General features: G+C 36.1%; 36 protein-coding genes and 2 pseudogenes across 50 annotated transcripts; 14 read left to right on the top strand and 24 right to left on the bottom strand.

The window, feature by feature from the left end:
- Positions 1 to 483: 483 nt before the first annotated feature.
- LOC132166709 (Transducin/WD40 repeat-like superfamily protein) lies at positions 484 to 10,085 on the bottom strand. 4 transcript variants are annotated; one of them, XM_059577581.2, is made up of 16 exons: positions 9,827 to 10,085; positions 8,551 to 8,635; positions 8,191 to 8,293; positions 7,974 to 8,058; positions 7,129 to 7,215; positions 6,914 to 6,987; positions 6,578 to 6,677; positions 5,959 to 6,404; positions 4,544 to 4,625; positions 4,279 to 4,455; positions 4,153 to 4,206; positions 3,146 to 3,238; positions 2,996 to 3,073; positions 2,370 to 2,416; positions 1,299 to 2,009; positions 484 to 1,087 (listed from the first exon to the last, which is right to left on the bottom strand). In XM_059577581.2, exons 1-16 carry the CDS (start codon positions 9,941 to 9,943, stop codon positions 721 to 723), a joined length of 2,706 nt encoding a protein of 901 aa, XP_059433564.2. In that variant the 5' UTR covers positions 9,944 to 10,085; the 3' UTR covers positions 484 to 720. The 4 variants fall into 4 exon arrangements, with proteins under 4 accessions (XP_059433564.2, XP_059433570.2, XP_059433584.2 ...); XM_059577587.2 differs by having other exon boundaries at positions 2,996 to 3,061; XM_059577595.2 differs by having other exon boundaries at positions 967 to 1,087; positions 1,274 to 2,009.
- Positions 10,086 to 11,302: 1,217 nt separating this feature from the next.
- On the top strand, positions 11,303 to 18,480 carry SR34A (SER/ARG-rich protein 34A). Of its 3 annotated transcripts, none has more exons than XM_059593210.2 (14): positions 11,303 to 11,501; positions 13,924 to 13,995; positions 14,142 to 14,265; positions 14,785 to 14,850; positions 14,936 to 15,010; positions 15,094 to 15,241; positions 15,379 to 15,425; positions 15,515 to 15,572; positions 16,237 to 16,286; positions 16,370 to 16,426; positions 17,130 to 17,245; positions 17,324 to 17,395; positions 17,490 to 17,526; positions 18,094 to 18,480. In XM_059593210.2, the coding sequence occupies exons 3-14, from the start codon at positions 14,179 to 14,181 to the stop codon at positions 18,112 to 18,114; spliced, it is 834 nt and encodes a 277-aa protein (XP_059449193.2). In that variant the 5' UTR covers positions 11,303 to 11,501; positions 13,924 to 13,995; positions 14,142 to 14,178; the 3' UTR covers positions 18,115 to 18,480. The 3 variants fall into 3 exon arrangements, with proteins under 3 accessions (XP_059449193.2, XP_059449177.2, XP_059449185.2); XM_059593194.2 differs by having other exon boundaries at positions 13,730 to 13,995; XM_059593202.2 differs by lacking the exon at positions 13,924 to 13,995.
- A 1,852-nt stretch (positions 18,481 to 20,332) lies between these two features.
- Positions 20,333 to 22,346, top strand: NFD3 (Ribosomal L18p/L5e family protein). Its single transcript, XM_059598248.2, has 2 exons — positions 20,333 to 20,606; positions 21,432 to 22,346. Exons 1-2 carry the CDS (start codon positions 20,423 to 20,425, stop codon positions 22,082 to 22,084), a joined length of 837 nt encoding a protein of 278 aa, XP_059454231.1. The 5' UTR covers positions 20,333 to 20,422; the 3' UTR covers positions 22,085 to 22,346.
- A 1,011-nt stretch (positions 22,347 to 23,357) lies between these two features.
- LOC132167329 (MLO-like protein 12) lies at positions 23,358 to 28,000 on the top strand (annotated as a pseudogene).
- A 1,063-nt stretch (positions 28,001 to 29,063) lies between these two features.
- LOC132178226 (uncharacterized) lies at positions 29,064 to 32,707 on the top strand. The gene is made up of 6 exons (XM_059590676.2): positions 29,064 to 29,400; positions 30,002 to 30,029; positions 30,563 to 30,793; positions 31,836 to 31,899; positions 31,980 to 32,039; positions 32,424 to 32,707. Exons 1-6 carry the CDS (start codon positions 29,261 to 29,263, stop codon positions 32,477 to 32,479), a joined length of 579 nt encoding a protein of 192 aa, XP_059446659.1. The 5' UTR covers positions 29,064 to 29,260; the 3' UTR covers positions 32,480 to 32,707.
- Positions 32,708 to 33,000: 293 nt separating this feature from the next.
- Positions 33,001 to 36,259, bottom strand: LOC132167347 (E3 ubiquitin-protein ligase MBR2-like; annotated as a pseudogene). Its single transcript, XR_015911415.1, has 4 exons — positions 35,866 to 36,259; positions 34,847 to 34,942; positions 34,631 to 34,768; positions 33,001 to 33,320 (listed from the first exon to the last, which is right to left on the bottom strand). The product of XR_015911415.1 is annotated as an E3 ubiquitin-protein ligase MBR2-like (transcript).
- Positions 36,260 to 38,610: 2,351 nt separating this feature from the next.
- On the bottom strand, positions 38,611 to 40,620 carry LOC132178218 (uncharacterized). Its single transcript, XM_059590668.2, has 2 exons — positions 39,583 to 40,620; positions 38,611 to 39,494 (listed from the first exon to the last, which is right to left on the bottom strand). The coding sequence occupies exons 1-2, from the start codon at positions 40,190 to 40,192 to the stop codon at positions 38,617 to 38,619; spliced, it is 1,488 nt and encodes a 495-aa protein (XP_059446651.2). The 5' UTR covers positions 40,193 to 40,620; the 3' UTR covers positions 38,611 to 38,616.
- Positions 40,621 to 44,643: 4,023 nt separating this feature from the next.
- Positions 44,644 to 46,194, top strand: LOC132184588 (60S acidic ribosomal protein family). Its single transcript, XM_059598280.2, has 4 exons — positions 44,644 to 44,753; positions 44,859 to 44,955; positions 45,536 to 45,754; positions 45,987 to 46,194. Exons 2-4 carry the CDS (start codon positions 44,887 to 44,889, stop codon positions 46,038 to 46,040), a joined length of 342 nt encoding a protein of 113 aa, XP_059454263.1. The 5' UTR covers positions 44,644 to 44,753; positions 44,859 to 44,886; the 3' UTR covers positions 46,041 to 46,194.
- Positions 46,195 to 50,626: 4,432 nt separating this feature from the next.
- On the bottom strand, positions 50,627 to 53,777 carry LOC132180673 (uncharacterized). Its single transcript, XM_059593578.2, has 6 exons — positions 53,445 to 53,777; positions 52,773 to 52,935; positions 52,408 to 52,584; positions 52,214 to 52,297; positions 51,645 to 51,726; positions 50,627 to 51,412 (listed from the first exon to the last, which is right to left on the bottom strand). The coding sequence occupies exons 1-6, from the start codon at positions 53,684 to 53,686 to the stop codon at positions 50,973 to 50,975; spliced, it is 1,188 nt and encodes a 395-aa protein (XP_059449561.2). The 5' UTR covers positions 53,687 to 53,777; the 3' UTR covers positions 50,627 to 50,972.
- A 153-nt stretch (positions 53,778 to 53,930) lies between these two features.
- LOC132180679 (fantom protein) lies at positions 53,931 to 58,671 on the top strand. Its single transcript, XM_059593585.2, has 3 exons — positions 53,931 to 55,562; positions 57,956 to 58,035; positions 58,142 to 58,671. The coding sequence occupies exons 1-3, from the start codon at positions 54,759 to 54,761 to the stop codon at positions 58,272 to 58,274; spliced, it is 1,017 nt and encodes a 338-aa protein (XP_059449568.1). The 5' UTR covers positions 53,931 to 54,758; the 3' UTR covers positions 58,275 to 58,671.
- Positions 58,672 to 59,732: 1,061 nt separating this feature from the next.
- PTAC15 (plastid transcriptionally active 15) lies at positions 59,733 to 61,926 on the top strand. 2 transcript variants are annotated; one of them, XM_059579327.2, is made up of 3 exons: positions 59,733 to 60,142; positions 60,228 to 61,517; positions 61,659 to 61,926. In XM_059579327.2, the coding sequence occupies exons 1-3, from the start codon at positions 59,851 to 59,853 to the stop codon at positions 61,736 to 61,738; spliced, it is 1,662 nt and encodes a 553-aa protein (XP_059435310.2). In that variant the 5' UTR covers positions 59,733 to 59,850; the 3' UTR covers positions 61,739 to 61,926. The 2 variants fall into 2 exon arrangements, with proteins under 2 accessions (XP_059435310.2, XP_088369789.1); XM_088513663.1 differs by lacking the exon at positions 61,659 to 61,926 and having other exon boundaries at positions 60,228 to 61,610.
- Positions 61,927 to 63,775: 1,849 nt separating this feature from the next.
- On the top strand, positions 63,776 to 68,363 carry LOC132168202 (subtilisin-like protease SBT3.6). 4 transcript variants are annotated; one of them, XM_059579323.2, is made up of 10 exons: positions 63,776 to 64,004; positions 64,095 to 64,186; positions 64,296 to 64,393; positions 65,032 to 65,187; positions 65,301 to 65,974; positions 66,318 to 66,397; positions 66,664 to 66,909; positions 66,984 to 67,098; positions 67,207 to 67,393; positions 67,535 to 68,363. In XM_059579323.2, exons 1-10 carry the CDS (start codon positions 63,885 to 63,887, stop codon positions 68,056 to 68,058), a joined length of 2,292 nt encoding a protein of 763 aa, XP_059435306.2. In that variant the 5' UTR covers positions 63,776 to 63,884; the 3' UTR covers positions 68,059 to 68,363. The 4 variants fall into 4 exon arrangements, with proteins under 4 accessions (XP_059435306.2, XP_059435305.2, XP_059435309.2 ...); XM_059579322.2 differs by having other exon boundaries at positions 67,496 to 68,363; XM_059579326.2 differs by having other exon boundaries at positions 67,289 to 67,393; positions 67,496 to 67,792.
- Positions 68,364 to 68,423: 60 nt separating this feature from the next.
- On the bottom strand, positions 68,424 to 71,047 carry LOC132168204 (30S ribosomal protein). The gene is made up of 5 exons (XM_059579328.2): positions 70,591 to 71,047; positions 69,708 to 69,851; positions 69,371 to 69,634; positions 68,934 to 69,042; positions 68,424 to 68,831 (listed from the first exon to the last, which is right to left on the bottom strand). Exons 1-5 carry the CDS (start codon positions 70,903 to 70,905, stop codon positions 68,701 to 68,703), a joined length of 963 nt encoding a protein of 320 aa, XP_059435311.1. The 5' UTR covers positions 70,906 to 71,047; the 3' UTR covers positions 68,424 to 68,700.
- A 4,959-nt stretch (positions 71,048 to 76,006) lies between these two features.
- On the top strand, positions 76,007 to 80,691 carry PRR5 (two-component response regulator-like protein). 3 transcript variants are annotated; one of them, XM_059603374.2, is made up of 8 exons: positions 76,007 to 76,422; positions 77,449 to 77,610; positions 77,741 to 77,871; positions 77,978 to 78,118; positions 78,395 to 78,566; positions 78,650 to 78,926; positions 79,367 to 80,186; positions 80,285 to 80,691. In XM_059603374.2, exons 1-8 carry the CDS (start codon positions 76,149 to 76,151, stop codon positions 80,405 to 80,407), a joined length of 2,100 nt encoding a protein of 699 aa, XP_059459357.2. In that variant the 5' UTR covers positions 76,007 to 76,148; the 3' UTR covers positions 80,408 to 80,691. The 3 variants fall into 3 exon arrangements, with proteins under 3 accessions (XP_059459357.2, XP_059459348.2, XP_059459341.2); XM_059603365.2 differs by having other exon boundaries at positions 77,978 to 78,133; positions 78,656 to 78,926; XM_059603358.2 differs by having other exon boundaries at positions 76,008 to 76,422; positions 77,978 to 78,133.
- A 5,676-nt stretch (positions 80,692 to 86,367) lies between these two features.
- Positions 86,368 to 87,325, top strand: LOC132166283 (Late embryogenesis abundant (LEA) hydroxyproline-rich glycoprotein family). The gene has a single exon (XM_059577079.2). The coding sequence runs from the start codon at positions 86,474 to 86,476 to the stop codon at positions 87,104 to 87,106; it is 633 nt and encodes a 210-aa protein (XP_059433062.1). The 5' UTR covers positions 86,368 to 86,473; the 3' UTR covers positions 87,107 to 87,325.
- A 4,897-nt stretch (positions 87,326 to 92,222) lies between these two features.
- LOC132162140 (RING-H2 zinc finger protein) lies at positions 92,223 to 93,478 on the bottom strand. Its single transcript, XM_059572401.2, has one exon. It carries the CDS (start codon positions 93,310 to 93,312, stop codon positions 92,467 to 92,469), a length of 846 nt encoding a protein of 281 aa, XP_059428384.1. The 5' UTR covers positions 93,313 to 93,478; the 3' UTR covers positions 92,223 to 92,466.
- A 2,837-nt stretch (positions 93,479 to 96,315) lies between these two features.
- On the bottom strand, positions 96,316 to 96,905 carry LOC148587787 (putative E3 ubiquitin-protein ligase RHA4A). Its single transcript, XM_088512822.1, has one exon. It carries the CDS (start codon positions 96,859 to 96,861, stop codon positions 96,316 to 96,318), a length of 546 nt encoding a protein of 181 aa, XP_088368948.1. The 5' UTR covers positions 96,862 to 96,905.
- Positions 96,906 to 103,453: 6,548 nt separating this feature from the next.
- On the bottom strand, positions 103,454 to 104,030 carry LOC148587786 (RING-H2 finger protein ATL7-like). Its single transcript, XM_088513923.1, has one exon. The coding sequence runs from the start codon at positions 103,958 to 103,960 to the stop codon at positions 103,532 to 103,534; it is 429 nt and encodes a 142-aa protein (XP_088370049.1). The 5' UTR covers positions 103,961 to 104,030; the 3' UTR covers positions 103,454 to 103,531.
- A 1,850-nt stretch (positions 104,031 to 105,880) lies between these two features.
- Positions 105,881 to 109,341, bottom strand: TTG1 (Transducin/WD40 repeat-like superfamily protein). Its single transcript, XM_059603048.2, has 3 exons — positions 108,580 to 109,341; positions 108,001 to 108,329; positions 105,881 to 106,258 (listed from the first exon to the last, which is right to left on the bottom strand). Exons 1-2 carry the CDS (start codon positions 109,248 to 109,250, stop codon positions 108,002 to 108,004), a joined length of 999 nt encoding a protein of 332 aa, XP_059459031.1. The 5' UTR covers positions 109,251 to 109,341; the 3' UTR covers positions 105,881 to 106,258; position 108,001.
- Positions 109,342 to 126,223: 16,882 nt separating this feature from the next.
- DMR6 (2-oxoglutarate (2OG) and Fe(II)-dependent oxygenase superfamily protein) lies at positions 126,224 to 133,352 on the top strand. Its single transcript, XM_059579200.2, has 4 exons — positions 126,224 to 126,516; positions 126,624 to 126,871; positions 132,089 to 132,413; positions 132,550 to 133,352. Exons 1-4 carry the CDS (start codon positions 126,319 to 126,321, stop codon positions 132,805 to 132,807), a joined length of 1,029 nt encoding a protein of 342 aa, XP_059435183.2. The 5' UTR covers positions 126,224 to 126,318; the 3' UTR covers positions 132,808 to 133,352.
- Positions 133,353 to 133,821: 469 nt separating this feature from the next.
- Positions 133,822 to 141,863, bottom strand: LOC132190131 (caffeic acid 3-O-methyltransferase 1-like). The gene is made up of 4 exons (XM_059605028.2): positions 141,361 to 141,863; positions 140,515 to 140,825; positions 134,855 to 134,919; positions 133,822 to 134,223 (listed from the first exon to the last, which is right to left on the bottom strand). Exons 1-4 carry the CDS (start codon positions 141,780 to 141,782, stop codon positions 133,921 to 133,923), a joined length of 1,101 nt encoding a protein of 366 aa, XP_059461011.2. The 5' UTR covers positions 141,783 to 141,863; the 3' UTR covers positions 133,822 to 133,920.
- Positions 141,864 to 146,306: 4,443 nt separating this feature from the next.
- OMT1 (O-methyltransferase 1) lies at positions 146,307 to 149,970 on the bottom strand. The gene is made up of 4 exons (XM_059605275.2): positions 149,472 to 149,970; positions 147,282 to 147,592; positions 147,019 to 147,083; positions 146,307 to 146,837 (listed from the first exon to the last, which is right to left on the bottom strand). The coding sequence occupies exons 1-4, from the start codon at positions 149,888 to 149,890 to the stop codon at positions 146,535 to 146,537; spliced, it is 1,098 nt and encodes a 365-aa protein (XP_059461258.2). The 5' UTR covers positions 149,891 to 149,970; the 3' UTR covers positions 146,307 to 146,534.
- A 5,644-nt stretch (positions 149,971 to 155,614) lies between these two features.
- LOC132167335 (RPM1 interacting protein 13) lies at positions 155,615 to 158,557 on the top strand. Of its 2 annotated transcripts, XM_059578279.2 has the most exons (4): positions 155,615 to 156,100; positions 157,501 to 157,587; positions 157,680 to 157,861; positions 158,462 to 158,557. In XM_059578279.2, the coding sequence occupies exons 1-3, from the start codon at positions 155,774 to 155,776 to the stop codon at positions 157,815 to 157,817; spliced, it is 552 nt and encodes a 183-aa protein (XP_059434262.1). In that variant the 5' UTR covers positions 155,615 to 155,773; the 3' UTR covers positions 157,818 to 157,861; positions 158,462 to 158,557. The 2 variants fall into 2 exon arrangements, with proteins under 2 accessions (XP_059434262.1, XP_059434261.1); XM_059578278.2 differs by lacking the exon at positions 158,462 to 158,557 and having other exon boundaries at positions 157,680 to 158,202.
- Positions 158,558 to 158,982: 425 nt separating this feature from the next.
- LOC132167374 (RPM1 interacting protein 13-like) lies at positions 158,983 to 160,193 on the top strand. The gene is made up of 3 exons (XM_059578326.2): positions 158,983 to 159,249; positions 159,768 to 159,854; positions 159,973 to 160,193. Exons 1-3 carry the CDS (start codon positions 158,983 to 158,985, stop codon positions 160,141 to 160,143), a joined length of 525 nt encoding a protein of 174 aa, XP_059434309.2. The 3' UTR covers positions 160,144 to 160,193.
- Positions 160,194 to 163,028: 2,835 nt separating this feature from the next.
- NACA2 (nascent polypeptide-associated complex subunit alpha-like protein 2) lies at positions 163,029 to 165,167 on the top strand. The gene is made up of 4 exons (XM_059596403.2): positions 163,029 to 163,238; positions 163,368 to 163,464; positions 164,389 to 164,507; positions 164,591 to 165,167. The coding sequence occupies exons 1-4, from the start codon at positions 163,146 to 163,148 to the stop codon at positions 164,936 to 164,938; spliced, it is 657 nt and encodes a 218-aa protein (XP_059452386.2). The 5' UTR covers positions 163,029 to 163,145; the 3' UTR covers positions 164,939 to 165,167.
- A 1,239-nt stretch (positions 165,168 to 166,406) lies between these two features.
- On the bottom strand, positions 166,407 to 168,224 carry LOC132178264 (peroxidase 5-like). Its single transcript, XM_059590713.2, has 4 exons — positions 168,012 to 168,224; positions 167,353 to 167,544; positions 167,077 to 167,242; positions 166,407 to 166,935 (listed from the first exon to the last, which is right to left on the bottom strand). The coding sequence occupies exons 1-4, from the start codon at positions 168,222 to 168,224 to the stop codon at positions 166,523 to 166,525; spliced, it is 984 nt and encodes a 327-aa protein (XP_059446696.2). The 3' UTR covers positions 166,407 to 166,522.
- Positions 168,225 to 169,119: 895 nt separating this feature from the next.
- LOC132178256 (uncharacterized) lies at positions 169,120 to 174,865 on the bottom strand. Its single transcript, XM_059590707.2, has 6 exons — positions 174,791 to 174,865; positions 173,844 to 174,549; positions 171,726 to 173,347; positions 170,744 to 170,926; positions 170,438 to 170,615; positions 169,120 to 170,364 (listed from the first exon to the last, which is right to left on the bottom strand). Exons 2-6 carry the CDS (start codon positions 174,499 to 174,501, stop codon positions 169,433 to 169,435), a joined length of 3,573 nt encoding a protein of 1,190 aa, XP_059446690.2. The 5' UTR covers positions 174,502 to 174,549; positions 174,791 to 174,865; the 3' UTR covers positions 169,120 to 169,432.
- Positions 174,866 to 182,978: 8,113 nt separating this feature from the next.
- LOC132167832 (Heavy metal transport/detoxification superfamily protein) lies at positions 182,979 to 185,188 on the bottom strand. The gene is made up of 2 exons (XM_059578865.2): positions 184,980 to 185,188; positions 182,979 to 183,372 (listed from the first exon to the last, which is right to left on the bottom strand). Exons 1-2 carry the CDS (start codon positions 185,101 to 185,103, stop codon positions 183,098 to 183,100), a joined length of 399 nt encoding a protein of 132 aa, XP_059434848.2. The 5' UTR covers positions 185,104 to 185,188; the 3' UTR covers positions 182,979 to 183,097.
- Positions 185,189 to 188,966: 3,778 nt separating this feature from the next.
- LOC132163260 (Heavy metal transport/detoxification superfamily protein) lies at positions 188,967 to 191,445 on the bottom strand. The gene is made up of 5 exons (XM_059573476.2): positions 191,034 to 191,445; positions 190,739 to 190,931; positions 190,449 to 190,621; positions 190,229 to 190,319; positions 188,967 to 189,658 (listed from the first exon to the last, which is right to left on the bottom strand). Exons 1-5 carry the CDS (start codon positions 191,052 to 191,054, stop codon positions 189,192 to 189,194), a joined length of 945 nt encoding a protein of 314 aa, XP_059429459.2. The 5' UTR covers positions 191,055 to 191,445; the 3' UTR covers positions 188,967 to 189,191.
- Positions 191,446 to 194,996: 3,551 nt separating this feature from the next.
- On the bottom strand, positions 194,997 to 198,773 carry ILL3 (IAA-leucine-resistant (ILR1)-like 3). Of its 2 annotated transcripts, XM_059603306.2 has the most exons (6): positions 198,358 to 198,773; positions 198,090 to 198,215; positions 196,883 to 196,952; positions 196,638 to 196,801; positions 196,096 to 196,224; positions 194,997 to 195,650 (listed from the first exon to the last, which is right to left on the bottom strand). In XM_059603306.2, exons 1-6 carry the CDS (start codon positions 198,700 to 198,702, stop codon positions 195,270 to 195,272), a joined length of 1,215 nt encoding a protein of 404 aa, XP_059459289.2. In that variant the 5' UTR covers positions 198,703 to 198,773; the 3' UTR covers positions 194,997 to 195,269. The 2 variants fall into 2 exon arrangements, with proteins under 2 accessions (XP_059459289.2, XP_059459283.2); XM_059603300.2 differs by having other exon boundaries at positions 196,638 to 196,952.
- Positions 198,774 to 200,794: 2,021 nt separating this feature from the next.
- Positions 200,795 to 215,738, bottom strand: LOC132181034 (uncharacterized). The gene is made up of 16 exons (XM_088512821.1): positions 215,563 to 215,738; positions 215,093 to 215,376; positions 214,661 to 214,948; positions 214,319 to 214,543; positions 213,970 to 214,236; positions 213,520 to 213,882; positions 207,544 to 207,772; positions 207,092 to 207,363; positions 206,851 to 207,004; positions 203,958 to 204,140; positions 203,588 to 203,865; positions 203,078 to 203,458; positions 202,710 to 202,970; positions 202,309 to 202,614; positions 201,672 to 202,220; positions 200,795 to 201,484 (listed from the first exon to the last, which is right to left on the bottom strand). The coding sequence occupies exons 1-16, from the start codon at positions 215,720 to 215,722 to the stop codon at positions 201,377 to 201,379; spliced, it is 4,308 nt and encodes a 1,435-aa protein (XP_088368947.1). The 5' UTR covers positions 215,723 to 215,738; the 3' UTR covers positions 200,795 to 201,376.
- A 9,911-nt stretch (positions 215,739 to 225,649) lies between these two features.
- On the bottom strand, positions 225,650 to 226,641 carry LOC132168034 (protein NTM1-like 9). The gene is made up of 3 exons (XM_059579100.2): positions 226,453 to 226,641; positions 226,001 to 226,272; positions 225,650 to 225,913 (listed from the first exon to the last, which is right to left on the bottom strand). The coding sequence occupies exons 1-3, from the start codon at positions 226,631 to 226,633 to the stop codon at positions 225,743 to 225,745; spliced, it is 624 nt and encodes a 207-aa protein (XP_059435083.2). The 5' UTR covers positions 226,634 to 226,641; the 3' UTR covers positions 225,650 to 225,742.
- Positions 226,642 to 229,415: 2,774 nt separating this feature from the next.
- LOC148587785 (uncharacterized) lies at positions 229,416 to 232,179 on the bottom strand. Its single transcript, XM_088512820.1, has 7 exons — positions 232,014 to 232,179; positions 231,603 to 231,877; positions 231,106 to 231,513; positions 230,738 to 230,998; positions 230,337 to 230,642; positions 229,889 to 230,248; positions 229,416 to 229,702 (listed from the first exon to the last, which is right to left on the bottom strand). The coding sequence occupies exons 1-7, from the start codon at positions 232,177 to 232,179 to the stop codon at positions 229,595 to 229,597; spliced, it is 1,884 nt and encodes a 627-aa protein (XP_088368946.1). The 3' UTR covers positions 229,416 to 229,594.
- Positions 232,180 to 234,546: 2,367 nt separating this feature from the next.
- LOC148587784 (uncharacterized) lies at positions 234,547 to 234,987 on the bottom strand. The gene has a single exon (XM_088512819.1). The coding sequence runs from the start codon at positions 234,985 to 234,987 to the stop codon at positions 234,547 to 234,549; it is 441 nt and encodes a 146-aa protein (XP_088368945.1).
- A 4,597-nt stretch (positions 234,988 to 239,584) lies between these two features.
- Positions 239,585 to 243,052, bottom strand: LOC132167411 (uncharacterized). Its single transcript, XM_088512818.1, has 7 exons — positions 242,829 to 243,052; positions 242,423 to 242,703; positions 242,029 to 242,301; positions 241,846 to 241,933; positions 241,272 to 241,516; positions 240,962 to 241,183; positions 239,585 to 240,786 (listed from the first exon to the last, which is right to left on the bottom strand). The coding sequence occupies exons 1-7, from the start codon at positions 242,986 to 242,988 to the stop codon at positions 240,682 to 240,684; spliced, it is 1,374 nt and encodes a 457-aa protein (XP_088368944.1). The 5' UTR covers positions 242,989 to 243,052; the 3' UTR covers positions 239,585 to 240,681.
- Positions 243,053 to 249,463: 6,411 nt separating this feature from the next.
- LOC132181046 (uncharacterized) lies at positions 249,464 to 252,476 on the bottom strand. Its single transcript, XM_059594093.2, has 6 exons — positions 252,278 to 252,476; positions 251,897 to 252,177; positions 251,182 to 251,760; positions 250,797 to 251,096; positions 250,343 to 250,705; positions 249,464 to 250,159 (listed from the first exon to the last, which is right to left on the bottom strand). The coding sequence occupies exons 1-6, from the start codon at positions 252,417 to 252,419 to the stop codon at positions 250,037 to 250,039; spliced, it is 1,788 nt and encodes a 595-aa protein (XP_059450076.2). The 5' UTR covers positions 252,420 to 252,476; the 3' UTR covers positions 249,464 to 250,036.
- A 3,046-nt stretch (positions 252,477 to 255,522) lies between these two features.
- Positions 255,523 to 256,680, bottom strand: LOC132181056 (protein NTM1-like 9). Its single transcript, XM_059594104.2, has 3 exons — positions 256,353 to 256,680; positions 255,920 to 256,191; positions 255,523 to 255,831 (listed from the first exon to the last, which is right to left on the bottom strand). Exons 1-3 carry the CDS (start codon positions 256,537 to 256,539, stop codon positions 255,577 to 255,579), a joined length of 714 nt encoding a protein of 237 aa, XP_059450087.2. The 5' UTR covers positions 256,540 to 256,680; the 3' UTR covers positions 255,523 to 255,576.
- Positions 256,681 to 258,769: 2,089 nt separating this feature from the next.
- LOC132181064 (uncharacterized) lies at positions 258,770 to 262,455 on the bottom strand. The gene is made up of 7 exons (XM_059594117.2): positions 262,277 to 262,455; positions 261,801 to 262,090; positions 261,321 to 261,608; positions 260,937 to 261,197; positions 260,586 to 260,852; positions 260,137 to 260,499; positions 258,770 to 259,998 (listed from the first exon to the last, which is right to left on the bottom strand). Exons 1-7 carry the CDS (start codon positions 262,437 to 262,439, stop codon positions 259,927 to 259,929), a joined length of 1,704 nt encoding a protein of 567 aa, XP_059450100.2. The 5' UTR covers positions 262,440 to 262,455; the 3' UTR covers positions 258,770 to 259,926.
- Positions 262,456 to 263,217: the final 762 nt, after the last annotated feature.

Here is a 263,217-nt window from a genome sequence, read left to right as displayed (position 1 = left end):
CCGGGTATGCCGATGAACCAAGCGGAACTAGCCCGATTGCCTGGGTCAGAGTTCATCTACTTGGACCGAGTTTGGTCAGAATATGAGCTCGGGTTATATATATATATATATATATATATATATACTTTTAATATAGTTTTTTTTTTTGGATGAATATGAATAAGTCGTTACTACCTTCTATTAACACTATCGTGAACATATATTAAAATTTAAAGATATGAAATTAAACAAACGGCCAAGTAAATATGATGTTCCTCTTTAACTTTTTTCTCGGATGATTTTCCTTTAAATCAAATACCCAGGTTAGGTTCATTGCATAAGATATCTAACTTGTGTGTTCAAAAAATAGATATCTAACTTGTATTTGCTTCTGTTAATAAAATAATTTGTTGTCTTTCTCAGAGGAACTTAAAGAACCATGCATGAATTTCGTTCTTATATTATATTGTGATTTATCTCCTTCAAGTGATGATGTTCTTGGCTTTTCAAGCAGAATGCTGCATCAATTTATTTTGTACATGTACATCTTTAGGCTAAAGTGTTTGCGATATACAACTTTGGAGCCTATTGTTACCCAGATGCTACTTAATAATCTATTCTCCCAAGCCCTAGGCTACTGCACGCACGCAGTTGGCCAACGCCATTCCTTCAGATAGAATCACAGCAAAACGGTTTTTACAATCATTAATACAACAAGATAAACACATGGAAACATTCTTTTTACACGGGTGATGCAGAAAGTAGAAAGTCTGGCTGCAGTCTCTGTAGCAGTATCCCACAGAAGGGGCACAAAGGTTTTGAGGATACTTTGAAAACAGATGATTTGGCTGAAGATTTGAAATCTAAATGACATTCGGACCTCGAAAAAAGCGGCTCCGGTGCCAGTCTCCAAGCCCATCTATTACAACATATACAAAACCATAAGGTAGTAGTAGGGCAAACCTGCATAGAAACCGCACACCTTGGGAGTCTGTGGCTCTGACCAATGTCACTATTGCACTCTACACCTTGGCAAAAGCCAACTTCTGGTGATTCATATGGCACTGGTGCGGAACAATAGCTACATTGCTCTGCTGCTATACATTCCCTGCATTGGAGTTTGTTCAGAGGAAAAGTAAATGACATGATGACCAGCATAATTCATATACAGTGAACAAGGACTTGAGTCATTTGATTATGTTTTATACAGCATTTGAAAAAGTATTTTGTTTATCAGAGCAATTGAACTATCATAAATAACCACATCAAATAAATCAGGGGAAGAAATTTGCACCATATAGGATAGAGGTGAGGTGTACCTCCTCTCACGCAGTCCAACTTCTGACACAAGGACTTTTAGTTCATTGCATACATGTTCACGATTAAGAGCAACCCACTGCTCCATTTGTGCCAATCCATCAGGATACCAATATCCAGATCGGGAAGCAGTTGTGGCTGAATGGGAGATAACATTTTTAAAAGCAGAAAAACTAAAACCCACAAGCCTCTCACGGAGTTCTCTTTCACTGCTGAAAAGTAGCTCCATCCACGTAGTCAGTTGCCCCCCTTCAGCACCACATAATCCTCCCAAGTTCTGTAATTTGCTGTTTATTTGATCGGCCTTCAGCTCCGATAGCATTACGCGCCTACATAAAATATTTAGGAGGTGCAGCTGACGAGAATTGATCTTTGATAAACTTCTAGAGGCATGTAGCAAAATCTTTTCAGCAGAGAGGTCAGCATTGGACCCCATAAATGCAAATGAGAGCCATTTAAGCATTATATGTTCGACAAACTTAGATGCAGTTTGCTTGAAAGCCAATAATGCTGCTATGATATCCCAAACAACCAGAGGCTTATCCAAATGCTCATATTGTTTCAACGACCAAAGAATATTGGACTCCCAACTAGTCAATTCCTTCTCAGGAAATCCAGGGAATTCTTCAACATAAAATGGAGGGGAAGCGTTTGACAAGAGATCCAGTTGTTGCCCACAAATCCAGTAAAACTCAACAACTGCCTTTTGAGCCCTGAGAAAGTTTGTAGAACATGTCAATTTCCAAATGTGTATTTTTTTTTATTATTTTCATTTACTAAAGAAACTTCATTGAGCTTATCCCTTTTCACATTATATTGCTTCTTAAAGTTGGGAAAATAAGGCTCTTTTGCATTGAGTTGATTTTTTGCTCCTTTTTTCCCCTTATATTTTTTGTCCTTATTGCTTTTTTGTTTTTTGTTTTATGAATATCTTTTGTCCTTATTCTTAAACCTTCCACAATCTTACTTTTAAATTTTAACTAATCAAATTTAAACACACGTGTGTGACTGTGCCTGCAAACACACAACAAGAAAGGTAGCTCAGACATAGCACTTAACATGAGAAGTCTTACCTTGCCTGGTACATTGGATTCAATAGTTCAAGATCCAAATTGCGTACCTGAGAAGATTAAGCACAAATGTTTGCTCTTTGATATGTGGTATGTAAAAACTTATATCTTCATCATCACAATTATTATTACTGACTATTATTAGATAATCAAAACACACACACACACACACAAAAAAAAAAAAAAAAAAACTACAAGAAGTAAATCTAATACCCAATCTATTTATCTCCTGCCTCCCCTTCATCCTCCCATAGTTACAATGGGATACTAAAGATGGCTAATTTTGGCTCTTTAAAGCAAATGCAACTAAATTTGATTAATAAATAGATCTCTCCTAGATGAGTAAACAACAAGAAAGGAGTCACACTAATATGTTCTTGTAAAAGTAAAACCTTTTATGCCTCTGCATAAGCTTAAACAGTTCAACAGAACAAGGAATGTCAATGCAAAAGAACAATAAAGAAAAACATGGGCACTGAGAGATGCTTAAAAGTATTTATCTAGATTTGTTGAAAACATCGAGATAACTTTGATTAAAAAGGACTATTTAGCTAGAACATGCAAAGATTAGAAATTAACAGCATAAACAGCAAATAATGAGAAACATAGAGGGGGGGAAAACATCATACCACAGCAACCACGAGATTTCCAGGGGACACCGCCAAACCAATGCATGAAATAAATGCATCTGGAAGCTGCAAAGAGTTCTTCACATTTTGTAAAAACTGAATGAAAACAAATAGAAAAAATAAAGGAGACCTAAAAAAGGTAACGCATACATCAGTTGAGCTCCTCAAATGGGGAGTATTTGCAGGGATGGGTACTTCACAGAGGGAACTCCCATGTAAAATCCAGCTGCGCATAAAATTGTCCTACCATTATTTAAAACACATTGTTGTCAAATTACGTATGAACGATTAGGACACGATCAGCGGCAGTAAAAAGTGCGCATAAATATGCTATTGCCAGGAAGAACGGAAAGAGAAATAATAGCAACACCATATTTACTTACGGTCCACATGTACTTTGAAATAATATTGAGCTAACATATCCCTAGAGTTATATGCTCAATTTAGTTGGGTCATGTAAAACCTCATAATATCTATATAGGTATAGGATATGTCACCTCACTGTTTCCAAGTTATTTATGAAGTGGAGCAATAATCTTTGTAAAATTGATTTTAATTTTTGCTAAAACAAAAGGTCAACCCCCTAAACATCCTGAAGATGATATAAGGTATTTAGGACCAGTTCAAGTAGCAAAGAGTAAGCATATTCCTCTTCATTCACAAGTTTATGTAAATTCTCTGTTCCATGCTTTCTGTTTAGCTTATTAAGAAATCTTTCTCATGATGAGAACCCTGTATATTTAGCCTTTTAATGGGATCTAATTCATTATCCCATTTGGGAATATGTGAAGACAATAGAATAAACAACTTTTCAGTTCTGCTTGGTGTTAGTATCAAATACTGCTTCTTCAATCTGATTTTGCCAAACAACTAACGTCTTGTTGCAAACCATTACAAGCAAAGATTAAAAATATAGACAAATAGTCAGTTGTAGATAAATTATTACTCTATTAACTTATTGATAGAACATAACACAACAAAATATTATAGGCAGAAGATTGCAGATAACACTTGTAAGTAGAATTTGACAAGTAACTTCCACCAAAATCTGATTCAGTGCTACAACATTGGAAAAATGACGCACAAATGGAATATCAAATAAACTAGTTAGTTCACTTATAATATATCATGCAATTGAAGTTCATGAAGTGCAATACCTGGCTGCAGCTGTACAAACAAGATCCATCAAATGCCCAAGCTAAGCCTGTAACCTGAGAGAATTCATTGTTTAATAAATTAACATTGGGATGTAGCTAAAGATTAATCAAGAAGAAGATACTTACAACATGGTCATGAGCATCGTATGAGCCAACTATATCAAATCTATTGCTAGATATGTCACAATTCCAAACTTCAAAAGATCCGGATCCTTTGCCAACTGCCAAGAGCATTTTATGCAGGGACTTTGCAGGCATCCAAAGTGAAAGTACAGAGATGGGGACACTATCAGCAACTATAACCTATACAGAAGTTCAAAAATCAGGATAGATTTAATTCACTAATGTAAAACCTATGTAGAAAAAAGGTACTTCCAAAAGTGAGAGCTACCTTCTTCAATAGTAAAAGGGGAGTCAAATTAACTTCTGATGAGTTCAGCAATTCCTCACTATTCCCAAGCCATATCCTTACACTGAAAGAGTAGTGAAGGAACAAAATGACAAAAATTAGAAACCATTTTCCATTTATTACTTATTATTTCTTTCAGAAATAATTTAAAGTGCTTTCATACTGGAAAATTCAAATACTGTAAGGAAGGCAAGAACCATTTGAACAATCAAAGATAAGAATGCATTTTTCAACATCCAGGCATCAGGTTAGAGCTGAACATTTATGAATAGCTTTATTTTATCCCAGAAAGTAATTATATCATTCTTTGGTGAACAAGAACTTGCAATAAAGAATCCAAAATGCTTGACTCTAACCAAGTTTTGACAAAGGTATGCATAGGAAAATGTATGACAGAAGTTGACATATTTAGAAATATACTAGTACTTTCTTTAATATTCTATACACACACACAGAGAGAGAAGCTTTAAACAAGCTTAATGAGCTGAGTTGGGTTTATACGAGCATTGTTCATGAACTTAAACCGAGCCAAACTGAGTTTATCTGAGTTCAGATCATTTAATATTCGAGCAATAATTATTGTTCGAGCTCAACTCATTTATTGACCAAACTGAACTCGAGTCAAGCTTATACAAGCTGAGCTCAAGATATTCATGAACATCTTGATCCATCTACGGCCCTAACCAAAAAAATTACACTCTAAGATTAATGTAATCTACAAATGCAAAATAAGGAAAATAAACTCGTCCAATGGTGACAGACCATTCATACAAAGAATGAAAGAAAGAATACTTAAGGTCAATAACAACTTTTTTAATGCTCCAAAAAATGATTATTCCTTTTTCTCCAAATTGTCCACATAAGGAAAAGTGGAGAAGCCTTCCAAACAAAGCTCTTTTTATACTGACCAAACAGTTGTTGCCAACTAAAGAACACATATCACCCTCTTTGGCATTACCAATTGATCCCCAAGAGCAATAAAAACTAAGACCATAATTCTTTTGCTAAAGAGCAATGGAGCAACAAGTGATCCACAGATTCGCCGCTACTTTTACACATGCAACACCAATTTATAATAATATTATAGATGTACCAAGACAAAAGACATAGATAATCATATTAAGCAACGAGATAGAGAGACAACTTTTTCTCACATGTCTGGCATTTTAAACAAACAGATAACACCATCAAACCAAAAGCATCGCATGCAATTCATTTTGGGGGGGAGGGGGAGAGAGATTTTGCAAAACATTTCAACTGTACATCAAGAGATGAAGCACAAAAAGGAGCATCTTCGATGTCCATTCACAAAAAAAATTATTTAAAAACAAATAATACATCTATAGCACAAGTAAACTAGTGAAAATGATAATAATATATTCACATACCTCACTCACCTCCCATCAGAACTCCCGGAAACCAATAAAACCTGAGGACTCGAAGAATCAGAAGCACACAAAGCCCAACTGATTGACGTGATCCACGAATTGTGTGCCTGAAGGAGCCCAACAATGGTTGCAGTAGTGGGGACCCCACTATGCTCAACAGAGTAACATTCTGGTACATAAATTTTCCATAATGAAATAATACCAGATCTGCTACCTAGTGCAAGTAGAGAAAAAGATGAACCAGTCTGAGGGACTGAACAGAGTTTAGATGATAACTGCAGCAACGGCGACCAGGCAACAGCAAGTGACCACAGCATTGCACTGCGCGAAGCGTATTGATTTGCAGTTATCTGTGGGAGTGTGCACTTTTCTGATATCTTAATTAGAGCTTTTGCATTAGATTTTGAAACAAGATCAAAATGATGTAAATTCTGGTTGGAATTCATCTCAGACACCTGAAAATTGAGTAACAATAAACAAAATTAATGCTTAAAATAGAACTTAATACTTATGTAGGTTAAGAAAGACCAATGTTCCAAGCACACAAATTGTTAGAATGACATTAAATTCAAGCTGAAAAAAAAAGAAAAAGAAAAAAAAGCAGGCGGGTAAGTAAGAAAAGCCATACCGTTTCCAACCCTTGTCCCTCAGGGCCAGAGCTAGCATTGGAATCCTTAATTTTCCTTGAACATGGTAATTGGTTGCAAATAGTTTCAGCGCCCTCATTGCTGCAGCCCATTTATCAAAATAAAGATAAGTTGAAATAAAATGATTACAAGGACTTGCAAAACAAACATATTTAAACATGTAGGCCTTGAATATGACGATATATATAAATGCAGTTTTGCAACCTACTCAAAAGAGACCATGTAAAGAAAACAAAAGTTCTCCCTATACTAGAAAATTGTCTAATTGATCATTTAAAGATAAAGAATGAGTTATTCATATTATACCATATACATACCTTTTTCTTCTCTTACGCTTTTCTTTTCTTGAATTAATGTTTGATAAATCCTGTGCACATCTATGTTCTGTTGCCTGCTTGTACTCACAGATAACACAAATAATGAAGCAGAATATATGACTGATTAAGCTATATGTCAGAAAGACACAGCATCGTGTGGCATGTGTTAGCAAAGAAAATTCCATCCACCTGAATCAGTAGGTGAAAGAACTTACATCAGAATATTCTCGACAAGACACATTTAAGTCTCGAAAGTCGATACTTGCAAGATAATCATAAAGCCTATCTGATATATCCATAACCTGAAGAAGGTCAGCAGAAGAGAAATTGTGCATGCAATTAATTATTGCATATAGAAATGAATAATGAATTTAACGAAAAAACAAGTTAATTTCTATTAATTGCCTTAAAAATATGAAAAACATACATAAATACATATGCATACATATTTATGGACTGTTCTGCACAAGAGTTAATGAATATGAGCAACAGCTAAATATACAGATCAAGTGGGAGAGAGAAAGGAAAACACAGCAAGAAGTTTCACAAAATACAGAATGAAAGTTTGTACTTTCCAATTCCAATGAAGAATAATAAAGTGTATATATATATATAGAGAGAGAGAGCATTAAAGCGGTCAATGAGTGCACCACATTCTTTAAACTTATTTATGATTTTTTTCCTTTCAAACATCATTTGAAATGGGGCAAATTGTGACTCAAGTAACCAGGAAAGATCAATCTAAGAAGAAGCATTTACAAACATTGTAAAACCAAATTGTTTCTCTTTTAAACTTTTATGGTTGTTTTCCTACATGCATCATATGAAATGGGAGAATTTACCTAGAATTGGTTAAGTCGAGTAAACATTTATTGTTCCAAGTTGGAGGGTTTGGGTAATGATGCCATTTATATTTCATAATGAAGAATTTCTACATTTGAAACTGAAATATTTCAATCTCCTATGGCTCCAGAAGCCAAGAATCCTTTAACCACAAGTGATAAAAATGTTTACTATCAATCTCAATATTAGCATCAAGCAGTGCTTCGCTAATGCATACCTCTATCCATTCAGCACCAAAGTCACAAAATGGTGGACGATAAAGTTTCACACGTCCTTCTGTTGTACAAACAGCCAGCAAGCATCTGTACCAAGTCAACTTGCAAAACACAATTAAGTTTTATAAGATGTTCTAGTCATCCAATAAGTTAACAGCATATGGGAGAAATAAAAAAGGGAAATTTCATTATACACTTGGATGAAACTTAATTTCATACCCTGAGTTAGGAGCCATTCCAAGTGGGGACCATGATATTGATCTAACACAGGGTCGACGATCTCGGGATAAACAGGTGGGCAACAAGCAGTCAGAGAGTAAATCTGTGAATATTTCAAACCATAAAACGTAAACCATAAGTTAACAATGAAAAACTGAAACTGCTTGACATAATATGCCAGCACACATTGAAAAAGTTTGTGTGTGGTAGGCCTTTCAAAACTTTCCTGAGGTGTTATCCTCATTTTAAACCTTGACAAGCACAAATTTGAAAAGGTGAATCAATGGCGCCCATTAAATTTTAACATTCCCAAGAAGTGATCATGAAGTACGGATTACTGCTCAAACAATACACACTTACCTTTTCTATCTACAACACCAATTGGAAAAGGTTCACCAGTGGGGATCGTGATAAGGCCTCGTGGTCCAAAAGGCAATGCTGGATTCTGAGAATGAACAAATACATATAATCAAATGTGGAGGAGTCTATGTTTATTTTCAATAAAAAGCTAGTTCCTCCAACAATTTAACAGGGTAATCTTGATTCTTTACAGACCCATTAGTCTGAATAAGTATTCTGCCGTGAGGTTTGAGGAAATTTCAAACCTTTAATCAGAAAAGTGCATGTGTACAAATACGAAGTACATAATTTGTGGTCTGGTTCTCTCTATCCATCTTAAACACTCTTTCAGTTTGCGGCTAGCTCTCAAAAATGCTCTGACAGCAAGGGATAAACTCCTCATATGGGGGGTATCAGGGTGTGGTTAATTGTTGGTTTTGTAGGTTTGGTGTGGAGGATCATGAGCATCTGTTTTTCAGATACAGTTATAGCCGTAGAATCTGGAGGGATGTTATGAGGCTATGTGAAGTTGAAAATCCTCTCCTTCTCTGGGATGAGGTGATTCTTGAGGGTTTGAGGCAGTGGAACAATAAGAAAATGAGAGCTAATTTGTGCAAACTTGCTATTGGATCCACGGTATACAATATTTCGCGGTATAGAAATGAGATAAAGCACGGTTCTCATCCCAAAACATAGGAACAGGTTGTACAGCAAATTAAATGGGAGATTCGATCCCGTATGATGAGTAAACACAATTTCAATAGGACGGTGGGAAATGAGCGTTTGTGCAGAAGACAGGGTACACAAAAGATTTCTGATTTAGCTTTCTATAGTCTGTAGTCTAGTTTAAAGGAGTCTGTTTAGTGAGATGATAGTTTGAATTGGTTTGGCTTTGAAGCTTGTTTCTTAGTCTTGTTGATCCAGTTTACTGGTTTTCGAGTCTGTACAGAGTTTTGATTTGGTTTATAATAGATTCTCATTCATCCCCCCCCAAAAAAAGTACATAATTTGCACGAATCTCTGAGGATGATAATCTTCCCCGAAAGCATATCATTATAAATTCACCGAGTTTATAAATAAATCCTCCTCGGCTCCTCTTTTATCAACTAATCATAACGAGTAAAAGAAAGAAAGAAAGAAAAAATCACCAAATGATGAAGCAGAAACAGCAAAAGTTCGACTTTTTTTTTAAAACTCACTATAAAACAATCTAAATTACTATAAAGAAGTGTTCAATGCAATAGTCACACAAATTTGTAAGACTTTCTCAGCACAACAACGTGGTGGGTTGAATTACCAGGATGGTGACGAGGTGACCGGAGGCGACTGCGATGAGGTTCTCGTCGGACCAGGCGATGGCGTTTGAGTAGGAGGGCGAGGCCACCAGCGCCACGGCTTGGAAGCGCGAGGCCATTGTCGTTGTTGTTGCTTGCTGCTGTAGAGGTCGGACAGTGAGTTTGGAGTTTGGAGGGAAAGTTGGGACTTGGGCAATTGAGGACAAAGAAAAGGAGGTCACTACCGTGGGAGATCCGAAACCCTAGTTCGAACCCTGTGGGGTTGGGAAATTGGTTAGATTTTCAATTCTTCACCACCTTTCGCCTTTTTTTTTTTTTTTTTTTTTAATACTATAGTGGAAAGAAATGATTTACAAACGGACTAGTGTGCATATTATTAAAAAAGTATATACAAAATTTGTGATTTTCAAGACTAGTTTATAGAAATTTTTGTCCCTCGTACTTTTAATTGGCTGAAAACCACGTTTCATGATGTAAATGTCACTAGTTTAAATTATCCTCTTCCTTTTTCTTCCCCTTATGCAGACATATAAAAAAAAATACCCATTAAAACAAAGAACTCGATAAGAGAAACACCAATTTCATTCAAAATAAATATTTTTTTATAAATTAAGTTGTAAGAAATTCTTACGGATCAATCTTTAAAAGTAATATATATTTCTAAGAATAATATTATATATAATCATTTTATCTCATTTTTAACTTTAAAATTACCATTAAAAATGTTTTAAATTAATTTGTAAGATTATTTTTTGGAAAAAAATATAAAATAGCCTTCCAAACTACTAGCCAATTGCAGGTTAGCCCTTCAATGTTTAAAATGTAATAAAGTAGCCCTACGAAATTCCAAAAAATGTCAAATTTGCCATTTCATTTTTGACGTTAAGTTACTAAAATGCCATTTTACCAAATAACAAAAATCAATTTAAAAAATGCCCCTCAAAATGAAGTCATTTGGCTTCAGAAAAAAAAATAATAATAATTTTAAAAAAAATTTAGAAGGGGTGGTTTAGGGGGTGGCTTGCCGGCCACCCCCATGGCTTATGGGGGGGAGGCGAGGGGCTTTTTTAATTAATTTTTTCTCAAGCCAAACAACGCCGTTTTGGGAGGTATTTTTTAAATTGATTTCTTTTCTTTCCCAAAAGGGCATTTAGTAACTTAACCTTAAAAAAATGATGTCATATTGCATTTTTTATCCAATTTGACGGTACTGACTAACAGAGTGGCCAATTTGACATTTTTTGAAACTTCGTAGAACTACCTTATTATATTTTGAACATTGGAGGGCCAACTTGCAATTGGCTAGTAGATTAGGGGCATTTTAAATAATTCAATTTCTAAGAAAATTTTCTCCTTTCTGTTCCAAAAGGCAAAAGGCCTGCATAAACCCTCGTTGCGAAGCCCAAACCCACAGAAGCAGTGGATCATTTAGGAGATCCGATCCAGTAGTACCCAGACGTAGACCCCGACTCATGGTACAACTGTATCACAACCCAATCGCACACATAAATCCTTTCCGTTTTCCCCTCGACCGTCTGGTCCCAATCTGACGTCGCAGCAAACGAAGACCAGAGCCACAAAACCCTAGCTCCCTTGCTCCAGTCCTTGCTCGCTACGCGAAGGGATACGTGTCGTTGGTCGTCGTCGCAGCCCTTTTCCCGAGCTCTCAGATCTTCGGTATTGTTCTCAGCGAATCTTTTCATGCACTGCGTTCATTTAGGGTTTTGATGTGGTTGTTTATGAGCTAAATTTGATGTTATTATTTTTTAACCCATTTTCTAAATGGGTTTGGTTGAGTTGCTCGGATCTTCGATGTCGTGCTGACGGAGGTTTCCCTCTGTGCGAGCATATATATATAGATAACAATTTAAGAGAATTTAGGCTTTGATTTGTCGGTTTTGTGTTGATTTTGATAGTATGTGAAAATATAAGCTTCGAAGCTCGTATAATTAACCGTTCTTAATATGGGTACTGCTTGAGCTACGCGATAAACATATTGAATGCAATAAAATGACCACTTGTCCCAAAAGCTTAAACTTAAAATATTTCATTTAAATAGGGAGTAAATTGACAGAGTTAGGGTTCGAATTCAAGACCTCTAGCTCTGATACCATGTTAAATCATTACTTGTCCCAAAAGCTTAAGTTGATAGGAAAATGTAAATTTAATTATTTAATCAAACATTTTAACAATGTATGTGGTGTGTGTGCAAGCATGTTTCTTTTAAGTTGATAGGCAAATGTAAATTTAATTATTTAATCAAACACTTTAACAATGTATGTGGTGTGTGTGCAAGCATGTTTCTTTTATGTATGTGTTTATTTAGGGTTTTGAGTTGCGGGGTGTGTTAAAATTGATATTAGTTGATATATTAACTGGAAATTTGGTATCTGTAATCGAGTTGTGGTGGAGGTTTGCTACACCGAAATGGGATTTGACAGCACACTGTGGTGATTTACTCAACTACAATTCTTTCTTACTCTGTCCAATGGTAGAAATACTTGGACTCTTGTGAGTGGATGAGATTTTGTGAATGACTCGTTGATAAATGCTGAAGCTATGTTTGCTTTGATGGAGAAATTTCCTAAACAGAAAATAGTTCTGTAATGGAATGAAGATGCTTGATATATATATCTTTAGCTGCATGATTAAATATTTGTAAAATTAATTGGAGCTCTTAGCCCTATGAACTTAGGTGCATGTAATGAACATCTTGGGGGTGATCCTCAACTGCCCTCGGGTCTTCCTCTATAACATCAACATGCATAGGGTTCACCTTCTTCTCTCGTCTCCCATCTTTCTCTGCATCATTCTCACCCCAAAGGGTAATGTTGATGAGGGGTTGGATTGCTAGAGAAGTTGGTGGATCTATGTTTTTGATGAGGTTAATGTGCCCTGGGTGGGATGGGGTGATGGATGATTGGTAGGACGGAGGACATGGGTCATGGGGTCAGGGATGTTGAGGAGGATGCATGGGTTTCTCCCATTGGCACTTGGATTTGCAATGAAGTCTGTCATCAAGACCCTGTCCTAAAATAAGGTTCTTCACAAGGTTCGCATGCACAATGCAAATAAAGTTCCTCATGAATTGCATTTTACGTATGATATCACTTTTTCAGTGTCGATTATTCTTTCTTCTTTATTTATTATTATTATTATTATTTTTGGCATTTATTAGGGCGGACTCTAATTTTGATGATGAATTCATTTTGCATTAAGATAAATCCAGTTTAGAAGACAAATTTGTGATACCAGAAAGTGTGTGAAGCAAAATGGAACTAGTTCCATTCTAAACTCCAACTCATATATGGACTCTTATGAAATTTTAAATTCTTACTGCAACATTGATTGTCTGACTTAGATAAGTATACTATTTGAATGGAACTTCAAAGATTTTTCTTAATGTAGGTTGTTTGCTTGTCTCAAGGGGTATTTGTTTATATTCCTTTCTGTGTATGTTAAAAGGAATGACTTTAGATCACCTTTAGCCATATTGTTTGTTATGAATTGGAAATTGGAGTTTCAATAAGGATTCACATCATGAATAGCATTTTTTTTTTCTTCTATTTGTGGCTTAAGACATTTGCCTTCCCCGTTTCCTGGCTGCAACTTTATGAAAAGTTATGTTAAACTGAAACATGGGTATCAGTCAGGTCTCTTGCCATGAATATTTGAGTGTTCATATATCTGTTATTAATTTTCCATGAGAGGGGCTGAAGACATCTATTCCCATTTCTTTTCCCTGGAAATGAAGTTGCACTGAACCAAAATAAGTGAACTAGGGGCTATATTACGTATTTTCCAGGGTTGTTTTTTCAATGCTGTTAAGAGAGCTGAGTAAGGTAAATCCTGAATATATATCAATCTTACTTGATCTCATGACACCAATGCTTTCTTTATGATAGATGACAAGCGCTTGGACAAATATGAGCATTGCAATCATACATAGGGATATAGAGAGGGAGTGGGAGAATCAGGGTGGAGTTATGTGTATTATTTATTATTATTGGAGATTCTTGCTCAATCTCAGAAGATCTATACATCTGCTAAAATTCTGGAGAGGATGAGGAGATCAAATTTTATTTCAATATTATTATAGCATTGGAGCATCTTGGAGCAAATGAGCAATGGAGCTTGTGGAGCACGGCTCACCTCGAGGATTGCTCTCTTGGTTTGCTTCATTGTTTTGGTTTTGCTTTATTTTTTATATCATCAACAGAGTACATGCTGATGATATTTGGACATCACAATATAGAAAGACTTTATAGAAGTTTAGAGATTGGTTCTTTATTTGTTACATTTCATTTATCTATGCAGCAAGTAATCTGGACTATACAATCTTCGGGTGTCAGATATGAGTGGTCGTTTTTCTCGCACAATTTATGTTGGCAACCTGCCCTCAGATATAAGAGAATGGGAAATTGAAGATCTATTCTACAAGGTTTGATTGGATTTTTTTTTTTTTTTGATATTAGTTTTTGGGGGTAATTGAGTGTATGCTTCATTAGTTTTGGGGTGAATTGTCTGTGTCCTCTGATGTTTCTCATATAAAGCTTCAGAAGTAACCATTTAGATGGCGTTCCTGTTAAATTAATTCCCATACATAAAATCATTGTGATTTGAAACCTTTTTAGTTTCTGAATTTCTGCGTGGGAGCATTAGCATAACGTTCATATGTTTTTATATGTTAGAATTAGTACCATCTTAGGATTTTGATTACTGAGAGAGAACTGAATGCTTATGCTTTTGAGCTTTCGTGGTAAATCTCTCCATTTTGGTTGTGTCGGCCATTTTTAGCCTTTGATCCAAAATATGTTTTTTATTTTTTTATTTTTTTTATTTTTTAAGGAACAATTTAAATATATGTTATTGGTTATGGTTCTTCATGGCTGTGTGCTAAAGTATGGCTGCTTACTGATTGTACTGGCTTACCTCTATGATGTTGATTTTCCCTTTGCAGTATGGCCGTATATTAGATGTTGAATTGAAGATTCCACCTCGCCCTCCATGTTATTGTTTTGTGGAGGTACTCTTTGTACATTGATTTTTGCTTGGATTTATTTAAAATATAATATCAATCTTCAACTATTTTTTGTTTATTTTGTTATTAGTTTGATAATGCTAGAGATGCGGAAGATGCAATTAGGGGTCGTGACGGCTATAACTTTGATGGTTGTCGTTTAAGGGTAATATGCGTCACCAATTAGTTTTTCGGGGTACTTTGCTTGCTTTCTCATTTGCTTAATTTCTCATTCGTTCTTTCTTGCAGGTTGAACTTGCCCATGGTGGTAGTGGTAGAGGGCCATCCTCAAGTGATCGTCGTGGTGGCTATGGTGGTGGTGGTGGGGGTGGGGGTGGTGGTGGTGGTGGGGGTGGTGGGAGCCGATTTGGTATCTCACGCCATTCTGAATATCGAGGTGCATCAATTAGGAGACTTTTTTTTTTTTTTTTTACCAGAAGGGTTTAGGAGACTGGTTAGAATATTGATATCTTTTCATTTAGTTTGTTTCAGTTGTACTTTAATAGCTCATGCATATTTGTGTTTGGCTTACAGTTATTGTTCGTGGGCTCCCTTCTTCTGCTTCCTGGCAAGATTTGAAGGTGTGGAAATTTTTATACTTACAAGCATCTTGCAGAATTTTTTCTTCCATGCTGCTATATGGCCAACCTTTTTTGTAAACTGGTTTCAGGATCATATGCGAAAAGCTGGTGATGTATGTTTTGCTGAGGTATCTCGTGATGCTGAAGGTATGCATTTATGTAAAATATGTCCATTAACTGTTTGGTATTATACTTAGCAATCAATGTTCATTTGATACTTGGTTTACACGAGTTGGCTTGACATTTTCTTTTCCTCTTTCTGTGAGGAGGCAAGGGAATGCATATTTGCTTTAGATTGGAAAAAAACCGTTGGGGACTTTCCTCGTTATGTTTGTTGAGAAATGCAATGGAAAGATCAGCACAGCTCATAATTTATTGAGAAAAATCAATACTCGTGTCCTATGAAATATGGTTTGTGTTTGGCGGGTTGATGCCATTTTCAGCTGTCAGTGCAACTAAAGCACAAAAACTGGATATTGGAGGTTTCTGGTGCATATTTATTTATGAGTATAGCTCCTCAAGTTGCCTATATTTATCTATACCTTCTAATTATTATATATTTTCCTGTATCAAATCTGTCTAATTTTTTTGGGCGGAAATGAAAAGGTAGCAATAGTTGTGACTGATTTTCCATTGCTGAAGCATAATTTATCTGATACAAACTCTTCGTGATACTGATTAAATGATTACATTTGACTTCTTAAAAGTTTCTCATGCAAGCCTGGTAGCAATGTCATTCATTCTCCCACTGAATTGACATGGTTAATGATATATTTCTGAATTGCTAACCGTATTGAAATGCTCTCTCCAGGGACATTTGGCGTTGTTGATTACAATAATTATGATGACATGAAATATGCTGTAAGTTGCTGAGCGAAAGTACTTGATTTGGTGTAATTGTGCTTCAATATAATATGACAGCTGATATGTTGTCGGCTTTTCAGATTCGGAAACTTGATGACACTGAATTCAGAAACCCTTGGGCAAGAGCTTATATCCGGGTAACCTTTTCTTTCTATCATTTTGATAATTTAGTAGGATAATTATTAGGCTAAACTATATTTTGGATCCCTGATAGGTATGTCCCAATTTGATTCCTAAAAGTTAAAACATTCAAATTTCTTTCTGGAAAATTTTGATTTTGTTCAACGAAGTACTTCCATCTATTAGACTAAAACGCTGTCGCAAGAGTCAATGATTTGTCAATTTGGGCAGGTCTACATTGCTCAAAATTGATACATTTTTAGGGGTGAAATTAGAACTCTTAAATCTAGAGGCTTAATTGGAACCTACCTAGTAGGTCAGGACCAAAATGTTAGCTTGCCATTAATTTATCCTTCATATTTTTATGAGTTTTTCGATTGTCTTTAATACTTTGCTACTGTTTTTTTTTTAAAAATTTAAAATTTTATTTTTTTAAAGAAATTACTAGGACAAGGGGAAGTTTTTCTGAGCAATCTTGAGAAATGCTCCCTTCTTACTTCAAGTTGAATAATAGATCCTACACCTTTAAAAAAAATGGAAAAGAATGCTAGATACCAAGTTCTGTTGGGAGGTGTACGGACTGTTGGATACTTTTTTTTTGATAAGTAATAATGCATTAGAGAGCGCAGAGGGATATTTAAACATGGAAGTGCTGATACTTATGGGTTGACCAAAATTTAAATGTTTTACTGGTGTTTGTTTCTACTTCAACTGGAGCAGGTGAAGAAGTACGAGGGCAGTCCTATAAGGAGCCGAAGTAGAAGCCGCAGCCGCAGCCGCAGCCGCAGCCGCAGCCGAAGCCGAAGCAGAAGCAGAAGTGTCGGAAGGGACCGCAGGTACTAACTTTGTCCTTCATTTTTCATTTTCGTGCCTATATCAGTATATCTGATAATCTATGCTGTTTCTCTCTGTAGTAAATCATTGGAGCGGTCTATTTCTAGATCAGTGTCAAGATCAAGATCTGCATCTCCCGTCAAATCCTCCAGGTATCTGGGTTTTGTTACCCAGGTTCTTTTATGCTTTGGTTTTCTGGTGCTGTTTTCTTACCTATATCAATGATATTAATTTTGAAATACGCAGGCTAAGATCAAGATCAAGGTCAGGATCACCCCGCCAGGTAATTGAACTTTGGGATTGAATGATGAAATTGTAGTGTGCATGCATATTGGGACCGATATATATGTCCCATTAATGTTTAGGCCTGAAGATGTTTGTAACATCAGAAATTGGTTACCCTGGGAGTCTAGGAGCCCCAGTTTATGAAAAATGTATTCTCATTTATCATCAGTTCTTTTTTCTTTTTTCAATTTTTCCTTCTTTCATTCAAATAAGTAGTTCCTTTCTTATCTTTCTTATATTTTTCCCGTTCTCTTGTGACAGAAGTGCTTTTGTCATTCTTGGTTCATTTTTTTCTTTTCTTTTTTTTAAATAGTGACATGATCTGTTTACCATGTTTTGGATAGAACAAGATAAATAGACAATTTCTTAAGATGTTTCTGTGTGCTGTGCTTCATTCTAAGTTCCAAGACCCATCTTCATGCTTGCTCATCAAAATACTTAACCTTCCCTAGTAATTGGAAAGTGGAAAAAAAGAGATTGCCACATTTTGTGAACCATCCTTATCATAGAAAAATAATTTAATGAAATATTCTGGATGTCTTATGTAAGCTTAATTTATTTTCAGGCACGTTCCGGTAGTGGCTGATTTCCATGCAAGCGATGTCAAAACTCATCCAGACCCATTTGGTAGAGTTTGAGGGGAAAGCTATTATTAGATTTTTTAGTGGTCTTAATAGGTGGAATGTGAACAACTTGATTTGTCTTGAAATATGTAGCACTTCAAATTGGTTATATCCCCCTTTTCTTTTAACTTAAGCTACAGTCTGCGAGGTGTGTTGAGTAGCAACTGAGGCTACTATCTTGGAGATTTGTGACTTTTTACGTATTATGCATTGCACTTTTGTTTGGTTTTGAAGTAAAAAATGTGTCTTTTTAAATAATGCAGGATGTGGCATATTCGGTGAATTTTAACATATGATTTGTATGAAGTGCATCCTTTTTTCATTTGATATTTTTCTTCCCTTGAAAAGATCTTTAGATATGTATCGTTTACCTTGCCTGCCACAATAAGCACTGTTGGCAGCTTTTTTGCATGCTTCTTCCATTTTTGGGACTGTGGAATGGATTGCAGCTTTTTTGTTCATTCACGCCGGTGTGCCCTAGCACTACTCTTTTCTTAGGGTGCAACGGTTTGCTGTTGTAGTTCTTGTTTCACTCATCTATTAAAAATAAAGGTCATGGGAGGGTGTGTTTCTTACTCTTTATCTATTGGAGAAAGGAACCTCACGTCAAAGTGCCTTTGATTTGGCAAGGCCCAAGCTAGCCTCATGTTTCCAAGTCTTGTATTATTTTATTTTTGACAAATGCTACACTTTTCAAATTCTTTTTACCAAATGATGTGTTGTAATTTTATGTAATATATTGTTTCGGGAAATGTGTCACTATCTCATGAGATTGTAACAAATTATTGGAGAGTAAATTTTGAAGAAATTTGTAGTATTTTTTTTTTCTTCTGGCTATGTTTACTCTGGAACTTAAAAGTCTTCCACAATTCCTTGTATTTATTTATTTTTTCTCCAGTTTCTCTTCATGGGGTTGGGGGCTCTAAATATTTAGATGGCTGTAGGGCCCAAGTTTTGCTAGCGATAGCAAATTTATGACTCAGCCAATCTGTTATCCACGAGCCTGGGAGACACTAATGGGCATAAAAATCTAGGGGGTTCTAATCTTGTGCAATTTTAGCGAATAATGCAGGCCTAAGGCAAGGGTTGTACGAAAAAATACATCAAAAACTATTTTGCAGATATCTCATTATCGGATGCATTATCGGTCGTTATCGGATGCATTGTAGCTGATTTATTGTAGAACTTTGCGTTCATAGCTAAAGAGAATCCTATAAAATCTTGGGATTTGTACTTCTCATTAAAGGAGATTTTGATGGATATAGTTATTCATTTAGTAGCTTATTTGAATGAGATTTATTCTCGACATTTGTATATGTAAATGTATATATTGAATTTTGGTGTGAGTATATGTAGCTTAACGTTTCACATTAAACTCTGCTAAATTGGCACTATATATAACCCACTTCAGGCCAGTTTAAAACACATTGAAATTCTGTCTTCTTATATCTCTCTCAAAATCCTTTTGCAGTTATAAAATCTGTGTTCTTTCCTTGTTAGGATAAAAAATTTGAGGGTGTTATGGTTTGGTTTTATTTTGTACAAAACGCAATCAAACTTTATAAGTTTTTTGAGCTCCATGTATCACGTTATGCACTAATTGATCATAATTGGTCGGGGCAAATAACTTCTTATAGAAAACGACTTTGTAATTTATTTTTTATTTTAGATTTATGTAATAACAATTTGAGAATGTTGGTGAATGATATATATATATATATATATATATATATATTTTGGAGGAGTTTCTTTCTTGTTTGAAAAAGTATTTTGATGTGATGTAAATGTGAAAACTATTTTTTTTAAAGTACTTTATATTTTGAATTGCTTGTTAATATTTTTGTTTTAAGAATATAAAATAAAAGACATACAATTTTTTTTTTTTTTTTTTTTAACAAACATACTGCTTTTTCAGTCTATTTATTGTAAATTTAATAGTGAATCAATTAAATATTTAATGTCCACCAAAATACTATTTTCTTTTTTTTTATGCTTGGTAATCCTTCTTCAGCCCCTAGATAAAAAGTTGATTTTTTTTTTTTTTAATATTTCTAAAAACCCTTGTTTTTAATATTTATGTGCACATTTTTTTTTTTCCCTATGGTTTCACTTATACTTTTCATTTTCATATTCCTATACTCCAAAATAAAATATTAATCATAGAAATTATTGAACACCAAAACAAGTCCTCTTTAAGAGAGTACGAAGAAAAAGATAAGTTCTCTGAACAGAGGGTCCTAAAACCCTAGAAAGAAGGAAAGTGGTGGAGAAATGTACGGATATTCGCTCTCTTCTTCCATTCGTAGCCGAGCTACGGTTCGTTCTCTGATTTCTCTCTTTGGGGCCAAGCCCGTATCGCTTCTACGATGCTATGGCGGCTTTGGCCAGCTCAGTGCTGCCCCGAGATTGGAAGAAGCCAAGCCATTCTCTACAGATACGCCACGAGTAGCACACGGTGAGATTACGCTCTACTTTTCGTCCTTTGGGTTTGACGGGGAATTCGTTTTTTTACGACTGAATATGTTGATCTCTCCTAGTCCTGTTGGTTTCGTTTGGGTTTATGCGCTGTTTGGTTACTGAGAAATTGTAGAAATGGATTTAATCTAAAGTTTGAATCAACCTCAGATCCTTTTGTTATTTTTTTGGGATACAATTTTACTCTCTCTATGCGCTAAAATATATTTGGATTTGATTTAAACTTTCTCTCGGGCTTGGTTATATGCTTGGTTTTATAGCTTCATAGCATCGGTATTGTTTTGGAGAATTTGACTTTGATCATTCAGTTTAATGTCAGAAGTAGAGGAATTAGTTGTGGAGGTAATGTCATGTTGTACTTGGCCTAATTAGTTATAGAATGTAGGGATCTGCATTTGGTCCGATGTTGTACTTGAGGCTTTTTGTCTTCTTTTTGGATGTTATTTGGACTAGTTTTTGTACTCAGGCCTATGTAATAGCGTAGTTCAGGTCTATGTATATGGCTGCAACTTTTCGTTTGACTGTAAAAGTCCCTGATCTGGGTTCGTTTGAACCTGCCCTTTTAGTCTGTTAGACAAAGTACTAATCATATGATGCAGTTGCTGTGGTTGATATAAGCAAGAAAGGGCAGATTTGTTTGAATTTTTTAAACTAATTTGACCAGAAATGTTCGTCTGACTAGCTAATGAAAAGAGAACCAAGTTTGATTTGCAAAGCAACCTGTAATTGGTAAACTTTTCATCTGTGAGTTGAATAACCATATTAAATACTTTTGTTAGTGATGTAAACATTTTCGGTTTCGTAGGTTCCGTCAAGAGTATTTGTGGTGGTTCTCATTCTTGTGAGAATTGTGCAAGAGGAGGATTTGCCAGAATTTCTGGGCCGAGTTTTGGTTTGATGAATGCAAGAAAGAGTTTCTCTGCTCCCTATGCTTTGAGTTTTCGGAGCTGCATATTTTCTTCAAGTGGAAACAATACTGATACTGGGGGGAATTCTAGGTCCATGAACTTTGTTAGGGGAATTATAGAGGGAGATGGGAAGGACTTCATGGGGGGTCCTCTACATTCTCGATACAATGTAGAGCAAAATGCTGATATTGTCCACATAAAGCTGCTCCGTAACAATACTTTTGTTACAGTGACGGATTCTAAAGGGAACACGAAATGCAAGGCCTCGGCAGGATGTGTGCCTGAAATGAAAGGGGGAGCTAAACTGTCTCGATATGCTGCTGAAGCAACTTCGGAACATGTGGGACGAATGTCACGAAGTATGGGGTTGAAATCAGTTGTAATGAAGGTGAAAGGGTTTACTTATTTTAAAAAGAAAAGGCAAGCAATCATGAGCTGGAGAGAGGGATTCACTAATTCTCGAGCGGATCAGAATCCAATTGTATTCGTTGAAGATACAACTCGTCGTCCTCATAATGGCTGTCGGCTCCCAAAAAAGCGCCGTATTTAGACAGTGGTAGTCTGGATGGTGAATGTTGACAGAGCATTAGGATAAGGAATTTGTCCAGTACTAGCTGAACTTAGTGGTGCAAATAAACTTATGCAATATCTCGTGGATGTACTTCTTTTGTTCCAAGATTGATTTCATTTTGATTTAGATGAAAAATTGACATCACCTGTTTAGTTTACCTGAAGTCATTTGTCTTGCTCATATGATAATGTGGTTGATGAGAATTTTCTGTGACAATATTAGTGCTGGAGGATTGTTCTTCTTCTTTGATAGTGGTTGGAGCTTCTATTGGGATGCTATCACGTTACTCCTCTTTCCTGCTGATAAAATCTTTAATGATTCTGAAGTCTCGATAGAACATAGATACGGTAAATTCTGTTGCTGAAGTGTTTATGCTTCACGGTAGATTTGATACGAGTCATGATTTATGCTGCTGAGTTATGCCACTCGTGTGGAAGAGGTGAAATGAACAATCTTTGTTTCTGCCAAGATTATCATTTGAATTCTTTTCCTTCCAATTTTTGTGCGTCTCATTGGAAGAGGTGGACGCATTGAGCGTCTCAAGAAACTAAACCAGAGAAATCTCTCTCTCAGGAGTATGAGACTCATGTCCATTATCCTTGCCCACAACATTTTCTTTACTATGTCGACTGTAGTTAAAACAGTGACTGCGGTTTTCTATACTTTGCGTCAAGCTATCTTTATCTTTCTTATTTAATATTTCATGGAAATCCAAATCTCCCAATTTGTTGTTTGAATTATTAATAATTCGGGTAACAAATATAAAAGAATCGTTATAAAACTCAGTTACCCGAATAAGTAGGTGTGCAACCCAAAACTTGCTTGAACAAGGAAATGTGGGTGAATAACAAGGAAATTTGGGTCATTCCTGCTGACAATTAGGCTCGAGGGAAGATGTGAACTCCATATTAAATCTTTAATGTTTGTTACAATTCAGACAACAACATTACTAATAATTTATACTCTCATGTTGACAGAGTGCTATTACGCCTAGGGGGTAGTAGTTGAGCTTCTAGTTGCCCACAAGTAAAAGCGTTGAAAAAAGGCCACCGAAAAATATAGATGATCCAATACAACAAAAAACAGACCAAAAGCCTATTTATTCGATCTGATGAATACTACAGAAAGCCCAAAACAAATCCAAGCCAAGTAGGTAATCTATGATCATAATATGAAATATATGACCGTGTGATTGTCAAATACATGCAAAAATGCATTGTTTACATCTAATTGATGGAGATGCCAACCATTAATGGATGCAATGGAAAGGAGTACTCTTACAGTGGTAAGCTTAGCCACAGGAGAAAAGGTATCATAATATTCTAATCATTCTCTTTGAGTGTGTCCTTTTACCACTAACCTAGCCTTATATCTCTCCACTTCACCATTTGCGTGTTTGATCTTATACACTCACTTGCAGCCAATTAGATGCTTGTCCAAGTATGGTTTGCTTCAAGTGCACTCTTTTTCTTAGCAAATCCAGCAATACGAGGGGATCGGGATTGGGATTGGTTCAACTTGTCCGAGTTCCCAATGAGAGAGGGTTTCAATGGGGTTCATAAGCAGCCCGACACCTATTTAGATAGGTATACTCCAACTTCTTTTAATTAAGTACCCGAATTGACTGCAATTCAAACCTAATCCAATATAAGGTTAACAATTAGAAATTTGTGGAGTATTTACAGACCGTAAAAAGCATTATACCCCATAAGTTCCACAAAATTTGAATGTTCCTTAAAATTTGCCATGGAGGAACCCATCCGTTGGGTAACTAGTATAGTGCAATGGATTTAGGAAGTACAGTTGAGTCACAAAGCCAGAGGAAATAGCTGAAAAATTTTAAAGTTTCTAAAAGTGACTGGTTTTAAGTACAGTAGGGACTTCCAACTACCTTTTCTTTTAGTAATGAGAAACTTATGCTTATTTTTCAATTTTGAACTCTAAGGGCATAAAGAGTTGGTTGTGGTCTAGTTGTTTGAAAGACCCTTTTCTTCTCCTCTTATCATGTGTGTTTCTTTAGATAATTCGTCAAAACAGTTACTAAGATTGATTACATTACACTAAGACATGAATTTATTATGGTACGTTTAATTTAGAAATAATGTTAGAAACTACACTTTTATCCCACAACTATTTTATTTTGCTGATTGACAAACCAGTGCCAATTAGCCTCGCTTAAAAATAAAAAATTTAAAGGTTGATTGTGCATTTGGAGATTCCAAATTCACATTGATAATTGAAGCTCCAATGTTATGTGACTTCAGGCACATTTGGCACCAGAAAGTAAAACAAAGTTTGATTTTCAAAAGTACATCAAGAGATCACTTGAAGTGGATTTTAAAGTCGTGGTGGAGATCAGGTTGGTGCTTAAGCACTTAAAGGCGTTTGCTTCTTTGATTGATTTTCAATTATCTTAAAATTCTAACCTTACCTTTCAAGTGCAGTCCAATCATACGGGGCTTTGCAGTGTTATATGGGAAGCTAAACGCTACTTTTTGGTTTATGACCCCACACGCAAAAATCGTGTATCAGTTGAGTGAAGACTCGATCAGTCGATTTCGTGGTATTAACCAAACGAGTCGATCATTTGAGCTAACTCTCGGGAGCCCCATTCTCATTATTTATGAGTCCAAATTTATCATAGACTGCCTTGGTGACTACAACTGACTAAGAAATGTTTCCTTCTATGTGCCGACAAGATGGCATTTTTATCTATGGCTTCCATTTGTACCATTGTTTGTAAGCTCCAAAAACAGAGACAAACTTGTTTCCTGTTAGAGCATATCATGGAGTTCAAAAATAATAGTCACAGTATAAGACTATTACTGACTTACAGTTGAAGAATATCACTGAGTCACACTTGAAGACTATCACTGAGTTACAGGTGAATAGTTAAAGACTATCACCTAGCTAACCTAGCTAGAGTAGAAGTCTATTTGTATTCAACATGATTCTCCTATAAATAGGAGCATGTTATATTATAAATATTACTCAGAGAAATAAGAGCTTAATGCAGCCTTAGGGCTTGATCTTGTGGATGTAGGTCATAGACCGAACCACGTATATCTCTGTGTCACTTTCTTATTATTTATGCTTTATTATTTTCGCATTATAAAATCTTTCATGGTATCAGAGCCAATAGGCTAACGCCAATTGTTAGATCTTGGATTGCAATTTTTTTTTATGTTTCTTATCATTTGTTTCGATTGATTTCACAATCACGAAACCCATTTATCTATATTGTTTTATTTTTGTTGAAAAAAAAAAAAAAAAATTGTCGTCAGTCAGATACATGCAGAGCCAACCCCAACCCACTTCCTTTGGCCGACCCTTACACAGCCATCACCAGCCGCAGCACCGGTCTTTGCCTCACCGTTCACAGCCCCGCTCCATCCGGTTCAAACGCATCCATTCACGCCAGACTTTCAAGGGTTATTTTGTGGAGAAGAAGTGTTGTGTTTGGTTCCAGGTTTTGATTTAACTTTATCTGGGTGTGCAAATATTCCTATTCTAGTTTAGGAATATGCTATTTTGGTTTAAGCTTCAGATTTAGTTCTGTTTGGTTATGGGAATAAGGTAATCCTTATTCCAGCTTATGTAATCTGAAAATAAGATATTACTCCGAAAAAAAAAAAAAAAAAAAAAAGGGCCCAAGATGCCCATTTTCTTTCTCTCTTAGCCCATGGTTGGCTTTTCCTTTCTTTCTCTTTTAGCCTATAGTTGGCTTTCCCTTCTTAAAAGAGGCCATAGTTGCCCATTCTTCTTTCATATTAGGCTTTGTGGTATTGTTTAAAACCCAGGCCTATTTTAGCCCACAGTTGGCACATACCGGCCATAGTAGCCGATGCCGGCCACAGTTGCCGAAGTTCAAGTTCAAGAGTAGCCGATGTTTCAAATCCGGCGCCACCAACTCCACTCAACTACCTCGGCCGACACCAACTCCAACGAGTTTCCAGTCACCATCTCAGCCTCATTGCCGACCAAAGAACAAACTCAAGTTTTCACAAGTTTACACCTTGAGTTTGAGGGGGAATGTTAGAGCATATCATGGAGTTCAAAAATAATAGTCACAGTATAAGACTATTACTGACTTACAGTTGAAGAATATCACTGAGTCACACTTGAAGACTATCACTGAGTTACAGGTGAATAGTTAAAGACTATCACCTAGCTAACCTAGCTAGAGTAGAAGTCTATTTGTATTCAACATGATTCTCCTATAAATAGGAGCATGTTATATTATAAATATTACTCAGAGAAATAAGAGCTTAATGCAGCCTTAGGGCTTGATCTTGTGGATGTAGGTCATAGACCGAACCACGTATATCTCTGTGTCACTTTCTTATTATTTATGCTTTATTATTTTCGCATTATAATACATTCTTTTTATCTGGTTAATCGATGGGTTGGACGAAAACTTTCTTCTTTTATCTGCTTTTTATACAATCTAAGCATTTGGGGTTGTTGGTTTAATGGAAGATCATGTGGTTTGCTGTGACTTTTACCGATAATCCTTGTTGAGGAGAAAATATGCCCATCTATTTATGTTTATTTTTCATTTTGCCATTGCCCACTCATATAGTGACACGTGTCACCATGAGCTTATAAAAGGAGAAAGGTCCGCTCCTATCTCCTTAACTTGGTCTCTCTCGGTCTCCCTCTCTAGAGGAAACTCTTATTTTTCCATAGCCTTTCTCACTCCCTTACATATATATATCTTACTTCACACACAAATTATTGAGTATTTGTGGCACATTATAGCTATATATTTTTATCCATATATGAGACGTTAACTTAAACGTCAGAGGGTCTTCGGAGCCCTAACCGGAGACCCCTGACCGTGCTTTTATTTTGCAGAAACACTATAAATGTATAGAAATCTCTTTCTCAGCCTAACAATGAAGAAAAACTGCTGACAAGCCGTATTGTGGACCAAAAATTGCATCAACAATCCTGTTGGTGGGGACAAAGCTACAAGTGATAATTACAAAAGTGGGGCTAAGAATTCATGAGAGAGGAGATGTGATTAAGGGTACACCTGTGGTACAGCCAGGTGATGACCTCTTCTGGTTTGGACGCCCTCGGTTCGTTCTCTTTCTCATTCACTTGGTTCTCTTTCAGGTATAATTTCTCACATTCATCAACAAATTACATAATAGTCTATCTGGGATACCAATTCTAACATCTTCCTTTTGCTTAATTTGTCATGACTTTAATTGCAGAATGCATTTCAACTGGCCTTCTTTGCTTGGAGTGTGGTAAGCCTTTCACTTCTACAATGTTATCTGGATGATTAACATTGGCACTTAATTTCTTCAGGGTCATCATAGAAGTTCTATGCAGTTATGTGACTTTGGCAATTGCCACTTTGTGCTCTAGCGACTCAGGTGAGACATGATTACACATTAACAAAACATGTTATGATAATTAACAACTTCTTAAGACTAATGATTCTCTGCACTGATTTGACAGATGGGGTCTTCCATGAAACCCACCATCCTCAACGATCGAGTGGCGGATGCGTTAAGAAGTTAGCATCGAACAGCCAGAAAGAACACAAGGCAAATCTATCATCATTATGAGACAAATTCACCATTTTTAAGTAGGCCGGCCACTCCCACACACGGGATGTCCCCTGTTCATCTCCTGCATAACTATCAGCACAGCAACCTCAACAGCTTGCACGCGTCTCTGAGAAAGTCAAATGTTGAGAACAATCATTTGGATGTGGTAGAGTTGGGATTCCGTTGGAAACAAATTAGTGGGGAAGAAGATTATTTGCATTATTCTTCTAAAAAAGAAGATTCTGTGCATTCTGAGCTGCAAGCATCGGGAGCCATCCGTACCCAACACGAAGTCAACATTAGTCTCTCGGAATTCACTTTTCGCACGTAGGAGAATGTTGTTAACTTATACCAGTGCACATTTTTTTTTTGGTTCATGACATACCTTCTCCTCCCACTTGTAATCTTCTTTTGTTTTTTATTTTGTTTTTTTATTATTATTTTTTTTTTTGAGATAGTAAATCTTCTTTTGTTAATGAAGCTTTACATTTCTTTAATAATAATAATAATAATAATAAAAGTTGACTGATGGCCCACCTTAAAAAAAAACCAGTAACATGATTTTAAGCAGAAACTCTTGCTAACACTAACAATGATTCTAAACCAAGAACATATGAATAATTTTAGCACACAATTTTGCTCTCATTATCCATCTTATACATTTTCCTATTTTTATAGTTTTATAGTTTTTTTTTTTTTTTTGTTAACATTTTGTGTGTTACTATACAAGAGCACTAAATGCTTTGCAACCACATATTGTCCTCGAAAAAGTTAAATTTTCAGGCATATGGGTCGAATTAAAAGCCCAAAATTAAATCGTTACTAAATGCCGAGTATTACTTGGGTATTTTTTTAACAGTTCAAAAGTACTAAATGCATATGTCACAGTAATCGAATCGAGTTCTAGAATTTCAAGACTGATTTATTTATAAGGACCCTTATTCGAGTCGAGTTTGGGTTCGAGCCGAACTAAAAATTGTATGTCTCAACTCGGCTTGCGAGAGACTTAACATAGCTCAAGCTCAAGTCGAGCTATTGGCTCGAATGGTGTTTTCAATGAATTCGAACTAGACTTTTGAATTATTTGATCCAAATCGAGTTTGAGCCTGAGGTTAGTTAAAAAGCCTATTCAAAGCCTTATTTGGGCAACTCGGCTCGTTTAGGATTTGTTTATGTTTGATTTTTGTTTTTTTGTTTTTTTTGTAATTGTGATAATTTTTATTTTTTTTTCATAAACTTAATTCTAAATCTGTAAGAAATTTTGGCCAATTAGAAGAAAATGCAATTTTTTTTTTTAAAAAAAAAATCATTAATGTATGATTAAATAAAGTCATATCAATCATTATAAAAAATTAATACCTTTTAACAACTATAGTCTATACATCGTGGCTGCGTTATTGACACCCAGAAAAAAATAATTGAGAACCGATCAAAACACAATCACCAGTTCACCACCACCCAATTGTCCGCAATTATATTTGCTTTCTATTCGGTTTACGATGGACCGTGGAGCTCGTAGATTGTTTGATTGATTGAATCAGGACCGTGCATCTGTACCAATCTGATAGGGCTATTGATATTGACCGTACGCATGGAGGTCCGACCCAATCCGACGGTCGACAACTCGTCCATCCCACAGCAGCATCGCCAGCGTCATGCACCCGCAGCAGCTCCGCTGGAACAAGCCGCCACTTTGCCAGTCCCCGTCGACACCACCTCCGTCTCTAAGAGGTCAATTCATTTTCCGTCACCGATCACTCTTTTCCTGAATTTTCTGTTTGGTTCTCGAGCAAAGGAAAAAAAGAAAGAAAGAAGAAGCTTATATTCCGTATTTGAATTTCTTGTATCCTTTCTCACGTTTTCTCAGCACACAATCAAAGGATTACGCTTGCTTTGTTCCTTGTTCCTTGTTTTTCTTGATTCTTTATCTTGGAACTCTTGGGTTTGATTGCTGAGTGTTAAAATCATCACTTTACTTTAAAACTCCCCTTACGGGTCGAAATCTTTGCCGCGTGAAATATTTAACTTAAAAATTTAAATGGGGTGAATTGATGGAGTCAAGATTTGATTACAACATCGTTTGGCTTTGATACTATCTTTTCACATAAGCTTAAGCGGATAGAAAAAGGTAATTTTAATCGCACTTATTGAAATCGCACTCCCAAACGGGCCCTTAACCATTACTCGAAAACTTGGAGGAGAAAGAAAATAAATTTCAAAATCTTGTAGGTTTTTGACTCTGTGTTGCTTGGTTGAGTTATATGCTGGTATTTGAAGCTTCATCAATGCGGCTTTCATGGTTTAATTTAATGTTTATGTATCTCTTTTGCAGGCTTCAAAAGGAATTGATGTCTCTCATGGTATGTTTCCCTTCCCTTATCAACTCCTGTTGGATTCTTGAATTGCATCAATCTTTATTTCATGGTCTGAAGTAGTAAAGAGAAACAAGAACTTGATTAGGGAATTGTTTATCTTTTCTAGAATTTTTGGTCACTTTTGTAGAGCCTATTAATTTGTATGCTGAAAAATATTTTCTGAAGTTGAGAGGAATTTGTACTCCATGTTACTTGAGATCAGAAGTTGTGTTATTTTTTAGGCATCAAAATTTTCTGTAACTCCTTGAAAACCAGTGTAACAAAACTTTATGAATCATTTAGAGGTGTCTTGAGGGACTAGATGTTAAGCTTTTAAACTATAAGAATAATTGCACACGCCCATGTGGGTTTGAGAGTTTCTTAGTTCCTTGTTAGTTCGGGTCATTAGATAAGAATGCTGTCATCAATTCAACGAAAAAGCGAGTAATTCTGTCTGCCTTCTCTTCCATTTTATACTTTTTTTCTTATCATTTTCTTGGTCAGTATTCTTTGTTCTCTAATAGCTTTTGTTTCTGCAGATGAGTGGAGGAGATCTTGGAGTATCAGCATTTCCTGCGGCCGAGAGCATTTTTACATGGATTGGCACAATTGAGGGTGGCAAAGGGACTATGTATGAGGGCTTATCTTACAAGCTCTCCTTGCGTTTTCCCCTCAACTACCCTTTCAAACCACCCCAAGTCAAGTTTGAGACAATGTGCTTCCATCCAAACATTGATAAGTTTGGCAACATTTGTCTTGACATACTTCAGGTATCAGTTAAGAGAGTAGTTTACTATGAGCAAATTCTTGTGCGACTAAACTCAAAGAGAATGAAAGTGAAGGCACAAACTTTTCACTCTTCGTCCCTTTTGCATATAATATATAGGGTTTGGACCAATTGTTTGATGGTTTAATGGATAGTGATATCCTGAGTGAAATTTAAATAAGTTATATTTAGAATATTCTACCATATATGACTTCTTGTAGGTTAACCCCAAGGGTTGGCCCATGTGGTGGAGGCCTTGGTCTTGGGGTTTGCTCTCTTCAAGGTCCAAGGTTTAATACCTCATGGGTGCAAACAATTCTTTGGGGCTACACCCCTTGGTGAAAAGCTAGCGATTTAACTAGTTCCATGTAGGAAAACTTTCTAGGGTGCAGTGCACGGGACCGGAGTTTATTCTGTAGGGGTCGGTCCGAAAGGCTCTGCCTTGGAGAGGTTCCCCGAGATAAAAAAAAATATATATATATATACTTCTTGTAGGTTAGGTGAACACTTGTGCATGGATCACTTGTACTTATTCAAAGAAAAACATCTAGGCATAGATTACCCGTATGGTATCACAGTGGGAGGGATTCTAGGTTTCAGCTTGATGCAGGTTAGAAGATGATACGGCATGTCTTATGTGGTGTCTTTGGAGGGAAAGAAACGATTGGAGCTTTGAGGACAGTGAGAGGACCTTACTTATTTTTTAAGACTTTTTCATTGGGTTGCTGCCTCAGATTTTAGTATTTTGAACTACCATTTTTTTGCTTCTAGCTAGGTGTCTCTCTCGTACATTCCTTGTGTACTTGGGTTGCACCTTTGCGCTTTTTAATGAATTTGTAATTACTTATAATAAAAAAAACGAAAGTTTAAACCTTAACAAGATTTTATGATTATGTTGACATGACACAGCATATAATAGCCCTTATCTTTTTCTCCGTATGGGACTCTTTTTTTCTGCAGGGCCACTTATTTCATTCAGTTTCTGTACTTTCAATCTTTATATTTTCATATACAATTGATGTGATATTCTCCATGTGTTGTTTTAGGACAAATGGTCTTCAGCTTATGAATGCAGAACCATTCTTTTGTCCATTCAGAGTCTATTGGGAGGTCTGGCTGCCCTAACCTACATGTTGAAGCTTTCTCTATTTCTGCATTTTAGTGCCTAACTTTTAAATTCTCACATTCAGAGCCTAACCCAGACAGTCCTCTCAACAGCTATGCTGCAGCATTGTGGAACAATAAGGAAGGTCAGATACATATACTTCATTTCCTTGCCATTTGATTATTTATACAGTTGTGAGCTTAGATTTCAGATGTTCTTGATGCTTATGAATGTCCCAAATCCCCCAGCCTCCTGTGTAAAGTTATTTTATACCAAATCAGTATTGAACGCCATGAGATTGTTGTTACTGTACTCAAGCAACCCGACCTGGCTTTGATATCTAAACATAGTATTTCCCATATGTTTTTGTACAATGTCACTGACATTCTGTGGTTTATTGAATGCTTCCTCACTTCATGTGCATAGACATCTGATTACCACTTTCACTGTATTAGTAATATAGGAATTTAAATTGAGTGTCTATCTGGGGCAATTTTCAACCTCTGAAACTGTGGAATGTTCTTGGCAGATTATCAAAAAATGGTGCACAAACAATATTTTGCTGGAGAAGCATTTGAAAGCTGATTGGTAGAATTGTTGCATCACTGACGACAAATTTGGGTGTTATTGCCATGCGTTATCTGTCAAGCAGAGGATAAGAACAGATTATGGTTAAAGTTCAAAGTATAGTTTTTTTTTTTGCCTCATGGAGATTGGCATGTTTATATTGTAATTTGCATCATTTTGTCAATCCCATGCTTGAGAAATTCAAGTCGATTGAGACGCTCTCTCTAATTGAAGGAGTCGATTTTTTTTTTTTTTTTTTGCATTATGTAGCTGCAACATAAGTCCATTTGTTGTACATTCGTTTAGATCAATTGAAAGTTACCTCTTTTCTTGTCATTGAAAACAATATGATGTATTTTGATTGATGCTTTTTGATGCGCCTATCTTTATCAGATATGGTTGATTCTCATAGGCCAGCGATTGTCCATTTCATTTAGTGGGATTGCTTTTTTACGCCAACTTTACTCATTGCTATGAAAGAATTAAGTATCCACCACATAGTTTGGTTGAAGTTGATGGGAGAAAACGATAAAAGTAGACTAAGATTAAAACAAGCTTTTCAAACATTCTATGTATACGCATACCATGAGAGATCTCTCTCCAACTCCCCCGATCACTTCCATGGTTCCCTTTATATATATTTACAATAATAAGATTTATAAAAAATAATAAAAATTAAAAAAAAAAAAAAAAATCATGAGAACTACTAATATTGCTTCTCCAAAGTATCTGATAGAGCAGGAACTTTACATATGGGCCATGAATATTTCTTCAATAACCATTTCTTGATGCAGCCCACATGGTAGTCATGGCCACAATTCTTTACTGTCCCAACTTCCTCCTCGTTCTTGTACTCTTCCTGTAAATTGCAAGTGCCAACAATACGTCTAAAAAAATAGAGATATCTCAAAAGGGGACAACTGGAAATCCATGAGAGAGAGAGATTAAACAAATTTTTACTCCAAACCAGAGCATTTACATTGGGCTAGTTAAATGTTATTTTGATTAGCACTGCAACAGGTTTGGGTGAAGAAACCACTCACATCCGGCTATTTTACTTTCTTATGAAAAAGACAAATTTTGGAAAATATGACCATAGGGAAAAGATGAATTTTTAAAAAATATGACCGTTAAGAAAAACAAATTTTTTAAAAATATGATTGTTGGAGAAAGAATAAAGAACTCTTTGAGAAATAATATTAAAATAAAATAATGAAAGTGGATGGTTTTAGAAAAGTGAATAGCTAAAATAGAAAAATGTGATTTTTTTAAATTAAAATGAAGAAGAAATTTGCTCAGGCGGATGTAAATGCTATAAGTATGTAATTCTCACATTCATTTTAAAATATGTATATGAAAATCACACACTCTATTAAAAATGTAAGTAGGAATCACATGCCATATGAATAGATGTCAGTTTGGGTTGGAGCAAAAGCAAAATTTGTCATATATATATATATATATAGTTTTAGGAAAATGGACTGCCCAAACATAACAACCCAAGTGAGAATGCCCCTAGACCTCTTACAGGATAGAGGAATGCTACAATGCATTCTACCCACCATCTCTTCACTTGCATTTTGATTTTTTCACAAAAAAAAAAGAAAAAAAGTAAAGAGAGAAGAGATGGTGGGGAGATGGTGGGAAGAATGCAAAAAAGCATTTCCCTACAGGATAAGTGGCCATTTAGATAATGCCAGTGAAGCATAAAATAATTTGCAAACAAATCCCACACACTTAACCCTGTCTGGTACCTCGAAAGAATGAGAAAAATTGCTTTTCAAGAAGCAAAGAGATTTATTAAAACTCAATAAGAGCCCTGTATTAGCACTTCAATCACTATAAAATTCTTACAATGAGAACTATATGAGACTGTGATTGAACTATACAAGACTATGTATTCATGTACTTGCATATGCATATCACTGGATGCATGTCTATATTAAATTATCATCAAATTTTACACCCCAGAGAATTTAAATTGGAATCTTAAGTCAAGCAAAAAAAACATATGCTTGAACTGTATGAGAAATTTTTCATGGGTCAACCTAATTATGAGAGATTTGTCCATAAAGATATTTGATATTATAATGAGCAGCCATACTTTTAGAGTCGACATGTCAGATGCATGCTACTCCTATTCAAAGAGACAGCTAGTAAAATGCTTACAAGGCAGATAGCACAGCGTTCCTCCTCCAGGATAATTTTTGAAGAAGAATATGTTGTCCCCATTAAACACCTCGAAATCACATTCTCGGACAAGCCAGTACTCACATTCCCTATCCTTTCTCCTAGAGCAAGTAGTTCCTGCCCAAAGCCAATAATTTATATCAACAGAAACTGGGGCAACCCAAAAGACAGCAAGGGGATCGATGTAGTAATAACCTCATAACTCATGTTGTCAATGTCAAGCCTCATCTCCCTATAGTGATCAAACAAATTCCTGGAGCCATGAGAAGAGCGATCCACCATCATTATAACCTGCATATATGTCAAACATATATCATCATATGGATGGAACAGAGTCAGATGCTTGGCAAAGACATGTTCAGAGGTGAAAGCCATTGAATGTGCAATTGGCTCTGTCTCAGAGCACCCTTCAAGAACTTGGTTCCACCAACAAGAAGATCTAAAAACTCAAATAAAGCAATAAAATGGCTAAACTCACTGAACCATGATGACTTGCTTCAATGTTATGTGGTATATGACAAAAGGGTAATGACAATAACTCCAACTCACCATTCTAATTTCCTTTTTAGATAATAAATTACTAAAGTTTTTATGTTAAGATTCATCAGCCTCCTTTAACTATAGAATCAGAAAAGCACATGCTTTATAAATGAAAAGAAAAAGTAAATCCATGGAACTATTAGACCAACCAAAAGGACAACCAAGATGTCTTCCAAAATACATGTCCCAACATAGATGCTATCAAAAGATTACAAATCTGAAAAAGCAAGCCAAAGAAATCACTCCCCCATAATGCTTTCCCTCTGCATCATTCTCATCAAATTAAAAAAAAAATAATAATAAAAAAAATAAAATAAAAAATTCCTTTTATCCCTTCTGCTGTCACATTGACAGGTATCAACATGCATAACTGCATAGAATTCTTAGCACGGTCATAATTACAATACTTTCCTCAAAATATACCAATGAAGATGTCCTAGTTAGATGGCTTTTGATCTGATCAGTATTGACATTATGGATATGAAAAAAGCCTTTGGCTATATTTATAAAGATACAAGATGATTTTATCATGTCAATTCTAGGACTCAGAAACCTCCAAAGTGAAAACCATGAAAACTCAAAGCCTGATTAGTTGTGCTGCCAATACCTAGTGGTAGTACCAGATATTGCTCCCTCCATAGCACAAGTAAAACTTGAAAATGGCAATTACTGACCTCAGGTCCCATTCTATCATGTCCATCCCCAGCATTAGAAAGTGATTTGAATCTGTCAATTGTTATCCTCGGCGTTCGATCCCAATCATGTTAAGCCAGCCTCTGGCAGATGAAGGCCTTAAATATCTGGAAGAATAAGTTTTTGAGAGAAACTGCAGACCATTTCTAAGCAAGCTGCTTCATGTCCCAATTAGGAGAAACTTGGACATGGTCTGTATGAAGATATAGCTCTTCGAGAACAATTACCATGACCTTCACTCGTGGTCCAAGCATGGATACCGTAAGGATATTGTGGAGGTGAAACATGATTTCTGATTGGAACAGAATGATGATGGAAATTACCAACATCTACAGTACTTCCTCCCACAAGAAACTGATTCATCTCATGGCTCATGTTTTGTGGAACTATAATTGAAAAAAAAAAAAAAAAAAAAAAAAAAAAAACAGCAGCAGAAGAATGAATAAGTAAAAAGAGTGATGAGTCCATCGACCAATTCATTCTCTATTTTGAGGTGAGTAATGCTAGAGACCATCTTTTTATCCTCTTTTTATTCTCTTAAAGCTGATGTGACTTTCAAAATCACTATTGGATCAAAATTCAAGTATGATTCATCTAAAATTTAATGGTAATTTTAAAAGCCACATCAGCTTTAGGAGAATAAAAATAGGATAAAAAGATGGTCCCTAGCATTATTCTTTTGAAGTTGTCAGTGCCTTATAGGATATTTTCTTCAATTAATTTGGGTTGTCTTGGGTTATGCCTAGGGCTGTTAAGTGAGCGAAGCGTCTCGTGAGCAAGCTCGGGCTCGGCTCGTATAAGTCCGGCTTGTGCTCGACTCGAATATTAAATGAAGCACTTCATGAACACAAATCCTAGCTCAAATATTAAACGAAACAAGCTCGGCTCGACTCGGCTAGGCTCGTGAGCAAGCTTGTATAAGCTCGTGTGTATATATATATATATATATATATATATATATATATATATATATATAAACTAAGTAATACATAATTAATTATAAATCTCATAATTATTAAAATCTTAAAATTGCATTTATATTTAAGCGTTAGAGTATGAAAAATTCTAAACCCTTCGTGATCAAAGAGAGAGAGAGAGAGCAATCATTAAAAAGACCTCGATTCAATTAGAGCAGACCCAAACGAAAGGAAAAATAATCAAGCAGAAACTATTGAGGGAGATTGCAAAAGGCATAAACTATTGAAGAATCATTCAGACCCAAACGCTATCACTACCTGTTTGATGAGTGAGAGTGAGAGAGTGGGAAATGAGAGTTCAGGTGGAAGATGCGCTGTCACTGGTGAGGGGGATTGAGAGAGAGACATTGAAAAAATAATTTTTTTTAGGGGGCGTTGTCCCAATGCAGTCTAAATGCAACCTGTTAACTTGTCCCACATTGTTAAGAAAACATTAATCTCCAAGTTTGTTTATCTATAAAAGGATACATATCCTCTCTCTTTGAAACCAAATGCCTTGCTGTATTGACTCAGGCTCCATACTCGACTAGCCAGGTTAAGCAAATACTCATATACAAACTAACTTCTTAAGCCGTTTAAGAGTACTTGAAGCTAATTTTTTTTTTTTAAAAAAAAAAACATTAAATATAAGAGCCAGCTCGCGAGCTGGCTCGGCTCGACTTATTATTAGCTCGAGCTCGATTTTTTTGGCTTGCCCTTGAACTCGACTCGAGCTCAAGCTCGAGTAAAATTTAAACGAGCCAAGCTTGAACAAGGGAAGCTCGCTTAAGCTCGGCTCGTTTACACTCCTAGTTATGCTTATGCCTAGACGACTAGTCAACTTATATGATGTTGGTGGACTGCCGGTAGCGTTCGGACAGTAGCTTTGGACAGTAGCTTTTGTTTCTCCTTTGGTGGTTAGTTATTATGATTTTCTTGTTTTATTTTCTCCTTCTAGTTAGGTGTTTTCTCATATATACTTCCTATGTACTTGAGGACGCCTTACACCTTTAATGATATTCCGATTACTTATCAACAAAAAAAAATTGCCATATTTACTTGATCTTTACTGTTAGTATCTTTATTCAATGAGATCCTTCCATAAAACATCACCAACATGGTCCTATTAGAGGGGAGTTTTCTTTATTTTCTTTTCTTTTCTTTCTAGGTACCTGTGATTTTGTTATTTGATGTGTTTCGCACATTCCAATGTACATCATATTATTTTGATTATTCTCTTCTATTGGCTTTATTTAAATTGTACACTTTCCTTGTGCCTCCATGCAAGTTGTGATTTTTAATTCAAATGGCTTTAGTCTAACAAGGAAAAAAATTATAAAGAAAACCCACATTTTTATTAGAAGCAAAAGGTACAAATACACAAACTGAGGTGTATAACTCCTCTAGAACAAAAAAATATTGCTCCTACCTACAACCTGAGAGGAAGAGATAAGGAGGCAAGTACAAGGATGATCATCAAGTTACAGAAACTTGTCATTTTTAATATAGAATTCCTGCAATATAGTTCCCTGTTTGTGAAAAAATAAAAGAAAAATAAAAAAGTAAACCACCTATTCATGTATGATTCTATAGCTCTTAGAATACAAATTATACAATGAAAGTAGTACCCCAAAACTCTAAAAAAAATTAACCTTTTGGGTCAACATTTGATAAACAATAAATTCTATATACCCATAGGCTCGAATTTTATCCTATTGCCAACCTTTTCACTAAAAGAAAAAGGCATACCAGCTCTTTTTGCAGCGTGAAACTTCATCATGAGACATTTACAAGCTTTGCACGATGAGTATTTGGATCCACCTCCACTCGGAGACCAAGTCCAGCTAATTCAGGCACATCAACAGATCCTTGAAGCTCCAATTCTGCTACTGCTTGTTGATTTTCTGCGTTCCATTCCAATAAATTCCTCACACACCATATGCCCCATTCCCTCAAGAAAGGATTGTCTTCATTGGTAACACACTGTTGTAAGAGCAGAAGAATCCCATTCTTTTGTCTGATTTGATCTTGAACATTTTTCCTTCCATATGCACAATTGCCAATGACCGCAACAATGTCTCTCCTAAATCCTCTGTAATGACAAGGCTTTGATGAATAAGAACTTGTTCTCTCTCTGTTCTCACCCTGTTTGAGAGCTTTCCTGATTATAGCTGGGGGCTCAAGCTCGCCAAGCAAGCATAAAAGCAATTCTATGAGTCCAGAGGATAGTAGCACATCAACAGCATCCACTGAATCCTCCTTCTTCAGGCCTCTCTCGCTATTGCATGCACAAATATCTCTCAAAATGGTTAGCGAGTATCCAAGGACATCTATTGCAGAAGAGCCTGTTGGAAGACCAGACTTGCATCTCGAAACAGAATTACTAACCCCAACAGATCTCTTGAATATCCCAAAAACAAATAAAGCAAAATCATTGGGAAAAGTAATCTCGTTAAGCCGTTCATTCAAGATCTCTGATACAACACTCAGAAGAAATGCTTGTTCTGACAAAACAAGATCATCTCCAGATCCAATATCTTCACCAATTTTAGAATCATTGACAAGGCTTAATTTAGAGAACAATCGAGGGAAGTAAGGTTCTTCTAAGCAGATTCTAGAAAGGATCAACTTCAACCAGTCCTCTCCAAATCCAACTGTAAGATAGAAACCAGAGAACACACAAAATTAGTTCAAACAAAAAGAAATGTAACAAATAAACAAGCACAAACAGCTCCAAATTACCAGCAGATGCAGTCCGTACAATTTCCTCCACAACAGACAACCCGACACCATTGCAAAGCTCTGTAAACAGTCCCGTGCTTCCATCGCAACAGGTATAAATAACCATACACAAAGGATCACAAGTCTCCCTGCTTCGGACTCTCGCAAGAGCAGCAAACTCCTCCGGAAAGAAACAATGCCAAATAGCACGCTGATGTTCCTCTCCAGCCAAAGAAGCATTCGCCAAAACCTGCAACCCCATACGCACAATCCCATAATCCTGATGGGACAAAGCTGCAGCAGACCTCAAAACATTCGAAACAACACCAACTCCATTTCGTTCGATAAAAGCATCCTGGTTTGCAACTTCTCCCGCACAGAGATTTCTGAGGAGCTTCAAAGATGATATGAGAAGGTGATGACCAGAAGGGTAAGGGAGAGAATGAGTGAGCTGAAGAACTGTTGGCAGGATTTTCTTGGAAGCAAGGTCCTTGCGGCCAACATCAGTTCTAGAAGCGTCTATAAGATTTTCTAAAGCTTCTTCCAAGGAAGATAAGTTGGAAGCACTAAACAATGGCGAGAGAATATCTCGTGGAAGAGATAACTCCAACAATGATGCATCCTCGTCCATCAATTCCTTTCCTTGCTAGACGCCGTATGGCTACTTACCGAACAGAAATTTCAGTCAATTGCTATTAGCAATTTGTGGAGGCCGACCCCCTCGAATTGCTCAATCCCCTTTTCTTTTTCTGTCTTTCTTTCGTTTTCTCTCAATTTCGTTGATAAGAACTACGGTTCTTACTTCTAGGGGTGTTCCTGTACGGAACAGTGAGCATTCTTGAGTGATTTACCTGTGCAGAGGTTGTGCGAAAGCCGGGTTGTTGCTCTCCGCCGCCGCCGTGCGTGGGTGTTTGTGGTTGCTGTCAGGGTCGGAGGGAAGGGGTCCCCTCTCGTCCCAAAAATTTCCCTTACACCAGCTAAAAATCCCTTGTATCTGTATGTCTCCTTTTTTCCCCACCCTCAGCCACTGATCAAGGGCAATCGACGTTCTACCGCCCACTAATCAGACCAAACGACTAACGCGGCGCTGGCAAAGTCTTGATTTTTTATTTTTGTTAAAGGCTTTCAGGTAGGGCTAGTAATTTTTGACCCGACTTGTAAATATAACACCAAGTTAACAGGTTTTGGGTTTAGGTTATAATTGGGTCACCCGTTTATTACCCGATTAGTTTTTGGAACAGGATCATCTCCAGTCCATAATGGACTGGAGAATATCCAGTTCACGGCTAAAATTTCATCTCGGAAATCTATTTTTTAACTTGACCCTTGGGGTGGCCGAACCCATTTTTTAACTGGGTCAACCCTTCTTTTTTTTTAACTTGGCCCTTGGGGGGTGGCCGAACGGCCCGAACCACCCCCATAGGCCATGGGGGTGGTTCGGCCACCCCCTGGCCGGCCATTGGGGGTGGCTTGAGTCACCCCCTACCCAAAATGGGGGTGGCCGACCACCCCCTATGGTGGCTAGCCACCCTTTTTTTTTTTTCTTAATTTTTTTTTTAATATAAAATAATATTTTATTATTTTTTTTATTAATATGATATATGTCTCATTTGTGGTCATAGAATTTATAAGATGAAATTTTAGCCATGAACTAAATATTCTTGAGAGGATTCTATTCCTTAGTTTTCGGGGCTAACGGGTCAACCCGACGGGTTAAGTGTGTGACCCACCAAACCCGTTTAAAAAATAAAATAAAATAAAAAACCCTAAACTAACGCCTACTTTACTTTTTTTTCTCCCTTTCACTTTCAGCTGCCTCTCTCTCTTTCTCTCCACCGTTGATCGCCTCCCTCTCTCACTACTACTGTCGCATCCCTCTCTCTCAACTCGCGTTTCTTTCTCCCTCTCCCTCTTTCTCCTATTTCGTTGGCTTACTTCAAGGTCGACCTCTATGGAGTATGGAATGGGTATCCGATACATCTTCTCAAATCTTCACATTTCAACGAGATAGGGACCAAGGTATGAATTTGTTTGATATCTCACTCTTTCTTCGATCTCTCTCTCTTTGATTTTGTCTTCAGGTTGACGGGTTGACACGTTAACCCGCTAATCTTGTCGTGTCGTGTTCGGGTTGGGGATTTTGACCCGTTTATTGGTATATGTTAATTGGGTGACGGGTTATTACGAGTCATAAACAAGTTGACCCGTTAGCCCGTTTTGCTAGCCCTACTTTTAGGCTTTTAGATTAGAGAAGAATGGAGACGATGAAGATGATAGGACGTCCCTTTGTTATTTTTCTCCAAAACGGGTCGTTTAAATAAGTTGTGTTGTACAATCGTTTATTTTGGACGGAAGAGTATCATGTTCATGGTTAGGATTTCTCAGATAAATTCTAGAGCCACAAATGGGACATGTGTCTTACTAATAAAATAATAATAATAAAATATTATTTAATATTAAAAAAATCATAATAAATTAATAAAGAAAAAATAAGGGGTGGCCTCCATTTTAGTTAGTGGGTGGCTTGAAGTACCCCCAATGGTCGGCCAGGGGTGGCTAAACCACCCCCATGGCCTATGGGGGTGGTTTGAACCACTCTTGTCTTGCAAAAGGGGGTGGCCGAACCACCCTCATTAAGCCACGAGAAATGCTAGGCTTCATTAAAAAATCTATCTTTTAGCTATTTTAATTATAGGTAGCATGACCAATTTTTCATAAATCTATTAATTTAAAATGGGACATGCCATGTATGATTAAAATGACCAAAAGATGAATTTTTTAATGAAGCCAAGCATTTCTCTTAAGCCACCCCTAAGAGCCAAACGAAAAATAAAAATAAATAAATAATGGGTTGTCACTCCCAATGGCCAAATGAAAAAAATAATAATAATTGTCACTTCCAATGGCCAAAATAATAATAATTGTCACTTCTAATGGCCAAACGAAAATAATAATAATAATAATAATAATGGGTTGGCCCTTGGGGGTAGCTGGACCACCCCCAAGGGCCATGGGGGTGGTTCGGCCACCCTTGGCCGGCCATTCAAGCCACCCTCTAGTTAAAATGGGGGTGGTTGGCCACCTCCTATGACCAAGATGAGGTGGCCAACTACTTCTTATTTTTTTATTAATTAATTTTTTATTTTTATTTTTTATGTTAAAAATAATTTTTTTTTAAATTTTTTTTTATTAATGGGACATGTGTCCTATTTGTAGATGTAAAATTTATTTTCAAAAATTTTAGCCATAAATTGGATACTCTCCGGTCCAATATCATTTTCCTTTATAGTGTGAGACTTCAAACGCTGCGTTTCAAGCTTGCCCAGCCCAGTTGCTTTGTTTTGTTTTTAACTCTTATTCCATCCGAAGAAAGTATATATAGTTTCCATTTTTTATTTTCAATTGCTTAGCCTTTTTTTTTGTTTTAGAACGTGAAAAGTGTGCAATAAAAAGAATGTCCTGAACAAAGCAAAACATTAACTTTATTTTTTTTAAACAATTTTTCTTTTTTAATATACATATTGTTGGGAATAAAATCACTTTACAAGCCCATCAAATTTTGGGGATACAATTCAGGTGGGGCTCTATTGAAATAATATGGGTCATAAAATCCTACTCAAAGTCTACATTAGAGTAGGAGCCTAAGTCCAATTACAGCTCCCCTAGATCAACTCAAGCTAGAAGAACTAATTCGAGTCTAAAAAGAGAGATAGTTCAAGTCTATCTCAACTCTTCAGAGTTAGTTCAAGTCTACTTCAACTCTTTAGCCTATAAATAGGTCCTTACACAAGGTACAAAAACAAATTCTCAAAGACAAACGTAGGCTTTTTGAGTGTTAAACTTTTACGCTTCTCAGGGCCGGCTCAGGCCCTAGGCGAGTTAGGCCCTCGCCTAGGGCCCCCAATTTAATAAGGCCTAAAAAAATTATTTTTGAGTTAAAAAAATTAAAAAAAAAAAAAAATTATTTTTGACCAAAAAAAAAAATTGAAGGCCCAAATGTTATTTAATAGGGCCTAATTTTTTTTTTTTTTATCCAAATTTAATGCCTCAATTTAATAAGACCCCAATTAATAAGCTCACTATAAATTTTAAAAATAATTCAAAAAATAAATTAAAAAAGGACAAAGCATTAAAGCCTTATACATCATTACGCCAATTCCCTAAAGCTCCTGATGCTACAGTACACGCCTGACGCTACAGTACACGCCTACATCATTCATTCATCCTCTTGTCCTCTTTATTGAAATTTTTTGTTTTTGATGAGAAAATATAAACTTTAGAAATAAAATATTACCATTTATTTTCTATTTATTATTTAGCCATCTAGGGAAAGTCAAGAGCCAAAAATATAAACTGCTATCAATCATGGGCATTTAAATATCAGTCTCTATATTTTCCACTTTACTTCTCCGAGCGACTAAGTCTCTTGTCCTATCTCCAAGAACTGCTTCATAATTCATTTGCCAAATCAGGTTTTATTGTCCTATTTTTGTCATTTATTTTATTATAGTCATAATTTTTTTTTTGATAAATTGTGTTTGTTTAATTTGTTAGTATTTTTAATTAAACATGTCTACCAGAAAATATGCATCTGGATATGAAAAACTTAAAAAAAAAAAAAAAAAAAAGAAGACAAATTGATTGAATCTAAAAAAGGAGCTCTAAATAAATTTGTTATTAGCAATAAACAAAATATTGAGGATAATTTAGGTGAAAAACTCATAAATGAACAAGAAACTCATCAAAAAGAATTAGAAGATAATGAAAATGTTATTGATGTATATATATATATATATATATATATGTTACTTTAAAAAAGAAAAAATTGAATTAAAAAAAAAAAAATTGGTACCTAAAAAAAATAAAAATTTACGCCCAATTTCAAAGTTTTGCCTAAGGCCCCAAAATATGTTGAGCCGGCCCTGACGCTTCTCAAACACAACCTCAAATACGCCCTTAAAATTTATATTTCTCAATCATACTATACATATTAAAGCCAATTACAGAAGAAAAAGCCTATTTATTCTATTAAGGCCCACTACAGAAAAAGCCCCAAACAAAACCGAGCCAAAGCCCAGTAGGTCATCTACTATCAAAAACCCTAGCTCTCGCAACCTCTCTATATACAGTTCACCAAAACCCTCTCACAAAGCTTTGTCGCAGCGTCAGACTCACAAGTGCCTCTCCCCTAGGTCCCTTGCCTCTCTCCCTCTCTCAGATTCCTCTCGCACTCTCTTTTCTTTTCTTCAACGGCTTGACCTAATTTTGTTTAAATTTTTCATCTTTTTGATTTGAAGGTTGCGATTGAATCTCATTGCTGCGACAATGTCTTCCAGTGAGCTTGCTTGCACGTACGCTTCTTTGATCCTCCATGACGATGGAATCGCAATCACTGTAAGACTCACTTCTTTGATTCGTCGCAGATTTGTAGAATATTATTTTGATTAGTAATATATTTCTGAATGTTGTTTGTATAGGCTAAGAAGAGAGTTTAGATTAGATCCATTACAGTTCACTGTATCTTTTTTTTTTTTTGTTTCCCCTCTTAAAAGATAGATGTAAACAGTTTGACCCTTCAGAGTTTAATATTGCCTCGAATTTGATTTTGATTTTTGTGTAACTTTAGGTTAATTGTTTTTTTTTTCCTGACTATTGTAATTATCGGTGGAGAAAACAGCACTGTCATTTTAATTAAGTGTAGTACATGGATCCTCATGCAAAATTTTTCTGTGGTTTCATGCTAATTAGTTTTATTTTTATAAATAATTATTGAATAGGTGGGGGAACGTTTGCATTCTTTAAGTTCATGTGGGTTTGTGTTTTGTTTATGAGAATCAATTTTTAATGAGATTTTTGAAATTTTTTGAGTGGAAGATGAAACCCCTTTTTTGAATTCACGGTTTATCTCTGCTTTGATGCGAATCCAATGTGATTTTGTCAATTTTTATTTAATTATGAAATGATACTTGAACAGGCGGATAAGATTGCGACATTGGTGAAATCAGCAGGGGTCACTGTTGAGTCATACTGGCCCAGTCTTTTTGCAAAGCTTTCAGAGAAGAGGAGCATTGAGGATCTTGTTCTGAATGCTGCTAGTGGTGGTGGTGGTGGTTGTGCTGCTCCTGTAGCTGTGGCTGCTGCAGCTGGTGGGGCTGCTGCTGCTGCTGCTGCCGCTCCTAAAGTTGAGGAAAAGGTAGAAATTTCTCCATCCCTATGATAATACGGTGTTTGGCTTTCATTATGCAAGACCTTTTGCAATTGCCTTGTCCCAAATTGAAAAAAAAAAAAAAAAACAAACAAACAAAAATCATGCGTAGCAGAAATATTGGTACTTTGTGAGTCTGTTCGATTTTCTTAAGTTTTTGTTGGGTAGAAATTTTATGTTGCCTTATTGATTAAATTTCCTTTTTCAATGGTGTAAACAGGAAGAGGCAAAGGAAGAGAGTGACGATGACATGGGATTTAGTTTGTTTGATTAGGTTCTTTTCTTTTCATTGTTAGGCAGTTTAGGACACAAGGTCTTGAATTTTGGTCGTCTTTGATAAATTTTCTTCAATTGACGCATGTTGACATGACTATTAAATCCATTTTATGGAGTTTTTTGATTCATATTTAACTGGAATTTTATGAATTTATTCTTGTGTTGGATTTGTTTCTTTAGTATTATCAGCATGAAATCAAAATTTTTTCACCCAGAATTTTGTGCAAGGGATACACAGCTCAATGTTGAATAAGAGGGGGTGGATTTGATGAGTGAACCCTCACTAGAATGTTGAACCAATAGTTCCCCTGAAAAACTATCATGATTTTTGAAGTATGGGAGTTGCTTTAATGTTTTTGAGGATTTATTATATTCTTCCCTTTATCGTCTGCCCTACTGGCATTTGGTGTTTCTTATGGCCTCGAGAGTAAAAACTCCAATTTGGTGGTTTGTGAAGGGAATTTAGCTTAGGTGCTGTAAAAAACTACCGGACAATATGCTTAACTTGTTCAAGCGTGGGGTGGGGTGGGGTGGGTTGCCTGAGGTACCTTTGCAAGTGGACTTTATAAGAGTTCTCACATTTGCTGTTTGCTATCTTATAATTGTAATAAGACAGCAAAAATATTGGGAATTCTTATTTGCGACTGAGTGTGTTCAAATTTTAAGGAATAATTTCATTCGGCCATCAGCTTTACCTTATGCCTGCTGATAGCCCACATAGAATTCCTCGACCTTGGCTTCAGAGCTTGGACTTTGGGCTTTGAAGTCCTCCTTAGGCCGAATAGCCTGAATCCTCAGAAATTGTCGAGACTAGTGTGTGGGAAGTGGGGAACTTCTAGCCCAGTCCAGACTTCAGAGCACCCCTGGCCCCACCTTGGCTCACACTTACGTGTCATTATTGTTGACCCAAAAATGCATAACCTCCAACATTCGATCACGTCTCCCTACGAGATGTTTCTTGAAACGTGTTAATCGTTTATTGCATATATATATATATATATATATATATAGGAAGGGGGATGCTTCTAGCCCGGTCCAGACTCCACACCACACCTGTTCCGTACTGTGGAGTCGCTTACGTGTCATTAGTACCGGCGGCCAAGAAAGATTCTCGAGTCTTTGCAGTTTGCACACTACACCTACCATCCTTCCTTCGGGATATTTCTAGTAATTTAAGAAATTTGGTCCGGTTCCCTCCAATTCTCTCCCCCTTGGCTTTAAATACCTCCTCTCGCAACCTCTTTTCTCATCGTGTGTGTAAGCCACAAGCCACAAAAGTCCCCAAACAGAACTCTCTCTCTCTCTCTCTGCAGTCAAAGCCCGACGATTCCTACAATCCTCAATCGCAGTCTCTCATCACAGCTCTCGCAGCAATGATGATGATGATGTCTATGTTCAGCTCCTTTCATGCGCTCTGCGCCGAATCCCACGATCAGAAGGTGAGCCTGTCGTCGACGTGTCCCACCAAAGAACCGAAGCCGAAGACGAACGACGGAGAGGGGAATTCGACTCCACCCGAGCGCGTCAGCAGACCGCCGCAACAACAACAACAGCAACAGAGGAGGCCGAGGTTCGCTCTAGAGTTCGATGGGATCCACTGTTTTGAAACCATAGTGCCTTTTTAAGTTTGTTTCTTTGTTTTCTTTTTTAACCCAGATTCTTTTGGAGGTGAATTTTTACTATTATAATGTCTTGTAAAGCTTCAATTTTTAGGAATTAAATTTAAATATGATGTTATGATATATTCTTTCTTTCATCTTCGTGCGTTTCAAACTTGATTTCCGCTTCATGGGGCGTGATTTCTAGCTAATTGAGTTACCTCTTAGGGACCCGTCCCCTTTCCGACCTAATGAATCAAATACAAATGTTCCATAGTAATAGAATTTCATGTCCATTAATGATGTTGGGTTATATGGGAATGTGAACGGATGAGAGAGATTCCCAAATTCAAGCTTATCCATTGTTGGCCTCTATTACAAGAAGTTGGGCATGTGTGGCATTAATGTAAGTGGTGCATCAAAGATTTGATTGGTGAAATAGGCATGTGGTCGGACCCGGAGCACTTTAATTTAATTCTATTAACTAGTCTTGATAGGGTTTATCCCTTTTGATGGTGTGATGTAATCCTCAAGTCACGTGTGCCTCAAGTTTTGTTCAATAAGGAGAATATCTCCATATTATGTTTTATTATTCAATAAGGAGATTATCTCCATGCTCCGGGTCCGACCACATGCCTATTTCACGTGATAAACCCTATCACCATCAAAAGGGATAAACCCTATCACCATGTTTGATGGTGATAGGGTTTATCACGTCAAACGTTTTTCTCTATCTCTTGGAAAGTTGAAGAGATTAGATGGATTTGTTAATTGCCAAATTTAAGTCGTGAACGTCACTTTTATGTCTCTTGAAGGACAATTGTTATTCCACGGCCATTGTAACTTGTAAGCTGTAATTCCTTTTTGACGTGATTGATCTCCTTTGGTAATCGGTTTAAAATCCTTATTCTGTGTTTAAAATTAAGGGTCAATAACTTTTTTAACACCTAATAAGGCTTATTATCAAATGGGTATTTTGGTTTTAAAAGTACCAATAAGTGGTATTTATATACATCCAATAAAGGCATTAAAAACATTAAACTATTATTGTTATTATTATTATTTATTTTTTTTTTAAAAAAAAAGGTATGGTAGTGGCCGCAAATTGGCTTAACAAGCAAAATTAAGATTCCAAAGGGTATGTTGCTGCATTTTTTGCTATTTACCTATGTTGCCTAAAAAACTAAAGTAATTAATGAGGATCTATCATAATTAGATTGATTGACCTAAAATAGAAAGTGGTGCTTAGCTGACCGCCGAACAATTTAAGGTATTGGGCCTACTTGTTCCGAACAATTTCTACAACCCTTTTTGCAGAGACGGAGGGAGGGAGGGCCGGGGTGGGCCATGGTCCCCCCCAAAATAAGGAAAAAAAAATTATAAGTAAAAAAAAAAAAAAGTAAAGTTAAAGTTTTAATTTTAGTCATTTTGCCCCCTCCCAAAAAAAAAAAAAAAAAATTGGCCCTATTTTAAAATTTTTTTGGCCATATCCAATAAAAACTTTTGGCCATATTTTTAATTTTGTTGGCCCATACCCACTAAGTTTTTTTATTTTTGGCCTTTACTTTCAAATGTCAACTTTTTTCTTTGCCCTTACGGTAGTCTTTAGTTCATAAAAAACAACCAAAATAATTTTTTTTAATAAAAAAATTTTGAAGAACCGAAAAAAAAAAATTTGGCTAGCCCTCTCCTATAAAATTTTCTGACTCCGTCCCTGCTTCTTTGTCTGAATTTCGAACAACTTAATCTCAATCCAAAATAAATTAGGTGCTCTTGCCTCTCGGCATCACTTTCCTGGTCAATAAACCTGTATAAACACACAGTCAAATCAGGTGCTCTTTTTAAATCTCTTCTTCTGCCTTTTTATTTTATTTTATTTTTTTCCCCAATTCCTCCTTTTCACACCATTCTTTGCTTGTCTTCACCACCAAGTCATCCCAGATTCCCACATTTCCTTTGCTTTACTTTATCCATCCTGTAATGACATATCATTCAAAGGCTATAAATTGTCTCTTCTAAGAATCAAAGAAGCTCTCCAGGGTGCAATGGCTTCGGGTACTATTTATGCGACAATTCCTGCTATTGTTGCTGCTGCTGGGATTTATTTCTTCGACAGAAACCATTCTAAATCCAAGGTAACAAAGCTTCTATATTTATCTGGTGACATCTCTCCAACACGTTTTATTGCTACTTTAAATTACCATGTTAGTTTTTACATTCAGGAACGTGGAGGCGGGATTCGGGCAGCCATTGATAAACTGGTGGTAAAAGCAAAGGAAGAGGAGAAGACCACAAGGGCGCCAAAGTTTGCTCCACAGTTTGATGGGTTACACTGCTTTGAAACTTTGGTGGGTCGTTAGTTCTGCTTGCTCTACCTTCAAGATAATTATTCGAAGATATGTTTCATTTTAGGGCAACAGATATATGAAACCTAGTGCTTCTGAAAGCAATGCTGTATTATCTGTCACAATCGTTCATCAAAGATCATTTGTTTAGTCATTCAAATTCCAGTGCCATAGAAGAGTAATTAGCTAAGAAAGAAAGTGCAGAATATTTTTCAACCAAAAGAAAACAGTACTGGATCTTCAGTGTGTTATTTTTCAAGCAATAAAACCTTCAGACAAAGGTGTGGAGAGGACGCATAAGCATATCTATTTACAGCATCCTGAGAAATAGAAAATTCATATTTCAGGTTCATATTAACATTGCGTCTTAACTTGTTTAATAAGACATCAAGCGAGTGGAAAAAGAAAAGGTTTGAGGAAAACTTTGAGAGAGAGAGAGAGAGAGAGAGAGAGCTGCTTAGAGATGAAAAGGAAAAGGTTTCATAATTATAACATGCCACTTACAAAGCCAAAACTGAGATGTGAAGGCACTCCTTTGTGAGGCAACAACATTAAAGCTGTGAACCATTTGTGCAGACAAACACAAGCATGGCCCTCAGGTTGCTTCAGCTATCACGATATAATTTCAAAAGAACCAAGTCTAAATCTAAAAGAGTGCAAAGCACTTCAATCTTTATTTAATTAGCGTATGATGTTAATGGAAACGGACCGTGTCAAGATGCAGCTAGATGAATATAAGCAATGAAAGAGTGAAAGGAACAAACACATAAACCCTGAACTACCTGCAATTTGGCAGCCTGGTATTCTACAAGAAAATTTCTGCTTCTAAGTATATACAATGAATCCATATATATAATCTGATCGAGACAGTAGAGGCCACAGAGAACTTTTGATAGAGCATCTCTCTTGAACGGGATGAAGGCAATTCATATAAGATATGAGCTTGCACTCGACATTCTTAGAAAGATTCTAGCAGCAGCACTTCACCTACAGTCTATTCCCTATATTTCCAAACCTTCTGGCCACACCAAATATAACTGCCTTAGTCAAGAGCCCCCGATCAAGACTACAAGCAAGTACAACAGCCCCACCAAAGATGAGGAGCTTTGATATATTCCTCCCCGAGGGTTTGTCAGATGTAGATGCTGTTTGCGTCTCTGACAAATCGTCACTGCTTCCCAATGATTGCAGGTACTCTGAACTTATTTTGGAGTTGATCCGGGCCATAAAGGCTGGTTGAGAGAGTGGTGCGCCTGATGCTCTTGCTTTTTGGTAGGTGCGTAAGCCAGGTTCGATCTTCTTGACAGCTCCCCACATTCCTTTCCGTACTCCAAGCTTTACAATTTCCGATGGAATGCCCATATCTTCATGATGGAAGAGTAGCACCTCACAGGCAGTCAGCTGGCCATTACCTCTTTTCGATTCCACTGTTTTAAGTACAGTAGAATGACAGTTAACACAAATCCGCTCTAGTGAGTCTAGGAGTACATAGAATCAAACATGCTTGGGGCAAACAAATTAACAATGAAATGTTGTTCTATGGTAACTCAAACTTTGAGATTGAGATTGGTTTTTAAGCCAGCTGAGAGAGTGAGTTAAATTATCAAGGAAAAAAAAACTAATTAATTGATTAAAAGAGAGTAAAGCGACATGATTTACCGGCTCGAATGCACCAACTTGAGTAATAAAGGTCGACGCGTCTTGGTTTGTCACGCCTTGGGACAGAAGGGCAAGGTACTCCCTAAGATAAAAAAAGAAAAACATGGGGCCTTTCGGGTTAGAAATCCAAAAAACTGAGCAACAAAGAAAATGAAAAGAAAAACGTTCAACACAAGAAGAAAATGAAAGAAGTGATTGCATAACATTTCTGTTTGATATCAATACATGTCCTTTCCACTCCCTGTTTCTGTACATGTGAAAACCAATTGTGATACTACCCAAAACTACTAAATTGAGATTACTTCTAAGTTGTTCTGAAGTACCCTTCATGTGAATTAATTGTTTGCCTAACTATGAAGGTGCCACTCATATAACACCCCCAAAAGCATATTCGAGCATCCTAGCAATGACTTCCTTGGTATAAAAAAACATGGTTGAATTCAGAATACCAAAATTAACACCCTAACAAAGGCCCCTTGATCCAGACATGCAGTCCCTAAGAAAAGTGAGACAAGTCCCAAGTAAACATATGTTGCTGCCGTTTGAAAAAAAGATTTCCCTTCTCATACCTTTGTCACACAGTAATATGATCTTCCCGATGCCCATATTCGACGACCAATTATGTATTCTCTGTCTTTACAAAAGAAGGGAAACTGCACCATGATTCATTGAAAAAGATAAGCACGTCACCAAGACAATCTATGAAGGAAAAAAAAAAAACAGAAAGAAAATTGATTGGTCTAAATGATTAGGGAAGTCTCACCTTCCGTATCCACTGCACTATCATGGTTCCTGTGGCGGGACACTCTTCTATAGTTGTAGCAAATGCAAGCATATCATCCCAATTTAATCGGAACTCATCATCCCAAAATAAGTCCCTAACAATCTCTGGTGTGGCATCCTCAAAGACAGTGCTGCTACGATATTGTGGAGGACCACACTAGCAACCCCAACAACACAGAAACCAGTCAAACATATGGTCTATTGTCAAAATTAAAAAAAATAAAATAAAATTCCACAGGAAAAAAAGTAACTTCTGATACAATCTGATGTAGCTAGAGTAAAAGCAATCGTTCAAATACCACTTAATTGGTTTAAAGAAATCCTTTAAACAAAAGGTAAACCTACATCGAGATCTCTTCGCCATGCTTGGTAGCTCAAATTTGGGGCGGAGCGATCCATCATATGTATCCAAGGAGGACCCCCATCTTTCATCTCTACAAGCTGGCATAGATGTTCTAAATCCTCCTCAGTCACTAAATTAGGCTTTTCTTCGTGGTGCTGTGACATACTAAACAAGTAGAATCAACAGGTGAGATATCTGTTTCAAATCAAGTTCTCTCTCAAACAGACAAACAAACAATACAACTGTGCATATAGAATCATAAATAACATTACGTAATTGAGATAACTTTATTAAGGTTCAATTGGCATCCCTCGGAGAGAATTCCTCCATTATCATATGTACAGCAGATGTAGGTACAAAAGTGCTATCCTCAAATAGGCCATTCCAAGTATAGGAGTCGTTACCATAATTCTTGGCTGTAAAACAGTTTTAGGATTTCATGATAAAATGAATTACTCACTACCAGTAATCATGATGACATTAGAAAATTCTATGAGCATGAAAAATTCCATATTATGATGAAAAATTTAATGCACAAATAATAACCTGAAGAACTTGAACAACAATTAACAAACTCTCAAGTCAAAATAGTAATTAAATAATAACCAAAACCCAAGAGAGAGAGAGAGAGAGAGAGAGAGAGAGAGAGAGAGAAGCCAATAAATCCTAAATACCTGCACTCTTCATATTCAGTAGGTGAAACATTGGACAGTCTCTTATCCTTCCCATTATCCGTGGTCCAAGAGGGCGATGAAGAAGCTGATAAATTAAAGGGTTTTGACACTAAACAGCTCAATTTGTCTCTTCCCATGGTTGCCCATTTGGGTTTCCATGTCCATCCAACCACAAGTCCAATAACAAAGGCTACACACATAGGAACCAGCAACACCATCGTTCCTGTAAACACTTCCACCATTTTTTGTCTTTCCAATAGTTCATACAAAACCTCAATCAAAGGCGCAAAAGCAGTTCAAAGTAATTCATCAAAAAATTCAAAAAAAGAAAGAAAAAAAAAAAAAAAAACCCAGATAATAATGGGAAAGAAATATGATTGTCAAAATATCATAATTTTGATGGTAATAAGTATGAAAAAGTTAGAAGGAGAGCAAAGCTCGAGGCTTTAACGAAAGGAAGCCAAAAAAAAGTTATCAGGCCCAGAAAAAAATTATCAAATATATTTGGTGAAAAATCAGAGGAAGATGAAGTTAGAAGGTAGAGAGCTTGCGTATTAAGGATTGGGATATGGATTAGGACATGAGCGGTAGGCGGAGGGTTTTAAGAAAAAGGGTGGACTAGTCTGAGGTTCAATAAACTACGCCGTTTAATGGATTAGAAAGCTACACCTCTAGACAGTGATGTTGGGATTGGTGGAGGAGAAGTTCCTTGAGATTACCAAAGAACGTGCGGCGGAATCAAACGCGAAAACATCATTGGTGGAGAGCAAACATCAACGAGAGGAGATGCTTAACAATCAAAAACCGGCCAAAAGCCTCGAACTTGGACCGGAGTCCGGACCTCTCACCTTGCGCCACCACCATACCTACGGCCGTGAGACTTATTAATAGGAAACCCCTTAACATCCTCGTAACATCCAGTGTGTACGGATAAGGATCCTCAAATTTCACCATTTGTAAACATTGAAAAAAGGAAAAATACAAATAGACATTATAAACACTTGAATGGGAAGGGAATAGTGTCGTGTGGGACTTTAACGCCAACGTGTTCTGTCACGCCGACAGGGCAACGGCACTTTTGCTCAGTGGCTTTCAAACGCTGCCACGTGGCGAAAACCAACTGAGCAAGCACTCTGGAGCTAGAGAACGACCCCAGACCCGCAGGCTGCACGCCATCGAAGAACTGCACAAAACCCTATTCGAGAGCCCACTTCGATCTCCAATTCTCCGATTCAATACGGTCTCTGCGGTTAAAAAGCCCTCCAATTTTGACTGACAGCCCAACCGCGTCGCTCCACGTGCCGGTTCGCCAGAATGCTCTGCTCGGTCCCGCCAGCCGGAAAGTCCGGTTCAAACTGGCTCGACCGGCTCCGGTCCAATCGGGGCTTCCCGACCACCTCCTCCGACAACAACAACGACGACAATAACGACAACCTCGGACTCGATCACTTTCTACGCAACCAAAACCCTAGTGAGTCGACCCGCTCGAACTCCGGGTCGACTCAGTCCGACCAGGAACGGGTCGCTAATCGGACCCATGAAAAGGAACATCAGCCACAACAACAATTGTACAATCTCATGAGCAATGTTCTCTCCGAGCTGTTCTTCATGGACGGTGATAATGGTAACACCCAAAGCTCCAAACTTTCCGGGAAAAAGTTTCCCCGGAAACAAACAGCCCCAAAGTCGCTAACTACCTCAACAACAAACAATAACACTCATCTCCAACGAGAAGAAGAAGAGAAAAGTCCTGCGTGTACGCCGAAAGACGAGAATGCCCCGACAACGGCGTCGTTTGGTTCCGATAATCGTTTGACGAAAGTGAAAGAAGGGAATGTGGAAGCGGAGGAGGAGGAGAGAGAGCTGGTGGGGTATTCTGCGAGTGAGGTGACGGTGATCGATACGAGTTTTGGGGTTTGGAAGAGCGAGAAGGTGGTCTTTAGGAGGAAGAACGTGTGGAAGGTAAGGGAGAAGAGAAGGAAAGTGAGAAGCTTTGGGAGGAAGAAGAGGAAAGGGAGTGGTGGGTGTGATGTTGATGATGGTGATGATGAAATCGTTGGTGAGTTGATGAAGAAACCGAAGGTTTCGGGGTCGGAGTCCGTGGCGGGTTCGAATCGAGTAAGATATTATCTGTTTTGTTATGTTTGATTGTATGCATGTAATTCAGTTGCTTGCAGGTTGGGAAGTTATGCTTAATTGAAACCAGTACGGAGTTTGCATGATTTAGGATGTGGGTGTCTGATTATTCATGTTTGCAATCATTTTGAACGCCATTCTGTTTTGGTCATCGGGTTGATGTGGTTTCTGTCAGAATCTAATCTTTGGGACTTTTGTTATTGCATGTTTAAACCTTTGTATTTGCAGTCCGTTTTGATGGCATCTTGGCCGGTGATTGCATTTAGGTGAGGATGGGTCTCATAGTTGGGTGATATATTTTGGCATTTGAAACTCCTTGATCCAGAGTTGGGGATGGCTTTGATAATGGTTAAAAAGCATACGATTCCGTTGTCTTGTTGTTTGCATTTGTGAGATGAATGCACTATGGAATTGAAGAATTCGTATGTGGTTGTAATGCTTGTTGTGATCTCAGTTTCAATGTGATTGGTCTCATTTTATGCTGCTAAAGGTCGAACTCTTAGATACCTTCTTTTTAGCTTGTATGTATTGGCATGTGTCTTGAGTTTGGTGTCTGTTTTGAAACAAGGATTTCAGCTTCCGTCTGGTGTTTTACATTCCATAAGATTATCTAAATTTCATGTCAATATTTAATGACCTTAGTGTGTTTGGACTTGGAAATTATTTTGAATTATAAGTTTTCTCCCTAGTCTTAGATTAGTTGCTAGTGGTGGATTTTGCTTTGGTCATTTCTCTATCGAATTAAAAAACTGTCGGTTGATATTTGTCTTCTTTAATTGTTGGTATTTTATGAATAATTTTCCATTCAACATTGACAAAGACAAGGTCTGAGAGTGCTTGACTAACGTGGTTTGGATTTTTGACAAGTTCATCTTGCATATGCTTGTTGGATTGTCAAGAACAAGTAAAGATAACTCTTTGGATTGTAGTAAAGATAATTCTTTGCATTGTAATAAACAATTCCTTTGCAGGTGACTTGTATAATGAAATGTTTGTTAATTTTTTTTTAAAAAAAAACAGCAATAGCAGTTTGGTAAATAACTTACTTTCATGTTTTTCAAGATAAAGCTTATCCAATTTTTTTTTTCCTTAAAAAAGAAAAAAAAAATTATTCTATTGCTCTTAATGTAAGATAAGTCTCTATATATTTTTTTCTCTCTTTTTTTTTTTTTTTTTTTCTTTTTTCTGATACATGCTCTTTTCTATTGTTGTGGTGCCTTATCATTTTATACTTTTTTTTTGCTTTTCATGCTTTGGGTTTCATCAAGTGTTTATAGTTTTATATTAATTTGCTAAGCCAAGTTGAGTTTAGAGTAGGCGTCTGGTTATGGCTAGATGTATAGGCACTGAGCTATTCTGGTGGTGGACTGTTATGGTTTTTCGTGTGCCTGTTGTTAGTGTTCATGTTGAATTTTATTGAGGTATGAGGTCAATAGACTAAAAATTAGACATTCCTCTGTATGGTGATTGAAAATTTTCTGTTATTTCAAGTAATCAGGTGTGTTTGATGAATTTACAATAGAAATGGAACAGTTGCTGCAATTTCAATTGTTTAATGTAAATTCTGCCTTATGTGCTGATGACATCCATTCTTGTACCTTAAAACATCGTTGCTCTATCATATGTAGCAACAAAGGCCTCTACAGGTTCCTGGCTCCTCATTTTGATTGTAGCATCATTTTTTTTCTGGTTTTTGACATAATATTGAGCTTTCTGAGTTTCAAAATGCTTTACTTGAAATAACACTATCGATTCCCAATATTATTATAATCGTGAAATAAAACTGGAGGAGTAACTTTTCTAGTTGGTTATGTCATATAAGTTGTAGTAACTGCATTCATTTGTCATGCTATCTACGCAATGTTAGAAAGCTATAATTTTCATGAATGATTTTGTTTTATTGGCTGTTGAAGATGTAACTCAGCTTTTGCTAGCTATTCAAACCTTCCCCAGGAAAAAAAAACAAAAACAAAAAAAACTGTGGACTAGCTGTCTAGCTCTCTGTCAGACCTCTTTATTTTGCCTTAACCTGAAGTCGCATCAGTTTTTATGTCAACTTACTTGTATATAATTGGTTCTCCCTGTTTGAGGCACTTGTTCTTGAAATGAGATGTGGCAGATTTAACCATCCTTCTGTAGGATTCACTTCTGGATTTGTTTGACTTAATTAACTATTAATAAGAAATCAAGTAAGCGTGTTAACTTTTGTCTCCCTCAGTTGCATACAAGTATGCTTCATCCCTCTTTAATCAGTGCCTCTCTGGTAGTAGAGTTACCAATTACAACATCATGCATTACTGTAACTGGTTCTGACTACGTGAGATTTGATTTTATGGGCCTAAGAACTCTATTTTTGCCTCTGCTGCCCTTTGTAGGGACAGAATCCTCAGAATGACTTAAGGGAAGAAGTGTGTAAAGACACACCAGATGATCTTACCCAAGTTCCTAAAAAGAGGCAAGTGGACTTGCTCTGCATAAGGTTTCTGACATTATTTTGATTCCAATTCTCATTGCTGTCTGCATGTCAACTAAAAATATAGAGTATAATGATTATCTTGCAGGTTTCCTTTTTCCAGATCACCTAAAAAATCAGGAAAGGGAAGCTCATCTGTTATCCTTATTAAAGGCATGCTTTCAAGCAAGAAACATGGAGAAAAGCTTCTTAAAAAATGCCACGAGGACACTCGGAGATAATTCAAGTCATGAACACAGCTAACCGTCTTGAATACAACTTCCTATTAAATGATTCTCTCTGCAGTGGCCTCAGCAGTCTTCTATCAGCATTTGGTTCTCCTTACGACTACTTTTCTCTCTGGAAGAAGTATGGAGTTTTGGGGTTAATTCACACCTGAACGTCGAACATCTACCTTTCATACAATTGGTTTAACCAATCAACATGGTGTGAATATTTTTTATTCCCGTTCAAAATGAAAATATCATTTTTATTTTCATGTTTCTTGTGTACCTCCAAATTCTGTGTGTTTATGGGTGAGCATCATTGTCACCAGGCTTTCTAAACTGCTACTCACTTCGATCCCATACGAGGAACTAGAAAATTGGATGAAATCGAAGGTTATTATTTAAATATTCTTGTGTGTTGTAGAGGTTTGTTGATTTGCTTTTATCCATGGAGAGCATAAAATCAGATGGCACGCCCATTATTGCCTTTGTATGCTTTGTCAATCAGCAACAATTCTGGATATTGCTCTTGATCATCTCCATCAGTGTTGTTCAGTGCAGTCTCAGCAGAAAGATGAGCAGATTCAAACTGGCAGTCAGGTTTATTAATATTCACTTGCAACTGGATTTTGCCGCTTCAATTGCCATTATCAGCTCACCAAGCATACAACATTGGGACCATTATGTAACAAACACTTTAAACTTGGGAAAAAGGCATCAGAGTTTCTTTGGATTGTATTAGATATTTGGGATCAAATCCAACTTTAATCAAGTCGCACAAATTAAGAGATAGGATCATAGGAGAGTGACTGTCAATTATAAATGAAAATTAAGAAATGAGAGAGTATATGTACTACCTTCAGTTGTGAAGTCCGTAGGTCCAATCGATTTAGTCTCTATGAGAAAACAAGGTGTAGAAGAACTTGTTACAATATTGATTTGAAAAAGAAAAAAACTTGGGGGGGAAAATCATTCTTGAAGTTTATTAGGAAACTACACTTAGCCCATCAATCTACCACCTCATTTGCAATGGCTCCAATCTTTCAATTAGGTTAATGTACTTTACCAATCTACCAATGGGGTTTTAATGTTTCCCTTTTGCCATGAAAAAGATTAAAATGCCCATAAAAATTAAAAAAAAAAAAAAAAAATCAAAGAACTGGTGACCCACGGGCGTAGCCATAGCCCATAGGTCACCAAATAGTGCCATGAATTATTATTATTATTATTATTTTTTCTGTCTTTTTTTTTTAAGTGGGGGGGGTGGGGGAAAGGGGGACATTGCAATCTCTTTGATGGATTGATAGGATACATTAAGCCAAATTAAAAAATTTGAGAGGTAGTAAATATAGTTTCCCAAATTTATTAATTATTCAGCTAAAAACTTGGTTTGGAAGGCCTTGAAGGTATATGTATGTTAAAAAGGAATATCTCGATGGACCATAAAATGTGAAAGACCTGAGACCTCATATTGGGTTGGGTAGGCCCAAACATTGGTCACCATTTTTTCAAGTCCACAATTTCACTTCTCCATTCAAAGCACACCCGCGGCAAAACTGCGAACGCGCTGTTTACTAGTTAAAGAGAGCAAATGGTTGCTCTACTCACTTTGTTTGCAAACCCTTTTCCTTATTCTTCTTCTTCTTCTTCTTCTTCTTCTAGTCTTCTACCGCACCCACCAATCCCTCCCAGAACTGTTCGATTCTCACTCGCTTTAGTTTCAGCTTTCCATCCCCATAAATGGTTCTCTGTCTTAAATGTCAGTAAAGCCTCAAGAATCGAACTGAAACCGCTATTCGCCGAAGTGGGTCTTCGACCCACTGACCAGATTTCAGTCCAATGCAGTTGTAACAAGACGCCCACCGATCTTCGCATTGATACAGGTGAGTAACTCTCAGAGGCATATTCTCAAACACGATTTAGTCCTTGAAAATATTCTCGGTAATATATGCTTATGTTTGGTTTCAGGGTTTCTCTTTGCATTCTTTAGAGAAATTGGACTTGACGAAAAAGAAACCGAATTGCTATTGGAAAAGAACCCAGCTTTGGCATTGACATCTTTGGATTCAGTACGTGCTAGGGTTCATTCCTTACAATCGGTTGGAATTAATAGCCTAGATTTTTCTTACTTAATTGCAAAATGTCCCAGTGTGTTAACATCTGAGGAAATTGGTCCATTTATATGTTTTGTGCGAGATGAATTGGAAGCTAAGATTGAGCCTGCGCAGCTCAAGCGCCTTTTGACCTCCACTGACCCAAGATTCTTGGTGGGTTTTGATCAAAAGGTTAAATTGCTTCTTCATCATGGAGTCCCGCGTGAAAAGATTTTTTTTGTGCTAAACAACGTCAATTTAACCAAAGCATTGTGTCTTAGGCCAGTGGAAGAAATTGAAAAGACCATTACTTATTTGAGCCGCTTTGGTGGCATTGATTTGATTGTAAGGCGTCCAGCGATTCTCAATTATGATTTGGACAGTCAGTTGACACCGAGAATCGGGTTTCTCTTGGAGCTCAGTGGGGAAGATAAGGATGCCACGGGGCTTGTGCTGCGTAAGTTCCCTTTGATTTTGAGTTACAGTGTGAGGCATGTGGCGGGCCATGTAGAGTTCCTGAGGTCGTTTGCTGGCCTGAATGATCAGGAAATCTTCAGGATTTTGCTTGTGTTCCCAAGTTTAGTTAGTGCCAGCAAGGAGAGGAAATTGCGTCCTAGGATAGAGTTTCTCAAGCAATGTGGGTTGGATTCTGGTGATATTTTCAAGTTCTTGATCAAGGCTCCCTTGTTTCTAGGCCTGTCATTGAATAACCTTGAGTATAAACTTGTGTTTTTGGTGAAGATTGGGTATAGATATAGAACAAAGGACATGTCAGTGGCAATGGGATCTGTAACCAGAACAAGCTGTGAGAATTTACAAAAGGTAATTGGGCTATTCTTGAGCTACGGTTTTTCTTGTGCTGACATTGTTTACATGAGCAAGAAGCACCCCCAAATACTGCAATACAATCCTAGTTCTTTGGAGGAGAAGATGGAGTACTTGATAGAGGACATGGGTCGTGAAGTTGGAGAGTTGTTGACTTTTCCTGCATTCCTTGGTTACAAGCTTGACGAGAGAATTAAGGCTAGGTATGAGGCAAAGAAGAGGATTACTGGAGAGGGAATGTCGCTCAATAAGCTGTTAACCGTTTCGACTAAGACATTCTCTACAAAGAAGAAAGAGAAAAAGCTATTACACACGGTTGAGAAACTGAATAGCAATGAAGGTTAGATAGTAATGCATGCTCCTTTCTATAAGCAAGGTTTTAATCACTCATGGCGTGTTTATTTCAACAACCGCTTGAAACTTTCTCCTCTGCTAATTTTGATGTACAAGAACTCTATTTTTACTATTTTAGCTGGTTCAGACAATTGCAGATTGGGGAGTGAGAAGATTGAAATGATTCTTCCAACTATTGAAGACCTGAAAGGCCTGAAGCTTGAGTAGTAGGAAATCTGCTCTGGGATAAGCTTTGTTATGTTCAAATCTATACAATGATCAAGAGTAGCTTAATTTCATAAACTTTCTTTTTGTGAAAATCAACTCTATTAAATCTGTTTCAGCATGTTACAAAATTTCTATTGGTTGCTGAAATAAGAATGAGGAAAGTAATGGAAAATGAGGCCCTGTATGCACTTTTTGTTGTTGTTATATTTGGTGTTTTGAAAGTAGAGAACATATTCATTCAAGACAGAAAGAGGTAGTTGTAGACCCAATCAAGTGAAGGTTTTGTTTAAATGGGTCCCAGGTTTTAAAATTTTCAGTTAATTAGAATTATTCACCTTAAATTATGGTATCATTTGCATGTCACTCTAAACTGCACATTTTTGTGATTAACACCCTAATTTGAGATTAATTTGCAACACTCACAATCCAAAATACTGTCAAAATAAAAAATTAGTAGGTAGGATGAGGTGGGAGGTGGGCGTAAACAAAATTTTCCTCCAAATTGAGTTCGAGTAATTTCATCCAACTCAATCTTTTAAATTAACATGTATCCAAAATGGATACATGTTAGTTTAATAAATTGAATGCGAGGAAATTCTTCAAACTCGGTTTGGAAGAAAACTTTGTTCAGGTGGACGTTGCAAATTAATATGTACTAATATGTTAATTCAACGTACCATTGCATCCCATCATTCTAACATGTACATTAGTTTGTTAATTTGAACACTGATTTAGATGATGTGGTGGACAATGCACATTACTCTCGAAATAGGGGATTGATAGTCCAAGGTGCACAGTACAGTTAACCATAAATTCTTGATTTAATAATTTGAAGGATCATTCTGGGCAGGTGAATTCCAGTTTTCTTTGATATAATTAAAGAATCATTTGAAGATTAAAAAAGTACAGTTCCTCTGTTGGAGTTGGTTCCAGGTATGCCTACACTTCAAATCTTTTATTACATTATTACGACTTTTCCAATATAAGGGACATCTTTCCATGTCGCTACCAAAGGCACAACCAACTAATATTCAACTATTTCTTAGAAAAGAAAAAGAAAAAACCTAATATTCAACTATTATAAAGTAGCCTATGATATCATCTGTTTAATGTATATGTAACATGGCATGTGGGACAGTAGGAGCAGATAGGGTCTAGATTCCATGCAACGGAATTGTTTAGTTGTTCATTGCATATGTTCAAATTATCTGAACACCTACTCGAATAAGGTGGGGCTTGAGTACTCTCTCACAAGAGGTTGTCCATTGCATATAGCATTCTGGTATAAAAACAGGAAAAATTATCGACACAACCATCAACCACCCCACATAACACCCATACGTATGAAATTGAAAGAAATAATATAGACTTGACAAGTGATGATTTAATATAGCATCAGAGGAAGGATTGTGAGTTCGAACCCTAACTCTCATAGTTTATTCTCCATTTCAATTAAAATTTTTCACAATGTTACAATATTAATTACATAATTAATTCACCTCTTCTTATCAACTTTACTTTTGAGATAAGTATTGATTACTCTCTCCGTCCGAGCATAACAATTATTCTTTTGAAAAAGAAGGGAGGTAGCAAACCGTTTGAGCAATTGTACTGTTATGCAGCACTTTCCTAAGATTCTATCCCACAAAACAAAGAAGTAGAGCAGTAGATAAATAAGGACATGCTATGATAAATAGCAGCCATACAATCATGGCATAACGACAGAGAAGTAGATAAAGTCTTAGGATCAATAATAATTGTGCTGTGAAAGAAGTCTTCTGAGAAGACAGTGATATGACCTTGGCCTTTGGGAGAGTGATTCAAGGACATGACACTCACTTTCTTAACATTGTAGATACTTATAATTAATCACATGACATTAAAAACACAGGAGTAGGTGTTCTCGGGTGAAAATGTATTTGTTTAGTCTTCTGGTTTATTCTGAATAAAGCAGCTTTTGCTTAATTAGCAAATGTATTTGTTTAGTCTTCTGGTTTATTCTGAATAAAGCAGCTTTTGCTTAATTAGCGGAACACAAGAATGGTGAACATTCTTTTCTCCATTTAAGAGAGGTGATTACAAGGAAGGGATCCACGTCTTTCCTCTATATTTCTCTCTCTCTCTCTCTCTCACTCTCTCTTACGCAATGAGCTCAGTTCGATGTGGTAAGAAGAGGAACATAACTGTCTCATTTGTTTTCCTTTCTCTTCTCTCATTTCTGAATGAGCAACTTACCTTGACCGCTCTTGCAGAAGCCAAAAGAAATGTTAGTTTTCCCTTTGTCTCCTTCACCATTCATTTCCCTTCTTATACCTTGACCATTCCTAGAAACTAACTATGTAGTGAGAATTTACAGGTTTACATCGTTTATATGGGAAAAGGGCAATATCATGATCCAAAGCTGCTTGCGGAAACCCATCTTGAAATTCTCACTAGAGTTCTTGGAAGGTATACCATGAGAAAGATAATAACTGAATTTTTTTTTTTTTTATCAATAGAGGCTTTAGTTCAAAAACAGCTTGAGCCAGAACTAACAGTTCACAATGTACTTGTGTAGCAAAGAAGCATCTGCAGAAGCCATGGTCTACTGTTACAAACATGGCTTCTCTGGTTTTGCAGCCAAGCTAACAGAGACTCAAGCACAAATGATTTCAGGTACTTTGACAATTACATTCATTTCTTGGTTAGGCCCCCCGTCTTTATGAGGCATACGCATGATTTAAACTACAAAACATTTTATATTTGTACAAGTTCATAATTGCAACAGTCATTACATTGTAGAGAATGAATTTGAAAGCGGAAGGCACCATGAAACATAAAGAGAAAATGGCGAGGCCATCAACATAAGTTGCATACTAAGCACACTGGTGGCAGAGCAGATGCCATTGGAGATTGAGCAAAAAGATGGTCATTATGATCAAACATTTAAGTCATACATCAAAATAATTTTTATTTTATTTATTTTTTATTTTTTATAATCCTGCAATCTATAATAAAGTGCCTAATGTTACATGAAGAACAACTCCTCACCAAGCAAAGTTCATGTAAGGAAAAGTTCTACATTCAAAATAAAGACCCGTTTCCCTCCCGTTCCGTGGCAATTTATTATTGTATATAAGTGTGAGCTGCAGCTCTGAATTCATGCGTAAGCTAGGACGCTAAGAAGTCAGAGATAAAAGCCATGATATCATAGACAACTTAAATGCACAAGTTTTTCTCAAATGTCAACCACGTAAATATGCTTCATACCTCAGATTAGAAACATGGTCATAGATTTCTTGTTTCGCTTGTAGAGTCACCAACTGTGGTTCAAGTCATTCCCAATCGCTTCTATAAGTTGCAAACTACAAGAAGCTGGGACTACCTTCAACTGTCTTCACATTCTCCAAAAAATCTCCTGCACAAATCCAAAATGGGTGACAGCGTCATCATTGGTCTCCTTGATACAGGTACTATTCCTCTCACCCCCTCCCACCTCACCCTGTTAATGCGTATGTATTTCTACCCATGAAAGTGTGTGCATGCATGTCTCACTAAATTAAGCCGAATAAATGATGAGCAGGGATATGGCCAGAGGCTGAAGTTTTCAGAGATGAAGGTCTAGGGCCAGTCCCTACGCGATGGAGGGGTGTTTGTGAGTCAGGAGAGCTGTTCAATGCAAGGAAGGCCTGCAATAGAAAGCTAATTGGAGCTCGTTATTTCATCAAGGGACTGCTAGCTGAGTCTGGACAGCCATACAACACTACTGAGTACAAGGACTACTTGTCTCCCAGAGATTCATCTGGACATGGCACAGCCACATCTACAATTGCATGTGGCTTCTTTGTGGCGAATGTGAGCTACAAGGGGCTTGGTATTGGAACAGTGAGGGGTGGTGCACCCCTGGCTAGGCTGGCTATGTATAAAGTCTGCTGGAAGCTGTATGGAGGAGTATGTGCAACTGCTGACATTCTGAAAGCATTTGACAAAGCCATACACGATGGGGTAGATGTGCTATCACTGTCCATTGCCCCTGATATTCCCTTGTTTTCTGATGTTGACGCACGTAGTGGGATCTCCATTGGTGCCTTCCATGCTATGGCAAAGGGGATCAGTGTTGTGTGTTCGGCTGGAAATGCAGGCCCAAGTGCTCAAACGATACAGAACACAGCACCATGGGTCTTAACTGTTGCCGCAAGCACTGCTGACCGGTCATTCCCTACACCCATCACGCTTGGAAATAACTGGACTACAATGGTATTTCTTCACAAACTGATACATGCACTGCAGCACGACATAAAAGAGGAAGACAAATCAAAGTCAATGCATGATCAGTGCAGTTACTTCACTTAAATGTTGTAATTGTTAAATCACACATTATTTCAAAACCTTAAGCCGATAGAAAATTGTGAATTTAATCATTTAATTAATATTGCGTGGGCTCAAACTTTCTTTCAAGAAGTGAAGTCTAACAAGTTAAATATTTAACTGAAATTAGTAAATTGAAGATTCGGGTTCAAACTTATTACTTCTACTTTGACACTTGATAAATCACCAATTAGCTAAAAGCTTAAGCTGATAACAAATTTATTAATTGTAGGGTCAAGCCATGTTTACAGGAGAGAAAATGGGGTTCATCAATCTAGTCTACCATGACGTCTCGGAAGTTCTATCTCCTCGGTAAATATATCTTACAGAGAATGCAGTGCTGCTTTAAAGCCTTGATATTTCTTAAATATCTAATCAGGAATATGCCGGACTGGTCAATTCTACATCATATTGATGCCTCTAGTCCCAGCAAGGACTTGTGTCTTTTTTCCCTTGGATGAGCGTATGTGTGGCATACAATCGATGAAGCACAGCTTAATTCAGCAATGACTTTGTCTTTCACAATTTCCAGCTTTTTACTTGTTGCCTGGAGTTTAACAAGGTGTTTGTTTATACAGTTACTGCGAATCTCTCTCACCGAGTGATACTTGGTCAGCCAGAACTGTTGTCCTCTGCTTCACTTCAGATTCTGATGAGAGTGCAGTAGAGGCTGCTGCATTGTCTGTCAAAGAGATTGGTTGTTTGGGACTAATTATCGCCAAAAATCCCAGTAGGTCCCTGTATTCATGCGATGATGACTTCCCGTGTGTTCAAGTAAGCTACGAAATTGGCACGCAGATACTCTACTACATTCGCTCTACCAGGTAACGCCATAATCCTTGCTATAAAAGATGTAATCATCATCACTACAGATTCATACATGAGAGAGTTATTGCAGGAATCCACAGGTCAGGATTAGGCCTACCAAAACACATGTTGGCAGACCTGTGTCGACCAACGTGGCATACTTCTCATCTCGAGGGCCTAGTTCCATTGCTCCAGCAATACTGAAGGTAATTACCTTAGTACTCAATGCTAATAAAGAAAACACTCAATTGGGATTTCTGTAAGCACTAAAATCTTGCTCATTGGTGTCCCGTGTGGTCTCTGCATGGGCACAGCCAGACGTAGCGGCCCCGGGTGTCCACATACTATCAGCAGTTCCGCCTCTTAACCCTGCAATTGCATTCGACTTCGAATCAGGAACATCCATGGCAGCTCCCCATGTCTCTGGCATTGTTGCATTGCTCAAATCATTGCACTCAGATTGGTCCCCTGCGGCTATTCAATCTGCAATTGTCACCACAGGTACTTTATGTTACACGTACATTTCCTTCGCAGTAGCACAAAGTTCTTTGCCTATTCATTCTTTCATATTGTGTCTAATTTATATGGTATCACGATCTGCAGCATGGACTACTGATCCATCTGGTGAACCAATATATGCAGAAGGGGAGCCAATCAAACTTGCGGATCCATTTGATTATGGAGGTGGAATTGTTGATGCGAATGGTGCAGCAGATCCTGGTCTTGTCTATGACATGGGGACAGCAGATTATATTCAATACCTCTGCGCCATGGGTTATAAAAACTCTGCCATTTCCCAGCTTATAGAACATCCCACATTCTGCCCCATAAAACAGCCCTCTATTCTGGACATAAACCTCCCTTCTATAACCATCCCAGCCCTTAGAAACTCGACAACTCTCACCAGAACTATCACAAATGTGGGCGCTGTCAACTCAAGATATGTGGGTGTTGTTGAGCCCCCTCTTGGCATAACCATAACAGTAAAACCTCATATACTGACCTTCAACTCTGTTATCAAGACCATCTCCTTCACTGTTACAGTTTCCTCTTCTCACAAAGTGACCACAGGATACTCATTCGGAAGCTTGACTTGGACTGACGGGGTTCATAGCGTAAGAAGTCCAATATCCGTGAGAACTGAGATCACAGAATCTTATGATTGATAAGATATTGTCATGCTAAAATGTATAAAATAATAGAGGTGGCAAGCTCTTAACATTTTAAGTCATGCTATGAATACAAGACTGATTAAGAAAATACAATTTTCAAGAAAAGGCAAGATATGCCTCATTACCACGACTTTGGCTTCTAGTGAAAAAAAAAAATCATTAGAGATCCAACTATGCAATGTAAAAATAAAAAGACAAGATCAATTCCGGAGAAAAAATAGCTAAAATTCTCTTCCAATTTTGCAATTTTCCCCGTCTCGAGAGTGTACGCCAATCTCCATTGCTAATACAACCCCCCCCCCCCCCCACCAAAAAATAAAAAAAGATAAGATAGAAATGATCTAAGATACAGGAGAACAGAAGGAAAGGGAGATATCTGAGCTAGCTCATTCATATACAGATTCATTGTAATTACAAGTTGTTAAATCCAGTCCCTATGTGATGTATCTCATTTTACAATAACTAATCACCCTCAGAAAACGTGTTCATTCGTCTCAAAAAAGTTTCATCTTTTGACCTCAAAACTCAAAATCAGGAATTTCTCAGCATGCCCTGGCCTCAAAGTACATCATGGCCATTAGTTTGAGACATATCTACTCAAATTATCTCAGGAAAGGATCTTCCACTGCTTCACATTTAGTCTACCAAGGAGGGTTCTTTAGCTGCTTCTACCACCATAGGCTCTAATTTCTCATCTTTTCCATTTCCTTTAGGTATAATAAGGCCATATCCTCCAGATTTTCTTTTGTATATGATATTAATCTCACCTGGTGCAAAGGCAAAGAACAATTATATCCGTGGATGACTATGATAATTGATGCAAAAAAAGGGGAAAAAAAAAGGGGACATAAACCCATTGAGTTTAATACCAGTCTCTTCGTTTCGGAAACCATAGAAGTCATGATCAACGTTTTCCAGCTGCTCAATTGCTTCAGAGACAGTTAAAGGTGGCATGTCGAAGTATTTCGTACGGACAATCTGAAAGAAATGTACACAAGAGTGAGTGCATGTGTGCGGGAAAAGAATAGCATGTCTATGTCAGCATTTTTTTCTGAGGGTGTCTAAGTTAGCAGATAAGTGAACTGACAATCAGCCGATAACATCAATTTTTTTTTGTAATTAATGACATAAATCCACTGACACTCAGATAAAAGGGAACAAATTATTATCTGAAAAAAGGAATGATAAAGTTTCCTAACAAATATAGTGGTTAATTAAGCCAAGCATCCAGACCGCTATAGTAAGAAATATATGGCATAGCAAATCAAAAAAAGATAGCAGATAAACTCAATAGTCAAGTAGTAACCTCATTAATAATTTCGTTATCCTCTTCTTGAGGCATTGGATCTTCCTCATTTTCGTCTTCCTTTTCCTCCACTGCTTGTACCGTGGCCTCCCTAACTTTCAATCTGTCAAACCCCTTCATGTGCCGCCCATGGTCTGACTCCTTCTCTTTAATCTTCCTTAGCTTCCTTTGTATAATTGAAGACACCAAATCTATACTGCCATAGACTGTCTCAGAATCTTCCTCAGCCCGAACCACTCCATGCTTCTTTGTATACAAAGTAACCTACAAAAATACAAGCCCTCAATACAATAACCAATTTAAGATAAGCCCTAAAATGCATAGCAAGCAGCAATACCTCACACCGCCGAATTCTCTGGCCTTTCCCAAACTCTCCACCTCGAACTGATAGCCTGACATCCACTTCCCTAACCAGATGACTGTGCTTAGTAACTGCCTTCCCCATTTTCTCTTCCACATGCCTCTTGACATTCTCACTTAACTATATTCACCCATAAATATTTTATCATATCAAATTCCCATTTATATTCTGATAAGTAAATCAAAATGAGCAAAAAAACAAACCAGAGAAAATTAAACCCCATTTGGTAGGTTCAAAATGCATTGATTTTCATACAAAAATCAATAAGGTTGCATTTGGATTTAAGGATTTAAAGTCTAGGGATTTGAAGAGCAATTGCTAGTATAAATACAAATTTTAACAGCAAATGATGGATTTGAGTTTTGAGGATTTTGCTCCAGCAAAAACACTAGTGTTTTTTTTTTTTTGATAAGTAATAATCAAGTTTTATTAATTAAAAAAAAAAAAAAACACTAGTGTTATGGATTTAAAATACCCTCTCATACCTAATCATTTCAATCCCACATATTAACATGGCTTAAATCCATCCATGAATTTCACCTATATATATATATAAACTTTCATACTTTTTCAAGCTATTTAAATTAAAAACTGCAATCCAAATCCTCCTCTTCAATACTTCCATCCAAATAAAACATAAATTCAGAATAGCTTAAAACAAGTACCTGAAAGCAAGATAATCCTAATAGATCTATCGATTAATAAATGGAAACAGAACAGATAATAAATAAATAAAAGACCAACAAGAACCGTGAAACTGGAAATTGCATGTCCTATTATAATTTCTTTTAGAAACCAAGAAAAGGGTCAATCAACTCTAAGTCTTCTGAGCTGCCAAGAAAAGGGCTAGTGTAAATACCTCCAAATTTTTGCCCTGTGTGATCAGTTTCACGGAAGAAAGCGGACCGTCCCACGACATTCTGGTAGAGATTGAATTGCCATTGCCGTGGCTTCTTCTGGGTGTTTGCGAAATGGGTTTGAGGTTCTTCAAGAAGCTGGATTTATAGAAGGAAAATGTGAAAGTCGGCGACTTTCTGGGTTTGGTGGAGAAGGTTGTGGAACTGAGGAGAGACACTGTAGCCAATGAAGAAGAAGAAGAAGAAGATGATGATGATAAAGAAGATACGTGGGGTTGGTGAAGAGTAGGTTGCAAGGAGTATACTAGACTGGCCATTGAAGTTGGAAGAGTGCTTGTATGGAGGGACACGGAGAGAGAAAGCACGAGCAAGTGTGGGGTTTTGTGAGGTTTTTGGTCAAGAAAAGAGAGACAGAAGGAACTGGATATGGATCGTGTCGCGGTCACCTTATCCGGTTCAACGATTTGGGATCTTGAGCTCTTAGTTATGGCCATTTTGAGAAACGATAAATACCATTATATTTGTAGGACCCAAATAGTTACCTTATAGTAAATGTCTAAATCTTTCACTAGATTTGTAGGACTTAATAATAAATTGTAAAAAAATAATTAAAAGAATGATGTGTAACAGAATTATTTTTAGCGCTTAGTAAATGATGGTTAATTACCAAATGCTTAGGTTAGGTACTAATGTGACAATTGTCCATCCAATATGTCACAATAGATTTTTAAAAGTTATAAATGTTCTGCAATTTTATTTTTAAATTGAAAAGTGTTAAACATCAATCTCTTGTTCATCTCTTATGCAAATTCACTATTAAATTTGTAGATCCACGTAACATATTTAATGATGAATTTGTCCATCTCTTATAAAGAGATGCACAAAAGATAGACAAAATATGTAAATCAAACATTTCTCTTTTAAATTTCATGTAACTTGTTCAATTATATGATTAGACAATATAAACACAAGGTCTTAGATAAAATATAACACTTACATGGTGCTTGTAAGTAGGATTAATAATTTTTTTATACGACCCATCAACTCGACATGAAAGTATAAAGTTAGAGTTTGACATAAACGGGTTCGGGTCATAGACGAGTTGACCTGATTGAACTGCTTGACCAGTTTATGAAATTATATATATTTTGTATATGGTAAATATATGTTGAAACAGGTCAAACGAGTCAGGCATGTCGTGTTAGGGTTGAAACTGGTTGTGTTGGGTTAGGTCAAACGGGAACGTGTTTGGGTCTAAATTGGTCAAACAGGTTGACCAATTTATTAAACGAGTTAAGTGGGTCAAGTTGGGTCACTCATGTGTCGTGTTTGGATTTAAGAGTCTGACTTGTTTAATTAAACGGATTGTATTCGAGTTTACTTTTGTTGGGATGGCGGGTCAAGCGAGTTAACCCGAACCCAACTTGCCACCCTGCTTTGCCAACTCTATTTGTGAGGTGACAAAATGATTTTATTAATAATAATAATAAATGGCTCAACCACCACTCAAAGTGGGGTGGTTCATGGTTGGGCCACCCTTAATGGTGGAGGGTGGTCAAACCCAAGGGTGGACCTAGCAAAGGCTTGAGGGAATCTCCAAAAATGTTAAACATCCCTAAAAGATATATTTTTCATAAGATAAATCTTCAAAAATTATTTTTCTCCACCCACGAAATCTTTTTGTTTTAGTTTTGTTCCCCGCCTCGGCTCAGACCACTCTTGAAATCCCATCATGGATGGTCAAACCACCTTAAAAGTCTGACTCCTTGAAATACCAAGAGGATGGTCGACCATCGATGAAGATTTTTTTTTTTTTTTTTAATTTTTTTTTATTCTTATTTATGAATATACTAAAAATTTAATTTTTTTAAGATATGCCACTTACATGATGCCTGTGACATAGCAAATTGATTACGTGGCATCCATTGATACTAGATGATTAGCTTCCAATGAGATAATCAATTAAAAAAATGCAAATTACCACTCTATTAAAAATCATGTCACTCTAATATAAAATTAATGGTCCCAAGAGGTAGCTCAATTGGCTGGGACCACGCCTAATGAAGCGGAGGTCACTAGTTCGAATCTCCCTCCCCTCTCTTGCGCGAACATGTAAAAAAAAAAAAATACACTTTGTTCTCTAGAACTACCATCACTTTTACACTTACACCATCAAACTTCAAAAAAATGACATCTAACTACCACTATATTATAAAAATACCATTACACCACCAAATTTATAAAAAATGACATTTAACTACCACTCTTATTATAAAAATACCACTTTGTTAACAATTTGCATCAAAATTGATAGACAAGTGGTCAAGTGTGCCACATGTGATTCATTTGATTTAAAGGGTATTTTGAAAAGAAAAATACTAAAATAGATCACATGAGACATCGACACGCACATAACTAATTTTCCATCCATTTTGACGCTATAACCTAACGGGGTGGCTTTTTTGTAACGAATTGGGAGGAGCCAAGTGTCATATTTTGAGATTTAGTGGTGTAAGTGTAGAAGTGATAATGGGTTGGGAACTAAAGTGTATTTTTTTTTTCCTAAGATTAATGACATTTTAAGAAAAAACATGATAGGCCGGTCGTACAGCACTAGAACCCCCATTGGGCCAACCGCCCGTACAAGCCCTTTTGGACTGATCCACAAAACGTCTTTATTCTTCTTTTTCTTTTCCATTCTATTTTCCTTTGGTGGAATCACTGGAATCATTATTTTGACGACAAATGCATGTAAGATTACTTGAAGCCACCTCATATTGGTAAACCTTATTGCTGGGTGTAATACTATGATGTATCATATCGGACGATACAAATGTGTCCAGATTCTCATCTTGCTAAACATGTGGTGATGTTGACTTCTTTGAAGCAATTGGATAAGACTACGAATCATGGGGTCCTCACACCACCTCATTCAGGTCCTTTTGGTCCCCAAATAAATTATAAGCAAATTCATGTGTATGAGATCTTGCCTAGGAATGAGACCATTTAGAAGGTTACACCATAAAGTTTACATGCAAACAACTGATATTTATAAATAAAAGGGTCCTAAAGTTTATGCTTTTGTAATTGAACATTGTTAAATTACCAGTTATTCCAAAAATTTAAATTCTGATAAGAATAAATGATTTTAATCACGTAATCATTACTTTAACGCTCTCCCTCACTTGTGTGCTCAAACTCTAAACTCTATTTTAATAGGTAAGGGCAAATACGTGAAATATTTAATTTAAATGGGGTGATTTGACAGAGTCAATGTTAGATCTCATGACCTTTACCTTTGATATTATGTTAAATCATTACTTGTCTTAAAAATTTAAATTAATAGAAAGAGATGAATTTAATCACTTAATAATTACTTTAACAGACATGTCTAGTGAGAGTCAACTGTTTTTATGCATATTAACACAACTCAATAAGCAGATGTGAAGCTAGCAAAGAGCGAGGGGAGCAAACACCCACTTTGACCTACCAAGAACTTACTTTAGCCCATGTAAATTTGTCGGAGTTGTCTTATTAGTTGTTCATTCTCATCCATTCATTTAGGATCTATCACCTATTCATTCATAGAGTAATGATAGAAATCACGTTTTTGTCTTATAATTATCTCACAATGTAAAGATGACAGTCGTCACAACTAACCTTTGAACTTGTCATAGTTAAAAACAAAAAGAGAGTAATGTTTAAAATTATATTTTTATTTCATAATTATCCTATAATCCTAATGACAATCTCAACTAACAATTTGATTAGTTTTTATTAAAAAAAAAAAATTAATGCTATAAATTATATTTTTATTTTATCTTAAAATTAAAAATAATTATAAAATAAAAATATGATGTATAATATTTATCTTACTCATTTATGCTTCATCCTTACAAATATTAAATAAGCTTCATTGAATAGACCCGCGAGTTGAGGATGTTTTCACAACCTCAGCGAGTAGTCAACCTTGTCCCATCCGCTCTCATGTTACATCTCCACGTGTCAACATATTGTTCATAAAATCTACTTTCTGGCTTCTGCTTCCAACTTGATGAACACGGGTCTATTTTGGGGTGGACGAAGTCTGGATAATCAAATACATGTGAACCATATTGGCTTGCTTCCTCCTGTCATCAAATCCTGCACAAAAATAACTTGCAAAAGCTATACAAGATATTATGGAAGATTTTTTTTTTATCTACAGACAACAGAAAGATCTTTAGTGATGTTTTCATTGGTCCATCGGACTAAGTTAAACTCGAAAATTATTTTATAGGAAAAATGTTATTCATTGTATTTTGAAAAATGTTAGATGTTTTTTTAATGTTTTTTTAGTATTTTCTCAATTGTGATGTACCTTTTAAAATCACTAATAAATTAGAAGTTAATAATGATAATTTTAAATTTAACGGTAATTTTAAAAGTCACATCATAGTTGAGAGAGTGCCAAAAAAATACTTAGCATTTCTCTTATATTTTTATCATAACATTTTTTTATTAGGTTGATGAGATAGAGTATTAGTAACACTATATACTACAAACGTTTTACAAATAATTCAACTTCTAAAAATAACATATATTTTAACGTGTGGAAAACACATATTTTATTATTAATCATTTTAAAAAAAGCATGTGAAAAAACATGTTTTTATTTTATTTTTATATATGTTAAGGGACAACATGTTACTTATAGAGATTAAATTGGAAGAAACGTGATTTGTAAGAAATTATATGTTTCCACTGCTATCTCATTATGCTAGTGTAACATTGTCAACTAATCATTAATTTATATTTTTTATTTTTAATAATGACTGATCTATCAGAGTTGAAGAAAACTTTTTTCATTTAAGTTTGAGTTCATATATATATATATATTACATGGAATTTCTTATTGTTTGAATGTAGCTTGGTATGAATGGTTCCTAGATATCCACGAAGAAGGTTTGCTATGCTATAATCTTGTGACCAGAGTTGTTTACACGTGTTTGGTTGGCTGTATGTGGACGGCTTAGAATTGTTTACAGGTGAGAATGGGTCAAGGAGTTTTTTTTTATACTTTTTTTGTTTGTGCTCTTCGTTGAATGGCTTAGAATCGTTTGGTGTTTATAGTGCTTTGCAGCACTCCCAAAAATATCTTTCCAAGTGGACCCCACTGCAGACCTTTCACGTGGGGCCCAGACCATGCCCAATTGCCATGTGTCCCCACACGAAAATATCCCAATTTCTTCTTTTGACCTTTTTAATTTGCACCACCCACCCACAGCCACAGGCCACAAAACCAATGGCTCTACGCCTTTTGATCTGGCTGCAGCTCAGATAACACCCAGCCGCTGACGTGGCAAACGGGGCCACACAGAAAAGATATTTTGTTCTGGGATATTGCTCGGTGAGGGATGGGGTCTGTATCTACACCGTCCGATCCCCTTAAAATATTTAGAGCCCCAATTCAGATATTTTTATTAGCTTGTCGAAATTTAGCAGGGGATGAGATTTTTTCTTTCGAGCTTTCACTGAAGTCAGAAGCAAAGCGTGGACGCCTGTCTCCAGAGAGCCAGACATGGGTGAGGTGGTGTTGAGCAGCGAGGAGGAACTGGAAATGAGAGCAGAGAGTGAGACAGAGAAGGAGGAGGAGATGGGTGAGACTGAGAGTGAGACAGAGAAGAAGAAAGAGAATAGGAAGAGGAAGAAGGATAAAAAGGGTGGGAGATCAAGTGGGCGGGTGAGGTGGGATAGGTTCTTGAAGAGGATGAATCTGAGGGTGTTGCTGGTTGAGGCTGACGATTGCACCAGGCAGATTATAGCTGCGCTTCTCAGGAAGTGTAGCTACAGAGGTCAGTATATGTCTTTCTTACCGTTCGCGCGCGCGTGTGTGGGTTTGTTTGCTTGCTTGCTTAACTGGTTTTGTTGGATTTTGTAGTTTTTTTTTTTTTTTTGGTAGAATTGTGAACTGGGTTCTGGTGGGTTTTGGCTTTTGTGGTTAAATTTTGATTTTGAAGTCCACGTCGAAGGGATCGGATAGAGGCAGGAAGTGATATAATTGTTGTTAAACGTGTGAGGTTGGTTGTTTATTGTGAGGCACTGTTATCTGGTTTTGTTTTCAAATTTAAGGAAAGGTCTTGGTTGAGTTACAATGAGAATATGTTTTTCTGCTATGTTCAGCTGCTTCAATTCTGTTGGGCAGATGGAAATAATACGTTGGTTATTCGGTAGAATATGGACGCCGTAGATTCAATGGTTGAATTTCTTGATTTTCCAGCTAGAATTTTGGACTGAAGTATCAGTTTCTTGAGTTTATTATTTTTGGGGGTTTGTCTGGATGAACTTGTTACAATCTGTGAGGAGAAAAAACAAAAACCGTATGGTCGGTGCAAGTTTTCGAGCAACAAAATCGAAAGAGGACTGAAAAAATGGTTTTAAGGAAAAGAAAAGAGGATGGACCTCATATCACATTATTACAAAAGGAACAAGATTTCAGAAACTGGAAAATATCAAACGCGACAAATGGGTCCTAACCATATCCATGTCCACCTCTCTGGCCTTCCTACATGTTATGGGCCCTATGGCTTTGTCATAGATATTTTTATCCAATTGGTTAGTGTTTCACTTGAATTTAGTCCAACACTACCTCAAACCTCGCTCGCCAGGGGATTGTGAAAGGTTCTAGTGTGTATGATCAAAGAGCCCTCGGACAAATACTGTAATTACAAGGGATGCACGTCCCCCGTTAATGGTCATTAATACCACTATTGTTTCTTGCTTCAAGTCAGGAATTTGGTTTGCTGAGTTTTGCTTGAAACCTGACATTTTTAGACATGTTCCTCTCGGAACTGAAAATGCTTTTGTTACTGTTTCCATAGTTGCTGCTGTTCCTGATGGCCTAAAAGCATGGGAGTTACTGAAGGGAAGACCACATAACATAGACCTCATATTGACAGAAGTGGATTTGCCTTCAATATCTGGATTTGCCCTTCTTACTCTAATCATGGAGCATGAGATTTGCAAAAACATCCCAGTTATAAGTAAGACTTGTAGAATAAAGGCTTTGAATATTAGACATCGCAGATTTGACATAATACCATGTTAAAATTAAGAAACCCAAGATATATCTTCTGTTATACTAACCAAAATGAATCTTCTGTTATTTTGCAGTGATGTCCAAAGAGGATTCAGTAACCACAGTTTATAAATGCATGTTGAGAGGTGCTGCTGACTATCTTGTTAAGCCTATTAGGAGAAATGAACTAAGAAATCTGTGGCAGCATGTTTGGAGAAGACAATCTGTATGCCTATTTCTTACACTGTCTTAATTTTTTCTAAGTTTTCTTTTGTTCTTGAAAGTTATGAGCTACTATTCTCTGTCCTGATCTATTTCTATTGATCTATCAGTTGAATGTTGGCGCAAATAATCCCCAGGATGAGAGTGTTGGACAACAAAAGGAAGAAACCACTTCAGAAAACAATGCTGCAAGTAACCATTCTAATGGTCAAATGGCTTGCAGACAGAGAAATGATGAACAAATTGAAAAAGTGAGTGATACTCAGGTTAGTGTTTCTAATCTGTTGTGAAAGCTGAGCAATGCATTTCTTGGTGCTTAGAGAGTATAAATCTACATAAAAGATTTGAGTTGTTCTTTAGTTTCCTTTTTTATTTTATATTTAAATATTTGGATATATAGTAGTGTTGTATGTTTCATTTGCACCTATATTAAACGATTTCATTTATGGTTAAAAGAAATTTCCTTTGAGTTTAGGCTGGGTACATGAAGTTTCATACAGACTCTGCATGTTTGCTGTCTCTTGCAGAGCTCTTGTACAAAGCCAGAGTTGGAAGTGGAAAGTGCCCCAATGGAAAATATGCAGGAATTCTCACAGCCGAAATGGGGCAAATTGTTTCCCAGTGACATAGTACTGCAAAAGGATGAAGCATGCATCAATATGGGCAAGAAATTTCTTGTGCATGAGAGTGAAGCTGGGGGTAAACATCTCTAATCTTTCACTTTGGCATCAACTTATATGTTCTGTCCAGTGAGATGCATCTAACATTTTGACCTTGTTTAGGATCAGTGGTGGACACCTCCAAGGATGATATCACAACTACTCTTGGCAATGAGGCTTGTGACAATAATTATGTCATTGTCAACTCTTCTAGAGAAGCCATTGACTTGATCGGAGCATTTCGTAACTATCCAAACGGCAGTAGCAAAGGCATAGGCGAGTTTGATTCTTTGCCGCAATTGGATCTTTCCTTGAAAAGATATCATCCCAGTGGCTCTTGGAATGAATATACTGTAGAAAGGCGTACCCTTGGACATTCTAATGCCTCAGCCTTTACAAGGTGAGTTTTACTTTCCTTTTTCATACTAGTGACTTATTCTCAGTTCCTTTCAGAAATTATTAATTTTGGTATAGAATTTAGTTAAATTATTAGATAAGTTGCTGTTTGGCTTCATACCTCGCCTAATTTCATCGATATATCTTTAAAGCAGATGGTTGGATTCAATAAAACCAAAGTTTTGACATTATTATTACCCCAAATCTATTCTAAACAAAAGAAGCGTTCTGTTTAAAACTTGATACTCATCTAGATAAATGTTTAATTGTAATGCTGGGGGGGTGGTTTGTGTAAATTTTGAGGACCTTGTATGAAAATAAAACCATCAAAGCAGTGTGGTGAATGTATGATCTGTTTTGTCTTATCCTCTTTTCTTTTGCAGCTATACTTTTTGATTTTTTTTTTTCTCTGGGTTTTATGGACTAAAGTTTCAATCCTTGCAGGTACACTAACAGGCCATTACAATCCCCCAGCACAACAGTCGCCTATGCTTCTAATCATCTGAAAGAGAGTGGAACGAATTCCGAGAAAATGCTATCCAATATTGTTGCTGGTTGTAGCTCTGATACTCCTGGTATCACACAAAGTGAACAAAGAAGTATCATCTCTCTGGCTACTGGTCAATCTAAAGAATCTGAAGGTGCAAATTCATGCTCTCAGCAGAGAGTATTTCCTGTGCCAGTACCAGTGAAAGGTATAAGAATTAATAACCTATTCACGGGCTTTGGTTCTGTACTTCCTCCAATATTTTGTACACAATCTGGTCCATCACCAATGCCAAATCCAAGTTCATTCACACAGCAGGACCCCTCCTTTCGAGTGAATATGTTTTATCAGTCAAACCTTGAAAATAGCAATTTTGAGCAGCAACATGATCCACATAGTCAAAATACGAACAATTGTGCAAACCAGACTATACACAAGCAGGAACACAAATTGGATTCGCTGGAGGACCGAGGGCATATATCTCCAGCTACTGATCAGAGTGCGAGTAGTAGTTTCTGTAATGGTGGTGTAAGTCGTCATAATGCAAGTAGCAGTTTCTGTAATGGCGGTGTGAGTTGTCATAATAGCATTGGGTACGGAAGTACTTGTGGAAGTAACAGCAATGTTGATAACATTGCTTTTGTTGGCGCTGCTTCAGAGAGCAAGAATGAAGAAGGTTTGTTTACTCCTAGTGGAAGTTCCCATCGATCCATCCAAAGAGAAGTGGCTCTAACCAAGTTTCGCTTGAAGAGGAAAGAAAGATGCTATGAGAAGAAGGTAACTTATTATCATCATCATTATGACTATTACTATGTCCAACCAACAAAATTTTTCCCATATGTTACCATATGTTAATGCCAAATATAATTCAACAGGTTCGGTACGAGAGCAGGAAAAAACTTGCTGAGCAGCGTCCCCGAGTAAAAGGACAGTTTGTTCGACAAGCGCATATTGATCCCTCACCCGCAGAAACTGATGGCAATTCCTTTTATGGTTAGCTGTACGTTTAGCTTGTTACAGTTAAAGTGATTGTAATATTTTCTGCCTTAGCCTTTGTTGAATCCGGTGAAGATGCTTTCTAACACCACTTCCAGTCTTCCATATTAGTCTTCTTTTAGGATGTTAATTCAAAATATCCTGTATCCTCGGTAATGTAGTGTTGTAATTTCTATTTACCTTGGTAGGAGGCCGCGTAGCCATTCTTTTTTTTTTTTTTTGACATGTACATTTCCTCACTTAGAAACTCGAGAGTAAATAGTATAGCAGTTATAGTTACTGATCATCTTCTTCTTCTCACCTACTTTATTTACGATTTTGTGTTTCTTTTCAATGGTATGTTTGAGTTGTGATGAAGCAAATCTTGTAAGGGAAACCAGAAAATGGATCTTACTGGCCAAGCCTTTCATCAGTTTCATGCATCAATGTCAGCTCATTTTGTTACTTCCTCCTGTCAACACATTCACAGATGAAGTGAACAAGAAACGGCGTATAAATTCTTGACCACCAAGCAAATTCCAACTCTTATAATCTCCTTTTGTTAAACATGGTCCACCTTGCCCTTAAATTCCGTATTTCATAACGTTTGTGTCATGTTAATGATGGAATGTGGTGATCACACCGTAACTTTTTAGAAAATTTGCCTAATGCAACTTGGGACTTCAGTGAGGCTGAAGTTAACTTATGGCAGAACCCTTTTGAAGCAATGCCCGCAACCCTCCTTACCGTCTAGGCCCTTTAGAACATTTGTTCTCCTGTGTATAGGCTATTATGATCACGCCCAATAGGGTCTTCACAACTTGTCTTCTTCCCTTACCCTTTTTTTTTTCTAGAAAAAGTAAAAAATGAAGTGTAGCTATCAAAATGATCTCCGCCCTTTTACAAGACAGATTTCCTCTATAGGACAGAAACAACCCATCCAATGCATCCATCTCCATTGGAGGGACCAAAATGACAACACCTTCTTCCCACTAAATAACGTTGGTGCGCACCACTTTCCATAAACAAGAAGTCCTACATTTCTACGTTTTGTGTGTATATATATATATGGTGATATTGACTGGTAGGTCAATGCAAAAAAAAGGTTTCCAATGACTGTCGTTTTATATGCCATTGCCATTCCTTGGCACTTTCCACTTTCTTTCTTTTTTGTACTCGATGGTTCTGCCAATTTTTTAAAGCAAATAATGTCGTAGAAAATGACAAAATATATAATATCACCTCACATTATTACTCTTAATGTAATGTTTTCACTAAACTTTATATTTGAGCGACTGATCCCTTGATTTGGAACAACTGCTACAGTGCAAAACCATGAGAGAGAGAGAGAGAGAGAGAGAGAGATGTTTTTATTAAATTTAATTAGAAAACTAAAAAAGTAGAAACCACAGGTCTAAAGGTATCTACAAACCATTTCAACTCACGGCTTTCACCACCCACCCACCCACCCACCCATTTGTTTGTAGTGAAATCAGAGTTTGATTGATATTTTCATCTAAAACTTCCAACAGTTTTACTTCCTTCGATGATAGCTTTGTTTGTTATTACTTTTTTCTTCTCTCTTTTGTCTTCTCTTTTCAAAATAAAAATATTAACGAAAAACAAAAATACAAATCGCTCAAAACTACTCTCACATTTATGTCACTTTCAAACAACAAACACTATCTAAAAAGCATTAACAAATGGAGCTAGTTCGGTGTTGAAAATCAATCTCCGCAAAATAAGTTTAGGTCATAGCATTCAAAATTGACTTTGGCTTGCCATCAATAAAAAAAATAAAAAAATAAAAAATAAAAAAGGATTAAATACTTTATTCTCCTGTGGTTTCACTTCTTTATTTTTTTATCCTATAGGGTTTACTTTTTATCACAGGAGGTACCTTTGGTTTTCCTAAAGACGAAGATGGTACCTCCATCTAAATTCCGTCCAAATTTTTACGGAATGCTACGTCAGCACCAATAACAAATTGACATGTGTCCATATAATTAATTACAAATAAAATAAAATAAAATAAAAACATTAAAAAATTATATTAAAAAAAAAAAAAAAAGTTTTGGGTTGGCCATAGCCATCCCCTTGGCCATTTGGGATGAAATTCTCTCTCAATCATCTTGTTGTGCATATACTTGTGAGGGTTGTGTCCCACATTGAAGAAATATAAAGAACATGAGTACTTAATGTACATAAGTGAACCCAAACCCATTAGCTTAAGCTTTTGGGCTAGAAGTGGTGTCCTAATTTGTATATTGATTTAAAGTATGTTTGAAATTGCGTTTGAGAAATAGAGCTTTCGAACAAAAACTTCATTTTGAAGCTTTTGCCAAAATGGCCAAAAGTGTTTTTTGGCTATTTTTAGGCTTTTTAGACCATTAAAAGCACTTTTAAATTTTTTTACCAAACGAATATTTTTTTTTTTCTTTAAATAGGCTTTTTGTGTGTTAAAAGTACTTTTAGGCTTTTCAAACGCAATCCCAAACAGACCCTTACTCTTGTTTGACTCCATTTTGGTGTTTATCTCCCCAACACATCTCATCTCGATCTATTGTTTATTTTTTCACAATAATTTTTTTAATGGAATTGGAGGCAAGCCAAACTATTCAAAGTTCATGTCGTTACAACTTCTTACTTTGACTGATATATGCTTATGACTTTTGGCTAACCCACATATAGATTAAAATCTTCTTGTGACAAACCAGCAGGAAATTTCTTTAATGAAGAACCAAACCCAAAAAGAAATGTAAGCAAAATGATATATATATATATATCATACTTTTAGGAACCAAAAAGAATATATATATATATATATATATAGGAACCAAAAAGAAAGGTGATATAAATTTGCTACACGTACGTACATCTTGGCTCTTGCAGTTGTCCTATGCCCTTGTTGGCTGCTAAGGTTTGATTGATCCCATTTGACAGTGAAACATCAAACAAGTTAAAAACCCCACATTGGGTGAATGTGAATCAATTGATGCTTTAGTGGGGAGGGGCTCCTTTAATCAACCCCCATTACAACATGCTTATCTCTGAAAAATCAATGAAATCAAACGCCCAAGACACTTTTCTCCCTGTAACAATCAAAGACATAATGATAATGGGCCTTTTTTTTTTGGTCCCAAAGCACTGAAATAAGCAAATCAATTGAAGCAAGTAAAGATGAAAGATGAGAGATCAGTAACGTGTTGGGGTCATCTAACTTTCTCTTGATTGAAGGACTCAATAATAACTGATCAAAAGGTTTCAAAAGCAAGAAACACCTCTCCTAATTTCAGACTTCTCTGCCTCCCACACCTGACATATTCTCTTTGAGATCCTAATTAGGGTGTGGCCAACAAGGGATTGCTACTACGCATGGCACAAACCAAATGGTACTGACCTGCTGAATTGTCAAACACTTTGATGGGTTTGTAATAAATCTTAGGTAGGATTCCATCATGCTATCTAAATCGATGTCTACGATGATCCACTTTATTGATATTGACTCGGTAGTAGTCATTTCTCTTTTGACAGCTTTACTCATCAATGGACTAACAATTATGCTCATACATAATGTTATAAAGACATTTTAGTCCAGCTTATAGATCGCTCTCTCCGTAACTTGAATCCGTAACGTGGTGCCTGCTTTGATACTAATTGCAACAATTTTTAGGTATAACTTATCATTGAAAATCAACTTGCAAAGAGAGGGTGTCTATCAGTTTATATACACATGATTAATATTGACGTGTCTATCAGTTTATATACATATGATTAAGATTGACGTAAAACACTTGAAATCTTGAGATCAAGACAAGTTTGAATCAAACGGCCGTATGGAGGGAGATCCTCTCAACTAACAATCTTCTATCATATTTGCCCTTTTCTTAACCTAAAAGAAACTTCTGCATAAGACACTTTAAAGCTGAAGAAACTATTAAAATAATCCCAGGGGCTTCCAAAAAGCTGATTTAGAGATTCTCCATGTCTTTCTCCTTTTTGAACTCTTGTGCACGGCTCATATTAATTGTAGACACCCACAAGTTGAAAATTAACAGCCATTCTGTGTTAATCAGACACTGGTTTCTCACTTATCTCCAATCAAGAAGAAAGGTTATTGGCTACCCTATCTCCTCCTTCCATGGCTCTTTTCAAAGCCTTTACTTTATCTTTCAATAATTCAAAAAGTATTCCTATCTCTGATACTGGCTAAGAAAGATATCCCAGTATCCTCTGCTTCTGCTTTCAATGATGATAGATATAAATTATAATATATATACTCCATCTGATATAGTCCACATTTTCATTTTTAAACTATTTAAATATCAGCCCATGGCTGAAAAGTTAGGGCATCACTTTTCCATATTTCCACGACAAATCCTTGTCAACTGCATGAATATTGTATTGTGTATCTTATGATTTACTCCTACTTTCCAAGGGAGTAACAATGGAAAGCAATACAAGAGAAATCATGGTGAGAAGCATTTGAAATTTGGTTTGTGCTTTTCAAGGAGAAACTTTTTGGGATCCGGCATCAATATATTTTGATGGAATTCCGTGTAATAAAGTTGTCAAAAAGTCCGAGCTCAAACTATTTGAACACGAACCCCAACAAATTAATTTGGTCCGAACCCGAACAACCTTTCACACGAGACTGCTAATTGCAATGGATCTCCATCCATACATTTTCTGGTATATCATTATGAAATTATGCATGTAAATGAGACTGCAGTGGCTTTCTGGGATAGCATGGTGCATGCATATTCAGATTCTTGATGTGAGCAAGGTTATAATCTAACATAATAGGATGTCTTGGGACCCACTGAATGATGTTGTCCCCACCTGTTTGCCATGTGTACTATTTCTGTGGTTATAATAGCTGGTAAGCAGTAAGCACCAGCAGTACCATGCATATGATGCATGCCATGCTTTTGACACGCACTTCTCCTTGGATCCCATGAGCACTCTGTACTATCGATAGATCGTCTGAGGTCGAACCTAAGCTTAATGTGAGAAAAGAAGCCGTGTAGAACAACCTCGGTTGCTACAAACACAAAAATTATTAATAATTGCACATTAATTAAGCAGAAATTTAATCTATTTTTTTACATGGAAACAGCTTAGAAGAACAAATCTCTGTTTGAAAACGAAGAAAATGGAGGGACAGAAGTGAAAATAGGAAATCTGTGAGACCAAATTCCTGGTTTGATTTGTTTGTCCTTCGTGAGTCCTTGACAGTCTATGAGATTATTGTCTGAACATATACAAATTTCTTAAATCCAGTCTATAAATCTGTTATATGTGTATTTAATACACACGTGAGAAGTACATGAAATTTTAATTAGCAGATGATTAGAAACATACTACAATTTTATAGACCGAATTAAAAGAAATTTTGCCAAGAAAGTTTTCTGTCCTGAACCGAAGCATCTTAAAAGATAAATTCAAAATAAAAAAAGAGCTTCGAAAAGCCACCAAGGAATTTCAGAATATGCATTGTAAAAACCGTGAGAGCAACAAAGAATCTCCAATAATAGCTTTGAAATTGTTGTCATGGCTTTTGATCTCTGTAGGATTCATGTATGCGCGCCATTGGGAAGCCACTTGCTTTGGGAAAAGCCTAGGCTTGTCCCACCCAATAGCTTGTTCTTTATTGTGCAATTACCATTTGGCACAGCAATTAACTGTCTAAATTACTAATAATTTAAACGGTAATTATGAAATTTTATATAGAATTTACTTGTTCAAATAAATAGCCGAATAACACAATTTATTTAGTCAAGTAGATTCTATATAAACTCTCTAAAAAAAACATTATAATAGGAATGATATAATGGTCCAGATGCATGATTAATCAATAAATTCCAGAAGTTTAGAAGCAAATGTCTATTTCCCACCTCCCACCACAAGGAGTATCTGCCAGTCAAAAGCATGATAGAGCAAAATAATTGCTGCTTTCTGCTATAAAACACCACCACCTCCTCTTCCTTAGCCTTGTCAACTTCTCCTCATCACTCTCTTTTCTTCTTCTTCACCTCTCTCTTTCTCTCTCTCTCTCTCTCTCTCTCTCTACAGCTTCCTTCCTGCAAATGTCTCAAGTCGTCATAAAGTCTCCCAAACACTGTGCCAAGAAAGGACTGAACATTGACAAGCTCTACAAGAAGCTTTTCTTTCTCTTCTCCACCTTATTCACCACCATCCTCTCACTCATATTACTCATCTGGCTCATCTTGCGCCCCACAAAGCCTGAGTTCACCCTGAAAGAAGCTGAAATCTACCAACTCAACCTCTCAGGCCCTCACCTTCTCAACTCCTCCATCCAACTCACCATCCTTTCCAAGAACCCAAATCAGAAACTTGGGATTTACTACGATGAGATGCAAGTTTACGCCGCTTATAAGGGACAGCAGATTACAACATACACCTCTCTTCCTCACTTCTACCAAGGACATGAAGACAGCAATCTCTTGACAGCCTCTTTGGTCGGAGCAGGATTGCCTGTGGCTCCATCTTTTGGTTATGAAGTTGGGCGTGACCAAACGGCAGGTAAACTAGTTGTGAACCTGAAGGTGAACGGGCAGCTCCGATGGAAGGTCGGAACTTGGGTTTCCGGCCGGTACCGGTTAAATGTTAATTGTGTTGCAGTCACTGCTTTCGGACCAGTCATCCCAACAGGTCCTCTGACTACAAAGCAGGGGACTCAGTGTTCTACTTCTATTTGAATTTAATTAATTACTAACATGATTAGCCTCAGCTCTCTAGTACTGAGTCCTTAATTTATCTCTATCTTTGGTTTTCAATGGCCTTAATTGCTTGCTGTTTACGGATTGCTGCTTGTAAGTGTTGTATATTGGTTATGATTGATAGGATTGAAAGCTGCGATTATAAGGAAGATTGAAAGAATATGAAAAGCTTGTTATCTTATCTTCTTTTTTCTATCATTCTGGCTTTGGTTTTGCTTTGCATGTGATGGGTAAAGAGTAGGAGAAAAGAAGGCTTTTGTGGGTTAATTTTAAGTGGGATTTTGAGAGTGGAAGGATGAGGGGTGTGTTGTTCCACCTTTGCTTCTTCAGCTGTTATTAAAGGTGGCAATGGGTATTATGTCGAGTTCAAGTCGTGTAGTGTCAAAACATAGGTATAAGATTATTTGTAAGTCGTGTAAAAAGTTTTCAACCAAAATGATCATGGGTAGAAAAAAAAGATGTTGACGGATAGAATTAGTGTCGGAGGAGATTCCAAAGGAGAAAGGAAGGAGGAAACAAGGGGGTGGGGGGGTGGTAATGGTTGCTTCATTGGCTAAGGAATATCCATTTACATGTCAATCCCTCACCTTTAAACATTAAACTTTAATGGAAATATTCTCCCCCATGCATGTATAGCTCACTGCTACTGCATCCCTATGTACACCCATTAGGCCTTGAATCTTTTTCTCTTTTCCATTGCCTGCTTTTGAACCATACCCAAGGAGATAGAATAGGATTGAAATGAATATACTGAAAAACGAAAAAAAGTTTTGTTTCCAAAAACATCTTATTCCATTCTATTTTTTTCTATTAATTAAATATGCAACATTGGCAGAAAGCATGAGAGCACTGGTTCATCCATGATACTACCACATACATGGTATACTGTTCGAATTACCAAAGGACCACTTTCCAATAAAAGGTAAACGTAAAGATTTTGAGTGTTGGCAATTCATATGCCACTTTTCTGGCAGAAAATTCCCTTTCAAAGATTAATTGAGACACCCACCAAAAAAAGAGAGCAAGAAAGGTCTTGGCAACCGCTTGTATGATACGATACAGAGTCACGTTAGAAAACACAATTTACATTAGCACCAATTAATTTTTGGATTAACTTTTTATAAGAAAAATAATAAAATCAATAACTGATTAATAGTTTGAGTAAAATGAGATATCAAGTAAAAGTGAAATGGTAGAAAGATAAAAATATAATTTCTAGAATTACTATGGATGTTAGATGCTTGAGCTTGAAAAGTTAACATTTATCTCTTTTGGTGTCCCTGATTGGCAAATCGTACCAAATTAGTCAGTGGATTGCGCCAACAAGCGTCCAGGTTACGCAACTATTTGGCGACCAATCAATTATCCAAGACGTGAAAAAAAAAAAAGAAAAAGATATGAAAAGCAACACTTTGATCACCATCGCTTTTCAGAAAATCAGAAAAGAAAAGTATATATAAGATGGGAAAAAAATCTAGTGCCACAAATCTCAAAAGTAAAAGAACTTTTTAAGGAAATGAAAAACAAGTGAAATTTTACCTGGTATATATATCCCTACAATAGGAATAAAATAGCTGAATATTCAACAAGAAATTCATAACAATAGAAAACTGCTTATGAAAAGGTAGTATAATTTTCTATCCACAATTACAACCCCTGCATCACCCAAACTGCACTAACCAACTAGGAAAACCCTACTCTTTACAGTGAGTACAACAATGAAATTTCCAGCACAACCCACAAGCCAAGGACAAAGCCCTAATTGGACAAGTAACACCAATTCCAATTCCTGTACCTCAAAAGAAATTTGTCTAATTTTCAATATGTTTGGCCCACAAAAGCATAATTAGATACAAGTTCATACAAGGTTGTAAAGCATTTTAGTTAACAGTGAAGACTTCAAGCCATGTCTATAATACAACCTCCAACGTCTCAGCAAGTATATTGATCTAAAAGCAGGCAACAAAGGAACTACAGTAAAAAAGACTTCCCATCCATATCGTGCTTTAGATATCACCCAACATTTGCCTGTCAATGTGGCTTAGGGACAAAAATAAGTGCAAGGCTGTGGTTTATGACAGTGACAGTTCCCATGTTGAAAAATTGACTTTGTCAAACGCATAACGACAAGAAGTCGCGTGTCTAACGCTAGACAACTTGCTTTTTTTACCCATCTACAATGAAACAAACACTAGGAAAAAAAAAATGACACCAATATGCAACTATTTTAATCCAAGAGTATGTCCTGTTTCAAATATGAAAGCAAGGTTTGCTGATGTTAAGCAACTTGAAACATGAACAAATGGTAAGACATGGGGTGAGAGGCCACGAGTTTGTCTGATAATATCCTACCCCCATTTCTTATTGAGAGGTTTTCAAGGAAGAATGAATGTTTAACTTTGTAAGAGACTACAATTATAGCTAGTGGGATTAGCACTGGATAATATTGGTCCATTGGAAGGTTTTTCACGGGAAAATGAGTGCTTTTAACTTGTAAGAGATGGTATGGCTATGGCTGACAGTAAGAGTTCCGATATTAGACACTTTCGTACGTGGGTATTTAGAGAAACATCAAGTCAAGGTTGTGCTACCCAAGATAATATTGTAGTCAGCCAATGGGCGGAAGATGATCATAAATCAATTTTACCAAACCAGAAGCATCATAGAATGCCAACGAAAATGCTCTGCAAGGGTACCAGAGCGCTTCATAGGAGAGGGTCATCTGGTCTTCTAAGCACTTGCAGTTTGCACCATAATCTAGATGCCATTAGCCAGTAAATATACTCTTGGATTTATAATTAAGATTGACACACAGAAAACAGGAAACTATTATAATCAACTTCAGATTTTGAAGCATGGGTTTGAAGACCTCATGAACAAACTATGCCTTAAAGATTGGGATATTCATCAAATTCATAACTTCAGTTGACAAGGCGACAGGCTTGGAAGGTTGTTCTGATCACCATAAAATTAATTTATTACATCCAGTTCTGTTATTGCAGCTTTGGATCTTCTATTTGATATTATCATAAAGTTTTAAAATGAAGGACATCTATCTCCATCAAAATCAAATTTACATGCATAGAAGCTGAAAAAATTTGATTTAGACCCAAGTTGTTGAAAACACAGTTTACCAAACAAAACAACCATCAATCTAATCACCATAGTTATTGTCACTACAATCAAAATAAGCTGAAAATAAATAAGACAGAGATCTGGTGACGAAGAGAAACCCTTTTGAAGAACTTTTCAAAAGTAAAACTACTATGGGAGCTAGCCAACCCCAAAGGTATCCACTATAGAAGACTTGTGTTACATATTGATCTTACTTACAAAACCTTTGTAACTCCCAAGACTCAATTTGCAACTCCGGCAAACGACCCGTTTACCTCCCACTGCAGTAGCTCTAGAACATCTGACCTTCTTCTATATGCGTCACCAGTGGCGGACCTACGTGTGTAGGTGGGGGGACGAATGTCCCCCCAAAACTTTTGAAAATTTTGCTACAGTATGTATTTTATATATATATGTATATATATATTTCAAAATCTAAACATTTGTCCCCTCGAATCACTGAAAAATGTCCCCCCAAATTGTTTTTTTATTATTTTATCTTCAGCCCACTCTCTCTCACCAAATATTCTCCAGCCAGTTGTCCCCACTAAAATTTTTTTTTATTCATTAAATCTTCAACTCTTTGTCTCTCTCACCAAAAAATCCTTCAGCATTGTAACACCAAAAATATTTTTTATTCCTTTTACCATTTATCTTTGAGGAGAAGATACCCTCCCCTGTGTCTTTCCCTCTCATTTCAGTTTCTCTCCATTCAAACACCTCCTCCACAACTCTCAACTCTTCCCTCGTTTCACAGGCCAGGCGAAACCCAAGGCTCAGGATCCCACCGTACAACTACAAAACGACATTCACGTATTTGGTGGCTTTGATCGTTCGGCTCCCCATAGGGACACCACTGCAGATTTAAGAGAATCCCTTAGCTCCCTAAGTCTAACCGGAAATTTGTCCCCCCACACTCAAAATCCTGGTTCCGCCCCTGTGCGTCACCTTTACAAACAAACCCCATCCGCTTCAACCTAGAACTCCAGTGGCTGGTGGTTTTTATGTGGTTTGAATGATAACAACGAAGGAGAAGGATTAAACTCTTTAAGGCTCAAAGGTGTTTAGAAACCTCTCCAAGACGAATGAAAAATAGTCTCTCCGCCTTATGAAATTCGTGACTTATGAGACTTTTATAGATTGGGAAAAAACCCAAGGTTTTAGGTTAAGTCAGATAAGGTTTAAAACGGGATCTAGGATTTTACAATTTTCTCAAGAGATGGTCAAACGGGATTCCAACAACACTTCAATCGAGGCATTATGACATCCTCTCATCCAAACAGGCTTTGAATGAGACTACAATCAAGGCTTATTGGAAGTGTCTTTTAGACTGCATTCGAATTGGATGCGATCATGATTGCAACTGAGGCATTTTAGAACTTTGTAAAAAACTTGATGCACATTCTCATTTGAACCAGATTCATCTTGTTTGAACGATATATTCCACAACCGAATTTCCATCGAATCAACCCTAGACTTAAATCTTACAACTTGTCTTGTTTTGACACTGAATTTACCAACTCTAAAACCTAACATAAGCTAACTATACAAAAGTTATTGTACCACTTCACACTACTTTCTCCTTTCCACTACTCTACCCCTCTAGCTACTGAGCTGCTATATTATATTAACAGTTCACAACTATCATCCTACCCTAGCACTTGTACCCTATCCCAGCATTGGCCACTGCCAACATTCCCTGCAACCATCACTCTATCACCACTTGAAACTTCTCCCCAAAATTTACCTACATCAACACTTAAGCCATAACTCCCTCGTAATCACTCATAAACAAGAAATCCACCTCAATCAAGCATTCACTTCTAGATTTTCAAATATTTAATTGTCAAAGAACACATAACAAAGAATCTGCCTCTCTCAGTTTGGGATCCAAATTGAAAGAGAACATGGAGTTAAATCGAAGCAACTAAGTTGTAACTTAAGCAACTACCACAATCACATAATCCAAAAGATAGAGACATTAATAAAAATTTGCGCAGAGGCTATATTCACATTAATCTCAAAATCCATTCGAGCACTTCCCCTTGCTATAAAATGTATTAATAATCCTTCATATATACATTATCATCGTCATCATCATCAACAACAAGAAGAAACGTAATCTTATAATGCCAAACATAAACAAAAGATGAAAAAGTAAACAAGACGCAAAATTTGTCATGCCTTAAACTCCAACAAATTCAACTCAACTCAACAAACCAACATCAAGATTTTATCGAATCCGCACTAACCCATTCCCAATAATGCTTCTTCACTGACACTGCCTCGCCAGCCATTGCTCTCCAATTCTCCTCGCAATCCCGATACTCCTCCTCCTCCGTGCAAAACTCCCCCTCCGGCAATCCCTCAACCACCGCGTCTACCGAATGCAACACGTAACAAGCCGGCAAACCGGGATACGAGGCCGAATTCCTCTCCTCCACTTTCTTCTGGTACGACCCCGGAACGATCCTCACAGCGCCTTCATTCTCTGAATCGCCCACCGATCCTTTGATTATCTGACCGAGCTCTTCCCTCACCGCGCGATAAACGGCTGATTCGGGCGTCTCGTCCGGCTTCATCTTCTCCGATAACGGCCGGTTTCGGTCCCTCGAACTACCATCTGACAGCTCCTGTCGGGTCTCGATGAGGACCCGGTTATGTTTGTCGATGACTCGGACTGTAACGACTTGAACCGTGCGAACCGGAGGGATGGAATCGTCGATCGAGGTCTCGCCCTCTGCCAGCTCGAGCCAGAGATTATGGACGTTCTTGGTGCCCGGTTTGACGCCCCAGGAGGCAAATGAGTCGGAGGACAAGCGGGGCTTGAGCCATTCGGAGAGGGACTGTGGGGTGGTGAAGCTATGGCTATGGTGGGTTTTGAGAATATGCGGTGGGAGGGACATGGTGGAGATTTTCAGGAATCGGCGGGGGCGGGAAGGGAAAGGGAAAGGGCAAGACTTTGAGGGGAAGAGGAAGCAGCAGATGGAGAGGGCCGTGAGGAAGAGTTCGGGGAGGGTGGTGATGTGGCGGCTTGTGATTGGTTGAAGTGGTGGTAACGGTGGTGACATGTCAAGTACGGCTGTGATTGGTGGGGACTGGGTTGTGATGGGTTATTAGGTGCAGAAACGGGTTTTGGTGTGGTATGAGGTTCAGGTCCATTACTGAGAAGACGAAGAATTGGGAGGATGGGGGAAAGGGGTTTTCCGGGAAAAAAGAAGTTGGGATCAGGTTATATTCTGTTCTTATATTCCTTTTGTTCTGGTTCTTTGGTCATTTGGGTCATAGTTGGCAATTCAAATCTACGACGTCGTTTCAACAAGGTAAAGAAGTGCTCTGTTTGGAGGAAAAGAAAATGGAGGAAGAAAAAGCCACGGTGTACTACGAGGAGGGGGTGCAAAGGCGGGCGGTTAAAAACCGCCCGCTAACCGCTAACCGTTATAACCACCTAACCGCTTAACCGCATTAACCGCTAACCGCATAACCGCTATATATAACCGCCTAGCGGTTAGCGGTTATTGGGTCTACTAACCGTAACCGCTAACCGCCTTTTTATATAATATATTTTTATAATTATAATTATAAAAATATTTATACATATAATGTAATCACTTGATCATTAAATCACAATTTAAAAAAAAAAAAAAATTACATCACAATTTGAGTATTAATATATTATTACTATAATTTATATGATTATATCATATAATCACTTGATCATTAAATCACAATTTTTTTTAAAAAATAATTAAATTACAATTTGAGTATTAATATATTATCACTATAATTTATATGATTATATCACATAATCAATTGATTATTAAATCATTTGATTATATAATAATAAATTATACATATATAATATGACATAACTCATAAGTATACCAATTCATACTAATACAACAATTAAATATCTAGAGACTTATTTTCAATATATGTTATAAACTTATAAGTCTATATATGTTATAAGTCTATATAAGTCTATATATGCATATGAATAATATAAATGTATAATATCAATACTTAATCATATGATTCAATGATAATTCAAATACTTTATTCAAGACTTCAAGTGAATCATATTATTAATGTACAATGATGATATGATTCGTATAATATCAAATTAAGTAATTGACATTGGATTAAACAATGACCAATGTGTTACTTATAAACACAATTTAAGTATTAATGTATTATCATTATAATTTTAGTAATTTATATATTATCACTATAATTGATATAATTATATCACATGATAACTTGATCATTAAATCGTATGATTATATAATAATAAATAATACATATATAATATGACATAAGTCATAAGTCTACAAGTTAATCATATGATTCATGTACAATGATAATCACAATTGATTCAATTGAATTAAACAATATATTACTTATAACTACACATCTACAATTTAATTAAAGCATTATTAGATACTTTAGGAATTTAGGATTTAGGAACATTACCATTTACCATTAGATATTAAGTTCAATTCAAAGAAAAAAGATTACAAGTAAATATGATAAGAATTTAAATAATTAATCATATGAATCATATCATATAATTTAATGAGACTCTATGATTATATAATATCAAATTAAGTAATTGACATTAGATTTAACAATGTGTTACTTATAATCACAATTGAAGTATTAATGTATTTTTTGAATATTTTTTAGAAAAAAGAAATTTAACCATTTTTTGAAAAAAAATAAAAATAATAACCATTTTTTGAACAATTTTGAATTTTTTGAACCATTTGTAACAATTTTTTTAAAATTGTTACAAATTAACCATTGATGAAGTTTTAATGTTTTATTTGCATCATTTAATGTTTTATTTGAACTTATTTTATATGTTTTGTGTTGAACTTTTTTTATATATTTTTTTATATGTTGTGACAGTTGTCTGAATTCTGAATTTTTTTTTGTATGTTGTGTTGAATTTTTTTTTTTTTTTTTTTTTAAAAAAAAAGTTAACCGGTTATGATTTAATATTTAAGGAAATTTTTTTAAAGTACAAGTAAATGTAAATTTTGGGTCAAATATTTTTTATTTTTCAATATGGGCTCTTTTTATAGCAATTGGGCCCAAGAAGATATTAAAAATACAAGAAAAAAATGAGGGTAAAAAAAAGCCAAAAAAAAAGCCCAAAAAGCCCTAAAGAAAGCAAAAAAAAAAGCCCAATTTTAAAAAAGCGGTTAGCGGGCGGTTATCTATTTCACTAACCGCTAACCGCCTAGCGGTTAGCGGTTGCGGTTAATAAAATCTATTAATCGCTAAGGCGGTTACGGTTAGCAATTATGACCACTAATCATTAACCGTAACCGCCTTTGCACCCTTACGAGGAGCTGAGTCGCAATTGTCAACCGATGGATTAGGATCCCCTTACGTAATTTAATAGCAAAATTTAACGGAAGGATAATATTATAACAAATAAAAATAAAAATTTGATGCATTGTTTTGTGAATTTTTGAACAATAAAAAAATAATAGTTTTGATGAGTCAATACCTTGTGGATCGCTACCAGCCATTGGATCCCTGAACTTTGTGGATCGTCGGTCAACATTATCAACATTATCCACAAAATTAATATAATATAATTAAGTTTTTCCTCCTGCTCTTGATAACTAATTAAGGGGTACCTTAATCGGTTGGAGATTACATCTTATGAAGCGGAAGTAACTAGTTCAAATTCTCTCTCTTCCTTTTGTGTTGCTATATCAAAAAAAAAAAAAAAAAAAAATCACGGTATCACCTCAAGAAGAAAGGAGCTAGTTCCTTTTAAATGGAGGGTAGAATTATCAAAGAAAAAAATTTTAAAATAACAATTTTATCCTTCTAAACGAAGGATCAGTTTCTCTTCCGTTGAATTCAACCGGAGAGAATCCCTTTCCATCCCCACTGGCCACTCCTACCATATGTAAAGTTCTTGGGAGGGGGTGACATTTTTTGGTAAGCTTCGTCAAAAAAACAAAACTTTGGTTATTTATTTGTTGTTTAGGATAACTGCAAATTCAATTATTATAGATTTGATGAAGTTTACAGTACCCAAATGGCCTTATATATCAATGAGTATCCATAAATACATAATCCTCACCAAACAAGTAAACCATCCTCTCCATTCTCCATGGATCATCCACTCCCAGCTCCTCTCGCCGGACCGGCGACAGATTGGATCTACACAAAGGACATGTTCCCTGGCCCTGACCAATCCAAACATCTAGGCACTCCTTGTGAAACACGTGACAACAGTTGCAAAGCTCTCTAACCTCGTCGCCCGAATCCACGTTGCTCATGCACACAACACAGACGGAGTCCTTGCCTATAACACAACCTCCTCTTCTTACAGGAAGTTGCTTCTTGATTGCTTCGCCTGTGAGGTGGGAAGGGACGGGCACCAACGAAGGAGATGGCCGATCCTCCGGCTGAAAATCATCCTCGTCACGTCTAAAGCAAAAGACTTTCCTGATCAGACGCTGCAGATACGAGAGTAGCAGTAGTATGAAAATGTCTTTTACAGGTACAGCCCAGAAAAGGTTTTCACTTTGAGAGATTAAGGTATTAAGCTTTGGAAATTTAGTGCCAATACAGGGCCAACCCATGTTACCCATGAATCAGAGAAGACAAAAATGAAGGAGAAGCTGTGTGGATGAGTGATTTGAAATGGGTGGGGATCTGTTAGGTGTGACTTGCCACCCATCACACGGGGGCCCACTAATTCTACTTGGAGAAGTTTCTCCTAGCTGATGTTGGAATTCTATTTCTTTGCTCGCGTGAACTCCTAGTAGAAGTGTGAATGCGGACGGTTTTTTAATCGCCCGCTAACCGCTTAACCGTATTAACTACTAACCGCCTAATTGCTATAACCGCCTAGCGGTTAGCGATTATTGGGTTTATTAACCGTAACCGCTAACCGTCTTTTTATATAATATATTTTTATAATTATAATTATAAAAATATTTATACATAAAACATAATCACTTGATCATTAAGTCACAATTTGAGTATTATATATGATTATATCATATACTCACTTGATCATTAAATCACAATTTTTTTTAAAAATAATTAAATCACAATTTGAGTATTAATATATTATCACTATAATTTATATGATTATATCACATGATCAATTGATCATTAAATCATTTGATTATATAATAACAAATTATACGTATATAATATGACATAACTCATAAGTATACCAATTCATACTAATACAACAATTAAATATCTAGAGACTTATTTCCAATGTATGTTATAAACTTTTAAGTCTATATATGTTATAAGTCTATATAAGTCTACATATGCATATGAATAATATAAATGTATAATATCAATACTTAATCATATGATTCAATGACAATCCAAATACTTTATTCAAGACTTCAAGTGAATCATATTATTAATGTACAATGATGATATGATTCGTATAATATCAAATTAAGTAATTGACATTAGATTAAACAATGATTAATGTGTTACTTATAAACACAATTTAAGTATTAATGTATTATCATTATATGTTGTGATAGTTGTTTGAATTATGAACTTTTTGTTTTATATGTTGTGTTGATTTTTTTTTTTATATGTTGTTTTTTTTTTAAAAAAAAAAAAAAAAAAAAAGTTAACCGGTTATAATTTAATATTTAAGAAATTTTTTTTAAAGTACAAGTAAATGTAAATTTTGGGTCAAATATTTTTTATTTTTCAATATGGGCTCTTTTTATAGCAATTGAGCCCAAGAAGACACTAAGAATACAAAATAAATAAATAAATAAATAAAATGAGTGTAAAAAAAGCCCAAAAAAAAACCCAATTTTGAAAAAGCAGTTATCGGTTGAGGTTAGTAAAATCTACTAACCGCTAAGGCGATTACGGTTAGCGGTTATTGCCAATAACTGTTAACCGTAACAGCCTTGACACCCCTAATTCCTAGTCTAAGTTGAAATTGAATTTGATAATTGACTTGTACTAGGAGACTACAACCTACTATGGTGCAATATATAAAGGCATGAAGCCTTGTGTTTAGTGTGTGCCAAAAACAATTGAGATAAAGAAAATGTGAGAGCACCAAGAAAAAGGGAGTTTTTTTTTTTTTTTTCCTTTTGTTATTATTCTCCTTTGGGTAAAGTGAGAATTGGGTGTAAAAGGGGCTTTGGGTTTGAGTGGTTTTCTCGCCCTGTTACTCTCTTGTACTCATATTTTGATAGTGAATTTTTTTCGGGTCGTCTCCGCTAGTGGATATAGGCTTGTTAAGCCAAACCACTTAAATCTTTGTGTCGTGTATGATTGTCTATCTTTGTTATTCCGCTTTCTTCTTATTTTTCGCATCTCACGAGTTTTAGAAATAGGATTAATTTCCTAACAACTGGTATCCGAGCTGTTGGTTCGAATGGGAGCGATGACAAGTGAAGAAGGAAAGATGGGAATCGAGAAATTCGACGGCAAAGATTTTGGGTATTAGAAGGTACAGATTGAAGATATTTTTTATGGGAAGGATCTTCATCAACCTCTTTTGGAAGAACAACCCGACGACATGTATGATAGCGAGTGGGCTCTGCTTGATCGTAAAACCCTAGCAGTTATCAGGTTATCACTGTCAAAATCAGTTGCACACAACTTTGTAAAGGAGAAAACCACAACAGGTCTAATGAAGGCTTTGTCAAGCATGTATGAGAAGCCATCGGCTAACAATAAGGTGCATCTGATGAAAAAATTGTTCAACCTAAAGATGGCGGAAGGGGCTTCGGTGGCACATCATCTCAATGAGTTCAACACCATCACAAATCAATTGTCCTCGGTGGAAATTAATTTTTCTGATGAGGTTCTCGCGTTGATCGTCTTATCATCTTTGTCAAATAGCTGGGAAGCAGTGAAGATGGCTATAAGTAACTCTGTATGAAAGAGTAAATTGAGCTATGAAGACGTCAGGGATTTGATTATCAGTGAAGAAATTCGCAGAAAAGATGCGGATGAAGCCTTTTGTTCTGGTGCTACTTTAAACCTCGAGACTCGGGGCAGAGGACAAGATAGAAACTCCAGTCAAGGCAGATCAAATTCCAGAAAAGGGAGGACCAAATTCAGATTCGGCCAACAACCTGAGTGTTGGAACTGTAGCAAGACTGGCCACTACAAGAAGAATTGCAGGAAACTGCAGAAGGAGACTAAGAATGATTATGCAAACGTAGTGACAAGAAGTATATGATGCCCTACTTCTCTCTATTGACAGTTCCCTTGATTCTTGGGTCTTAGACTCAGGAGTATCTTTTCATACGACAGCGATCCGTGAAATTCTTGAAAACTATGTTGGTGGAGATTGCGAGAAGGTATATTTGGCTGACAGAACGGCGCTGGATGTTGTGGGCCTATGCGATGTTTGCATTAGAGTTCACAATGACTCGGTATGGAAGCTGCAGAAGGTCAGGCATGTTCCGGAGTTGAAAAAAAATCTGATTTCAGTGGGACAGCTTGATGAGGAACGACATTCAATTCATTTTCACGGTGGAAAGTGGGAGGTCAACAAGGGAGCTAGGATTTTAGCTCGTGGTCATAAGACGGGTACTCTCTATATGACGACGAACAACAAGGATACAGTTGCTGTTGCAGATACGGGTGTTGACTCAAAATTATGGCACCTAAGGCTTGGGCACATGAGCGAGAAAGAGATGAAGGTACTTATGTCAAATGGAAACTACTGGAGTTGAAGTCAGTTGAGTCTGATTTGTGTAAAGGCTGCATCCTAGGGAAGCAAAAGAAGGTGAGTTTCGCGAAAGTTGGCAAAGCACCTAAGCTTGGAAAGCTGGAGCTGGTACACACGGATTTGTGAGGTCCCGTACCAGTGGCATCTCTTGGAGGCTCGCGGTATTACATCACATTTATTGATGACTCAAGCAGGAAGGTATGAGTTTATTTCTTGAAAAGTAAATATGATGTATTTGAGACTTTTAAGAAATGGAAGGCCATGATTGAGACTGAAACGGGCTTGAAGCTCAAGCGTTTGAGATCAGACAATGGAGGAGAATACGAAGACAGGGGGTTTAAACAATTTTGTGCAGTGAATGGGATTAGAATGGAGAAAACTATCCCGGGAACGCCGCAGCAAAATGGGGTGGCTGAGTGCATGAACAAGACTCTCAATGAGCGTGTCAGGAGTATGAGATTGCAGCTGGGTTACTAAAGACTTTCTGGGCTGATGCAGTGAGTACTGCTGAACACCTAATAAATAGGGGGCCTTCCGTTCCTCTGAGCCATAGACTACCGGAAGAAGTCTTGAGTGGAAAAGAGATAAATCTTTTACATCTGAAAGTTTTTGGTTGTGCTTCGTATGTCCATGTTGAGTCTGATGCTATGAGTAAGCTAGATGGTAAATCTAGTAAGTGTTTCTTCATTGGATATGGAGATGAGGCCTTCGGTTATCGATTTTGGGATGATCAAAATCGAAAGATCATTAGAAGTCGGAATGTGACTTTTAATGAGTGTGTTATGTACAAGGATGGGTCAAGTGCAGAACCTGAAGTTACAGAGCATGAACCAAAGAAGTTTGAGTTTGTTAACTTAGATAAGCTTTCTGAAAGTACAGTGCAGAAAGAGAAACAATTCATGGAGGTGGAGCTTGATGAACAGTGTTCACTCACATATGAATGTGATGACGGAGAATCTTCAAGAGACTCACAACACCAGAAAGAGTTTTATTCTTTAGCAAGAGGCAAAGATAAACGTGATCAAAAGGCACCAGAGAGGTATGGCTTTGAGGATACGGTTTCTTTTGCTCTAACAGCTTGTAGTGGAGATTCATCGTTTGTTCAAAATGGTACACTGAAAGAGGTAGAGTCACTACGGAGAGGTAAAGCTTGGGAATCGGTAGAATTACCGAAGGGAAATAAGGCTAAAGAATGCAGATGGGTCTACAGGAAGAAAGAGTCATCGGAGAAAGCTGTACGGTCGACGGGACTAATAGGGAGGCATGGTGTAATGTCTAAATCAGGTCCTATACTCAAGTTCAAGAGGCGCTTGGACTTGAGTGGCACTTGTGGAATGTGATTGCCCTTAGCGGCTGAGACGAAGACATTCGGAGGAGACACGTTTTGTTAGACTTGAAGAGATTCAAGTCAAGTTGGAGATTGTTAGGTGTGACTTGCCACCCATCACATATGAGCCCCCACTAGTTCTACTTGGAGAAGTTTCTCCTAGTTGATGTTGGAATTCCTTTTCTTTGCTCACGTGAACTCCTAGTCTAAGTTGGAATTGGATTTGATATTTGACTTGTACTAGGAGACTACAACCGACTATGGTGCAATATATAAAGGCATGAAGCCTTGTGTTTTAGTGTGTGCCAAAAACAATTGAGAGAAAGAAAAGGTGAGAGCACCAAGAAAAAGAAAGAGTTTTTTTTTTTTTTCCTCCTTTTGTTATTATTCTCCTTTAGGTAAAGTGAGAATTGGGTGTAAAATGGGCTTTGGGTTTGAGTGGTTTTCTCGCCCTGTTATTCTCTTGTACTCATCTTTTGAAAGTGAATTTTCTCCGGATCATCTCCACCAGTGGATGTAGGCTTATTAAGCCGAACCACTTAAATCTTTATGTCGTGTGTGATTGCCTATCTTTGTTATTCCGCATTCTTTTTATTTTTCGCATCTCACGGGTCTTGAAAATAGGATTAATTTCTTAACAGGATCTGCAGAAGCAACATCAATAGGATTAATTACTTGCAAAAATTTAAAAAGTCGATCAATGCGCTTGAGTGGCCCATAGCGTGCAAGTAGCTAGTCCTTGATGCACCTGATAGTTGAAAACTCGTGTAGCCCGTGCGGTAGGGAACTAGTGCCCCTCGTGGTTCACTTAACAACAAATCTAGAAAGAGTTGCACCTTCTTGTGCACCTTTTACCGTCTTTAACTCCGCTACCAATTTTCTTGACCTCTGTCTCAAAAATTTATAGGGTCGTGTCATTTTCTTAATACGTTCTTTTTTAGTTTATGTTTACTTGCACTTAGCAAGCAGTTTTGAAATTTATTATATATTGAGTTGTTCAACCTTTTTTATTATTGAGCTTAATAGCTTATTATTGAGTTTGAATAAAAGTCGATATATAGCATTTCTCTTCAATAAAATGTTAAATAAAGTTACAATTCTGAACCTTTACTTCGATACAATGTAAAATTCAAAGATTGAACTAATAAAAATTCTAATTTTCCTTTGGCAATGCTGTTGCAATGTTGACTTTGGGCAACAGAGATATGGAACAAGTCTGTTTTTCAATTCAATATTTGAAGGTCACTTTTTTTTCCAATATATTTTGCAAGTTACCTGCTACGTACTCTACACGGCCTCCATTTTCTTACATTTCGACCCATCCTTGGGAAAAATTTCAAAGCAGATAAATTAAATTAGAAGAAATTGTCAAATTCTATCGACGTAGGAATTAAGGCACGTAAGGGGTAGCTGCCTTAATTCAAGGATTCTAAGAACATGATAACGTATATAAATAAACAAACAATTTCTCTAGTTTTGATCAAATGGTATCGACATATTCGTAGAGTCTGTGAGCGAGGATCTTCTCAGGAGTCAACAACTTTTTGTACTTTCAATATCCACAGTACCAATTAACTACCAACTCCTGTTCCTCTCATGACTTTAATCAATTTCCTAACCGGCTGAATTCTTCAACCCGATATGTGAAGGATGCAATGGTTAAATTAAGTCAATGGACGCCTAGAAATATAGATAGTTAGCAAAGAGAATTGTATAATGCTAGTTTAAAATGAGATCTAAGGTATTTTTCATTTTGAGTTTACGAGAATAAGTGTAGTTATCCTCAGTGTTATAATCCTACCATTTTTTTAGTGTCTTTATTTAAGCAGTCGTTATACTGACTTGAAGCTATCTGGATTTTCTTTCTAGTCAAGTCTTATCATCTAACTTATTATGTTTCTTTGCGCGTTGGCCTTTGTGGTTTGATCAGTTTTATCATCTTGACCCGAACCCTAAGCAATCCCAATTTTGTATTTTCAACCCGAATTGGTGGAGCATATATACAATTGATCACGATACGACTAAACGAACAAAGGTTACTTTAGTTTTTAGCTAGATGAAAAAATGGTGATCGAGCAAAGCAGTGTATTAATTTGTCCTATATCATGAGAATCCTATAATTAACTAATATAGCTATATTTATAGCAGTAGTAATAATAATAAGAAGTTGACAACACGTGAAAACTCTTCAAAGATGCCATTGATACTCTTTCAAAAACAGTAGTGTAAAATAACTCAACATGACATATATTTACTGCTGTGTAGGTAAGACGTCAAAATCAAAATCTTCACCAAACAAGTAAATCATCCTCTCCATTCTCCATGGATCCTCCCCCAGTTGTAGCTGCTCTTTCTGGAAAGGTGATAGCTTGGATCTACACAGTGGACATGTTGCCTGGCCCTGGCCAATCCAAAGATCTAGACACTCCACGTGGAACACGTGAGAACAATTGCAAAGCTCTCTAACCTCATGGCTTGCCTCCATGTGGTTCATCCACACAACGCAGACGGGGTCGCCGGCGACGGCAATACAAGCCGATCCTCTTCTTTTGAGAAAGTCAACATATTGAAGTATAGGAAGGTTCTTCTTGATTGACTCGCTTATGAGGTGGAAAGGGACGGCCACCAAAGAAGGAGATGGCCGACGATCCCCCGGCTGATAATCATCGCTGCGTCTCATGTAATTGTAATTAAACAAGGCAACAAGGCAAAAAAATGATTTGAAATGAAAGGAGAAGCGTCGATCTTAAATGGGACTTAATTATTAAACAATTAATTAAAAAAAAAAATCTCACCTTGAAAAATCCTCCACGTCTACGTCCATGTTTAAGACACATCACACGTACAGAGATAAGACTCCATCATCCACTGATAGAAAATCACAATGGGATTTACTGTGGTGTATCTCTGTATGTAACAACGCAGCAATTTTTAAATTGAGGATTGACATGATCAGGTGCATTGGGTGGTGATGATAATGATGATGATGGGGGTAGTGGTACCTGGTCTTCAGTGCTACACCTACACTTGGAAGGAGAAATTATATTAAGTGGGATCTGTGTCACATTACACTATAATTTTAATTTGACCATAATTATTAGGTAAACACCTATTCACCCATCTTTTTATTAGGTGTTATTTCAATTTGTATCAAAGCCTTGTTTACTTTGTTTGGATTAATTTCTTGACTGCTTAGTTGAGTTCTAGATTATTTAAAAAAAAAAAAAAAAAAAGGGTTATGAAAGACTTAGGGGTAAGAAAAATAAGAATGCTCGAAATATCAAATGTCGTGAGTGTTTTGGTTTTAGACACTATTCAGGCTAAGAGATCAAATTATAAGAAGTCAAAAAGAAAAGTCATGGAAGGTACCATGAGGGATGAGTTAAACAATGACTACGTCTAATGAGTGTAGAAATTACATGGCTTCCACATCTTCTATGAGGAGGGGTAGTGGGTCTAGTGATCATAACACACTTGTTGTGACTTGACCATGATGAATTATCCCAATATGATTTAGATGAGGAGAACGATTTGCGGGTTGCATACAATAAGCTTTTTCAAAGAGTGCACAATCTATTTTTTTTAAAAAAATCTCTTCTAATGAGAAGCCTGATGAGATGTTGAACGTTCAAAAACGTTTATTGTGATAAATCTAATTTGGATTTTGTTGATACTTGCTTATCTTTGATTTCTACTTCTCATGAAAATTTTGTTGCTGAAGGCAAAGTTAATTCTGTTCCTATTGTTGCTGATAAAGGAAAAAAAATAGATTGTGATGGTGAGCAATAAGCAATGCAATTGCCACTAAGTTTTCAAGAACAAAACTAATGAGAAATGTACCATGGTGAGCAACAAGGCTAGATTGATAACCCAATTAGGGTATAATCAAGTTGAGGGTGTAAATTTTGATGAGACATTTGTTTCAATTGCTTGGCTTGAGCCTATCAGGATTTTGCTATCCATTACTTGTTACATGAAATTCAAACTCTACCAAATGGATGTCAAATATGCATTTGTTTCCAAAACATCATGCAAAGTGATGCCATCCGTTATTTTTTGCGGCGGGCAGCTCTCTAAGATTCATGGTGGTCAAAGCGAAGTGGAAAGTGACAGTTTGGGCAAGGTCGAAGGCAGAGCGAAACAAAGCGTGGCAAGGGAGGAGACGAGCAGGAAGATGATCGCAAATGTGAACTTGATCAAGCCGTCTGATGAAGAATCCAATAGCCCGAAGATGCTCCAGAGCTACTACTCTGCTTGTTCGCGTAGTTCTGCTGCCAAACCGAGAGCTTCATTTCCTCACGCCAAGTGCTGTAGTTGTTTGGGGCAAATACGACTTGATTCCACCTCCTATGAACTGATGGCTGGATAGTGAAAACCGTCTCTCGCTGGAGGCAAATACGGTGGTGGGATATGGCTATTCTCCACTCGTAGGGGGCAGGGCACAACCCTAGTCAAAACATTCTAGGCCTCATTCATTTCATCCTCCACGACTTTCAAAATAGAGTTGCCTTGCATTTTTCAATGGATTATATTTCAATTACAATGAAAGCCAATGTCATTTCATCAGTTCAGTCCAGCATCCCCCTGATTCCCGATAAACTAAGCACAATATTATAAGATTGCATTCTCCATAGTTAATAGTCCAAGAAATAACACTACCACATGAGAAGTGCCAAGGGCAATGAAATGAAAACTTCAATCAGAATAGACGAGGAGGATTTAGAGTAGAAACGGTCATACTCTAGTTAGCTTTCACAGGTCCAAAATATGTGCAAAAAAGTGCATCTACACCCTACTGATATCCAATAGACAAGGATCTAGAGTAGAGACTTGCATCTGTTCCTTGCATACTAGAACATCCCTCACCAGTAATACATGAGCTCTTTCCATTCAATAGCTGTAGCATTTGTCAAATACAAAATCAATACAGGAGCAACACCATTGGGTTTATGAACCTTCCTTGCCACCATTAAGGAATCTGCATAAAGGAAGATGCCAAGATCTATCCAATTTAGCAAAGAAAGCATATAGGATAAGTCACTACTAAAGTAAGAGTATATGTAAAATCATTCTCAGTAATGTCTATGAAGGGAAGCATGTTCAAAGTTACAGCTTCTGGGGGCTACTCATCCAATAGGCAAGCTAATCAGACAAATTTATTAGTAAACCAAAGCTGGACCTATGAAACCAGTCATATGAACATTAAGATGTTCAAAAACCTGAAAGTAGCTCATGTCATTATGGAAAATATAAAAAAAACATTCCACATTTGGCATTGCAAATCAAGCCACTGATTTAAGCTTTCTTTACAATATCAAAACTTATAAGTCAGATGTATTAGTTTGAAACTTATTATTCTTTACAATTACAGTCAGCTATAAGCTCCATAAAACCACAACCTCGTGCAAATAAGCTCCATAAAACCACAACATAGCACGCCTAAAATAATGGAGGACTATACCGTGCATTTAACAAGAAAGGAAGTCTCAATGCAGAAAAATCATCTCCAACGTTATATCACATAAACAGTATGAACTTTTGAATGAATGTAAACATCTTTTTAAAGATAATTCACTCTTTTACACGAGTAATGGTTAACAGCATGCAAAGACACTTTTGGCATGACACATTAAGACCAAGAAATATTCGACTGGATGAGAGAGTAGAAGCACTTAAATAAAGAGTAGGAAACCTTATCAGCCTTTACAACAGGATACAATGCAGATAGCATTACGAAGCTTTGATGTTGGCAGGTTGATGGTAATACACATCCATTTAGGCCGAACAGATTGCATGGGGAATATTCACTATTTACATAAAAGAAGTTAAGAGTCTGACTCCAACTCCAACACCACCCCCCCCCCCCCCCCCCCCTGTGAAAAAAGAGAGAGAGAGAGAGAGAATAGAAGAGGTGTGTTTGTCATGCCAAATTAAAACATGAATGTATCAGCATCAATTTTGATGCAGATGGATCCCAAGACCATAAGGTATTAACTGAATTGCAGCAATATGCCCAAAAGTCCCCATGAATCCTGAAAAATCTAGAAAAATGTCAAGAACTCATCAAACCACTACATATATAGAGAGAAAATATGTTCTTACAAGATACAGAGTTAAAGAACTCTAACACGCCTAGCATGTTGACACATCGTAGCACCATTCGCTAGCCTTTTAGCATTGTGATAAATATCAGAAGATTTAAAAAGAAAAAGAAATGACACAGAAGTAAGCACAAATATAGTAACTTGATGGAAGTGAGCTCTGAAGGCTGAGTGATTCTCACAGATACATCATGAAAAAGTCACTTTGTAAACGTGAAAAACAGGTTCAAGCACATGTTTGTCTTCCCAACTTTTTGACAGAAATTGAGGGGCCTCCAAAACGTAGTATTACAGTTACACCACCACAATATATCACATTTTATTCTTAAGTCTTCCAAACTACAATCACCTAGAAGTGTCATAAACCAACACACATTCAGGCCAAAATGCATCCTTCCAAGTTGTAAGGGACCGAATTCATTGTTTCCTATAAACCATTCCCAAACAGGTGTTTACTCTTTAGCATCACAAAATGGTTTCGACCCACGTGAGGTTGTGCAGGTACGCATTCAAACATACTAATTCAAGCAACCCCTCAGCATACTAGCACCGAATTCTAAAACTCCAAGCACCACCAGTTCAATATCAACACCATAAATAACAAGAAATGTCACCGCACCTCAAACCTTCAAGAGTTGCATTTTGTTGGAAAACGCAACGGCAATCCAATCGGGTACTGCTGCCGACCACTGCAGCTGGTTAATCTCTGACCCCGCCGAGTACACCGACATCGGATCAATCCCGTTTGGCCCAGCCACCGTTGGCAACTCCCAAATCAACGCCTGGGTATCATCCCCAGCGGAGCAAATATGCCTGCTACTCTGGGGTGCCCAAGAAATTGCATTCACGCTCGCTGCATGCCTCTCCAGCTCCGCCACTGGCATCGTTGGTGCCCGGATATCCAAAATCACAACCTTGTTGCTATCCATCAAAATGGTCGCCATGTACCTGTCAGAATATCAATTAAATGATCAAATTCATCATTTCCCATAAAATAAAGTTTTTAAGACAACTGCTAATTTAAGTTTTTAAGACAAGCTTTGAATTACATGCTTCACTGTCAACTTCAACTTTTGGTTATAACTGGTGATTTACCAATATCTATGGTCGGTCCTGCTTGTTAATTTAACCTGACATTATAGCAGTAATCCTTATTATGATCTTTTGACTACATATTTCTACTATCAATTTAACTTACCTAAGGTCCTGCTTGTTCCAGGCCAGCCTAAGAAGAGGCGTATCAGGCTGGGGGCTCTCGTAGATGATCGTGGAGTGCTCCTTGTCCCGGAGATCGAAGATCCGGACGGACCCGTCGGCGGAGACGGAGGAGAAAACCCTAGCCTCCCCCCAGGCGATGTCGTACACCTCCTTGTCGTGGGCGATGAGCTGGGTCTCGACAACGCCCCGTTCAACATCCCAGATGGTGCAGGTGGTGTCGATGCTAGAGGTCCCCAGGCGCCTGGGCTCGACGTCGTTCCAATCGAAGGAGGTGAGCGGAGCGCAGAATTCTGAGGACTTGCTGTTGTTGAGGACGGAGAGGGGTTCGGCGGAGTGGTCGCGGAGATCCCAGAGGCGGAGGAAGTCGCCAGAGGAGGCGAGGAGGTTGGGGGAGGAGGTGGAGGGGTGGAACATGAGCTTGGTGGGAGGGTAGGGGTGGTCGAAGGAGAGCGCGGGGAGCTGGGGCTTGAGGGTCAGGGTTTCGGGGTCGAAGGAGAGCACGTCCACGCGGTTGTTGAAGGTCTCGAGGAAACTACCCACGGCGACACGGTGGGGGGAATGGGAGATTGCCAGGGCGTAGAGAGGGTAGGGGGACTCGTAGGTTATGGAGTTCGGGTGTTTGAGAAGGGAGTCCTGGCTCGGATGCTCCATTTTTTCTGTTACTATTCTGTTTTCTCGGGAAAGTGAGGGAAAACTCTGGCTATGGAGTTTTCTCTCGGATAGTTCTTTTTTTCTTTTTTTTTTTTACAGATAGTTAGTTGGGGAAGATGTTGCGGAAAAGGAGAAACGGGGTCGTTTTGCTGCGACGACCGTGGACAGAACGAGACGCCTAATTTGACTTGGACTTTGACTGTGGGCTGTGACCAGGCCCAGCTCAAATCGGTGGCTACGACGTCAACATGGGCCATTTGAGACGCCTAATTTGACTTGGAACTTCAACTTTGGGCCGTTGGGGAGATGTTGAGGATAAGGAAAACGGGGTCGTTTTGCTGCGACAACTGTGGACGGGACGAGACGCCTAATTTGACTTGGACTTTGACTATGGGCCGTGGCTAGGCCCAGCGCACATTGGTGGTGGCCTATTGTTTAGTTTGGTTTTTTTTTTAGTGAAGTTTGGTTTTTTTAAGAGAGCAACTGTTGCTTCTCATCAGTGGTCTTTGCTTCTTTTTCTTCTTCTTCTCCCCCCCTTTTGATTGAATATGATGGAAGAATATTTGGGCAATTTTTTCCTGGGTAGCAAAAAAAAATTTCTATAAAGTGGAAGCACTCTTCAATACTTAAAGATAGTATGTCATTTTTGTCAAACGATGAGAAAAGTATTTACTAGTAAAACAAAACAACGCAAATTCAACAACCAAAATGGAGAATCTTTCAACCAAACAGAAAAATGGTCGGAGGTCAAACTCTGTGCAACTAACTGGTGTGCTCTTAGGTTACACATCTTCAACATAAAATGATGATGGTAGCAACTGGTAGAATATTTCAATAATAAATTTGTTTTTTTCTCCGTGGCATGCCTTTAATATTCTCATGATAAACTTTCAATATCTGTCTTACGAATCTCATATAGATGTCCAAACATATAAAAGAAAACTGTGTTTTGTGTGTGTAGAGAGACTATTAATTTGAACCCTAATTTTCACATAATCACTTAATGAAGTCTAATGAGCCAATTTCACTTATACATAGGTTCTGTTTGGGATTACGTTTGAGAGGCTTAAAAGTGCTTTTAACACTTAAAAAGTCCGTTTGAAGAAAAAAATACTTGTTTGATAAAAAAATTAAAAGCGTTTTTAATGGTCCAAAAAATCTTAAAATTATCAAAAAACACTTTTGAAAAAACCTTAAAAATGAAGCTTTTGTCCAAAAACTCTTTTTTACTTAAAATCTTAATTTCTCAAACGCAATCCCAAACAGGCTAATAGAGTAAGAGTAAAGGGTTTTTTCGTATGTCCACAAAATTTAGCACATCTCATTATTGGCCTAAAACTAAACAAATGACTATACTAATCGACACAATAGAAATAAATATAATAGCAACTAGCAAGTGGCATTCCCTTTCGACAGAACCTTGGTAGCTTTAGCATTTTACCATATTCTAAAAAGTTTGCCTTATAAAGTAAAGTCATTTCACAATTTAATTTCAAAACGACATCGTTTCATTTCCCCACTCTCTCTAGCCCCATCTTCCCAACTCTCATGTTCTTAGTCTCACCCTCTCTCTCTCTATAGAGTGCTCTCTCTCTCTCTCTCATTACAAAATATTCTAATTTCATCAAACGGGCATCCCTATGCCATTTTTGTTCTTTTTGCATGAAGTATTGCCTAATTTGGCTGGTAGTTTGAAATGTTATTAAAACATTAAATTTACATAATGTGTCCCACATCCAACTATGGACATTATTTCAAGACAATTGAATCAATTCTCTTTTAAAAAAAAATAAAATAAAAAAATTTATAGATAATATAATTCAATTCAATTGTATTTTGTAGTTTTTTTTTTTTTTTTTCAATTTACTTATTATATTGCCCAAAGTTTATAAATAGATGTATGTTTTTTATTTTCAAATCAGAATTCAGTTTATAAATATTTCTACTGTCCAATGTTTACGGTTCAATTTGTATCTTCATAATACAATTTGCAAATATATTTAATTCAAAATTTGAATTAAGCTCATCTAATGCCCATTTAAATTAACTCCATAGTTTTTTTTTTAATAAAAAAGAAAAAGAAAAAGAAAAAGCCCCAAAAAGAGCCCAAAATGCTAATCAAATAATAAAATCCCGCGGGCCAGTGTATGGAGTGGGCCTGGAATTGCTATTGAATCGGCCGATACTTTTTGGGCTCAAGCCTATGATCTCTCTGTTATGGACCGGGCTAAGATATGATTCTTATAAAATGAATTTATTTGATGTCGTATTCTCTGAAATTTATTAACTTATATTACTTCATATAAAATATAGCCAGGGACGTGAACTTCATTCCATAGCTTATGATGTGTGTTCTTATATTTGATTAAGTCAATATTTTTTTTAACAAAAAAAATTATAAAGTATTTGAATCGTTCATTAGATGTTATATAAAACAACTAAAGTATATTAGAAGTTTATGATTTTTATATATCTATTAAATTAGTCCAAAAAATGAAAGCTCGACTCGATCCAAAGGCTTAGCTCAACAAATCTTAAAAGTCTTTCTTTAGTTTGGGCACTATATTTTATTTTTATTTAACCTTGCATCTGTTAGACTATTTTTGTTTTTATTTTTTTATATAACAGACTTGACAGGTACTAATATATAGGATAATAAAATATATCTCTTTCTCTTTGAATGTTAAGTTTATATTGAATATAATTAGTGACAACTATTGTTAAAAAAGAAAAGAAAAAGAAAAAGAAAGAATTCTATGCAAGCAAGGAAATGTATATATACGTATACTTATAAAATTGTATTTCCTTTATAATATTTCTACTTAAGAGTTAAGAATAATGTTATTTTACACACCCAATTATAAAAATTATTGGACATAAATTTTCTTCAAACAGTCTGCAAAAAATATCCTCTAACCCATTTAAAATAGTGTTAAGTGTTTATAAACATTTAAAACGTACATTAAATTCTTAAGGTCATTAATGACAGTTTACTAACTTAGGCTAACGTTTTAAATGTTATACACACAATACAAGCTCAGCAACTCCCTCCCCTCTCTGCTAGGGATTCATCTCTAGTAGCCGTCGGAGGGGGAGAACCTTTGTTCTCTCCCTCCGGCGCTCCTCCCCTCTCCCTCTTCTGCCTCCCCCCTCCCTTCCCATTGCCCTTTTTTGCTTAACGAGCTAGCCTATTTACCACATGCCCCTAACTCTTTGTGCGATTTTTTTTCTTTCCCTTCCTCTTCGCCTCTTCCCCCTCCTTTGGTCCCTAGTTGTGTTTTATTTCTTTATGTATTTTCTTTTGTTGTTTTTTTAACTTGTTTAGGTACACTTTGTTGGTGATGCTCTTGGGGTTTCACTCAAACTTCTCCCTCTAGTTGAGTGAGCCGCCGATGTAGCACCCCAGATTTTTAAAGTCTTATTTTAGAGATATTAAATTTATGCTATGATTATATTAATATTCATATTAGGCAATGATATTAATTCTTGGGAAATTTATGAGAGTGGTAATTAGAGAATGGTAATTGGTGAAATAATAGGATAGTAAATGGTAGGTATAAGGATGGTAGAATAAGAAGGTAGAATAGTATAGGTAGAATAGTATAGGGTTGGTAGAATAGTATAGGGTTGGTGAAATAGTATAGGGTTGGTGAAATAGTATAGGGTTGGTGAAATAGTAAAATGAGGGTATAATTGTAAATTGAAGGTAGAATAGTGTTTGATTTTCTCCTATAAATAGAGCTCTTCTCCTTCACAATTTTCACCACTCATCTCCTCTCCCATCTCTTGCATATATTCTTCCTTCTTCCGCTTTTTACTCGGTCTTTCTTCTTTCTAAGAGTGTTTACTCAGAACAGAGAGAGAAAGGGCGAGACCAAGCGCTACAAGAAAGAAAGAACACAAGAGAAACCGAGAGTGAGATGGGAAATTTAAGACAGAGAGCTGAAGAGGAAGAAAGAGAGTTTAGGCGAGAGAGAGAGAGAGAGAGAGGGTTTCAAGTAATTACCTTTGATGATCCATTCATGTAATCCACTGTAAGTATTCTTACTTACTGAGTATGATATTGATATCCAATAATACGGATTTTTGTGGTTTTATAACTTGTCTAGCATTTTGCTATATATGATTCAACAATGATTTATATTGTCGGAAATCAATTGACTCACTACTTCACAGTTTTTTGTAGTGCTTGCAGGAATGGAAAATCAAGGTAATTATGCAGTTGTGATTAGAGATTCATATTGAGATGTACAGAGATTCCAAGTTGGTTAAGTTTTGTCTAGAGTTTAGACTGTCGGATAGATTTGTATAAATGCCTTGTACGACATAGCTTTGGGTATTTTTGTATAAAGAAAAGTATTTTAACAGTATTTTTTTTGTATTGATAATTACAGTTTTTCCGCTATATGAGATTATTACAAAATGGTATCAAAGCCACCTAGTAACGCCAGGTCATGTGGTATTGAAGCACTGCATGACGTGGACCTGACGAGGACGTCAGGAGTTTAAGAGGGGGAGTTTGTAACACCCCGGTCCCATATTGGGAAGATGAGAAGAAGCCCACATTGAGTGGGTAGTTTATAGAGATAGTCATGGGTGCTAAGTCCCACATTGCCTAGTTATTAGGTGAAACTGGGCTTTATAATGAATTCTAGGGAAGCTCCAAATTGACTAGTCCTTTTGGGGTAATAGTGCAGATGTGGCTAGCGCTTTTCCCTGGGATGTTACAAATGGTATCAAAGCATTACCCAGCCTGAGATGGTGGGAGTGTGCACAAGCCTATGAGGGTCGCTAGTGGACACACGTTGGTGATGCCAAAAGTGGGTTATATTATAATGGTGTCAGTTAAGACACAATGAAATGTATAAGGGCCAAAAGTTAAGGGCCGAGAATGAAGAAATTCCCTGAGGATTGCCAACGGTGACACTGGTGCCTAAGAAGAGTGCTTGTAGAGTCTCACATCGCCTGGGTATGGAATATGTTATGATATTTATTTATGAACGGATTGAATTTAAAATTTTTTATAGTAACTTGAGTAAGTTATGGTTCAAGTATGATTTGTTTTTAATTTGGGTTGCTCAATTTGAAGATAGGTGGTAATTTATGGGCTTTAATTTCGAGGACGAAATTCTAATAAGGAGGGAAGATTGTAGCACCCCAGATTTTTAAAGTCTTATTTTAGAGATATTAAATTTATGCTATGATTATATTAATATTCATATTAGGCAATGATATTAATTCTTGGGAAATTTATGAGAGTGGTAATTAGAGAATGGTAATTGGTGAAATAATAGGATAGTAAATGGTAGGTATAAGGATGGTAGAATAAGAAGGTAGAATAGTATAGGTAGAATAGTATAGGGTTGGTAGAATAGTATAGGTAGAATAGTATAGGGTTGGTAGAATAGTATAGGGTTGGTAGAATAGTATAGGGTTGGTGAAATAGTAACCAACCCTATACTATTTCACCAACCCTATACTATTCTACCAACCCTATACTATTCTACCTATACTATTCTACCTTCTTATTCTACCATCCTTATACCTACCATTTACTATCCTATTATTTCACCAATTACCATTCTCTAATTACCACTCTCATAAATTTCCCAAGAATTAATATCATTGCCTAATATGAATATTAATATAATCATAGCATAAATTTAATATCTCTAAAATAAGACTTTAAAAATCTGGGGTGCTACAATCTTCCCTCCTTATTAGAATTTCGTCCTCGAAATTAAAGCCCATAAATTACCACCTATCTTCAAATTGAGCAACCCAAATTAAAAACAAATCATACTTGAACCATAACTTACTCAAGTTACTATAAAAAATTTTAAATTCAATCCGTTCATAAATAAATATCATAACATATTCCATACCCAGGCGATGTGAGACTCTACAAGCACTCTTCTTGGGCACCAGTGTCACCGTTGGCAATCCTCAGGGAATTTCTTCATTCTCGGCCCTTAACTTTTGGCCCTTATACATTTCATTGTGTCTTAACTGACACCATTATAATATAACCCACTTTTGGCATCACCAACGTGTGTCCACTAGCGACCCTCATAGGCTTGTGCACACTCCCACCATCTCAGGCTGGGTAATGCTTTGATACCATTTGTAACATCCCAGGGAAAAGCGCTAGCCACATCTGTACTATTACCCCAAAAGGACTAGTCAATTTGGAGCTTCCCTAGAATTCATTATAAAGCCCAGTTTCACCTAGTAACTAGGCAATGTGGGACTTAGCACCCATGACTATCTCTATAAACTACCCACTCAATGTGGGCTTCTTCTCATCTTCCCAATATGGGACCGGGGTGTTACAGCCGATCTCCTCCGCGTGTTCTGCCGCCCACCGTCCTTTGCTGGGCCTTTTCTCGCGTTTTTAGTTTTCGGCGAGCACGCGATCGACTCTTCTTTTCGGCTGCTGTCATCATCTTGGTGTGTTTTTTATGTTGTTTATTTTCCTATAATTTTGTCTGGCTTTCATTTTTTTTTGTTCTTTCTGTCTTGTTTTGTTTTTCTATAATCGTTTTTGTTTTTGCTTGTAACAATGCTCGGTCCTCTCTCTCAATCTGCTCGCCTGATGCCCTTCGAGTTTGTTGCTTTGGTCCAGATCTTTCAGTTGTGGATGTGAACGATATTCTGGCTTTCGGGTTGAAGAGGATGAGCTTTGGCTTGGAGTTCTTTGCCTTCAGTGCCGATGAATAAAAGTTACCTATGCATTGGTTTGAGTCTATCTAGTGCATATTTGCTGTTTAATTTGAAAATATGTCATATGTTAGCGAATTTTGTTTGAGTATGAAATATAATACGTCATCTTTGACGCTTGTAACTTCGTAACTTCGACTATGGTTGCTTTAGAGCTTTTGCTATATATTATTTGAGCTTTATGCTCGTTATCTTTCTTTTTTTTTTTAAAAAAAAAGGTTTATAGACACTTGATTAGGTTTATCAAAACGTTTTAAATGTTTTAAATAGTGAGTCGAGACAACTTGATTAGGTTTATCAAAACTCTAAACCCAACCTTCAACCTAACTATAACAAAATTTATATATTAAATTCCAATCGCTTGATAGGTGGGCAAGATAAATTGGGCGGTTTGGAATTCTCGAGTTGGGCAATTTGGACTGACCCGATTGAGAGATCAATCAAATTAAAATTAGTAAAATGGAGTTGGTTATATTAATTAGTTTACCTAGTGGAAATATAGTCACGATATATATATATATATATATATATATATATATATATAATAAAAAAGTATTTGATATCCCAACACATCAACCATGGATATGTAGAGAAATATTTTACATAACAAAAAAAAAAAAAAAAATAGAAGAAGATATATACAATGATATAAAAAACAATAATTTCGAATCGGAAGTCATCAAGTCAAGCCATCTTGTACGTATCCTCTGTCTGTCAGTCTGTCTGTGTGTGCAGATTATGAATTATTGGTTGGGGGATAGAAAATTTGCAACATTCATACCGAGGAAGAAAAAGGACCATTCCAAACAAAACTGGCACATTATTCGTACAGCTCACCCAAATAAAGGTTGTGGACTTTTTGTGAGATATTTTTTATGCAAGTGGGCATTTGGCTATAGAAGGGCAAATATGACGTCATTGGGTGACGCACATAGTGATGGTGTCATAACCCTTAACTCATGCATTGAATTAATTGCAAGTAGATCAGTGGATGACATGTAGATGATCCCCACGCTCCACAGCCACAGGGTTGGGTTTGGGTTGGTTCGGACGATGGAGGTCATAACCTTACTGAATTAAATGTTGTGGTCCTGCACTTGTCCATATTTCAACACTTTTTCAAAAAGTTCATACTAGGGAGTTGGGACCCATAAACGTATGGAGAGAGATGATAGGTACACAACTTGGAGGCCGACTTAAGTCTAATTTTTGCTTTATTTTTTTATTTTAAAAAAAAACTAAATATCAAATGAAAAAAATGTGTGAATGAATAATATCTATTTTTTATCCTTCTTTTATTTGGTATTTTTTTTTAAAATACAAAATGATATTTTTCTTCATAAAAATGTCATTTTTATTATTTTCATTTGATATTTAGTTTTTTTTTTTAAATAAAAAAATAAGGCAAAAGTTAGACTTAAGTTGGGCCTCTACGTTGGGATTTCTCATATCCGGATCCGTGCTTTTCATAACACACCTTTTTCACTTTTCGTTTTTACCAAAACAATAAAAATCTTAATAAACAATTTTTTTTTTATTATTATAAATCTGTCATTGAATTTGTGAGACCTATATGTGCATATATGAATTTTCTCATTTCTTATATATAGATGGACCAAAAAGATGGGTAAAAGATTATAAAAAAAAAAAAAAACATTTATCAAAGTTATAAATAATTTTGAGTGTTTTATATTTAAATTTATTTGTTAATATTAAAAAAAAAAAAAAAAAAATCTCTAACGAAACCATCATGTCTGAATTTACCTTTGATTTTTTTTTTTTTTTTTGGATAATACCCTGAAATTTGAAATATAACATACACTTGTTAAGAAGATATAAAGGAGGAATAAATTGATTGATATGGTATAAAACAGAAATGCATTTTGAATTTTTTGTGAGTAAAATGTGAAAAATATTGTTTGTTAATATGAAGAAATTATGTTAACCTTTTTTTAAAAAAAAAGAAAGAGAAAAAAGAAAAATAGTTACCAAACATAATATTGTGTTGCATATTGTTCGAGCACTATTTGCCGACCAATTACACATACAAGAGAGAATAAAAAAGGTCCTATACCTTCCGAAAGTCGCGGAATGAGATATTTCTGATGTTTAAGTTAACGATCGAAGCATGTCGGCGAATTATAGTTTGTAATTTACATGATAAATAAAAATGCACAATGTTGGAGCCGCAATACCAGCAGCAAAAGTTTGAAAGTGGGCAATGTTTTGGAATTGAAGTGTGAACAAAATGTTCAATTGGTCCAAAACTTTGGCTATTGTCTTTCTACCAACCCTCACTAGAGGGATATAATAAATTGGTAAAATTAAATGAACGGCAAAAGGACAAGGAGAAAAGGATGAGATAGCCGGAATTGTGGATATGGGTAGGATTGCCAAGTCGGTAGTGGAAAAAGTGTTGAGTTTATCACCAATGCCACGCACATACCCTTACCATACTCGTTGATAAATAGCTTGAAATTGACATATTTTTGTAAATTAATATTTCGTGTTTATCCACCATTTAAATTTAATTTGTCGTGTAGTTTTTTCGAGTATTTATTTTCTTCATAATGAAGTAGGAAAAAAGGTGAGGCCCAACAATTAAAGAATTTATTTAAAAGAAAACGCCAGCGATAAAAACAAGGTTCAAATTAAGAATAGTTGTTTTAATATTATGTAAAATTATCACTTATTAAAAAAAAAAAAAAATTGTTTAATTACTACTTTAACAATTGGTTTGGTTTACTTTTTAACATTTAGGCTCGGTTTGTTTTGATGTAAAATGTTTTCAACGAATTTATAAAATATTTTTCGGTATTTGACTTGTACCAAATTAATGAGTGATGATGAAAAACGGCCGACCACTTCCGGAAACCTCTGAGAGAGGTCCAGCAAACCTTACAGTAGTTTGATGGTGTGCTGGAGGTTTGAGAATGAGAAACTCAAATTCAAAAAATGGTTTACGAAAGTTAAAATATAAACCATTTTTCAAAATTAAAGAAGCTTTATATATATATATATATATAAACAAATAATATTTTCAGTTTGACTATTATTTTCGGTTGCACTAAATATCAGAAAATACATAAAACATTATCTTTAAAAAAAAAAAAAATTACCCAAAATAAACGGAGCCATAGACTTTCGTTATATTCATCCGTTTCCATTTTTATGCAGTTTGGTCTATTATAGATGAGAAATGTTGTCATCATGTTTTCCAAGTGATTTTAGGTAGATAGTATTTTCTAAAAATCAGGTGAAAGAAATAAGAGCTAAATTCTTTTTTTTAAAAAAAAAAAAAAAAAAATCTACCTAAGATCTTGAGAACAATAAGAGAACGCCTAACATTCTCCATTATAAATTAGTGTTAAAAATAGTTTTTACCTTTTTAAGTCCATAGGATTGCATGGAAAATGGTTTTTTTATTTTTATTTTTATTTTTTAAGATCAATAATAATTCAATTTTCATCAACGTAAGAATTGGTTTGTAAATGAAAAACGCAACTTTTCAATCATTGGTGTGGAAAACTTTGGAACAAAAAAATTGGATGAGGAGACATTAAGACGAGTGAGCTCCAATTGGAAAGGCTAATGATTGGAGTAGCCAGCGCCGAGGAGGACCCACACGAAGGGATTGGCACATGGATAATAAATACTAAATTGGTAACGCAAATATAATGCATTACCCTACTTGCCGTCTGCTCAATGAGAACCACCCATTGCAAGCCCACATGCCACCGCCCTGTTTATGTTTCTACATCCGAGTCCGACGAACACGTCTTGACTCAAAGTCTTGCCCCATACAACCCTTAAAAGACGCATCAACTCTGAAATTTGGAACACATAAGATATTGAGATATATAGATAAGATTTTTTTTTTTTTTTTTTAAATGAATGGTAAATAATTCAAGTAAGTTGAGCCCAATCTGAATCTCAAAGCTAACAATTTTTTTTTTTTTTTTCTTAATGGTATTCAACTTTATTACATTTGAAATTATCCAAATAATTTGTAAGAGCATTCTACACAGTTAGATTAATTAATAAGAGCATAATATAACTTTGTCGAACTCTTCTATAGTGTTTGATATATGTGTCTAACATTAAACCACGCGTAAATTAGTAGCCCCATTTTTTATATTTCTTCTTTTTCCTCTTTCTTTTTCTATTTAATTACAAACTACTTCATGATATCAAAGCGGTTGATTAACGCCAGCCTTTCATCTCAAATTGTCCTGTAAACTCCAGTTTTCTTATTCTTTATCGAGTCACCTTAAGATAAACAAATCCTTATCTATCAAAAAGGACTTTTAACCTTTTCATATAATTTAATAAGGTTATGGATCTTATGGTTGATTTACGTAGTCACATACTCATACCTCAAATCCCACATAGGACAGACAATTTATGACACGACATACAAACTCAATTCAAAATTAATGCGTTAGAGCTGAAATTTATAATCCGTTTAATTAAATATGTTGTCAAATCATTTAAATGACGTTGTACCATATAAATAGTTAAATATAAGAAAACCGTAAAATCGATTCGTTTCACAAAATGAATGACAAATAATTAAAACTTCTTCCTATCAATTTTCCCACCATAAATTTCAAGTAATCAATTGCTTTTGACACCAATAAAATCACGTTGTTTACTGTTTAGTGGTATTGCTTAAAAAACACGGTGCAAATGGTAAACGTCGCCTTTGCGTTATGAAAGCAACGCGATCTCCGAATATTTAAACATTTTCTGCGTGTCGACCGGCTTCTAGAAATGCTACCTTCACTCACAAATAAAAAAGAAAATAAATAAATATAAATAAATAATAAAAAAAAAGGGCTGCGTTTTCTTCACGTTTGCTATGATATGGACAACGTTTTTCTTTAAACTGGGTTGAGGAAATTTTTTTCAACTTAGTTTATAAAAGTGACAAATGTATCTTGAACATGTGTGATGCATATATTTTTTTAATAGTAAGGACAAAGTTGGAATACATTTTATTAAAAACTCATGTGCATCTTACATGTTATTAAAAAAATTGACACATATCACTTTTATAAACTAGGTTCAAGGAAATTCCTTTAACCCAGTTTGAAGGAAAACTTTGTTACTATGATATTATGTAAAATAATTACGTTTAATTAAATTAACCATGCTCGGAATTCAGACATTGTTAACCTTTTTGGGATCATGATCTCCTATAAATTGTAAATTCTCAAATTGCAGAATTCAGACTATTTCTAAGTATCGAAATGCTTCGAAAATTCCACATATAAAAGAGGTGGCAAGTTTCCGAGGTAGCCAAAAAAAAAAAAAAAAAAAAATTCCTTCCAATTTTTTTTTTTTCCTGAGACGCTTATTCTTTAGACTATTTTTAAGTGTTGAAATGCTTTGAAAATGCCACATTAAAAAAAAAAAGTGGCAAGTTACAGAGGTAACCAAATTTTTTTTTCCTCACAACTATTTTATTTTTTTCATTTTTGTTGAGACGCTTTTTCTTGAAAAAAAAAAAAAAAAACAGTTTTTGGTTTAAAGTTTTTTTACAGTGAAAATATCTTTAGTTCTCAATTGTAACATATCACATTTTTAATATATGATATTTTGAAGGCGTATATACTTAAAAATGATTTAAATTCCATAATTTAAGAATCATGGATCAAATCTTCTTTTTGACCTTTTTCAAAGACAAGCTTGATCTTTAGTCACGGTTCATCTGTCACATTAAACAGAAACGTCCGCAAAAGCATCTACATTCCATGAATCCTACAAAAACGTCATTTCTAAGATGCCTAGATTTGGATGTGGAGCTGAATTTTTTATTTTTCTCGAATTCATGTGAGGTTGATTTAAGACGAGGTAAGATATATAGTTTGTGGACCGAATAAGAAGGCTTGGGCAAATACATGCCATAAAATTGAAGTGTCTTTTTTCCAACATTTGAATTTCTCTTATCACTTGTTTCTTTGCAAATTGCAATTCCTAATCAGCTGAAACTGACACCATTTGCATAAAGTATGCGAGGGGATGGAAGATGATTCAATTGATAGAACCTATCCTCCAGAGAAGACAAGGCTGGACAGTTGCAGGTAATAAAAGTTTTTCACATGCACACAACTTTCTCACACATGGAGATCATAACAATTCTGTGAGCCACATAATAGCAAAAGATTATTCTCAACGTTACCTTGTCCACAAAAGGTTTAGCCAGATTGGGAAGTGGGGATTGGCGATTGGCCATGCAATAACATGAGCTATTATGACACTTTTTCCATGGCATTATGGAAGGGGTTAGAAGCATGGACAAAACAAGTGATGGCCGCCTTGCCAATTAGGAATAGAGAGCTATGTTTGACCCCAGCCAGGGCCGGCACTGTTCCAGTTACAGTGCCATCTGACATGTACAGTGCCAAAAATTCACTTTGTAATTTTTTTTTTTTTTTTAAAGCAAAATATATATATATATATAAAAAAAAAAGAACAAAAAAAAAAGGAGGAGAACGATGGGGTGGTTCCAGCCACCCCTTGGCCAAAATGGGGTGGCCGGACCACCCCATTTTTGGCCAAGGGGGTGGCTCCAGCCACCCCCTGGCCGATTTGGGGGTGGTCGAACCACCCCCTTGGCCAAAAAAAAAAAGAAAAAAAAAGAGGACCGGGTGCATTTGGGGGTGGCCGGACCACCCCCAAGGGGCTGGGGTGGTTTCGGCCACCCCACACCGACCGTATGGGGTGGCCGAAACTACCCCAGCCCCTTGGGGGTGGTCCGGCCACCCCCAAATGCACCCGATCCCTTTCTTTTTTTTTTTTTTTTAGCCAAGGGAGTGGCCGGACCACCCCATTTTGGTCAAGGGGTGGCTTGAACCACCCCATCTTTCTCCTCTTTTTTTTTTTTTTTTTTTAATATTTTACTTTTTTTTAAAAAAAAAAAAATTTAATATTACAAAGTCAATTTTTGGCATTGTACATGTCAGATGGCACTGTAGCTGGAACAGTGCTGTTCCAGCTACAATGCCGGCCCTGGCTGGGGGCAAACATAGCTGAGGTTTTTAGTAATTTCGCTATTATATGATCCACTTGTTCAAGCATATTTCTGTAAACTTGTCCGTCTGTCATAAGAACTTTTTTATATTTGCAATTTAGATAATAGATTGCTAAAGATCCAATTGAAAATGAATGTTCTTTTATTTTTAGAAGGGGCCATGTGGAGGCTCACATGCTCAATTCTCATTGGGCCATTACTATGACTCAAGAGAATGAGAGACTACTGGAATGGGCATGGTGGGGGTCCACACATTCATTTCCCATTAGGTCATAACCATGACCCAAGAAAATGTGAAACTACTAGAATGAGCCATGTAAAGGCCCACACGGTCTGGGCCCCATAGAAGCCCACCCAAATCCGCCGCCGAACCCACGGAGTAAAGTGCAAACTTCCTTCGATCACCTATGGAAAGACGCCCACTAAATAGAAGGCTAGCGCCCCCCACCACCCACCCCCCCACCCCCCCCCAAATCACATCTGTCAAACCAAAATCCATTCTTTCCAACCCACAGGCCAGGTATATAAAACCCGAGAGGGAATGGTTGTTTGGAGGCAGGTTCTATATATGTCACTCTCGCTACTCTTAATATTTTTTTTTGTCTATTCTTGCTCTAATATTGCCACTTGTTCTTATCTATCTGACTTGGGTATTGGAGGTGGTGTTGTCGCCTTCTCCCTTCTTGCACGGTGCCCACCATTAATACCCTTGTTTTTATCACAGGACTAAGGGTTGAGAGTTACTGGATGTGACAACTGCATCAACAATTTTCATTTATATATATATATATATATATATATATATAATTACCAGGACGGAGCCATAATTTGGTACGGGTAGAGGCCAATAGGCTACAAAAAAAAAAAAAAAAAAATTCCAAAACTTTTTTTTCCCCTTAAATTTTTTGTTTTCCCTTGTGTTAGGGGGGGGGGGGGGGGGCATGGCCTACTCCGGCCACCCCACATATCAAAATTAAATTTGACCATCTTTCATACTTTTAACTCTCCAATAATAAATTCTAGTTGGGTCCCCAATGGGTAACTTAATCGTCTGAGAACCACTCTTTTCTGAAGCGGTGGTCACTAGTTCGAATCTCCCTTCTCCCTCTTGTGTGAACATGTCAAAAAATAAAATAAAAAATAAATTCTGGTTGGATTAGTGTTAACAAGGTTCCATTTCATACTTAAAAAAAAAAAAAAAAAGGAAAAAAAAAAGAAGAGGAGGTTGGCGTTTACTAATGAGATGGGTTCCTTCTTAAGAAAAAAAAAAATAAAATTAATGAGATGTATTCCATCATTTATTTTTTGAAATGGTAATCGGCACTCCATCATTTCAAATTAGTACGCGTTGGCATTCATTATTCACACATGCATCCCACATGCCTTATATGAACTATATAACCCGGACAATCCCGCACAATTGTATAGCTCTGAATTAAAATAGTACAAAGGTACATCTTAAATCCAACAAAATTAATTCTTTGCTGTCCGAATCTGTCGGCTAGTCACACGGTGGTTGCCATCGGAGTCATCTCGCAGCTACTATGGCCAGAACTAAAATATTTAGTTTAGAAAGCAAAATTTGAAAAAAAAATTGGGGGACCTCCCCTTGGCTTGGGGTTCCCACCCTTGGCTCGGGGGCTGGGAACCCCAAGCCCAGGGAGTGTCTCAACCATATCACTTCTCCGCTTACCATGTGATTGGTCGGCAAAGGAGTGGGTTTAACGCCCTACAAGTACAAACAACATATTTATTTATTTATGTTCTCCTCCTTTCCTCTGATAATCATCTAGAGAATCTTGATTAAGACAAGAGTAGAGATGCTCTGTGCCTCTGTGGAGTCGTTTGCAAGAACTCAATTTCGACTTAAATTTAAATTTGAGCACCAAAACAAATAATTGATCTCCAACCTCCAATGATTTCGGAATATTTTAGATTTTAGTTCTTTTGGCAATCGGATGCTTATTGGGTGGGTCCCATTCATCCCTTGACTTGGTCATTTGGGGGATTGGGATCCGGGCAATACCCAATCAATTTTTTTTTTTTTTTAAATCTTGATTATCTATTTTTATTCAATAGTCACGGACTTGTCATGTATTTCACTCAATATAAAATAATAAAATATTATTTATATTTAAAAAATAATTAAAAGTAAAATAAAAATTATGAAGTGGTTCGGCTACTCATATTTGTTTTATTATTTTATTTTATATTTATTGTTTAAATGTAAATAATATTTTATTATTTTATATTAAGTTGAACACCTGACTGACGTGTTGATGGCTTTTAGATAAAAATGGATAATCAAGATTTCAAAAAAGATTGATTGGCAATTTTCACACTATTATCGAAAATCCCAATCCGTCATTTGGGTTCTTCCCATCTAGGCCACAGCCACAAAATCCCAGTTGCCATCGTGCCTCAAAGAAATTAAAGGTTGTGCCTCCAAGGAATTAAAGGTCACCTTTCAATTTCATTCTAACCACATTTTCACCAACGTTCCATCCACTGCTTTCACTCCTTTTTATTTTATTTTATGTTTAGTTTTCAATTGCACCCAAACAAAATTACTGTCATATTACAAAAACAAGAAGAAAAATAAAAGGAGTTATGTTTGTTAACGCGTATTGATTCTTTTGATGGTGAAGACCCTATGGTCCTTTGTATCTGTGTGTCTAGTAGTCCATAACGGCCATGGGCCACGGCGGCGGCTATAAGTTATAAGAATTGAGCCAGTGTTGTCGGTCTGATGAAGACCCTCGGCCGTTGTCGTAGGTTTGGTAACACATAGGCCCCAACATTTTTTTTGTTTTTTTTTTTTTAATTTTTAATTTTTTTATTAAGGGTAATTTTATATTTTTAGAAGAAATTGGGTACATTATAATTGTTTTTTTTTTTTTTTTTTGGTTAGATTAGGAGAGGAGTAATGCTATATATATATATATATATATATATATATATATGAGTACTGTTATTCATCACTCTTTCAAAACTTATGTGGCATGATTTTTTAATTAAACAATTAATAATATTACATAAATATTAGAAATTGAGAAAGGTAATGCATAAAAATACTCCATTTATAAAATCGTGAATTTTTTAAACCACACGTTTTTGAATTAAACCGAACCAAAGCTTACGGCAAAACCAGAGTACGGAACAGGGATCTGCCCTTAGGCCTTAAGTGTGAAATATATATAAATAGGCATGTATGTAAGTGATTCTCATTTTACTGAGGTCCAACAAGAGTATAGTGGTGAGAGCATATTTGTGTGATCCTAATTTTTCTTTTGCTTTCGTGTATTTCTATACATGGACACAAAGGTGCTATCCACCGGAGTTCGCTACTCAAACCTGCCGGAAAGCTATGTCCGGCCAGAATCAGAGCGACCCCGGCTATCGGAAGTATCTAGCTGCGAGGATGTTCCAATCGTCGACTTGGGTTGTGAGGATAGAGCCCAAATTGTCAAACAAATTGGCGATGCCTGCAACTCGTATGGATTTTTCCAGGTACAGAACCGTACAAATAGTTCATTACTCTGTTTATACAATTCGTTTTATAAATTTATGTACATGGTGTTATGTGTTTGTTTGTTTGATTGTGTGAATATATGTAGGTGATCAATCATGGCGTGTCTGCGGAGTTGGTGGAGAAAATGTTAGAGGTGGCAAATGATTTCTTTAGTCTGCCGGTGGAGGAGAAGCTCAAGTTGTACTCCGATGACCCCTCAAAGACAATCAGACTTTCCACCAGTTTTAATGTGAAGAAGGAGAAGGTTCACAATTGGAGAGACTACCTTCGACTCCATTGTCATCCTTTGGACAAGTATGTGCCTGAGTGGCCTACCACTCCTCCTTCCTTCAAGTAAGCTCTCTCTCTCTCTCTCTCTCTCTCTCTCTCTGAAAAAGTCTTTGGAGGCTGGTGATGACACATCTTCCACGTTTACTGCTATTTTTTTTTTTAATTAAAAAAAAATGACAACATTATGCAACTAGCAGCACTAGCTCTTCAAACAAATTTTGAGATTTTTTTTTTTTTTTGCATGGTGGCCACAAATATACTTTGAATGGAATAATACTGACTAGGGAGTCAGCGACCGAAATCCTAGTAAATGACGGGTTTAAGGTAGCAATTTTTTGGTTCAATAAATTTAAACCTCATGCATGAAAAGCATAACGAATCTCGAAAAGAAGGCTCGATGAAATAGACATGTATGTAAAACTCTTGATCCAACCCTAACGATTAAATATATCATCTCAAGAGATCTATATGATATCTATTTAAAATGATTCATCGTACAAGAATCAATGTAATATAAAAACTGCATGTGCTTGACTAACCGTTACATATATTATATGACTTGTTAGAACATCAAGTAAGTTTTGATATATATACTCGTAGAATATATCATGCAAGTTTTAATTTTACTTAGATGGCTCTAAAAGGACATTGTCTATAGTAATATTACAAACATAGAGGGGGAACAAGTGTCATAGTTAAGGTTAATTGGGTGCATGCTTTAGTTACTGATGCATGATGCGTTCTCTCTTTTTTGTTTTTGTTTTTGTTTTTTTTTCTTGTTTTTTTTAAATTTTAATGAATGAGGGACCCAATAAATTCCCAAGCGGATGAGACTCTTTCCTATTAATCTCAACCAACCGATTTTTAACTACTATATTTTTTGTAAACTTGGAATTAGGTTATGACTCGACTGATCTTGCATTGCAAACCCATATAGTTTTTTTTTTTTTGGTTAACTGATATTTTTTAGCAAATAAGATGCTAGTATTACAAAATTTAGGTTCCATCTCAGGTTGTCCCCTTACCATATTTGCTTAAAAAAAGAAAAGAAAAAGGTATTGTTTTTGTCAAGTCTAGGGCACACTCTTTTGTCAGTTCCCCCCATGTGCCTGACTGCCTGTATGCGAGTCCCAAAATTCAGTTTCTGAAGGATCTGAGACATTTATTGGCATGGTTGGCATATAGCCCTGCAAGGTACACACATGCTCACATGTTCACATGCTCACATGCACATGAGGACATTAAAAACAAAAATAAAAAGTACTAAAATCCCTGCCTTTGTTTATCGTCATGTCCGGATTTTCGCCATTTACAATTTTTTTTTTTTTTTTTTAGAAATGCATGGTTGTTTATTGAAGTGATCATACAACGATATAAAAGATAAATGCTTATAATTTAATTACATTAAAAAAAAAAAAAAAAGATTGTGGAGTGCTTTGCACAATAACCCATTTAAAATTATATTTGTTTTTGTAAAAGTCCAAGAAGCTTTCTTTTAAATACACTAAAATCAATCACGTATCATAGTCTTGTAATATTAAATGCATCGTCATAATTTATCGATTCTTAATTCAAAAGGCTGATCTAATTTGCTTAGCTCAGCGGCTGCCCTGTCAAACTAGTGGATTCCACATAATTAGACAAAAAGATTGCTCCCAAACTAATCAAATTCCTGTTCGATTAAGAGCATGATGTGAAGGATTCCATTTGTTTTGGGATTTCCAATGGAATTTCATGTGGATTCATAATCGTTGGACCAAATTTTAGATAGATGTCATCCTACTATCGATCTTGCATAACAAATATATTATCTAACATAGATTTAAATCCACTGAGGGAGTAAAAGCTCGGTGACAAAATGGAGCTTGAATAGACATTATGGATTAAGAGTTTAAATTTCCCACTTCAAACATAATTTCTTTGGATTGACTCTTAAGATTTGGACTCCACATGAACCAGTAGGTGGATTCAGATTGATTGCAATTATGAGAGACCTTCTATAGAATTCATCCATCTAAACCATATGTTTTAGTAATTTACAATTTGTTCCGATACACAAGCTATTTCGAATGAATTTTTTATTACTTTTGAGAAATGTATCACTAAGTTATCAATTCATGAAATTTTGACATATCATTTAGGAATAATTTTTTATTTTTTTTTTAAAAAATTGAGAAGTGTAGTATTTCTCGTAACTATTTGCCTGATCGATCTTATAATTGTCTACCCCATTATAGTTAATTAGGATTAAGATTTCAATCCATCAATACCATTTTATGGGCACTCCCAAATTTCGACTAATTTTGGTCTTTGGTTTACTTTATCAATCAAGGCATAAACTGGGAAAAGTGGGAAACTGGATCCTATTCAATTCAATGAATTGAAGAGTATCAAATTTCTTATATTTGAAGGACAGCTGAAAAGACAAAAACTAATAAACTTTCATTAATGATGGCATGAGACATGTGCAAGTTAATTAGGATTTGGATCCCTTGTAAACATCTTAGTTATTGCATAGATCTTCTTATTATTCAGTTAGTTATATTAAATTAATATTTTTATTTTTTTGACCTTTTGAATAGATAAAAATACTTTTTTAATATTATCTAATTTAAATAAAATAGAGAAAATCTCAATTCCTTCTCTATCTATGGACCATCCATTTAAAATAAATGGTCCAGATCGTGAGAAAAAAGTCAAATGAAAAAAGTCGCTGAAATGATGGTCCACATATTATGTACACACCAGATCTCGGTCCAGGCAATTTAATATGCGCCGGAGACTTTGTCGACTGGTAGAACAGTTATGACGCCGACAAAAGCTGACATCAGGACAACTTGAGAATCCGGTACAGGACTGAAATTTTTGGCTGTCATTGCTGACGTCATGGTAAGTAACCGCGTTGTTGTAAGCAAAATCGAGTCACGCGGTGCATGATTGATTTGTGAGGTGCACAAGAGCGATTGATTGAATATTATTGTTCTTACGTGGTGCTGATTCAGCATCTTCTTCCAGATGGGTCTTGTCTAGGGTAGTTGTCTAGGGTTACAGGCTACAGCCTAGTATGGGTAGATTTGTCTCGTTCTAACTGTTTTTTCTTTTTTTTTTTTTTTTTTTTTTTTTTTAATATTGTTTTGTTTCTTTAGTAGTACTCTTCTTCATTAAATAACGTAATTTAGGTAGCGTATTTCAACATATCAATCAATATAATAATTTGATGTGCTTTAATTTTTGTCACGTCTCCTAGAGTTACGGTCCATTTTGGTCCTCTTTGCTATTGGAAGCAAAAAGTTTTTATTTTTTCCTCTAAATGCATTTTTTAAAGGAAAATTGAGCATATTTGATAGTTTAAAAAGTAGTCGTTATAAAACATGTGTTTCCGCCGAAAACGCGAGAATTGAGCATTTTATAAGGCGTTTTTTGTGCGTCAAAAAAGCGTTTTGAAAAAGCAAGGGGGGTTGCTTTTTTCTTTTTGTCCAAATTTTTTAATATGTTAAAATCGCTTTTTGACAAGGTTGTACCAAGAGGATCCTTTAAAAGTTGACAATATATAGTTTATTTTCTCATAAATTTTTTTTTTTTTACGAAGAATAATCAAGAAAAATGACAAACATAAACTGGGATGACCCCTCTTTTGAAATCATCATCATCATTATTATTATTATTATTATTATTATTATTATTCAGATTACTCTTTCCCATCATAAGTGAGTTGCATAATATTTATATCTTTATTTTTTGAAAATTCATGTTGAAAAATATTAGTCTAACCGTCCATTCATGTAATTCAATATTTTTATCCGTAGTGGCTGGCCGAGCTACATTGTAGCTTAGGCGGGCCATAGCTATTAAAATAATTTAAATTAGCTTTATATCAAGGACAAATTTTATATATAAATATATATATATATATAGGTGGACCCCTGAACATTTATCTATTGCTCAATGGTCCTATCATCTTAAATCTCACGCAAATCCCATCTTTTATTTGGGCTTCCCATATGTTTAATGTGTTTTGTGAGAAATTTTTGGTTTATGATTCTAGAAAGTCTTCTCATGTGATATACTTTATATTCTTTTTAGCTGGTTGGTAGGTTTATATCTTCTCAAGTTTTCTTGTAGTTTTGATATACTTGTAGCCTTTGAATTGCTCATTAATTAGTTATTATGTGCTTAGAGATTAGGATATAACTATGCAAAAAAACAAAAACAAAAAACAAACAAAATAGACAGTATAGAAGAAAAGCTAAAAGTTCATACAAAATGTACATAGATCTCCATCAATTTGTTCTCCATATAGTAATTGTGAGACAACTTATATGAAATTTTCCCGTCGAAATAAGTTTTGGACTGTAACACTTAATCAATCACCTATTCGAGTAAGTGGGTCTCATATAAAAAATAAATTGTTAAAAATCCCCATCCATTGTTTCAATTCATAGAAAACGATGTGGAACATATCTACCAAGGAAAAATTAATTTAAAAAGATAATTTAAAAAATGGTCTTTCTCAATCTCTCTCTTTATTTTTATTTGACAGCAGCATAAAGTTGCGTGCCTTTCTCTATCTCTTGAATAGACAAATTGGTAAGGCATCATGTCTTACGAGTTATGAAAGATCACTCTTCGGAAATTTCTGAGAAATTTCCGAAATATGAGAATGTCATAAGTTTCACACTTTTGTCATTTATTGCTTCTTCTACTCCCCCAATCTCATATGTGTGGATCCCACACATGTCGGAGATGGTGAAATGACAATTATCTGTACGTAAATAATTCTATTTGTGATACTCATGAATGAGGTAGCTTTTAAAATCATTATTTGGTCAAAATTTAATAACGATCAATCACAAGCTCAATAATAATTTTCGAAGCCACATAATTTTTTAAAGTGAGATAAGAATGATTTATAGCATTACTTGAAGTGTATATATTGACCCTGCTTTAAATTTGTGGGATTAAGATTATTTTCATCTCAAGTGAAATAAAGAGAATTTGTGGCCTGTTGAAACTTTGGGCTTAGTTAGTCCAGCTTGCAGGTCCAGTACTTATGATTAGAAGAACCCACAATGCTTATTCAATGATAACATACTTGATTCGATCAAAATCATTCTTGTTGTCCATCGGGTATTATAGCTTTTACAACAAATCTTTTACAAATTGGCGCGACAATTTATGTGACACTTGCTATGTCAGTTATTAAACAATTAAATTTTTAGTACCGAAACATTTTCCTTTCGAAAATAAAAAAGCTAATGTGTGGTTCCCTTGTATTGACAGGGAAGTTGTGAGTAATTACTGCATGGAAGTTCGACAACTTGGGTTCAGATTACTAGAGCTCATTGCAGAGAGCTTAGGGGTGGAAAGGGATTGCATAAAGAATATATTGGGAGACCAAGGACAGCATATGGCTGTGAACTATTATCCACCTTGTCCAGAACCAGAACTCACCTATGGATTGCCTGGACATACTGACCCAAATGCCCTCACAATTCTTCTTCAAGACCTTCAAGTTGCAGGCCTTCAGGTCCTCAAAGAGGGCAAGTGGCTTGCTGTTAATCCTCACCCAAATGCTTTTGTCATTAACCTGGGCGATCAGCTGCAGGTAAACTTAGTTTGATTGTACAAAATTTGGTTATCACAGTTTGTTTACATCTATAAACTGCTTATGTGACTTTACTTGAAACACGAGCTAATGAAAAATTTATGAGGGAATTTTACATGACAATGAGTGATTGCAGGCAGTGAGTAATGGGATGTATAAGAGTGTTTGGCACCGAGCTGTAGTCAATTCTGACAAGCCAAGGATGTCAATAGCTTCATTCCTCTGCCCGTCCGATGACACATTAATCTGCGCCCCGAATTCACTGACAGATGATGGATCTGCAGCTGCATACAGGGGATTCACATATGCAGAGTATTACAAGAAGTTTTGGAGTAGGGACTTGGAAAAAGAACATTGTTTGGAACTTTTCAAGAAAAACTCCCTTAGTGCGTAGTTCTCAACCATTTTTTTTTTCCCTATTATTATGGCATTGTTCTTGTCGCAAATGAAGTGCAAGCAGAGGGCCACTGCAATCTTTTTCTTAAGAAAAGCTCAATGGTAGATGGCTGAAATGCTCCCACACTGCCATCAATTCATTTCTTAAATAAATTGATGGCAGTGTGGGGCATTTCAGTTTATTTAAGAAGTAAGTTGATGGCAGTGTTTGCGCATTTAAGCCATGCTGCCATTGAGCTTTTCTTAATAAAATGATGGCAGTGGCCCTCTGCAATTGATCATTTGCTACAAGAAAAGCTTTATAGTAGAATGGCTAAAATCCAGTTAAACAATGTCTGTTCTCCTTGATTTAGTAGGTAGAAGTTTCTAATTTGTTACCCATAAGTTGAACCTTTAATTATCTTTTGCTGGTTGTTTGATTCTCCCTTAGTCCATGCAGTAGAATGTGGTTGTACTATGTGAAGTTGGACTTTTCTTCGTCATTGTAATATATATGTCAGGTTCTTGGTGTATTTCAATATAAATAAACAATTACTTTCATAAGTTTATTTTTATGAAGTTGAATTGTTGTTACAAAATACTTGTATCCCACTAACTCCATTGTCTTGTGATTTATTTCTCCATTATTTTGAGAATTTTTTTTCCATTTTGTTGTGGTTTAATTCTTCATTTGAAACATCTAAAGATACTGCAATTGTAAGACAACTCTAATCCCAACCCAACTAATACCTCCATGCAATTGCTCAGACTCTTCTGCATGGATATAAATGCACACTAATCATCACTCTTTACCCTTTTCTCACCATCTATACTCGTGTTTCTGGGGGGAAATCCACCTTTCATGTTTTGAATCTAATATAAAACCATCTTCCATGTTTTGAATCTATATTTTCATTCTACCATGACTCTCTAGAGTTTCCATACCCTTTTAAAGTTTTGACAAGTTCACTCTCCACTTGGCTGCATAATACTCGGTGAAAAAGGAAGAACATTTATTCTGTTTTCTCTCTACTTGAATCAATTATTCTGTTTTCTTTTTCTCTCTTTCCGTCTCTGAATAGAAACAGACACAGTCACAACCCCAATACCCAATTGCCAAGGACTCAATTACTCAAGGCTTTTTAATGAATTCCATGATGTAGGTATTGAAAGCACAACACATTACTTGGAACCCTTGAAATCCAGCCTCTTTAGCCAAGGCCTCAAACTCCTTCTGGGTCCTCTCTTTCCCACCAGGATTATGAGCCAACATGAGAATGTCAGCATGGATAACTATTTTAGAGGCGAGGCTAGTGTCTGGGGCTACAGGAAGAATGCATTCGGCAACAATCACCTTCCCATTTTCTGGAAGAGCATCGTAGCAGTTCTTCAACAATCTCAAGCAGTGCTCATCACTCCAATCATGACATATCCACTGTACATAGGAGCGCACACATGTCAAAAGCACAAATTAAGGTAAAATAGCTTTGACTAATATTTTCACTTAATGATTCATGTCCCATTTAAAGTGTTTTTCCACAATAAGATGTCTCCACTCACTCTAGGCAGAAGTTTACAGGGCTATCTTCTAGCTTTGAAGAAGCATAATCTTGTAGTTACAAATTAAGCACAAACACTTGGGCTTGTTTGGTAATGTTTTTTAGGGATAACTTTTTAGCAAAATAGCAAAATTATTAATAAACAACTCAAAATACAAAACACTTGACAGTACCAAAAAAAGCAAAAATCACCCTTTAAAAAGTTTTTTCAAACGAACTCTCCCCTTAGCTTCCCTTTCTCTTCAAAGGGGAAATTTAACAATCCACCGAAATCATTCTACTGCTGCATTAAACCTAGTGTTCCTTGAAATCCTTATAAATAGAACACACCCTACAGTTAAAACAGAGGCGGTGTTGAGGGAAGATATTCTTGAATATTAGTGGTGCCTTCCATTTCACAACTACTCAACTATCAATAACATAATTGTAGTTTTATATAACTGGATCAACTAAAGAGCCAAGGGTTAGGTAAGAAAGTGAGAGGATTCAAGATAAGTTCGAACCCACCTTCATGAAAATGGCATCACCTTTTGGAACACAAACAAACATGTCTCCCCCAACATTGTCCACACCTGCAGCCAACAAACAGATGCATCCCATGAGATCACATTAACCCAAGAGAATAAGAAAGGACAACATTATTACATGGCCGACTGCGATATTATAAATTTATAATTGCTTTGTTTGTTAAAATTTCATTTTTCTGTCATTTGTTTTATGTTCTCAGAACAAAAGTATTAACTAACAACTCAAAACTATATAGCCAGTAAACTATAGATAATGGCATACCAGGATAAGATAGTGCATCCTCGATGACATAAGGCAAATCACATTAACCCAAGAGAATAAGAAAGGACAACAATATTACTGTTAGAGTATATTTGAATAAACCTAAAGTTAGAGATTTGATTATGATTGATGAAGATTAGATTAGCCTAATTTAGGGATTTGATTATGATTTGATCAAGATTGATTAAGATTATATTTATGTGTAAGCTCTATAAATAGAGCATTCTGTATTGTAAACAAATCATTCAATAAGAACCTAATGTAGCTCTTAAACCTTTATCTGTGGATGTAGGTCATTGATCGAACCACGTTAAAATCTTTATCTCTATTTTATTTTCACAATTTATTTCTATTTCTATTTTATTATGAATTCTATCATGGTATCAGAGCGAATGGCTAACGCCAATATTTGATCTTGACATCTTATGATTCCATTCCTCACACACACAAAAAAAAAAAAAGGAAAAGAAAAAATTGTTGTTGTTCCAATTCTTCTCAGAACAGATCTAGTTTTCCTTTTGTGTCTTTTCTTTGGTTTTCCAAACAATGGTGTGCGTGTTGGAGATCAAGTTTTCATCCAACCCACACCACACGATTTTAGCCCACGTTGATAATCTGGGGAGAGCATGATGAGGATTCCCATTGCCATTGGAAGTCTTCAATGTCAAGACACCCGACGATTTCTAAAAGCACTTGACATCCATTTTGGTAGATTTGATGGCTGCAGCAACCTCCATTGACCCCACATGTGGCCTATGCTCTATGATTTTTTTTGCTTTTTCGTTGATGTAAAAAAAAAAAAAAAATCAAAAGAGGCTTTGTTCTCTCAGAACGGCTCTCTCCGCGAGTGATCGTTGGTGGGCTCCACTATAGCACCTCCTCTCCTTTCATTCCGCAAGTTTCTTACTAGCCAGATCTCCACTGGCCCACTGCCAGCTAGCCTTGCACCGTGACGACCACGCTTCCACAACCTCCGCCAGCGCTAGCCCACCGTCGTGAACGCACCAACAGTCGTCGAACCACCCCATCTTGCTGGCGCCCCCACCGAAGTTGCCAGAGCCGCGATCCGTTTCATCTCACGCCAGATCGTGTTTCAAGAGGTTTGTTTTGTGAAGAAGAAGTGTGTTTGGTTACGAGTTTTGGTTTACCCTTATTTAAGTGTGCATATTTTCCTGTTCTAGGCTTAGGAATATGATATCCTGATTTAGTTGTTATACCTGGTTCTGCTTGGTTATGGGATTAAGTTTAATGTAATTTATAACAGGATTTTCATGAAAAAAGGGTGAAATCGAGAAAAAAAAAATCGAAAGAGGCCTAGCTGCCCATCAAAATAAAATAAAATAAAATAAAAATTCAAAAGAGGCCGAATTGCCCATCCATTGGCCCATAGTTGGCCTATTTTTGCTCGGCTCTGTGGTGTTGTTTAAAACTCATGCCATTTCAGTCCATAGTTAGCTCTCACTTCAGCTTAAAATTGGTTTTCCTTTTATTTGGCTATGTGGTATTGTTTAAAACTCAAGCTCATTTTAGCCCAAAGTTGGCTCTATTTTTTTTAGCCCATAAATGGCCTTCTTTTGTATTGTTTTGCTATCTCACAAAAAAAAAAAAAGAAAAAAAAAAAAAAAGAAGTCAAACTCAAGGTTTCAGGATTTTTCACTTTGAGTTTGAGGGAGAATGTTAGAGTATATTTGAATGACCCTAAAGTTAGGGATTTGATTATGATTGATGAAGATTAGATTAACCTAATTTTGGGATTTGGTCAAGATTGATTAAGATTATATTTAGGTGTAAGCTCTATAAATAGAGCATTCTGTATTGTAAACAAATCATTCAATAAGAGCCTAATGTAGCCCATAGGGCTTTATCTGTGGATGTAGGTCGTTGACCGAGCCACGTTAAAATCTTTATCTCTCATTTATTTTATTTTCACAATTTATTTCAATTTCTATTTTATTATGAATTCTATTAAGGTATCAGAGCGAATGGCTAACGCCAATATTTGATCCTGACATCCTATGATTCCATTCCTCACACAAAAAAAAAAAAGAAAAAATTCTTGTTGTTCCAATTCTTCTCAGAACAGATCTAGTTTTCCTTTTCTGTGTCTTTTCTTTGGTTTTCCAAACAATGGTATGCGTGTTGGAGATCAAGTTTTCATCCAACTCATACCACACGATTTTAGCCCACGTTGATAATCTGGGGAGAGCATGATGAGGATGCCCATTGCCATTGGAACTCTTCAATGTCAAGACACCCGACGATTTCTACAAGCACTTGACATCCATTTTGGTAGATTTGATGGCTGCAGCAACGTCCATTGACCCCACATGTGGCCTATGCTCTATGATTTTTTCTGCTTTTTGGCTGATGTAAAAAAAAAAAAAAAATCAAAAGAGGCTTTGTTCTCTCAGAACGGCTCTCTCCGCGCGTGATTGTTGGTGGGCTCCACTATAGCACCTCCTTTCCTTTCATTCTGCAAGTTTCTTACCAGCCAGATCTCCACCGGCCCACTGCCAGCTAGCCTTGCACCGTGACGACCACGCTTCCACAACCTTCGCCAGCGCCAGCCCACCGTCTTGAACGCACCAACAGTCGTCGAACCACCCCATCTTGCTAGCGCCGCCACCTAAGTTGCCGGAGCCGCGATCCGTTTCATCTCACGCCAGATCGTGTTTTAGGAGGTTTGTTTTGTGAAGAAGAAGTGTGTTTGGTTACGAGTTTGGGTTTACCCTTATTTGAGTGTGCATATGAATTCCTGTTCTAGGCTTAAGAATATGATATCCTGGTTTAGTTGTTATACCTGGTTCTGCTTGGTTATGGGATTAAGTTTAATGTAATTTATAACAGGATTTTCATGAAAAAAAAAAAAAGGGTGAAACCGAGAAAAAAAAAAATCGAAAGAGGCCAAGTTGCCCATCAAAATTCAAAAGAGGCCAAGCTGCCCATCAAAAAAAAAAAAAAAAAAAAAAATCAAAAGAGGCCAAATTGCCCATCCATTAGCCTATAGTTGGCCTATTTTTGCTCGGCTCTATGGTGTTGTTTAAAACTCAGGCCATTTCAGTCCATAGTTAGCTCTCACTTCAGCTCAAAGTTGGTTTTCCTTTTATTTGGCTATGTGGTATTGTTTAAAACCCAAGCCCACTTTAGCCCACAATTGGCTCTCATTTTCGCCCAAAGTTGGCTCTCTCTTTTTTTGGCCCATAAATGGCCCTCTTTTGTATTGTTTTGCTATCTCAAAAAAAAAAAAAAAAGTCAAACTCAAGGTTTCAGGATTTTCCACCTTGAGTTTGAGGGAGGATGTTAGAGTATATTTGAATGACTCTAAAGTTAGGGATTTGATTATGATTGATGAAGATTAGATTAGCTTAATTTAGGGATTTGATCAAGATTGATTAAGATTATATTTATGTGTAAGCTCTATAAATAGAGCATTCTGTATTGTAAACAAATCATTCAATAAGAGCCTAATGTAGCCCTTAGGGCTTTATCTGTGGATGTAGGTCGTTGACCGAACCACGTTAAATTTTTTATCTCTCATTTATTTTATTTTCACAATTTATTTCTATTTCTATTTTATTATGAATTCTATCATGGTATCAGAGCGAATGGCTAACGCCAATATTTGATCCTAACATCCTATGATTCCATTCCTCACACACAAAAAAAAAAAAAAAAAAAAAAAATTGTTGTTGTTCCAATTCTTCTCAGAACATATCTAGTTTTCCTTTTCTGTGTCTTTTCTTTGGTTTTCCAAACAATGGTGTGCGTGTTGGAGATCAAGTTTTCATCCAACCCACACCACATGATTTCAGCCCACATTGATAATCTGGGGAGAGCATGATGAGGATTCTCATTGCCATTGGAAGTCTTCAATGTCAAGACACCCGACGATTTCTACAAGCACTTGACATCCATTTTGGTAGATTTGATGGCTGCAGCAACCTCCATTGACCCCACATGTGGCCTATGCTCTACGATTTTTTCTATTTTTTGGCTGATGTAAAAAAAAAAATATATATATATATCAAAAGAGGCTTTGTTCTCTCAGAACGGCTCTCACTGTGCGTGATCGTTGGTGGGCTCCACTATAGCACCTCCTCTCCTTTCATTCCGCAAGTTTCTTAACAGCCAGATCTCTACCGGCCCACTGCCAGCTAGCCTTGCACCGTGATGACCACGCTTCCACAACCTCTGCCAACGCCAGCCCACCGTCTTGAACGCACCAACAGTCGTCGAGCCACCCCATCTTGCTGGCGCCGCCACCGAAGTTGCCGGAGCCGCGATCCGTTTCATCTCACGCCAGATCGTGTTTTAGGAGGTTTGTTTTGTGAAGAAGAAGTGTGTTTGGTTACGGGTTTTGGTTTACCCTTATTTGAGTGTGCATATATTCCTGTTCTAGGCTTTGGAATATGATATCCTGGTTTAGTTGTTATACCTGGTTCTGCTTGGTTATGGGATTGAGTTTAATGTAATTTATAACAGGATTTTCATGAAAAAAAGGGTGAAACCGAGGGAAAAAAAAAAAATCAAAAGAGGCCAAGTTGCCCATCAAAATTCAAAAGAGGCCAAGCTGCCCACCTCCCCCCCCCCCAAAAAAAAAAAAAATCAAAAGAGGCCAAATTACCCATCCATTGGCCCATAGTTGGCCTATTTTTGGTCGACTCTGTGATGTTGTTTAAAACCCAGGCCATTTCAGTCCATAGTTAGCTCTCACTTCAGCTCAAAGTTGGTTTTCCTTTTATTTGGTTATGTTGTATTATTTAAAACCCAAGCCCACTTTAGACCAGAGTTGGCTCTCATTTTAGCCCAAAGTTGGCTCTTTCTTTTTTTGGCCCATAAATGGCCCTCTTTGTATTGTTTTGCTATCTCAAAAAAAAAAAAAAAAAGAAGTCAAACTCAAGGTTTCAGGATTTTTCACCTTGAGTTTGAGGGGGGATATTAGAGTATATTTGAATGACCCTAAAGTTAGGGATTTGATTATAATTGATGAAGATTAGATTAGCCTAATTTAGGGATTTAATCAAGATTGATTAAGATTATATTTATGTGTAAGCTCTATAAATAGAGCATTCTGTATTGTAAACAAATCATTCAATAAGAGCCTAATGTAGCCCTTAGGGCTTTACCTGTGGAGGTAGGTCGTTGACCGAGCCACGTTAAAATCTTTATCTCTCATTTATTTTATTTTCACAATTTATTTCTATTTCTATTTTATTATGAATTCTATCAATTACATGGCCGACTGCGATATTATAAATTTATAGTGGCTTTGTTTGTTAAAATTTCATTTTCCTGTCATTTGTTTTATATTCTCAAAACGAAAGTATTAACAAATAACTCAAAACTATATAGCCAATAAACTATAGATAATGGCATACCAGGATAAGATAGTGCATCCTCGATGACATGAGGCAAATCAAAATTGATGCCCCTTAGAGAGGGGTATTTGGAGACAATCGTACTAAGAACAGCTCCAGTCCCACCACCAACATCGACCACGGATGTGAGGCCCTCGAAGCCTTTGTAGGTCTCTAGGATTTTCTTCATGGTAATGGTAGAGTGATCAGACATTCCCTTGTTGAAGACCTTGTTGAATCTAAGATCTTTCCCATGATATTCAAATGCGGCCTTCCCATGTGCCTTGTTAAATGGAATGCCACCTTCTAGAACTGCATCTTTCAAGCAGTACCTACAGAAAACAAAGCTAGCGTGAAATTGTTGACTTTTTGCAAACCTTTTCATGAATTTTGATTAGTTCTTTTACCATGTATAAGTATAATGACTTGCCTCGATCGGGCACTGTAGACCAGGATCAACCAAGGCAACACAATACTGCTTGATCAATAATTATTTTTGCTTGCAAAATGTAAATATTAGCATTAAACCAAAAAAATGTCTCATCCATTCTTCATTTTTTCTACTTCCAACTGGATCATGCATATATGGCATGCCAAAGTGTTGGTCTATAATAATGAGAGGCATAAAGAAGGTCTTGATCTTTGTTGGATGCTCTTGCCCATATGACAAAAATCTATTGTTAATAATGGACTTAAGCCAAATTATGCTTTAAGAATTTAGTTAAATGATGATGATGATGATTATCCATTAGCAGAACTAATACCAACTACTTTTTTTTTTTTTTTTTTTTTTTTTTCTTTCGAAATTGAATTAAACCAAAAAGGAAAAAATGGAAAAGGAAAGAAGAAGAAGAAATGGTAAATTACCAGCACTCCATGAAGACCTTATCCTGATTCATGAGATTGAGAGCAGCAATAGACGCACCATCTTCATTCTTGGTCAAGAATTTACACACAGGGCCTAGACCATACAGCCTCTCAACCCTGCCATCAGGGAGTGTGCGCAGAGAAGAAGTGAGAACAGAGTAGCTGGCCAGGAGCCGCAATATACGGTCCAGCATTACTGGTGCATCTGGGTTCGTGGTTGGGAGCTGGGAAGCCACCTCTGACGGCGACAGATATGCGCCAGGTCCAGCCTTAGCTATGATTTCCAAGAGACCAAGCTCTATGGCCGACTTGAGGATCATGGGAAGGACTGAGGCGCTGGCCAGTTGCATGGCGAAGAGGTTTGCTTCTTCGTCCGAATCAACTTGTGTTGGAGTCATCTGGGTTTCACCAGCTGAGCCCATTTTCTGGTTAATTTGCTTGTGTTGGTTTTGTGATTTTTGAGGTTTGAAAGGTTGAAGAAGGTAGTGCACTTGGACAGGGGCTGCAAAGTGGCAATATATATTTGGTTCAGCTCACCTACCAGGCCATGGCCAATGGCCACCACCTTGTATGATGACGGTACACAAGTGTCAACTACTCCTCTGTTTCTTTGTGGGTTGCTAGAAATTAAAAACTAGAAAAATTTGTGAAAATGCTACACAAATGGACCGTGGTAGCCTCCAGGGGGTCTCTATGCCTAATTCTACAACAACCTCCTCAATGATCTCCTCTATCAAGTATACCTATTAAGTATACCTATTGCACAGTTGGTAGTTTATGGGTAAAGTAAAAATGAGTTGTGGTTTAAGAGGGAGAAATGTAATTTCTCCTTATACTTATAAAACCTTTGCAATTGACATACCAATACTGCACCTCTCTCCCAATGTTGTTGTGTTTTGGATTTGTGTTTTTGTTGATTGTTGTTTGTTTTGCTTTTATGTTGTTGATGTGTTTTGTGGGTTATGGTCTCTCTATTTCTTTGTGGCTTTATCTTAATGTGAAGACTTTTGTAAATGGATCGCACAATATCATCAATATGCAATTAATGAAGCAAGCCAAAAATTTGGCCCACTTGAAAACTGCAACAACAACTAATAAGAATCATGGAACTATTGTTTTCCGGTCAAGAGTAGTGGAAGAGGAGAAATGAACTCCAATTACAAAAGTCTTCACATTAAGATAAAGCCACAAAGAAATAGAGGGGCCATAACCCACAAAACACATCAACAACATAAAAGCAAAACAAACAACAATCAACAAAAACACAAATCCAAAACACAACTACATTGGGAGAGAGGTGCAATGTTGGGGTGTCAATTGCAAAGGTTTTATAAGTATAAGGGGAAACTACCTTTTCCCCTCTTAAACTACAACATATTTTCACTTTATCCTCATGAACTACTAACTGTGTAATAAGTATGTTTGATAGAGGAGATCATTGAGGACGTTGTTGAAGAATCAAGCATAGAGGTCCCCCTGGAGGCATGCTTTGCTCAATTCAAAGAGGATTTGGACTTGGACAAGTTGCTTGAGCAAGTAGATGCGATTTGGGGAGACTGCTCCTCTGGTGAGCAATGAGAAGGAGGAGACAACAGTACCTGATCCCCCCAAGAATGAACTTAAGCCTCTACCGGACACTTTCAAGTATAAGTTCCTAGGTCCAGCAAATTTTTTGCCTTTTGATTATAGCTTCGAATTTGGTTGATGCTCAAGAAGAGAAATTGTTAGAGGTTTTAAGAGAGCACAAGGAAGCTATAGGCTAGGCTATTGAGGATATCAAGGGGATTAGCCCCTCGGTGGTGATGCACAAGATATATTTGGAGGAGGATGCCAAGCCATCAAGGGAGCAACAGAGAAGGCTAAACTCAGCTATGCAAGAGGTTGTGAGGACTGAAGTGTTAAAGTTGTTGGATGCAGACTGTCTGAATTAACGCCTTTAACTGACGGAATTGGGGTTTTGGGCACAAAATAGTAGTTCATGGGGGTCGAGTGTCATAGTTGGTAGTTTATGAGCGGAAAGATCCAAGCCGTTGTAGTTCATAAGGATAAAAAGTAATTTCTCCTACGTCTAGTCATGGACCAAGGTGCGCTTTTCTTTTCCAACCCATAGCTGTCGCCACTGTCTCCATCTAGCTAGCTTAGGTGAGATGTTATTTCATTTGAAATTTCATTCACACTCGATCAAAAACCCCTTACCTGTCCACATATGTTTTTCATTTTAATGCTCAACTGTTCGTAGCCATAATTGCCCAATAAATTTGCATTCACAATGGCAACTAACTGTGCTAGACCCTAATTTTTTAAGACTCTGCCTTGCCTAACATGGCATCTTCTATTATTGAGTACATCTTCGAGCATTAAGTTGATTTGTACTGAAATAATGAGTTTTAATCTTCACTGTCAATATTCAATAACAAAAGATGTCTTGTTGTTACTACCAGTGCTGATAGTTCAGTGGTTTCAATAAAATTTTCATGAGGTTAAGTACTTATTAGGACGTAAGTTTGATCTATTGGTTTTGAGGAAGCGTCTGTGGCTCCGTTGTCTAGGCTCCTCTTGAGTAGTTCCCAGCGGACAGGTGTTACATTGTTACCATGGTTACACTCAAGTAAAATAACTACAGTTAATCACCCCCTCCTACCCTTTCTGCTTAATATATATATATATATATATATATATATATAAGATAATATAAAAAAATTATTATTATCGTAATTCTAAATTGAACATACACAAATCCATACTGAAAAAAAAAAAGATTTAGAAATTTATTTTAAAAATAAATCAATCGTTCAATTTTATTGTTTATTTAAAAAACATAAACAAACTAAATGTTTTGTCTTCCATTGATATATCTTAAGTTTTATTGTTAACATACAATATATCAACCTTTTTTAACAGCCAATAAACAGTTGTTGTTTTTAAAGACAACAATTAAAAAAATTAAAACTCTTAATTTTATTTATATAGTTTCTTTACTTTATTTTGTATTATTAATTTATTTACTTTATTTTGTATATTTTTCTTTTTCAGTATATATTTGTGTATGTTCAATTTTAGAATTACGATAATTAATTTTTTTATTTTATGATTCGGTATTAACACTATTTTGTTTTTATTATGTTTTTTTTTTTTCTTCAATTAGTACTCTTTTTGTATGATTTAGATAAAAATTGCAACTTCATAAGTAATACTATGTTTCTATTCATTATTCTTCTTACATTTTTTTTTTTAATACATCATCGTTGAACTTTATTGTTTTTTTTTTTAAATAAAGAAATTATATGTTTTGTCTCGCATGGATATATCTTAAGCTTTATTTTAAAAAGACAATATATCAACCTTTTTTAACGGCTGATAAACTGTTGTTGTTTTTATATACAACAATAAAAAAAAAAAAAAAAAATGTTAAAATTCTAAAATTTTATTTATATAGTTTCTTTACTTTGTATTGTAAAGTTAATTTATTAAAGGAATTGCATGTTCAATTTCTTCTTTTTTCTTTTAGTCTGTATGTGCTTCTTCTTTTTTTCTTTTTTTTTTTCCCCAATTAGTATTCTGTTTGTATGGTTTTTCTTTGATAAAATTTGCAACTTCATAAATAATAATTTGTTTCTATATATTTTTCATTCTTCTTCTGAAATTTTTTATTCTTTGTTTTTGTAACATTAATTTCTTAATTTTCCTAATTTCGTTTTCCAAGTATCATTTATAAATTTTAAAACATAAGTTTGGTAGGAATTATATAACATTACTCAAAACATGAATATACACCAATGCACACGACTATCATTTATAACATAAATTACAATAACTATTTACAATATGCATTATAATATTATGTAAATTGTCTCTTGAATTAATTTCTGTAACTATTGAATACAGGTGATTGCTTTTGAGTTCTTTGGAAATAATTTGCAATAGGTGTTGAGGTATTTTCATTATTTTTCTTAATTTTTTCATTAGTTTGTTTACTTTGTTTTATAGCATTAATTTCTTTATGTTGTGAGTATACGATTTTCTCGATACATTTTGTATGCATTATATTGCATTATGTTGATTATACTCTTTAGTTAAAATAATATTATATATTTTAGTTAAATTTGATGTACTAAATGATAGGATTTATAGATTTGTCATTAATTTTTTTTTTTCCTCGCAATTAAGCAATAGGAAAATAGAAACAAAATGGAAAATACTATACTTTCACGACATTGAAGGCGGATGATTATGAATGCAAAAAAAATCTAGGCAAGTTAGAGATTGCAACAACGTTCAACCAACGGATTCAATTGGTCAAAGTTAACATTCCGAAATGAGCTTGAGTGAGTCACTTTTGTTTTAGTCCACCCTTTGTACTTAGTGGGCAAAAACTACAAAGACAAAGGGCTACCACATTCTAGAAGAAAGAAAAAAAGAAAAAAAGAAAAGGTAATTTGGAGGGGATATTTGGGCTTTCCCAAAAAAGAAAAGAAAAAAGGGTACCACATCTCATGGACGTGCCTAATCAGCCTTGGGGTAGTTTGGCCGAAGGGTTTTTTCAGTATTTATTCGTTTTGAAATATCCCATAAACTTCAAAATCTCTCAATTTAGTCCCCTGAACTTTCAATTGCTCTCAATTTGGACCCATCCGTCAATTTTCGCCGTTAAAAATACAAAAAAGACAAAAATATCCATGATTTTTGTTTTTTTGTTTTTTAAATAAAAAAACATTTTGAAAGTTGAAATTTTATACAAAATTCAGGAGTATAAATGCCATGTAACATTTAAAATTTGACGGAATGGTCCAAATTGAGAGCAATTGAAAGTTCAGGAAACTAAATTGAAAAATTTTGAAGTTTAGGGAGTATTTCAAAACAGGTGAAAGCTCGGAGGTCTTAAGTAAAGTTTTCCCAAAATTTAATCAATTATGGTCTGTTCATGTTTCAAGGACTCGAGATCCATCTACATGAATCTAAGTTGAAAATTTTTATTTCATACAAGAAGTATACAATCATCTCATCTGCACATTATTCTGTTTTCTTCTTCCCTCTCTTGCTGTCTCAGAACAGAAACTACATATTTCAGAAAGCCACTAATTGTGAAACAGACAGACAGACAGACACAGTCACAACCTCAAAATCCAAATGCAATCAGTATATATTTGTACCCAACCCCACAAGGACTCGATTACTCAAAGCTTTTTGATGAATTCCATGATGTAGGTATTGAAAGCACAACACTGTACTTGGAACCCTTGAAATCCAGCCCCTTTAGCCAAGCCCTCAAACTCCTTCTCTGTCCTCTCTTTCCCACCAGGATTGTGAGCCAACATGATAACGTCAATATGGATAACTCCCTTGGTGGCCAGGCTAGTGTCTGGGGCTACAGGAAGAATGCATTCAGCAACAATCACCTTCCCATTGTTTGGAAGAGCATCATAGCAGTTCTTCAAGAATTTCAGGCAGTGCTCATCACTCCAATCATGACAGATCCACTGTGCAGAGCAGCACACACATGTCAGAGACCACAAATCAAGGTAGAATATATAGCTTTCACTAACATTTTTTAAGCACAAACACTATCTCTCCACTTAGTTTTATATAATTGGATCAACTAAAGAGCCAATTAAAGGGTAGGTAAGAAAGTGAAAGGATGTCAGATAAGTTCGAACCCACCTTCATGAAAATGGCATCTCCTTTTGGAACACTAACAAACATGTCTCCCCCAACATGGTCTACACCTGCAGCCAACAACCAGATGTATCCCATGAGATCACATTAACCCAAGAGAAATAAGAAAGGACAACAATATTACATGGCCAACTGCGATATTATAATCGCTTTGTTTGTTAAAATTTCATTTTTCTGTCATTTGTTTTATGTTTTCAAAACAAAAGTATTAACAAACAACTCAAAACTATATAGCGATAATGCCATACCAGGATAAGATGGTGCATCCTCGATGACATGAGGCAAATCAAAATTGATGCCCCTTATAGAGGGGTATTTGGAGACAATCATACTAAGAACAGCTCCAGTCCCACCACCAACATCAACGACTGATGTGAGGCCCTCGAAGCCTTTGTAGGTCTCTAGGATTTTCTTCATGGTAATGGTAGAGTGATCAGACATTCCCTTGTTGAAGACCTTGTTGAATCTGAGATCTTTCCCATGATATTCAAAAGAGGTCATCCCATGAGCCTTGTTAAATGGAATGCCACCTTCTAGAACTGCATCTTTCAAGTAATACCTACAGAAAACAAAATTAGGTGAACATATGTTCATGCACATCTATATCATGCACTTAGACAACAAAGTTCCCTCTCTCTCTTAAATGATTGAATCCAATCAAGTTTTTCAAACTTACACAGGGAATATTGAAGTCTTAGTTAGGCATTGTCGTTGAATTGTTCACTATAATGAACTAAAGTATAGCAATGTTCCAAAAGTATTAAGAAATATGGAAATGTCAGAAACATCAAATGATAAGTCAGTGTGAAGAACCGGGTTCAAATTCTATTCGGTGTGGAAAAAAAAAATAATAATAATAATTGTAGTGTGAAATTGTGGACTTTTGCGAACCTTTTATGAATTTTGATTAATATTTTAACTAACACTCTCTTCATGGGGTGTGGGTTCAAACTCCTTCCCTCAATAAATGAGACCATTCATATGGAATATTTAATTAAAGAGTAAAGCTATAGACCAGATTTTTTATTTCACAATACTAATTTGGTAGTCTCAACCAACCATTCGATTTTTGTTTTTTTTGTTAACAAGAACCGATCCAAGGGTTGGTTAGGATTATCGCGTTAGCATTGTGAGATAGTTGTTTGATAAAAAAAATAGTTTCTAGCATTACTCTTAATTAAAATACGAGGTGAATTACATTGACAATATTCGAACTTAAAACTTTTGCTCCAATACTATGTTAACTCGGTACTTATTACAAAAATTCAACTAAATTTAGCTATTTAAAGGGTAAACTTCACTTAATGTTTCAGCACTTCTGTAATTATACTCTTAAAGTTAAAAAAGTTGCAATGTCAAGTTCTCTTGTTTTAAAAGTTTGTAATGTAACCCCTACCTTTTGTATTTAGGATTAATTCAAATGATTAATAAGTGAAATGTCCCTTCTATTCTTATGAAACTTATAAAAATACAAAATTATCTTAATTAAAAAAAAGAACATCCTCAAATAAAGGTTTATTGTTGGTATAGACAGTACAATTAATAAGTTGAAAGGGACCTATGCCTATAATATTGAAGGTCTTGATCATTGTTGGATGCTCTTGCTCTGTTGCTCATATGATGGAAAGCTATTGTTAATGGATCCTTGTTAATATATTTTAGGGATAACTTAACTTGTTTTCTTGATGTTTTATCACTTTTAGAATTACATCTCTAAATTTTAAAAATTCTCAATGTCAAGTATTCAAGTTTAAAACTTTACAATATCACCTTTATGGCTGGGGTTAGAGGTTAAATCATACGGTAAAAAGGTAATATGACCCTTATACTCCTGTAATTGTTTTAAAATTAAAAAAATTATATATATATATATTCAAATTATGTCGAATAATGCTATTTAGTACACTCTAATAGTGCTACAAATTAAAATCTATCTTTGAACTGAGAAAGACTTATAAAAATAAAAATTAATAATTGACATTCATTAGCACATCATTATACTTGTATGGGATAAGTACTAGAGTCTACTAATTATAATTTCGCCATTTAGTACACTCTAGTAGTACTGCAAATTAAAATCTATCTTTGAACTAAGAAAGACTTATAAAAATAAAAATTAATAAATGATATTCATTATCACATCATTATAATTGTACCGGCATAAGTACTAGAGTCTACTAATTACAATTTCTCTATGTTTTTATGAGTTAAATTAATATCTATTAATCAGGAATTAGGATGATCTGAATAATATCCAGTTAGTTATACTATTGGGGCATTTTTGTCAACTCAAAAAGTAAAAAGATAAAAATACCCTTTCTCGTTCAAATGAGAGGATCTGATTAACCAATATTTACAATTTTTTTTTATTTTTTTCCGAAATTGAATTAAACCAAAAGGAAGAGATGGAAAAGGAAAAAGAAGAAATGGTAAATTACCAGCTCTCCATGAGGACCTTATCCTGATTCATGAGATTGAGAGCAGCAATAGACACACCATCCTCATTCTTGGTCAAGAACTTACACACAGGGCCTAGACCATACAGCCTCTCAACCCTGCCATCAGGGAGTGTGCGCAGAGAGTAAGTGAGAACAGAGTAGCTGGCCAGGAGCCGCAATATACGGTCCAGCATAACTGGTGCATCTGGGTTCGTGGTTGGGAGCTGGGAAGCCACCTCTGATGGCGACAGGTATGCGCCAGGTCCAGCCTTAGCCATGATTTCCAAGAGATCAAGCTCTATGGCCGATTTGAGGATCATGGGAAGGACTGAGGCGCTGGCCAGTTGCATCGCGAAGAGGTTTGCTTCTTCGTCCGAAACTTGAGTCGGAGTCATCTGGGTTTCACCGGCTGAGCCCATTTTCTGGTTAATTTGCTTGTGCTGCTTTTTCTGATTTTTGAGGTGTGAAAAGGTTGAAGAAGGTAGTGCGCTGGGACAGGGGCTGCGAAGTGGAAATATATATTGTTTCAGCTCACCCACCTGGTATGATTATGGTGGACAAGTGTCAACCACTTTTTGGAGTGGTTAGATAATTAATTCAACATTTACTTATTTTTGTTATAAATTTTAAGTTGAGTGAATGAGTGGTGATGTAAAGTTGTAGTAGGATAAAATTCTTTAGCTTACACTTTTAAAATAAATGATTTTAAAAAGAAAAGAAAATGTGGATACCAAATTCAGTCTTGACTGTTATGTAACTTATGTGTGACAGAAGAGTCAAAGATCTCATGTTCTGAACTTGAACATCAAGCTTAGCTCCTAGATGACAATCACCAAAAAAAAACGAGTTTTGTACTCAATATTAAAAATGCAAATTGAAATCTTTAGGAAAATTCATTATAGCTGAACTTGTGTTTGGTAGACAATCCTATTTTGTTACTTGGACAAAGTTTTGTTTAAATGGTGTTGAAGCAGCATCCTTAATTACAAAAAGAAGTTAAAAAACAAAATTGGGTCTTTGGAAGTTAAGGTAGAAAATGGATCGTTTAATATTTTTCCTCACATATCGACAGATACTCTCCTTTTGTAAGTGAAACCCAAGTTTCAACACGTAGGATATTTGGATAAAATTGAAGAATCTTCGAACAAAAAAAGTGAAAATTCTCGTTAGGGTGTTTATTACATGGAAGATCGAATTCTATTGAGGGCTACAAAGTATGATGAAACTAAGGACCATTGCTTCCTTTTTATAGATGCAGTAGTGTCCTTTTCTAATATATGCAACTCTCTCGAGAGTTATATTTTTTAAAAAGATGTGACCCTTAAAATGATTGTGCATATCTAATATGAACAAACACCTCCCATTGGAGATTATAGTATGTGTGAGGGGACACACTATTATATGGAGCTTGTTCTCTGAATTGAGTCAGTCTATATGGAGTCAATTAGTGATCTACACTTAACATTTGCTTGGTAGTCGCTCAAGTGAGTAACAGACATAAACTTCAATCGAGTCTAACTTGATAGTTGCTTGATGAGCTTGTGGTAAAGCAGAATATAAAACTTTGCGTGACAATGATTTGAGACAAATTTAAAAAGAAAATGCTAGATGTTTTTCTAGTGTTCTCTCAACTGTAATATGACTTTTAAAATTACCATTGAATCATTATTGATTTTTAATCTATTGGTGGTTTTAAAAGCTACATCACAATTAAAAAAACACTATGAGAACACTAGAAGAACACCAAACATTTCTCAATTTAAAAATATGATCTTCAGGTTTGTATTCTTATTATTATTTTTTCATTAAAAAGAAAAAGAGAGAAAAATAATTTCATGAGTAAACTAGCATGTCAATTTCACATTCCACCTTATGATGATCAGGAACCGAATAATTGGGCACGTGGACCGGACCTGTATAATGATGTCATTTTCATGTTATGGCGTTACTTAAACCTTAAACAACAATTATGCCTGATTGCCTTCTTACATCATATATATCTACTTGTATATTGAATTCTTGTAATGCACTTAACCCACCTTCTGATGTAGAAATCAATAATTACATTAATGACTTGAGCACTATTGCTTGTTGCTTCCTAATTTATGTAAAGTTGGATTTGATCCATATATGGGATTACCTCATATATATATATATATAGTTCAATCTAATCTCCATAAAAGGTAGATACCGAATAACATGACATCTTCCAATAGGGAATTTGGCTTGTTTCATGTATTTAACAACAAGACATCTTTTATTTTTATTTTTTTAAGCAAAAAGGGTAGGAGGAGGTGATTAGCTGTGGTTATTTTATTTGATTGTAACCATGGTAATAGTGTAGCACCTGTCCGCTGGGAACTACTCAAGAGGAGCCTAGACAGCGGAGCCGCAAATGCTTCCTCAAAACCAATAGATCAAACTTACGTCCTAGTAAGAACTTAACCACATGCAAATTTTCTTGAGATTACTAAACTACCATCACTAGTAGTAACAACAAGACATCTTTTGCTATTGAATATGGACAGTTAAGATTTAAAACTCATCATTTCACTACAAATCAACTTAATGCTCGGAGATGTACTCAACAATAGAATATATAATGTTGGACAAGGCAGAGTCTTAAAATGAATGCAAATTTATTGGGCAATTATAGCTACGAAAGCAACTTACACAGTTGAGCATTAAAATGAAAAACATATGTGGACAGGTAAGGGGTTTTTGATCGAGTGTGAATGAAATTTCAAATGAAATAACATCTCACCTAAGCTAGATGGAGACAGCGGCGACAGCTATGGGTTGGAAAAGAAAAGCGCACCATGGTCCATGACTAGACTTAACCCTACCTTGTTCTGGAAGCAAGATATTCTCCAAAAACCCATCTAAACCCACGAAAATTCACACCCAAACGTTAACTTCTTCACCTACTTTCCCACCAACCACCGATTCCTTCTCACAATTAGCGATTTATTAATCATCACACAAATAATTACCAACATTATAAAAGCAATTAGTCAATTAACACAAGGATTTAGTGAAAAAAGTTGAAATCTTTTGAAAACTCTTCAAAAGTTAAACTGTTGTTTCGAGTTAGTCGAATTCAGAAAATTAATCTATTATAGAAGAATGAGAAATGACGTGATGTTTATACTTATAAATTTTTTTCAATTGGCACACCAGTACCGCACCTTTCTGTCAAAGTTGTTGTGTTTTGGATTTTTGTTGATTGTTGTTTGTTTTGCTTTTATGTTATTGATGCATGTGTTTTGTGGGTTATAGTTTCTCTATTTCTTTGTGGATTTATCTTAATGTGAAGACTTTTGCAATCAGAGCTCATTTCTCCTCTTCGATTGCTCCTGATCGAAAAACAATAGTTCTATGATCCTTCAACGGATTTTTACTGGTTGTTGTTGCAGCTTTTAAGTGGGCCACATTTTTGGCTTGCTTCATTAATTGCATATTTGTGCGATCCATTTCTTGGCTTTTAGCTCAAAATATAGAGACTCGGTTAACTTTTTATTTATTGTTTTTATTTTCTGTACTGTATGTTGATTTGGGTTTGTTGTCGGAAAGCCCATTTCCTCTTATTTTTTTTCCTTTTTAACCATTTCTTTATTTACTTAGCCAAAGAAAAAACACACACAGCATTTATGTTGATTTAGATTATGAGTTTGAGTTTGAATGGCTGCCCGAGTTGCGAGTCATTATCCGATAAAAGATTTGATCATCACTAATTAGTGGGGTGGTGTCCATGTCTATTTTATTTTTACATCAAAACACTTTGGATAAATGCGCCAAAATTTTTTTGTCCCTAGGTTTTTTATTTTTTATTTTTATGTGACAATTTACTCCATAAGTCAATTGAAATGCCAAGAAAATTCCTATCGTCAAATTTTTTTACTACTTTTAGATTGGTTGAAACGCACCGTTTTGCCACGTCAGCATAATAATTTTTTATTAATTTAATTTAAAATTTTAAAAATAAAAAGTAAAATAGAAGGGGTGGCCGGAAGCCACCCTTGGCCACCCCAAACCACCCCTAGGGTGGCTTTCGGCCACCCTGTTGGCCACCCCTAACCACCCAAGGGTGGCCGCGAGCCACCCCTTGGGTTTAGGGGTGGCTTGTGGGCAACCCTTAACAACCCATGGGGTGGCTTGCGAGCCACCCCTAGATAGTTTGGGGTGGCCAACAGTGGCTTCCGGCTACCCCTTCTATTTTTTTTTTTAAAAAAAATTAAATTAATAAAAAATTATTATGCTGACATTGTAAGACGGTGCGTTTTAACCAATCTAATGGCAGTTAAAAAAATTTGACGGTTAAGAATTTTTTTGGCATTTCAATTGACACAGGAAGTAAATTGTCAAAAAAAAAAAAAAAAATTAAGGACAAAAAATTTTGGCACGTTTATCCAAGGTGTTTTGATATAATCTCCCTTTATTTTATTTTAATTTTGAGATTCTTTTTGAAGTTATGCAATATCAAATTAATTACTGTAATAGAATACTGAAACAAGATATAAACTATGATGATTAATGCTACTTATTACCTTGGTTTCTCTCGTGTTTGTGGGAACTCTATGGTTAACATGTTTACAAAATGCAAGAAAATAAGATAGGCTCAAATTTATTATTATTATTATTATTATTATTTTTCTGTAAAATTCTTGAGAAAAATGGGATTTCATTTAGTGGGATAATAATCATAATATAAAACCAATGGGTATGTTTGGTTGAATGAGTATAAGAGGAGTTTGAGACTATTTTAAACAGTATTTGTTTGAAAATTTAGACACCACTCATTTCTCTTTTCATTATGAACTAAATAACAGAAAATGTTTTTAGGATGGAAGTTAAGCACTGAAAAATCACTCATCTTTTTAAGAATGTTTTTTGTCAAAACCTTAGGTTTATCTAAATCACTTAGGGAACAAATATGAAAAACAAGGGATCCGACTTGTAAACTACAGTATATATGCTGTTAAAAAATTCAAAGGTAATAATTTAAGGGACAGGCTTACCTGCGGTAGACAAAACTACCGCATATCTGCGGTAGTTTTGTTGGAAGGCTGAGATTTTAAGTTGGGCTTTTTTAAACCCAAAAGGCTAACGTGGAATTAAAAAAAAAATGCCGTCAAAAATTCCGTTAACTTCATTATTTTTTTAACCTAGACCGTCTCCTCTCTCTTTTTTCACCCCATACCCAAAACCAGCGCTCCATTGGCTGTAGTAGCCACCAGGGCTGAGGATCTTGGTCAAGGAGCCTGGATTGAACCTCTACCAGCCGCATATCTCCTCCAAAGGTTGATTATTTTCTGCATTATTTTCTCTCTTTTTCTTTTTCTACCCAAAACCGACCAGATTTGTTTTCTTTTTCTACCCAAAACAGAGGATTTGGGTAGAAAAAGTATTGGATGGATCAAAGGGTCCGAACGACCTTCCGCCCACCGGCGTCGTGTTCCAGCCCTTCGAGGAGGCCAAGAAGGAGCTCGATTTCATCCCACCGTCCCTCACCTCTCGCTTTCTCGTAAGAACTACTCCGACAAGTGTGAGGCCGCGATTAACGAGCACGTCGAGCAGATCAAGTGGGTTTTTTTGTTTGGATTTCATCGCTTTGAATCTTTTACATGTTCGGGTTTTTTGTTTGGATGGGTGTTCACGGCCAAAATGTTTGTTTTTGACGGCATTTTTTTTTTTTTAAGTTCACGTTAGCCTTTGGAGTTAAAAAAGCCCAACTTAAAATCCCAGCCTTCCAACAAAACTACCGCAGATATGCGGTAGTTTTGTCTACCGCAGGTAAGCCTGTCCCATAATTTAATTAAAGTAATTGAAGGATTCAGATCTATCATAATAAATACCAATAAATAGATGAAGTAATAGATGAAAAAGAAAATTAATATTTATTATGACAGAGACTTGTGCCTTTTAAATACTTTAATTAAATCCCACCATTGAATTTTTTAACAGCATACAAGCTGGATCAAAAAAAATAGATAATTTTATTTCCTCCCCAACTATTTACGGGGAGCAATCATGTCACCAAAAAAAAAAAAAAAAACTATTTTTACAGGGAGAATGGGAAGACGCTTGGTGAGAAGGTGATAAAACGGCGTCGTCTTGCTTCTTATTATGTTCTCCTTTTTTTTTGGGTTTTTGGGAACTCCAACGGTCGACTTCCAAATTCCAATGCCCAGATTCAAAAAATTTAAACTGCTCTGCTCATACAATGCCATCATCACTCTCTGGGCTTGAATCAGAACCTTCTTCTCGGCAACCAAACAGAAAGTCAGAAAGAAAGCGAGAAAATGGAGGAACATGACACCAAGGTGATAGAGATATCACCCGCCTCCTCTGAGAAAGAGCGAAAACCAACAACGGATATTCAGATAAAATCAAAATTTTGTTCTTCAGAAGAAGAAGATGGGAGTCCGCTGAGACCCATTTTTTGCCTCAACAGAAAGAACAACGCGGACATCAAACGCATCGAAGAAACCCAGGACTGCTTCATCTTGGATTTCGACCCTTTTGAGTCCATCGACCTCTCCAAGCTCTCTGTTTCCAACAATCCTTCGGAGGTTGATGCTGATCCTGACGGTGCTAGTGATCTCTCTGTGATTGCTGAAAAAGGCCAGGTTTGTGCATAAATATCTTTTTGTTACTAAGGAGATTCAAAACATGAAATATTTGCTTATTTGTTATGTATATATAAGAGGTTTTGGGCTTCATTTTGTTTAAGTCAGATGTGTGAGAAAAGCTGTGTTAGTATGGACGGTTAGGCTTGAGGTGTGAGATATGTGTGAGTAGTGAAGTGGGCGGAGCGATCTTGGGTGAGATTGTATTGATTCATGATATATTTTGATTAGAAAAAATCGAGTCTATTGTTTATGAGTCCAAATCTTGGTGCTTATATGTAACACGTCTATAGTTGTTGAGCTTCTCAGTCGTGCCAACCATGTGGAATTTCATTGGTTTGAAACTGAGTTTAGTTCGTGGGGCTGGAGTTAAATAAAGTTATAATGCTGGTGATAGGTTAAGAGGTTAGCAACCAACAAAAAAAACAAAGATAATTCCTTTCTGGGTACCTCAAACTGTTTGATGAAATTCCTCTATGAGGATTTCTTATTAATCATCTCTCTTAAATAGGCAAGGCACTACAATCCAATTCTAATACTACTATCCAACCAAATCTAAATCATAGTCCCAAGCCAATTATCTCGGAAATCTAAATGATAGTCTTCATCCTCATCTTGCTGTTGCACTCTCAGTGGACTCCTCCTTTGGCATAACTTCTTCATCAGATAAGGCCTTGAGCTTAGGGGTGGGATTAGGATGGCCAGCTGCTTGACCTTCTAGAACCTGGTACTTTGGATTAGGTAGATTTGGTTGCCAACGGCTTCTAAAAAGTTGGTATTGTTAGCATGAGTAATGCTAAACGTAAGACCCATATTCCACTTGTGTTCCCCCAAAATTAATTTCGCTTTTAAAATCACCATTGAATTTGTAATAAATCACTAGTAGATATTGATTCAATAGTAATTTTAAAAGGCACATAGGTTTTGAGGGGACACAAGGGAGATATCGGTCTTACATTTAGCATTACTCTTGTTAGCATGACTGATGCAATGAAGAAGCTCAACAACTACCCGTTATAGAGATTGATCCGTCCACATAAATTCCTAGTTGAAAAGGGCTGTGGGTGATTTTTCATGGCAGTCAGACTACAACACTCCAAAGATGTGTAATTGTGTGAAGAAGTAGCATCTGTGTGACACCCCAAGGGGATGACACCCTAAGGGGATGTATCTTTTGTGTGTGTCATGTGAATAAAAGTTGTGTGGAAATGAGTTCAACTTCATTTATGCAAGTGGGAAAGAGTTCCTGTGATTGGCATGCTTTTGTTTTGTACCTGTAAAATAATATTGCTTGAGTGAGGATGTTTGTTGTTTTCGGCCCTCCAGGTGGGTGTTTACTCAAAATATTTTGTATTTGTGTGTGTTTCTAAAAGGTTTTTATTTTGATTGATGATGAACAGGTGGCTTGTAGAGATTATCCTCATTCAAGGCATCTCTGTCTGAAATTTCCCTTTGAGACAACACCTCATGAGAACTACTGCAAGCTGGTAATGGGATTTAGGGTCTAATCAGTTTGATGTGTAAAGTTTATCTGTGTTCTACATGATGTAATGAGTTTTAGCTTATGGATTGATTGCAGTGTTACTGTTATGTTTGCGATTCGGCTGCCCCATGCAAGTATTGGACAGAGTCTAAACCAGAACATTGCCATGCTTCGGAGCATGTTGGAGATTGGAAATACCAAAGGAGTTTGAGGAAGCAGCAGCCAGCAGTTTGAAAATGAGGAAGTTCTTGATTCTTCGTGCTGTGCTGCAGTAGATGGTATACGACAAAGAAAAATTAGATTATTAAAGCAATCAGGCTGTCAAATTCATGCTTAGAATTAATTTTTGGGTAGATAGGTTCTGTTTTATGCAGAAGTCCCGTCATTCGAAGCGGAATATGTACTATCTTTTCTTCATCTTTGGTTGTGCACATGACATATGTAGATATCCTAATATATGTAAAGGATGGAGAGAGTTAAGCTCAAATGAATGAAATCCAATTATTTTGTTTGAGTTATATGTTCTAAAAATCATGTCAATATAGTGACATTGCACTTTTTCATTAAAAGAGACATATTCGGAAGTTGTTTCCCTATCTTGTCTAGTATTAGTCCTGAATGAAACACCTGCATTGATGTAGTTTCTTTGTTTGAGGCCATTGATGCAGCAGCCAATACATGGCTTGACGAAGCATGCCATGTTCAAGAGTACCCAGACATACAAGGAAAGAAAGAAACAACCCACAGCTAATTTAGATGTTTTCAGAACCTTACTTTGAACTTTTCGAAAAAAATCGAACTTACAAAGAGGGTGCTTGAGGATTTTGTTAGTACTGCATAGTTATTTAGTCAAGTATTTGATTTTTTTTTTGTGACAGTTTCCTAGATGTACATTCAACAGAAGCTTCTCACAGATGCAAGTCACTTTGAAGAAAGTTAAAGGTGAGGAAAGCCAGTTCCCGCAGCAGCTATACTTTAAAGTGTCCTGGAGTTAGTGATTGTACTGGTTGCTTTTCACAGAACTGTGTGAATACTTCGCTGGGAAGGAAAAGGTGGCTGCATTTAATACTCTTCCTCTTGCTGAACTCTCCCAGCGTTCTCTTCTCATAGTTCTCTTCAGCATCCATTTATTACAAATTCAGAGAACTTTCCCTCTATACATATTCAACCTCAATTTCTACCTCAATTTCCATTCTTCTTTTGAGTCTCACTACCTTCCCAGCAAGTGTGCTTGGTTGGAGCGTTATGCTTTTGGCATTTGGGGAACCCCAGCGGTCTACTTGGAATCTCCAAAATGTGAAAATGTGAGTTGCTCCATCTTTCACTCTCTAGGATTTTAATCAGAGCCTTCTTCATAAGGATTCATTTTCACGATACCCGACAGAATTTCTGAAAGAAAATGTCGGAAAACGACACAGAGCTTGTGCAGATATTGCCCTTCTCGTCTGAGAAAAAAGAAGAGGGAGAGGAGGAAGATGGGAGTCCGATAAGATCCATATTTTGCCTCAAGAGCAAGAGCCCCGCAGACATCAAACGCATAGAAGAAATCGAGGACTGCTTCATTTTGGAGTTCGACCCCTACGAGTCCATTGACCTCTCCAAGTTCACAGTCCCTGCTGATGCTGATGGTGCTACTGATCTCTTTGTTATTGCTGAAAAAGGCCAGGTTTGTGCATTAAAATCTCTTGGCAAGGAAATTCAAAAATGAATATATTTTTGTTGTCTCGGACAAAAAACCTGATCTTCGTTAATTTTGTTAGTTTTTTTTTTTAAGGTATTCAGCATCTGTTGCCCTTGCGGGGCTTCTTTTTGGACCGACAACCCGTTGAGTATTTATGTCTATCAAAAACATTTACATCGATAGAAAGTAATATAATTAAATATTAAATTGATATTCTCACTTACGCGTGGACTTAAAGCCATCTTTAACAATTGAGGCTAGCACTCGTTGACTCATAACCTGTGTTTTAATATTATATTAAATTATCACTTAGCTTAAAAATTTAAATTTATAAAAATTAATAAGTTTAATTATTTAATTAATATTCTAACATTGCAAATTATCAGATATCGTATTGCTTCACGTTATTGTTTAGAGGGTAGAGTCTATTGTTTACGTGTCTAAATCTTGTGTGTGTTCGTATTTTCAAAAGGTTTTCATTTTGATTGATTGATGATGAACAGGTGGCTTGTAGAGATTATCCACATTCAAGACATCTGTGTCTGACTTTCCCTTTTGAGGCAACACCTCATGAGAACTACTGCAACCTGGTAATTAATGGGATTTTGTGTCTAATCAATACGTCGTGAATACTTTAATTATCTCTGTTCTACATTAATAATCAAATGATATGTTTTTTTTTTTTTTTTTTTTAATGGATTGTTGCAGTGTTACTGTTACGTTTGCGATTCAGCGGCTCCATGCAAGTATTGGACGGAGCCGATACCACCACATTGTGATGCTTCGGAGAATGTTGAAGGTTGGATGATCCAAAGGAATTTGAGGAAACGCCAAGAGGGGTTTGCAAATGAATTAGTTAATTCTCAACATCTTTGTTGAGTATTACAATGTAAAAAAATTGCGTTATATGGTGAAAATATATTATAAGTGTAAGCGGTTAATATAACATAATCTATATATATATATATATATTTGACATAATATCAAGATCTATTGATTAAAACTTTTGAGTTGGGTAGTTTGCAGATAATCTTTTACAGATGTTTTGGTTTTTTTTGGTTTTGTTTTGTTTTTAAAATTTTTTTTGTCGGTTAATCTCTTAGAGATTAAAATGATTAAAATAGTACCCTTTATTTCGTACTCAAAGCTATAAAATAAAAGAATTGATAAGAAATCGTGATTACCTTAAATTAAAGCTCAATAGCAATACCTACAAAAAAAAAAAAAAGGGGAAAAAAAAAAAGTGTGGGACCTATGTTCTTCTAACTTCTCTCATCCTCACCAAGGAAAAAAAAAATCATACACAATTCTATCTCAAATTATTATGTTATTATTAATGTTTCTTCCAAACTACTAATTGTGTTAATGTTATTCTAAACTACCAACAAAATGTTAATGTCATCCCAACATTAGCAGAAAGATAAAAATTTTCAAATAAGACAAAAAAATCCTTATAAATAAAAAAATAAAAAAAGGAAAAAAAATTAAAATATCCTTATAAATTTTCTTTTATTTTTTCCCTTTTTTTTAATTAAAAAATTTCTTAAAATTAAAATTAAAAAAAAAAAAAAAAAAAACTAAAAGCTAATTTTTTTTTTTTTTTAAAAAAAAAGGGTTAAATGCCCTTGGTACGTATGGTAAATCAATGAACTCACTTGGTACTTCCGTCATAATTTTGTTAATTTTTTTGACGGAGTGCCATGTACCCCCCCTTACACATAGACTGATACATGTGGTTTCAAGGCGACATGTGGCGTCGTACTTGTGTTTTTGGGTGCCATGTCACATTAAAAAGTATTCAAAATAATATGTAACAATATATATACTTAAGGAGTTGGGTTGGGGGTAGCTCAATGGACAGCCAGGGGGTGCTCGAACCAGCCTCGTGGCCCTTGGGGGGTGGCCGAGGGCAAAATAAAAAGAATAAAAAAAAAAAAAAAAAAAAATTTAAAGGTCCACCTTCGGCCACCCCCAAAGGCCATGGGGGTGGCCTCGTTTGGCCTAGGAGTGGCTTCGGTCACCTTAGACCGGCTGAAGCCACCCCAAGTAGGGCTGTTAAGTGAGCGAAGCGTCTCGCGAGCAAGCTCGGGCTCGGCTCGTGCTCGACTCGAATATTAAATGAAGCGTTTCGTGAACACAAATCCTGGCTCAAATATTAAACGAAGCAAGCTCGGCTCGACTCGACTAAGCTCGTGAGCTCGGCTCGTATAAGGCTTGCCTCGCTTATTAGGCTCGGCTCGTATATTTTTTATCAAGTAACAAATAACAATATATAATCAACATTACTCATTTACTCAATAATAACAAATATATTATATACCTTTGTTTTTTTTAAAAAAAAAAATTATTTATGCATATGTGTGTATATATATTATACATATAATATATGTATATATTAATATAAAAACATATAAGAAATATATATATTATCATTAATAACTATTTTTTAAAATTTTAGTTGATTATGTATGGAATTGTGAGATGGAGATTAATATGTTATATTTGTTTAATGTTCCTTAACATTTTAGTTGATTATGTATGGATGATTGTAATGTTGGGATTAATTTGTTATGTTTGTTTAATGTTTTTTAGCATTTTAGTTGATTTTGTTAGTTTTAATTGTAAGGTTGACATTAATCCGTTATGTTTGTTAATGTTCTATAGTATTTTAAGATGTAAAATATTCTGTATGGATGATTTTTGTAATCTAATACACTTAAATTACCAAAAAAAAAAAAAAAAAAGCAAACAGTCGAGCTCGAGCTCGAGCCTGGGCTCGAGCTCAAGCAAAATTGACAAGCTCGAGCTCGAGCTCGAACAGGGTTCCAACCCTGTCGAGCCGAGCTCGAGCAGCAAAGTCGGGCTCGAGCTCGAGCTCGAGCTCGAGCCTGGCCCAAAAATAAATGAGCCGAACCTGGACAGCCCAAGCTCGGCTCGTTTACACTCCTAATCCCAAGGCAAACCCTTAAATTTTTTTATTTTTTATTTGGCCCTTGGGGGTGGCCGAATCTGGCTACCCATTGAGCCACCCCTAGCTAAAATGCCTATAGCCAAAATGGGGTGGCCAGCCACTTCTAACCCGATTCCCCAGTAGTTTTTTTTTTTTATTTTTTTTATTTTTTTTAATTATTTTTTATTATTACATATTATTTTGAATATTTTTTAATCTGACGTGACATTCAAAACACAAAAGGTACTACACCACGTGTTGCCTTGAAACCACATGTATCAGTTCACGTGTAAGGGGTATGTGGCACTTCGTCAATAAACCAAAGTGGGTTTATTGGCTTATCATAGGTAACATTTATGACATTTTTGAAAACTGAGGTGACTATTTGATTCTGGCGCAAAGTACAAGTATTGAAATCATTTAACCCTAAAAAAAAAAAAAAAAAAAAAAAAAAAAATCCTATGAATGATATTTTTTTCATAATATTTTTTGTTTTTGTTAAGTTATTTTTATAATTTTAAGGATTTTTTTTTTTTTTTTAAAAAAAAAAAAATCTTATGAATGATATTTTTTTCTTTGGAGGTATACATTTTTTTATATTTTTTTCATTGGGGGTATACATTTTTTAGTAGTTTGAGAGAGAGAGAGAGAGAGAGTGAATGGAAGTGTGAGAGTCTGAGAGTCTGAGAGATAAATGTACTTCTCAAGAAAAAAAAAAAAAAAGAAAAAAAATTGTTTTTGGGTGTTTTATCCCCCAAGAACTAGACATGGGCTCGTGAGTCAAAGTTGGCCCAGTTTATGAGAAAACCCTTATCTTATACCCATAGTCCCCAACTAAAAGGAGCCTGATCGGAAAGTTTATCCCAACCCCTGTTGAGTCCCCAATTCTCACTGCCTCACAAACAAAACCCCAGAAGAAGCAGCAAAAGCTATGTCACCCGGACCCGTTGTTGAGGCTGCCGAACCCGAGACCGAGCTCCAGGTCCCCATCGTCGACGAGCCCCTGAAGAACGCCCAACCTCTGGTCCCCCATTCAACTCTTCTACGTGTATATAAATTTATTTCATTTTCTGTCTCTTTTTTTTTTTAATTTTTTTTTTTTTAATTGTTCTCTGTTTTGTGTGTGTGTGTGTGTGTGTGTGTGTTTTGGCAGAACGATGAGGTTGTCGTCGAGGATGTGAAGGAGGATGACGATGACGATGACGACGACGACGATGACGACGAGGATGAGAAGGAGGATGAGGCTCAAGGTATTTTTTTTTTCTTCTTCTGTTTGCGTTTTTACCACTCTGTTCTTTGATGGGGTTTTGTTTGTTTGGTTCGAGGGGTTTATTTGTGTGTCCTTGTCATTTTTTTATTGGATTTGATTGATTTGTGGGGTTCGCTTTGTTGGGTGTGGTTCGAATTTTGGTTTGAAGTGGCGTTCGAGCATTGTTTAAGACTCTTATTGAAGATTTTGTGATATATTTTTGCCTATTTAGGTGTACATGTATAGTTTGCTTGGTTGCCTGAGAAAATGTAGATAGAAAGGGAGGATTTTGATTGGCGTATAATGAATGTAGGAGGACCCAACAATGTATAAATAAATAAATAAATAAAGGTTTGGTTGAGATTGTTACAGCTTTCTCAAAAAGTAAAAGAAGATTTTTTTTTGCGTGAGATAATAGCATTCATTCGCTAGGGATTATATAAGAACGGTTTGCATGGAAGTTGATTGCCTTGAAGATCAAATATATTGCATTTCTTTATTAGTTGTCAAAAACATATTGTAGAAAACTTAGGAGAGACTTAATCGTTTGAAAGTTTTAGTTGTTTTATTGGTTTTCTGATATGTGCAACACCGTGGGCCATTCTAGAACTTTCAACTTCTCACCAATGTTTGTTATATGCTATGCTTTAGTCTTGTCTTAGTGCGTCTTCTGTCATTTCCTTGTTTTTTAGTTTACATTTTCTTTGTTGGAGACATTTTTTTAGCTACTGTAAGTAACACAAACAGCAGAGATGTAGCCACTTCCTAAATGTCTTAGTACCCTTGTTTGAGTTTGCTTTCTTTATTCAATATTTATGATTTTTATCTATGTTGCTTGCAAGTCAGGGTTTATTTTGGCAGTTTAATTACATGAATATTCTCTATATTGTCCTTTCAAACTTTTTGACTGGAGAATGAGATGCAGGTGCAAATGAGAGTTCTAAGCAGAGCAGAAGTGAGAAGAAGAGTCGCAAGGCAATGTTGAAGCTGGGAATGAAACCTGTTACTGGTGTTAGTAGGGTCACCATCAAGAGAACAAAAAATGTATGCTTTTATCTGGTTGTCCTTTTATCTAATCAGTTTCCATGTGATGGATCGCGATTAACCAGTGTTTTCTTGTTCTTCAGATACTGTTTTTCATTTCAAAACCTGATGTCTTTAAAAGCCCACATTCTGAGACCTATGTCATATTTGGCGAGGCAAAGATAGAGGATTTGAGCTCCCAATTGCAGACGCAGGCTGCCCAGCAGTTCATGATGCCAGACATGGGATCCGTTATGGCAAAACCAGACACTTCTGCTTCTGCTGGAGTGCAGGCAGATGAGGAAGAGGAGGAGGTTGATGAAACTGGGGTGGAGCCTCGGGACATTGAATTGGTCATGACACAGGCAAGTGTGTCAAAGAGCAAGGCTGTCAAGGCTCTCAAGGCTCACGAGGGGGACATTGTCAGTGCTATCATGGAGCTCACCAATTAAATAAATAAAAAAAGGCTCCATACTCTATCATGCGGTGTTGCTTTTTCTGATGATGAGTTTTTGAAATTTATGTCACCATTTAGTTATTTCAGTCGATTTGGCTAGCATCAATCTTGTGGGTTAAATTACCTTTTTGTTTTTGTTGGACTTGGACAGTTTTCAGTCACAGTGAGGTTGTGTAGCCTGCTGAATTACACTCTTGAGTAATTAAGGTTTTTGTTACTGGTTTTCTGTTGCTTACAACCCAATTAAGCCTTGATGCCAAATAGACGGGGGTTGAGATTCATTCCTTTACAAAGATATTTTAGCTGGCAAAGCAATTCTTTCTCCCAGAGTTCCATGTAATAATTGTTTACTAGGAACTTCCTAGAATGTCTGACAAGACCTGTTTGGAAACAATGACTTCAAAACATAAAACTCATGATGATTAGCTTCAAAGATCATCTAATGTTGTGTGTTGAGTTGATTTTGAAGTGGCATAGACTGGAAAGATTTTGGGTCGATTGTATTATTTTGTAGGGAACTGGCCTGATGCTGTTCTATTGGGCAACTTGTTGCTGCCCTTCGGGTTTGGCATGCACTCCGAATCATGTTATGGTGAAATTCTTTAGCGGTTTGTTGGCCTTAATCTTTTATTATTATTACTAGGAAAAAGAAAATATAAATCTGCATAGTTTTACTGATTGCGAATGGTTCATTGGGATTTAAAAAGTGACTAAAATATGCAAAGAATAGAAAAATAAAAATAAAATAAAATAAGGGTTAGTTCCACTAACCCTATGAACAAACATTTTACTTGGCGTGATAAAATTTCTGTAGCTGATAATAATTAAGGTTGTTTTTATCACCAATAGACATATAAATTGATTTTTCAACTTATATGAATTTATTTATTTATTATTATTTTTTAAAACATATTATACTCATTCATTGATAAAAGTTGTGAGCCTAAAGCTCTTACAAACAGAGCAAAAAGTTCTGAAGTAAATCATAGCCGAAGCTAAAGATACAGTCATCAACAACAGACCAAATCAACCAAAACACAGCATCCGCTAACCTATGACTAAATATCAGGTTGAAAACTCAGATCTGCATCAAACAGACATCATCTAATGCATAGGTAGCGCTTATTCCTCGGCCTTGAGAGCAAAACCCACAAGCTGATACTCATCCTCCTTGACTCAAAAGCCAGGATAAATTTCACATCCACAACCCAAAGGTTTGGACTAGTAATATCGAGCAGCAACCGGGCGCAACAAAGCAGGAGGAGAAAGCCTTATTACAAGCATAAATAAAACCATACAGGGAACAATAAAACTAATGCAGGAAAAGAAATTACAGCAAATAAAACCAAATACAAGGAAACTCAAAGGAAATACAAAACAGAAAATTAACAAAACAGGACAGGACAGGACAGGAAAACAGGAACATAAGTTACAAAACAGGGCCATGAGCCATTATTGCAAGGTCTGTAATTACTTGAAGAAATACAAGCACAATATTAATAAGCGCATATATAGCTTTTAGCATGAAGTTGTTATTAATCCATGAGGATGAAGCTTCCCTTTAATAGAATTCTAGCTGTTAATTAATCACCCTGCAATTCGTTCGTATCTCACCAGCATTACCTTTTAAGACCCCAATCTGACCCATCTTCACCATTGCTGCAGCAAATTTCCTCTTCCAAACATAGGGATTGTTCTTTGCATTTTGATTCACTTGGTTTGCTGTTGCTGAGTTCGTCAGGAGTGTTTGGTCTGATGTGAACAGCCCCCGGTTAGCTAAAACGTCATCATAGTAGCTTACATCGGTGACGCCGGGGCTTTCGGGGTTCATCGGAACCACCGTGTTAGGATCTGTGCTGCCTTGTGGACACTGCTGCTTCAACCGAGCCGCATACACGGGATCTAAGCTTGGGTCCTGACTTGTCATTCCATTGAAATTATACAATCTGTTGCTGAACGAATTGCAATGAGCGTTGCCAATGGTGTGCGCTCCTGCAATTTTCACATATTTTTGTTAAATCACTCTTATCCCAAAAGCTTATACTGATAAAAACATCATGTTACTTATTCAGTATAGTTTCTTCCCATATTTCTGTTTCTCAATTTTATCTCAGACAATCAAAGGGTTCTTACCGGAAAGTGTAACCATTTCTTCCTGTGTGAGACCCTTTTCTGCAAAGCGTCGAGTGAGTTGGTCGACATTGAATGTGGGGGGAGGCAAATTTGTCAATGCCTCTGAAGCTAGAGAAACTCTGCCATCTCTTCTTCCAGCAGGAACATCATAGCCGGGGCCTCCTGTCTGCATGAAGAACATTAATAAGGGCTCAAATATATATATATATACATACATGTTTTTACTAGCAAAACTGTCTCTTAAGAGCTGAAGCAAAGTAGCTAGGTAACTCTTACTATCTCTATGCTATCCCTTGCTGCAAATGCGACTATGTCAGCACAAGAAACGACACCCTTACAAACGGCTTCAAGTTTAGCCTTGGCATTATCAATGACATCAAACCCCTGTAGACTGGGGTTATTTGGAGGAGAATCCTTCTCTGCTGTGTTTGATGGAATGGAATCAATGAGCACAGATCCATCACATCCCTGAAATCAGCAACGCATATTACTTACTCTTATCAAATAGCTGACACCTTATATATATCGGGTGGTACTTAGTTTCTATTACGTTATCCATATAAGAATCCGCAGCAAAATAAGGGATTTTCTGTTCAAATAAATTTTGGATTATCCAGTGACCTATTTGCGCAAGTAAATTATATATGGACTCTCTCACATGCATTAACTGTTACCAGTTGATGATCATTGTGCTGATAGTCATTTATTGAAAATGAACATACATTCAATACTAATAATGCATTATGCAGTGGTTGGTCAATGGTCATGAACATTTTGTTGCATTATGCACAATACACTATTAGATGCAATAAAACAAAATTTTGACTATAATCCGTTTCACTTGGAATGAAGAGGAGAGGAGAGGGAAAGAAAGTGAAACCACTAAATCTTTGGAAGAAAAAACAAGTGATGAATGACTGGACAATGTTACTTACTCTAACAAAGCAGTCATGAAAATGCATTCTCACTAGATCAGCAACCACTCCGTTATCCTTAATGAAGGCTTCCTTGACTACATCTTTGACAATGAATTCAGCCAAACTACATGAGCTTGTATAAAACCCAAATTGAAGATTAGAATGCACATTTCGACCTAAGAAAACCACAACCAAAATTACAGGCAAACAACTCAGCTTCCATGCACCCATTTTCTTTAGAAGCTAATAAAAGAACTTGAAGGCAGGCATGCACAATGGTATATATGGCGATCCATCTATGGCATTATATAGTTGGAAAAAGTAATATATGCATCATCTAGTGCCATGCATGTGAGAAGGCAAAATGCTGGAAGCCATTAATTGCTGCTTGATCAGCGACAAGTGGAGTCGGTTTTTTATGACAATTGCATTACTTTAGGGGTGGCCAGTGATTTGCATAGGTTTGCGCAGCACTGAATATTTAAAGTACGTGAATCAATCAACTCGTTTGACTTGAGAGCAAGAAAATTCAAAGTAGTTGTAAAAACTGAATTTATTATACTTTAAGAGAGAGATCGAGGACTCCTGAAAAAACGTAACTTAACACTCCATTCACTTAATATGAATAATTCATCTTATCTCTCAATCCTTGGCAATTTGTCCCTTCTTTTAGGGTTTTTTACGATTATATTATATGTTTGGTAAACCTGATACATGAGAATGTTAACATAAAAAATAAAAGAAAGAAAAAACCAACTAAGTTTGAATAATATTTTGTGCATCATTTAATGTTTTGATAACCAACGGCAGCTAGGGCTCAGAGGGTTCCACCTTTTGTTGAATAACATGATGCATGTGAGACTTTTGCAACGATTTGAGATAAACAAAATCACAACGTCAGATTTTCTTTTTGTATGTATGTGTGTAAAGTAGACGCTCCCATTGAGAATGGCCGAGAGTCCGTTATGGGTCTTCGGATAATGAGCATAACTTTATCAAACAATAATGTCTCTTGGGCCAGAGAAACTCTTCAACTGCTGTAGTTTAGATGTCATGTATTTTTTCCTCTATTATCCAATTTATTATCATTTGAAAGAAAGGGGGAGAAAAGCAAAAGAAAAACATGTAATATGGAAATCAGGATTCAATCTTAATCTCATATGGCACTAAGAGACTTTTTACTAATAGAACCAAATTAGCACCTTCTTGAATATGTTTCTCCATACCAATCTAAAGGTGTTATCCAGCAATTTGTACGGCTTTGCATGTTTTTCTTATACAAGCCATAGGTTCTGAGAATCCAGATTCAAAACTTTTTACAAGTTCAAAGCACACTCAAATACGATTTTTGAAGTATTTGCGACGTTTTATACAGAAACTGCATGCATATCCCTTTCAGAAGATAAGGGACATTCGGGTCCAACTTGAGGTGAACAGTTCTACCCCACAAGCTCCTCCTTCATTATATGTTCCCAATCTGATGAAGTACTATCATACGAACTAGCAGGAAGCGGGTCCCCAAGGCCGTTGGATGGGCAAGATTGGATCACTGGATCATCCCCACATCGATGGAACTCCTTCACAGTTAACTCATCTTCAGTACTGCTGGCAGTGTGATGCTGCAAGACAGGTCCCAATTTTACATCCATGCTTCCATCCTCTGATCTGTCTCTAATAATTGGCCTATGGATTCTATCACCTGCAAATCCAAGATGATCAAACTCTGACAGTTCTTGCCTTTTAAAATCCGTGGAACTCAAGTTGTCATCCCGGTGTTTAAGGATATTGAACCGGGCCATGACAGAAGCCTCAACATCATCTGTGTGGCAGCTTGTGGTTGAAATGGGAGAATTCTGGACGAAAATATCAGGGATCAGGGTGCCCATCGCTTCAGTTGCTTCAGGTGCCAACTTGTCAACCTTGTTCAGATCAGGAGAGACGCTTGAGCTTGATGGTTCCTCTATATCTGTAGCTTTTACAGAATTTGAGTTGTCAACCAGGCGTTTTAGAATATGAAATCTGGCCAAAACATCATCTGCATAGCAGGTTGAGCTAACGACAGGAGAATTCTTAATGGAAGAATCTTGGGTCAGACTCTTCGCTTCAGTTGCTTCAGATGCCAACTTGTCAACCTTGTCTGTATCACGATACACCCTTGAGCTTGATAGCTCCTCTACATCTACAGCAGGATTGGAGTAGTCGATCCGGCGTTTTAGAATTCCATATCTGGCAATAACATTTTGGATGGGAGGGGTATACTGGATGGAAACATCAGGGAAAGGGGCCTTGGTCTCAGGTGCCAATTTGTCAACCGTGTCTATATCATGAGAGGCCATGGGTTCTAGTTTTTCTTCCACATCCATAGTATTTTCTGACACATTTGAAGCAGAACATTAGGCTAAGCAATAAAGATGTATTTGCTGGTGTTAGATAAAAATTCTAACCTTTTGCCTTGTGTGACTCAGATTTCTCCATCTCAATCTTCATGCGATTATAGCGAGCTTTATAGCTGATGGAACATAATTCAGCTTCTGCCTCAAGCCATAAATTCTTATACAAGAGGCTCTGTGACTCTGTTTCTTCTTCATAATCAAAATTTTCACTGAGAACCTTCATAATAGCCTGTAAATCATGATCACCGCAAAGGAACTAAGTTTCATTCTCTCTGTTACCCCTTCCTTTTGCAATCTTCAAGGAGAGGATAATGGTTATTTATTATCCTCGTATATAAAAACAAATAGAAGAAGTACCTGGGTCATGTTATCTTCTTTAGCCATATCACCCTTCAGAGAAACAGAATCTGATGCCATCTCCATTTTATTACCAGGCCCAATATCATTGCGCTTTTCTTCATTTAGACACTGATGGTCAAGCTGATCCTGAGCAATAACAGCTGCTTCCTTTCTCAACCTATGCCTGTCCACACACACTTCCTGAAGAAGACATTATCCAGCCAGCTTAATGAAAAAATGATTATTCTAGTGCAGAATTACTTCATTTAACAACAGAGAAACCAACATTAAAAGCAAGAAAGCAAACAACAAAAACAAAAATTGAAAAATTCAATCTAGAATGGAAGGTTGTAGATGATTCACAAATCCCTAAATATAAGATGCATTGTTACAAAGGAAACAGTGATTTACCGCCATAATCTTTTTATTTTATTTTTTATAAGTATTTACTGCCATAATCTAAACAAAAATAATAAAGCTTAAATTGCTGAATTAAAAATCATCATGAGCAGTTGGGTTTGTTGCCTTTCAGTCAACTGGAATATACAGGGAGCTGCATCTTACACACCTGTATACCTCTCGTTTCAAGAAATTATCATTATGCAGCTCTTTGGAAAGTCAAAAATTTTTCAAGACGACCTCTTGAGAAAGATGCAGGTGTCGACTTTTATATATGGGGTCTAAGAGAATCTTAAGAGGCCTGTAGAAAACCTTTTCGTACTATAAATAGTACCCCCATATGAAAAAATGTAAATTTATTTTTTTATTTTTTTATTTTATATATATATAATGCCATGTACAAAAGCTTGCCATTCTCTACATGATTGTGTCATTTATGTGCTTAACTTTTATCAGTGAAAACAAAAATAAGGGGTTAAAAAATAAAAAGGAAGAACAATCCTATAAATTTGCAATCTATACCATTCATCAGGAAAGTAAGTTCTTCCTTTCCTAGTAGAGAACAAAGTCTATACTGAGTTAACAGAAGAATACAAGATACCTTTGACAGCTTAGGCAACTCTTCAAGATCTTGAGATGTGCCTTGCTGGGGAAACAGTGATTCTTGTGTTGGAATAATTTGTTCATTGTCCTTTAATATACATCGATGAAGATTAAAGATGACGTCTTTAAGGGCCTCAAGATCTCCTTCCTTCAGTACAAGTGAATCATTTGAAGAGTGAAATAGAAGCACATCAGACAGGCTACGCATTGTATTAACCAGCATCTGGACATCTATTTTTGGGGTTGAATCTGCCTCATGCAGTTTGGTAAGCTTAGAAGAAGCATCTTCCATCGACGACGCTGAAGATAGGCCCTTCACAGTGGCATGGCATGACTCATCAGACGAACCATATCTTGCAAAATCAACGATATTTGATACCAGATCTGCTACACAAGTCTCTGATGAGTGCTTATTTTCAGAAATCATTTCACTTGCTTCAAATTTTTGTTGCATCGTGAGGGAAGGTTTTAAGTCTGAATCACCTGTGGGCTTGCTGGGTAAGGCATGGTCTTTCTCTGGTTCACAAATGTTATCAGAATGCTGAACCTCATAGCCACAGCTTGATTTTGAATGAAAGGATCCAGCTTTTGCAGAATCATCCAATCTGGGTTCGTGAAATAATGAATTAGCATCCAAAGGCCTCTTCAGATTAGGTCTTAAACCTCTTTCCACATGAGCTGTCTTCTCATTTGGATTTTGAGAGGAGAGATTTACAGCATCATCAACATTGAGATGGAAAAACTGAGGCACTTGAAAATCTGAACTATTAAATGATTCTAGTTTCTTCATATATTGAGAATTAACAGCTTTAGAAGCTTCAAATGGAGAAAAACAAGTAACTGGAGCTCCTTTCCAGCATGGTGAGTCCACAGCAGGGTTATAATGATCTAAGCTCTCAGAAGAATTCTCAACAGGATTGATGGCTTCAATAAAATCAAGTGCTAAATTGAAGCCATCTGAACTTGTATGAGAAATTTGAAGTTCATATTTTGCTTTAAAAACTTGATCCAAGACATCCTCAGAAATGATTTTGTCCTTCGGCATCTTTTCATTTTCTGCTGACAATGAGTCCCCACTGATAGGATCATTTCTGTCTAGGTGAATGCTGACTTGGCTTGTATCAAACCGAGCTCTGCTATTGGAACTTAACAATGGAAAAAAATCATTTGCATTGGAGGGATTATTACCATAAGGATCTGGATCAGCAGCATCAGTCCCAAAATTCACATCCTTTAGTAGACCATTATTAGGTGCAGAGAAGCTGGTGTCAATATCTGGTGGTCTAATGACAAGCGAAGGTGAAGATGTCATAAATGATGCACCATCCCTCGGACTAGCATCATGCTGCCTCATGTGCTTCTCAAATGAAGCACTGTATGGCACTTGACAGCTACTGGAGCTTGCCGGTGCTTTAGGGTGGTTTTCTGGAAGTAGTGAAGAGGAACCCAAGAATGATGTTTTTGAATAATCAACAGGCATGATTCTGGGATTTTTCCCGGAAAAGGATTTATCGTTAGACCGTTCCATACTTACAGACCCACCATGTTTTTCCCAACCAAGCATATCAATGATATGGGAAGCTTCTTCATATGCACTCAAACCCTTGGATGCGTGAGCTCCTATGAATAATAAACAAACATAACAAGTAAGGAGGAAAACCATATGCCTTTCTACCACAAGTGCTCTTTATATTATCTTTTTGTTTTCCGCTTCTTCTTTTCTCACAATCCCAAAGTTAAGGTTCCTTTAAAATAAAGAACACATATGAAATAGTAATGATACATCTACACACAGGAGATTAAGAGTGAGGATAGTACAGGTTGGGCAAAAGGATGAGCATCCAAATAAAAGTTCTAATCCAAGACAAGTCCAAGACATTAGCCACAGGCCACATAGAACAAGAAAAAGTAATTGAGTAAAATTATGGAAACTGTGAAAACTATGAAATTTACATGGATAACAAAAATTTAGACGCAGAACAATTTGACCAATGACATTAAACCATAATAAGACTGAGAGTGGTAGTATGTAGCATCCACAAGCATGATAACTAACACTCATTCTAACAAAAGATAACAAGACAAGGATCTATATTATAAGGTAAGGTAGAGATACCTTGGTTCATATAATTCTTGTAAATGCCCTTTGGGCAGATCCCTTCATGTTCCACCTGCTTACCATGCTCCCAGTCTCCTAATCTATTCCACGACTCACCCCAATCAGCTGTATAACCCAAGCCGGGGATGTAATCATTGTTGGAGGACCCATCAAAGGTGGCAGCACGGGAACTTGAAAAAGAGTCATAACTAGTTTCATCAGGAGCCACCAAAGGACCATGATCTTGAATTGCAGGAGGGGCATATGTTGGATAATATCGCTTGTCTTCCACAAGACTAGTTGCCACGCCATCCGAGCATTGACCACCCAAGAATGCATCAGCCGAAGCCGAGGCAATAGGGTTCGCTGGAGGCAAATGGGTATTGGGTGGCTCAATAGCCTGCAAGCCCGGGTAGCTAAAAGCATTGGATGAAGGCATCGGATTGAATTCTGAATTGTGGTTCGAAAAGAAACCGGGCCCAGAATTAGGATAGTGGGAAGGAAGCCAATTGTGCAGAGAAGAATTCAAGGGAACACCATAAGAGGGTTCAGTCAAATCCACAAGTGGGCTTGAATTGGGTTTTGGAGAAACGGTAAAAGGCGGGGCTAAAGCTGACAAATTTGAAGAAGATGATGATGAAAACCCCCCATGACCATAAGACCCATAACCCATCATCTTTTTTAACCTTTTTCTTTTTTGGTTGTGAGAGATAATTGAGCCAAACTGATCAAAACCCAGAGAATTTTATATCAAACCAAGGGCTATTAAAGTAACAATCAAAGCTATTATTGAAAAAAAAAAAAAAAAAAAAAAAGGTCATGGATATAAATGATCAAGAACAATATTAATCAAAGAGCATAAACATGACATATTGTTCAGATATATAACACGAAATCTATATCAGAATAACGATATTATGCTGCGAATTGCACATAAAAATTGAAAGTATTGCAGCGATCCTCACCAGATGACCGGCGAGAGCGAGCGAGCGAGCGAAAGAGAGAGAGATAGAGAGTAGTAGACCGAGTGTGGTCTTTGTTTCCACGTCTCAGTTTCGAAAAAAAAAGGCAGTTAGTCACCCAGTTTTGGACCTTTTGGTCATTTCAATTGCAAAGAAGCCCCTGAATTTCTTTTTCTTTATATTGTTTATTATTTTTATATCTTTTGGGGTAATTTTGTTTTGATTTATTTATCTTTCCAAATTGCCCCATGAATTGATAAGCCTAGACCAAGAGATAAGGTAGAAAGTTACCAGCACTTGACTTAAAAATCAAGCAACTAAACAATCTTCTTCTTCTTCTCCTTCTTTTTCTTTTATCTCAAAGAAAAGCCAATTTTATAGAATTTGGAGGACATAGTTGATAGACCATGATTTCAATGTACCATTCTAGCCTTTTACCTTTTCTATTGATTCAATTTCGTGCTTGGTAGTTGGTATTATCTTTCAACTTCAAGAATGAAAGATAAAAAATTATACAAAAAAATATTTTCTGTGCATTTTCCTTGATGTCATAAATGCAGGAGTGTTTAAATTTGAAGGAACTTCAAACTGACTTTTTGAAACTCTTGAAGCAATCTAAGCAAATAATAAAGGGGTCACTTGGGGTCTATGATCAGCTCTTGTTACACAATAGATTTGATTTCGGGCTTGTAATTTTTTATATTGCCTGCAAAGTACATATAAACATAATATAAGATTAACGGATTACGGTTGAAGCGTTTGACCCGTTCAATTAAATGAGTTAAGTTATGATTGATTTATAATATCAATGACTTAACTTGATCCGAGCCCGACACTTAAGATTGGTAATTTTTAACATGACCGTAAACCCGACACAAAATTAGTGGGTTAGATTTGAGAGGTCAGCTTGTTTACTTAAATGAGTTGAGTTATGATTGAACCATATAGTATTTGAGAGGTCAGCTTGTTTACTTAAATGAGTTGAGTTATGATTGAACCATATAGTCTACATGCTTTAACACGATCCCAATCGAACATAAATTACCACCCATCAATTTAAATGACAAGAGATAAGATCTTATGTTTTGGCATCAAGGTTTTGATTCTTAAGGTATTTTACCCAATCATCAGCAATGATCAAACTTTAGTTTTTACCGCAGTTAGTTACCATATTTTGGAAGTGATAATTGCTGATATAACAAAATCATAATCATTGAATTCTAAACCAATGATTAAAATTTGAAGAAATCTACTTGATAGAAAACCCTTAAAACGATAAAGAATTCCACTTCATCTTTATGGCATGTGAATATTCATTTCTTTTTAAAATAATGTTTGTTCCACTCGAAAGAGTTTGCTAAAAATAAAATTATTCCAAATTTTTTTTGCGCTTATCATTGATCAATTGATATAATTTATTATATTTTCTTTTTCACATTTATTTTTCCAATATCATTTTTTATTACATAACTATAGAAGAATCTTCTTTGAACTTGCAAATTAATTAAGGTTTATCCACCGGTGAAATCCAAGATTCGTCCGTAAAAGATAATTAAAGAGATTAAATATGAGTAAAGCACCGGTAAAATACTGATGTAATCATTCTAAGAAAACAATTAGAAAAAGAAAAAGAAAAAAAAAAATCATTCTAAGAAAAGAAAAAAAAAAAAAAACAATTTTCTGAGGTAGGACAGGACAATCGAAGAGGATGGAGATTAAATTTGACTAAGAACACACCGGTTATAATGCTGTAATAATTCCACCGAACAAATAATTATTTAATTAGGTAGGACAATAAAAAAGGATATATAGGTCCCCCAATATATTTGTCATGTTGCTAATAATGACTCTTTTTTTTTTGATTAAGTTGCCAATTATGACATTAATTTACAGAGATCCCACACAACATCTCCATATCATTACCTCATTTACCATTCTTTTTCTTGGTAGGAGCTCATTTACAAGCTGAAAAATGCAACCTTCAGCTTGAATCTCTTTCCATATATATATATATATATATATATATATATGGGTATTTTTATTAATTAGTAAATTTCTATTAAAATAAGGAAAAACATTTTTTTAAAACGCATTTTTGGGGACAAAAATGCTTTGAATTTGAAGTGGTGAAAGCGATTTTTAATTAGGCTCCAAAAGCACAACAACCAAATAGGCCTAATTAAGTTAAATATGTGTTGTGCACCATAAACAGATCTTCCATCTTCTCCCAGAATTTGTACCAATAAATTGCTTTGCCTCTTCATCTACCATGTGAGCTAGGCCAACCAATATTCAACTCTATGAATTTTATACGAAAATCTCCATTCTTTTGGGAGAAAGAAAACAAAATTCAAAGACCAAGAAAGGGTTGTATTATTACCTTCTTCTGAGACAAAGAATGATTCTTACATATATAACAAGCTATGAAGCTGATGAACTCATCAAATCTATCCTAAATCATAGATTTAATCTCAAAAAAAACTCCATTCCAAAACTGCAAACAAATATATGAAGATTAACTACTGATCGATGATCGAACAACAAAACTAAAAATAAACAAGGAATGAGCTGGAGGACTCCTGCGTGGAAGCTATAGAATTCAGACGAAGACTCCTCCTGGGAGCATGAAAATGTAGGCTACGCCTTGGCGGAAGAAGCCAGGTCTCCGTCAACCTTGTAAGCACCGCCGTGTACTCCCCCAAGAGCTCCGCCACAATCACCGCCATCATCATCTTCTTACTAAAAATCACTTCTTAATTTCTTTTGTTGATGATCAAGAGAGAATATTGCCGGCACGCGAAGGCTTTTGATTTTTGTGGTGGGTTTCAAAAATGAAGCCAAATTTATAAGCCAACTTTTTTGGTTTTTTTTTTCTCTTCTGGTACGACTTCCTGGAGGATTAGGCACGTCATATGGAGAGAAATGAGAATGGTCCCGAATTGACGTTTTTCGTCAGCTTACCCGCAAGTTGTAATCATTAACGTTATAATTAACCACGTTCTGTCAAGAGCCGGCCCTATGTTTTCTCTCTAGACTTAGAGAGAAAAAACCATGGGGCCTTTTCCCTTCCTCTACTCCCCTCTTCTTTCCTCCCCCTCCCCTTCTTATTTTTTCAGTTTATTTTTCTAGTTTTTCCTTTCTTTTAATTATTTGTTTTCAATAGTGGTGTTAAGAATATTATGTTAGGGTTATTTACTTCCTTATATATTCTAAGTCTACTAAGTTTACATTTCCTTAGTCTATTAGGTTACTTGCCTATCACTCATAACATCTCTATAAATAGAGGTCTCTGTAGTCCTTCATATAATCAATTCATATCAATACAATGTAGTCAATTGTGTGTTTTCACTCTCCCTATTATTCTTTCCCTCTTTTATATCTCTTTATTATTCTAACATGGTATCAGAGCCACTTTTCTGTTGCCTTCAATAAAGGTCTTTCTTGGCGTTTTCCTTTTGACGAATTTTAGTGTCGTAGCCCTACGTCAAGGGCCGTCAAATTTTCTGCTGCCCATAGCCTCAAAAGTCATTCCAAGATTATAGACCAAGAGCCGATCAATCCATTCACCGCCAACGGTGTCCAAATGAGCCGCCACACAGCGACGATCGCCTCGGTAATAGTGTCAATCGACAGATCAGGCCAAAAGAGTCTAGAGTCGTCGAGTATAGCCTTAGATATCGGAACTGTCACGCACTCCCATGTGCCGCTAGAAGCTTCTGACTTTCTTCCATGCGCCGCCACGTCGGCTGGATCAGGAAGGTTGTCAGTCCACCTTACAGATCCTACGTAGCCGGTCAGATCTCCGCCAAGTATATCACCAACGGAGGTCTGACATGCCGCCACGCGCCGGTCAAAGTGACTGTGTGTGGCCTTCATGCGCCCATGCGCCGCTGGCCTCTACCACACGTGCACCACACGCGCTAGAGATTTCCCCTATTGCTACCAGCTACGTGTCAACCTCTTAGTGCGCCACATCAACCCAAGGCCACATCATCCCTAGCACCACGTTGTCACAGTGCCACATTATCACATCTGCCACGTTAGTCCATCTACCATGTTAGTACCTCTTCCACATCATCTCACTGTGACACGTCAGCCCTAGTCACACATCAGGTCGTCTGCCACATCATCTCCTTGTCTAGTTGACTTTTGACTTTGACTTCTTTAGAGTTGACCATTGACTTTGACCACTCTCAAAGTTGACTAGGTGTTTCCCACTCAAATTTTCGTCCTGATTTTTAAATTTGTGGTTAATTTTTGCTTTTGGCATCTCTATATGGCAGAAAACAAGATTATTCACCAAATTTAGGCGTTTGTTTTATGGGGTTTAAGTTGGTTCATGCATTGTTCCATTCGGTTCTACAGCTTTTTCTTCGGCGCAGTTCAACCTGGTTCAATCTTCTTGCAGTTGGCACTCTCAGGTCAGACCAATCTTTCCTCTGGTCCATGGGTTTTCAGGCCAAAGAAGCCCTTTCAACCAACTCACTTATGCCTTCTCAACCATAGCCATCACCGGTCAATGCAGCCTCTCATCGGCCATTGATCCATTACTAGTTAGAATTTTTTGAATCAGACCTTTCAACAGTCCAAGGGTTTTAGACATGATTAGCCCCTTCAACCGGCCATTTTCTCTCAACTTAGCTCAGCCGACCAGGCGAGACAGTTTTCTCTCTGCTCAGTCGACGAGGCCAGCTATTTCATTACTAGTATATGGTTTTCAAGTCAAATTATCACCAAGTGAACCAAGCTCCAGCTTAAATGCATAGCTAAATTCAGGCAGAAGCGACCGGTCTTTAGCAACTTTTATGACGTTACTTCGGCAACTCTTTCAGCACAAGCAGCTTTTTCAGCGAATTCAACTCTTTATTTCTTTTTCTTTTACCCAAACTCAAGCTTACACCTTGACATTTTCTTAATCTATTAGGTTACTTACCTGTCACTCATAGCCTCTCTATAAATAAAGGTCCCTGTAGTCCTTCATATAATCAATTCATATCAATACAATGTAGTTCACTGTGTGCTTCCGTTCTCCCTATTATTCTTCTGCTCTTCTATATCTCTCCATTATTCTAACAAGTGGGATGCTTTGGCATTATCCGACTGTGTAAGCTAACTCTGTCGGGACCTAGGAGAACGACATGTGATCTGCGTTGTGATGTTTTCCAAAGTATATGCTAACTTCAAGCATGCACGTTTACATTCTCAATACTCTACTTTCCACCATTGGGTAGAAGAAAGACTGTTTGAAAACGTGAAAAAGAAAAATGTGTTTCATTAAAATTGATATATTTTTTTTAAAATTGATGATAGTTAAATAGTAAGGCTATTTCACAAGCTTGAACAGAGCAATTTAACTTGCCTTATAACGTACTTTTGTCAAAGTTTACTTACAGTGTTATACTTATCCTCATGGAATAAAAGTCAAAAAGAAGATGAATATGTCCTCCCATATTGTTGAATTTTTAGACGGCATTTTGATGATGAAAGTTTCTTACATAATTTTCAGCTTTATTAATTATTAATTGATGATCTAAATTAATTAATTTCTTCAAACAATAGAGTTATTAAAATCATTACCACTTAAAAACTGGATATTCATTGTGCATTTTGGGACGAAAATAATTTCATTTTGATTAAAGTTTCCTCCTTTTTACAGAGATCCCACACAACTTCTCCATCATTAATTAGATGATTTACCATTCTTTTTCTTGGTAAGAGCTCATTCACAAGCTCAAACTTCAGCTGAAAAATGCAACCTAGCCTTCAGCTTGAATCTCTTTCCATGGCAGCTTTCAACTATGATTACAATTACGTGGAATTGATATATATATATATATATATATATATATATATATATATATGGGTATTTTTATTAATTAGTAAATTTCTATTAAAATAAGGAAAAGCATTTTTTTTAAAACGCATTTTTAGGCTTTTCGGGGACAAACATGCTTTGAATTTGAAGTGCTGAAAGCGATTTTTAATTAGGCTTCAAAAGCACAACAACCAAATAGGCCTAATTAAGTTAGATATGTTCTGCACCATAAACAGATCTTCCATCTTCTCCCAGAATTTGTAGCAATAAATTGCTCTGCCTCTTCATCTACCATGTGAACTAGGCCAACCAATATTCAACTCTATGAATTTTATACGAAAATCTCCATTCTTTTGGGAGAAAGAAAACAAAATTCAAAGACCAAGAAAGGGTAGTATTATTACCTTCTTCTGAGACAAAGAATGATTCTTACATATATAACAAGCTATGAAGCTGATGAACTCATCAAATCTATCCTAAATCACAGATTTAATCTAAAAAAAAACACCATTCCAAAACTGCAAACAAATATATGAAGATTAACTACTGATGATCGAACAACAAAACTAAAAATAAAGAAGGAATGAGCTGGAGGACTCCTGCGTGGAAGCTATAGAATTCAGACGAAGACTCCTCCTGGGAGCATGAAAATGTAGGCTACGCCTTGGCGGAAGAAGCCAGGTCTCCGTCAACCTTGTAAGCACCGCCGTGTACTCCCCCAAGAGCTCCGCCACAATCACCGCCATCATCATCTTCTTACTAAAAATCACTTGTTTGTTTTGTTGATGATCAAGAGAATATTGCCGACACGCGAAGGCTTTTGATTTTTGTGGTGGGTTTAAAAAATGAAGCCAAATTTATAAGCCAACTTTCTTTCTTTTTTTTTTTTTTTTTTTCTGGTACGACTTCCTGGAGGATTAGGCACATCATATATATGGAGAGAATGGTCCCGATCGAATTGGCGTTTTTGGTCAGCTTACGCGCAAGTTGTAATCATTAACGTTAAAATTAACCACGTTCTAGTTCGCTAAGATGTGTCTTGTCTTCTATGACTTTGTGTAATCACGTACGTTTTAACCTTTTTTTTATTATTTTTATAATTATTTGTCTTCAATAATGGGATGCTTTGGCATTATCAGACCGTGTAAGCTAACTCTGTAGGGACATAGGAGAACGACATGTGATCTGCCTTGTGATGTTTTTCAAAGTATATACTAACTTCAAGCATGCACGTTTACATTCTCAATACTCTGCCCCCCCCACCTTCCTCTCTTTCGACTGACTTTCACCCATTGGGTAGATCGAAGAAAGACGGTTTGAAAACGTGAAAAAGAAAAAGAAAATAATCATGTTTTTGTTGTTTAAAATATACTTTTTTCACAAGCTTGAACAGAGCAAGTTAACTTGCCGTTACGCGTCTTGTTAACGTACTTTTTGTCAAAGTTTACTTACAGTGTTATACTTATCCTCATGGAATTAAAGTCAAAAAGAAGATGGATGAATATGTCCTCCCATATTGTTGAATTTTTAGACCACATATTGATGATGAAAGTCTGTTTCTTACATAATTTTCAGCTTTATTAATTATTGATGATCTAAATTAATTAATTTCTTCAAACAATAGAGCTATTAAAATCATAATTACCACTTAAAAACTGGATATTCATTGTGCATTTTGGGAAGAAAATAATTTCATTTTGATTGAAGTTTCCTCCTTTTTGCAGATTGTAAGGCATGGCTCCAGCCTCCAGTTGCAGCAAGTTTGATAATAAGATGGAGAACCGGCCAATTTGAGCCTGTTTGGAATTGCGTTTGAAAAATAGAGCTTTTAAGTCAAAAAGAGCTTTTGGGTAAAAGTTTCATTTTTAAGTTTTTGCCAAAAGTGCGTTTTGGCCATTTTTAGGCTTTTAGACTCTTAAAAGCGCTTTTAATTTTTTTACCAAACGAGTACTTTTTTCTTCAAATAGACTTTTTGAGTGTTAAAAGTACTTTTAGACTTCTCAAATACAATCTCAAACAGGTCCGTAATGATAAAAGTCACAAATCATGATTATTTACTGTCCACATAGCTATTCAGGCAACAAATTAATATGAGATAATTCTTATGGAACATGCTTCTCCAAACAAGGAAACACGTTGCCTGAGATCTGCTCAAGCGGATGAATTTTATAAAAATTTTTAGCAATCCCAACAATAAAATTGCCAACAATGTCTATCCCACAAGTCATTTGATTTTGTATCAACCTAACATGCGTGACAAATGAGTCTACCATGTGTTGCGTGCTCCATTAATTTGTTTGGGAGCATGCGTCGCATGCCTATGCTGACTTTCCCTTTCTGGTAAAAGTTCAAATGTGATAAGGATGAAAGGAGGCATCACCAAATTCTGTTTATAAAGAGAGTCAAAATGCTTGAAAAAGAGATTATTTACATACGAGATAAGCAATGTATTCTGCCAAATTTACACTCATTCTCCATCTACATTGAGTTTTCCTTCAGAAGGAATAGGATCTAGTAAATACCTTCTTCCACGCTTTCAAGGTTAGAGACCGAACCCTAGTCAAAGCCAAAGAAGGCTTTGAGTCTCTCGGACGATCCGAAGGCAACGGTGATTGCGGTGACGATTCTTCTAATGCAATATTGTCGTCTGAATTCCAAAACCGTGCGTCTTTTCTCTTGCTCCTTATGGTTGCTAGCACATTGTACTTGTTACAAATTCCCCATACAGTCACCTTTTGTTGATTATAATCCACTTGTACAGAATATATCCCTGCACCCATAAACACAAGGATAAAAATTAAGATAAAAACATTAATAAATAACTCAAAACACAAAACCCTAATCAAAATTATAAAAAAAAAAAAAAAAGTTGACTTTTCTTTTTGAAAACATATCCTTAGGACTATTTTCTTATTTTCATTCTCCTCAATACCCTTTTCCTTTGATTAGTAGATGAGAAAAATAATTGGTGGTTGGGGGTTCTTTTAGGCACATTTTTTTCACTACTTTAATGTGTAATGATAGTGTCAGTAAAAGTGAAGGCCCAAATTCGCGTAAGTCAGAGGCCTTATGATTGAGGCCTAATTTCTGGGCAACGTGTGGGCTAATGCATTCATGGACCGACCTGATCAGATACATGCATGACTTGGCCATACCATACCATTCCAAATTACCAATGACATAAACATGTACAAAATGGATATCACATCTGGGCATCATTGACTTTGCATCAATCGAGCATATGTTACCTACCCATGCCATGATGCTAATGCTATGATCACCCTTCTTCATGGCACATTTCCTTTGTGTCAGTGTTCATTTATATGCGTGTTTGTAGATGTATTCATTAACTTTAATTTAGAAGGTGGTCCAATGCCACCATATATATATATATTCATGTAATTCATGGAACAGCTGGAGATATGATAACATAACACATGGAGATGTTGCATGCGTATAGTCCAGCCAAATTAAAGAAATCAGAGAAGGGATAAGGCTAAAATTAAACCTATATATGACTTGGTATCTTTTTAGGCCTTGGGCTTCAGCATATTCAAATATCATGCCCAAAACTAGGCATATGTGGCCCATGTGGGTGGACCGGCCACTTAATGACAAGAACGTATTTTACTTACCTAAATTAGAGAAGACAAGAAAATACATAGGCTAGCTCTTAAAATACAATTTTTTAAAATTACAAATAAGTGTAAAATAAAATTGTAATTCGGCCTTTAAAATAATATATTTATTAAAATGCACCTCCTTACCTAGGGATGGACCTAGGCAATTGGGTATCATATATATATATATAAGGTAAATCTTCAAAATATATTATTTCTCTTCCCAACTCTTCCGGACTCTAATTCCCGATTCCTTTTATTTATTTAATTTTAGTTTTGCCCCCTCACATTAGATTTCTGGTTGCCCTTACCTACCGTATGAAAATTTTACGTTTTTAAACCCCATTTTTAAGGCAATTTTGTTTTAAAACACGTGTTTAACCTACAAAATTGTTGAGCCAAACAAATTCTTAGGGTCTGTTTGAATTTGTAATTTCAAAACATACGATTCAAAATAATAATTTGAAAATGCAGTTAAAATTTTTTTTTTTCTTTTATATTTTCAAATCACAATTTTTAAAAAACATGTTTGGTCCAAAATCGCATCGAGTTAGTGCCAAACGCACTCATAGTAGTACAACTCATGCATATCTCCGGTTTGTATTTGTCTTAATTAGGTATAGGAATATGCAAGATGTTCAAAGAAATTAACAAAACAGTAAAATAATTAAAAAAAAAATTGTTTAAAGAAACGTTTGCATTATTCAAACAGGAAAAAAAAGAAAGAAAGAAAGGGAAATCCTCAAATTAATATTACCTTTGAGATGGGATAAGGTCTTTTTTATTTTCTTTTCACACCCGTAAGAGTAGAGAGGCACCATCATCTCCACGTACTGTGCTTCCACATTCTTGCAAGCCACAACAATTTGCATGTCAGCCATTGATCTTCAAAGCACCAGTTACCATCAATGTACGTAACTGCTTTGTTCTTGATATTGATAGCGGTTTGGATTCTTGCTGGTTCAGTTAGAAGGCCTTATATATATAGGATATATAGCACGAAGGTGAAGGTCTTAAATAACCCTAGATTCCATATAGCTAGAAACTTTCATTTTTCTTTTCCTTCCTTCCCTTTACAGTTTTTTTTTTTTTTTTTTTTCTTGGTGATGTTGTTTATGCTTTAAGTTACTGTTCATGGCGGCTTGAGGTGGTTGAAGAGGATTATGTCCCAAAAAGACACTTTGGTACGTAGGGAAATTCTGGTTTTGAATGGATATATATGGGACGGTGAGTCGGATGAGTGCAAAGCTGTGTCAGCATCTCTGTATGCTGTCTAATCAAAAGTGCAGTGAATTCTCCTTTACATGGGACTTGGATCGCCATGGATGTTGGCTCCCATGTGCGTTGTTTTCCTTATCAAAGAAGTTGGCTTCGTGATTGGAACTAGCTAGGTAAACTTTAAGATCAATTTATTATACTCATATTAAATGAATTTTTTTTTCTCTTTAATTGCCGCAAGAAAACAAAAGAAAAAAAAAGAGAAGTTAGAGCTTAGTCAGAGTACTTTGATTGTGTTCCCTTCAATTTTATGTATCCGAGGTTGTTAATTGTTATTGTGCTGAAGTGCTCGAGGCATCATCATCATTGTTATGCACTCATTGAATATAACACCATGCACATGCATGCATTCTTCGCTTAGATTTGCAAGGAGACCAATGCAGTACCCCCGATATCTTTCAATTTTATATTCTTGCTAAGATCGTGCTCGACATGTCACATCTCACAGCAGGGAATGTATCCATGAATCAGGACGATGCATTTCATGGATCAAATTAGGGTCGTATTTGAATAGCGTGTATATATATATATATATATATATATATTGTCTCACGATGACTATGTTGTTATGTTTAAATACAACCTAACAAAATCTATGATCGATCCGCGCTCAATTTCAGATGAATAAATTCATAGATGGGAAGATTTTATCCGGTTTGTGTAGGTCCAATATCCAAATCTTTAATTTGTAGAAAAACTTTAGAAGATAAAGATAAAAAAGGATAAAAATGAGATATAAAGAGAAAAATACTAAGACAATATCAGGAGAATATCATGAGAATACCTAATATTTCCCTGATCTAGAATATCAATTACACTGAAAATTATGCTAATATATCCAAGATTTCACGGATTAATAGGATTCTCTCCAGTCCAAGTTAATGGCCAAGATCTCTCTAGAGAGATCCTACGGCCATTTACATATGTTCTATTAATATAAATAATGATAAAATATTATTTATACTTTAAAAATAATTAAAAATTTAAAAATATTTTAAAAAAACTAAGGGGTGGCTGGCCATCTCATAGGGGGTGGCCGGACCACCCCCATTGACCTGGGGTGGCCGCCCCAATGGCCAAACTATAAAAAAAAATTAAAAAAAAATAATAAAAAAGAAAATTGTTTGGCCCTTGGGGGTGCCCGGACCACCCCGTTGGGCCATGGGGTGGCTTCGGCCACCCACAAGGGGCAAAAAAAAAGAAAAAAAAAAAATCGTTTGGCCGTTGGGGGGGTGGTTAGACCACCCCTAAGGGCCATAGAGTGGTCCGGTCACCCCCTATATATGGCCAAGATGGGTGGCCAACCACCCCTTATTTTTTTGTTATTTGATTTATTATTAGTTTTTAATCTTAAATAATATATTATTATTATTTTTTGTTAATGGGACAAGTGTCCCACTTGTGGCTCTAAAATTTCTGAAAAGAAATTTCAAAATTGGATACCCTCGATCCATTATGGACCAAAGATGATAGTATTCCAGATTTCACAAGTCTAGAATTTATGTAAGCAAATTAAAACTCTCTTCAAGTGCTAGGATTAACCACTAAATTAAGTGGTAGTCAATAAAAGTAGTTTGATAGTACTTTAATTGCTTTAATATTAGTCAAACAAAGCTTTATCTTTTTTTTTTTTGAAAAAGTTGGTTCATTCATCTTGCAGGTAGCCTCTAATCAGCTGTCTTAATCCCAATTCTAGTCACAGTTTTTCTCTTTATGTGATAACTGCATCGATCCTTTTCCTTCCCGCAACTTCATTTTTCAAAAAATGATAAAATTTCATTTCCTTTTCTTACCATACATTGTCTTCAACTTTTGAGGGTGTGACTGTTTTGTGTATGAAACTAAAGGACAAGTGGGCGCATGTGTGATGGCAATGGCATCATCATCGTCATCATCACCATCATCACCGCCGCAGTGACTTCAATTGAACTGTTAAGAAGATGACTCAGATCTCAAGCACAGCAGGCCCCCACCACCATGTGAATCCCACGCCTCTGATTTGTCTGACGGAATCTCAAACCCCCACACCATCAGTTTTATCCTGTCCTTTTAGGTTCATGTGACATCCACAAAGATTTAGCAAAAGCTTTGCCACATCTTGGAATTGGATCGAAAGACTTTTTTACCCACTTCAAATCCTTGTAAAGATGGATATTCGGATGGCAGGAGCACAATGATTGCAAGGGTATACATGTCATGGTTTCTGCAACATATCAGGGCTCCTCAGAGGAGGCTGCCATGGTGCCTTTGCTTTGCTGCTTTAATCTGCTATCCTTTTCTAAATCAATCTCCTGCTGAAGTCTGCCATGTACTAAAAGAACGAGAGCCAGAAAAAGACGACATATTTCAGCAGAAAGATATTGCAAATTAAAAGAAGCTTTCGGGGAATTTATGGATAAGTGTTTGGAAAGAAAGATCAATATTAGAGGCATGATCCAGATTATTTGGCTTTGCAAGGGGATAAAAAGCAGTTCGAGGGGATGATTCTTGTCCACATATATAACTCTTCCCCGTTTTTATATATCTTTCAATGTATTTGATTGCTGGCAGGTTAAAGGAAAAATACCAAAAAAAAAAGAAGATAAGATTTAATCAAACATCTTAAATAATATATAATGGATTCCTTAGTAAACATGAATCCAATTAGGTAGATTAACTCATTTAACTGATTTGATGAGCAAACACTTAATCTATCTCTAGTCAGATATGTTGCATGGCACAGCTCATTAATTAATTAGATGGTGTTCATATTTGTGGAATTCATTTCCATTGTTCTCTTCCATCCCCACTTACCTTAAACTATTCAAGGTAGGTTTGGATCGTTATTGTAAGAGAGCTCACATGGAATCCAGCTGTCTGATTGAATAGATAGTCAAATAATCCAAAATATGTTTGAGCAATGGGATCTCACATGAGCTCTCTTACAATAGCTGTCCAAATTACTAGTAATTTAGACAGTTAATTGTTGTGAATCCTTAACTGTTAAAATTTAATCATGGATGTGTCATGTGAGGTGAACTTGGCATTGTCATGTGAGGTGAACATAATGACCTTATCTTGTATATTTTGTCTGTTAAATGTTAATCATGTGGCGTGTGATTGATCAGTATTGTCTTGGAGGTGGACATGATGACCTTATCTTGCATATGTTTCCCAATTAGAGGGTACAGCAAGATTCTTCATAAGATATGGAAGCTACCCTTCCTTCAAATTGATTACATCAATATTTGCTTGACAGGCTTAATCACAAACATCATGTGATCGAATTAGGGCTTGATAATATGGTATTAGGTGTGCTTAAAAATAAGAACAAAACTGAATAGGTTACCACATGGGAATTTTGTGATTGATCTGTTGTCCGTCACATGTTGTGCCACATTCATTCACAACATACATATGCTTTGCATCAAACAGTAGTTAATGATATCAAAGTCCCCAATATATAACACACAAAAGAAGCATGCAAAGGACCCAAATTTGGACTGAGAATATTCTTATTACATGGTTGAATGTGGATCATATATATAATATGCATATATTTGAACTATAATACAATGATCGATACAGAATGATTTATATTATTAATCAATTTGCATCTAATTCCATTTGACACGTACCTCCCACCAAACTTTCTGAAAATTTTACATTGTAATAACATTTTTTGATATTATAATAATTTTCGATCATAATATTATGAAATGCAGCATGCATTGGGGTTCTCATCACTGAAGAGCTGAGGAGGTGGGATTCGTTCAATGACATAGAGTGGCTGGTAGTAGTACATCATCCTCTTCATGCCTTCCTCATCAATATTGTTGCCATTTTCTCCACCCTCCTTCTTGCCCTCTTCTTTGCTTTCCTCACCGCCACCCTTTTCTTTTTTATTCTCAGTGCTTTCACCATTGTTATTACCTTCTTCTTTTTTAGCTTCTTCTGCTGGTTTTTCTTCTTCTTTCTTTTCTTCTGGTTTTGCTTCTTCTGCTGGCTTCTCAGCTTCCTTATTCTCTTCTTTCTTCTCCGGTTCAGGCTCTGGCTGAGGTACAATTCGAGCTTGCTTTTTGGTCCGTCTATAAACATAATCGACAAGCTTGTCTCCGTCCATGGTCCCAGTGACCATGACCTTCCCAGTACTCAGCTCTGTCACGGCTGTTTGAACTCCTATAACACAATCATGAATATAATTGTTACTAATTATAAAAATAAAAAATAAAAAATAAAAAAAATTAATTAATTAATATTGTAATTGTGAAGACTATATATACAACGTCATGGCATGATGACCAGTTTCATCCATTAGTTTAAAAAATAGCAAAAGTTAGGCCCAGATATATCATTATAATGGTAGGTGCATGCACAAGCATATGGTATGGTGGAAAAATATGGGAATCTGCTAAGACTTTTGGGAACCAAATTCCTTTCATTTGTTTTTTTTTTCCCGTTGGATTAATTCAGGGGCAACCTTTTAGTTACAAGTTACATCCAGATGACTGCATGCCACATCAGACAGGGCCAAGGCCAACCATGTATTTCCTAGGTAAATTTCGACAAATTTGCTCTTCAAACAAGTTTTTAGCTGTCTGCCCATAAAATTGAAGATCTAGATCCTTACAAAGGACCCAGCATGGGATTCCTTTGTCAGCTTTTCTTCAGTTGGGCAGTCACACTCAAATTATTAACTTAGCAATATACAGAATGGGAAAATGCAACAAATTAAGTTGTTCCTTATACCTCTCATTTGGAGGATCTTCCTCTTAAGTTGCTCAGCACAGGCCTCACAGTGCATGTTTACATTGAGTTCCACTGCTATTAATCCACTAACCTGGAGCACAGCAGAGTACCACATGTGGGTTCATGTTTGTTTGTAAAAAATTGAAGTAAATTAATTTATCAAGCACTTCATATTTTTGATCTTTTTTTCAGTTTCTAAGTAAAGGGTACTGCATGAGACCTGTGAAGCCACAACTTCTGGTAAGGGTTCACCCTCAGATGCTGGTAATGGGGATAGGACTTTTGCACTTCTTTTTGTCCTCTTCATTATTTTTGTGCACACTGCTTGAGGCTCCACTATTCCCTTTATTGTCACTTCGTTTTTATCCATGTCTATCACAACCCCCTCCACTCCTGATCACAGCAATAAACAGAGTTATATCACTAACTATCAAGTGATCATTCTAATTGTACAACAGTAGTATAGATTATTAAATAATAATTAAGAAAGAAAAAGGGAAAGTGGGGAACCTCTAATTTTCATTATGGATTTCTCGATCTTCTTGGCACATCCAACACAATGCAAGTCCACGTACAAGACAAATGGAGAAGGTGGCTTTGGCTCTTCCTTCTTCTCCTCCTCCTCTGCCTTTTTCTCCTCTGCTTTCTCTTCTTTCTTCCCCTCTGCTGTCTCCTGCTGCTTCTCCTCTGCCTTAGCTTGTTCCTATATATACCAATTAAGCGCAAATGCAGAGCAATCAATAAGAATCAAAAGAAATGCAGCCCCAAAATGAACAAAACTGATTGAAATGCAAAAACACCCCACCTGTTTAGCCTCTTCACCCATGTCTATCAATGGAGAATGAGATATCAAAATAAGGAAGAGGATAGAAAAAGGAGAAGGAATGGGGAGAGATAAACAGACACTGAGAAGAGAGGTGATTTATATTTAGAGAGTGCAAGTATAATGGATGGACGGTGGGGCTATTAGCATTGTAAAGCAAAAACTGTTTGTGATTCCTGAGCACATGCAGTGCCACTAACTGTTCACATAGCCTGTTTGTTTATTATTTCTTTTTTGCGGTTTTTCTCAAACCCCAATGCCGAAGAGGTAGAACCTTTGGAAGAGGGAGAAACTCGAGTAGAGCAGGGTGGCAGATTTATAGAGACAAGGAAGGTGAATCCCCCGGGGGTAAGGGTAAGGCCAAGAGAAAGGAGAGAAAAAATGAAAAGGATGGCAGTACTACCGACCGGTGGATTTTACACAACCAAGTGACGTGTTAGACATGTGTAGCCATCTTATGCTGACAACCTGGATTGATGCCTAGGTTAATTCCCAAGGATGGTCTGGATCTGGTGTGGGACAGACCACGGATTTTCATCTTCTCCGTCGTTTAATCAACGGTCAATACCTAACCTAAGATGATCGATCTAGTTATGTTGTGGAGTGGGTGCACATGCATTGGTGTCTTGCCTTCTGCACTGGAGTTGCACCCATCATGATTAATACTTTATATATGATCCTAAATTTGATATTGTTTAGCAGGAGTCTTAGAATCTAATAAAAGTTCAGAGAAAGATTAACTTTAGTTTAATTATGATGTAAGCAAGGGAGGGTGGGTACAAAATTATTCTTAATAAGTGAGATTTAACATATATATAATCTTTAGTTAATATTCTAACAATTTTCAGGATTAATTAGTGCATATATACATACACTACATGAATTGAATCTCATACACCTATATTTAAAAAGAAAAAAAAATATAATTTTTTTTTAAAAAAAAAAGAAACATCGCTAGGCTGCAAAACAATTGTTGAATTATTAAAGTGTGTTTTGGAATTGAAAGAGCTGTATCAAATTATATGATATACTATTTTGCTTGTAATTTTTAGTTTTAATTCTCCCTTATTATGATATTACTCCCTCAGTCCTTAAACAACAGTCTAGATCTTTTTTTTTTTCTTTTTTTTTTTTTTGGGATTTCTCAAAAATGTTTGCCCATCAAAAAAAAAAAAAAAAAAAAAGATAACCATTTACCATGATTAGGGGCTTAATTAAAGAAAATGGAAGGTAATAAGAGCTTTAATTTTTTTTTTTTTAATGATTTTTTTGTTAATATTTATTAATTGGGAGCCTTATTAAATTGAGGGCCTTAGGGCAGCGGAACAAGATCCTAATTTATAGGTAGACGGCTGCTTAATTGGCCTAGAGGTTGAGCCGACCCTGTATTTAGGGCCAATATGGTTTTAGAAATCTCATAAAAATAAATTGGTTTTAGAAAAAGTATAAATAATTGAATGATGAGAATTATATGGCGGTTCTCAAAAATGTACTTAATCATACAATAAACAATTAGCATAAACATTGCCACAAATTAGTGGTTAAGCAAAGAACTTAACATTTTCCATGAGTTGTGAATTGGGATGGATGAAACGTGGGGATTGCAGAAATGTGTTAGATTTTGCGTGTAAAATTGTGCATACTAGGAACTCCATCTCACGTGGGCTGCTTCCACCTCCCTTTTGTTTACTCTTTTTCTTTCCCCTTTCAATTTCTTTCTCTTGCTCTTCTTTTGGGTCATCTTAAAGCTTCCTATTGGGTTTACCATTTCTCTCTTTCTAGAGTGATGGGCAGGTTTTCCTTGAACATGATATCTCACCACTTTACCCAACTTCACCAAATAAGTATTGAAAATTGCTTTCACTGAAAAAACAACTGCAACTCTCCTCCAATCTTGTAATTTTTACCATTAATTTTTGCATAGAAGATCTCAAGTCCTTTTTAATGCACAAATTGATGGAATAACAGCAAATAGCATACTCATAGACCATAGTTGGTAGTATGGTTTGTTCTTGAAAGTTTGATAGGGAAACTTTGGATCAAAATGAAGAACTTTTTGTGCAAAAACAGAAAAGAAGAGCCCCAACTTTCAAAGGTGGTAACACGTGGAAATGAAAAGGCATATGACAGACAGAGCTCTCAACCTCAAAGGTTTGGTCTAAGATCTCAACCACTAAAAAATTTTCAAGGAAAATAAAATTTCACCAACCAACAACATAATCTTCTTTCTGATGCGAAGTTGCACAAAGTCCAGCCAAAAAGAAGGCAAACAGTAGGGAATTTCGGTTGACCTCCTTTTGATTATGTTTCTCCTTTTTCATTAATAAAGATTGGAGCTCAGAATATGTGGGTTAGAATCATTCAACTTTGATGGATAGGCTGATTAGGAGATTCTAATCAAGGCAGGTGCTTGCAATTCTATTGCTGGGACGGTCGGCAGCTAATAAAGCAATCATACTCAACCACCCATTAATTCATCTTCTATATTTCTAAAACCAAATATGATTGCATAACCAAATATTATTCTCTTAAACAAAATTTATTTAAAGGGCACATGGCTTGCTGTCATTGGCTATAGACGATTGTTTTAAGTGCCTTATATCCCAGCATATTGCATCTAACAGCGTGCATTGTGTGACATGACAACATATACACCGTTAGATCGCATTAAATTGTACCCAATTATTATACCACAAAGTTTCTTAGTTGCAGTCAAACGTGCTTGAAAAAAAGGTTAAGTATATTAGAGTATGGATTCAGCTTGAGTATAGTTTTAGTTGGAACTGGACCCATTGGAACTGAAACACGTCCGATCCCAACTGTCCTGAACCCAATGTGATTGGTTATAACTTTCAGTTGTAATCAACCATAAACTTCTAAAGATTATTAACAACAATTAAACAATGTAGTGAGCATTACAATGGCCAAGATCCTCCAATTAGATTTGCCATGTGTCTTGGTTCTCTGTTTATGATCGAATTCCTTCACTTTTATATAGCTCCAAATCTCTGGAGTGCTCTTTAGATTGGAGTGGACCAATAATTTCTGTATAATTGGGAACTAGAAATCTTCTCACACCACTTTTAGTGGAAAAGAGGCTAATTATGAGAGATATTATGGTTAGTATTGTGAAGGGGTCCATGATTTATACAAATACAGAAGAAGAAAGAGAAACAATGTGCCCTGTTTCGTGTAAAGGGGTCCTTTTTTATATTAATTGCTATTGTTCTCTGCTCAAAGTGTGAGTCGTTTGTGGTCTTAACATGCCTTGTTTTTTGATACAGTCCCCCTCTCCCTGTTCCCACAGTATTCTTGATATAATGGACAGTATGACGAGGCTTGAGAAGTAAGAATATGAAGGGCTAAAAGAAATGTTTGATTAATTTGAAGGAACATGATCAATGATGAGGCTTGGCGTTTTAAAGAATTATTCTAAAAGCAATTAGTCCCATTGTGGGCCTTTATACACCATGGTCCACTGTGTTAGTGGGAGTAGTAGTCAAATTTATGAAGGATCATCTCTTTCGTGATAAAATGATAAAAATTATATTTTTATTTCACTTTATAACGGTATCAATAAATTATTAATAATTGATTTTTTTTTTTTTTTTTTACGAGCTAATCCAAATGTTAATTACATGTCACATGTAGTTTCCAACATTATTCTCTCCTGGATCATAAGGCCCCCCCACTAAAGATGGAAATCCTTATCTTATCCATTGACTATAGTGTTCTTTTATGAAACATGTCTTGTAATGAATGGGAGGCCTATAGTTCTAGAGTAGACCCGGAAGTTCTCTGAATCTCTAGGGTATAGTTTTCATTTTCCCTGTCCCAAAAAGAAAAAGTTTTCATTTTGCAAATCAATCATCTCTCTTTAGGCCTGGGGCAAAAAATAATATATTGAAAAGTAAGAGTTTGGTTGGTTAAATGGAATGTGGGGTGGATTTGTAGGTGAAATTTTATTTCTGAATCACTTTGCTGCACTCATACAAAGTTGCCAAGGAATACCCATAACCTGCTAGGGCAAGGCTGGATATCTCATACAAGAAAATTTACAAAGTATTAATCTGTTGTGTATGTAGAAGAATATTGTTTATTTCTGTTCACAAACACATTTCCCTTTTCCTTGAATATCCAGAAAATTTCAAAGCATGCATGCAGGCTGCAGCATTATGGAATTAGAATTCAATGTTATCCACGCCATATTCTGAAATTTTATTGCACGACTGAGGTTTGGTGCTCACTCAAATATATCTCGGCAAGAGCAGTGAGTAATGCTGCACCAACTGGAAGGACATCCTCATCAAGAAAGAAGTAAGGGGAGTGCGGAGAGTGAATTGAACCCAACTTCTCGTTTCTAATTCCAATACTAAGCATAACTCCTGGAATGAGTTCTTGATAGAAGGCAAAGTCTTCACCTGCCATCACCTTTGAGCCAACCTTGACATTCTCAGGACCAAACAAAAGTTTGCCAACCCTCCCCACGTGAAGATGCAATCTCTCATCATTTACAACAGCAGGGTATGCTGGAAAATCTTCTTCCTTCATATCGATATATGCATTACATCTGTGTACAGCTGCTTGTCCCTCAATAACCTACAACCAGCCCCAATTATATAGGCATCACCAACTCTGAAACCAGTGACTTCACTTAGTTGAATATTTGTACTTTTGAAAGGAAAAAAAACAAAAAAAAACATTTGCCATGGACTTGATGCCCAGCACAATAAACTTATAAAACAAACAGAAGAGAAGTTATGGGGCGACAATGTGGTAGGAAGCTTAGAACAACTCCATAAAGCTGACAAACAAATGACATCTATCTAGAGGTGCAGTATGAAACACTATCTATAAGAAATAATGGAGTTAAGGTGGATTGAACAATGGAAATATAAAATATTAATGCCAGTTTAACATGAATAAAAGTTTTCTTCTTTATGTTCTAAAGAGGTTAACTTCTTACCTTGCATTGCAGAACGATGAAAAGCAAAATTACTATTTCATAAAGCCAAAAGTGAGAAGGTTAAGGGATAGTATATGCCTCTTTCAACCGTTGCCTTAGGTGGTGCAAGCCTTCAGTTGTGAGACTCCTCAAAGTGCCCCCAAATTCAACATATGGTGGAATTGTATCCAAAGCAGTGCCACCTCTGACATAAGTAACAGATAGCACCTTCAGGAAAAAAGTAACCATTAGCACTGTCACAGTGGATGTTGTCACACTGGATGTTTTATATGCTTCAAGTCTCCCGTAAACTCCATTCTTGCATGGCCAAGCAGCTGAATGGTTTTGAAAATGACAAATGGCGAGCATGAAGACTTCCTTTAACAATAAAGTAATAGTGACAAATGAAATCTGCCATAATGCCAGCAACTACACCAAACAATTTGGAGCTGGAAGTGATTTAGGCTTCAAAACTTGAAGTTATAAAGATAGTACAATGGATCACTATGGAAGCTACAGCATTTGTTAAAGCATCCAATCCAAAAGATTAAATTAACCATGACCAAGCACATAGCCAAAGCCTTCAATGTGGGACTTCCTTTCAGAAAGATTACATGAAAAGATTCAGGATAGGGACACACCTGACTATCAAGGGGATTAGTTTCTTTTGAGATGAGCAGTTGCAATGCCAAAATTGAAAATGATGCAGCAAGAATTGGATCCAAACTAGTGTGGGGATTTCCAGCATTCCCATCTTTTCCGACTATTTTTGCTTCAAAGATGCATGTAGCAGCTAAGACAGGCCCTGCAATGGATGATATACTTCCAGTGGGTATATTGCAATCGATGTGCATTGCAAATATTGCTTCAGAATCACGAAGAGAACCTTCTTTTATCATGTGAGATGCACCAGCACCTCCCTCCTCAGCAGGTTGGAAAAGAAGTCTCACAGTTCCCTTCAGTATCAGATAAAAAGGGGTTTTAGAACAACATATTTTGAAGCTTATATAGGCAAGTTTGAGTACCCCACAGACTATAACCAATACGAACACCTAATTAGATTCAACTGCCAACTTGCCAAAAGGTGTCAGGACACAACATGAAAAAAAGTAAATTCTAAATCTGTTACCTAAATAAGTATTGCTCAATGGAGATAAAAAAATTATCATAGTTTTGAGGATTTCAAGAGATTGATAGTGGAACTAAAGGCCTTCTTCTTCAAAACCCTATACCACTGGACGGTCACCTATAACTGTCTTCATATTACTAGTTTTCATGATTTTCTTGATCTTTGATCTTTTTCTGATTAGATGTCTCTTTTGTATACTTCGTGTACCTAGGACACAAAGTTACTCAGCCAATTAACCTATTTATGTGGTCCATACAAAAGGATTTTGGACAGATTTACCTAGATTGTTGGCACTCTAAAATTTATGTGGAAGTACTAATTTGAGGAGCTATTAGAGCACCACTGCAAGGGAATCTGGTCATGGATAGAATTGAAAGAGATCAATCATCTGAGCTTGGATTAAAGAAGTTAGGTTGTAAGGAGATACTAAGGAGCTGCTTTTTGTAACCCAATCAAGTCGATTCTCAGCTTGAAATACGCATTTGTTCACTGTGATACACATTGAATATGGCACAGGCCCAAGCCTTGTAAAAGGTCACATTTGTATTTGCACAATTTCTCTTGTTGAATCTAATGCTAATCCAAGAAGGCTTTGCTATTATTCTTTCTGTTTAGGGTACTCACAGAACAACAATACCATCACAAGTTCACTAGATAATGCCCCTCTCCGTGGCCTTGGACATTTTGCCACTTAACAAAGTTCAGTTGGTAAGCCCTCCTCAATGTGCCATTGAAGATGCAGATAATTGACAAGAAAAAATATAATACTCCACTTAAGTTTATTGGCAAGTGAGTTTTTCGGTTTCGCCTAATGGCTGCAGTTTTCACACAAATGTCTATCACTATTCTAGAAATTCATCGCCTTTGAACAAGAACATGAAAAGATGCATAGGTGGTCAATGTAGGAAAGCAACATTTTCTGCTATTGCAATACCCAAAAAAAAAAAAAACACAAACACACAACCTTGAGTTTATCTTTCCGCTGGCTAAGCAATTTGGAAGCACCAAGGAGCATTGTCGTGTGGGCATCGTGTCCGCACCCGTGCATTTTACCATCAATCTTGCTCTTATGCTCCCACTCAACAAGCTCCTGTATATACACGCACCACTCCACAAATTATCAACTACCATTCTCTATACTCTATCCTCAAAAAAAAAAAAAAAAAAAAAAAAAAAAAAGACGCACTTAAAAACAAAAGTAATAAAAATGGGTTTCTGGATTACTCATTTACTTGCAAAGGCAGAGCGTCCATGTCTGCTCGAAGAGCGACAATTGGAGGAGAACCCGAGCCGATTTGGGCAACAATGCCGGTTTTGGCAACTGGGTATCTGTAAGGGATGCCAAGCTTGTCGAGTTCTCTGCGGATGAGAGCGCTGGTATTATGTTCTTCGAATTTGAGCTCTGGGTACTCATGAATTTTCCTTCGTATTGAGACCAACCAGTCTTTGTCTTGCTGGGCAGAGCTTTGGAGCTGCGTTGCGTAAGTTGGGTCCTGAAAGCTCTGGATTGGAGAAAGGGTGGTGAGTGAAAGAAGCAAGATGAGTAGAAGCATGTGGACGATCATGGAAGTTTCCATCCTTGCTTGGAATTTGTGGACGACTATGGCTTCGCTGACCAGCAATAGAATTGGACGAGTAGACGACTATGGGTTCGCTGACAGGACATGCAACAGAGAGTAGGTGGATATGGGTATTCATTTTTACAAATATGTGAAAACACTGAGCAAATTAAGCATGACGGGGTGGTGGCGCAGTTGGCTAGCGCGTAGGTCTCATAGCGTAGAGAGTGATCCTGAGGTCGAGAGTTCGAGCCTCTCTCACCCCAAAACATTTTCTTTTGTTGCAGCAAGAAAATTTCGATTTTTTTTTTTTATTTTTTCAACCTGTCATCGATTATTAGTAATTCATAATTTATTCTTAAGAAGTAGTTCAATCGACTATGAATCACACTTCATGAAACAAAGTTTATTAATTCGAATTCATTTTCTGTGAACATTTTAAAAATAAAAAATTCATGATTTGGCATAATTTATTAATGGTATTTTTATCATTAGAGTGACATTGACACCTTTTTGTGATGCGACAACAAATAGGCTATGAGTTTACTTATACGTTTTCAATGATGGTCATTGGTCAAACAAATAAAGAGATCAAAATTAGTTTACCATTTCTTATGATTAATGCTAATGAATTGTGTTGGGAAGCGGACGAGCAGGCCCAAGTGGCATGCACTATAAGGCCCAAAATTAGCCCATTAACCCAGGTTCTTCTTTTCTAAGTAGTAGGAAATCAGCTCCCATATCATAATTGCGATACACGGATAATATTTATCGTTCTAACCATGATGTAAGATACGCTCAAATTATGATTATTTTTAGTTCATTTAAATTGAAAAAATATTCAATTAACAATATTAGAGGGATATTTTTATCCCATCAAAAAATAAAAATATAAAAATACTCTTCAAATATAACTAACTGAATATTCTTCTGTTCAAATTCATGTTTCTTAATTTAGAGAGTAAATGATGCTTAAATCAAGGGCTAACGTGGGATTAACTATAGGTGGAAAAAGGATCATGGCATATAGACGGTAGGACTACTATAAAAGATAATTCACGATTATGTAAAAAGGGATTTTGGGCCTTTGACCCCCGCTCAAAATTTTGATTTTGAATAAAAATATTTTTTGACTTAACCGTCAGAGTTATCCCTCGCTCGCTAACACTCCTGACAAACTTCATTGATTATATTTTCTTGTTTTTTACAAGCACAAATTGGTTGGTGTTCGACGGAAGGAAACTGAACCAACAAATTGATTTGTTAATATTTTAAAAATGTAGTCTTTCTTTGTATGCATTTGTCAGTAAGTCATTTCAATAAGGTGTTTTCAATGTAATAGAAAGCACCTTAATGGCACCACTACAGATCTGTAAATAGACAATCAGTTTAGTATTGCTATGGTCTTAATTAATTAAACCACTTTATCAATACTTCTGAATATTATCTTGCTCAAAAGAATAGCCTAGATACCATAAATTCTCCAAGATAATCCTGATACATAACATAAAATGGCATACATCAAAGTGAACTTGAAAATTTGAGTTCTGCATTACATACTTGAAAATGGAAACAAGCTTTATACACCGGGTAGTCGTCAGTAGAAGATGCCGATAAACTGACCAATCACATTTGACTACAAATCTTGACTTGATAACATAGGGTTGACTAAATTGACCAATCACATTTGACTTCAAAATCTTGATAACTTGATAACATAGGGTTGACTAAATTTACCAATCACATTTGAGTTCAAATTCTTGATAACTTAGGTTTGAGTACTGACCCTCTAGGGTTCAGCCCTCATTGGGCAGTCGTCGGTAGAATATGCCGGTAAACTGACTAAGCACATTTGACTTCAAATTCTTGGTAACTTGATAACTTAGAGTTGAGTACTTACCCTCTAGGGTTAGCATTCAACCCTCACAAGGCAGTCGTCGGTAGAAGATGCCGATAAACTGACCAATCACATTTGGATAAAAGTAACATGGCCATAGGCCAAGGATCCAGGTTAAGTACCAACGTGAGATGTCGGTATTCAACCACCCATCGGCAGAAGAAACCAATTAATTGACTAATCATATTCGGAAAAATGTAAGGCGGCCATAGGCCAGAGATTGAAAGGGTGGCCATAGGCCGAAGATCGAAAAGTAACGTGGCCATAGGCCATAAGATTGTAAGGTGGCCATAGGCCAAAGATCGAAAGGGTGGCCATAGGCCGAAGATCGAAAAGTAAGGTGGCCATTGGCCGAAGATCAACTTCAGTTGGCATCACTTGGCATACTTTGGAGGGAGAGTTTGTGTAGAAATGGAAAGTGGGATAATTTCTTGGGAGAGTTCTGGTTCAGTAGTAAAAACAATCGACACAAAGGGTTTTTTCCAAGAAAATTGTTTTCTTGGGTTTCTAAACACTCGAGAAGATTGTAATTCACTTGCTGGGATTGAGACAATTGAGAGGAACATTTGGGATTCTTAGGCTGAAAAGGAATAACTAATTGGAATCAATGAATAGGATTGATTTCAAATAGGTTTACACCTTGGGGTTTTTTTTACTTGTTGGGATTGTTTTTAAATCGGAACTGGAATTGGAATTGGCTTTGACAATTGAGATAACTGGATTTGAAATTGGAATTGGTTTACTAGTTGAGAGAAATAATTGAGTTTTCAAACTGTTGAGATTTTCAATCAGAGTCTAGCTAGATCTGATTGAAGAAGTACCTCCATCAATATAGGACCCTGATGAAACAGCTTCTGTATTGATCTCTACAGACCTCATAGAATCTTGAACCGTTGAATCAAACTGTTGTACACAAGAACAAGAACAAGAACAATGCAAGGTTAGTTTTTGAGAGACCAGTTTATTTGAAAATAAAAGACATAACCAAACCTGGAGCTGCAGAGTGGCACAACAGAACATGACATGATTTGTAGGCAAAACTTGCAACCAATTTATAATACGATATTGAGAGCATCCAGTACGTACTTACCAGTGCATTGAGCTTTTTGGCATTTGGTGCACTGTGTGATCCGTCGTCCTTATCAGATTCCATGAACCATGGTCTTGGGTCAAAAGCGAGAGTCTTTTGACTGCTAGGATCATTACGCAGGGATTCATCAGGCATTAGATCCCAGAACTCAGAACAATAGGCGTCTGAATCAATTGTGCCATTTTGCCAAGCCACCCCGTCATAAAGGTAGTTTGGTTCATAGGCGTCTGAATCAATTGTGCCATTTTGCCAAGCCACCCCGTCATAAAGGTAGTTTGGTTCATAGGCGTCTGAATCAATTGTGCCATTTTGCCAAGCCACCCCGTCATAAAGGTAGTTTGGTTCACAGGCGTCTGAATCAATTGTGCCATTTTGCCAAGCCACCCCGTCATAAAGGTAGTTTGGTTCATTGGCGTCAAAAGAAGACATGCAGAAAGGATCCAACACTTTTTGCATCTGCGAGTGTACTGGGCTGAGCAAGAGCGAGTTCCAATCTATATCCGGGACTGGTTGCTCTGGTGGGGCACAGGACATATTTGAGTCTCCCACCTGCAAATCAACTTTGATTTTAGAATCATAAATGAAGGAGATACTTGCACATAACTGCAATTGGAGTATAGTCCCCTGTGTTTCTCACCTGATCACCAGCTGTTGATTTTGTAGTCTGGGTATTATCACTAATGCGGTTACACCCAGTGAATGCTTTAGTGTTAGATGTCGATTCATCTAAATTTTTTGTAGGTGAAAAACTTGTGACACGATTGTCAGCTTCTTCTCCTGATGCTGGAGATGCTGACGCCTGTCTTGGGTCAGACTCTGCTTCTTCAGGAGAAGGTTTAGCTGTGTTAGGAGATGGAACGGCAGGTGAATTGACGTTCCAATCTATTGGATTTTGCAGCAGGAAAGGGAGCCATTTCAGTCCTTCCTGCAGTTGCTGATCAAACTGATAAAAGAAACATGAATGAACAAGATTAGTAATTATTTAATTAATTTAACAACTGTTTTAAGCATTAAGCTAAAACTCAATTCCTTTCTCACCTCCGTATCTGTCACTTGTGCCTTTTCTGCATTATCACTAATGTGGTTACGCTCAGTGAATGCTATAGTATTTGCTGTAGTTTCATGTAAATTTTTTGCAGGACAATATCCTGTGACTTGATTGTCACCTTCCTCTCCTGATGCTGAAGCCTGTCGTGGGTCAGACTCTGCTTCTTCAGGAGAAGATTTGGCTGTAGTAGGAAATGAAACAGCAGCTGCATCGGAGAGTGAAGTTAAGGGGATCTCCGGTTGCAGATCAACCTGATGGAAGAAACATGAATGAACAAGATTAGTACCAAATTTAATTTACTGCAGCACTTCTAATTTCAACACAAAAAAAGTAACCTGAAACCCAATTCCTTGCTCACCTCATCAGCTATCACATGTTTCATTGATTCTGCCACTTGATTCTCTGCACTTGGTATAGTGTCAGAAATTTTAGAAAGAAGAAATTCTTCAGTTGGTGTATGATCAATAGATAGCAGTTCCAGTGATGGAGAAGCTGCAGCCGCACTTCGTTTAGACTTGGCCGGTTCAGCTTTGCTAGTGTACTTTCGCTTTCGACCTTTGCAACCCTTGTCTGGAGATTCTGAAGCCGACTTGGCAGTTCCAGTTGCTATAGTAGTATCGCATTCCATTCCATCAGAATTTTCAGGATGAAGACATTCATTACTTGTAATTGGATGATCTTCAGCTTTGCCAGAGTTTTGCTTTGGTTTATAGAATAAACGACAGAAGACATAAGGTTTCTGCAGAAAGTAACGTACATGACCAAGTGAGTTATAAGATGATTTAGGCAGGCAGGCAGCAGCAAAAACATGTTAAACCCACCTATCAAACAAATTACTAATTAGCGAAAGACGAGATAGAAAGCCAACCTGACCGGGTTTGGTGCCATCAAGCTCCTTCAGTGTTGTGCGGTGCTCATGCATTACCCAATCAGTTCTCTTGCCGTTTGCAGCACTCCCCTGGTGGAATACCAGTATCTTTTTCTTTCCAATAGATCTTCCTCCGGAGAAGATTTCTTTATCGTGACCACTCACTTTCCAGAACCCAGAATTGGTCGTCCTGTTAAACTGTTTCCCATTCGGCTGCTTCTTCTCCGGCTGCGAGAAGTAGAACCACTCTTGATCCTTTGCCTCTATGCCGGATAAACCTACACTTGAAAGAAAATTGAGAAATCACATGATCGAGTACATTACATATTTGGAAAATCAATTGAAGCCCATGCAGAAAAATTCAAGGTACCTGGCAACTGCCAGGGCTCCCATTTTAAGAAATCAACTTCGCGAATGAAGGCAATTGCTTTTTCATCATTCCCAGTGATCTTTAACCTCAAGTAGTACTCGATGATTTCCAGTTCCGTCGGACGGAACCTGAACCCCGGTGGCAGATCGAAAGACATCGCAGCCATCACACACGCACGCACATCTTACAAACGAAGAGAATCGGCTTCATAAGGAAAAGAGCAGTGAGAGAGTGTTACACACGAAGAGAATAGGTTCCACAAGGAAAAGAGCATGCGCAGAGGGTGATCAGAGTGAGACGTGGAAAAGAGCTGTGAAAGTGTGATGAGAGTGAGAGTGAGAGTGAGAGTGAGCAAGCTGATATATATCCATATAGAAGAGAAAAAGGTCGTCCTACCAACTACTTCTTGGAGAAGTTTGCATGTGAAGGTCCTCTAGCTATTTTATATTTATTACCAACTTGGTTCTTGAATTCTTAATTTCATGAATTGAACCTTCAAAGTTTCGATTTACTCTCTCAATAATCAATATCATCCTTATTTGTCGAATACCCACAAATATTATATTGACTAAACTCATATCCAATTTTAAGATTAAGAAACAAAGAAATTAATATCCAACTGAAATTTTGAACTCTTAATCTAAATTATTGTGTCCTGGTTAATTATTTTTTATTCTTTTTCTTCTCTTCTTTTTTGTCGGTATTTTTCTTGTGCATGTATTACGAATTCTAACACTGATATCAGGGCTGACGATTTCGTAAAGTAAATGTTAAACACAACGTTTATATGAGGTTCATGATATATTTTGCATGTATAATTGCGAGCATTAGGCTTTTGGAGATGATGCACTAATAATACTACATAAATATCCCATAAAGTTGACATGGTAATGTCTAGTAACTGACCGGAAAGTTAATGTAACATGTTGAAAGATTAGTGGAATCTAAAACTAAAATTTAAGTCTAACTGATTATCTCCTCGTGCCAATGTGTCATCCATCCTTGTAATTATGTGGGAAAAGGATCCTATTCTTGTAAATATGGACTGCTATTTTGACGTCCTTGCGAAAACGCGTGGAATTTTTTGCAAGAATCTTTTACTAATGAGAAAAATAATGAAAGAGGAGAATCTTTTTGTCTTTAACAGAATCTGGGACCCTTGCTTGCCTCAACTTTTCACTACTGTACATCAAGAACTTGACCTCCAAGTAGAGGTAATTAATTATTAATATTTCTATAGTTATAATTAATATAGGCTTATAGAGTTCTTGAAAATTTATACATTAATTATTGACGAAATCATTCATGGTTGCAATGACAAATATCACAAATCTATAAGCTTTAATACATTAATCATCTTTGTACTATAAATATCTTTGCACCAATATATAAATATTACATGACTTTAATTTTACTAAATAAACTGTTAAAGGTATTATTCATGGGTTCTAATTAATTAAATTGGAACACTCACTTAATATATAACATAGCATGATTTGTGCTAACCAAACACAATATTCAAAGTTATATAGGGAAAAAAAAGTCCTATAGAAAATGTTTATTTATTTACATATGGGATTTTAATGTGATTAATGTTTTGAATTTCTTGAAATTTATTAAAATTCAAAAAGGCTGTGGACTTGACTTGATGGTCGTCGCCAAGTCCACGGACAGCATAATCAATGGTGGAAACTGTGGGGCCAATTGTCATAAAACTTTGGGGGGAAGCATTGGCCAAGGACCAGTGCTGGCTACAGTGATTCTAGAATCCTCCATTATCTAACTTGGATTGGTTAATACTTTGACACTTAAGAGAAAGAAAAGGTAAAAGAGGTCTCTATCCTATCCTCTTTGCTAATAGGTTTCGTGGAAAACCCTAACAAATATTTTATGGAAAAATAAAACAAAGTAATTAATTAGGTTATATTTGTCAACATGATTTGGACAGGCGTTTTTTGTGTTTCATTCCCAAAAAAAAAAAAAAAAAAAAAGTTAAAAAATGAAAACAGATTTAAGTGTTTTGTGATTTAGAGGTTTTTATTATTATTATTATTATTCAAAAAGGCAGGTAAATGAGACTAATTCTAGTCATTTTACCTTAACGTCATCAAAGTAACACTTGGTCGCTGGAAGTCGCACATGAGGGGTTTAAGCGTTGGGAACCGAATGTGTTCCCTCAAGTCTTACTAAGCCATAACCTGATTCAATCCCATCATAATATTAATGTGACTAAGGCGGCAAATGTTAAAATATCAATTGTTCCAAAAGCTTAAGCTAATAGGAAGAAGTAAATTTAATCACTTAAATTTATGAAATGAGTTAGGCTCACGAATTTTTTCATAGTATTAGAGCCTACCACAGGACAAATGGAGCCCACATTATTTATCCCGTGACAAGGACCAGGAAAAATATCGGCTTGCACGTGAGGGAAGGTGTTGAAAAATAATCTCACATTGCCTGTGAACAAGACCTTGGGCAGGTTTATAAGGAATTGATAATTCTATCTTATTGAACCGGTTTTATGAGATGAGTTAAGCTCACAAATTTCTTCAACTAATACTAATAAGATTGAAGATTTCCATTTTAGAAGTCGAACCCTCACCCAAAGTACTTTAAAAATTTTCTTAAAACCTCTGAATCACCATTACTGATAATTTGTTTTTTAAGTTGTTTGTTAACGTTTGTGTGTGAGAGTGGCAGAATTAACTCAGATGTAACTAATTAATGCTATATATATATATATATATATATATATATATTAAATAGAAATCGACCTGTTTTGGGTTATCAATCAAAACAGATTCTCTCAAAATTACATGCTAATAGTGTCAACATATGTCATTCCATGTGAATCCAGATCAGAATGAAGACATTCCTTAATTAGTTGTTGGATGATGATCTTCGGCTTGCACTTCCGGTGCCGGAGATTCAGAAGCCAGTGCTAGCTTACACTTGGCAGGTCCAGATTTGGTAGAGTGGTACTTTCGCTTTGGAGCTTTGCTACCATTGTTAGGCCTCTTGAATAAATGACACAGGACAAATGTTTTCTGCATAAATAAATTAAGTAATTAATCAACAAATTAAGGTGATAAGAAAAAATGGAGACCTAGGAGATCGATGAGATAGAAACCAACCTGAGCTGGGTTGGTGGTGCCATCGAGCTCCTTGAGAGTTGCGTGGTACTCGTGCATGACCCAATCGGTAATTTTGGCGTTGGAAGTAGAGCCCAGATAGAAAAGTAGTATCTTTTTCCTTCCAATCAAACTCCCTCCGGACCAGATTTTTTGATCCTTGCCAACCACTTTCCAGTACCCTGCATTCGTCGCCCTGTTCATCCGATTCCCATTCCGGTGCCGTGGCGAGAAGAAGAACCATTCTTCATCCTTTGTCGGTAAGCCGGAGGAGTCTATATATAAAAATTAAAAATAATAAAATTTAAATATTTGTTGAGCTCCCTAGCTAGCACTTCTCTTTCTTGTTGAGACTGATGCTACTACTACAGCATTTTAAAACCATTTTATATATTTGTTAAGCAATAAACAATAAAAAGAAAAAAGAAAAAAAAGAAAATATTTGGTCATATAACCTGGCAAATCCCAAGGCTCCCATTTGAAGAAATCATGATCAAGTTGGGGAATGAAGTGAAGTGCTTGGTGATTAATCCCAGTGATCTTTGACCTCAAGAAGTAGTTGACCAGTTCCTGGTCCGTCGGACAGAACCTGAACCCCCGTGGCAGCTCAAGATTCAAACACAATGCAGCCATCATGGAAGAGATCGAATGAGTTTCATAAGAAAAGAGTGATAGTGAGCAAAGCTGATACATATATATATATAAAAGAGAAAAAGCTGCATGGCCCGTCCTACTAATTAACTTCTTCCATAAGTTTGCATGAGATGGGAGGCTCAAGTTTCTTCAATTCTCTACTCTTCTAATTTATATTTATATTCATATTCAATAAATATCAAAAACTCTTTAAATATTTTTGTACTTTAACTAAACATTCTCTTTAGTTAAGAAGAATAAGTACGAAAGAGAAAAAAAAAATTAAAAAATAAATAAATAATTTTTACTTTTAAGATATTTAAATTTAGAGAACGTTATTAACCAGAGTTAAATTTAATATTGAATAGAAAGTTTATTAAATGGCATTTAAGTCATAGATTTATGGCAATAATGTAATATTCCAAAACTAAAATTTAAGTCCAATGTCTCATCCTTTGTAATGTGAGACTACTATTGTGATGAATCTTTGTACTAATTAAAAGATAATGCAAAAGGAGATTCTATAAACTTTTTACTTTATACTAGCACTAAGGAAAGTAAGTGGGATCCTTGCTGGCTATATGTATATCTAAAACTTGACGTCCAAGTAGAAGAATTGTTGATTTGATTTTATAGACAATAATTTTTTTAAGGTCTTGACATAACTTAAAATTTTTATAAGGTCTTGGCGTTTGGCAAAGGGATTGAAGAGGTGAAATCTGGTGTTTTGGTAACATTTGCTTAAGTTGTTTCACATTGACTAGTCAATCTCTAATTAGAGGGGACAAAAGCCTTGATTTGTGCTAAGACTTTACAAATGTTGTTCTCCTCGTTAATTTTTTTTTAGTTGTAATGTGATAAAAATATAAAGATAATTTGCGTCATAAAGATAATATAATTTAGGTCACATCATACACTTGAAAAAAAAAACACACACATTATAAACTAACATATGTAAAGATGATGTTGGGTGAATGAACAATTATGGTATTTCTTGTTCCACTTCTCCTTAGTTGCCTAATAGTATTGCAATGAAGGGTCAACAATCAAAGATTTAATTTATTGGGCCAAGAATCATGAACATACAAGCATGGATTCGAAGAGCTTCCTATTAATGTCTAATATTGCCGTGTCAAGACTCACATATATGTACATCTGCTTACATTTCAGAAGACACTTCAAATTATGCATGCATCAAGTTTGAAACCTTGGAGATAGATGCGACAATGGAGTCTTCGAGTCGGTTGGCGCAGGGCTCTTCGATTCGTCTTGCTTATTTTTGGAGAGAGATGAAAAATGGAGCCCAAATCTTCTCTTCTCATTGCTGATTTTTTATTTTTTTTTATTTTTTATTTTTTATTTTAAAAACCATTCTTCACGCAATTAATTGATTTTACACCACTTGTTCAATTAATTTCAGAGTCCATTTATACACGGTGTCGTTGTGCTCAACAAGGGAAAAATAAATTATATAAACTTTATTTGTGGTGATTTTCTTATTGGATCAATTGTAGATCTTTTGTTTTTTATTATTTTTTTTTTAATGTCCGCACAAAGGAAATGAAAGGAAAGAGAAATATTTAAACTAGTGACTTTTAGTACTTCATGAGACAGTGTCTGACCCATATAACTACCTCTTGAAAACGACCACCACATATATTTACATACAATTGTCAGTTTAATTAATATTGCTATAGTCAAATTAATTAAATTACTCTATCAATGCTTCCTAATATAATCTTTCTCTAAACTATATATATATATCCCAGATACGACAAATTCTCCAATATAATATGATATATAATAACATACATGAAGGCCAATTTGGAAACTTGAGTTCTTCATTACATATTTACATACTGGAAAATTGAAACAAACTTGAAATACAAATTAACATACACGCTTCAAATTCTTGATACATGTTTTAAGTAGGGGATTTGGGAAGCTAACTTAGGGTTGAGTATTGAACCCTTACGGTTAGCATTCAGCTCTCACCAGACAATCGTCGATAGAAGATACAGATAAATTGATCCATCACATTTGGATAAAATGTAAGGTAGCCATACGCCAAAGATCCATCAACTTAACATAGTCTTCAAATTTGAAAATCGAAGAAGTTCGATAATGATCTTCAAGTCACGGCTAAGTACCAACTTGCGAGATCAGTATTCAACCACCGTCGCATGGCGGTTAGGGTAGAAGATACCAATAAACTAACTGATCATACTTGGAAAAAAGTAGAGTGGCCATAAGCCAAAGATTGAAAAGTAATTAAGGTGGCCATAGGCCAGAGATTGAAAATAAGGGTGGCCATAGGCCAAAGATTTGAAAGTAAGGGTGAGCATAGGCCAAACATCAACTTTTGTTGGCATCACTTGGCATACTTTGGGCTTTGGAGGGAGAGTTTTTGTAGAAATGACAAGTGGGATAATGGATCGATTTCCATGTAAATGGGTTTCTTGGTTTTCTAAAGGTACACTTGGGAAGATTGTAATTCACTTGCTGGGATTGAGTCGATTGCGAGAAAGGTTTGGGTTCCTAGAAGATTGCCCCCCTTGAGGCCTTGAACTCGACACAAGAGTTCACAACTCTAGAATGCGGTTTGAAGAAGATGGTAATTGAGTTAATTGAAAAGGATTGGGAGAAACGTTTGGGGTTCTTAGGCTGAAAAGGAATAACTAATTGGAATCAATGAATATGATTAATTGATTTCAAATAGGTTTATACCCTTGGGGTTTTTAACCTGCTGGGATTAATGTTTGGGTGTTTGTTGAGTCACGTAGACTTTTAACGCTTGAGAAAAAGTTTGGGCTCTAGAGGTTTAGTCTTGAGAATTGGAATTGGTTTAGATAATTGAGATAATTGGAATTGGAAATGGTTGAGATAATTGGTTTAGATGGATAAGCTGTTGAGAGAAATAATTGTTGTTTCAAACTGTTGAGATTTTCAATCAGAGTCTAGCTAGTTCTGATTGAAAGAAGTACCTCCATCATTATAGGACCAGGATGAAAAATCTCCTCTATAGATCTCTACAGACCTCATAGAATCTTGAACGGTTGGATCAAACTGTTGTACACAAGAACAAGAACAAGAGCAATGCAAGGTTGGTTGCAAGTTTTGCCTACAAATTATGTCAAGTCTTCCACAGGGCCTGTTCCACGTCATCATTCGGAAAACTGCTCAAACTGTACCCTTCAATAAGAATTTGACAAGGGAACATGAAATATCTTAAGAAAAAAAAAAAAAACTAAAACATCCTATCATACTGAATCTACAAGACTACAACTTTAAAAAACTCGTCATTTACCTTTTAGATTTATGATACTCTCTTTCTCTTCATACGATAGAAAAATCATCCACTACTCTGCTACCCAAGTTGAGATATCTAAGAATTACAGCTAGTTTTAAGCTAGATATCCAATGGGGGTAGTAATGATCAAAATCAAAACTCTAGCAATGTTGGACTTGCCAATTCTAGGCCATCACTGACTTCCGTGTGGCGTTCCACATCGTTTGGGATGGAGATATGCTTATATATATAATCATATCCTTTTGGACAACAATAACAACGCATTTTAAAGCCGTAATGGTCATAATCATATCAGATACTCTGCAGTTAAGCGCTACAAAATTATGTGAGAGTAGTATCAGAATGGGTGACCTCCTAGGAAGTCTAGTTTAGAATAGTTAAAAGCAGACAATATTGTGTACCATTGGAATGAGGCGTTATAAATAGTATGAAAGCCATTGCCCAGCCTAAAATGGGAGAGCGTGCACTAGCCCTTGATGGTCGCCAGTTGGCACTCGTTGAGACGCCAAAAATTATAATGTTTCATACACTGGTGTAAAATGTTTTGTAGGAAATCATTTTCAAAAAAATATTTTCTGCTGAAAACATTTTTCGACGGAAAACATTTTATGTCCAAACAAACGGAACCTTAATTTAAAAACCGCTCTTCCCGCAATGAATTGGTTTTACACCACTTGTTCAATTAATTTCACAGTGAATTTACACACGATGTGGTTGTGCTTAACAAGGGAAAAATAAATTGCATAAACTTTATTTGTGCTGATTTTCTTGTTGGATCAATTGTACCTTTCTTTTTTTTTCTTTTTTTTTTTTTGTGTCTCCAAGAGGTAGTTTAATCGATTGGGACCACGTCTAATGAAGTGGAGGTCACTAGTTCGAATCTCCCTCCCCCTCTTGTGTGGACATGTCAAAAAAAAAAAATTGTAGCTTTTTAATTTTTTTTTTCAACAGATATAACAGCCTCTTGAAATCGACCACCACATATCTGTACATGCAATCAGTTTAATTAATATTGCTATAGTCTTAATTAATTAAATTACTTTATCAATGCTTCCTAATATTATCTTTCTCTAAGCTATACTCCTGATACGACAAATTCTCCAATATAATAACATGTATGAAGGCTGATTTGGAAACTTGAGTTCTTCATTACATATTTACACACTGGAAAATTGAAACAAACTTGAAATACAAACTTGAGTTCTTCATTACATATTTCCATACTGGAAAATTGAAACAAACTTGAAATACAAACTTGAGTTCTTCATTACATATTTACATAGTTGACAATTGAAACAAACTTGAAATACAAATTAACATACACACTTCAAATTCGTGATACATGTTTTAAGTAGGGGATTTGGGAAGCTAACTTAGGGTTACGTATTGAACCCTTAGGGTTAGCATTCAGCCCTCACCATACAATCGTCAATAGAAGATGCCGATAAATTGACCCATCACATTTGGATAAAATGTAAGGTGATCATACGCCAAAGATCCATCAACTTAACATAATCTTCAAATTTGGAAGTCTAAAAAGCTTGATAATCTTCAAGTAACAGCTAAGTACCAACTTGCGAGGTTAATATTCAACCACCGTCGCACGGCGGTCCGCATAAGATACTAATAAACTAACTAATCATACTTGGAAAGAAGTAAGGTGGGCATAGGCCAAACATCAACTTTTGTTGGCTTCACTTGGCATACTTCGGACTTTGGAGGGAGAGTTTTTGTAGAAATGACAAGTGGGATAATGGATCGATTTCCATGAAAATGGGTTTCTTGGTTTTCTAAACGTACACTTGGGAAGATTGTAATTCACTTGCTAGGATTGAGTCGATTGCGAGAAAGGTTTGGGGTTCTAGAAGATTGGTACTCTACTTGAGACCTTGAACTCGATGGAGGAGTTCATAACTCTAGAATGCGGTTTGAAGAAGATGGTAATTGAAAAGGATTGGGAGGAACGTTTGGGGTTCTTAGGCTGAAAAGGAATAACTAATTGGAATCAATGAGTATGATTGATTTCAAATAGGTTTATACCCTTGGGGTTTTTTTCCCTGCTGGGATTGTTTGGGTGTTTGCTGAGAAAAAGTTTGGGCTCTTGAGGTTTAGTCGTGACTCGTGAGAATTGGAATTGGAAATGGTTTAGAGAATTGAGATAATTGCTTTAGATCGATAAGCTGTTGAGAGAAATAATTTTTGTTTCGGATGAGATTTTCAATCAGAGCCTAGCTAGATCTGATTGAAGAAGTACCTCCATCGTCATAGGATCCGGGATTTAACAACCCAGATGAGCCTTTATATTGATCTCGTCAGACCACATAGAATGCTGAACCGGTGGATCAAACTTCTGCACACAAGAACAATGCAAGGTTAGTTTTTGAAACACCAGTTTATTTGTAAATAAAAGACACAAGCTGTAAACCTGAAGCTGCAGATTGACACAACAGAACGTACATGACATTGAGAGCATCCGGCCAGTACTTACCAGTGCATTGAGCATTTTTGCATTCACTGCACTGCGTGATACGTCGTCCATTACAGATTCCATGTTTTTCATGGTCTCACAGCCAAAAGCGAGTTTCTTTTGACTGCTAGGATCGTTACCAAGGGACTCATCTGGATTATTGGGCATCGGACCCCATAACTCAGACTTATAGGTGGCTGGATCATTTGTGCCATATTGCGAAGGCACCGCATAGTTTGGTTCATCAGCGACAAGGTCAGACATGCAAATAGCATCCAACACTATTTGCATCGGCGAGTGTGATGGGGAGAAGAAGGGCGAGTCCCAATCTATATCTGCTACTGGTTGCTCTGGTGGGGCACAGCACATATTTGAGTCTCCCATCTGCAAATCAACTTTGATTTTAGAAACATAAATGAAGGAGATACTTGCAAATCAACTGCACTTGGAATATAGTTCAGTCTTTCTCACCTGATTACCAGCTGTTGCTTCGGCCCCTTGAGAATTGTTTGTGGGTGCTACAGTGTTAGATGTCATTCCATCAGAGTAACATCCTGTGAGATGATTACCAACTTCCTCTCCTAATGCTGGATATACTGAAGCCAGCGCTGGCTCAGACTCTGCTTTTTCAAAAGAAGATTTAGCTGTGGGAGGAGATGAAAAAGTAGGTGTATTGGGGAGTGAAAGGGTGCAATCTGGTGGATCTTGCAGCATGTCTAAGAGCATATTTAGTTCTTCCTGAGAAGAAACATGAATGAACAAGATTAGTATTTAATTTAATTAACAACAGATTTAAGCTGAAACTCAATTCCTTTCTCACCTCATCTGTCATATGATTCTCTTCAGGTGCTCTAATGTAAGATGTGGTTCCAAAAATTGCTGGATACTCTTCAGCTTGCACTGATGCTGGAGATACTAAAGCTTGGGTTAGGTCAGACTCTGCTTCATCAGCAGAATATTTGGCCGTGTTTGGAGATGAAACAGCAGCTGTATCGGAGAGTGAAGTTAAGAGGGTCGAAAGGTTGCTCTCCGGTTGTAGATCAACCTGATGGAAGAAACATGAATGAATAAGATTAGTACTAAAATTAATTTACTGCAGCACTTCTAATTTCTACAACAAAAAAAAAAATAACTAGTGTTTTAAGACCCATTCCTTTCTCACCTCATCAGCTATCACTTGTGCCATTTCTACCACTGGATTCTCTGCAGAAAAATTGGTGTCACCACACTCAACACTTGCTATAGTGTCATATGTCATTACATCAGAATTTTCAGAATGAGGAGATTCGTTAGTTGTTGGATGATCTTCAGCTTGCACTTCCAGTGCTGAAGATTCTGAAGCCGCCCTTCGTTTAGACTTGGCAGGTCCAGCTTCGGTAGAGTGCTTTCGCTTTCGACCATTGCCACCATTGTTAGTTCTCTTGAATAAACGACACAGAACAAAGATTTTCTGCATAAATTAAGTTAATCAACAAGGTGAGAACTTAGAATCACCAACAGAGTAAATCCTCTTCAAAGATGACCCTTTACATGATCAAGAGGAAATGTGAAGCCAATAATAAAAAAAAAAAAAAAGACGAAATTGTAATCCCACCTGATCGCCATCGGGATCGGTGCCATCAAGCCCCTTCAGGATTGCGTGGTACTCATGCATTACCCACTCAGTTTTTTTCCCATTTGGAGTGCGCCCCTCATTGAAAACCAGTATCTTTTTTATTCCAATCAACCTCTCTCCAGACCAGATTTCTTGATCCTTACCAGTCACTTTCCAGTACCCAGCTCTGGTTGCCCTGTTCAATCGATTCCCATTCGAGTGCTTACGGTCCTGTGGCGAGAAGAAGCACCACTCTAGATCTTTTGTCCGTATGCCGGATAAATCTACACTTAAACAAGCAAGACTGAGCACAACAAAAATTTGACAGCCCAAGTGAGAAATTACATCATGAGTACATTACATAATTTACATAATAATGAGGACATCAATTAAAGCCCAAAAAAATTCACGGTCTGAAATAAGAAAATCAAATCGTCATAGACTCATATTAAGTAGAAGGGGGTGATCACCTGGCAAATCCCAGGGCTCCCATTTGAAGAAATGAAGTTCGGTAATAAAGTCAAAGTTCTCATCATTCCCAGTGATCTTTGACCTCAAGTAGTCGATGAGTTCGTCGTCCGTCGGACTGAACCGGATTCCCCGTGGCAGATTCGAATACCAATTGGCCATCAAACTCAGAGAATGAATTTCGTCAGAAAGAGAGGTCAGAGGAGTGGAAGACTAAGTGTGAACAGACCTGATATCTATATAGAAGATAAAAGGTGGGCCCTACTAACTTCCCCGAGAAGTTTGCACGTGAGGCTCACGATTCTTTTTTCTTTTTTTCTTTTTTTCCTTTTTTTATTCCTTATAATTTAGAGGGAATAAGCTAGGAAAGATTTCACCAATCAATAAATAAATAAAGGGGACTTAGGGGAGGGCAAACCAATAAAAGCCCTAACACACCAAAAAAAAAAAATATTATTATTATTATTATTATTATTATTTTTTGTAACAATGACTTCATATACACTATTAAATATGAGTAATGCTTTTTTCAAAAAAAAAAAAATCATGAGTAACAGTAGAGACAATCTTTTTATCCTCTTAAAGTTGATATGACTTTCAAAATTATTATTGAATCAAAATTCAAGTATGATTCATCTAAAATTTAATTGTGATTTTAAAAGTCACATCAGCTTTAAGACGAAAAAAAGATAGTTTCTAACATTACTCATTAAATATACCAAATTTAATTTGAAATTTTGACATGATATGTCCACACAAGAGGGAGGAAAAAAATTCGAACTAGTGACCTCTACTTCATTAAGCGTGGTTTCAGCTGATTGAGCTACCTCTTGGGGACAATTTAATTTGAAATTGAACATCAACTTTAGGAGGATAAAAAGAAAAGATAAAAAGATGATTTCTAACATTACTCATTAAATATACCAAATTTAAATACTAATTATAAATTTAATTTGAAATTGAGAGATGAGTGCAATCCAAAACAAAAATGGAAGTCTAATTAATTATCTCATGCCAATGCGGCAAGTATTGTGATGTCATTTGCCAAAACGCGTGGAGTTAGGAAGAATCTTGGTAAAGAGGAGAATTTTTTATTTTATTTTATTTTTTTTGTGAAGAGGAGAATCTTTTTCACTATGCAATGGCAAAGGAGTGAAGGACAGCAAACCACATCCAATAAATCTTCAAAAACTACTCACAAAAAAAAAAAAAAAAAAAAAAAAAAAAAACTTGATTTCCAAGTCCAAGTTTTGGACAGAGTAAAGTTACACCACGATCGATTACTTTCAAAGCTAAAAATAAATATTCCTTTTTACACTACTTTAGGTAGAATGCAATGAAAAACAGACACCTCTGCTAAGAATATTAGGTTAAGAGTTATTTATTTTCTTAGATATTTTAGGTCTATTGAGTTTACTTTTTTTTAAGTCGACGAAGTTACTATTATTTGCCTATATATATAGGTCACTTCTGTACATTATTTTATATGATTCAATATACAATATTATTCTCAACATGGTACTAGAGCACATATTCTGAATCACCTTTAATTTTTTTTTTTTTTTTTTCACGGTGCCGCTAGTGTTTTCTAGCGAATCTCTTGCTTTGTCATTTTCAACAAAAATTCACCTATTCTACAACTTAAACAAAAAGAAAAAACTTGACTAATAATAATAAGGGTTAAATACTTAATACTCTCTGGGGTTTAGAAACTTTATTTTTACCCCTATGGCTTTATTTTTATCACAGGACCCCCTGGAGTTTTGATAAAGTTTCAAGTTAGTTTATCCGTTAGTTGACCGTTAGGAGTGACACGTGAACCAATAAGATGTTGACATGTGGCACCTATTTAAATTTTTTTTTTTAATTAAAAAAAATGTAACCCCCAAATGGCCAAGGGGGTGGCCCTCAATTTTTTTCCTTTTTTTTTAAAAAAAAAAAAATACATTTTTTTAATTAAAATACATTTTTTTAATTAAAATAAAATAAAATAGGTGCAACATGTCAACATCTGATTGGTCCACGTGTCACTCCTAACGGTCAACTAACGGATTGACTAACTTGGTCTTTTATCAAAACCTCAGGGGGTCCTATAATAAAAATGAAACCCCAGAGGGGTAAAAATAAAGTTTTCAAACCCCATGAGGTATTAAGTATTTAACCCTAATAATAATAATAATAATACTCTGAAACTCATTTTATAGTGATTGAAATGTCGTGTTTTAAGTAACCTTTTATGTTAAATACTTAAAAAAGTAAAAATGTTAATCATTTAAAACATGTAACATCAACTGCTATAAAATAACTGTAACAAATGGCTTTAAATAATTCATTACTCAATCCAAAAAAATAAAAAGTCCGTTTACAAATAAATCATTCTAACGAAATATATATATTCATTCTTGTTAATTCAAATATTAATACGTCATTTGAATTCAGTAGTATAATAATCTACTAAATAATATTATTTATATATTTATACATAATTGCATAACTTGAATTTTATTGAATGAACTACAAAAATATTGTTTAAAGTTAACAATGATATTATTCGTGGGTCCTAAATTGAAACATTTGCTTAATATATAAGACTATAAGAGAGTGTGATTTTGGCTAACTAAACACAATATTCAAAGTTATATAGAAAAGGTTCCGTTTGTTTCGCAATAAAATTATTTACGAAAAATGTTTTTTGTATTTTCGGGTGTTTGGTGCGACGTAAAATAATAGTTAACGGAAACTATTTTCCCTTTGACCAAAAATTCTTATTTAATTTTCAGGCATCTCATTATCAAATCGACGGATCCTACCAAGACTCGCCCAAGACCCCGTTGGGACCCACCCAGGACTTGACCGAGACTCACCTAAGACCTGATCGGACCCACCCAGGACCCCGCTGGAACTTGCCCAAGACTTGACCGAAACCTACCTGGGACTCGACTAGACCCATCTTGGACCCATCAGGACCTGACTGGACCTGCCCGGGACTTGACCAGGACCTGCCCAAGACCCTGCCTGGGACCTGCCAAGGACCCGCTCGGGACTTGACTAAGACCCGACCGGACCCACCCAAGACCCCGTAGGGACTCATTGGAAAATATTCTTGGCGAAAAATATTTTCCTTGAAAATGATTTTTTAGAAAATATTTTCCGATATTTGGCATGTAAGGAAAATCAAGCGGGTCCCGATCGGGTCCCCGACATTGGAAAATATTTTTCGATATTTGGTGTGTACGCAAAATCATATTAAACACTAAATTACAAAAATGTCTCTGTCGGGTCTTGGGCGGGTCCTGCCAAGGTCTCAAGTTGATCCCAACAAGTCCTGATAGGGTCTAGGCGGTGTCCAAGCAAATCTCGGGTGAGTCGCAGTGGGTAATTTTCAGTTGTGAATAAAAATTACATTTTATAGTTTAATCTGATTAAATGAAAATATAAAAAAAATATTTGTAATTTTTAATGCGTACCACCAAAAAATGTTTTTATCATAAAATATTTTCCTATAAAATAATTTTCTTAAAAATATTTTAGGTTGAAACAAATAAAGCCAAAATGTTACTTTATTTACATAACTGGTTTAATGTGATTATAATATTTTGAATTTCTTGAAATTTATTGAACTTAAAAAATATTGTGGACCGATTGTCGCAAGTCAACGGACAACATAATAGTACTCAACCATGGAAACTGTGGGGCCACCACTGTCATAAAACTTAGGAAGGAAGGAAGCCACTTTAGCTATGTTTGCCCAAGGAAAGCCCCGCACTGTTCCAACTACAGTGCGGACTGACACGTGGTTGACTTTTTCATCTTAATTTTTTTTTTTTTTTAAGCAAAATATTAAAAAAAAAAAAAAAAGCAGGAAAACGCTGGAGTGGGCCACCCCCTTGGCCACGGGGGTGGTTCGACCACCCCCAGATCGGCCAGGGGGTGGCTCCAACCACCCCCTTGGCCAAAAATGGGGTGGTCCGGCCACCCCATTTTGGCCAAGGGGTGGCTGGAACCACCCCAGCGTTTTCCTGCTTTTTTTTTTTTTTTTTTTTTTTAATATTTTGCTTTTAAAAAAAAAAAAAAATTTAAGATGAAAAAGTCAACCACATGTCAGTCCGCACTGTAGTTGGAACAGTGCCGTTCCAACTACAGTGCGGGGCTCTTCCTTTGGCAAACATAAGCTACGTTTGGCAAGGGGAGGTCCAGCACTGTAGCTGGAACGGCACTGTTCCAGCTACAGTGTAGAGCTGACATGTGGTCAGTTTTTTTATTTTTTTATTATTTTTTTTAAGGAAAATATTTAAAAAAAAAAAAAAAAAAAAAAAAAAAAAACAGAGGGGAAAGATGGGGTGGTTCCAGCCACCCCTTGGCCAAAATGGGGTGGTCCGGCCACCCCATTTTGGCCAAGGGGTGGCTGGAACCACCCCATCTTTCCCCTCTGTTTTTTTTTTTTTTTTTTTTTTCTTTTTTTTTTTTTATATTTTACTTAAAAAAAATAATAATAAAAAAATGAAAAAGCTGACCACATGTCAGCTCTGCACTGTAGCTGGAACAGTGCTGTTCTAGCTACAGTGCTGGACCTCCCCTTGCCAAACGTAGCTATAGCTTTTGAGTCTTTGACCATTACTAGCTACAGTGTCAAGCTGGAAAGACACACAGGATTCTAGAATTCTCCATTATCTAACTTGGATTCATGATCTACTTATAAAAATAAAAAATAAAAAACTTGGATTCTAGAATTTTCCATTATCTAACTTGGATTCATGATGTACTTACTACTTATAAAAAAAATATAAAAAAATAAAAAGAAAAAAACTTGGGTTCTAGAATCCTCCATCCTACCCACTTCATTAAGTTTTGATGGAAATATAAAATCCAACTACTTTTTCTAGTTTTTTTGTAATAATAGAGCATTTTAAGCAATATATATTCTTAAAAGTGACAAGATGGGGAAAAAAAAAAGAAGGGAAAATCAATCTAATTTCATTAATAGTAGTCCAGAGCATAAAAGCTCTTACAATCACAGAACATACAATTCTGTAAGATTATAGACGTCAAATATCCGCTATCTCAGCTCGATCTTTAGATTATAGAACAAATTTGCTAACTCAAACTCCTTCCGAGAGCACAGGAAGCCATTTCCCAGGTATGAGCAAAAAACTCACACCCAAACCATTTCCCTCTTGACCCGAAAGTTAGAAACATTATTCACACGGCTAGGACCATAAAATAAAACCAACAACAACAAACAAACAACAACAACAAAAACCCCTCACAAGCAATAGTGGAGAAGCACGGCATCGTAGATATCTTTTTGGAAAACACGCTTTGACTGAAAAAAAAAAAAAAAAAAAAAAAAAAAAAAAAAAAAAAAAACGATTAGATTTAAGGTTAAAGGGACGAGATCTAGATCTAAATTTAGATCTACAAACTAGATTTAAAGCAACCCGCAAAAAATAGAGACCGATGAAGCCTACAGAAAAGACGCCGAGCACCGGTAAGTGTTCACTTTTAATAATGAAACATCTTTAAAAAAAAAGATAAAAATATATAATTAAAACGAATGAAATATTATTATGGAATAAAGTACTAAGGGCCTGTTTGGGAGTGCGATTTCAATAAGTGCGATTTTAAAAATTGCGTTTTTAAAATCGCTACTTTTTAAAATCGCACAGACGTTTGGTAAAACATGCTAAAAAGTACTTTTTTTATCAATTGAATATTTGGATAAAATTAACATATAATTGCGGTTTCATGACCAAATTACCAATAAGGACATTTCTTTATAACAGTAAAATAACTAACATTATCTATAAGCCTCAATTTTTAACACCTATGAAAACAAAAGTTTGACTTATAATTTTACATTAACTTTGAGTTTTCTACTTAGGCAATTATATATTGCTATACTACTTGTTTCTATATGCTTTTTTGTTTTTGCATTTTTTTTCTTGAAACATATTCCTAACAGACATATAATAAAAAATACAAGAACAATCCATCAAATTAAACTAATAATGTTTATCAAATTTAACTATTACATAATTCACCAATAATTTAAATTAGTACTTGATATCTGTTTATTACCCATTATATATATAAAATATCACCAACTGTTACAATGCAATACCCATTAAAAAATAAAAATAAAAATTCATCACAAATTGTTACTGTACAGTACCTTTTTTTTTTTTAAAAAAAAAAGCCATAAAAATTTGTCACTGTGCACATCACTATGTAGTGCACAGTGACTTGAGAAAAATCATCATCTTGGCCACTGTACAATTTTTTTTTTTTTTTTTTCTAAAGAAAAAGCATCACACGGTTACTGTACACGCACTATCACATTACTGTGCCTGTACAGTGATCTATCACTGCATACTATGATGGATTGCAGATCATTATGCATGCACGGTAATCTAAATGAAATTTTGAAAAAAAAAAAAATAATCACAACTTTACGATGTAAAAATGGTCGAAGAACATAAACACATATATAAAAAGACACAATAATCATACAAACCACATAAAATAACACCGAACACCAAACAGTGGAAAGTTTTACAAAAGCAAATGAGTTATATGGAGAGAAAGAAAATATTAAAGTGAGATTATTACCTGGTAGAGGGGTAGAGAGATGAACAACAGAGACGCACACTGCTACAGGGCGGAGAAAGGATGAACGAGACAGAGAGGATGAAGAAAAAAAAACAGAAAAAGAAGGGTTTTAATATATGTTATGTGGGTATTCTTGGTATTTTTTTCAATCTCATTAAAAAAAAGGTAACTATTGCGCCAAATATCTTTTTAATAGAAATCGTGATTTTGTTTTAAATTCGCACTTTTTCAAATAAGCACCCTCTAATCAGCTTATGAAAATCGTAGATTTTTTTGCGATTTTAAAATTTGTGTTTTTAAAATCGCAATCTCAAACACCATAAAATTGTGATTTGGTTTAAAATCGCAGATTATTTTTTTTAAAATGCACTCCCAACCGCACCCTAAGTTTATTTTTGATTTTCTTGGGTTCTTTGTGAAATTTTTTATCTATTAAAAAAAAAAAAAAAAAAGAACCCGCTCCTAAATCAAAACTATGAAGATTAATTTGACAATAACCTGAACTATCATGACTAATTTAATAATTTCCATATTATGAAAATAAAAGGGCGAAAACACTAGGAACTCGAGCGTCACTCGTCGCCAAGTCAATGGGCAGCATAATAAACCTTGGGAAGGGTGGGGGCCAGTGTGATGAAACATTGGTCAAAAGCAAGTCAACCTTGACCATTTGCCCAAGGACCACTACTGGCGCGTGAAGCTCAAAACATAAAACGAGGGGAATTCTAGAATCATCCATTCTCTAAATTGGATTGGTGAATGCTCTGAGTCTCTGACGTTCAAAAGGAACGTGGGTAGATCCCCACCCTTCATATCATGGGTCCATCCTATCCACTTCACAGTGCTGAAGCCTGAAGCTTATATACCACGTAGTTAACTGTTTAAGTGGGGCCCTTGAATATAGTTAGGTTGTGGGAAAAAGCCCAAACAAAATTTTGATGGAAGAATATACCTAAGTTTTTGTAATTTCTTTAGTAATTCATTCATTATTTTTTGGTAAGTAAATCTATTAACATTCTAATGATAAAAGCTAATCAAACAATTATTTTGTTTGACATAAATAATAACTATAGTTTGAAATTAATAAACTACACATCATATCATATATTATGGTATGTTATTTTTATATCGTACTTATTATCAAAAGTTGTAACAAGTGTTTTTTTTTTTTATTGAAATTCTATTGCCCTTTTTTTTAAGACATTTGATATTAATATTTTATTTTCACGACAATTATCAATTAACCCACGTAATGCATGAGAAGAATGCTATTTTTTTTTTTTTTTGATATAGAATAATATCTAAGTGAATATCATGATTGCATAGTCCAAGTTAAAAACTAATACGTGTTTTAATGATAACAAATAACAATGAACCTTATTACAAATATAACAACGAACACCAGATGAAAACAATTCATGTAGTTATTCATCAAGAATTTTATCATAAAATTTTCTAACACCACATTCTTAACTTCCTATGTTAAAAAAGCATTAACCATTAAGACTATATATATATTTGCAAGTTCTTGTTGCCTAATTAGGGGTGTACATGCAGATATAATTATTTGTAATATCTTTTAATCCGCATTCGTAAAATGCAGATATCACTTTTAGATATCCACATCCGCATTATGTTTTTATTAACCACATCCACGCGGTAATTAAATGTGATTATTATTTGCTATCCGCATTTTAAGTCATGAGCCTATTTTATTCTTTTGAGTCTTCTTTTGGTCTCTATTACAACCTATTTTAAGCAATTTGAAAATAGTTTGTGTCGATTTTTAGTATTTTGGACTTGTCTTAATTTTTTTAAGCCCTAATATTTTGAAAATATATTGATTTTATATTACTTTTGTCTTTTTGCCTAAGTGAATGAGTGAACTATGAAAAAAATAAAAAAACATAATATATACCTAATCCAAAACGACATCGTTTTGGTATTTAATATAACATATAAAAAATATATTATTTATAAAAGGTATGTAGATGCGGTTATCCTAAAATCGTTATTTACATCTGCATATTTAAATAGTTGTGGATAACGGATGCATGCGGTTAATATCCGACTGCATGTACACTCCTACCACACACCCCATCTAAAAACATACAATTTCCACGATAGATACAATGTCGGACAATGCACATGGACCATCCAACAATCTGTAACCATCTCATAGTTGGATATGGTAACCCATTTCTATGAGTAATGCTAAAAGGAGAACAATAGTTCTTCTTATGTCCTCTCAAATATAACATAATTTTTAAAATCATTAATATATCAAAATTCAATAATAATAATTCAAATTTAGTGATAATTTTAAAAGATACATCATATTTGAAATGATATAAAAAAAAAGTCTAATCCTCCTTTTGGCATTACTCTATTTTCTTATAATAATAATAATAACAAACTTCAGACAAAACAAAGAGACAAACGGCAGGACTAGGTGAAAGTACCACAACATTAATACAAATGAAATGCTCCAAAGATACAAGCTTTCTTAAAAAACACAAAACAAAACAAAAACAAACAAACTTCACACTCCCATTAAAAACAAAAATATATAACTAGTTTAAATTTTTTTTTTTTTTTTAAAAAAAAAACATAATATTCTTGTTCAAGATTTATCCTCTGCCTGCTCTGGTACTTGGTAGGTTAATGTCCATCAAAAATGAAAATAGATTTAAGTGTTTTGTTGATTAAAGGTTTATTATTATTATTATTATTATTATTATTATTATTATTCAAAAAGGCAGGCAAAGAAGACTAATTCTACTTATTCTACCTTAACATCATCAAAGTAACACCTGGTTACTAGAAGTCGCACATGAGGGGTTTAGACGTTGAGAACCGAATGTGCTCCCTTAAGTTTTACTAAGCCATAACTTGATTCAATCCCATCATAATATTAGTGTGACTAAGGCGGCTAATGTTAAAATACCAGCCAAAAGCTTAAGCTGATAGGAAGAAGTAAATTTACTTACTTAAATTTATGAAATGAGTTAAGCTCACGAATTTCTTCATGGTATTAGAGCCTACTACAGGACAAATGGAGCCCACACTATTTACCCCGTGACAATGACCAGAAAAAATATCGGCTTGCACGTGAGGGAAGGTGTTGAGAAATAATCTCACATTGCCTGTTGACAAGACCTTGGGCATGTTTATAAGGAATTAACAATTCTCTCTTATTGAACCGGTTTTATGAAATGAATTAAGCTCACGAATTTCTTTAACTAATACTAATAAGATTGAAGATTTCCATTTTAGAAGTCGAACCCTCACCCAAAGTACTTTAAAAATTTTCTTAAAACCTCTGAATCACCATTACTGATAATTTGTTTTTTAAGTTGTTTGTTAACGTTTGTGTGTGAGAGTGGCAGAATTAACTCAGATGTAACTAATTAATGCTATATATATATATATATATATATATATATATATATATATTAAATAGAAATCGACCTGTTTTGGGTTATCAATCAAAACAGATTCTCTCAAAATTACATGCTAATAGTGTCAACATATGTCATTCCATGTGAATCCAGATCAGAATGAAGACATTCCTTAATTAGTTGTTGGATGATGATCTTCGGCTTGCACTTCCGGTGCCGGAGATTCAGAAGCCAGTGCTAGCTTACACTTGGCAGGTCCAGATTTGGTAGAGTGGTACTTTCGCTTTGGAGCTTTGCTACCATTGTTAGGCCTCTTGAATAAATGACACAGGACAAATGTTTTCTGCATAAATAAATTAAGTAATTAATCAACAAATTAAGGTGATAAGAAAAAATGGAGACCTAGGAGATCGATGAGATAGAAACCAACCTGAGCTGGGTTGGTGGTGCCATCGAGCTCCTTGAGAGTTGCGTGGTACTCGTGCATGACCCAATCGGTAATTTTGGCGTTGGAAGTAGAGCCCAGATAGAAAAGTAGTATCTTTTTCCTTCCAATCAAACTCCCTCCGGACCAGATTTTTTGATCCTTGCCAACCACTTTCCAGTACCCTGCATTCGTCGCCCTGTTCATCCGATTCCCATTCCGGTGCCGTGGCGAGAAGAAGAACCATTCTTCATCCTTTGTCGGTAAGCCGGAGGAGTCTATATATAAAAATTAAAAATAATAAAATTTAAATATTTGTTGAGCTCCCTAGCTAGCACTTCTCTTTCTTGTTGAGACTGATGCTACTACTACAGCATTTTAAAACCATTTTATATATTTGTTAAGCAATAAACAATAAAAAGAAAAAAGAAAAAAAAGAAAATATTTGGTCATATAACCTGGCAAATCCCAAGGCTCCCATTTGAAGAAATCATGATCAAGTTGGGGAATGAAGTGAAGTGCTTGGTGATTAATCCCAGTGATCTTTGACCTCAAGAAGTAGTTGACCAGTTCCTGGTCCGTCGGACAGAACCTGAACCCCCGTGGCAGCTCAAGATTCAAACACAATGCAGCCATCATGGAAGAGATCGAATGAGTTTCATAAGAAAAGAGTGATAGTGAGCAAAGCTGATACATATATATATATAAAAGAGAAAAAGCTGCATGGCCCGTCCTACTAATTAACTTCTTCCATAAGTTTGCATGAGATGGGAGGCTCAAGTTTCTTCAATTCTCTACTCTTCTAATTTATATTTATATTCATATTCAATAAATATCAAAAACTCTTTAAATATTTTTGTACTTTAACTAAACATTCTCTTTAGTTAAGAAGAATAAGTACGAAAGAGAAAAAAAAAATTAAAAAATAAATAAATAATTTTTACTTTTAAGATATTTAAATTTAGAGAACGTTATTAACCAGAGTTAAATTTAATATTGAATAGAAAGTTTATTAAATGGCATTTAAGTCATAGATTTATGGCAATAATGTAATATTCCAAAACTAAAATTTAAGTCCAATGTCTCATCCTTTGTAATGTGAGACTACTATTGTGATGAATCTTTGTACTAATTAAAAGATAATGCAAAAGGAGATTCTATAAACTTTTTACTTTATACTAGCACTAAGGAAAGTAAGTGGGATCCTTGCTGGCTATATGTATATCTAAAACTTGACGTCCAAGTAGAAGAATTGTTGATTTGATTTTATAGACAATAATTTTTTTAAGGTCTTGACATAACTTAAAATTTTTATAAGGTCTTGGCGTTTGGCAAAGGGATTGAAGAGGTGAAATCTGGTGTTTTGGTAACATTTGCTTAAGTTGTTTCACATTGACTAGTCAATCTCTAATTAGAGGGGACAAAAGCCTTGATTTGTGCTAAGACTTTACAAATGTTGTTCTCCTCGTTAATTTTTTTTTAGTTGTAATGTGATAAAAATATAAAGATAATTTGCGTCATAAAGATAATATAATTTAGGTCACATCATACACTTGAAAAAAAAAACACACACATTATAAACTAACATATGTAAAGATGATGTTGGGTGAATGAACAATTATGGTATTTCTTGTTCCACTTCTCCTTAGTTGCCTAATAGTATTGCAATGAAGGGTCAACAATCAAAGATTTAATTTATTGGGCCAAGAATCATGAACATACAAGCATGGATTCGAAGAGCTTCCTATTAATGTCTAATATTGCCGTGTCAAGACTCACATATATGTACATCTGCTTACATTTCAGAAGACACTTCAAATTATGCATGCATCAAGTTTGAAACCTTGGAGATAGATGCGACAATGGAGTCTTCGAGTCGGTTGGCGCAGGGCTCTTCGATTCGTCTTGCTTATTTTTGGAGAGAGATGAAAAATGGAGCCCAAATCTTCTCTTCTCATTGCTGATTTTTTTTTTTTTTTATTTTTTTTTTTTTATTTTAAAAACCATTCTTCACGCAATTAATTGATTTTACACCACTTGTTCAATTAATTTCAGAGTCCATTTATACACGGTGTCGTTGTGCTCAACAAGGGAAAAATAAATTATATAAACTTTATTTGTGGTGATTTTCTTATTGGATCAATTGTAGATCTTTTGTTTTTTATTATTTTTTTTTTAATGTCCGCACAAAGGAAATGAAAGGAAAGAGAAATATTTAAACTAGTGACTTTTAGTACTTCATGAGACAGTGTCTGACCCATATAACTACCTCTTGAAAACGACCACCACATATATTTACATACAATTGTCAGTTTAATTAATATTGCTATAGTCAAATTAATTAAATTACTCTATCAATGCTTCCTAATATAATCTTTCTCTAAACTATATATATATATCCCAGATACGACAAATTCTCCAATATAATATGATATATAATAACATACATGAAGGCCAATTTGGAAACTTGAGTTCTTCATTACATATTTACATACTGGAAAATTGAAACAAACTTGAAATACAAATTAACATACACGCTTCAAATTCTTGATACATGTTTTAAGTAGGGGATTTGGGAAGCTAACTTAGGGTTGAGTATTGAACCCTTACGGTTAGCATTCAGCTCTCACCAGACAATCGTCGATAGAAGATACAGATAAATTGATCCATCACATTTGGATAAAATGTAAGGTAGCCATACGCCAAAGATCCATCAACTTAACATAGTCTTCAAATTTGAAAATCGAAGAAGTTCGATAATGATCTTCAAGTCACGGCTAAGTACCAACTTGCGAGATCAGTATTCAACCACTGTCGCATGGCGGTTAGGGTAGAAGATACCAATAAACTAACTGATCATACTTGGAAAAAAGTAGAGTGGCCATAAGCCAAAGATTGAAAAGTAATTAAGGTGGCCATAGGCCAGAGATTGAAAATAAGGGTGGCCATAGGCCAAAGATTTGAAAGTAAGGGTGAGCATAGGCCAAACATCAACTTTTGTTGGCATCACTTGGCATACTTTGGGCTTTGGAGGGAGAGTTTTTGTAGAAATGACAAGTGGGATAATGGATCGATTTCCATGTAAATGGGTTTCTTGGTTTTCTAAAGGTACACTTGGGAAGATTGTAATTCACTTGCTGGGATTGAGTCGATTGCGAGAAAGGTTTGGGTTCCTAGAAGATTGCCCCCCTTGAGGCCTTGAACTCGACACAAGAGTTCACAACTCTAGAATGCGGTTTGAAGAAGATGGTAATTGAGTTAATTGAAAAGGATTGGGAGAAACGTTTGGGGTTCTTAGGCTGAAAAGGAATAACTAATTGGAATCAATGAATATGATTAATTGATTTCAAATAGGTTTATACCCTTGGGGTTTTTTACCTGCTGGGATTAATGTTTGGGTGTTTGTTGAGTCACGTAGACTTTTAACGCTTGAGAAAAAGTTTGGGCTCTAGAGGTTTAGTCTTGAGAATTGGAATTGGTTTAGATAATTGAGATAATTGGGATTGGAAATGGTTGAGATAATTGAGATAATTGGTTAGATGGATAAGCTGTTGAGAGAAATAATTGTTGTTTCAAACTGTTGAGATTTTCAATCAGAGTCTAGCTAGATCTGATTGAAGAAGTACCTCCATCAATATAGGACCCTGATGAAACAGCTTCTGTATTGATCTCTATAGACCTCATAGAATCTTGAACCGTTGGATCAAACTGTTGTACACAAGACAAGAACAAGAACAATGCAAGGTTAGTTTTTCAGAGACCAGTTTATATGAAAATAAAAGACATAACTAAACCTGGAGCTGCAGATTGGCACAACAGAACATGACATAATTTGTAGGCAAAACTTGCAACCAATTTATAATACGATATTGAGAGCATCCAGTACGTACATACCAGTGCATTGAGCTTTTTTGCATTTGGTGCACTGTGTGATCCGTCGTCCTTATCAGATTCCATGAACCATGGTCTTGGGTCAAAAGCGAGAGTCTTTTGACTGCTAGGATCATTACGAAGGGATTCATCAGGCATTAGATCCCATAACTCAGAACAATAGGCGTCTGAATCAATTGTGCCATTTTGCCAAGCCACCCCGTCATAAAGGTAGTTTGGTTCATTGGCGTCAAAAGAAGACATGCAGAAAGGATCCAACACTTCTTGCATCTGCGAGTGTACTGGGCTGAGCAAGAGCGAGCTCCAATCTATATCAGATACTGGTAGCTCTGGTGGGGCACAGGACATATTTGAGTCTCCCACCTGCAAATCAACTTTGATTTTAGAATCATAAATGAAGGAGATACTTGCACATAACTGCACTTGGAGTATAGTCCCCTGTCTTTCTCACCTGATCACCAGCTGTTGATTTTGTAGTCTGGGTATTATCACTAATGCGGTTACACCCAGTGAATGCTTTAGTGTTAGATGTCGATTCATCTAAATTTTTTGTAGGTGAAAAACTTGTGACATGATTGTCAGCTTCTTCTCCTGATGCTGGAGATGCTGGCGCTTGTCTTGGGTCAGACTCTGCTTCTTCAGGAGAAGATTTAGCTGTGTTAGGAGATGGAACGGCAGGTGAATTGACGTTCCAATCTATTTGATTTTGCAGCAGGAAAGGGAGCCATTTCAGTTCTTCCTGCAGTAGCTGATCAAACTGATAAAAGAAACATGAATGAACAAGATTAGTAATTATTTAATTAATTTAACAACTGTTTGAAGCATTAAGCTAAAACTCAATTCCTTTCTCACCTCCGTATCTGTCACTTGTGCCTTTTCTGTATTATCATTAATGTGTTTAAGCTCAGTGAATGCTATAGTATTTGCGGTAGTTTCATGTAAATTTTTTGCAGGACAGTATCCTGTGACTTGATTGTCACCTTCCTCTCCTGATGCTGAAGCCTGTCGTGGGTCAGACTCTGCTTCTTCAGGAGAAGATTTGGCTGTATTAGGAAATGAAACAGCAGCTGCATCGGAGAGTGAAGTTAAGGGGGTCTCCGGTTGCAGATCAACCTGATGGAAGAAACATGAATGAACAAGATTAGTACCAAATTTAATTTACTGCAGCACTTCTAATTTCAACACTAAAAAAGTAACCTGAAACCCAATTCCTTGCTCACCTCATCAGCTATCACATGTTTCAGTAATTCTGCCACTTGATTCTCTGCACTTGGTATAGTGTCAGAAATTTCACAAAGAAGAAATTCTTCAATTGGTGTATGATCAATAGGTTGCAGTTCCAGTGCTGGAGAAGCTGAAGCCTTACTTCGTTTAGACTTGGCCGGTCCAGCTTTGCAAGTGTACTTTCGCTTTCGACCTTTGCTACCCTTGTCTGGAAATTCTGAAGCCGACTTGGCAGGTGGAGTTGCTATAGTGTCACATGCCATTCCATCAGAAATTTCAGAATGACGAGATTCATTAGTCTTTGGATGACGATCTTCAGCTTGCACATCCAATGCTGGAGAGTCTGGAGCTTTGCCAGAGTTTTGCTTAGGTTCATATTTTACACGATAGAAGACATAAGGTTTCTGCAGAAAGTAACATGACCACCCTTTTTACATGATTTAGGCAGCAGCAAAAACATCTTAATTAGCGAAATTCGAGATGAAAAGCCAACCTGCCCGGGTTTTGTGCCATCAAGCTCCTCCAGGGTTGTGTGGTGCTCATGCGTTACCCAGTCAGTTTTCTTGCTGTTTTTACTACTCCCCTTGTGGTATACCAGTATCTTCTTCTTTCCAATCAATCTCCCTCCGGACAAGATTTCCTTATCCTTACCGGTCACTTTCCAGTACCCAGAATTGGTCTTCCTGTTCTGTTTCCCATTCGGCTCCTTCATGTCCGGCGGCGAGAAGCAGTACCGCTCGTGATCCGTTGTCTCAATGTCGGATAAACCTACACTTAAAAAAACCAGACGACTGAGATAGACCAAAAAAAAAAATTGAGAAATGACACGATCAAGTACATTACATATTTGGAAATGATCAATTGAAGCCCAGAAAAATAAGAAAATAAAAAAATGGATGATCACCTGGCAACTCCCAGGGCTCCTGTTTGAAGAAATCAACAACGGGAATAAACCCAAGTACTTCTCCATCATTCCCAGTGATCTTTAACCTCAAGAAGTAGTCGATGATTTCCTCTTCCGTCGGACGGAACCTGAACCCCAGTGGCAGTTTCAAAGACATCCCAGCCATATCGTAAGAAAAAGAGCAGTGAAAGAGAGAGAGAGAGAGAGAGAGAGGAAGCTGATATCCTTATACAAGAGAAAAAGGTAGTCCTACTAACTTCTTGGAGAAGTTTGCATGTGAGGGTCAAGTTTGTGTTTTTTTTTAACAATACTTTCATTAAAAACAAAGAGAAAATGAAACGGGCGTCATATGATTTGATTTAAAATGAAGGGTAACGATTTTGTAAATTAAAATTATCCTATTTTAAATAATTAGAGGAGATCTCAATCCAGTATTAAACACATTGTTTGTAACTATTTAATTTTACAAAAAATGTAGGTCCAATTAATTATATCTCAACATAACAATGTGCCATTCTTTGTAAATATGTAAATATGCGAATGCTATTTTGATGTCCTTGCGAAAAACGCGTGGAATTTTTGTGGAAGAATCTTTGTACCCTTGCTTGCTTTAATATTAACTTCAACTTTTCACTTGTGTACATCAACAACTTGACCTCCAAGTCGAGGTAATTAATATTTCTATAGTTATAATGAATATAGCCTTGTAGAATTAATGGTTGCAATGACAAATTAATATCACAAATCTATAAGCTTTATTAATACATTAATCATCTCTGTACTATAATTATTTTTGCACCAATATATATATAATATAAATATTACATGACTTTAATTTTACTAAATAAACTGTTAAAGTATTATTCATAAGTCCTAATTAAATTAAATTGGAACACTGACTTGATATATAACATAGCATGATTTTTGCTTATAACCAAACACAACATTCAAAGTTATTATATAGAAAAATGTTAAGTGGTTTTAATTTATTATTAAAATTCAAAAAGATTGTGGACTTGATGGTCGTCGCCAAGTCCACGGACAGAGTAATCAACGGTGGATAGTGTGGGGCCACTCTCATCAAACTTTGGCGGGAAGCATTGGCCAAGGACCAGTGCTGGCTTCAGTGATTCTAGCTAGAATATTCCTCCATTATCTAACTTGGATTGGTTAAGAATTAATTTGACACTCAAGAGAAAGAAAAGTTAACCGTGGGCTCCATCCTACCCTCTTTGTGTTTTAGAGGTTTTTTTTTTTTTTTTTTTTTTTTCCTTCTTCAAAAAACTAACTTTAGTTATTTTGCCCTAGCATCCGCACGGACCGCACCTAGTTATTATGAGCTGCACATGAAGAACTTAAATGATAGAACAATATGCGTTTTCTCAAGTTTTACTAAGCCATAATCAGATCATAAAATCCTATCTGAACATACATTAGTAGGACTCAAAACGACTAATACGAATAAAATTAAGAATTCTTATTTTGGGAGTCAAATTATCATCCTAACCATTTTAAAAATTTTCTTGAAACTTTCAAATCACAACTGTTGATAATTTGTGTTTTAAGTTGTTTGTTAATGTTTATGTGCTAGAGTGACCCGATTAACTCAGATGTAACTAATTTTTCTTTATATATATTAAATAGAATTGATTGTTTTGGGTTATATATCAATCAAAACGGATTCTCTCAAATTTACATGCTATATATAGTGTCAACATATAAATGTCGTTCCATCATAATCCTGATCAGAATGAAGACGTTCATTAGTTGTTAGACAATGATCTTTAGCTTGCACTTCCGCTGCTGGAGATTCTGAAGCCAATGCAGTATTTTCGCTTTGGAGATTTGCTTTCATTGTTAGGCCTCAATCTCGAATTAACGACAGATCGAGAACAAATGTTTACTGCATAAATAAATTTAAGTAATTAATCAACAAATTAAGGTGATCAGAAAAGATGGAGGAGATGAGTTAGATCGAAAGCCAACCTGAGTGGGGTTGGTGCTTGCTTGCCAACCACTTTCCAGTACCCGCGCGGCATTTGTCACTATGTTCATCCGATTCCCATTCCGGTGGTGTGGCTAGAAGAAAAACCATTCTTCATCCTTTGTCGGCAATAAGCTGGAGACGTCTACATGCACTTAAAAAAAAAAAAGAAAAAAAAGCAGACTGGGCGCAATATAAAAGTTAAAAATAATAAAAAGATTTGTTGAGACTCATGTCAGTACTCCTTCATCATTTTAAAATAATTATAAAATAAAAATATATATATCTTTTAGCATTACTCTTATATATTTGGTAAGCAATAAAGAAATCAGTTACGTCATTGCTTATTTCAAAGACTTAAGTGGGATGGAAATGTGAGAAGTTAGTAATGTTAATTAAATATTATATTTTTATTACGTAACTAAAGTTTTATTAATTAAGAGTAAAGCTAAAAATTTATATTTTATCTCATAAATATTATACAATATTGTTGTTGTTGTTGTTGTTTTTTTTTTTTTTTTTGATAAAAGAGCCGATGTTATTTCATTCTCAGTCAACAATACAATCGTGGAACAGAGCATTATGCTCTGATACAATAATCTCATCTAGCCATTTAGGGGAACTATAAAGCCACATGCTATCCAACTCCTCAGACGTAGCCCTTCTAGCCAATACGTGAGCAGCCCTGTTACTCTCTCTACGGACATGAGTCATTTTCCAGCATGCAATCTTTTTTATTTTTGAACGAAGGTCGTCTACCAGGTGCCCGATTCCGCTCCAATCTGCCTCCAAGGAGTTTACTGCCTCCACAATGGACTTCGCATCTCCCTCAAACCATGCTTGTGGAATACCCAACTCTCGAGCAGTTTGAACAGCCACGAGGGCTGCCATGGCCTCAGCAGCTGCAGGAGCAAGACCTCCCTGTCGTGTGACACTCCGGGCTGCAACCAAGCTCCCTTTGTGATCTCGGATGACCACTCCCAACCGCATTCTCCCAGTTTGCCGTCCGAGAGCCGCATCCCAATTCACCTTATGCTAGCCTAGCAAAGGAGCCTCCCACTTCCCCGTAGGAGGGAGTCCCACTGGGTCCTCCACAGGCTGGGAATCCACCTGCGCATTTTGAAAATCCCGCAGAGCCTCTGAGGCACTAAATACAACTGCATTTGGATGAGAAAAAACACCTTCATGAATGAGTTTATTTCTCCTTAACCAGATTCGGCGAGCCATAATCACAAAAGTATGAAACTCCTCCACCGTACAGCGGCTCAACATTCCTTTTGTAATTCTTAGAAAATCAGGCTCATGAAAAGAGCTTTTGTGAAAAGTAGGACAGGCCCCTCCCCACACATCTTGAGCTGAAGGGCAGTGCCAGAGAATATGAGCAATAGTTTCAGCTTCCCTTCCACAGATTGGGCAGCTTGGGTCTAAAATAATCTTCTTCCTCACAAGGTTCTCCCGTGTTGGTACAATATTCTGACAAGCCCGCCAGAAAAATACTTTTTCCGCATTCGGAAGATGCAATTTCCAAATAGTCTTCCACATTGTACTGTCATTTTTCCTAGAAGAACATTCGGCCATTTGTGAGGTCTCCAAGCCTTTTTGTAGGTGATAGGCACTCTTAACAGAAAAAATTTCTTTCACTGTTCCCCTCCATATGAGTCGATCTTCCTGATTGGTCGAGCTAATTGGAATAGAGCTGATTTGTTGGCCTTCTTCCACCGAGAACAACTGAGTCAACAAGGACTGATCCCACCCGCACCCACTTCCATCAAACAGGTTGCACATAGTAGCATTCGGATCAAGTACGCTTGGGGAAGACTGCACCTAGCATGTTGGTGATTTAGGCAACCATTTATCCTTCCAAATTTGCACACAATATTGTTGTTATAACAGTCACAACTAACCCTAATCCGAATAATAATTGAATGTGTCATGTTATTTGTGAAATAAAAATGTAATTTATAAAATTATTCAATAATTAATATCATAACGCTAATCATTATTTATTCAAAATGTTAAGCTAAATAAACAGTAAAAAAAAAAGGAAAAAGGTAAAGTAAAATATAAGAAAATATTAATTCGTCATCGATTAGAGAGTGATAAAGTGATAACCTGGCAAATCCCAAGGCTCCCATATGAAGAAATCATGAATTGTTGGGGAATAAAGTGAAGTGCTTGGTGATTAATCTCAGTGATCATTGACCTCAAGAAGTAATCGACCAGTTCCCGGTCCGTCGGACAGAAGCTGAACTTTCTTGTGATAGCATGAGCAAAGCTTTTATATATGCGCGAAAAGGTTCGTGCATGGGCTCCGATCCTACTAATTAACTTTTTCGATAAGTTTGCATGGGTTGGGAGGCTCAAGTTTCTTCTCCAGTCTTTGATAAAAGATAAAAGAAAATGCAAAAGAGGAGATTCTAACAACTTTTTACTTTACACTACCACTAGGAGTAAGTGGGATCCTTGCTGGCTATATATATATATATATATATATATATATATAAGTATATAACTTCAACTTTTTACTGTATATCTAAAACTTGAGTCCAAGTAGAAGAATTGTTGGTTTGATAAAACTTTTAAAGAGGATAATTATTTTAAGGTCTTGGCACAAATTAAAATTTTTGTGCTCTCCAATAAGAATTTGACAAGCATAAAACATCTAAAGAAAAATAAACTAAAACACCATATCATACTAAATTTACAACTTAAAAAAATAAAAATAAAAATCTCTCATCTACCTTTTAGATTCACGCACCTCTCTTTCTCTTCATACGTTAGAAAAACCATCCACTACTCTGCCGCCCAAAATGAGATCTAAGAATCACCACCAGTTTTGCACCAAATACTGCTACTCTCGCCCAAATCTTTGATAATCAATACCAATTTGGTCGCTTTTCCTCCAAGTTGAGAAGTTCCCCACCTGTCTCTCTCTCTCTCTCATGCCTAGTTCGAAAACGTTGAGAGAACCAATTTGGGAGACACGTTTGACGGAGGGCGGCATTTGGCAAAGGGTGTCTGTGTGATTTTCCTAGCTCACAGGAGAGTTGAGAGAGGTGAGTGATATATATATATATATATATATATACACACACACACACAAATGAGGGATTGAAGAAGTGAAATATGGTGTTTTGGTAACATTTGCTTAAGTTGTTTCACACTGACTAGTTAATCTCTTATTGAAGGGCACAAAAGCTTTGGTTTGTATCACAACCTTATATATGTTATTCTCCTTGTTAAGTAATTTTTTTTTTTTAGTTGTGATGTAATATAAAAATAAAGGTAATTTGCGTCATAAAGATGATATAATTTACGTTACATCAAAACACTTTAAAAAAACACACAAACACTTTAAAAAAACACACAAACATTAACTAACATACATAAAAATGAGGTTGGGTGAATGAACAATTACGGTAATTCTTGTTCCACTTCCCCGTAGTTGCCTTTTAGTATTGCAATGAAGGGTCAGCAATCAAAGATTCATTGGGCCAAGATTCATAGCCAAGAATCACGAACATACAAGCATGGAAGAGCTTCCTAGCTAGATAAATATGTTGGTTGGGCACATCTGCCTATAACATTAATTTCACAATTTAAAATTTGGAGAGTGTTTGTAAAAAGCGAGACATTTCAAGAAGGTAAATGAAGTTATCCCTAACTAAAAGTAAAAAATATATATATTTTTAATTAAATTTTAGCTAAATATTTATTGAGCCGGTGGAGCATTCATATTTGGTTCAACAAAATAGCATTTTGGCTATTTTGTTGAGCCACAGTGTTAAAATCACTCTCCATTCAGCACAAGTAATGTTATAAGTTTTTCTAAAATCTTCTTAGAGTCATTCGAAATGTGATATGACTTTTAAAATCACTAATAGATCGAAAGTCAATAAATCACATCTTAAATTTAATGATAATTTTAAAAGTCACACCACATTTTTGATGATTCTAGGAGAATTTTAGGAAGACTTATAACATTACTCATCTAACTCAGCAAACTAGCCAAGAGTTTGCTGAGAAGCTACAATGCTCAACAATCTATAATTTTATTAATAAAAAAATCATTTCATCATCTCATTTCTAATTAAAAATCATTTAAATTACCATAATTGTTCCATAAGTATGCATATATGGGCCGGATGGGAGGCTCAAGTTTCTTCTCTACTCTTCTAATTTATATTTATATTCAATAAATATCAAAAACTCTTTAAATATTCTTGTACTTTAACTAAACATTCTCTTTAGTTAAGAAGAATAAGTACGAAAGAGAAAAAAAAAAAATTAAATAAATAATTTTCACTTTTAAGCTATTTAAATTTAGAGAACGTTATTAACCACAGTCAAATTTAATATTGAATAGAAAGTTTGTTAAATGGCATTTAAGTCATAGATTTATGACAATAATGTAATATTCCAAAACTAAAATTTAAGTCCAATGTCTCATCCTTTGTAATATGAGACTACTATTGTGATGAATCTTTGTACTAATTAAAAGATAATGCAAAAGGAGATTCTATAAACTTTTTACTTTATACTAGCACTAAGGAAAGTAAGTGCGATCCTTGCTGGCTATAGAAGAATTGTTGATTTGATTTTAAAGACAATAATTTTTATAAGGTTTTGGCGTAACTTAAAATTTTTATAAGGTCTTGGTGTTTGGCAAAGGGATTGAAGAGGTGAAATTTGGTGTTTTGGTAACATTTGCTTAAGTTGTTTCACATTGACTAGTCAATCTCTAATTAGAGGGGACAAAAGCCTTAATTTATGCTAAAACTTTACAAATGTTATTCTCTTTGTTAATTTTTTTTTAGTTGTAATGTGATATAAAGATAAAGATAATTTGCGTCATAAAGATAATGTAATTTACATCACATCAAACACTTAAAAAAAAAAAAAACACACATTATAAACTAACATATGTAAAGATGATGTTGGGTGAATTGAATGAATAATTTGAAACTTTGGAGATAGATGCGACAATGAAGTCTTCGTGTCGGTTGGCGCAGGGCTCTTCGATTCGTCTTGCTTATTTTTGGAGAGAGACGAAAAATGGAGCCCAAATCTTCTCTTCTCATTGCTGATTCTTGTTTATTTTTTATTTTTTATTTTTTATTTTTTATTTTAAAAACCATTCTTCTCGCAATTAATTGATTTTACACCACTTGTTCAATTAATTTCACACTCAATTTATACACGGTGTGGTTGTGCTCAACAAGGGAAAAATATATTACATAAACTTTATTTGTGGTGATTTTCTTGTTGGATCAATTGTAGATTTTTTTTTTCTTTTTTTAATGTCCTCACAAAGGAAAGGAAATGAAAGAGAAATACTCAAACTAGTGACTTTCAGTACTTCATGAGACAGTCCCTAACCAGATAACTACCTCTTCAAAACAACCACCACATATATTTACATACAATTGTCAGTTTAATTAATATTGCTACAGTCAAATTAATTAAATTACTTTATCAATGCTTTCTAATATTATCTTTCTCTAAACTATATATATAATAATATACATGAACGCCAATTTGGAAACTTGAGTTCTTCATTACATATTTACATACTGAAAATCGAAACAAACTTGAAATACAAATCAACATACACGCTTCAAATTCTTGATACATGTTTTAAGTAGGGGATTTGGGAAGCTAACTTAGGGTTGAGTATTGAACCCTTACGGTTAGCATTCAGCTCTCACCAGACAATCGTCAATAGAAGATACCGATAAATTGATCCATCACTTTTGGATAAAATGTAAGGTGGCCATACGCCAAAGATCCATCAACTTAACATAGTCTTCAAATTTGAAAATCGAAGAAGCTCGATAATGATCTTCAAGTCACGGCTAAGTACCAACTTGCGAGATCAGTATTCAACCACCGTCACATGGCGTTTAGGGTAGAAGATACCAATAAACTAACTGATCATACTTGGAAAAAAGTAGAGTGGCCATAAGCCAAAGATTGAAAAGTAATTAAGGTGGCCATAGGCCAGAGATTGAAAATAAGGGTGGCCATAGGCCAAAGATTGAAAAGTAAGGGTGGGCATAGGCCAAACATCAACTTTTGTTGGCATCACTTGGCACACTTTGGACTTTGGAGGGAGAGTTTTTGTAGAAATGACAAGTGGGATAATGGATCGATTTCCATGTAAATGGGTTTCTTGGTTTTCTAAAGGTACACTTGGGAAGATTGTAATTCACTTGCTGGGATTGAGTCGATTGCGAGAAAGGTTTGGGTTCCTAGAAGATTGCCCCCCTTGAGGCCTTGAACTCGACACAGGAGTTCATAACTCTAGAATGCGGTTTGAAGAAGATGGTAATTGAGTTAATTGAAAAAGGATTGGGAGAAACGTTTGGGGTTCTTAGGCTGAAAAGGAATAACTAATTGGAATCAATGAATATGATTAATTGATTTCAAATAGGTTTATACCCTTGGGGTTTTTTACCTGCTGGGATTAATGTTTGGGTGTTTGTTGAGTCACGTAGACTTTTAACGCTTGAGAAAAAGTTTGGGCTCTAGAGGTTTAGTCTTGAGAATTGGAATTGGTTTAGATAATTGAGATAATTGGAATTGGAAATGGTTGAGATAATTGAGATAATTGGTTTAGATGGATAAGCTGTTGAGAGAAATAATTGTTCTTTCAAACTGTTGAGATTTTCAATCAGAGTCTAGCTAGATCTGATTGAAAGAAGTACCTCCATCATTATAGGACCAGAATGAAAAATCTCCTCTATAGATCTCTACAGACCTCATAGAATCTTGAACGGTTGGATCAAGCTGTTGTACACAAGAACAATGAAAGGTTAGTTTTTGAGAGACCAGTTTATTTGAAAATAAAAGACATAACTAAACCTGGAGCTGCAGAGTGGCACAACAGAACATGACATAATTTGTAGGCAAAACTTGCAACCAATTTATAATACGATATTGAGAGCATTCAGTACGTACTTACCAGTGCATTGAGCTTTTTTGCATTCGGTGCACTGTGTGATCCGTCGTCCTTATCAGATTCCATGAACCATGGTCTTGGGTCAAAAGCAAGAGTCTTTTGACTGCTAGGATCATTACGAAGGGATTCATCAGGCATTAGATCCCAAAACTCAGAACAATAGGCGTCTGAATCAATTGTGCCATTTTGCTCTGGTGGGGCACAGGACATATTTGAGCCTCCCACCTGCAAATCAACTTTGATTTTAGAATCATAAATGAAGGAGATACTTGCACATAACTGCACTTGGAGTATAGTCCCCTGTGTTTCTCACCTGATCACCAGCTGTTGATTTTGTAGTCTGGGTATTATCACTAATGCGGTTACGCCCAGTGAATGCTTTAGTGTTAGATGTCGATTCATCTAAATTTTTTGTAGGTGAAAAACTTGTGACATGATTGTCAGCTTCTTCTCCTGATGCTGGAGATGCTGGCGCTTGTCTTGGGTCAGACTCTGCTTCTTCAGGAGAAGATTTAGCTGTGTTAGGAGATGGAACGGCAGGTGAATTGACGTTCCAATCTATTTGATTTTGCAGCAGGAAAGGGAGCAATTTCAGTTCTTCCTGCAGTAGCTGATCAAACTGATAAAAGAAACATGAATGAACAAGATTAGTAATTATTTAATTAATTTAACAACTGTTTGAAGCATTAAGCTAAAACTCAATTCCTTTCTCACCTCCGTATCTGTCACTTGTGCCTTTTCTGTATTATCATTAATGTGTTTAAGCTCAGTGAATGCTATAGTATTTGCGGTAGTTTCATGTAAATTTTTTGCAGGACAGTATCCTGTGACTTGTTTGTCACCTTCCTCTCCTGATGCTGAAACCTGTCGTGGGTCAGACTCTGCTTCTTCAGGAGAAGATTTGGCTGTATTAGGAAATGAAACAGCGGCTGCATCGGAGAGTGAAGTTAAGGGGGTCTCCGGTTGCAGATCAACCTGATGGAAGAAACATGATTAGTACTAAAATTAATCTACTGCAGCACTTCTAATTTACACACAAAAAAGTAACTCGATTCCTTCCTCATCCTCACCCTTCGTTTAGACTTGGAAGGTCCTGCCTTGGTAATGGCAGGGTACTTTCGCTTTCGACCTTTGCTACCCTTGTCGGGAGATTCTGAAGCCGACTTGGCAGGTCGAGTAGTTGCTATAGTGTCACATGCCATTCCATCAGAATTTTCAGAATGACGAGATTCATTAGTTGTTGAATGACGATCTTCAGCTTGCACATCCAATGCTGGAGATTCTGGAGCTTTGCCAGAGTTTTGCTTAGGTTTATAGAATAAACGACAGAAGACATAAGGTTTCTGCAGAAAGTAAGGTACATGACCAAGTGAGTTATAAGATGATTTAGGCAGGCAGCAGCAAAAACATGTTAACCCACCTATCAAACAAACAAATTATCGAAAGACGAGATAGAAAGCCAACCTGGCCGGGTAATTTTGTGCCATCAAGCTCCTCCAGGGTTGTGTGGTGCTCATGCATTACCCAGTCAGTTTTCTTGCTGTTTTTAGTACTCCCCAAATGGAATACCAGTATCTTTTTCTTTCCAATCAATCTCCCTCCGGACCAGATTTCTTTATCCTTACCGGTCACTTTCCAGAACCCAGAATTGGTCGTCCTGTTAAACAGTTTCCCATTCGGCTGCTTCATGTCCGGCGGCGAGAAGCAGAACCGCTGTTGATCCTTTGTCGCTATGCCGGATAAACCTACACTTAAAAGAAACCAGACGACTGAGACCAAAAAAAATTGAGAAATCACATGAGTACATTACATATTTGGAAATCAATTGAAGCCCAGAAAAATCCAAAATAAGAAAATAAAAATGGATCACCTGGCAACTCCCAGGGCTCCTGTTTGAAGAAATCAACTACGGGAATAAAGTCAACTTCTCCGTCATTCCCAGTGATCTTTAACCACAAGTAGTCGATGATTTCCACTTCCGTCGGACGGAACCTAAACCCCAGTGGCAGATTCCTAGACATCGCAGCCATCACAAACGCACGCACGCACACACACACACACACTCTCACACACACGCACAGCTTACAAACGAAGAGAATCGGTTTCATAAGAAAAAGAGCAGTTACAGAGTGAGAGTGAGCAAGCTGATACATACATACAAGAGAAAAAGGTGGTCCTACCAACAACTTCTTGGAGAAGTTTTCATGTGAGGGTCCGCTAGCTATTTTATATTTATTACCAACTTGGTTCTTGAATTCTTAATTTCATGAATTGAACCTTCAAAGTTTGGATTTACTGTCAATATCATCCTTATTTGTCGAATACCCACAAATATAATGACTAATTAGTACTACTAAAGTCATAACAAATTTTAAGATTAAGAAACAAAAAAATTAATATGCAAGTGAAATTATTGTGCATGTCTTGATTCCTTCTAATTTTTTTTTTCTTTCTTTCTCTTGTTATTTTTTGGTATTTTTCTTGTGCGTGTACTACTAATTCTAACAGTGATATTAAAGCCGATGATTTGGTAAGGCAGGTGTTTTTTGTTGGAGGTTAGGCAGGTGATAAACACAGCGTCCAATTAATTAATTATATCTCAACATACCAATCCAATGTGTCATTCTTTGTAAATATGTAAATATGCGACTGCTTATTTTGATGTCCTTGCGAAAAACGCGTGGAATTTTTGTGGAAGAATCTTTGTACGTACTAATTAATGAAAAAAGAAATAATGCATGGGGAGAATCTTTTCTTGGCTTTAGACAGGCACTGAGGACAGCATCTGGGACTGGGACCCTTGCTTGCTTTAATATTAACTTCCAACTTTTCACTTCTGTACATCAAGAACTTGACCTCCAAGTCGAGGTACGTAATTAATATTTCTATAGTTATATATCAATCAAAACGGATTCTCTCAAATTTACATGCTATATGTAGTGTCAGACATATATATGTCGTTCCATCATAATCCTGATCAGAATGAAAGACATTCATTAGTTGTTGGATGATGATCTTTAGCTTGCACTTCCGGTGCTGGAGATTCTGAAGCCAATGCAGTATTTCCGCTTTGGAGATTTGCTTCCATTGTTAGGCCTCCTGAATTAACGACAGAAAACAAATGTTTTCTGCATAAATAAATTAAGTAATTAATCAACAAATTAAGGTGATCAGAAAAGATGGAGGAGATCGATGAGTTAGATCGAAAGCCAACCTGAGTGGGGTTGGTGCTTGCTTGCCAACCACTTTCCAGTACCCGGCATTTGTCACTATGTTCATCCGATTCCCATTCCGGTGGTGCGGCTAGAAGAAAAACCATTCTTCATCCTTTGTCGGTAATAAGCTGGAGACGTCTACATGCACTTACAACAAAAAAAAAAAAAAAAAGCCAGACTGGGCGCAATATAAAAGTTAAAAATAATAAAAAGATTTGTTGAGACTCATGTCAGTACTCCTTCATCATTTTAAAATAATTATAAAATAAAAATATATATGTCTTTTAGCATTACTCTTATATATTTGGTAAGCAATAAAGAAATCAGTTACGTCATTGCTTATTTCAAAGACTTAAGTGGGATGGAAAGGTGAGAACTTAGTAATGTTAATTAAACATTATATTTTTATTACGTAACTAAAGTTTAATTAATTAAGAGTAAAGCTAAAAATTTATATTTTTATCTCATAAATATTATACAATATTGTTGTTATAACAGTCACAACTAACTCTAATCTGAATAATAATTGAAACTGCCATGTTATTTGTGAAATAAAAATATAATTTATAAAATTATTCAATAATTAATATCATAATGCTAATCATTATTTATTCAAAATGTTAAGCTAAATAAACAGTTAAAAAAAAAGGTAAAGTAAAAAATAAGATAATATTAATTCGTCATATATTAGAGAGTGATAAAGTGATAACCTGGCAAATCCCAAGGCTCCCATATGAAGAAATCATGAATTGTTGGGGAATAAAGTGAAGTGCTTGGTGATTAATCTCAGTGATCTTTGACCTCAAGAAGTAATCGACCAGTTCCCGGTCCGTCGGACAGAACCTGGACTTTCTTGTGATAGCATGAGCAAAGCTTAACTTTATCTATATATATATAAGCGAAAAGGTTCCTGGCCTCCGATCCTACTAATTAACTTGTTCGATATGTTTGCGTGGGATGGGTGGCTCAAGTTTCTTCTCTAGTCTTTGATAAAAGATAAAAGAAAATGCAAAAGACGAGATTCTAACAACTTTTTACTTTACACTAGCACTAGGAGTAAGTGGGATCCTTGTTGGCTATATATATATATATATATATGTATGTATAACTTCAACTTTTCACTGTGTATCTAAAACTTGACGTCCAAGTAGAAGAATTGTTGGTTTGATAAAACTTTTAAAGAGAATAATTATTTTCACAAATTAAAATTTTTGTGCTCTCCAATAAGAATTTGACAAGTCAGTATAAAACATCTTGAGAAAAATAAACTAAACCACCATATCATACTAAATTTACAACTTTAAAAAAAATTGACGTCTACTTTTTAGATTTTCGCATCCTTCTTCCTCTTCATACTTTAGAAAAATCATCTGGCCACTACTCCGCCGCCCAAGATGGGATATCTAAGAATCATCGCCAGTTTTTTGCCGGATATAATTACTGCCCACACAAAAATCTTTGAGAATCATGACCAATTTCGTCGCTTTTCCTCAACGCTGTTAAGTTCCCCCTCTCTATCTCTCATGCCTGGTTCGAAAACGTTGAGGGAACTAATGTGGGAGACACATTCGGCGAAGGGCGGCATTTGGCAAATGGTGCCTATGTGATTTTCCTAGCTCACAGGAGAGTTGAGAGAGATGAGTGATATATATATATACACACAGGGCCGGCTCAACATATTTTGGGGCCTTAGGCAAAACTTTGAAATTATGCCTAAATTTTTGTTTTTTTTTTAAGTAACAAATTTTTTTTTTAAATTCAATTTTTTCTTTTTTAAAGTAACATATATATATATATATATATAGCAATAGATTTAGATACATCAATAACATTTTCATTATCTTCTAATTCTTTTTGATGAGTTTCTTGTTCATTTATGAGTTTTTCACCTAAATTATCCTCAATATTTTGTTTATTGCTAATAACAAATTTATTTAGAGCTCCTTTTTGAGATTCAATCAATTTGCCTTTTTTTTTTTTTTTTTTTTTTTTTAGTTTTTCATATCTAGATGCATATTTTCTAGTAGACATGTTTAATTAAAAATACTAACAAATTAAACAAACACGATTTATCAAAAAAAAATTATGACTATAATAAAATAAATGACAAAAATAGAACAATAAAACTTGATTTGGCAAATGAATTATGAAGCAGTTCTTGGAGATAGGACAAGAGACTTAGTCACTCAGAGTCAGAGAGGAAGAGAAAATGATGAGATAGGCAGAGAAGAAAAACTCAGAAAAGAGCAAAGTGGAAAATATAGAGACTGATATTTAAAATGCCCATGGTTGACAGCAGTTTATATTTTTTGCTCTTGACTTTCCCTAGATGGCTAAATAATAAATAGAAAATAAATGGTAATATTTTATTTCTAACGTTTATATTTTCTCATCAAAAACAAAAAATTTCAATAAAGAGGGCAAGATGATGAATGAATGATGTAGGCATGTACTGTAGCATCAGGAGCTTTAGAGAATTGGCGTAATGATGTATAAGGCTTTAATGCTTTGTCTTTTTTTAATTTATTTTTTGAATTATTTTTAAAATTTATAGTGAGCTTATTAATTGGGGTCTTATTAAATTGAGGCATTAAATTTGGATAAAAAAAAATTTTAGGCCCTATTAAATAACATTTGGGCCTTCAATTTTTTTTTTTGGTCAAAAATAATTTTTTTTTAAAAAAAAAAATTTTAACTCAAAAAATTTTTTTTAGGCTTTATTAAATTGGGGGCCCTAGGCGAGGGCCTAACTCGCCTAGGGCCTGAGCCGGCCCTGTATACACACACACACACACAAATGAGGGATTGAAGAAGTGAAATCTAGTGTATTTGCTTAAGTTGTTTCACATTGACTAGTTAATCTTTTATTGGGGGGCCCAAAAGCCTTGGTTTGTGCCACAACCTTATATATGTTATTCTTCTAGTTAAATAATTTTTTTTTTTTTTTTTTTAGTCTTTAGGTTACATCAAAACACTTTAAAAAAACACATCAACATAAAGATGATTTTCGGTGAATGAACAATTGTGGTATTTCTTGTTCCACTTCCCCTTGGTTGCCTATTAGTATTGCAATGAAGGGTCAGCAATCAAAGATTCATTGGGCCAAGATTCATAGCCAAGAATCATGAACATACAAGCATGGAAGGGCTTCCTAGTAATGTCTAATATTACCTAGTCAAGACTTAGATAAATCTGTTGGTTGGGCACATCTGCTTATAACATTTTACAATTTAAAATTTGAAGAATGTTTGTAAAAGGCGAGGCATTTCAATAAAGTAAATGAAGTTACTCCTAACTAAAATAGAAAATATATTTTTTAATTAAATTTTAGCTAAATATTTATTGAGCTGATGGGGCATTCACATCTGGCTCAACAAAGTACCATTTTGGTTGTTTTGTTAAACCATAGTGTTAAAATCACTCCACATCAGGCTCAACAAACTAGCCAAGATCAAGTTTGCTAAGGAGCTGCAGCGCTCAACAACTTTGTTAAGCACTACAGCTCAACAATCTATAATTTTATTAATAAAAAATATTTGACGGAAAAGTAAAACCTAGTTGTTCGGTTATATTTGTTATTCTGTTTTGGTCGGATCTTTTTATTTTTATTTAAAAAAGCTTGCCTTCCCCCCATATCGGAAAGGACCCATAAGGTTAGTATTCAGCCTTTGCTGGGCAGCCGTCGGTAGAAGATGCCGATAAACTAACCAATGACATCCGAAAAAAGGTAAAGTAGCCATAGGCCAAAGATCCATCACTTTTCATGGGTCACTAAATGCAAAGTTTTTTTGTTGTGTAAAAAAAAAAAAAAGCTGATGTGGCAATGACATTCTTGCCAACTGTATTGTTCTAAATTAATTTATTTCTTTGACACAACTAGATTGGGTGCTCAACTTAATTTGAGCCGGAGCTCGTCTCGTACATAAAAAATGCAACAATCAGGAGTACTTTTTTTTTTTTTTTTTGACATGTCCACACAAGAGGGGGATAAAATATTCGAATTAGTAACTCCCGCTTCATAAGGCGTGGTCTCCAGCTGATTGAGCTATCTTTTGGAGACTTCTTTCTCAAGCCTAGTTCTCTCTCAATCAGGAGCACTTTTCTCTCAAGCCTAGTTCAAACACGCTAAGGGAACCAATGTATTATTTTTTAAATGTTTAAAATTATGAATTTTATTTGTATTGAAATATAATGTATCACAAAAATATCATTACAAATTTCCTCTAATTTTCTATTAATATTTTAATAATTAGAATTCAAACTTTCTTCTTGCTATTTTTTTCCTTTATACTTCTTTTCATTGTAAATTACACCAATGGAAACAAATATTTTAACATTTTTTAAATTTTATGGATTAAAATAAAATTCAATGTCTTATGATAGTTTTTTTTTTTTTTTTTTTCTGATTTATACATTCATGTAATGCTTTGTGTAACTTTGTATCACTGACTCACTATGTTTTGTAATATATATACTGGTGTATAAGTATAACTTTAATTTAATTTTATTTTATTTTTTATTTAAAGATGTGTGATATATTTTTATACGTCTTTTTTAATACATAATTAATGAAAGTAAGATAAATATATGTTTAAATTTTAAAATTAAATTATAATAAAGAATACGCACGTAACGCGGATTATGAGCTAGTTATAAATAGTATTAGAGTCATTGTCCAGCATGAGATGGGGGAGCGTGCACAAGCGGACAAGCCCTTGAGGGTTGCTAGCGGGCACTTGTTGAGACACCAAAAATTGTGATTTTCCATATGCCTCAAACACTATAAAATATTTTTCAAAAAAATGTTTTATGCTGAAAACATTTTTTTGACGGAAAATATTTTACGTCGAAACAAACAAAGCCAAAATTTAAAAACTATTCTTCTCCCAATGAATTGGTTTCACACCACTTGTTCAATTAATTTCAGAGTGAATTTATACACAATGTGGTTGTGCTTAACAAGGGAAAAATAAATGACAAACTTTATTTGTGGTGATTTTTTTGTTGGATCAATTGTAACTGTTTGTATGTACAAAGGAAAAGAAAGAGAAATATTCAAACTAATAACTTTCGCTTCATAAGACAGTCTGTAACCGATATAACTACCTTTTCAAAATGAACACCACATATATTTACATACAATCAGTTTAATTAATATTGGTAGAGTCTTAATTAATTAAATTACGTTATCAATGGTTCCTAATATTATCTTTCTCAAAACTATATATATACCTGATACTACAAATTCTCTAATATAATATGATATATGCTAACATATATGAAGGTCAATTTGGAAACTTGAGTTCTTCATTAATTACATACTGGAAAATTGAAACAAACTTGAAATACAAATTAACATACACACTTCAAATTCTACGAAGCGTGATAATCTCCAAGTCACGGCTATTCAAACACTACCGCACGGCCGTAGGTAGAAGATACCAATAAACTAACTAATCATACTTGAGAAAAAGTAAAGTGGCCATAGGCCAAACATCAACTTCTGTTGGCATCACTTGGCATACATGTGGTCATCAACTACTGTTGGCATCACTTGGCATACAAGTGGGATCATCAACTACTGTTGGCATCACTTGGCATCAATTGGCATACAAGTGGGATAATGTATCGATTTCCACGTAAATGGATTTCTTGGTTTTCTTAACACTTCCGCGACTCATCGACAGTATAGTTGTCGGTATTGATGTGAGTTTTAATTTTTTTTTTTTCGACGACAAATAGTAGTTGTCACTGACTGTTTGTAGTCGCAGGTACGTATATATATATATAACATCAGCAACGACATTAATGCCGTAGCTGGCATTAACGACAACTATCAGCGACGTCGCTGATAGTTTGGTCGCTAGTAACCAAATTCGTAGCTAGATCTGATTGAAGAAGTACCTCCATCAATATAGGACCCTGATGAAACAGCTTCTGTATTGATCTCTACAGACCTCATAGAATCTTGAACCGTTGAATCAAACTGTTGTACACAAGAACAAGAACAAGAACAATGCAACGTTAGTTTTTGAGAGACCAGTTTATTTGAAAATAAAAGACATAACTAAACCTGGAGCTGCAGAGTGGCACAACAGAACATGACATAATTTGTAGGCAAAACTTGAAACCAATTTCTAATACGATATTGAGAGCATCCAGTACTTACCAGTGCATTGAGCTTTTTTGCATTTGGTGCACTGTGTGATCCGTCGTCCATATCGGATTCCATGAACCGTGGTCTTGGGTCAAAAGTGATAGCCTTTTGACTGCTAGGATCATTAGGAAGGGATTCATCAGGATCACTAGGCGTTAGATCCAATAACTTAGAAATATAGGCGATTGGATCATTTGTGCCATTTTGCAAAGGCACCCCATCATGATGGTAGTTTGGTACATCGTCGACAAGGTCGCCAGACACTTTTTGCTTCTGCGAGTGTATTGGGTAAAGCGAGCGCAAGAGCGAGCCCCAATCTAGCCCCATTGCATCTGTGAATGTAATGGGGAGAGCAACACTTTTTGAGTCTCCTACCTGCAAATCAACTTGAGGTTAGAAACATAAATGAAGGAGATATGTACTTACACCTAACTGCACTTGGAATATAGTTAACTGTCTCTCTCACCTGATCACCGGCAGTTGCTTCGGCCCCTTGATTTATTGCAGTGTACGCACTACAAGTATTGTGGTTACACTTTGTGGGTGTTGCAGTGTTTGATGTCATTCCATCAAAACAACATCCTGTGAGATGATTATCAGCTTCCTCTTCTAATGCTGGAGATACTGAAGCCAGTGCTAGCTCAGACTCTGCTTTTTCAAGAGAAGATTTAGCTGTGGGAGGAGATGAAAAGGTAGGTGTATTGGGGAGTGAAGGGTTCCAATCTGGTGGATCTTGCAGCATGTCTAAGAGCATCTTTAGTTCTTCCTGATAAAAGAAACATGAATGCGCATTAGTATATAATTAAGTTAACAACTGATTTAACCTGAAACTCAATTCCTTAATTTCTCACCTCATCTGTCACTTGATTCTCCGCAGAGGAAGCATTAAAATTGTAGCCACCACACTCAACAGGTGTTCTAGTGTCAGATGTGGTTCCATCGATTAATGTTGGATAATCTTCAGCTCGCACTGATGCTGGAGATACTGAAGCCTGGGTTAGATCAGACCCTGCTTCTTCAGGGGAACATTTGGCTGTGTTAGGAAATGAATTGGGTTGATTTTCTGCAGAAGAATTGCTGTCTGCACTGTACTCAACACTTGGTATAGTGTCAGAAATTTCAGAAAGAGGAAATTCTTCAGTTGGTGTATGATCAATAGGTTGCAGTTCCAGTGCTGGAGAAGCTGAAGCCGCACTTCGTTTAGACTTGGCCGGTCCAGCTTTGCTAGTGTACTTTCGCTTTCGACCTTTGCAACCCTTGTCTGGAGATTCTAAAGCCGACTTGGCAGTTCCAGTTGCTATAGTAGTGTCACATGCCATTCCATCAGAATTTTCAGGATGAAGACATTCATTACTTGAAATCGGATGATCTTCAGCTTTGCCAGAGTTTTCCTTTGGTTTATAGAATAAACGACAGAAGACATAAGGTTTCTGCAGAAAGTAACATCACCAAGTGAGTAAGATAACCCTTTTTACATGATTTAGGCAGGCAGCAGCAAAAAGTAAAAACATGTTAAACCCACCTATAAAACCCACAAATTAGTGAAATTCGAGATAGAAAGCCAACCTGACCGGGTGATTTTGTGACATCAAGCTCCTCCAGGGTTGTGTGGTGCTCATGCATTACCCAGTCAGTTTTCTTGCTGTTTGCACTACTCCCCAAATGGAATACCAGTATCTTTTTCTTTCCGATCAATCTGCCTCCGGACCAGATTTCTTTATCCTTTCCGGTCACTTTCCAGAACCCAGATTTGGTCGTCCTGTTAAACTGTTTCCCATTCGGCTGCTTCATGTCCGGCGGCGAGAAGCAGAACCGCTCTTGATCCGTTGTCTCTATGCCGGATAAACCTACAATTGAAAGAAAATTGAGAAATCACATGAGTACATTACATATTTGGAAAATCAATTGAAGCCCAGAAAAAATAAGAAAATAAAAATGGATAATCACCTGGCAATTCCCATGGCTCCTGTTTGAAGAAATCAACTACGGGAATAAAGCGAAGTTCTCTATCATTCCCAGTGATCTTTAACCTCAAGCAGATGTCGATGATTTCCACTTCCGTCGGACGGAACCTGAACATCGCAGCCATCACACACGCGCACACACACACACTCACACACACACTCGCACAGCTTACAAACGAAGAGAATCGGTTTCATAAGAAAAGGAGCAGTGACAGGGTGAGAGTGAGCAAGCTGATATATATATATACATATACAAGACAAAAGGTGGTCCTACCAACTTCTCGGAGAAGTTTACATGTGAGGGTCCTCTATTTTATATTTATTACCAACCTGGTTCTTGAAATCCGAATTTGATGAATTGAACCTTAAAAGTTTCGATTTACGTACTCTCATTAGTCAATATCATCCTTATTTGTCGAATACCCACAAACATATATAATGACTAATTAGTACTACTAACTAACTAAAGTCATATCAAATTTTAAGATTAAGAAAAAAAGAAATTAATATGAAAGTGAAGTTTTGAACTCTTAATCTAAATTATTGTCTTGATTCTTTTTTATCTTCTTCTTTCAAAGCTGATAATTTAATAGGGAAACTCTTATAAGATTCATGATATGTCTTGCATGTATATATAGTTGTGAGCGTTGGCCTTTTGGAGACGATGCACTAATTAATACTAGATGAGTAATTTACAAAGCTAATTGTCATTTAATTTTAGTTTTTAATAATTAACTGACGTGAAAGTTAATGTAATATGCTGAAAGATTAGTGCAATCTAAAACTAAAATTTAAGTCTAATTAATCATCTCCTAATACCAATGTGTCATTCTTTGTAAATATGCGACCGCTATTTTGATGTCATTGCGAAAACGCGTGGAATTTTTGTGGGAGAATAATCTTTGTACTAATGAAAAAATAATGCAAGAGGAGAATTTTTTTTTTTTTGGCTTTAGACAAGCACTGAGGACAGCATCTCTGGGACCCTTGATTGCTTTATATTTAACTTCTACATCAAGAACTTGACCTCCAAGTCTATAGTTATAATGAATATAGCCTTGTAGAATTCTTGAAAATATATACATTAATGGTTGCAATGACAAATTAATATCACGAATCTAGAAGGTTTAATAAATTAATAATCTTTGTAGTATAATTATTTTTGCACCAATATATAAATAATCTAAAGTATAATTATATTAATAAATTAATAATCTTTGTAGTATAATTATATTAATAATCTAAAGTATTAATATAAATGTTACTGATTTTAATTTATTATTAAAATTCAGAAAGATTGTGAACTTGACTTGATGGTTGTCGCCAAGTCCGCGGACAGAATAATCAACGGTGAATAGTGTGGGGCCAAGTGTCATAAAACTTAGGCGGGAAGGATTGGAAAAGGACCAGTGCTGGCTACAGTGATTCTAGAATCCTCCATCATCTAACTTGGAATATTGGTTAGTTAATACTTTGGCACTCAAAAGAAAGAAAAGGTAAACGTGTAGCTCTGGATCATTGGCTCCATCCTTTCCACTTTGCTATGTTTCGTGGAAAATCTTAACAAATATTTTATGAAAAAATAAAACCTAAAAGCAATTAATTAGGTTATATTTGTCGACATGATTTCGACAGGAATTTTTTTGTGTTTCATTCAAAAAAAAAAAAAAAAAATCATTGTTAAAAAAGAAACAGTTGTAAGTGTTTTATGTTTTAGAATTATTATTATTTTTTAAAAAAAAAAATTCAAAAAAGCAGGCAAGGGAGACTAACTCTAGTTAACACGAAGAGAAAACGCCCTATGTTGAGGGTGATCTCCCTCCAACACTCAAGTAAAGTTTTTGAGAAAGTGTATATATGCAATTGCTATAATAATTCAATGTGTGTTGATACCTGGAGTGTGGCCTATAAATAGGCTGGCAGGTTTTACCAGATTAGAACTCCTCCTTTGATATTATCTCTGCTTCGCGATGATCCTATCCAGGTCTTGTAGTTTGATCATCTCGCTCTTTGGTATTATCCGTGTAGTTTGATTTGAATTGAGAATAGCAGTTGTATGGGAGCTCTAACATTATCCTTATGATATTGGATAATTGCGGCAAAAGTCTCTAACCCAGTGAAAGTCATCTGCTGAATGCTGAAAGTTTGGATAACCGACCATGTTTGTTTGTAAAAATAAATGATTGTCGGAAAGTGAAGGGTTTGATACTCGGAACTCTGTTCCCGGGGGTTAGTCCTTAGTCAACCAAGCTTATGTAGTATTTATTGTTGATTCTTTTGGGTCGGATCTCTGTTAACTAAGAAGCTTGCTAATTGGGACTTGGATCATGACCTTATTGATGGGCTGTAAGCCTTCACGTTATAAGGCCCAAAAGGAATACATTTATTTATAACATTTGTTAATGTTTATGCATCAAGGATCCGGCTTGCGTTCCGAAGAGGTAGCTCAATCGACTGGGATCACATTTAATGAAGTGGAAGTCACTAGTTCGAATCTCTCTCCCCCCTCTTGTGCGGACATGTCAAAAAAAAAAAAAAAAAGGATCCAGCTTGCATGCGGTACCGTTTTCCACTAAACGGTACCGTTTCCCATAGTTAAAAAGTTAATAATAAAAAAATATTAAAACTTAAAAATTATAAAACAAATAATAATTAAAAAGATAAAAATATTAAAAAATATCAAACCCCAATCATCTTCCACTTTGGCCATGCCTCCTACGCAGCTGCGCTTCTTGCAACCCATCCATAGCAGGAGCACGCAGAGCAGCAGTGCCACAAAGGAGGGATGGTGCCTCTCAGCCTGTTGTCCTGCAAATGGAGCACGTACAGTGGCCTAAGCCAGACAAGAGAGACCGGAATCTGGCCGAAGATTTGGTTCCCGGAGAGGTCGACGACTTTGAGGCGGTGGAGGCGGGAAAGTTACCGGGATTTGAGATTGAGAAGGCCGGAGAGGTCGGAATGGCCGGCCACCCCCTTATCCTTTTTAATGGTTTTTGTTTTTTAATACTTTTATTTTTTTAATTATTAATTATTTAATATTTAATAAATTTTATATTAATTCTTAAAAAAAAATATTTTTTTTTAATTATCCAAAACGACCCAAAACAAGGTCGTCGTTTTGGACTACCGCACCATGCGGTAGTTTTTCACTACCGCATGGAAGCCAGATTCATGCATCAAAGTGAAATCTCCCTTCTCCTTCTTGTGCGAACATATAAAAAAAAACTTAGAGGTAATTAATTCTCTTTATATATATTAAATAGAATTGACTATTTTGGGATATCAATCAAAACAGATTCTCTCAAAGTTACATGCTATAGTGTCGACATATGTCGTTCCATGAGAATCCTGATCAGAATGAAGACATTCCTTAGTTGTTGGATGATAATCTTCGGCTTGCACTTCCATTGCCGGAGATTCAGAAGCCAGTGCTAGCTTACACTTGGCAGGTCCAGATTTGGTAGAGTAGTACTTTCGCTTTGGAGCTTTGCTACCATTGTTAGGCCTCTTGAATAAACGACAGAGGACAAAGGTTTTCTGCATAAATAAATAAATTAAGTAATTAATCAACAAATGAAGGTGATCAGAAAAGATGGAGGCCGAGGAGATGAGATAGAAAGCCAACCTGAGCGGGGTTGGTGGTGCCATCGAGCTCCTTGAGAGTTGCGTGGTACTCGTGCATGACCCAATCGGTTATTTTGGCGTTGCGAGTAGAGCCCAGATAGAAAACCAATATCTTTTTCATTCCAATCAACCTTCCCCCGGAGCAGATTTTGAGATCCTTGCCAACCACTTTCCAGTACCCAGCATTCGTCGCCCTGTTCATCTGATTCCCGTTCCGGTGCTGTGGCGAGAAGAAGAACCATTCTTCATCCTTTGTCGGTAACCCGGAGAAGTCTATATATATATAAAAATTAAAAATAATAAAATTCATATATTTTTTGTTGAGACTCATGCTACTACTTCAGTATTTTAAAACCATTTTGTATATATATTTGGTAAGCAATTAAACAATAAAAATAAATAAAAGAAAAAAAGAAAATATTTGGTCATATAACCTGGCAAATCCCAAGGCTCCCATTTGAAGAAATCATGATCAAGCTGGGGAATAAAGTGAAGTGCTTGGTGATTAATCCCAGTGATCTTTGACCTCAAGAAGTAGCTGACCAGTTCCTGGTCCGTCGGACAGAACCTGAACCCCCGTGGCAGCTCATGATTCAAACACAATGACAACGCAGCCATCATCGAAGAGATCGAATGAGTTTCATAAGAAAATTAAGAGTGATAGTGAGCGAAGCTGATCAATATATAAAAGAGAAAAGCTAATTAACTTGTTCGATAAGTTTGCATGAGATGGGAGGCTCAAGTTTCTTCTCTACTTTTCGATAAAAGATAAAAGAAAATGCAAGAGGAGATTCTAACAACTTTTTACTTTACACTAGCACTAAGGAAAGTAAGTGGGATACTTGCTGACTATATATATATAAAGTAAATAGTTGAAATTTAATATATATATTAAATTTCAACTATTTACTTTATATCTAAAACTTGACGTCCAAGTAGAAAAATTGTTGGTTTGATAAAACTTTTCGTAAAGATAATCTTGCTATTGATTAAAATTTGTTGGGTCATGGATCAGCTGAGTTGAGCCCAATAAAACGATTTCTCGGCCCATTCTTAAAGCTCGGTCATTTTTACTATTCACCATGTTTACACCCGATTATTCTAGGCCTACTTAATCCCAGTATATAACACTCGGTTAGAAGGCTCGATAAGCCGAGCCTTCCATGAATATGGAATCTCGGGAAGCACTCTCGGAATATTATATATATTCGTGTAAATGTCTTATTTACTGTTCCCCATTATATTGTTGACACGTGGACCCTCGGTAAAGTCTACAGTGTTAGATAAACAGGTGCAATCCGATGTCTATAAAAGGGAGTCCCCTCTTACTATTTTAGTAACTTATTTTTACCCTCAAAAACTGAATATATTACATATCCTTTATCTCACTCATAATCTTCAAGATTATTTTCTTCTTAAACACTGTGACTAACTTAGGCATTGGAGCTTTCCCCGGCCGGACAACGCCGGCAGCTTTGATCCCTTTTCTTTGTTTTTCATACCCAGTTAAATCCTCGGTTATCAAGTCTTTCACAGGGCCTGTTCCACGTCATCATTCGGAAAACTGCTCAAACAAAATTGTGTACCCTTCAATAAGAATTTGACAAGGGAACATGAAATATCTTAAGAAAAAAAAAAAAAACTAAAACATCCTATCATACTGAATCTACAAGACTACAACTTTAAAAAACTCGTCATTTACCTTTTAGATTTATGATACTCTCTTTTTCTCTTCATACGATAGAAAAATCATCTACTACTCTGCTACCCAAGTTGAGATATCTAAGAATTACAGCTAGTTTTAAGCTAGATATCCAATGGGGGTAGTAATGATCAAAATCAAAACTCTAGCAATGTTGGACTTGCCAATTCTAGGCCATCACTGACTTCCGTGTGGCGTTCCACATCGTTTGGGATGGAGATATGCTTATATATATAATCATATCCTTTTGGACAACAATAACAACGCATTTTAAAGCCGTAATGGTCATAATCATATCAGATACTCTGCAGTTAAGCGCTACAAAATTATGTGAGAGTAGTATCAGAATGGATGACCTCCTAGAAAGTCTAGTTTAGAATAGTTAAAAGCAGACAATATTGTGTACCATTGGAGTGAGGCGTTATAAATAGTATGAAAGCCATTGCCCAGCCTAAAATGGGAGAGCATGCACTAGCCCTTGATGGTCGCCAGCTAGCACTCGTTGAGACGCCAAAAATTATAATGTTTCATACGCTGGTGTAAAATGTTTTGTAGGAAATCATTTTCAAAAAAATATTTTCTGCTGAAAACATTTTTCGACGGAAAACATTTTATGTCCAAACAAACGGAACCTTAATTTAAAAACCGCTCTTCCCGCAATGAATTGGTTTTACACCACTTGTTCAATTAATTTCACAGTGAATTTACACACGATGTGGTTGTGCTTAACAAGGGAAAAATAAATTGCATAAACTTTATTTGTGCTGATTTTCTTGTTGGATCAATTGTAGCTTTCTTTTTTTTTCTTTTTTTTCTTTTTTCTTTTTTTTTGTGTCTCCAAGAGGTAGTTTAATCGATTGGGACCACGTCTAATGAAGTGGAGGTCACTAGTTCGAATCCCCCTCCCCCTCTTGTGTGGACATGTCAAAAAAAAAAAAAAAAAAATTATAGCTTTTTAATTTTTTTTTTCAACCGATATAACAGCCTCTTGAAATCGACCACCACATATCTGTACATGCAATCAGTTTAATTAATATTGCTATAGTCTTAATTAATTAAATTACTTTATCAATGCTCCCTAATATTATCTTTCTCTAAGCTATACTCCTGATACGACAAATTCTCCAATATAATAACATGTATGAAGGCTGATTTGGAAACTTGAGTTCTTCATTACATATTTACACACTGGAAAATTGAAACAAACTTGAAATACAAACTTGAGTTCTTCATTACATATTTCCATACTGGAAAATTGAAACAAACTTGAAATACAAACTTGAGTTCTTCATTACATATTTACATAGTTGACAATTGAAACAAACTTGAAATACAAATTAACATACACACTTCAAATTCGTGATACATGTTTTAAGTAGGGGATTTGGGAAGCTAACTTAGGGTTACGTATTGAACCCTTAGGGTTAGCATTCAGCCCTCACCATACAATCGTCAATAGAAGATGCCGATAAATTGACCCATCACATTTGGATAAAATGTAAGGTGATCATACGCCAAAGATCCATCAACTTAACATAATCTTCAAATTTGGAAGTCTAAAAAGCTTGATAATCTTCAAGTAACAGCTAAGTACCAACTTGCGAGGTTAATATTCAACCACCGTCGCACGGCGGTCCGCATAAGATACTAATAAACTAACTAATCATACTTGGAAAAAAGTAAGGTGGGCATAGGCCAAACATCAACTTTTGTTGGCTTCACTTGGCATACTTTGGACTTTGGAGGGAGAGTTTTTGTAGAAATGACAAGTGGGATAATGGATCGATTTCCATGAAAATGGGTTTCTTGGTTTTCTAAACGTACACTTGGGAAGATTGTAATTCACTTGCTAGGATTGAGTCGATTGCGAGAAAGGTTTGGGGTTCTAGAAGATTGGTACTCTACTTGAGACCTTGAACTCGATGGAGGAGTTCATAACTCTAGAATGAGGTTTGAAGAAGATGGTAATTGAAAAGGATTGGGAGGAACGTTTGGGGTTCTTAGGCTGAAAAGGAATAACTAATTGGAATCAATGAGTATGATTGATTTCAAATAGGTTTATACCCTTGGGGTTTTTTTCCCTGCTGGGATTGTTTGGGTGTTTGCTGAGAAAAAGTTTGGGCTCTTGAGGTTTAGTAGTGACTCGTGAGAATTGGAATTGGAAATGGTTTAGAGAATTGAGATAATTGCTTTAGATCGATAAGCTGTTGAGAGAAATAATTTTTGTTTCAAACGGATGAGATTTTCAATCAGAGTCTAGCTAGATCTGATTGAAGAAGTACCTCCATCATCATAGGATCCGGGATTTAACAACCCAGATGAGCCTTTATATTGATCTCGTCAGACCACATAGAATGCTGAACGGGTGGATCAAACTTCTGCACACAAGAACAATGCAAGGTTAGTTTTTGAAACACCAGTTTATTTGTAAATAAAAGACACAAGCTGTAAACCAGAAGCTGCAGATTGACACAACAGAACGTACATGACATTGAGAGCATCCGGCCAGTACTTACCAGTGCATTGAGCATTTTTGCATTCACTGCACTGCGTGATACGTCGTCCATTACAGATTCCATGTTTTTCATGGTCTCACAGCCAAAAGCGAGTTTCTTTTGACTGCTAGGATCGTTACCAAGGGACTCATCTGGATTATTGGGCATCGGACCCCATAATTCAGAGTTATAGGTGGCTGCATCATTTGTGCCATATTGCGAAGGCACCGCATAGTTTGGTTGTTCAGCGACAAGGTCAGACAGGCAAATTGCATCCAACTCTATTTGCATCTGCGAGTGTGATGGGGAGAAGAAGGGCGAGTCCCAATCTATGTCTGCTACTGGTAGCTCTGGTGGGGCACAGCACATATTTGAGTCTCCCACCTGCAAATCAACTTTGATTTTAGAACATAAATGAAGGAGATACTTGCAAATCAACTGCACTTGGAATATAGTTCAGTCTTTCTCACCTGATTACCAGCTGTTGCTTCGGCCCCTTGAGAATTGTTTGTGGGTGCTACAGGGTTAGATGTCATTCCATCAGAGTAACATCCTGTGAGATGATTACCGGCTGCCTCTCCTAATGCTGGAGATACTGAAGCCAGCGCTGGCTCAGACTCTGCTTTTTCAAAAGAAGATTTAGCTGTAGAAGGAGATGAAAAGGTAGGTGTATTGGGGAGTGAAAGGGTGCAATCTGGTGGATCTTGCAGCATGTCAAAGAGCCTATTTAGTTCTTCCTGAGAAAAGAAACATAAATGAACAAGATTAGTATTTAATTTAATTAACAACTGATTTAAGCTGAAACTCAATTCCTTTCTCACCTCATCTGTCATATGATTCTCTGCAGAGTAAGCATCAAAATTGTTGTCACCACACTCAACATGTGCTCTAATGTCAGATGTGGTTCCATAAATTGCTGGATACTCTTCAGCTTGCACTGATGCTGGAGATACTAAAGCTTGGGTTAGGTCAGACTCTGCTTCATCAGGAGAATATTTGGCCGTGTTTGGAGATGAAACAGCAGCTGTATCGAAGAGTGAAGTTAAGAGGGTCGAAAGGTTGCTCTCCGGTTGCAGATCAACCTAATGGAAGAAACATGAATGAATAAGATTAGTGCTAAAATTAATTTACTGCAGCACTTCTAATTTCTACAAAAAAAAAAAAAAGTAACTAGTGTTTTAAGCTGAAACCCATTCCTTTCTCACCTCATCAGCTATCACTTGTGCCATTTCTACCACTGGATTCTCTGCAGGAGAATTGGTGTCACCACACTCAACACTTGCTATAGTGTCATATGTCATTACATCAGAATTTTCAGAATGAGGAGATTCGTTAGTTGTTGGATGATCTTCAGCTTGCATTTCCAATGCTGAAGATTCTGAAGCCGCCCTTCGTTTAGACTTGGCAGGTCCAGCTTCGGTAGAGTGCTTTCGCTTTCGACCATTGCCACCATTGTTAGTTCTCTTGAATAAACGACACAGAACAAAGATTTTCTGCATAAATTAAGTTAATCGACAAGGTGAGAACTTAGCATCACCATTCACCAACAGAGTAAATGCTCTTCAAAGATGACCCTTTAGATGATTTTGGCAGCAAAAGATGTTAATAATTAAACCACCATTCAGCCGAGCAATCAAGAAGAAATGTGAAGCCAATAATAAAAAAAGACGAAATAGAAACCCCACCTGATCGCCATCGGGATCGGTGCCATCAAGCTCCTTCAGGGTTGCGTGGTACTCATGCATGACCCACTCAGTTTTTTTCCCATTTGGAGTGCGCCCCTTATAGAAAACCAGTATCTTTTTTATTCCAATCTCCCTCCCTCCGCCTCTGGACCAGATTTTTTGATCCTTACCAGTCACTTTCCAGTACCCAGCTCTGGTTGCCCTGTTCAATCGATTCCCATTCGAGTGCTTCCGGTCCTGTGGCGAGAAGACGCACCACTCTAGATCATTTGTCTGTATGCCGGATAAATCTACACTTAAACAAGCAAGACTGAGCACAACAAAAATTTGACAGCCCAAGTGAGAAATTACATCATGAGTACATTACATAATTTACATAATAATGAGGAAATCAATTAAAGCCCAGAAAAATTCATGGTCTGAAATAAGAAAATCAAATCGTCATAGACTCATATTAAGCAGAAGGAGGTGATCACCTGGCAAATCCCAGGGCTCCGATTTGAAGAAATGAAGTTCGGGAATAAAGTCAAAGTTCTCATCATTCCCAGTGATCTTTGGCCTCAAGTAGTAGTTGATGAGTTCCTCGTCCGTCGGACTGAACCGGAACCCCCGTGGCAGATTCGAACACAACGCGGCCATCAAACTCAGAGAATGAATTTCGTCAGAAAGAGAGCAGTGGAAGACTGAGAGTGACCAAACCTTATATGTATATATATAGAAGATAAAAGGTAGGTCCTACTAACTTCTCGGAGAAGTTTGCATGTGAGGCTCACGATTCTTTTTTCTTTTTTCTTTTTTTCCTTTTTTTATTCCTTATAATTTAGAGGGAATAAGGAAAGATTTCATCAATCAATAAATAAAGAAAGAGAAGGGCAAACCAACAAAAGCCCTAACACAACCAAAAAATATTATTATTATTATTATTATTTTATTTTTTTTTGTAACAATGACTTCATATACACTATTAAATATGAGTAATGTTTTTTCAAAAAAAAAAAAAAAATTATAAGTAATGGTAGGGACAACTTTTTTATCCTCCTAAAGTTGATGTGACTTTTAAAATCACCATTGAATTAAAATTTAAGTATAATTTACCTAAATTTAATTGTGATTTTAAAAGTCACATCAGGTTTAGGACGATAAAAAGAAGATAAAAATATAGTCTCTAACATTACTCATTAAATATACCAAATTTAAATACTAATTATAAATTTAATTTGAAATTTTGACATGACATGTCCGCACAAGCGGGAGGAGGGAATTCGACCTAGTGACATCCGCTTCATTAAGCGTGGTCCTAGTTGATTGAACTACCTCTTGGCCCCTTGGGGACAATTTAATTTAAAATTGAACATCAACTTTAAAACGATAAAAAGATGGTCGCTAACATTACTCATTAAATATACCAAATTTAAAT

Source organism: Corylus avellana, chromosome 2 (genome assembly GCF_965113065.1).
Source record: "Corylus avellana chromosome 2, dhCorAvel1.hap1.2, whole genome shotgun sequence".
NCBI classification, from domain to species: domain Eukaryota; kingdom Viridiplantae; phylum Streptophyta; class Magnoliopsida; order Fagales; family Betulaceae; genus Corylus; species Corylus avellana.
This window is presented reverse-complemented; position numbering and strand designations above follow the sequence as displayed.

Excerpts from the sequence above, each read along its gene's own strand:
- PRR5 (XM_059603358.2), top strand. The coding sequence starts at position 76,149 with ATGGGTGAGGTGGTGTTGAGCAGCGAGGAGGAACTGGAAATGAGAGCA. Across the intron at positions 77,611-77,740 it reads CAAAAACATCCCAGTTATAA|TGATGTCCAAAGAGGATTCA; the intron begins GTAAGACTTGTA and ends GTTATTTTGCAG. Across the intron at positions 80,187-80,284 it reads AAAGATGCTATGAGAAGAAG|GTTCGGTACGAGAGCAGGAA; the intron begins GTAACTTATTAT and ends ATAATTCAACAG.
- TTG1 (XM_059603048.2), bottom strand. The coding sequence starts at position 109,250 with ATGGAGCATCCGAGCCAGGACTCCCTTCTCAAACACCCGAACTCCATA. Across the intron at positions 108,330-108,579 it reads TGGAACAAGCAGGACCTTAG|GTACATGGCGACCATTTTGA; the intron begins GTAAGTTAAATT and ends ATATTCTGACAG.
- SR34A (XM_059593202.2), top strand. The coding sequence starts at position 14,179 with ATGAGTGGTCGTTTTTCTCGCACAATTTATGTTGGCAACCTGCCCTCA. Across the intron at positions 14,266-14,784 it reads TTGAAGATCTATTCTACAAG|TATGGCCGTATATTAGATGT; the intron begins GTTTGATTGGAT and ends TTCCCTTTGCAG. Across the intron at positions 17,246-17,323 it reads AGTGTCGGAAGGGACCGCAG|TAAATCATTGGAGCGGTCTA; the intron begins GTACTAACTTTG and ends TTCTCTCTGTAG.
- LOC132162140 (XM_059572401.2), bottom strand. The coding sequence starts at position 93,312 with ATGTCACCACCGTTACCACCACTTCAACCAATCACAAGCCGCCACATC.
- LOC148587784 (XM_088512819.1), bottom strand. The coding sequence starts at position 234,987 with ATGCGGTTGGGAGTGGTCATCCGAGATCACAAAGGGAGCTTGGTTGCA.
- LOC132181056 (XM_059594104.2), bottom strand. The coding sequence starts at position 256,539 with ATGATGGCTGCGTTGTCATTGTGTTTGAATCATGAGCTGCCACGGGGG. Across the intron at positions 256,192-256,352 it reads GGAGCCTTGGGATTTGCCAG|ACTTCTCCGGGTTACCGACA; the intron begins GTTATATGACCA and ends ATATATATATAG. Across the intron at positions 255,832-255,919 it reads GCACCACCAACCCCGCTCAG|AAAACCTTTGTCCTCTGTCG; the intron begins GTTGGCTTTCTA and ends TTATTTATGCAG.
- LOC132168204 (XM_059579328.2), bottom strand. The coding sequence starts at position 70,905 with ATGGCCAGTCTAGTATACTCCTTGCAACCTACTCTTCACCAACCCCAC. Across the intron at positions 69,852-70,590 it reads CACAGGGCAAAAATTTGGAG|TTAAGTGAGAATGTCAAGAG; the intron begins GTATTTACACTA and ends GGGTGAATATAG. Across the intron at positions 68,832-68,933 it reads TTTCCGAAACGAAGAGACTG|GTGAGATTAATATCATATAC; the intron begins GTATTAAACTCA and ends CCTTTGCACCAG.
- PTAC15 (XM_059579327.2), top strand. The coding sequence starts at position 59,851 with ATGGTTGCTCTACTCACTTTGTTTGCAAACCCTTTTCCTTATTCTTCT. Across the intron at positions 60,143-60,227 it reads CGATCTTCGCATTGATACAG|GGTTTCTCTTTGCATTCTTT; the intron begins GTGAGTAACTCT and ends GTTTGGTTTCAG. Across the intron at positions 61,518-61,658 it reads GAAACTGAATAGCAATGAAG|ACAATTGCAGATTGGGGAGT; the intron begins GTTAGATAGTAA and ends TAGCTGGTTCAG.
- LOC132178218 (XM_059590668.2), bottom strand. The coding sequence starts at position 40,192 with ATGGACGAGGATGCATCATTGTTGGAGTTATCTCTTCCACGAGATATT. Across the intron at positions 39,495-39,582 it reads TGTACGGACTGCATCTGCTG|TTGGATTTGGAGAGGACTGG; the intron begins GTAATTTGGAGC and ends TCTATCTTACAG.
- LOC132178226 (XM_059590676.2), top strand. The coding sequence starts at position 29,261 with ATGGAGGTCCGACCCAATCCGACGGTCGACAACTCGTCCATCCCACAG. Across the intron at positions 29,401-30,001 it reads ACCACCTCCGTCTCTAAGAG|GCTTCAAAAGGAATTGATGT; the intron begins GTCAATTCATTT and ends TCTCTTTTGCAG. Across the intron at positions 30,030-30,562 it reads AGGAATTGATGTCTCTCATG|ATGAGTGGAGGAGATCTTGG; the intron begins GTATGTTTCCCT and ends TTGTTTCTGCAG.
- LOC148587786 (XM_088513923.1), bottom strand. The coding sequence starts at position 103,960 with ATGAGACGCAGCGATGATTATCAGCCGGGGGATCGTCGGCCATCTCCT.
- LOC132181034 (XM_088512821.1), bottom strand. The coding sequence starts at position 215,722 with ATGGCCAATTGGTATTCGAATCTGCCACGGGGAATCCGGTTCAGTCCG. Across the intron at positions 207,364-207,543 it reads GGAGCCTTGGGATTTGCCAG|ACTCCTCCGGCTTACCGACA; the intron begins GTTATATGACCA and ends TTTTATATATAG. Across the intron at positions 204,141-206,850 it reads AGTGCAAGCCGAAGATCATC|ATGTGCGTGCGTGTGTGATG; the intron begins ATCCAACAACTA and ends TTCGTTTGTAAG.
- LOC132167411 (XM_088512818.1), bottom strand. The coding sequence starts at position 242,988 with ATGGCTGCGATGTCTAGGAATCTGCCACTGGGGTTTAGGTTCCGTCCG. Across the intron at positions 242,302-242,422 it reads GCACAAAATTACCCGGCCAG|AAACCTTATGTCTTCTGTCG; the intron begins GTTGGCTTTCTA and ends TACTTTCTGCAG. Across the intron at positions 240,787-240,961 it reads CAAAAAAGCTCAATGCACTG|CTTGATCCAACCGTTCAAGA; the intron begins GTAAGTACGTAC and ends TGTGTACAACAG.
- NACA2 (XM_059596403.2), top strand. The coding sequence starts at position 163,146 with ATGTCACCCGGACCCGTTGTTGAGGCTGCCGAACCCGAGACCGAGCTC. Across the intron at positions 163,239-163,367 it reads TGAAGAACGCCCAACCTCTG|AACGATGAGGTTGTCGTCGA; the intron begins GTCCCCCATTCA and ends GTGTTTTGGCAG. Across the intron at positions 163,465-164,388 it reads GAAGGAGGATGAGGCTCAAG|GTGCAAATGAGAGTTCTAAG; the intron begins GTATTTTTTTTT and ends AATGAGATGCAG.
- LOC132178264 (XM_059590713.2), bottom strand. The coding sequence starts at position 168,224 with ATGGGTGCATGGAAGCTGAGTTGTTTGCCTGTAATTTTGGTTGTGGTT. Across the intron at positions 167,545-168,011 it reads TTCATGACTGCTTTGTTAGA|GGATGTGATGGATCTGTGCT; the intron begins GTAAGTAACATT and ends TGCTGATTTCAG. Across the intron at positions 166,936-167,076 it reads AGAAATGGTTACACTTTCCG|GAGCGCACACCATTGGCAAC; the intron begins GTAAGAACCCTT and ends TGAAAATTGCAG.
- LOC132181064 (XM_059594117.2), bottom strand. The coding sequence starts at position 262,439 with ATGGCCGCGTTGTGTTCGAATCTGCCACGGGGGTTCCGGTTCAGTCCG. Across the intron at positions 260,500-260,585 it reads AAGCAACAGCTGGTAATCAG|GTGGGAGACTCAAATATGTG; the intron begins GTGAGAAAGACT and ends GTTGATTTGCAG. Across the intron at positions 259,999-260,136 it reads CAAAAATGCTCAATGCACTG|AAGTTTGATCCACCCGTTCA; the intron begins GTAAGTACTGGC and ends TCTTGTGTGCAG.
- LOC132184588 (XM_059598280.2), top strand. The coding sequence starts at position 44,887 with ATGTCTTCCAGTGAGCTTGCTTGCACGTACGCTTCTTTGATCCTCCAT. Across the intron at positions 44,956-45,535 it reads ACGATGGAATCGCAATCACT|GCGGATAAGATTGCGACATT; the intron begins GTAAGACTCACT and ends ATACTTGAACAG. Across the intron at positions 45,755-45,986 it reads CTCCTAAAGTTGAGGAAAAG|GAAGAGGCAAAGGAAGAGAG; the intron begins GTAGAAATTTCT and ends TGGTGTAAACAG.
- ILL3 (XM_059603300.2), bottom strand. The coding sequence starts at position 198,702 with ATGGAAACTTCCATGATCGTCCACATGCTTCTACTCATCTTGCTTCTT. Across the intron at positions 196,225-196,637 it reads CTAATCCCCTTGATAGTCAG|GTGCTATCTGTTACTTATGT; the intron begins GTGTGTCCCTAT and ends TTTTTCCTGAAG. Across the intron at positions 195,651-196,095 it reads TAAGGCAACGGTTGAAAGAG|GTTATTGAGGGACAAGCAGC; the intron begins GCATATACTATC and ends GGCTGGTTGTAG.
- LOC132167335 (XM_059578279.2), top strand. The coding sequence starts at position 155,774 with ATGGAGGAACATGACACCAAGGTGATAGAGATATCACCCGCCTCCTCT. Across the intron at positions 156,101-157,500 it reads TGATTGCTGAAAAAGGCCAG|GTGGCTTGTAGAGATTATCC; the intron begins GTTTGTGCATAA and ends GATGATGAACAG. Across the intron at positions 157,588-157,679 it reads ATGAGAACTACTGCAAGCTG|TGTTACTGTTATGTTTGCGA; the intron begins GTAATGGGATTT and ends GATTGATTGCAG.
- LOC132166283 (XM_059577079.2), top strand. The coding sequence starts at position 86,474 with ATGTCTCAAGTCGTCATAAAGTCTCCCAAACACTGTGCCAAGAAAGGA.
- LOC148587787 (XM_088512822.1), bottom strand. The coding sequence starts at position 96,861 with ATGGGTAACATGGGTTGGCCCTGTATTGGCACTAAATTTCCAAAGCTT.
- LOC132166709 (XM_059577581.2), bottom strand. The coding sequence starts at position 9,943 with ATGGCCTCGCGCTTCCAAGCCGTGGCGCTGGTGGCCTCGCCCTCCTAC. Across the intron at positions 8,636-9,826 it reads GTCACCTCGTCACCATCCTG|AATCCAGCATTGCCTTTTGG; the intron begins GTAATTCAACCC and ends GTTCATTCTCAG. Across the intron at positions 4,626-5,958 it reads TCCGGGAGTTCTGATGGGAG|TGTAAGGATATGGCTTGGGA; the intron begins GTGAGTGAGGTA and ends CTACTCTTTCAG.
- NFD3 (XM_059598248.2), top strand. The coding sequence starts at position 20,423 with ATGTACGGATATTCGCTCTCTTCTTCCATTCGTAGCCGAGCTACGGTT. Across the intron at positions 20,607-21,431 it reads TACGCCACGAGTAGCACACG|GTTCCGTCAAGAGTATTTGT; the intron begins GTGAGATTACGC and ends TCGGTTTCGTAG.
- LOC132167374 (XM_059578326.2), top strand. The coding sequence starts at position 158,983 with ATGTCGGAAAACGACACAGAGCTTGTGCAGATATTGCCCTTCTCGTCT. Across the intron at positions 159,250-159,767 it reads TTATTGCTGAAAAAGGCCAG|GTGGCTTGTAGAGATTATCC; the intron begins GTTTGTGCATTA and ends GATGATGAACAG. Across the intron at positions 159,855-159,972 it reads ATGAGAACTACTGCAACCTG|TGTTACTGTTACGTTTGCGA; the intron begins GTAATTAATGGG and ends GGATTGTTGCAG.
- DMR6 (XM_059579200.2), top strand. The coding sequence starts at position 126,319 with ATGGACACAAAGGTGCTATCCACCGGAGTTCGCTACTCAAACCTGCCG. Across the intron at positions 126,517-126,623 it reads ACTCGTATGGATTTTTCCAG|GTGATCAATCATGGCGTGTC; the intron begins GTACAGAACCGT and ends GAATATATGTAG. Across the intron at positions 126,872-132,088 it reads ACCACTCCTCCTTCCTTCAA|GGAAGTTGTGAGTAATTACT; the intron begins GTAAGCTCTCTC and ends TTGTATTGACAG.
- LOC132168202 (XM_059579321.2), top strand. The coding sequence starts at position 63,885 with ATGAGCTCAGTTCGATGTGGTAAGAAGAGGAACATAACTGTCTCATTT. Across the intron at positions 65,188-65,300 it reads CATTGGTCTCCTTGATACAG|GGATATGGCCAGAGGCTGAA; the intron begins GTACTATTCCTC and ends AATGATGAGCAG. Across the intron at positions 66,910-66,983 it reads TACTACATTCGCTCTACCAG|GAATCCACAGGTCAGGATTA; the intron begins GTAACGCCATAA and ends GAGTTATTGCAG.
- LOC132178256 (XM_059590707.2), bottom strand. The coding sequence starts at position 174,501 with ATGATGGGTTATGGGTCTTATGGTCATGGGGGGTTTTCATCATCATCT. Across the intron at positions 170,616-170,743 it reads AAGAAGATAACATGACCCAG|GCTATTATGAAGGTTCTCAG; the intron begins GTACTTCTTCTA and ends CATGATTTACAG. Across the intron at positions 170,365-170,437 it reads TGAGTCACACAAGGCAAAAG|AAAATACTATGGATGTGGAA; the intron begins GTTAGAATTTTT and ends CAAATGTGTCAG.
- LOC132190131 (XM_059605028.2), bottom strand. The coding sequence starts at position 141,782 with ATGGGCTCAGCTGGTGAAACCCAGATGACTCCAACACAAGTTGATTCG. Across the intron at positions 140,826-141,360 it reads AAGGTCTTCATGGAGTGCTG|GTACTGCTTGAAAGATGCAG; the intron begins GTAATTTACCAT and ends TGTTTTCTGTAG. Across the intron at positions 134,920-140,514 it reads GGATGCACTATCTTATCCTG|GTGTGGACAATGTTGGGGGA; the intron begins GTATGCCATTAT and ends TGTTGGCTGCAG.
- OMT1 (XM_059605275.2), bottom strand. The coding sequence starts at position 149,890 with ATGGGCTCAGCCGGTGAAACCCAGATGACTCCGACTCAAGTTTCGGAC. Across the intron at positions 147,084-147,281 it reads GGATGCACCATCTTATCCTG|GTGTAGACCATGTTGGGGGA; the intron begins GTATGGCATTAT and ends TGTTGGCTGCAG. Across the intron at positions 146,838-147,018 it reads GAGATGCCATTTTCATGAAG|TGGATCTGTCATGATTGGAG; the intron begins GTGGGTTCGAAC and ends TGCTCTGCACAG.
- LOC132181046 (XM_059594093.2), bottom strand. The coding sequence starts at position 252,419 with ATGGCTGCGATGTTCAGGTTCCGTCCGACGGAAGTGGAAATCATCGAC. Across the intron at positions 252,178-252,277 it reads GGAGCCATGGGAATTGCCAG|GTTTATCCGGCATAGAGACA; the intron begins GTGATTATCCAT and ends TTTCAATTGTAG. Across the intron at positions 251,761-251,896 it reads TCACAAAATCACCCGGTCAG|AAACCTTATGTCTTCTGTCG; the intron begins GTTGGCTTTCTA and ends TACTTTCTGCAG.
- LOC132168034 (XM_059579100.2), bottom strand. The coding sequence starts at position 226,633 with ATGATGGCTGCATTGTGTTTGAATCTTGAGCTGCCACGGGGGTTCAGG. Across the intron at positions 226,273-226,452 it reads GGAGCCTTGGGATTTGCCAG|ACTCCTCCGGCTTACCGACA; the intron begins GTTATATGACCA and ends TTTTATATATAG. Across the intron at positions 225,914-226,000 it reads GCACCACCAACCCAGCTCAG|AAAACATTTGTCCTGTGTCA; the intron begins GTTGGTTTCTAT and ends TTATTTATGCAG.
- LOC148587785 (XM_088512820.1), bottom strand. The coding sequence starts at position 232,179 with ATGGCTGGGATGTCTTTGAAACTGCCACTGGGGTTCAGGTTCCGTCCG. Across the intron at positions 231,878-232,013 it reads GGAGCCCTGGGAGTTGCCAG|GTTTATCCGACATTGAGACA; the intron begins GTGATCATCCAT and ends TTTTAAGTGTAG. Across the intron at positions 231,514-231,602 it reads ATGGCACAAAACCCGGGCAG|AAACCTTATGTCTTCTATCG; the intron begins GTTGGCTTTTCA and ends TACTTTCTGCAG.
- LOC132180679 (XM_059593585.2), top strand. The coding sequence starts at position 54,759 with ATGCTCTGCTCGGTCCCGCCAGCCGGAAAGTCCGGTTCAAACTGGCTC. Across the intron at positions 55,563-57,955 it reads CCGTGGCGGGTTCGAATCGA|GGACAGAATCCTCAGAATGA; the intron begins GTAAGATATTAT and ends TGCCCTTTGTAG. Across the intron at positions 58,036-58,141 it reads ACCCAAGTTCCTAAAAAGAG|GTTTCCTTTTTCCAGATCAC; the intron begins GCAAGTGGACTT and ends ATTATCTTGCAG.
- LOC132180673 (XM_059593578.2), bottom strand. The coding sequence starts at position 53,686 with ATGGTGGAAGTGTTTACAGGAACGATGGTGTTGCTGGTTCCTATGTGT. Across the intron at positions 52,298-52,407 it reads TAGTGCAGTGGATACGGAAG|TTTCCCTTCTTTTGTAAAGA; the intron begins GTGAGACTTCCC and ends ATCATGGTGCAG. Across the intron at positions 51,413-51,644 it reads AAGTTGGTGCATTCGAGCCG|TGGAATCGAAAAGAGGTAAT; the intron begins GTAAATCATGTC and ends TACTTAAAACAG.
- LOC132167832 (XM_059578865.2), bottom strand. The coding sequence starts at position 185,103 with ATGGCTGACATGCAAATTGTTGTGGCTTGCAAGAATGTGGAAGCACAG. Across the intron at positions 183,373-184,979 it reads GACCTTATCCCATCTCAAAG|GGATATATTCTGTACAAGTG; the intron begins GTAATATTAATT and ends TTATGGGTGCAG.
- LOC132163260 (XM_059573476.2), bottom strand. The coding sequence starts at position 191,054 with ATGGGTGAAGAGGCTAAACAG. Across the intron at positions 190,932-191,033 it reads TGGGTGAAGAGGCTAAACAG|GAACAAGCTAAGGCAGAGGA; the intron begins GTGGGGTGTTTT and ends TGGTATATATAG. Across the intron at positions 190,622-190,738 it reads ATCCATAATGAAAATTAGAG|GAGTGGAGGGGGTTGTGATA; the intron begins GTTCCCCACTTT and ends TGCTGTGATCAG.